The 288,358-nt window shown below is 41.5% G+C and overlaps 3 protein-coding genes and 1 long non-coding RNA gene across 12 annotated transcripts in view; 1 reads left to right on the forward strand and 3 right to left on the reverse strand.

Annotated features, from left to right (window-relative positions):
* Positions 1–793: 793 nt before the first annotated feature.
* Positions 794–49,610, reverse strand: TAB2 (TGF-beta activated kinase 1 (MAP3K7) binding protein 2). Of its 4 annotated transcripts, none has more exons than XM_079971234.1 (7): positions 49,264–49,610; positions 19,963–20,151; positions 15,042–16,548; positions 5,554–5,714; positions 4,644–4,737; positions 3,220–3,300; positions 794–2,781 (listed from the first exon to the last, which is right to left on the reverse strand). In XM_079971234.1, exons 2-7 carry the CDS (start codon positions 20,062–20,064, stop codon positions 2,636–2,638), a joined length of 2,091 nt encoding a protein of 696 aa, XP_079827360.1. In that variant the 5' UTR covers positions 20,065–20,151; positions 49,264–49,610; the 3' UTR covers positions 794–2,635. The 4 variants fall into 4 exon arrangements, with proteins under 4 accessions (XP_079827360.1, XP_079827357.1, XP_079827358.1 ...); XM_079971231.1 differs by having other exon boundaries at positions 794–2,784; positions 49,264–49,608; XM_079971232.1 differs by lacking the exon at positions 49,264–49,610 and adding an exon at positions 47,047–47,193 and having other exon boundaries at positions 794–2,784.
* A 173-nt stretch (positions 49,611–49,783) lies between these two features.
* LOC307213570 lies at positions 49,784–127,473 on the forward strand. Of its 2 annotated transcripts, none has more exons than XR_013837566.1 (4): positions 49,784–49,828; positions 59,546–59,634; positions 67,047–67,111; positions 126,426–127,473. It is a non-coding gene; the product is annotated as an uncharacterized lncRNA (long non-coding RNA). The 2 variants fall into 2 exon arrangements; XR_013837567.1 differs by lacking the exon at positions 49,784–49,828 and adding an exon at positions 55,530–55,863 and having other exon boundaries at positions 126,426–127,472.
* Positions 102,411–231,296, reverse strand: UST (uronyl 2-sulfotransferase). Its single transcript, XM_079971555.1, has 8 exons — positions 230,401–231,296; positions 187,265–187,308; positions 175,079–175,234; positions 167,651–167,730; positions 148,183–148,336; positions 132,266–132,363; positions 130,986–131,143; positions 102,411–106,194 (listed from the first exon to the last, which is right to left on the reverse strand). The coding sequence occupies exons 1-8, from the start codon at positions 230,690–230,692 to the stop codon at positions 105,908–105,910; spliced, it is 1,269 nt and encodes a 422-aa protein (XP_079827681.1). The 5' UTR covers positions 230,693–231,296; the 3' UTR covers positions 102,411–105,907.
* A 43,666-nt stretch (positions 231,297–274,962) lies between these two features.
* LOC307213538 (SAM and SH3 domain-containing protein 1-like) overlaps positions 274,963–288,358 on the reverse strand; it is a 529,506-nt gene continuing 516,110 nt past the window's right edge. For all 5 annotated transcript variants that reach the window (XM_079971495.1, XM_079971497.1, XM_079971498.1 and 2 more), the window contains exons 17-20: positions 286,690–286,803; positions 283,038–284,122; positions 281,716–281,847; positions 274,963–280,408 (exon numbers count right to left, since the gene is read on the reverse strand). In XM_079971495.1, coding sequence (XP_079827621.1) covers positions 280,148–280,408; positions 281,716–281,847; positions 283,038–284,122; positions 286,690–286,803 — 1,592 coding nt within the window. In that variant the 3' untranslated portion in view covers positions 274,963–280,147. The remainder of the gene's footprint in view (positions 280,409–281,715; positions 281,848–283,037; positions 284,123–286,689; positions 286,804–288,358) is intronic.

The following is a 288,358-nucleotide window of genomic DNA, read 5'->3' on the forward strand; positions in this document are numbered from 1 at the left end:
ACAGAAGGGAAAATACACTCACAGTAGGTAGAATTCACAGAAACATCATTTGACACAAGATGTAAGCTTTCAGTGCATTAGTAGTGCCATTACAGCATTTCATTCACAATACTTCCAAACGCTTTTAGTTTAGGGAGTTATATTGTCTATATAAGCTACATTTGCAATTCTCTTGAGCTTCTTCTCAGCACTTGAAAATCATGCTAATTAGAACTCTGCTAGCACTTACCACAAGGCTGGGCCTGACCCTGTCTGAGGAAAATCCTTGCCTACATGAAAAACCACTATTTTGGGGTTTGTTCAGGATGTCTATTTGCATCAGTTTGCTACCCTCAGTTACACAAAGCAGCAGTTCATTTTGCACCAGATTCAGTTTAGTGTACCACTTCTATTTTTTTTTAAAGAAACATGGATATTTGTGCTTCATTTTAAAAGTGCTAAAACTCCTGAAGTGGTTTGGTTTGGGTCCTATAGTAGAACTGATTTGAAACTGCAAGTTAAAAGTGTCATTCCAGATTCTAGCATTAAAGGGCAATATTACCTAATATCCAGAGGAAAGCTTAAGGGATTGCAGTAGCAAAACTGAAAATCTTGCATTGGTCATAAATAGTCTATAAATTCTTTGAAGAAAAGCAACAGCTGTCTCATCATCATCTATGCATTCCTCTTCTCAGAAGCAGAAATGTTAAGTGTATCTCAGAGGTTCCTATCTTCACAAGATGTTTACACTTCAATTATTATTTGGCTGAATTTATAGCTGGACTACTAGGTTAAAAAGACACAAAACCATAGGTTACAATATATTTTTTTTAATTTTTATAAATAACTTATCTGTTACAAAGACAGTTTACCCAGCTAAATCACAAAACCATCAACTCAAGATATCCAAATTAGGTTTTATTAATAAAACAGGTAAAAATTGATTTGTCAATCTTCACATAGAACTGCAGATGAAGCTGAAAAACAAGGCTTCTTTTTTTAATAAACAAAATGCATTCAATGCAAGTACTTTGGTTCTACTGACTAATTACTTGGGAAAGTCATTTTATTCCCATATTTTAAAAAATTCAAAGCCTTTAAAACAAAGGCCTTTGTATTCATAGATCACTTGTAAAATTCCTGTTAAAAATGTCCACTGGAAATTATTTACAGTGGGTGACAGTCTACTTTGTCTCTTGCTACATTTAAGCACTCTCTCCTGTCTTATCCTAAGAGATGCTACATCTTTTTTGTGGTATGCAAGAGAGCATTAAAAAAACCATTTGTGGTTTCAGTTATGTGCTCCTTGTCACCTGAATGCTTTCCTTTAGATCAAAGAGCAAGGACTATGAAAATAAGAGAGATGCTTAGTACTGCTTCAGTGTTCAAGTCTGCTTGATTTCTCTTTTCCTGTATTTCACACTATTGCTATTCTCTACCAAATCGGGTTTAGAAACTGGCTGCCAAGATGCTGATAGCATTGATGTTTTATGCTACTGCTACTGTTTTGTGTACTGTATGTACTTCCCCAGTAATAATCCCTTAAAGAATTTGCAAGATATCCAGCAGATGAAGCAAGCATATTAAGATGCTGATCCATTGGTGGGTTGAACATACTTTAAACTTCTGTTTCCTTGTGCCAGACAAAAATATTACATTGTGTCACCCACCGTAAAAATTAGTGTACAGAGTGAACTATATGCATATACTCCAACTTTTCCTGCATTTTCACCATGCTGCATCTGCAGATCTTCACAGATCATCAGCATTTACAAGAGCAACGTACAGAACAGGCAGTGGAGAGCTATTTGTGCATTGTTTATTATTGCTCTTATTTTAAGGCACCGCTTCTCTCAGATCAAAAGCTTTTTAAAAAAGGGTCATGATCGTGCATAATCACTTAAAGGGAAAAAGAAAGTTAACAAAAACTATTACACTATACATTAAGAAGTACAAGAAATAATAAAAGGTGAAGAAAAGAAAGGCACTTAAAGCAGCTCTAGAGCTATGTACAGTAGGAAATGCTTTGGGGGTATTCACTGTGAGTATTGTACAGACAAAGCATGCAGTTTCTTTTTCATCTTCAGACATGATTGTACTGATTTGCGTCTTCACAGAGCAGAGCTGTGTTTTTGCTGGGAAGACAAGGCGAAGAGTACCACTGATTTGTGAAGTTCTACAATTCACGATCCCTATGCGGCAGCAAACAGTTTAACACACTTTCAGCTTGTTCCTTTCCATTTCCTCGGTGAATGTAGTGTTTCACTGAAAGCTTTACAAACAACCCAAAAGCCATCAATCTAATCCCTTCCCCTGTCAAAATTCAGTAGTGACATCTGTGGAGGAAGGCGGTTGGGGAACACCCAAGCACTGAACATGATGAGAGTTACTCTTACTGGGGTTCTGGTAATACTGTACATGATTCAGGCAGCTGGCAACCAAGTCTTTCAGGAGATTACCTTCCAGCTGATGAATTTCAGCTGCCTGCAGCACAACACTGAGGTATTATCTCTGTAGCATGACATTTAACATTAGTAATAAACCTTGTCACACGTTCAATTTTACAAAATCCTATGCATAAATGATTATTTATCCCAAGGAAATGACACAATAGTCAAAAGGTTGGATTTACAGAAGATAAGTGAGCCTCCCTGGCTCAGAAATGCCTGGGCATTTCACACTGTTCACAACGGTTTAAGGCTGGGTGATTTAAAAAAGTACAAGCAGTACAACTCCAATGATTTCCCTCGTATTCCTCCGTATCAGGTACAGTCTTTGGTGTTTTGACAATGGACCTCTGATCTGCTGAAGAGAAAGAGAACAATTTTTAAATACAAACAACAGGAGAGATTAAATTCTGTGAAGCTTTTCCCACCCACCCCCTGCAGTATTCGGTATTACACAGTAGAATAAGTTGATTATTTCCACTGCTGTGTTATTAAAAGTTCAGTCTACTACTCAATTGCAAAAAAAGGCCTCATCTTCCATATACTTAAAGCTAGACAATCCTCTCAGTCTCTAAAAATGAACAAAAATTAAGCAATTTCAGCACATGGACAGAGCAGAACTGATCCACCTGTCTGCATGCAACAGAGAACAGTAAATGGATACGGTTATTACATGTACGCTGCAGACCTCAAGTAACTTTATGATGAAGAACTGACAGTATATATTACAATAAAATGGGCTCAGTGTTTCGATTTCAGGGATGCTAACAGATAGAAAATTCAGCAGCAGTACCTTTAGGCTTTGGTGCCACAGGACCTAGAAATCCAATATTATCATAAAAATTATGAATGGCACTGGGATTAAAATGTGGTCCTGGAAAACAGAAAAAAAAAACCACAATGAAAGAAAGAGTTAGTACAAAAAGGTAGCTAAAGCAGAAGCATTACAGAATGTGTAAGACAAGTTCTTCACTGATGTTGAAGGAAAAATTCTGAGGTCACCTAATGCAATCTACCAATTTTGTGCCTCCATATAGGGCTCACTAAAAAGCATTCAAAGGTGGCATTTTCTAATTGAAAATATGGAGTGGGGGCAGGGAAAGCTGAAGACAGTCAAAACAGTCCAATGGAAAGATGAGCAAGCCAGGCTGCAGCAACCTTCAGGTTTTACATTAAACCTCAGGTGAAGCGTCAATAATATTAGGTTTTGCTTTTCTAAATCAAGACAATAAACATGTTTTGGATATCACCAAAAGTACACCCACTGAAATCAATGGACTTAAGTTCATTGGTTTTAGTGGGCCTATTCAGACATAACTAACATTGAAGTTCACCAATAGAATAAGACAAACTAAACTAAAATATGTTTGTGTTCATGTAGAATATTGTGGATTATATCACAGAACCATCAAATTGTATAACTAGATTAAAACAAGCTTGGAGCTCTCTAAATAATCCAGAATATAGATATAGTAATAGGAAGTCTTACCCTAAGTGTCTTGTTTGTCTTCTTATTCAGGTTTAATTTAGTCTACTGATTTTAAGAATTTTTTTTTCCAAATAATGTTTACCTGGTGAGAGCTCAGCTGGATATTCAGAACTGTTTGTAATCCCTGAACCATGTATTTTTTTGGGGTATTATTTTGAACTGCAAATATGAAAAACACCAAGCTAATGTTCGTCTATTTGTGCTCCGGTTGCTAAAATGATAAGAACAAGTCTGTTAACATGTCCTTTTTTTCAAACCTAGCCCTGCCCTATTCTTCTGAAGAACTAAACATAGCTTTTAGGGCTTTGAAGAAGAGGAAATGGAATAACAGCCACCACCACCCCTGCCATTCTGAATCAGGAATGGGGGAAAGGGCTGATTTTGCATTGTCTTCCTGCTTTCTATTCTATGCTAAACTTACAAGGCTTTTATTTGTAGGGTGAGAGAGTAACTTTAGAAATTATATTTTGTATGTAAGCTTATCTAAACCCTTGTTTTATTTTCATCATTATCTGAAAATATGTAGACTTGATCTTTTACAAACAAAGAATCCCAGATAAACAGTGACAAGGTTGGGCATTTTGTTTGTTATGAAAATGCTCAATAAAATGTTAGCAACAACTGAATTACACAATGCATTAATCAATTATTTACATGTTCTATAAACCTCAAACCTTCAATGTTTAGCTAAATGGGCAAAATTATTATTTATACTGATAGTACAGTACCTCTTGCTTGAAAAAGATCAATCTCTTTGGTTAGGCAATCTATGTCTATCTGAAGTTGTCTGTTACAACTTCTTAACTGTTGCATTTCTTCAAGCTGAAAAACACAGAACAATGCTATCTATTAGATTACTAACTTTATACGTGGGACAACAAAACTTAGTGATGACTGTGATTTAAGCGTAATCATGCCATCTTCAACCCAAAACTGTTAAAGAACAATCCCATCAGATCTTGAGAGGTGGGTATTTATTCCCATGAGGTGTCTAGTCACTGAATTTTGAATTCAGATTATTACTGAAATTACAAAAGCACCAGCTGATACACAGAAATCAGTGATAACATTTCCTTGTTGACAGTCCTAAAAAAATCATTTTGGAAATACTTTTGGAAGTATTTTTTCTTTCACATCACAAAATAATTCTAAGTGTATCACATAAGCACAGTCAAGCAAATAACTGGCTTGCCAGAATCAGTACTTCTCCTTTAGACCATTCAGAACAGATGACTGAAAATGGGACTGTGTTTTTAAAGTTGTCTTCTCGGTCTCCTGGTTCATGCATCATGGTAAGCTAAATGGGTTCACATTGTTCCTCCCTGGCTTTTTGTTTTTACTTCTGTGCCACACTGAGCTAAGCCAAAGTTTTATACAAACCTGGGCTCATGGTTAAGTCCTGGTTACAGCTTGTGGTTTAGAACTTTATCTTAGCTCAGTACAGGGAGAAGCAAAGTGGCTGTAAGCTCACTTCCATGAGCCTGCACATTTCCAGTGAGCCATAGTTTGCCTTACCATGATGTATGAACCAGGTGACAGGTAAGCAAAGTATATTTTACATATCATTACCATTTTTAAACTGAAATTCTATTTCAGACTTATCATACATGCTTAAAACCTCCAGAAATTATGACTTACTGAAGGAATTTGGGAAGCAGAATTTGATCTTTTCAGGCGCCTTCGTGTTAGATTATTCTCCATTTCATTGACTTCTGTTTTTAGTTTATCTAGCTTTTTCTTCTGAATCTCAAGTTCTCGTTGAAGCCGTTCCATTCTAGCCTTCTGATGTACTAGCAAAGCTGAAGGACATAAAGGTATCGCTTTAATCAGTGTATTGTTCTCTTCACAGCATCATTTGATATAATGCAGGGCACCCCTAGGTCAAACTATTTCATGAGAATTCCCACTTTACCAAAACTGAATTATATACAGATTGTGTGTACCATACAGTTGCTTTGAAATATAAATGATAATTCAGATGATTGCCTATAATAGTCATACCTGTATGATAATTACAGATGTGCAGCTAAAGGTCTGAAAATTGACATGTGAAGTTTAGACGCCTCCCATGTGGCCTCCTTAGTTCACTTCCTGGCTCAAAATTACCATACCTCCCCACTCCCTAGGTCAAGGACTCCCCATCATCCCTGACCATTGGCTATACTGACTGAGGCTGATGGGAACTGTAGCCCACAACATCTTTAAGGAACCACACAGGCTACAATTGCCTTATCTTCTGATAATCAGCCAGTGTTAGAAACTGAAAGATGAAAGCTAGAAGCTAAATGGCACCTCAAACCTAGGTTATGGGCACACAATGGAATGTCTAACCTTGCTTTTTTATAACAAGAATACAAAGCTGAAAATGCATTCATTGCAGCTACTGCAGCTAAAATATTATGTTCATTTTACACATGGTCTAGTCCTTCCTCTGCTCACCTCCCTAATATTCTTAAGAGGGTCTCTTCTCAAGTTTTCAGAGAGTAACTGCAAGTGGGGAGGCAAAAGAAGCTGCTCCTTTCCTTCCACTCGGAGTTTTAATTGGAAATATTAGGCGCAGTACTGCGCCGAGCTCAGAAACTGCTTGCACTAATGAAATTCCCTGTCGCAAAATGCGCCTAGAATGGGAGTTTCAAACACTGTAATCAGCCTGTGTAAGTCCTCTTTCTCTACACCCTTCTTATTTTCTTAAACTCCTGACATTCCTTTCAGTTTTCTGCATCTTCCACCCTTGCTTCCTTATTCAGTTTCTGAGTCTATTCACTCTTCATGGACCCAATGTCCCTTAACTATACCATCTAATGGTGTTCCCACTATGTTTCTAAGCCTACAATCTCTCTCTCTCTCCCCGCACCTGCCCAATCCCAATCTTATCCACAATGCAGAACTGTTTTTGCTATGTCTTGTGCAAAGCTCTCTCAGTCAAAATGGCCTATGAATTCTGCATACAAAAATAAAACTGATTTTCAATAATCTTACACTCTTCCCGTAAGCCGTCACAGATTTAGTTACAGCCAAAGGTGGCATTGCAGGTGACAGGTTGTTCTTAAACTTATTACATGTAGACACTATTTTCTTGTGCTGTTATTACATTATATATGGTAAGATGTTCAGCAAATTCATTCATTTGGTGGAACAGAGAGATTTAAAGGAAAACAATTTATTCAAAACCATGTTAAATTAGTTTCAAAGATATACTCGCATTCAGTTTTAAACTGCTTCTGGTTTAAAGCATCAGTCCAAGCCTGGGGTGAACATACAGCTTTGAGAATCATATCCTAGTTAAGGCTTCAGAATTAGACCTATCAAAAGCTTTCAATCACAGATCTAGACAATTTAAAATTCAATTATATTAAAGTTTGAAATAATCCAAAACAAATTGGTATGTCAACTCATTAGCTCAACGGGATAGTTGGGGTTTCATTGTTTTAAATGAAACCTGATAATTTTTTATTCAACTGAATGGTTGTTGCTTTTGACTTCAAATGTCATTTCAGAATATATTGTAAAAATAACTGTATACACAAACCAAGTTTAGAATAGATAACATCATAATTATAGATATAAAACTTGGTTATTCAGCAATTATGGCTCAATGAAGAAAAACTGAAGCCCAAATTGCAACTAGCTGGAATCTGGCCAGAATCTTATAAAGACATTTATGGTAGACACAGCACATTCTGATTGCTTTGTATGCCATGGTTCAGAATCATGGCCATACAAATCAAGATGCAGTGTAGTAGGGGAAGAAGTTCCATGAGATATAGCGAAAGTCAAACCTGTACTAAACACACATACCGGATTACTAAATAAAGCTTTGAAAATGTTTTATACAGCTTTCTGCATAATTTAAGACCCCATTAGCAATCAAGTCTATTTGAGACATACATTTTCTTTAAGTGGCATAAATAACAACATGCTTAAGGAAGATATTTTATTGGTCCTATGTCCACAACTTATTTTAAAGCTAATCTAAATACCTCAGTTAAACAGGAAACACATTGCTCAAGCCTTTCTGTACCAGAAATACTTCAATGCAGTTAAAAAGCTCATTAAAATGTCTGTCCTTCTCAACTTTTATTTGAATAAATAAACATTCTTGCTCTTACAGATACATAGAAGCATACTGAGCTTGAACATAAGATGGGAAAGTTCTTAAGACTCAAATATGTCTGGTTTGATAGATTTCAAAGCTTTCTCATGATTTTTGATAGGATGCTATAGAATTTGGGGTTAGGTCAGAACCACTGGGAATTGGATTGACATCAATGCCAGAATCAATATCTGGAATTAAATTGGGATGGGAGAGAAAAGATAGGATTAAAAAAAAACTGGGAGCATTTTTTATGTAAGGGGAAGATGCATTTCTTTAAAAAAAAATTAATGGAAGGCTTATTGCTGGCTTCAAGGCAGGACAAGGCCCTCTTACTCTCTTTTTTTAATTAAAATTTGACAGACCTCCTTTCAGCAGGTGCCTGTTTCCTTCACTAGGACACCTCAGATGCAGTACTGTTCTGTGCTGGGAGCATTATGAAAAACCTGAACAATGCTTGGGGCATTCTAGAGAAATGGTGGCCACTGAGAGAAACACCATCCTAATAGAAGTATTTTAAAAGAATGAAAAGCCACTACTGTGCATGGGTGGCCACCACCCTGTTGTCAGCTAATGAATCCTTTGAAGAAGAAAAAATTGCCTCTGAAAAATCACCAAAATGGCTTTCCAAACTACCCACAAATGGAGTGTCAAGCAGACATTTTCTTTCAACACAGGCATCGCCCCCTCCTCACCCCAAGTCCAAACTTATGCACAACCACATATACATACAGCACCAGGAAATCAATCAATTGGCCGCTTCTACCTGCGGATCAGATCCCCACTGACAGCACTGTGGGCTGCATGTCTTTCCCACCACATGCCAGTCTGGTCCCAGCTGCAAGCAGGCAGTCAGTCAGCGTCACCATCCCCTGTGTTCACTCACCCATGCGCTGTGCAAGCCATGCATCCCTCCCCAGGCTACCACCACTGCTGGGTTGCTCAGCCTCAGACAAGAGATAGGCAGGCCGAAGGGACCGGAGCATATGGGATCAGTACCTGCCTGCTGTGCTGCTGGGTCCTAAAGCAACTCTCAAGGGCACACTAGAGGATGAGCGACCCAGTGCCTTACTAGCTGTGCCACCCAGGGCAAGTGGGAGGGGTGCAAATCCATCTCCAAGTAAGGTGGGGCCAGAGCGCAAAAGAGAGGGGGGGGGCAGAAGGAGAGTGCAAATAGTTGAGTCAATCAGGTAGGCTGAGGGCAACAAGAGCAGATGGGTGAAAATGTGAAGGGGAGGGAAGGAGGAAATGAAAGAAAGTGAACTACTGCCCGGAAGTTGTTTGGGGCCATTGCTCAAGAGGCAGTGGAGAGAAGGTGTGGCAGAAAGCAGCCCTGGTGCACATGAGTCTCCCTCCCTCCCTCACCAGATATTCTATTATGCTCCCAATGTTACACGATTTCACTTATGTTCGTAGATGCCTGGAATGTAATCCCTGCGCAAGTGGGGTGGGGGGCACCTGTACTATCTAGAACAACTGGCTCACTATAACAGATTGTTTCATATACTTTGGCATTGTGAACATTACTGAGCAAGTGCACATTTTCATAGCTCAACTGTCGCAATAGTGACCCCTCCAGAAACACCCTATCCATTTCTCATCTCCCACAAAAAAACTGCAGAAGTTAAACCCAAGAAGTGCATCATGTCCTTTGGAGCAGAGTAGCTCAACTGAGATTTCTTCAGAAATTATTAAGGATACCTAAAAAAGAAAAATTCAGCAATAACAGCCAAGTTGCCTTGAAAAGAAAACTTGCCCAGCACCACCAATCTTGCTCTGCAATGTGTGTGCACAGTTTTAGTATGTTACACTCCGTTCATACGAGGTAACAGTGAAATTCAGCACATCAGAACAATCAGTGCATTCCATGAGCATGCTGCGGAATCCTTTGTGTGATGCTTGATATTTCTGGCAGTCAAGTCAAGTGGAAACTTCTCATTGAAAACAGAAAGCCTGAAAATCACTGTTTAGAATTATTTATTATATCCAAGTGTGAATTATGTAATGAGACTAATTATATTAATAATTATATCCATATGATGTTTTCAACTTGTAGAACTGGCCCTTTACAAGGTGCCACATGACATTTATTTTGTACTTTCCAGGAATCTATCCTGCAGTGTGGCAGTATTTTCTCTATGGAACTCTCTGCCTATTTGTTATATTGTTTTCAGCAACTGCTAAGAACCGTTTTTATTTAGATAAACCTACCCAGACATGCCCACTGAAATTCTGAAATATGGGACCAAGTTCCAGATCTATTTTTAGAATTTCATCACAAAATGACCATGACTTCCCAAAGCTTCTTCCACAACTACAAGGGGTAGCAACTTGTGCTTCCCCTACCCTTCTAATAAAAGCAGTTATTCTCAAGGGGCTAGATTCCTTGCCAGAAGCAGCAGTCATGTGCACAATAATCTTTCCTAAAGGAAGAGGGAAATTTTCAAAAGCACATATAGTGTTCGGGGGGGAGGGTGTCAAAAAATTCCACACAGCCAGCAGTGTGAGTCTAAGTAGCATTTTGCACCCTGACATTTGCCTCCTACTTAAGGTAAGCAGGAAAGACAACTCTGAAAATGAACTATTAGCAACAGCATTCAGAAAGAACATAGATTCTCACTTCCTGCTTTTGAATGGTTAATTCAATTATTCTTTTTTGTCATGGCTATTATTTTGTATCTTACCCTTCCCTTGGTGTCAAAGAGAAATATAATCTTTTAAAAAATATGCTAATTGAGCAACATTTCAGTTTATTCAAACACAACGCTTTGGTCATTCTTCAGCCCTCAGTTTTGTGCGATCACTCATTTGTAAGTTGCCTTTTTTTTACTTTTAAATTTCTATTATTGTGATAATCATTCTTAGTGTTACTATATGTGTAGATATGTAAATATATGAAAACTTGTAATTAAAATATATTTAAAAAACAGCATTCAGAAAGAAAATGGCAACTCAATTACACTCTCTTCTGAAACATATTTTGATTAACATCCACATCAAAGTATGAGGTCCATAAATGCACTCATCAGGTTACCAGTAGCATGTGTATATGTATATGTATATGTATATGTATATGTATATGTATATGTATATGTATATGTATATGTATATGTATATGTATATGTGTGAGCCCAGTATATGTACTGTGGTGAGCCCAGTAAGTTGAATCCAGAATTACTGCCCTGGGTTTCAAAGGCACTAATGAGAAATTGCTTCTGAAGCACTGCACAATATCAGAGAAGACTCCACCCATTTGACACATAAATGATGATGAGTTTGGCAGCTACAAGTTGGCCTGCCAAAACTTGTGCAACTTTGATCAGATCAGAACTCATCTGCTGATTTAATTACATTTATTTTAATAAGCTAATAAATGAATAAAGCAGTTCAAGGAAAAAAAGGTATTATCGCATTGCTGACGCATCAACGTATTTATGGTTAACCTAATTTGCAAGACAACCTCCAATCAATATGGCGCTGAACAAAATGGAGGGTTCACATTCAACAGCCAAATTACTTAAGGCTTTGCTATCAATGGGAGAGAATAACCATGTGCTGTTCATCTATCCTAGCTTCCTTAATGTACTCAAAAGAAAACAATCTATTCACTGTTCTTTATCCAGCAACAGACTTGAAAAGAATTTTACAGAAAATCCAGTTTCAAATATAACCCTTTGTTGTTGTTTTTGATGGAAACTCATATCCCTCACATTGTACTTTTCTAGTACTTGGAGCATCTGTTTCTTATTAACAAGTAATCTGAAGCTGACAGAGTATATCAACTGTCATCGGTAAATCTGAAGATGTCTTCTAAGCCTCAAGAAATGTGAGGATATTTGCCAGCTGTCACACCTGCCTGTATTCAGCACATGCCACACAGTGCAGAAGTTGCAATCTGTGCTACAGATTAAATCCCTATTAAATCATTTTGAGTCCTGATGGTTGCACTGAAGAGACTATATGAAGGCATTCAGTACATCTGCGTAAGGTTCAAACAACACAGTTCTACACATCTTCCATACATGAGCTGCTGTCTGCTATCAGCTTTGTTAGGCAATTCTCATCTCTGACATTTTCATTATCAGGGCTCTCCAATAACAACATTATCAAGTGAAATCTTTACACGGTGCTGAGAACCCCCATTGTGAGTTTAAATTAAGGTAAAGGTAAAGGTACCCCTGCCCGTACGGGCCAGTCTTGACAGACTCTGGGGTTGTGCGCCCATCTCACTTAAGAGGCCAGGGGCCAGCGCTGTCCGGAGACACTTCCGGGTCACGTGGCCAGCGTGACATCGCTGCTCTGGCGAGCCAGAGCCGCACACGGAAACGCCGTTTACCTTCCCGCTAGTAAGCGGTCCCTATTTATCTACTTGCACCCGGGGGTGCTTTCGAACTGCTAGGTTGGCAGGCGCTGGGACCGAGCAGCGGGAGCGCACCCTGCCGCGGGGATTCGAACCGCTGACCTTTCGATCGGCAAGCCCTAGGCGCTGAGGCTTTTACCCACAGCGCCACCCGCGTCCCCTGAGTTTAAATTAGATGACTGTAAAAGAAACAAAACAAAAAACCCAGCAACAATTGGTTAATATTCTAAGTAAAAAGAGTGTCTTTTAAGAAACAGTATACTAAGCAGGCTTCTACACGGCTGCTTGAAAAGTACACCTAACATCTTGCTAGCACAAGGGATGGTATGGTACAAAGGTTTAGAATGAACCTCAGATTAAAGCTTAGTTTATTTGTGATACTGAGTGGTAGTCTTGGGCAAATAATTATTTCCAATGCCATATCCTAATGTAAGGGACTCGGGTGGCGCTGTGGGTTAAACCACAGAGCCTAGGACTTGCCGATCAGAAGGCCGGCAGTTCGAATCCCTGCAATGGGGTGAGCTCCCATTCTTCAGTCCCTGCTCCTGCCAACCTAGCAGTTTGAAAGCACGTCAAAGTGCAAGTAGATAAATAGGTACCGCTCCGGTGGGAAGGTAAACGGCGTTTCCGTGCGCTGCTCTGGTTTGCCAGAAGCAGCTTAGTCATGCTGGCCACATGACCCGGAAGCTGTACGCCAGCTCCCTTGGCCAATAAAGCGAGATGAGCACCGCAACCCCAGAGTCGGTCACAACTGGACCTAATGGCCAGGGGTCCCTTTACCTTTACTATCCTAATGTGAAATGACAATAGTTACCTCAATCACTCAATTACAAGGGTGTGCAATAAAGAAATGGCTTGTCATATCTTGATATCCAAGGGCAGAGGGTATACATAAATATAATCAAACACGCATGAGGATATACCAATGTCTTATTTGAGATAATAGGGCAAGGTAAACATGCACCCAAATTACCAGAGAAAATGCCAGAGAAAGCAATTTTAACTTTCTTAGCTGAGCTCCACAGCCAGCAATTTCCTCAACTCTGCTTCCCTATCCTAGCCTTTGGATGGCCATAAAATGGCTAGGATGCATATATTATCCCAAGAGCAGCAATTCATTGGCATAATGTAAAACCAAATGACATTTCAGGATTTATACTTAATACAATTCAGTTTTGAATTTCTTATGGCTATTCTGTATTTTAAATAGGCACATTAACTCTTACAATTTTCAGTTTATTGTTCAGTATAAATATACTACTAGAGATGGGAATTTCCTTAATATATATAGTTGTCAAACTATCTTCTGGCAGCTCTAATAGACTTTTGATAGTACTCGACCATCTTATGTTTTATTGTTATGCATCAATTCAGCTCTCATGGGATATCCAACTAAGTCATACTCAGAGGAGACCCGTTAAAATAAATGGACAAGCAGACCATTGTAATGGCTCTACTCTGAGTATGACTAACACTGGACAACCATGCTTAAAATTGAAGGTTGTGAATTTTCAAGGATGGGAATACTGAATGCATAATCTGACTGACTAAATTATGAATTGTTCTGAAAACCATGGTAGTGAATGCATTAGAAACTGCAAATGACTACTCTTTTTATATTAAACATAAATGCATACACTGACTGAAAAACAACTTCCAAAACCCAACCAGGAATTTAGATACCTATTAGAAAAGAGGTTAACTTAACAGAATTACTTTAATAACACAAATCTACCTTCACACTAATAAATTTTGCTGGAGGCATAGAAGGAAAGTGAAAGTTTAAACATTTAGGATGATAAACCGATAGCATGGAAGTTCCATAAGTATCTCACAGCTAATTCCTTGTGGTTATTTCAGTTTTTAAGTCTTAGGCTGAACTCCTTGGCACCCTTAGGATACGCTGGAGAAGGCTGCTGAAAAGAGATGTCTAGAGCAACAGGATGTAGGGGCAGCTGAGAAACTAAAAGGAAGCACTATTTTAAAACCCTTCAACATTTTGGTGCACAATGGGGCAGATATGTCAACTACACAATCCGGTTACAGAATGACTACCTTGATTGGTAAGAAATGTGATGGAAAAAATGTAGAGTGCTTGAAATCAAATTAGTATGTTTCCCCCTGTCCATAAGAGTTGAACAATGTGCTTTCCTACTGCATCAGTTCTGCAATCCTCTCAGTCCCTGGGTTCTTTAAGAGATCTTTACACTAGATTTACACTTGCTACCATTCTCCTCTCCTACAAAACCATTTCCAGAGTGCTAAAAAGGAAATAATCATTTGTTAGTTCCACATGTTTCAAGTCTTTTATATTTAACCTATTGTCCTAGCAAATTAAATCCTCATCAATCCACGTGAATCAAGTGACGTTTTAAAAATTGTGCTAACCTCTATTATGTGTTTACAAAAGGAACACACATTTTTTAAAAAATCATTTACTCTAAGACATGCATAAGGCACTGTGACTTAAAAGGATAAATTTCCAAAGCAAGTCAAGTCTTCTTCATTAAATGGCAACAGAGTATTACTAAGATGTACCTGTCCATTATTTGTTTACTGCCCATTCTGACATACTTAAAATAAATAAAGGTGTAGAAGCCACCACTATTTCAGTATTGTGTTCGTTAATTCATGGACCAAAACAAGGCAGAGATCTCTACATAAAAATATTACCTTGTGTATAGGCAGCATCATCAGATCCCATACTCAGTTTTCGCGCCTCACTAATCCTATCGACATGTGGGTACTGAACAGGGTCAGTAAGGTGTTGGATACCTTCCGTCTCTGCAAAGTGATCTGGAAGGTTTAGAAGATTTGTAGGTTCAAAGGTTGGGGACACCACACCAGGTGAAACCGCAGGGGGTTTATTTGGAGAAACAGTAATTTTAAAAGTGTATTTTGTGTTAGGCTGTGTGACAACCACTCGGGGAGAGGTGGCAGCGGCATTGTTGCCCACTGTTCTGCTCTTGGGAGGGTGGTGGTGAATAAACGCAGGTCCCATGCTTACTTGACCAGACATATTCCTAGACGTGGCAGTAACTCCTGGATTTGTTGATATGAAGAGTGTGGGTTGATTCCGAACAAGTTGTTCATCTCCTGTAGAAGGATTGGCTGAAATGTAGACCTTAGGCTGACTTCGTGTGGTCATTTCATCAGTATTTGGTGGACTGGCAGCTATGTAAACAGTGGGCTGACTTCTACTTAGAGTCTGGCTGTTGAGGGAAGAGGAGTTAGAGGATGAGCGGGGGCCAGTTGAACGCAGTTTCGATGAACTGTTTCTTTGTGGTGGTTCAAGTTTGATTTCAATTTGGTTTTTACGAGGTCCTGTAGAGATATTTTGAATATTGTATTGGCTCTGGGTGGAAGAAGATTGCGAGCTACCAGATGAATGAATTGTAGGTGCTTGTGGAGTAGTAGGAGAACTTATGGGCATATAGACATGGGAGGTCTGATGGCCTTGCTGGTTTGGCTGTGTTGATTGTTGCGATGAGGTATGCGACGAGGAACTGGTTGTGGGAAGGGTTGTCCAGGGATTTGTATGTGAAGGCTGGTAGTTTTGTTGAGAATGCATAGGATTATACTGAGACGTCCAGCCTGGATTTTGCTGAGTTTGGCGAGCTGTACCACTTGGATTTGTGATATAAGGCCTAATATAGATAGAATTGCCTTGTGGACTATTTATTGGAGGTACACCATGTATGTGCAAAGATGTAGGGGTATTCCGTCCGGGCTGAATATTTGGGGCTAAAGTTACCATAATGGGGTTGAATCTAGGTGTTTGCTGAGCCAAGCCAGGTGTTCCTTTGCTGCCCAAGTGAAATCCAAAATGCTGCCCTGGATTAGAAGTACTAACAGTATTAGATATGCCAAAGAATCCCTGTGGAACCTGGACTGGAGCTGTCTGTGGTTCCTGATGAAACAGTTCACTGTTGGACTGGCTGGTTTGAAGGTGCCCATCACTAATGCTATGAGCTAAAGTCCTACTTCCATTCATTCTACTTCCTTCTCTTCCATGGAGAATCACATTCTGAGACTGCAAATCCAAATTAAGGGATGTCATGTGATTTCGCAGACCGGGAATCCCAGAATCATCTGAAAAACCAATGTCTCCTTCACCGTAGAGATATTTTGTGCTCTCTTTAGAGAGAACTGCGCAACAGGCATCCAGGTTATTATTATTCTATAAGAAATTACAAAAATGGGTATCAATAAAAATAATATGGTTTCATCACATTTAATTTAACAACTTAATTAAACACTGGCTTTCACAAATATTGTGCTGTGTGAAAAAGGAATAAAAAAAAGATAGAATGCATTACAAAATTAAAAGTAGGTTCTACTTTGCTGGTTAGCATTAAAAGAGAATTCTGAACCTAAAAATACTTAAGACTATGAAATGTATCATGTAGGGTGTTTCTTAAAATTTTGTTTTAATGCCCAATATCAATATTACTGAAATGATTAATCAGCAATGAAATCCCAAACAATTGTTTGTATTTGAGAGGTATCATTTGATAAGGCTTTGCAGCCAACTGTCTTTGCTGAGGAAAGGAAGAGGGAAGATAGGGTGGACCTGGCATGAATCTGCAAGACAAATATGTTGTTGGTTATCAAATGAGAAAAGTGCTCCAGGGCATGTATCTTCAAAACCCAGTAACTCTTCCTCCAATTCCTTTCAGAATGAAAGGACATTTCCTTGGACTCTTGGAGGATAGAAAAATGGACTCAGAGGATACATGCAACAGGGTATACTTGGGTCACCTTTCAGTAGTGAAAGGAAAGAATACTTCGATGTTCAAAAAAACCTAGTAGGCTGAGATCTGTGTTTGTAATATGTGTTATCCTCAGAGGTCAATCTCCCTTCCCACATTTTTTCAGTGGCAAAGGAACTACAAAGAGCTTATCCACTGAGCCCAATTACGGTACCTCCTCTATTATGTAACTGTTTCTTCTTGGTTTTGTATACTTAGGCAGATTTTGAAGGTGATCAATGAAACCAAAATATCCATTTTCTGTGAGGATGTTAGGTTAACAGAGGAAGCAGGATAGCATCATTAAACCTTTGCACTATGTAATATAGTATTGAAAAAATTGTTTAGCAATTGCATGTTACTGGAGGGAAGTGTTTTGAACACACCTGACTCTGGCCAGCTAATGAATGCCAGTTAGGTTAGAAGCAGCCAAGAGGTTTCTGAAACTTAGCTTTTGAGTTTACTCATGGGACCCAGAGCAGACAAAATGCTGCCTGACTCAGAGTCAGGAAGCACTGAGCACCCTATAGATCTAATACTTCTCTCCTGATGAGTGCATAGGATTGCAGCTTTAGAATTGAAGTAAGCAATTCAGTTTATTATCCTTGTATGTATACAAAAAGAACAAGCGAAACTTTGTATCTTGTACCATATGGACAACTCTGAAGTGCTACAAGACCAAAAGATACATTGCAAACCAATACACTTTATTCCAAAAACAAGTTAGTTTAATAACCAACACTAATAACTAGTTTCCATCCAGTCTATCCTATCCTAACCACCCATTCAATCCTTCTATATCTATCCTTCCATCCCACCCATCCAATCTATATTTGTGTATGTACTGGAAGTACTGCAAGTTATGTAGTTAATGTGCATGATAACCAGCCACTGTGCATACTTCCCAACAGGCCTTGGGAAATGTGCATACCTCCTGCATTTAGTACACTCTCTGGGCAACATGCACATTCTCCATCTGTATACTTAATGTTCAGAATAATGCAATTTGTGGTCTCCTGCCTAATCTTACATGGCCCACAAAACATCTTCCCACTGATCAGCCAAGCAGAGGAGGAAAAGGTGGCTCCAGATAAAGATTATTTCCCCCTGCTGCAGTCCAGCCTCCTTTTCTCCACTCTCAGCAATTCCTCAGTCAGCTGAGCAGCACAGGGGTAGCAAAGGGAGAGGAGTACCGTATTTTTCGTCCCATAGGACGCTCCGTCCCATAGGACGCACCTAGTTTTTTTGGGGGGAAATAAAGGAAATTCCCCCCCCCCTTTTATTTCCCCCACAAAACCAGGTCGGGGAAACCAAACCAGGTTGAGGAACAGCGGGATGGTGGCGCTGCGCCTCCTTGCTGTCCCCCGAGCTTGTGGGGCTGGCCGATGTCTGTCCGGCGGGCGGGGCGCTCTGATTCAGGGTGCTCCTCGCGCCAGGCGGCAGGCTGCTATCCGCAGCGTAGGGAGCCCTGCGGGGAAGTCCCGCAGGGCTCCAACACGCTGCGGATGTTTGTCCGGCGGGCGGGGCGCTCTGCTTCAGGGCGCCCTTCATGCCGGGAAGCAGGCTGCTATCCGCAGCACAGACAGCCCTGCGGGACCTCCCGCAGGGCTGCCTAGGCTGCGGATGCGTTCCCGAAGCGCTGGGCGCTCTGCTTTCAGGGCGCCCGACGCTCTGGGAAGCAGGCTGCTATCCACAGCCTAGACAGCCCTGCGGAACCTCCCACAGGCCTGCCTAGGCTGAGGATGTGTTCCTGAAGCCTGGAGAGCGAGAGGGGTCGGTGCGCACCGACCCCTCTCACTCTCCAAGCTTCAGCGAAAGCCTGCATTCGCCCCATAGGATGCACCCAGATTTCCCCTTCATTTTTGGAGGGGAAAAAGTGTGTCCTATAGGGCGAAAAATACAGTATTCATTCATTCCCTCCTCCTTCCATAATCCTGACGAACATTATCCTCCATGTTGCTCAATGGCAGCATGAGATCAGTCATATTAGAGTTGTGGAAAGGGAAAGGGAAACAAACTGATGAATCAGAGAAAATCAGGCTGGGAGAGAAACAGTGTGATGGTCCCACCCACTGCCATTTTTTTACCACATCCATTGTAGACAGATTACCTCCAAGGCAATTTGGTTCTGGAAGTAATAAGGGTTGCCCACTGCCGTAGTCTTTTCAAGACTCTAGGATTAGATGATATAGAAATGAATCCATGTAATAAAATTTGAACTTTGTGCAAAAATGTTCAAGGCACCTACCCATTGTTCCTGTTGTGGTGTGGGCAGTGGGAATGTGACCACTGCTTTACCCAAAGGCAGCCTCACTAAGCCACTTAAAAAGCCTCATGTGTGGTATACAATGATGTTTTACTCAGAGCAGATCCATTGAAATTAATAGACCTAACTTAGTCTTGTTCTTTAATTTTGATGTGTCTAGCTCGAGTAAAATTTAGTTGAATACCACCATATATTATCCAACCGAATGAGAGTTAATTTGAAATGCCTCTTAAAATCCCCATTTCCCTGGCAGATTAGGACACTGCAAGTACAATACAATCAAGTGATGGAAGTGATAACAGCTTTATATGAAATCCTTATACAAGTAATATGCTTTAAACCTTAAACTGAGGATATGACAAGTTAAGATTCAAAAGGTTAGGCAACATGGAAAGGGGAAAACTGCAATATCTAAAAGAAAATTAAAAGGAAAGAAAAAATAGCAAAAAAACTGGGATGGGGAAGGGTCTACTAGAGGAAATCTACACTTAAGTAGGTTAGTGGGGAAAGACTTTGTAAGTACTTTTAATTATTGGCACTAAAGTGCCTACGTAAACAAAAACAACATAGCACTGACCTGTAACATGCATCTGGACACAACAACTTCAGGTACCTCAGGAAATTTTTGGCGCAGGTCATGTAAAACCTGAAAATTTATTTGTTGGCTTCCTTGGGCCATTCGTATGTTGCCTGGTCAGGACTTTTGTTCAATAGGCAGTTCCAAGCCTTAGTGCAAATGAACAATCATCTCTTCTGCCTCAGCATCCTGTGGAAGACAATATTTAAAAAGTCAGCTACAATAAATTCATTACATGCTTTTGAATACAGTTTTTTTAAATACAAGATTAGTGACATTTTCTTTTAAAACATATTGCTTAATGCTCCCTTCATCACAGCCTCTAAAGATATCTGTCTTCACTCTACAAAGTGTATAAGCCCATTTTCAGGGTGCCTGCTTTAGGACAAATTTTAATAGGAACTGTTTACGGGCTTAAAGCCTGCCAAGAATTGCATATTCACAACAACAGTATAAAGCAGGGGTAGTCATCTGTATCCATCCCCTAAAGAGGCTTTCTGTCCCCCTCCAAAAAAGAAGCTAAAAACTCTGTAATTTATTTTTTTAATGACTTTTTAAAGTTTTTTTGTTTTGTTTAAATGCCCACTGTTATGGGTCTCATGCTGTACTGCAATGATGCAAGGTTTTCTGTGCCTGCCAAATTTGCCATTAATTCTTTAAATAAATTAAAAAGCTGACTGATCCTATAGATACCCCACTATGGTACCAAAAGGTTTTGTGTCCCCCATAAATAAATAAATAAATAAATAGTCCTTTTGGGGAAAAAATGGCCATACCTTCACACTTCAGCTAAATCTACCTTGATAAAGGGCCCCTGGAGGGTTGACCATGGGTCAACATGGTTCTTCTATAAGCCAGTATAGCCTATACATTTAGTTATGATTTCCGAGATTGAGATAGTTTTAAAGATAGCTGTCATGATTATTGCAATTGCAGTAGCCATATAATAGACCCAACATGGATTCATATCCTTGGATGTCCTACTGAGCATTCCAGCAGCATTGCAGTATCCGAGAAGAAATTGTTTAAGTGCTTCCAAGAGTCCATTGAATAAGACCAATGTGCATCTAAGTTCAATTTGAAACAAGTCAACACTTCTGCCAATTAATACATTGTGGAACAACTCTGCTATGAACCAAAAACTCACCACAATGAAGTTTCAGGATAAAATTAAGAAAGCATATCTGCATATTGTTTTACACATTTCTCTGTGTGGGGCAGACATACAACTAAAGCACTAAAACTCTGTGTACCACACATTCCGTACCATATATTATCCTCTAATTGACAACAAAATTACTTCCAGCTGTCATATCACTGTTCCAAGCTAGCTCCCCCATCCTATACATATGGTTTCTACTGACAATGAATTTTATAGTATTCTTTCTTTACCTAGGAGCAATTTTATTATCCCAAGTAGTTTCTGCATATCTTTTCCTTTTTTATAATATTTTTTAAAATTAATTTTAACATATAAATTATAAAATGTACTACAAAACTTATCACTTATACAATCTTTTTAGACTTCCATCAGCACCTCTGATGATCCACCATTTTAACCACTTCTTATGCATTTCTTAACTTTATATTGCCTTTACATCTCTTAACAAATCATCCTCCCCCTTGTCCATTTTTACAATACTTCTAATAATACTCCTCACAAAACTTCTTGCAACCCTACAAACTGTTCTTCACAGTTACTTTTCAAATAGTCCGTAAATTTACTCCGCATATCTTTTCCAATGATCTTAGCAAAGGCCAATTGAATGGCTTACTGGGGAATGGATAGCCTTGAGCAGCACAAATTCAGGCCAGATCTCCACATTTAGGAAGACAGAACTTACACCTTCCACTTTAGCAACAACTGAAACACAATTACATTTTTATAGATATGACAATGCATGTTAGACCTGTGACCTACAATATACAACATAAAATAAATATCAACTAAGTGACTAGGCAAGGACTGAGAAAGCACTGTTTTCCTCATCAGCAGTTCTGACTTCTTACCTCTAAGAATATAAGCACGCATTCCCCCTTTAATATATAATAATGCCTTAGGCAAAACTATCCTATTCTACGCCCACCAACCGACCCACACCCTGCAAAAGAATTAGAAAAAACTATGTAGACCATTTTGCAATCTTAAAAGACAAAAGCATCAATAGTATAGCCATTTCATGATATAATCCAGAATTACCCTATTTCCTTGAAGAAGGTTAGGAACTATCTGATATTCAAATGCCATGCAACATGGAATTACACTTTGCAACTTTTATGCTTTAATTCTTAAATTGCAAAAGAAGTGTAGCTGGACAAAAATGAAACTCAACCAAACTGAAACAAAAATATTAAAATAAACTGAAATCTAAGCAAAAAAAGTCTTTTAGAAATAAGAAATGTTTGAGAACTATACAACTTACTTAAATGGGTCAAACCAAGAAAAGGCAGCTGTCACATTCTGTGACTGGACAAATCATAGAGATGAAGACAACCATATGTCAGGAGTGCTCTGATGGTGTTTCCTGCTTGGCAGGGGGTTAGACTCGATGGCCCTTGTGGTCTCTTCCAACTCTATGATTCTATGATTCTAAGACTGAGCAGGGATTAATAGCCAGCAAGTATTTGTAGTCACACTGACTCCTGCAGCCAAAGAAAAGAGAAAGAAACCACGCCTTCCTTAATTTTGCAGGTGCAGAGAATTCAGGAAGAGAAGGGTTTTCTCAGTCTTCATGATGGGCTTTTCTAGAAAGTACAGGTAGTGCCACACTGCTTATGCAAAAGCCAGTGAAAACGAAGAAGCTACCTTTTACATCCCCAAGTCCTTGAACTTGGGAAGCATCTGTGTTGTAGTGGCCCGACCCTTCTCCAATCAGAGACAGGATGCCAATGGAAACCCACTGAGTAAATTTCTAGAACTGTAAAACTGAGTGAAACTTGTCTTGCCAATGGGGAAATAAGTACTTCCACAAATTTCGATAGCACTTAATTGCATCAACTTTCAGTGCCACTGAGCAATTAATTTTCTCATTATGAGTATCTGGAGTGCATTTCAAGGTTCTAATCTATCCTGGAGGACAGGTCTCTGGAGATAGTATTACACATTTCTGTTTGTCCACATGAGAGTTGACTTCTGAGGTCCTGCAGGGGAGCTCATCACAGCCTATTCCCCCTGCCCCCAGCAGCTTTTAAATCTCACTTTAAGTACCGTATTTTTCGCTCTATAACACGCACCCGACCATAACACGCACATAGTTTTTAGAGGAGGAAAATCCGTAGGCATGCCACCCGTAGGCATCTCCTCCATAACACGCACAGACATTTCCCCTTACTTTCTAGGAGGAAAAAAGTGAGTGTTATGGTGCAAAAAATACAGTAACCCGTGAAGCTCTTGTATTTGAAATCAGTGAAAGGCTGGACATGGGCCAACAAACTGAAGCTTAATCCAAACAAGATGAAGGTAGTGGGGACAGCAGACCCTATGACAACCTGTTCTAGAGGGGGAGGAGCAGGTACATCATCTGGGAGTATTGAAGTGGTGGCTTTCGTCAAGACAGCTTTTGACCAACTTTATTGGTTCTCGTAACAGATTAACATATACCAAGTTTGGGTACAAAGACACATAAATCATTTTTCTGAAGGTATCTTACTAAATTTCTAATTCATGGTGTTTTATATTTTATACCACTTTGATATTCTTTATGATTAACCATATACAAATTTGCACAAATAAATGTTCACTTTGCTGTCATTTGGTTTTTGTGCTGCTGTTGCAATATTGTTAATTTATTAAATCTGCTTACTGTTTCAATATATTTACTGAAAGCTGCTGCAGGTATAAACACGATGCAGATATATCAATAAATGTGTAACAAATTGTGTACTGGACACCACAGAGCTAGTGTGGCATGTCTCCAAAGGAAGAAAAGACACAGGGGCAAACAACAACTATGTGTGCAGACATAACTTTGCTTTCTCCTTTTGCTGCAGTATGAAGCACTGCCAAAAAGAGATTAGCTGAAGAAGCAATTTGTCTTTTCAATACCGATAACTGCTGCAGTAAAACAAGGTCTGGCCAGGTATGCAGGGGTTTTTTTCCTGCATCACATGCATCTTTGCTGGATTTTTCCAGCCTCAAACTTCTAGGTGTCTATATGATAGAAATGTATGGACTTCACACAAATAAAATGCAACTATTTATATAACCTTGTAATAAAACATAAGATAGAATATTCTAAGTCCATGGCTCAGTTATACATTTCATTTTTTTAGACTTTAGCACCCACAGAAAAGACTGGCCAATAACAGCAGCAACAACAAAAACTATAAAAAGGGATGGGTGGGGAGAACTACTCTTGGCAACAATACCGTTCATGACAAATTGTTATACAAATTGTTCAGCAACTTTTAAAATGTAAACTTTTTGCAGAATTGCTTATGAATATAAAAATTACAGCACAACCGAGTTGTAGCAAATGTTTTAATTTCCAAGAAGCCCTGTTTGTGAGGTCACAGATAGGGACAATTGTAAATTTACCGTAAACAACAACAACAAGAACAGAACACATAGTTCTTCAGTTGTACCAATCTCTGAAATTCAGTAAAGAGAAATGTTTGTTCTTGGATAATTTAAACTTCCCCAAACCACCAAAAAGTAATATGAATAAGTGTGCTGATCTTTTTACCATATTCTTATTCATATTTTATTCCAGATTCTAATGTGCCCATAATTGCACCAACGTGTTCAGATTCTGTTAAATAAATTCACCGTCTAAAATCTCATAAATATCTGCATGCTTTTCACAAAGCACTCAATATACTCACTTTTTCTAAATGCTAGGCAATTGAGCAGATACGAATTGACTGGCTTCATCCTGAATGAACCATTAGCGAAGTCATGCATAGTGTAAGCATGGTGTTAAGTATGTTCTATGTTTGCAGGAGACTATATTCATCGTTCCCTTATTTAATGGCCCTGTTCAGGAGAACTTGCAACACATCTTAGCTCAGGCAGTCTACAACTGTCATTTGCTGCACAATTCTATTCCTTGATTGAAGACGCATTTGGGTAGCTGAAAAGCGCACTTCAAGATTTCGCATGTCATACTGGTCTGTTTCAATTAAGCATGCCACCTCTTAAAGACATGCAGCAACATGTTCCATGTGTGTAGATTAAGCCCTGAGCCAGAAGTGACCATTCAGTCTGGCAGTACCAGCTACCAAAAAAAAAAAAAAAGTTTATTCACTCCAAAACTAGCCTGTCCCTATCAACATGTGTGTGCACTAATGACTTTTATGTAAAGTGGGGGGAAATGTTAATTCCACTCACCATCCAATCAAGGGATATAATTTCTTATTGGCAAAGGAACAGTAACAGGAAGGATACACCTGAGGGCAATGTAAGCTTGGCATCAGTACTTTCAGAACCAGAAGGCTTAAATGGTTTCTCTCTGTGTTTTTAACAGTCCTTATTTTTATCTGTAAGCTACCTTTAGGTAGGGTACAACAACATGGTTTTAAAGGGCTAATGGGTATGTGCCATTAGGTACCTTAAATGTAGGTTACGGTCACTACACAGAATGTTTATTCGTCAGGGGTTGGACTACATGATCTTCAGGGTACCTTCCAAGGCTACAATTCTACGATATGAACTACATTGCTTGACTGTATCTTGCTCTTGCAACAATTCACTTGTCCCAGTATGCAAGGAGGAGAAACACACACAGTGGGAATGGAACTGGTTTAACTACGGACTAAGGCAGAGGTTTTTAAATTGTGGTCGCCAACTTGGCGCCCAGAAATCTTCACATAGTCACAATCGGGCCTGTGCCAGTAGCAAAACGTGCTAGATTAATTTCTAACAATGGCTTGCTGATGAGTAAGCTAATGTGTGTGCCCCTTATTCCCTGCTTTGTTTTTTAGTTTTCTGAATAATCTTTCAGTTAGGAAACAGTATTGAAGGGGATGGGGAAGAAGGAAAAAACTGCATGTTAAGAAGAGAGGAACTAATGTCTTTTTTCTGCATTTGCTGGTATGAATCCTTATATAAACTTTCTTAACCTGCCACTTTTGGAGAAAGAAGTTTGAAAATGCAGCCAACTAATTAAATGACAAATTAGAAATAAAACTGTATGAACAATTTGTATTTGTTCACTTGGTATCTATTATAAAACTTTTTACAGTGCTCAACCATTTCCAGGCCTCAAACTGCAAACACTGCTGCTTGAAGCAGCCTCCAGAAGTTGGTGGAAAATATGAGAATGAATTGTGTGTTTGTTTTTTGTTCTTATTCTACATGTCCTTTCAGAATGTAGTCAAACAATACTGTGACCTACCCAAGCTTCCTGCAAACTAGATTTTCACAATTTCAGAATATTCAGTATGCAAGTTTAGGCCAGTAAGATATTCCCACAATGCCTACTTCTGTTTCTTTTCACATGTCCTACTTGGGGATATACAACTCACATCATAATCTTCAGTGTTTTACTATTCATTCAGGATTATTAAGATTGTGATAGTTTGCCCAACTCCCCTCCTATACAAAGGTACAAGTGTCTTAAAAGATGCAGTGTTCAATTTTATTTTCAACATCACCTATGCAATTTTTCATAAATGAGAACCAGAATTAAAAAGTACAGTATGATCACATCTTGCATTGGGCTTATATTCCAGGGATGGTGCATATAAACAAAAATGTATGTACCCAATGCATATACCTTGGAACTGCCCCCACATGACCATCCTCACCTTCGGCTCTGGAATGCTCTAACACAGGGGTCTCCAAGCTTTCCTTGCCTCGGGCCGGAGGGCGAGGGAGCGTGTGCCTGTATGCGCGCGCACGCACACACACACACTATTTTCGGTGCACATCCAGATTGGAGGAGGCCCGTGTGCATGTGCAAGCTATTTCCGGTGCTCCTCTGACCTGAAAATGGGTCCCCGCACTACACCACACCACATCGGTAAGAGCGGGTGGCAGTTGCTGCAGGCTGGATAAACGAGTCCCTCCGGCCTTATCTGACCCCTGGGCCATAGGCTGGTGACCCCTGCTCTACCAAGATTTCATGGGGCTGTCCGAGTTCTTGCAAGATCTTACAAGAGCATCCCTGAGCTGGTAAGCAAGGAAAACCTGGTCCTCTGCCTTGCATGCAATGACAGCTTTCAACTGTGCATGGTTGAAATTGCACAAGTTAACTGCATGCAATATGTGATTGTACTGTATAGTACTATATTATACTAAATAAAAGAAGAAAGATAAATCCTACACTGATTGTAGCCAAGCATCTGATTTTTATTTTGCTAGCCTTGGTAACTAGCCAAACTTCGGTTATCAGGAACCATTGAATGCCATCACACTGAGCTTCAGAGGTGGTGAGTGCTTCTAAGGCATGACACAAGGTTAGGAACAATTCCTTTCCCCATCTCTAATTTCAGGAAGAGGACTGGAGCACATGTTTGTTGTACTGTACTTCCAAGGTCTATTGGTGTGACTCCAAAATACAGCCCAACTCAGACTAAGTCCTAAATCTGGAATGAATGGGGAACTTGTAGCTGGGCTGTTCTTAGAGGGTGCTCCAAGCAACCTCAAATACAGTGATACCTCGGTTTAAGAACAGTCCGGTTTAAGAACAATTCGGTTTACAAGCTCTGCGAAACCGGAAATAGTGTCCCAGTTTGAGAATTTTACCTCGGTCTAAGAACGGAATCCGAACAGTGGAAGGGCACCAGCAGCGGGAGACCTCATTAGGGAAAGCGTTCCTTGCTTTAAGAACAGTTTTGGTTTAAGAACGGACTTCCAGAACGTTCGTAAACCGAGGTACCACTGTACAGCGTAACGCAGACAAACTGCACCACTCCTTCTGAACCAGGAGGTGGCAGTGAGAATAGTCATACACACTTAAGAGGCAGGAAGGACCAGACCATGGTCACTGTCAACAGCATGGACACCTAATCAATCATATCCCTATTGTCCACAAATACAACACTTTTTAACACATCTCTTTTTCAGGAGCAGTATATGTTTTCTATACTATAGAAAAAGCAGTGTTCCAAATTTCATTATTGTTTCATATTATATGTTGCTTTCAGCTGCAGTGTGCTTTTTCTTGAGGTACTCTATTTGCACATGTATTCACAAATACATTTTAAAAAGCCTGGACACTTCAGTATTTGTGAAGTTACTTAAATATTGCTTAATCCGAAATGCTGCAGGTGAAAAACAAGAAACTTACAGCAGAAATTGCTTATGCCTCTCTCACACAGCAAGTCACAGAAACAGCCTACAGCCCTGCCAAGTGGGCTGCAGTTTCTTCCAACCTGGATGCATGCTGGAGGACTACCCATTGACTGCATAGGCTGCAGAAAGAAACAATATCACAGTGTTTACTCACAGATCTAAAACATTTGTCCATGTAGCCCTCAGATAGGAAGGCATACCCCCTCTTCCTACATTGGAGATGCTAAAACCATGGGAATATCACTCAGACTTATGAAACCCCAAGCAAACATACTTGAGGGAACAACAAGAGAACAGTCCTATCTTCAAATACAGATCATCTGCACTGTTTCTTCCAACATGCAGAGCCAAAACAGTTGTGATGTTGAAATGTGTGAGGTGAAATGTTGCTCCTTTGTAATCCTTATAGTCCCTCCAAAAGTATCCCCTTGAAAGGATATTAGTCTTGGTTGGGAGAGATGCTTCCATTGGTACCAAATAAACTTCCTTCCAGGGCTAATAGCAGTGTCAGGGTGTTTAGTGGAATCACAAGGTGGAGATGGTAAAAAGATTTAACACCTCTCCTCATTGTTCCTTTGCTACTCACTCACTTCCCACAGTGTCTACTGTTAAAAGGTTGAAAAAAAATGTTCTGTGAATGCATTAGCCTTCTAGTACACTAGTCTCTTGTAACTTCCGATTCTTTTTAGAAGAGGCTGTTGTTGTTTAGTCGTTTAGTCGTGTCCGACTCTTCGTGACCCCATGGACCAGAGCACGCCAGGCACTCCTGTCTTCCACTGCCTCCCGCAGTTTGGTCAGACTCATGTTTGTAGCTTCAATGACACTGTCCAACCATCTTGTCCTCTGTCGTCCCCTTCTCCTTGTGCCCTCTATCTTTCCCAACATCAGGGTCTTTTCCAGGGAGTCTTCTCTTCTCATGAGGTGGCCAAAGTATTGGCGCCTCAGCTTCACGATCTGTCCTTCCATTTAGAAGAGGTAGTATATATCAAAAAACCTTTGATGGAGGAAATGTGATAAGGCAGGGGTGTCACTTTTTCCCAAATCCACCAAGCTAGTACAGTGAGAAGAAATTCACAAGACAAATTTTCAAGATCATTTGGGAATTTGAGTGGGCTTTATATTCAAATGAAATGCTCCCGTATATTAGGCTAGGGGTCAGCAAACTATTTCAGCAGGGGGCCAGTTCACTGTCCCTCAGACTGTGGGGGGGGGCGGACTATATTTTGGGGGGGGAAATGAACAAATTCCTATGCCCCACAAATAACCCAGAGATGTATTTTAAATAAAAGCACACATTCTACTCATGTAAAAACGCCAGGCAGTCGCCACAAATAACCCAGAGATGCATTTTAAATAAAAGGGCATATTCTACTCATGTAAAAACACGCTGATTCCCAGACCGTCTGTGGGCCAGATTTAGAAGGCGATTGGGCCAGATCCGGCCCCCGGGCCTTAGTTTGCCTAACCATGGATTAGGCAGTAACAGTCATGCTAAGTAGCAGCGAGTAGTAGGAAATATTTTGAATACTTACATTCTACAGAAGATTTTGTAAGAAACCATTTTATTGAAACATTTCAACAAGAAGAGCAAGTTAAGACCAACAAACATTATCAGATCACAGTGAGAACGAGTTTACGGGTCATTAATCCTGCCTAACAATTTGAAATGAAGAGGGGAAAATAAACTACATATCTGGTATAGTGTTTTTCTGTTAACAGTAGAACTTAATGTATTCACAAAACTAGTATTTACCAAACGTGGCTCAAAGATCAAGTTACACCTTCTCTGGCTTCTCAACAAGCAGAAATACAGAATGCACATGTTCCAATATAAGAAGCCACAAGGGTTCTTATAATAGTTTGAAAGAAAAATCACATCCTCTCTTCAGTCACAATTTTAAAAAATACCCTTTAAAACTCACTAGGTTGTTTGTTTGCTTTTTACCCAAAGGTCCTGAATTGCTTTGGGAATATGCCTGGCTTTGGTTTTAGGCATGTCACCAGTGGGAACATATCCTACATTTTGGGGCAACCACCAAGAATGTCTTTGCACTTCTTTGTCATATGAACTTGGCAGAGATGGTATAGGTCAAAAGCATACATGCTGCTGATCTTGGAAATTAAAGCAGCAAACAAGGAAGAGAGAGTTATTGTAGGCACACAGTGCCCAAGCTACTTAATGCTTTGCACACCAAAATCAGCACCCTGAGTTGTAACTTTAAGTCTGAAAAGCCAATGGCTGGAGAACATTTTTGTCAACATGATTCTAAGAACCCACCTCTGACAGAGGAAGTAACACTGAATTCAGTATCAGCTGTGGCATCCACAAAGCACACTAGGGGAGAGAAAGGGTTGTCAGCTCTGAACCTGAAAGGAAGGATCAAAAGCAGCTTTCTTCTTGCATTGCTTTAAAAAAAAACCACTTCTTACCACTCTAAATTTTAAGTGTAGTTGCTCCATTATATAGCAGTTGTCATTTTAATGGTCAAAATTGCTCTTTCTATATTAGCACCCCTTAAGCATCTGGCCATTGCCTTTTTCCAAAAAGCAAAGAGGCCTTGACTGAAGAGGGTGTCTGGGACCACTGTTATAGTGCTAGAGTTTGAAGTGCTGGTGCTCTGCACTGCAACCCTTCAATAACCATGACCACTTCTAAAATTATACAACAAAAGGGAATTTTTGTCAGGTGCATTCTCTCCCTACCCCCTTTGTTTGACATTCATCCTGGAGGATTCAAAAGTTTTCATTTTGTGTCATTCTGGTTGGTCATAATAAAATGATTTTTGACTTTTCAAAACAAAAGTAGTAGTTAATATAATCTGCCTCGGCCTGGTTTGTTGTTGGTTTCTCATGCTGAGAAATGGCAAAAAGCACCCAGGAGATGATATCATTAACTGCTTTAAAAAGTGGCAGCACATCACCCTTGTTTATCCTTGCTCTTGCTATACCACTGTCTGGGAGAAAGTGAACTAATAGCCAGGATCAATTCACTGCTCCATAGGTTTATTCAGGTAATCAGGAGAGGTCTATTTGGCATTAGTGTTTTGGAATAATTTAATATAGTGAAACATCACAGCTCTTGTAATTAATTGATACAGTGGTACCTCAGGTTAAGTACTTAATTCGTTCCAGAAGTCTGTACTTAACCTGAAACTGTTCTTAACCTGAAGCACCACTTTAACTAATGGGGCCTCCCGCTGCCACCGGAGCACGATTTCTGTTCCCAACCTGAAGCAAAGTTCTTAACCTGAAGCACTATTTCTGGGTTAGCGGAGTCTGTAACCTGAAGCGTATGTAACCTGAAGCATATGTAACCCAAGGTACCACTGTAGTAGGTTGCAATTATTGACTATTGGAAACTGTAGTCTTGTGACAAGATCAGGAAATTTTTGTAATATCCAAATGAAAATATGTGTGCCTATTTTACCAGATTCATTAAAATGAAGTACTCTTTTAATCCACTCAGCAGGAAGTCTATCTAAAAATGTAAAAGGATATACCAAGAAGATTCTAGCCAAGGAGAAACTATCAGAATCTTTATTCTGTATAACATCCACTAATGTGTTCAGCCTGTAACTGTCCAACCATGTTCTTTGACATAGGTTGCTTCCAGACAACTTCTTTAGTAAGCATTCATCCTGATTTGTTTGAAAAGACGTTAGATATTTGCTATTTAATGAGTACACATCCTAATTTGTCTGAGGGACAAACTCCATTGCATCAAAGCAAGTCTTATCACACACTTTCCAATGAAGTTCCACATCTCTTTCCTTATTATAAAAAGTCCAGTCTTCTGTGGAAGTGGATGCAGGAGCTCCAAGTCAAGTTAACTGCACAACCTGAATCTGCCAGTATGTGACAAAATCCCATCCGAAAACAGCAACAGACTGGAATCACTATTATCTAATATGCAATTCTGCATTGTCTTTTTAATTGCAAACCATATTGAGGAATTTTTTACAAGCTTGTGTGATATGAATATGAAAATGAAATGAAAAATGACATTTTGAAACAGAATGACACCCCAGTGGTTATTAAACACCCATAGCAGTAAATGCAGAAACAGTTGTAATTGGATAGAAAAATAAATTTCAATCAGTAACAGTAAAACAGAAGTTTTATTAGAAACAACCAAAATTCACAAAGCAGTTTGTGAGTTTTTGAATTCCACAGAACACTGCTTCCACTAGGAAGGGAAAGGGAAAATAAATATTTCTGTAGAGAGCCATAAAAGTAATCTACATTGGGCAAGTAATCCACACTGTTTCTGGCAACAACATTCCAAGCTACACAATGTTGAGGTAGACTTAAAAATTTCATTTCCTATCCTCTTTCCCTTTTAAAGTAAATCTCTTTCCAATAAGGAATGAAAATTGCTATTCTTTCCATAAAATAAGTCACCACCATGTTGAAAATGAACAGTTGGTTACATTAAATGAGGTGGTATAGTTAATTCCTGGTGTGGAAAGAAATTATTTCAAACATTTGAAATACTGTGGTTTTCTTTATCCGACAAAGCTTTGAGACTCTACACTGGCTCATCTAGAAGAAAACTAGCAAATGAACAAGCTTAAGATCTGCACACAAAACACCTCTAACTTCAAATTGACAGGCACTAAAGATTTCAAGCAGGAAGCTCACTTGCATGTAAAATGTAAAATGCTAACTTTGCACTAACATGATTTCATCCAATCATTCCTTCTGTACAAATGTAACTTTCCACTTGAAAACACTATAACCATAGTTCCAGAGTACCATTTTACAAGCAGAAAGAACTATAATGGAGCTTCAATAATTTACTCTCTCTAAAACTTAGCTACCACAGATTTGTGCATTTTGATTTTCACTGGCAAAGTTTTGAATTAAGACTGCACTTGGCTGTTGCACCATATGTTCCTTGAGAGGAGACCAGGAAAGAGAATATATGCCCATTTCCCAGCAAGCAAAGCAAAATTACCTTGTAATGTGGGTGGTTTTCATGTTTCACCAATGTGAATATATATCGACCTTAAGGGCCCTCCCTCCCATGGCGGCATTAGAGAACATCTGATGAGGTCCCTGCACCAAATTCTGTTTTATGGTGATGTTAGGCAAATACTCAGTGACACAACTAGGAAATGGGTTAATCTACCCATCTGCCCTGATGATATCAGGGTTTGCTGCTTCTGAGCTCATGTTGAAACTTGTGTACTTTGTCCCACTGAACTTAATAGATGACCCTGAGACTTGAGCCGGCCTCTACCTGCAAAATTCTGCACTGGATTCTGATTTTGAGTCATGCCTGATTGTGATGTGATGAAATAAATCAAGTATTGTTATTTCTTCTGTATAACTATGTATCTACATATAAATCTAAAAGCCAGCTTCCAACATTCGCCTACTCCCAAAACAATCATATACTGTATAAACCGAATTCTAATAATCTGACAAAGTGTACAGTGAATACATCTGCAAACCGTCCACAAGATCTTTCTACATCTAAAGGTCTGTTAAACTGTTAACTACAGCTTTCTTGCATGATTTGGTAAACGCTTCTGGCAATGGCATAAATTGTATCTGGCAAGAAGAAAAGACATATTCCAAATGGTAATTGCGAATCCAGAAGAAGTGCCAAGATGTGCAACTTACATAGGTCATCAGGAAACTGTGCATGCTACTGAACACCAGTCTGCCAAACAATTTCCACAGTCACCATTGTAGCAAAACATTGTTCATTTTTATTTTCAAAAACTTTATTTATAAAAGTAGAAAATGAGGTAGAAAACAAAACAAATGGAACAAAACTAAGTGCATGAAAAACAAAACATAGTTCTTGATGCAGATGTACTATTTTTACAATCATGATAAACACAGCTTAACTTTTTTATCACTCTGTGGCACCAATGTTCATGGTTATTGAAGAAAACAAAACAATGGAGAAGCAGTAGGGGTTAAAAGGCACAGAAAACAGAGTCTGGACAAGAGGCTTGTGGGGACCCAGATAAGCTTTTATAAAGGTTTGTTTTAAGCATTCATGACTAAAAAAAAATTGGAAAACATGGTTGCAAAACCAGATAAAAACATTTAGTTTTCTGAAACTCTCCAGTTAAGTCCAAATGGACTTTATCTAGCCCAGTTCTAGTTCTCCTGTCCTCAGGGACCCCATAATAGAGCCCAGTTTTCCCAATCCCCATTTGGTGGGTGCACTTTTGACAGTTGCCACCAAGCTGCTACAACTTGTGTGTATGGTCCAAGTGCCTACTCATGGCACTCCAAGAGGAATGCAAGGCTAAAGAAGAAGCCCATTACGTTAAAAAAACCCCATGCTTTGGGGTAACAATTTCAAAGGAAGAGATTTAAAACAGTAACTGTCGTGCTCTCAACCCCCTTCCCAGTTCCAGTCCTTGGACACACACAGAAGAAGAGAAGGTGCTCAGACTTTCATGTTAGGCCTTGCTTTACAGACACTTGGAAGTAGAAGGTGCTTCCAAGGTGCTTTACAGCACATTGTGGCCCAAATCATTTGACACATTCTAAAAGATTCAAGGGGAGGTTATGGTTCTATCTGCACTTTGTCTCAGCTTTGGTGTGGTCAGAAGCAGTAAGAATATCTCTCACCACTTCTAACAACCCTCAAAATCCAACGTGATCTATAAGAATAATTCCACTCTTCAGAAAAAGTGGCAGGGCCATTCACTCACTTTGCACCAGGCTTCACAGTCACTTCAACACAGTAAGTATTATTCCATGTCTGGCCATAAATTACAGCACAAAACTGAGGTTATTTTGCTAGCTGCTGAGGGCAACAACTCCTAAATTAGGTACTTACTTGGTTTCTGATTTAAATGCAAAATTAAAACATTACTGCTGAATATAAAATAAGATATACCATATGTATTTCCAAGTGATGAACACTACTAATACCATGCACTACAACTCTTCTGCATTTCCCCTGGTTTATACATTAACATTAAACCATGGCTAATGATAAATGTAGTTAACATTAACCATGGTTAACAAGCCATAGTTAAATCTGAGGCATCTGGCAGATGATAATTAAACCTTTGTTTATTACATCATAGGATAGTTAGAACTACTTGCAAGAGCAACAGAACTTTGTGGGTGGTTTGAATTTTCTACTGATCTTCATTTGCACATCTCTATTTTTGGGTGGTGATGGCTTCTTAACCATAGATTCAAAGGTAACACTAAGATATGGTCAACATTAACAAAGATAAATAAACCAACTACAAACCTTGGTTACTGAGCAACCTTTAACCGTAGTTATACTCCTGACCCGGATTCACACATAACATTAAGCCATGGTTTAATTAATGTCATATGCAAACCAGGCAACTGAATGTGAGGAAAGTGTGCAAGGAAGCTCTCTGCTGACAATGATTATGCTTCACAATCTGAACAAAATACTACCTTGCTCACAACTCCTAGTCTATCACAATGAAATGCTGGCTCCTTAAACTTTGAGAAAGAACAGTATCACAATCGATATGAAAGTCTTCTTGCACAAAATGGAAAAGGACACAAGCCAGCAAAAGTGACCATCAGGCTTCTAGCTCTATTTTCCATCCACATTGAGACTTCATTGGACATTACATGAACAAACCTTGCAATTTGTATATTCCAGCCACCCTTCCTACCCTTCCGTTTTTCTCTCTCAGCAAGCCATTGTTTGCTATTACAACCAAACTCGTCAAACTATGAGTTGTGCAAACCAAAGTTTGCCTAAATCACCTTTAATGGCAAACCATGGAACTGAGCTCCTTAGGCTTCAAACTATGACTTGGAGACACAACAACATTATGTCTATATAAATGCTTACCCTTTGGTTTGGTTTAAAAGGCTTAATAATGTAGCCACGTAAACATGCACTACTCCCAAGCTTTTCAGCAGTACCTTCGGCTTGAATTCAGAAACAGAATATCTACCCAATATATACAAGGTATTCTGAGATAATGATGATACACCAACAGAAATGCAGGGAAATAATCTTCTTTGCAAAATGCATCAGGACAAGGGAAACTACTTACCAGTTTTCTGCACCCTATCTGTACCCACAACTGCTGCCAGTTGCTGAAGCTATCTGCCCCCATATGAAAAAGTAATTAGTGTGCAACTGAAAGTTGTGCAAGTGTGTATATAACATAACAGTAATGACAGGGAGTGGTATTCAACGATGTTTTACTCAGAGAAGACCTAATGGGCTACCAATTTCAAGTGGGTCTACTCTGAGTAAAATTTAGTTGAACACCACCCAAGTTAAGAAACTTTCAACAATTTAAAGGCTTGGTTTAATATAAGTTTTTCCAATCCTTTCATGAATCCCAAGCTTCAACTATCAAAGTAGAAGTAGTAGCAATTTTATTTGTTTAGCTATAAACCACAGCAAGGATAACAAACACTCAAAGATGAGCCACAAATATGACTCTTCAATTTCCTAGGAGCTAGCACAAATATAGACAGACACAAGGTAACGCAATTTAAACTTTCTCTAACAGCAAAAAGCACACAAACTCACTTGGTGTAACAAAATTATTTCTGTGAGTAAACTCACAGCAAGTATTCTTCATCAGGATCTTACATAGAGGGCACTGAGTAATATGGTGAACAACGTCCTCAATGCTGTTTTACACCTCACACAGAAACGCTGTTCCAAGGAGAATTTCTCACAGCTGCCATCCAAAAAGGCAGAGCGTAAAACATCAAGTCTTAATTCTGTAAAAGCAATTTTATGGGGAGCCAGAGTAATTAACTCCAAATAGATAGCTTTTGCATGGTCTACCTTGAAACATGGATACAGTCTAAAAAATCTCAAAGAATGGATAGTTAACACATCAGTCAAAGAAGCTCTCTCATATGCAAGGAAATTCAACAGATTGATATATGTCACTGGTTTGTAGGTGTAAAGCAGAATTTAAGGGGGTGATCCATAAACTATAGAAACCAAGTGTGAAGATGGCATAGTTAGCATTCTCTTCTGAAAATTTAAGAGCTGAACTGACTTTTTTGCCTGATCAGAAGGCCAACCCACTTCTGCATGGATATACGCAATAGGAATACCAGCAGGGAGGGCCAATACTTTCTTTAGAAAATAATTTTGAACATTCTGCAACTCCTGGACTAATGGTCAGTTGAGACCCCAAAGTTCTAAATCGTGTAACATGCAGAAAACAATCTCAGTCAAGAAAAATATAGGGAATAATAATAATAATAAGCCACCCATCTGACTGGGTTCCACCAGCCACTCTGGGTGGCTTCCAACAAATTAAAACACAATACAACATCAAATATAAAAAACTTCCCTAGCTCAGAGTTGGAGTGCTATCGAAATATATTTCTTCAATTTATAACTGCCTATTTTGCACATGGTTATACATGGTCATTTCTGATTAAACACCTGTGAAAAGTTACAGTCAACATTTTAAAATACATCATTTCCAGGGGAAAATCTGAAGTCACAGACAAAGGCCAAATGTCTGAAAAATGGATGATATACTGAGTGTACGCTGGAAGTTTGGGGTGTATGGGGTGTTAGGGGAGGGGTAGTACCCCTGGCGGGAGACAAGTCATATTCCTTCTGTGGTAGTTTGTCCACCTTTGGTTCCCACCCTGAACTCAGCTCTCAGCTCTGGCTCCTAAAAACTGTCAGCATGTGACAGCAGCCACAGCCTGGAAATGGCCTTGAATAGCTGCCTGAACCATGTGAGGGTAGCTGATGGGTCTCCTATGGGTTGGAGGGCTTAAAGAGGAAGCTTGGGATATGGCTCAGAAGCTACACTGCAAAGGAGGAACTGGAGAAAAATCAGCCACAAATAGGCTCAGAACTATAGGCTGAAACATACGTATTATATACACCACCATGTCAGAAAGAAAATTGACAGTCACCTTTGTGAAGAGCCCTAAGTAATTTCTAGAGGAGATAAGCTGTAGAGAATGTTCAACTATTATTCTATCTCAAACACAAGGTTAACATTCCAAATCTCACCAATTCCAATTTCCTAATGCTTTCCCAGCAAAAATACTAAATTGTGGGTTTTAAAAGGGCCAATTTAAAAATGCAGATGTGGGCTTTTCCACAGAAACTGGCAAAAATAAAACTACAGCTTCAAGACAAAATTTTCTATAGTAAAAAGGAGAACAACTATAGACCCTTAAGAGTATCTGTGCTGGATCAAAGAAAAGCTCCACTTAGCCCCAACATCCTGTTTGCCTACAGTGGCCAATCACATGCCTCTTGAAAGCCCACAAGAAGGATTTGAAAACAGTAACCATATCCCCCTGCTGCTCCCCCTGCAAGTGGTACGAAGGTACACATTGCCTCTACAGCTCAAGTTCAATAGATTTATCAGTATTGACAGACTTATCCTAATCACTTGATCCATATCATGCATAATTTTATAACCTCTGCCGTTTCTCATTCCCCTTTAACCACCTTTTGAACTAAAATGCCCAAATGTTGCTGCTTTTCCTTACAATTATCCAAGGCTAACTCAGCCAGTCATCCCAATGTTGCACTTTGATGAAAGATTAGGTAGCCGTGTTGGTCTGCCATAGTCAAAACAAAAAAAATTCCTTCCAGTAGCACCTTAAAGACCAACTAAGTTAGTTCTTGGTATGAGCTTTTGTGTGCATGCACACTTCTTCAGATACACTGAAACAGAAGTTTCCAGACCCTTCTATATAGTGAGAAGGTGGGGAGGGGTATTACTCAGAAGGGTGGTGGGAATGGGTGATTGGCAGATAGCTGTGATGAGCCTGTTGACGACTCTTAACGACTGCAATAGGTCTTACAGGAAAAAGCAAGGGGTGAGAAGGTGAAAGATGGCTTTGTCATGTATAATGAGATAAGAATCCAAGGTCTTTGTTCAGACCAGGACTCTCCATGGTTTTAAGTTATCACCAAACTTAAAACCATGGAGAGTCCTGGTCTGAACAAAGACCTTGGATTCTTATCTCATTATACATGACAAAGCCATCTTTCACCTTCTCACCCCTTGCTTTTTCCTGTAAGACCTATTGCAGTCGTTAAGAGTCGTCAACAGGCTCATCACAGCTATCTGCCAATCACCCATTCCCACCACCCTTCTGAGTAATACCCCTCCCCACCTTCTCACTATATAGAAGGGTCTGGAAACTTCTGTTTCAGTGTATCTGAAGAAGTGTGCATGCACACGAAAGCTCATACCAAGAACTAACTTAGTTGGTCTTTAAGGTGCTACTGGAAGGAATTTTTTTTGTTTTGATGAAAGATGCTAGTGTCCTTCCTCAGAGTGGAGTGGGGGCACTAAGACAGCTGAACCCCTCCACAATTTTTTCCCATACTCTAACAGATCTCAAAGATCGCCATTCTTTAGAATGCTGAAGGAGGAGCACTGCAGCGCACCATATATACAAACCAACTGTAACAACCCCTGCTTTAAAGAAAAAGAATCCTGTCTTAGGCCATGATCACCCACAACCAAGTGAGAATTTTTACTTAGATATCCCACATCAAAGCCCAACCCTTTAGTTTCCATTATGTTTTTGACTTATAAAAAAACCACCCGTGACCAGGCTAGAGCTGAAGAAGAAACTGGCAACGTCTGCCATAGAGCAAGAGAAGGCGTGGGCCTGAGATTTCTAGAATGCAAATGAAGAACAGGAAGTTAATAAAAAATACAGAGCACACTGCTAGACTAGATGAGAACCCACTCATCAAATATGGTTCTAGGCCAGGCATCCCCAACCTTCGGCCCTCCAGATGTTTTGGACTACAATTCCCATCATCCCTGACCACTGGTCCTGCTAGCTAGGGATCATGGGAGTTTTAGGCCAAAACATCTGGAGGGCCGCAGGTTGGGGATGGAAGTCCACTCACATGGAAGGAAGTCCAACTGAACTTACAAGTGCACATGCACATATTGTGGATATCCAGAGAAAGCAAAGCTTTGTCTGAATAACAGCAACAGAGATATGAGAAAGAACTACTTCTTCCTCTATGGTGATGAAACACAACAAAATGTTTAGAATTTACTAAAATGGTATAAATTTATGTAGCCTTAGTATCATTAAACTAAGGCAGTAGCCATAAACAGTACTGCATACATTCACCTCTCCCTTAACCCTACTAGATCTGCCTGTGTGCATTACAGACAAGATTGCAATTTTACAGATTAAACAAACTAAATTCAAAGGAAGCATCACTGATTCTATTTTAACTGATCTGCATAAGAAAAAGGCATGTTCCTTTATAGATATATGAATCTGGAAATGTTAAATACACATTTCAATCTGGAAATGTTAAATACATATTAGCAGTTAATGTAGAAGTTAGAACTTGAATGTTGTCTTTTATCGCTGACTTTTTAAAAAGGATGCCATGCCCTGCAGCTCCAAAACAGAAGTTTTACTCTAAACTACTAAGCACAACAACAGACGTACTGTTCTGAAGCATTTATTTCCTTGCAGTAAAAGCTGACTGAATTCCACACATGCTCTTAACAGGATTGAGTAAGTTTTAAATTGCTTATCACTAAAGAAAGTGAAATTTGATCTGCATGCATGCTCAGAATAGTATGGGTACAATTTTCCATATTCCCATAAAAAATGACCATGCACAGCCATTTTATAGAAGGGCCATGTTTATCACAAAGTGACTTTCCTTGTATCTGACTTAATTATTTCTAGAACTGTTAAAATACTGTGTCCTGCAAGAAAAACATCCCCCCCATACCCCATTCAGATTTTCTGGTGGGAAACTTTATACAGGTACAGCAACAAAACATTCTCTAGAAATCATTTCATCAGTTGTTGGGGACATAGTCACTGAAAACTGAATTTTAATGGAATTGTACCTTGCATTTCATATTTTTCAAAAATAATAATATATTTAGTTGCCTAGGTTTATTTTTCTGCCATAAAATATATTAAGTATGGATTAACTTGATTTTTCAAGATCTTCGCTGACTTTGCTTTTTTTACAACAAATTTACTGAAGTAATTATTATATATAACATAGCTAGTGCCAATGAAGTAATAAAAGTTTCAAAGAAAGTTTATGCTTTGCTGAAAGAAACAAATTTCAGTTTGGCTATTTAAATATTTGTACTTTGAGTACAACTGAAAATAACAAACTTTGAATCACACGAAAGCTCATACCAAGAACTAACTAGGTTGGTCTTTAAGGTGCTACTGGAAGGATTTTTTTTATTTTTTTTTGAATCAATATGTATTTCTTTCTTGTAAAAAAGAAAAAGGAACTACTACGACAACGACGACAGTGATTGAATGTTAAATGCTGCTGAATATTCTCAACACAAAAGAGTAACAGAGTAAACACTACATTCTACTTCTGAAATATTGGCATAACTGGATATCTTTCCTCTAACTAATATTAAAGTTAGGATGGGTTACACTACACTTTTCCAACAAAATGTGGTCTGGACAGGTACAACTTCTTTATGTGTGTCATTTTTGTATGTAGGGTTCATTCCCATATAGGGAAATGCTATGTATGAAACAGCGGCTAGATCATCTCTATGTAGAGAAAAGGCACATATGAAGAACTTGTACCACTCCAGCGTACGGTTTATGGCAGAAGTGTAGTTTATTTATGTGGAAAAAATCGATCCCTCCTCTAGTTCCAAGGAGACCCTAAATAACAACAAACAAAATACTTAAACCCCCAACATACATTCAAGTTATTAACAGCATAGCACATTAACAACAGCATGTGGGGGAAACACCACATGTAAAGCATGCACATATACAAAGAAACAATGAATGTCCAAGAACCAACATAGTGCCATGTCACTTGTGGGCTGTTTTTTCTTTTTAATTTTTTAAAGATAAAGAGATATAACAACTATCTATAATAACATCATAAAACACCCCAGTAAAAATGGTAATTTACCCCACCCCCAAGAACTACAGCTTCTTTATAAAAGTGCATGCTGATAGCTTTCATTATGACAAAGACACATTTGAAAGCATGGTAGCTAAGATGCTAAAAGAAAAGGGGAAAAGGAGGTATACAAAAGGACAAAATAAATCACTTTTTAAAACTATTATATCTGTAAGATTTTTGAAAAACAATTAACAGTATATTTCAAAAACTAAATGTATTTCAGCTACAGTGCAGTACTGACCAAGATCAGAAAGTGATACAATGACATTATATACAGAGATCAAATTCTCCAGAAAGCGACAGATTCTGACTTGAAAATTTATCCTAAAATGAAGAAACTGGCTGCAATAATTCAATACCAAGAAAAATATGCTATGTACATCCTCAAAGGTATTGTTTATACTGTTTCACATGTTCTAGGTATATAGGTAAAACTTGGGAGGGCTTCTGCAGGTCCACATACTCACTCAAACTAAGGTGTGAAATTAGCTTATGACAGATTTCTGGGGTGCCCCTCAGAGTATAGTAAGGGGCACACTTCTTTGCTAGCCCTAATCTAAACCTATGACGGCTAAGAGTTGAAACGTTTGCCCCTCCCAGTGTCAATACTCAACTACTTAACTCATTCAGTAAAATAGTAAAATTTACACTGAGCAAATGAGGCTGAACCATGTACATTAAGTGATGTCAATTTAAACTTTTCATCATATCATCATTGAAGAAAGATATGAAATGCAGCTGAGGCAATAATTAATTTTTTATAGACTCAAGATAGCAATACTACATTTCCATTCTAAATTCAGAACGTAAGATGCTTTGCCTTTTTGATAAATATTACTTAAATGAAAATTGACAGCAACTAATTAAAATGATTTCTGACTTTTCAGCAACTGAGTCTAATGGAAGGTACTAAGGTTTCTATGAAAATTCAAAATATTGTTATTGAACTCTTAACAACTGTATTAAAATTCTTACTTTAACAGCAATCCCAGCTGTCAAGTGCTGACAGGATTAGAACCAAAACAGCACCAATTAGAAAAAGTGGGAGCTATCAGAGTGCTCGGCGGAAACCCAAGGTTTGTAGACACACAAACAAAATTTAGGAAAAAATGCTAAGAGGTAAGACATGAACATGCTCTGTGGCCACAGAATGCTGAGTATCAGGTGAAGGGGTATGGCAAAGTCAGAGAAAGGAAGATGGCTGTGGAAAAAGGGCTTAACTCTCTGAACTGGAGCACTCTACACTGCAACATTTTCAAGCAGATCTCACCTGTTGCTATTACTCAATACAGTATATATATTAAAGTATTATCCAGTGCTTTTGTGTTTCATATTTCTACCACCAAATGCCTAGAGCAGTTATTGCATGTCTACTCAACAAACATTCCACTAGTGGCACTAACTTTTTGAAGATTATAAATGTAGATGACACACATTATATTCTTAGTTAACACCCAATATTTGCATGCCATAGCCAATATGCACTAGACCAGGATCTAAACATTGCTTTACAGTGTGTACAGCCTCAAAGGGCTGGATTCACCACATTAGCCCCATCAGGGGAATCCCGGTGCAAGAATTTCTGCTTACACAACAGGGCTCCCTTTCCCCTCCAAGAAATGGAGATTGGGAGAAATCCCAGAGCAGCACATGGGGCCGGGGGGAGGGTGGATCATTCCATCTAGCAAGCTGCAATGCTTGTGCAGACAGAACAATTTTAAGAGCACAACACTGAATTCTATTCGAAGAGTACAGCATTCACTACTGCTTCCTTCGTAAAATTCTGTCCCTTAGTAAAGTGACCTTCAAATACTTGCACAGTTTAGAAAAAGAAAACTAGTGTTCACTCTTTATCAATGGCAGTCCCAGTTTTATCCATCCTGTCTCAAACTCAAAAAGGGATATCTTAACTATGGTTCATCAAAAGTAACTGTTGAGAAGTTTACTTATATGGCTTTTAACAACTGCTGAACTCTTCCAAAAAATACACTTGATCTAGCAGCATGATAAAAGCAGCAAACCAGCTGTTCCAACAAACAGAAATTGCTTTTAGCTAACTAAAATTAACCCAAACAAAAGAAAATACTATCATCCAAAAATATAGGCACAAACCCAATATATATTTGCAGCAAAGCTTTTTACTCTTAAGTACCACTGCCAAATTTGGTAAATACACAATGAAGGATTTCATACAATGGAGCATCTCCTACCCTAGACCTACTCTCCCCCCCCCCATACCATAAACTCTTTTCTCGTTGTTCTGAGATTTAACAAGGTGAGGGAGAGTTGTCCAATGCTGCTGGCTGCAAACCTTTTTTAAAAAACTAGTTAGTACATAGATTTAATGGGCTACTTCACATGTGACACAAGGATGGTTTAGCACTATGTGCAAGAGCTAATGTGAGTCACAGCAAAGCCTCAGGCTTGCTTACACACACACATACACACTTGCTCTCACATGACAAGAAGAAACCTTGAAGTTTCATTTTCAAATAATCCTTGCTTGGTATTATATACAAACCAGAGGTTGTGGCTTAAAACAAACTGATTTAAAAAGCCAGCTTCATTAACCATGGCTTGAAGTTGGTTCATCTGGAAACTGGTAGCAGCCATGATGATGATGATGATGATGATGATGATGGTATTTTTTATATGCCTCCTATCTGAATGGGTTGTCCCAGTCACTCTGGGCGGCTTCCAACAAAATATTAAAACATTAAAAACTTCAAACATTTAAAACTTCCCCGTATAAGGCTGCCTTCAGATGTCTTCTAAAAGCCAGATAGATATTTATTTCCTTGGCATCTGATGGGAGGGCATTCCTCCCATCTTTGAAAGTGAACATTACTGAAGCCCTTCTCCTGGCAAAATGGGTAGAGGAAAGGGAAGGGAACGCCATGTTAGCCAGACACCTCAACACAGCTCATTCTAACTCATACACATAGAACTAAATCAAGTTTATCTTTATGAAAACCCATTGAAAAGAAGGAAAAAACCTGCTATATATTGGACAGAGGAAGCACAACATTCTGGGTTTCACAGGACCTCTCAGTTGCTTCCAGTACCATGACTGTGGTATCATTCTCTACTGTCAGGATGGAGCGGGACCTGGGACACAATTTTCTGGTAGTCCTAGTCCTCATTGACAGTAGGTTCCAGGTGATGGTACAGGGCGGGGGAACAAATGCTCAGCCCCATTACTTCCAGTCTGTAAGATTCAGAAGAGTTCCATTCTGCCCTCTATAGTATTTAACATCTACATTAAACTGTTAGGAAGAGTTATTCAAGAATTTGGGGGCACCGTTGCTGTGATGATACCCAATTCTATATCTCCTTTTGGTCCCAAGTCCAAGGAACCCGTGGAGGCTCTTAGCTGGTGTTTAGCAGTAAATGAATGTGTATGACCTAATAAGAGGGATTGCTACTGGCCAATAGGAGAGCTGATCCAAGAATGGGAATATAACCTGGATAGGGTTTTGCTTCTCTTAAAAAAAAATCAGTGCCAAAGTTATTTGCTCCTGGATGCCAATATAGCAATCATGGCCAACAATGCTTTTGCTCAGGTTAAGTTCCTGGGAAAAGATGGTCTGGCAAGGGTCACACGTGTCTTAGTGACATCCAGCTTGGATGACTGAAACACTCTACACGGGGCAGCCCTTGAACAGTGCTTGCAACCTTAAGTTTGTGCAGAATGCAACAGTAAGAATTTTTACTATGGAAAGTGCTAGAGACTATGTGACCACTATTAACTTCAGCTGTTTTGGCTGGTTCACTTAACATGACAATTTAAGATGCTGATCATTACCTCTAAAGTTCAGTGAATTAGAACCAGAAGTACATCTAGTGGGAACCTGGAAACGAGCCTTTCCACTGTTCAGTGGTGTTCAGACATTGGAATTCCCTGCTTGTATGCCCCCATCCTTGATGACTTTCCAGTGCTTAATAAATACTATTCTGTTTTGCAGAATTTTAGGCTATGACTAAATACTGTCCAAATTAGTTGTCTGAATCTTTTAATTTTTGTACTGTATTTGCTTTTTAAATAATCTATCATTGTTTTAATTGAAATATTATTACACAACTTGAATGCTCTTTCAAAGGAACGGGAAATGTGGAATATAAATATTTTAATAAATAACTAACCCAAACTTTCTAGATCAAATCCAGATAGTGGAAGTCAATGGAAGGAACTGTTTGTTGCAAAAGAAAGGGGAAAACACATCAAGCATTAACTAAAAAAGACCTTCAAGTTCATGAAGGGCAAGTTTTCTATCACCTCTCCAAGGCCTCCTCAGTGGCTGGTCCGAGTACATGCCTTCATACATGGCAAGTAACTCCAATATTACATCCTCTGAAAGGGTTCTGGATTCTAGACTGAAGTGCAAATCCCAGCCCATCCACAAACAGATTAGGTGGCCAAGCTCAAGCCTCCCCTCTTCATTTACATCTCACCACATATCACACACTGAGGCAGTGACATATATTTTTCAGTACAGGTCAACCAATATTTCATGTACTGTTGGTCACACTTTTGAACCCTTTTAGTAATTGTACCATCTCTTTGATTTCTGGGGGTTTTTTCCTCAGAGAAGCCTGTGGTTAATACTGAGCAAGAGAGCAAATCACAAATCACTGTTATGTTTGCATTTTCTTGCAAAAAAAGGTCTTTCTATCACTTTCTTGATTTCTGTAACTTTCACTACCACCTTTCCTCCTCTGTCACTGGCTGGTGCTTTTTTATCTGCCTACCTGCTTGCACATTTTGTCCACCACCACCTGTCATTCCTTTATTTTTCTCTCCACTGACCTTATGCCTTATTATTGTCTCCTCCATCCACTTTTTTAGTCCTTTCTCAGTTACTTGTTCTCATCTCATCCTCTTTTACAATCCTTTCTATCACCAGCTAATCCACCTTCTTCCACATTCTCTTCACCTTCTCAAACATCTCTATCCTTCCCTGCTCACTTTCTTCTATTTCCTTTCACCTGCTGGTGTTGCCTCTGTCTCCCACTCACTTCCCTTTTTATGCTATTCACTTTCTTCCACCTTGCGTCACCTTCTCTGTCACTTCAATCCACTTCTCTAACACTTTCCCCTTCCTAATGTCAACTTGTCTGAAATCAAAATGAAGAGGATTTGGGGGAAAGGTTCAGCACCCTCAGAACCTAATATAGGCAGCAGTTCTTCTTTGTTGCCCCGTTGTTGGTGAAGTTTGAAGAAACTCCCTAGATTTGCCCACACTGAAGCAACATAGAGTAGTAGTTCTAAAGTGAATAGCTTTCTTTTTTTTTAATTTGCGAAGTCTTGTCATTTTACATTTTTTTTAAAAAAAACCCTAAATAAAACTAATGTTCATTCCTAATCGACATTGAAACATAAAAGTTCCAGTCTTGTGCATACTTACTTGAGAGTTAATCCCATTAAAATAAGTGGGCCTTGCTTCTAAATAGAAATCCATAGGATTTGCTTATTAATTTAATTAAGGTTAACTAAGGTTCTCCCTCCCTGAGCAGCCAAATCTCCTCTTCCTTTTGTGCAGTTTCCCCCCTTTTCTGTTATCTTCTATGGATGTTTTTCCTTCCATCTCACACCAGTTTATCTGCCCTCTCCTTATGTCCACTTGCCTGAAATCTAATCTATAGAAAATAAATCTGAAGTTTCAGTACCATCAGAACCTTATATGGGCAGCAATAGTTTGCTGGTGTCCAAACCCACTTAATTTTGAGTAAGCTTCATTTAAATGAATGGACCCTACTTCTGACTACGTCTTCTAAGCAATGGAGTTACAGACCTGAGCAAACAGGATTGCTGGGTGTTCAGTGTGTAAACATGCATCATAGCATAACTCTAACCATGTCTAACCAGAAGGAAGTCCTACTTAGTTCAATGTGGCTTACTCCCATGTAAATGGGATTAGGACTGGAATCCTGCTCCTGAATGAAAAAAATTATTTCACTGAAAAGCTGCAATAATCCTCTGAGACTCATAGCAATCCTAAGCACACATCTACCTACAAGTAAAACCACATTTATGGTTGAACTGAATGAAACTTACTCCCAATGAAGAATACAAAGGTTCAGGCATTAAAGTTGCCACAATTCCACCAGGATCATTTACCTGGTCTCATAACTGAATAATGGCACAACACCTATGCGCATACCGTACTCTAAGTAAGAAGTAAAGGAAAAAAGCTAAGTCCTATATGGCTAACCGAAAGAATCCTTACTCCTCCAGTAAACCTGGAATATGGCTGTACAGCTGCAGTAACAGTAGTCCTATTCACACCAGTAATCAGAGGAATAGGGGCAGAGGTATAAAAACCCCAAGGGGGCTGGACCAAGAGAGACACCACAACTCCACCTCTATTTAAGGCACGTTTGCACATTAAGTTCAACAGGGATTACCCCACCACGACCACTGCCCTTCTATTCCAAGTGAAGTGTGTACTGGAATTGTAGTCCTTACTGGTGAATAAACCCTCACCTTGTGAGGCTTACTCTGCAGATCTGAGAGGGCGCCTGGATCCGCTGCCCGCGTTCCTGCGCCCCACCATCAGCAAAAGTGACCCCATCCCTCGTTTCCATGGAGAGGAGAGATGCCCCCTGACTTGTAGGCCTCCCGCCTCAACCCGCTCCCCGTGACACACGTGATCCAGGGAGACCACCGAGATCGGATGGATAGCCTCTTCCCAAGACCAGCAGCAGCGTGTTCCCGTCAGGGGGTTGGTGGGGAGGAGGCAGCAGCAGCCAGGCTGGGCTGGGCCAAAGGGGGAAGGAAACCCTCTCGCGTAAGAAAAGGGAATAAAAAAGTCGCAGCCTCCGGGCTCAGCTGGGGAGTTCGCGTGGTGGTGACAGCTTTGCCTGGGGGGGATCCTGACCCTGGGGCTGAACACACACCTCTGCCTGGCTCAGCACCGCATTGCCAGCAAAGGCACTCTCTGCAGAAGCCACCCCGCAGGGCTGTCACCCCTCGGAAAAGGAGGCTGACTGGGGTTGTTCCCGCCTGTAACCTCAGGATTCTCGGGCCGCCTCTTCCCTCCGCCGGGGGGGGGCTGAAAGAAGAAGGCCGGAGTGGGCCCGAGCAGGGGAGGGGGATGCCCAGTCCCTTTCAGGCCTCTGAGGGCCGAGCGTTTTGCAGGAAAAAGGAGCCAGTCGACGCCAGGCCCGCTCCGGCCAGTCTTACCCTTCTTCGACACCGGCTCCGCCTCCGCCTCCCACAGCCGCCGCCACTACCGCCCGCGCTGCCGCCGCCGCCTCCAACCGGCGAGGCGGACACCTCCGAGCCCCTCCTGAGCCGCCGCCGCCGCCGCCTCCTCCTCCTCCCGCCGCCACCGGGGGAGGGAGGAAGGGGGGTTCCGTGACTGGTGCTGCTGTGGCGGCGGGCAGAGGAAGGGAGGGCTCGGCTGGGCGGGTGGGTGGGTGTCTTGCAGGCGCCGCTCCCGACCTCGCTTGGAACGGTTCCGGCTTCCCAGTCGCTCCCGTCCCTCCCCCCTCGTCCACCTCCTTCTTCTCTCGCTGCGCGTCTCAGCCAGCCGAGTCCAAATCAAAATAGTGTCACACAATATGGCGGCCACTCCAGTTGGCAAGCCTCGCGAGATCTTGCCCCGAGTGCTAACGGGATAGCAGTGGGAGAGGAGGAGGAGCGAGATGCGAGATGCGAGGCGAAAAAAAGAAGGGAAGGGCAGGCGGGGGCGGGGAATCACCTCTCGTTGCCTAGGCGACGGCTAGTAATGCTGAGCAGAGCAGAGGTCAGTTTGACAGAAGTGTGGCCTCTTGCAGCCATCGGCTTCAACTGCCCACTCTGTTCCTCACTAGGAGCAGCGCAAAAGTGCCAGAGCTGAGCGCCTCTTGCAAGAGAAATGAGGAGAAACGTGTTTTCCTCCCCCTTCACTGTTCTGTGAACTCTCATGGCTTTACCAGAAATCTTTCTCTGTCTTTTAATTTATTTGCTTTCCCCCAGTTCCTCCTCCTGGCCAAATTCGCATTTGCTCTTCAAGTAATTGAAATCTAGAGTGTAAGATGAAGGGTGTGGAGCTTGAATAACTTCAGCAGAGTGTGCTTCATAAAAACGAAATCAGCAAAAATAGAATCATACATCTGTAAAGTTGAAAGGGACCCCAGGGGTCATCTAGTCCAATCCCCTGCCATGCAGGAATTTGAACTAAAGCATCCATGACAGATGGCCATCCACGCTCCGCTTAAAAATTACAAGGAAGGAGAGTCCTCCACCTTCCTTTGGAGACCATTGTACTGCCAAACAGCTCTTACCAACAAAAAGTTCTTTGTGATGTTTAGTCGACATCTCCTTTCTTGTAACTTTAACTCCTAGCCTCCAGAGCAGGAGAAAACAAGCTTGCTCCCCCACATTTGAGAGTCCTTTAGATATTTGAAGATGGCGCTGTGGGTTAAACCTCAGAGCCTAGGACTTGCCGATCAGAAGGTCAGCGGTTCGAATCCCCGTGATGGGGTGAGCTCCCATTGCTCGGTCCCTGCTCCTGCCAACCTAGGAGTTCAAAAGCACATCAAAGTGCAAGTAGATAAATAGGTTCTGCTACAGTGGGAAGGTAAACGGCGTTTCCATGCACTGCTCTGGTTCGCCAGAAGCGGCTTATGCTGGCCACATGACCCGTAAGCTGTACGCCGGCTCCCTCAGCCAATAAAGCGAGGTGAGCGCCGCAACCCCAGAGTTGGTCACGACTGGACCTAATGGGCAGGGGTCCCTTTACCTTTACTTTATGTCTCCTGTCAGTTTCTTCTTTTCCAGGCTAAACATACCCAGTTTCCTCAACTGTTCCTCATAAAGCTTAGCTTCCAGACTCTTTATCCTCTTGGTCATCCGCCTCTGCACATATTCCGGCTTGTCAATATCCTTTTTAAACTGTGGCACCTAGAACTGGACACAGTACTCCAGGTGTGGTCTGACTAAGGCAGAATAGAGCAGGATTATTACTTCCCTTGACCAGGACACAAGATTTCTTTTGATGCCGCCTCAGATAGCATTAGGTTTCTTGCTGCTGTTAAGCTTGTGGTCTATTAAGACCCCTCAATCCTTTTCACATTTACTACTCACAATCCACGTGTCTTCCATGTTATATTTGTACATCTGGTTCTTCCTGCCTAAGCGTAGAACCTTACATTTGTCCCTATTGAAATTTATTTTGTTAGTTTTGACTCAGTTCTCCAAGCCTGATCCTGTCTTCTGCAGTATTGGCTACCCCCCCAATTTGGTGTCATCTGCAGATTTGATGAGGATCCCCTCAATACATTCATCCAAGTGTCCAACAACTTTCATACTCGCAGGCACACTTGCTTTGTTTGAAGTAAATAAGGAACTCACAAGTCTGATAGAGCAAACCCATTGAGATAAGGAGGAAGCCATTTCCAGGTTCTTTCAAGTAACTTTTGACAGCTTTAAATAAACATTTATTTTCAAGTATTTCTGAAATATTTAGTATTGCAGAACTCACCATTGGCACAAACTAAAATGAAGAGGAGAGAAGGACCATTGGTTTAAAAAAATCATTATTATCATACATCATTTATATGTCGCCCAGTAATTAACCTGCCTTTTGAGTATAAGTCTCTGTGACACCTATCAAGGCATACTCAAATCATATAAACAAATTTTTAAAAGCACAATAAATACTAATTATGAACAATAACAATCATTCTCTGCAATCTCAATGCACCATGTAAAATTTTACATTATTCTTATGGAGGTGAGGATAAAAATATGAAATCCACAGCTCTGCTAAGAGAGAGATAGCACTCAGCCACCCTGAGTTATCTCCGGGTATCACAGATTGACTGCCAACTTGGTTGTGCACACACCATATCTGCAAAGCACATTCAAAGCTGATTATTTTCCTCCAAGAATTCTGGGCACTGTAGTTTACCCCTCAGAGTTATAATTCTCATAAGCCCTTAACAAACTTCAATGCCCAGAATTATTTGAGGAAAAGAATGTGCTTTGGATGTGCTTTAAACGTGTAGTGTGTAACAGCTGAAATCAGTTGGAAGAAAACCCAGAGCCTTCTGGTAACCTTGAGGATACACCTGCTGTTAGCCTAAACCTCAACAGAGAACTGGCAAGGCAATCGATGTAAAATCCCTCATTTGCAGACTACCATCTTCCCACCCAATCAATAAAACCAAGTCTAATGTGCACTCTGCCACATGTATTGGGCCAATGACATCTTGGGATAGCCTCATGGTGGTGATGCTGATCACGACGTCCTGAGCTGCCCCCAACCTGGTGTCCTTTGCATGGATATTTACATCTTCCACTGCTAAGAATGTGGGGCTCCTAAACACCGTATCTAAGACCATATTGATCAGCTCAGATAGGGAGACTGCTGGGCAGCAGGGGATTGCCAGTACACCAGCAAAATCCTTTATCTGTCCCACTTAGCCAACACAATTTGCAAACACCCTAGACATGTACAGTACTTGTCTAGACAGGGAGACTGGAAAGAGAGACTGAATTCCTAACACACACCCTTCTGATTTCACTCTGATGCTGGCTTGGATTATGACATTAAAGGAACAGAGAAATCGTGGTCACTTTATTGCTATGAAATATTTGCTCCTAGCTCTTTGAGTTGCACGCTGTTAGTGAAAGGAAAGAGTTTAAGCAGGAAATACAACTATTCCTGATAGCAGATGAATTGACTTGATAAGCCACATCTGCTAAGTACACAACTTTTGCTGAACATAGTTGCTTAAATTAGTTTACATGTTTGTGATTCCTTTGAGCCATCTTCCAAAGAAAGAATCAGCTATCTCCCAAATAAAGAATTGGTTACTGATACAACAATTTCAGACTTTGAGGAGAGCACTTTGAATGGAAATGTACCTATTTGGATCCCAATGTCAGGGGAAGGAGATTAATTTTTGGAATGTTACTGTCAAAGTTGGAAGTCATGGCATTTGCACAGCAGCACCGCTATAAAAGTGGAAGGGATGATGGGATAACCTGCACATATTGTGCAGAACAGGTGCACATGGCAATGCAATCAGCCCCGAAGACTAAAATGTTATTGCAGGGCTAGCAAGGGGTCATGTGTGGGAACGGCTGAGAAACAAACTATCACAACCTGAGTCCAAAGTACTACCCAAATACTGTGGTCCCACGGCAACTTTTGCTTTGTGCCCCTCAAGTTTATTTTCAATATGAGAGGGACTGTAGCACCCTGCTTGTGGTTAACGCTTAGCTGGAATGAAATATTCAACGCAGCAATAGAGAAATTAAAATAATAATTTATTTGTCAGACAAATAAATGAGAGGCACAGTGGTATATGGTTACCAAGCTCTGGCCTGCCCTCCTGCCATTCTGGCCAGCACTTATATTTCCTTAATCCAGCCCCCTTGCTCCTCCTGTGGCTGCCTCTGTCCAATCAGCCTGGTTGAAATTCCTATTGGCTGTTTGCTAGAACCAATCACAAAAGATACACCCATTTCCTTTTGCCCTTTTATGGGAAACAAAAAGCTATATATTCTTCTATCTATAAATGACAAATAAGTAGTAATATATCTTACATGTGTCTCAACAAGGAACCTTAATTACCAGCTCACCTCTTGCCCTCCTTGCCCTATTGCCCTCCAAAACAAATGGTTAATCTTAAATTTTTATCTTAAACAGATGTCAAGGATCTTGAGTTCACATCATCATTGAAAGATCTCCTTCTCTTGGAGGTCTTTAAACAAAGGCCTGACAACCATATGTGTGCTCTAATGATGTTTCCTGCTTGGCAGGGGGGCTGGGCTGATGGCTGATGGCCCCTGTGATCTCTTCCAACTATATGAAATAAGAATCTAGCATAAGGATTTAACATTTCTTTCTTTCTAAATCCTTTGCATAATTACATTTAAGCCAATATATTTAATACATAACATAGATAGCTTTTTAGAAGAATAAACCTTCTCAAAGTAAAAAAGGAAGGAACAGTTTCCAGCCTCAAAATAAGATAGGAAGAAACCTATCTTCTCCAGCCAAGCCAGTTGCCTTTTTCACTGCTCTTGACCTTTCAACCTTAGGAAAATATGGCTCAAGTTTAATGGGAGGCACATGGTTTTATTTTACTATTTACCCACTCTTAATTATGTTTATCTCTTTTTTTATCTTCTGTAATATGTAGGGTCAGTGTAACCTTGGCTGTCAGCCTGTAATTCCCTTTTTACGACTTTGAGAATTGTTTTCTGCTATAAATCAGGGGGCCCCCTTGTCCAGGAGAATAAAAATCTTGCCAAGGTTCTTAGGCAGCTGGTCTTCTGCCTGGCATGAACATTTGAAAATCTTTAAGCTCATTTTAAAATACAGGCCTTAATCAAAAATAAAAGCTTTGATAAAAATGCAGGCTTATGATTAGATGCCTCAGGACCATGCAAAGTGCAGTTTGTGATGTGGCACAGCAGGCTGCTTCTGTTAAAAAAAGAGAATAAATCTAAAATTGTACCCAGCTCTTTGGATCCTGGCCCATATTACCAGGGCAAAAGTGCAGAATTACAATGTGAGATATACGGTATATTTGAAGTACACTTCTTATACTTTTTCTAATATGATTATTTCATCTACCATATCCACTGCGTTTGAAGTAAAGTCTTTTGTTAAAAGTTTTGTGGCTATTGTTTAGCTGAGCCCAAATAGGAGGCAGGGCAAAGTAAGACTTGCTAATACAGTATTTCATTCAAAATGGTTTCAGATTTAAAACTAGCCAGGCCATTTCCCCTCTAAAGTTTTGTTATTATTCTACAGTGGCCTTCAAGTGGAAACATATGCTTATTTAACTGTCATATCATATAGCATCAATTACAATTTTTTATGAAAGCGATTTTACTGGGCAAAACCTGCATTATGAGACTTTGAAAGTTATACTTGTTGCACCAAATTTAACTTGCAGGATTAGACTTCTGTACCTTTGATTATAGTTGATTGATGTAGAAATGTCAGCAATGCCGCAATTTCAGGGTCCTAAATCACATATTAATAGTGTAATACTAGAAACGTTTACTCAGAATTAAATCCCATTTAGTGGAATGGGAAGTTCTTTCCAGTGTTATGGGTTTGCAGGGGGCAAGGATCCCTAAAATTCCTGGGTGCCAAGTTCTCCTCATAGTTTCTGAAATTAGTAAATGTGGGGTTTGACCAACGGATTTAGCAAGGCCTTAAAAAGGCAGTTTCCTCAGGAGAGTGCCTTAGAGAGGTGCTATGAAAGAACAAAGGTGATGGCAGGGTCACCATCAGACAAGAAGTGGGGTGTGTGTGAGAGAGAAGTTCCTCCTCAGGCTGTGTGTTAGTTAGCAAAAGGCAATAGAAGATGTGAGGGGAAAGTTGCAAGGGTAACTGGGGGTGTGGTGTCACCACAGGAAAAAAAGTGTCTTTTGCAAGAGGCTTTTGAAACAGAGGTTGTCAAGGGAACACTGGGGATGATGTAATGGATGGAGGAGTTGTGTTTGGCAAGGGGTTCTGGGGGAAAGGAGCAGGAAGTGGAGGAGGAAGTCTCCATGAAGGAACTGAAGGGCGGCAGCCATATTGGCTGGCTGGAGTGGGCTGTTACAGAGGCATGGGGATGCTGCTTAGGATGCATCTGAGTCCAGTGCTGTGCTGCTGGGAAGGACAAGCCCCACTTGCTGTGAATGCCCTCTCCATCTGAACTCAGGTGTAAATATGCATAAATAAACAGTATTTAGAAGACACTGCGGACACCCTGTGTGAGCACCTGGAATCCCTGGAATGATGCTACCACTCAGCAGAGATTGTGGGTGGTGTGGAACTCTAGTTATGTAAGTACTTGGTATAAGGCTGCATATACACAAAGCCATTTGCAGCACAAAAATTAACTAAGTTTTCCTCAATCCCAAATTGTTGATGATCGTCCTGAACATGGTGCTTCAATCTAGATCCATCTGCCATCCACACAGGTGACTATGCTTGAAAGCTTTTTCCTTGAGTAGGTTTTCCATGCCTTCCCCCCCCCCCGCACATGCCCCAGGTGAATGAAGAAAATAATAATAATAATAAAAATAAAATAATAATAATAATAATAATAATAATAATAATAATAATAATAATAATTTATTTATACCCCGCCCATCTGGCTGAGTTTCCCCAACCACTCTGGGCGGCTTCCAATCAAGTGTTAAAAACAATACAGCAATAAATATTAAAAACCTCCCTAAACAGGGAAAGAAAGTAGTAGTGATGGCGATGTTAGTGTATATACCCACCTAGAACGTAATAGGGCAGCTGTGGACACTCCCCAACCCCATTGCCAGGGCTGTCTGCATCTGTTTTAACCTGTTTTCAAATGGACATACAGTGGTACCTCAGGTTACAGACACTTCAGGTTACATACGCTACAGGTTACAGACTCCGCTAACCCAGAAATAGTGCTTCAGGTTAAGAACTTTGCTTCAGGATGAGAACAGAAATTGGGCTCCGGCGGCGCAGCAGCAGCAGGAGGCCCCATTAGCTAAAGTGGTGTTTCAGGTTAAGAACAGTTTCAGGTTAAGTACAGACCTCCGGAATGAATTAAGTACTTAACCTGAGTTACCACTGTACTGCAGGGTAATGCAGAATCAATCTGCAGTAAATTTCTATTCTTTAAATGAAACCGGTTTCTCAAGTACTTTTCAGTGGCAAAAAATATGCAGTAGAACTAGATTGTGCATAGAATAAAATGCTGTGTATATGCAACCTAAGTCACTTTCCTTCTTATTAGAGATTTCAGTTTACAAAACATCATATAAACACAAGCTAAGTTCATATGTATTTATTGTACCCCAACCAGCGTCAGCATGTATTGTTAAAAAAAAAAAATTAATTGATTTTTTTATGCACAGGTTCAAAATCTTTTGATAGTTAAAATCTGTGAGACATTGCAAAAACTGCCAGATCTTTTGAAACAATTTATGAAGGCCCATCCATTAGATAGCACTGTTTGTGTGCCTGGCTGTTGTTAACCTCTAGTTGTGGTAGTGTATCTTCCGGTAACATGCACATCTGCAAATAGGAAAGGATGAAAGTTCTGTGGAACTGGGGTAAGGCAGACCTGTGGGGAGAAAAGAGAACAGATCAGACGCAAAGTACTTTTCCAACTATGCAGTATTCTACTAGTATTTGGGTGTCCCCCGTCCCCCCGCAGTGTGTTGTTTCGGCACCGGTTAGGAAACATTGAACAAATATTCGGAACAGCACAAATAAAATACAAACTTACTGGCACAGAACTAAGTTTACAGCTTTATGTCTAGAAAGAGCAATGGAATAATTTAGAGCAATTTTGGACACTATCAAGTGACACATTATTTTTAGATTTTAATACTGTGGGTTTTGACCCAAATGCAGTAAAATATATTCTCTAAACTTGGATGTACCATGCAAAGTGCCATCAGGACCAGACACTATAAACTAGGATTGGCATATAATTTCAGGGAGAAGAGATTGTAATGGAAACGGTATTGTTGCCTACTTTTATGAGGAGAATAAAGTGTTATAAATGCTGAAGATCCTTTCAACTAGAACCAAACATACTTCAAAAATATTCCCAACTTCTTGATATGCCCTAATCAATATAAGAATTCTTCATTGGCAAAAAGAATGTTTTCCCTGCACATTACCTATTTATCCCAATATTAGATCCATACCTGCTTTTAAATCAGATGATTAACGTAATATGCAGCTAGCAATTGCAGATTTAATGAGCGCATTTCCCACATGTTATGAATGATGCCACCTCTTTTCAGCAAGGAGTTGTTTTGTTACTTTATCGGTGCGACATCTGCATGACATCTGTTTCATTTTGGTACCGGAGGCTCCTGCTATCTACTCAAATACTCAACCAAAGAAAGTTCTATGAATAAATCCCAAACTCCCTTCTGCCTACCCTAGAACTAGCCCGATTTAAAATGCAAATTAAGAAAACTAAGAGAAGCAACCCCTGTTAATCTAGCATATGCTATTGCCCAGTGTGGGATCTTTGAGGATGAGAAAGTGCAATTTTTCAAAACCACTCAATGAGTCAATTGCCAGGGGTTCCTAACTGAGCATGAAAACTTGTAACTCCATTAAGATGGGGAAAACAGTGGGTCTGGCTGGGTCCCTAGGATGTCTGTGAGGGAAGAAGACGGAACGGGGAAAGTCAATTGCTCCCAGCAACAAATCTTCTGCTGCATAGGCTAGATACACATTAGTGGCTTAAAATGCAGCAAGGCCATTTCCCCCCACTGTGTTTCATGTGGCATTTGCACACTATTCTACACACACACCAGAGAGGGGTTGGGGATGCCTTCACCCAATGCACATTAACTGTTTGGTTTTCATGCACCTATACCTCCCTCCTAATCATTAAGCTGTTATCTGTGCCTGGCACTGTCATCCATATACAGTATGTGCAAAGGCTGTCTCAAACGTACACACCTCAGCTAAAATGCATCGTGAATGTGGCTGAAGTTTTACTTCCTGATTGAAGTTGATTTGAGAGAAAACATTTCAAGCAGCGATATTTCTCAAGAAACTACAGGATAGTTCTGCATTGTGGGCAACGTTGGGCATACATGGATTCAAAAAGCCAGAGGTGGGAGTGCATTGGGGCCAGAGTAAATGGTATTGTGTACAGAGCCATTTCTCTATGTGGAGTGGAAAGGCTTGAAAGCCAATTTAGCTGGGGAGAGAGATGCCCAGTTCTGTGTTGGTTCAATGAAGAAATATTGAAAGGAGAATTCCCAGATGCCAAGAGGCAAGTTTGGGGCAAGAATTCTTTGGGGAGAGAACCCTAGCAGAAATTTAAAATCACGAAATAGGCAGCAAATACAGTCTGTTAGACCTTTAAAATATGCCCTTTACAGTGAATTCCAAAGTTTCTCTCTTACCCAGCATAGAAAAAGACCACACATTTGGTAAATAAAAAAATGATTTACTTACAAACTCTTCAAAGGTCAGGTTCACGTGCTTCAGAAAGTTGCACAGGCAGTAAAACTTAGCTTAATTACAAAATGTTGAAAGTTCCTAAATTATTGGTATAGGAATTCAAGAGCGACCTATGCTAAGCCTCGCAGGACAGCTTATTCTGTGGTATTATCCCCTTCATGTATTCATTAGACTTAAGCATGCTGGTTATATGAGACTTGTTATCCCACATTCTGAAGGTCAAGCCACATCCTAGTCTTCCTACTACAACTCAGGTCAAGTCCACATGCTACCTGGGCTGTTTCAAACAGTGTCACAAACTCAGACACCACTACTTATTTGGACCTTGCCCTTCACAGCTCTGTTAGTGCTCACCTAAAATATTCTCTCTCTCTCTCACACACACACACACACACTCACACACACACACACACACACAGAGAGAGAGAGAGAGAGAGAGAGAGAGAGAGAGAGAGAAACAACCAGCTACTGAACTGTTGAGGGTGGGGAAAAACAACTTTTATTTCAGAAATCTAACCTGACCCCATCCAATGTTCATAGGAGAAGAAAGAACACTCAGCTTCAGCTGCTGGTTGCCTTGGGACTTAAGAACGGAAGAGAAGCACCCTGTGGCTTCTGCCATCAGCCAGGTGACTGGGTTGTTTGTGTTTAGGGTTTGTGCATATGGATCTGTGTGTATTTATTATAATCTATTGTAAACTAATCTGAGGATCATTCAGTCAAAAGGGTGGAGGAGATACAGAATCTTCTGAATTAGTAAAATAAATAAAAAATCTGAACATATAGAAAGCTTAGTGACCACTGCTGTATGAGAAGAGATAAGGCCCCCAAGAGCTAGAATAATCCAGTGTTTTAATGTGAGGAAAGGCTTCAGCACCATCATCGTTATCTTTATGGTAGTGATGTTTGTTTTTTAAAGGAGTGGGTGTGGGTGCAGAGCAAAATCAATCCCTACTCCAAAAGCAAGGGAAATAATCGGAAGGTAGGTTGCATTTGTGTATTGTAGGAGCTGATTCTGAGCCTCCAACAGGTTCAGGCCATAGGAACATTGCTAAATATAGCAACCACTTTACTGAATGATGAGCCAACAGTTTTGCAAGATAATAGAAATACAGCTAGCTTCCTTTTTGCCATCCAAAATTCTTGCCTGCAATGCACAAAACGTATCTCATTCATTATCTTGTCTCCCAGAGTCCTTGGCTCGGTCTGCTTGTTGTACTTGCTACAGTTACAAGAACTAAGTAAATTTAAATCCCAGGGATCATGTGCTGTACATACACGGTGAAAAGAGCACATCGTTGTCCTTTTGGGGTGTGGGGGAGGGTTGTGATGGTGGTGAAAGCTGGGCTTCCTCCAAAGGGCACTTCTACATATCTTGCTACAATTAGACTATTTGGAGCCAAGCAATGTGGAGCCTTAACTAATTTCAGCATTCACTTCTGCTAAATTATTTACGACGCTTTCCATGCAGGCTCTGGCTTTTTAAAAAAGCCACACACACGCCTAATGCTCTATGTTAGGTTCCATATGAAAATAAAGGACTAATTCTGCACCCAGTGTCCAACTAGTACAGTAGTTTAAAGCATAGTAACTGATGCTTAAGCCAAGCATTTGATATATTCAAAGAGACCAGAATGGAATTTCTGCCATGTACAGAGCTACTAAATCATGTTCATTAATGATGAGAATGCTTAATGTTTTCACATAAGCAGCTGAAACAACATTAGAAACATTTAATAAAAATACAGCCAGCCACTCCTATCAAAAACTCAGACACCTCAAATATAAAACAATGAAGATTTTAAAAACAGAGAAAGTCCCTCTGTTTTGCAACTGCAGAGTCAGCATTATACATCTATTGAAACTGTTTGCTGGGGGAATATTCAGCCTGAACTTTGTAAAAGTGAAAATACAGAAAGGTAAAATAGATGGTTTGATAGTTTCTTCTCTTTCTTTTTTGGAAAAATTACAATGGACCAATGCATCTCAGACTTTTAAAAGTGGGGCCAACCTATTCAGTCCTTTTTGGGCCAATTTTAATCTAACGCTCTGCACATTGCTGGCTTAAAATGCAGCTAAGTTCTTCTTTGTCTCAGTTTGGATCAAAGCTGGTTTGGGGAGAACACTGTTAAATAAGAAATCACAGAATAGATACAGGATAGATATGGATTGTGGTTAATGCCATGCAAAACCAGCTGAGGGGAGCACACTGTATGCAGACTAAATGGGAGTGTGTACACAGCCTGAGACCACCTTTCAAGCCATACCTCTCTCTATAATAGGAAGCACAAAAATATCACACCAGTAGTTAGCTATGAATCTTTTGTTTTTCTGTGTAAATATAGATGACATGTATTTGAGTTGAATTAAAGCATAATTAGGGAGGGAGGGAGACTTTAAGTCATCACACTAACACATCACATCACACTGACAAGAATGGTGTGCTGTGAGCCTCGTAAAAGTCCCTCAAAATGTGTGTGTGTGTTGTGCAACCCACCCAGAAACACATTGTTACCCACGGTTTGAGAAGCTCTGCAGTAGGCAAAGTAAAGAGCAAAACACGCAGGTTTTGGGAAATTAGAGAACAAATAACTTCACTGATCAGTAGGTTGCCAAAATCAACAGCCGCAGAAACAGGGAATACAGAGGGAGACTTGTCACTGAATTCTATCCAAACCAAGAAAGGGAATTTTGTAGGTTCTTGTTTGGGTACTACATTTAAAAAATAATAATAGTTCAAGGATTGGGGGAGTTTTAATAAGAGTTGATCTAGACATGATGTGCGAGATCCATGCATCAAGAATCTCCCACAATTAAAAAGCTAAAAGGAGCCAGAAAGGAAAACTATGGTGCCAAGGGAGGAGTTTTCAGAGGTTTTAGCACAATCCTATGCATAGTTATCTTCTGGGGTTTATATAGGTTATGTAGAATTATAGGCCAAAATCATTGACCACCTGAAAGATATAGGTACCATTATGATTTCCCCGGCTAAACAAATAGCTGATTTATATTGGGAAAATAGTGCAGCCCCAAACTTACCCTTACCCCCATACACACATACATACCAGTGGCTGCTTTTAACTTTTAAAAACAATAATAAGATCCTGATCTCAGATGTCCCAGAGTTCACCTCGTTGCACTCTTAAGAGAGCTTCCAGACCTTCACTATTTTTGCATGAGATTCAGTCACATCCTGGCAAATTCAGGCTGCAGAATCAAAGTTGAACTGGAGCTCTTGCAAAGCAAACCTATTTTCCCCAAAGATCAGGCATCTTGCGATGAGGAAAGTGACCAGAAAATGCACTGGAAAGTGTGGGATAGCACTTGCTTTGATGCAATGTGGTCCTTTTTGTTAAAGGGTTCGGCTGGAAGCAACCTAAGAAATGGGGTCCACACATCCCTATGTTGCTGCTGAATTTTGCTTGAGGAAAAAGGTCCAAGAAATCTAGACAGAATAAGAACCTCTCAGGCTAGTAGCCAGAGGGAGGATATGCATATCTTTATTCACATATTAGCTGCTTCTCTTCTTATGAAAAACTGATGTAAAATGAAAACTATTCACACACATTATATGCACATATAAAATTGTGTGCAATTTTTTATATTTGAGTCCTATATGCTTCATGTTTTATTTTAAAATGTGATCTTTTTAATATGGGCCTTGTGATTTATCGCACTTTTCCAAGCAAGCATAAGCAATTACGGTACTATTTTAAAAAATCCTGCAGGAATGGTAACACAACTCTCCTGTTCATTATCTACAAATCCCATTAAAAACTACTCCAAACAAGCCTAAGGAGACTCACAAATCATGAAGGGTTGCCATGGGGAGGATAAGAATCTCTTCTTCTCCTTACATAGCATAGTCAAGAGAAAAGATAAAAGTTCAAATGGCAACTCAAATGAGTTTGTCTTGATGTTAGGAAGAAACTTTTTACTATATACGTAATGCTGAACATTGAAACAGGTCGCCTAAAAATGCAGCGGCTTCTACAACTCTGGAGGCCTTCCAGAATAGTTTAAACTATATATTTCACTGAATGAATATCTGAATCTAATGTTGCAGGTTTTAAAAAATGCAAATAGCATCAGCTGGGGTGGGTTGATAATTAATAGGATCAGAGTAGGTGTGGAAAGGAAAAAGTCCTCCCTGTCCTCTACTGCAGTCCTGAGGAAAACATCTCTTCTGAAGCTAGTATTGTTTTGAAGGGAAATTCCCTCATTAGTGTCAGCCTTTCTCAACCTTGGGTCCCCAGATGTTTTTGGCCTACAACTCCCATCATCCCTGACCACTGGTCCTGTGAGCTAGGGATCATGGGAGTTGTAGGCCATAAACATCTGGGGACCCAAGGTAGATATACAATAAATACAAATACTTTATAATGTCACTTTTAATTTGATCCACATTTTTATGGCAACACTTTTCATAGGAGGGATGTGTGTTTATATTTTGTTGTATGTACAGATTGCTTTCTCTTTTTGTTCCTCTTTGCTTTGAAAGCAGAGAATAAACACTGCAAATTACATTAAAAGAAGACCCAAGCAGCTAACACCATAAGGAAAAATACTGTAGTCAATATCAAAAAAAAGCATTCTGTAAAACAATTTAGTTAAAAAGTGATTAAAAAATAACTAAGCAGCACTATTATCTTACATTAATATAAGCAATTCATACACTACAATGCAGCCAAGCAAACACAAGATGCAGACAGAAGACAAACCTTTCCACAGCCCTAAATGTGCACAGTGTGATACTGCAAAGCTGATTCTCTAAAGCTTCACGTTAAATTTGAAAAGTGAATTAGAAAGCAATTGCTCAGAAACATAAGTCTTGCAAAATGTTATAGAATGTTTCCAATCTGCAGACCTGGCGTTTAATGATCTGTTTGTATAATCCCTTTATGCCATAAAGCAACAGAACCCTCCGTAATTCTAATAGCTTGTCAATTACCTGTTTTTTAAAAAATGCTGTGGGTGGGAGAATAATCTAGAAACTTGAATCAATGCTGCTTCCACAGTGGTTGAATGGAGCTATAAATCATACAAAAATTAAGCAACAGTTTCCAAATTTACCTTGCATTTATTTCCATGATTGTAACAGGATTTCCCATGTCAATAATCTCTCTTCTTGGTAAGAAACAGCAGCTCAGTTTGATTGCCTCTGCTTCCATATCCAAGATGTGGATGCAAACTGAGCTTGATGTTGTTCAATAGCATTCTGGGAGACATAAATTATGGCATTATAATCGAATCATAGAGTTGTAGAGTTGGAAAGGGCGGCAAGGGTCATTTAGTGCAACCCCCTGCAATGCAGGATTTTTTTGCCCAACATGGGGTTTGAACACATGACCCTGAGATTAAGAGTCTCATGCTCTACTGCAGGGGTCAGCAAACTTTTCCCACAGTGGGTCGGTCCACTGTCCCTCAGACATACGTACACACACACACACACACACACACATGTATATATATATCTCACAAATTCCTATGCACACGGCTGGGGGGGCAAGTAGTCCTACCCACCCAGCCCCAGCTGCTTTCTCGGTTTGCCGCCTGCCTCATTTGCCGAAGGGCTGGCGGTGGTGGTGCAAAACAGGCTTCCTCCCTGCCTAGAGAAAGAAGGTGCTGCACTTACCTTCCCAGGGGCTGCCACCACCACCACTGCTTCTTCTTGTGAAGCAGGTAAGCAGAGCGAGCTGGTCCGCTCCACTTTCTAGCCCACAGGAGCACCAGGGCGGCAGTGGCGGGAGGAAGAGGCCGAGCAGCGGTGGCTCTGTCAATCAAGTGCCGCTGAGGTAAACCAGGCATGGCATTTGATTGGCAGAGACGTCCCCGTGCCACGCTGAGGTAAACCAGGTAAGGCATTTGATTGGCAGAGCCGCCACAACCCAGCCTCTTCCTCCCGTCACCATTGCTGGGAGTCTCGGCTTCGCGGTGGGTTCTGGCTTCGCAGCGCAGACCAGATTTAGGAGCCAGGTACGCCTGATCTGGCCCAGCGGCCTTATTTTGCCAACCCCTGCTCTACAACAACCTATGTCCATTAACTGCTTTGAAGAATTTAGCAGAAAACCTAAATATTTCACCCACCACACGTTATTCTTCCATTCAACTTGCAGATTTATGTACAACATTAACTTCTTCTCCTACACAAGTATGGCATTATCTTGTCCAGTAGTGGATTTATAAGTATGTATATATAGTATACTGTTGAGGAGGCCCCAGGTTATTAGTATATGCTGTTAACCGAGAGCATACCTCTGAAACTTGACTACAGAAAATGAATTGCCATTGTTGAATTCCAGCATTTTAGTTTGTTTCCACTCTTCATTTCTTCTGCTCCTCGCTTCAAGTCAGTGGGTGGAGCTCCATAAAAGTGGGGGTCACCAAACCAGTGTCCGTGAAGGTCTTTACTGGTACTCTCAAACAGACATTTTATGCAACATAAGTTATTGAGTATTATTTTTAGCGCAAAAGGGAAAAAAATATTTGTGCCACCCCAGACTGTCAGTGTTTTCCGTTTTAGTCTGAAGGGATGGGTATGGATGTACATAGGTAGGACTCCCTCCATACAATGGTTCAATGTGTTTTTTAAAAATGCATTTTCAGTCATGGCTAGCTAGCTTGCTGGGTCATCTAGATACCCCAAGCTATTTAAGTAACAGTTTTTGCTTTCCGCATAGTATAGAAAAATGTGAAACACAATAGCAGAACCCAAAATATCACAAATTATTTTTGCTGTTGAAATCTGGTAATTGTAATGTTGAAAATCTTCAGGTAATGAAATGCACATGTACGCTTTAGAGGAAATCCAAAATAATCTCTGTCACATTAGAATTATCTCACTGATAAGATCACCTTTTCAAACCTTAACTCACACAGCATGCAATGTCTGGATTTAACCACACAATGTTATGCAGGTCACTCATAAACATTTCACTAGAGGGTCCATTTGTACAGGGACCTCCCTGTTCTGTACTCAGCTGTGCTATCGGTACTGAAATGTAAACAGGCCAAACTAGGTCTTTTGAAATTCTGCAAAGCTCCTTGGCCACATATATCTTAACTACAAATCATTACATGTAAAAGTGTAAGTTTTTCTCTTTATATTATTAAAATCCTAATAATGTCGGCCTTGCGGACAGACAATATACCGTATTTTCCTATCTATAAGACTAGGGGGTTTTTTTAACCAAAAAATTAGGTTTAAAACTGGGGCTTGTTGTATACATGAGTAGTGCTGAGGGATGCTTTCTTAATTTGGAGTCCCTCAAAATAGGAGGCATCTTATACAAATGGGGGGCTTATAAACGGAAAAATACGGTATTTTGCATTAATTACTCTCTCACTTAGCTCTACTTGGCATACATTATCAAGGTTGCTTTGTGCACAGGGTGAGTTTGTTCACATTTTAACATGTTTAATTCTTATTCTTTTTACTCCACTGCAGCCAAAAAGGCTCCCAGAGCAGGTTACATAAGATCTTTTTAAAAGCAAGAGTCCCTGCCTGGAGGCTGCTTTCTAAAAGTCGCACCACAAAAGGGATTGAGGGGAGGGGGAGGGGGAGGGGGAGGGAAACAAGCAGATTCTCATAGTAACCAGCTGCAGTTTACCCCTCACAGAGCTATAGTTCCCAGGACACTTACCATATTACAGTCCAGTGTCCAGTGTCTTTGGGGCATAGTAGCGGGGTGTTCTTTAAATGCATGGTGTGTATGCACCTTAGGCAGACAGAGACAGCAGCTTCAGGTAGCAAATGGGGAAGTGTTGGATGGTAGAGCTGTGAGTGCCATCATATGGTGTACTCTGTGCCTCCTAAAGTTGTCTGTTCCCCATTATGTGGTAGATACTGTATTGTCACCAGTACTGAAGTTACACTTTCAGTCCAGTTGTCTTCTGTATGTGGAATGGGGTTGGGCATCATGTCACCTCTTGCTTCAGGCAGCAAAATGTCTTAGGCCAGCAAAATGTCTGATTGGCAGTGGATCTCTGAGTGTCAGGCAAAAGACTCAGCACTTAATAACTGATCCTTCTCACTTTCTAGCAACTCTTCTGCCAACTGCCTCTGGGAGAATGACTCAGTCAAAAGTACTTGGAAGGATGGACGAGGTAAAACCTTTTTAATTGGAGATGCTGGAAACTAAATCTGGTCATTCAGAAATGTAACTATGATATTTAGAGGCAAAGTTGCTTACAGAGAATTAAGAAGTTGGCAAAAATAATAAGCATTATTGAATGGGCAGGATAATGCCTGAAGAGTAAAGCATCAACAATAAAAGTAGATGCACTGCCAAATTACAAAAGAGGGTTAGTAAATCTAGGTCTTTATGCTACTCTGAGGCAGCCCAGATTTATTGGGTAGGCGATGGATGTTCCATGATAAGTCAAACATTTGGTACAAACTGAAACAAGAGCTAATGGAATTTCCCAAGGATATCTTTCATTGGGGAGGTGAAAACCAAAACCAAAGCTTTTAGACAGAGGGTAATTCCATGGCAGTCACAGAAATCACGAGAAAATACAGAAATAGATTGAGTCTGGGAATTTCAGAATTAGATTCAGTCAGGAGAGATTAAAAAAATAAGTCTGGAAGGTAAGTTAGATATGATATCACAGACACACATACAGAAATGTTCGTGTTTTAAACCACAAGATTATTTAGGCTTGTGGAAAGATTGACCAACACATGGAGAAAAGCAGGAGAAAATATGCCTTAAAGACTTTTGCTAGGGATGACTATACAGATGCTGAATAATTAACTTGTTCTCAGGCTCCTACACATGCCATAAAGTACGCTGGGGCCGTGGAATTGCTTGCCAAGTCCTTAAGGCAATCACACTTCATGACACTCCCAAGGAAGATGCCAGATGCTGACGGAATGTTCTGAAGTTCCTATTTCAGCCTATACAAATTTTTCAAATAGTTCTAACTACAGATTTAGGCTGCCAATGTTCATTTATGTACACCATGCAATATAAGCCATGAACCGAATTAGAAATTTCAGATCTTTCTGCTCTTGGAAGTAAAATATAGAATAAAATGTAACACCCCCCCCCCAAAAAAAAAAATCCTCTGCTGATTCTTAAATGAAACCACAAGTGTAGCAAATGCAAAACAATCCTTCAATTATTATAGAGCATCAACAAGTGTTGATGAGTAGTTTAGAGGGATTTTGATGTTCAGTAAGGTATCTACTGAGGGACGTGGGTGGCGCTGTGGGTAAAACCTCAGTGCCTAGGACTTGCCGATCGTATGGTTGGCGGTTCGAATCCCCGTGGCGGGGTGCGCTCCCGTCATTTGGTCCCAGCGCCTGCCAACCTAGCAGTTCGAAAGCACCTTCGGGTGCAAGTAGATAAATAGGGACCGCTTACCAGCGGGAAGGTAAATGGCGTTCTGTGTGCTGCGCTGGCTCGCCAGATGCAGCTTGTCACGCTGGCCACGTGACCCGGAAGTGTCTGCGGACAGCGCTGGCTCCCGGCCTCTTAAGTGAGATGAACGCACAACCCTAGAGTCTGGCAAGACTGGCCCGTACGGGCAGGGGTACCTTTACCTTTTTAAGGTATTTACTGGGACGCAGGTGGCGCTATGGGTTAAACCACAGAGCCTAGGACTTGTTGATCAGAAGGTTGGCAGTTCGAATCCCCGCGACGGGGTGAGCTCCTGTTGCTCGGTCCCTGCTCCTGCCAACCTAGCAGTTCAAAAGCACATCAAAGTGCAAGTAGATAGGACTTCCGGGTTAGCACCTCTGGCAATGGCGGAATTCCTCTGATCGGGAGGAATTTACTCCGTGGAAACAGGGTCTGACTGCCACGGCGAAGGCGGAGACCCACTAAAAATCACAGGCGGGAGAAGCCTGTGAACCTGGGATTCGGCTGGCACCTTTTGCGCCTCCCCTACTCGCGGGGAGACCCGGTTTCGGGGATCCGGAGCGACGTGGGGTGAGTGGCGCGGTGCTTCGAATTGATTGCTTCTTTCACGGAGTGAAGCTGCATTGCTGTTGCCGGAGAGCGCTGACTTTTTCCTGTGGACAATTCGATTTTAAACAACTAACTGTGAGTAGAACAGAAAATTGGATCTATAAATGTCTTAATTTGGCACTGAAACGGGAAGGTTTTAAACAGGAAGTCCGCCTTCCCCTTTTGTAAATAGATTGAAGCAAAGACGCTGCAAGCTAAGGTCTTGGAAAGTCTTCTGCAAAGGATTAAACTTCCATCGATTAAAACTATTAAACCCCCCTTGGAAGCAGGAGAAGAGGGGGGAAATTATGGATCACGCAAGCCTGCAGGAGAGAGTGTTGAAAATTAAATCACCACTGCTCTGAACCTGGAAAGGGTTCTGCCAGTAAGATTGACGTTTTGAAGTTCATTGGCTGTGAATAGAACGTATCTTGACAGTTAGCTAAATAAGAGAAATATATTGTTTCCATTGTCCTCTTCTGCGTTTAAAAAGGAGGAAAAGTAACTGAAAATTGAAACTATATTTACTGTTTGAACTGTGCTTAAAAGGATTGACACAGATAGAAACTGTTTCCCTCTAGAGGGAGCTTTTGAAACTGTTATAAGAGCTGAGCTGGGGGAACCAGCTGCAAGATAAGAGACTGTGAGAATCAGGGATTGACCTTGGACTATTTGAGAATGTCGACAGAAGAAGCTTTAGTGATTGCATTATGCAAGATAAGTCACTCGTTGGAACAACTCCACAAGAAGACAGATGTCAAGACTACTAAAATTGATAACTTGGGACAAAAAGTGGCTATCAATACAGAAATTATTCAGGATCTGATACAGGAATCTACTTTGACAGGGCAAATTGTTGAGAAGGCGAAGGAGAAAGTTGCTGTTGTTGAACCTAAAGTAATACAAGTGGGAGTCCCAGCCTTACAGAGGCAAATTGAGGACTATAAGTTGAGGCCTTTTATGATTGATTTTAGAAAAAGTCAGCTTTTGAGGATCGGAGCCCTGCCTGGACTGGAGAAGGAAAGTTGGACAGATCCCTTCATGCAGGGATTCGCTGACTTTTGGGATTTGGATTTGGGTCATGAGGAGATTGGAGCTGTGGGGGCCTTTGGATTTGGAGGAATTTTGAAACATGTCCTGAAATACCTTATGGATTTTAGATTTAACCATGGAGATTTGGTTGACCTGTCGAGAAGGAATAAAAGCATTGCTAGGTTGGAGCTTCCCCGAGATCTGCTCTTCAGTATCAAAGGAAGGAAAATAAGAACAAGATCAGTAGAAGACAAAGTAAAGTGCATGTATAAATATGAAGAAGACCTACAGAAGGGACTTGGAAAAGGGTTAAGAGCCTCGGACAGAAGATCACCAGGTTGATGGACTATTTGGAATTGACAAATGACTGGCAGTATCCGAGACCAGGGAGAAGAGATGGTGGAAGAAGATTGGAAAAAGTTTTAAAGTTTATTTTCAGAAATAGAAATATTGTAAAATTACTGAGTGTTAGAAAAATGTTGGAATGAAATCTTATGGCTTTAGTTGAAATGTTATAAGGAGTTAAGCATAAATAAGCATTATAGTATTAATGGAAAATAAGGGTAAAATTAAGTTAAGATATTTATATGACAGAAAATAGAGAAAGATGGAAAGGAATTGCTAAAACAATTAATAGAAGTGGAATACAAAAAGGGAGGTGAGAGGAGGTCGATGAAACAAGGGTATGAAAGATAGACTACTGAAATAGTACAATGTATGTTTTTAAATTGTTTTTGTTTTGTTTTGTTTAGGTTAATGTTGTGTTTTGTATTGTTTATATTATATATTGTATAGTATTGGATTTTTCCTTTGTTGTTCCCCCCCCTTTTTTCTTTTTTTCTTCTTTTTCTTTTTTGTAAGTTCTAAAAGTAATAAATATTATTTAAAAAAACAAACACAAAGTGCAAGTAGATAAATAGGTACCGCTCCGGCGGAAAGGTAAACAGTGTTTCCGTGTGTTGCTCTGGTTCGCCAGAAGCGGCTTAGTCATGCTGGCCACATGACCTGGAAGCTGTACGCCGGCTCCCTCGGCCAATAAAGTGAGATGAGCACCGCAACCCCAGGGTCGGTCACAACTGGACCTAATGGTCAGGGGTCCCTTTACCTTTACCTTTAAGGTATTTGAGCTTAGCAAAGAAAATAAACAGAACTTCTATTAACTGCCTTGTGAGTGGGCTAGAAGCACACATTCAATTTGTAGGCAAGGTTAATTATCTCCCTCCATACCAAGTGATTAGTGCCTGCTGCGTCATTTAAAAAAAAGCCCAGCTGATGCTCCTTGGGTATTATATCCCAAATGTCTGAGACATATTTGGGTACTTAGGGTGAGTGGTCATAAGGTAAGCCTATACAAGGTCCATTATACAGCTTATAGAGCCAGAAAAGGACTTTGTTCCAGTATCTGACATTTGGTTTAATGAGAGTTACTCTCAACTAATTGTGTATAAGAATGTACTTTGTAGTTGAATTGGCCAACTGTTCCATCTCTTGGCTATAATATTTTGATGGTTACCACTTTCTGTCAAGCAGAATGATGTTCAGAATCTCACAAAGCCTTTCTATATGCACTTGTGACTGAGAGCAAGTGAAAAGGTCTGCTAGTGTAAGAAGAAAGGTGTGTTTGATCAAAAGGCGGATACAGAAAGGGTTTTTATATTGGGTATATTTTCTTTCATTTTTCTGAGAGAGGCAAATGGACCTTAGTGCCAGCATTACCTATGTATAAAACGAACTAAAAATAAATACTATTGAGAAAAGTCTGTGTTAGAAAAAGAACCTTGATATACATTCATGATATACAAACATGAGTCTGACCAAACTGTGGGAGGCAGTGGAAGACAGGAGGGCCTGGCGTGCTCTGGTCCATGGGGTCACGAATAGTCGGACACGACTAAACGACTAAATAACAACAATACATTCAGATGCAAAGCCTAAGATGTGAAAACTTAAATATCATTATTCAGATTCCATCTGTGTTCTAGTTTACATCTGTTGTATTTATAGGAAATCATCGGAAATTCAAAATATTTGTTTGCTTATATACGCAAACTAAAAAAAAGAATAAAATGAAAATATATCCTCAGCTGTGACGTAATCAAAATGACTGACCCTTCTTTGCTAGGTTCTCTTATAGCACATAAATAAGGAACCGACTGTATAGGAACATACACAAACAGAAAAAACAGGTTCAGGCCAGCATACAAAGACACAAAATATGGCAAGCAAAGTACAACGAATGTATTTGTCACAATGTACCCGCTATTACAAGGCATACAGTACATGCAAGCGGTACTCCAGAACCATCAAAATGAGTAAATGAGTACAGTATTAGAATTTATGATATATTTTCATTATCTTTGACGCAAGGGAGATGGCAGAGCAGCTGTAGCAAACAGGGCTGGAGCCCAGTGATCCCAGTTTCCAAGAGAAACTTCTTACTCAGCTGACAATATAAAAGAAAATGGTAGCAGCCCAAGCCAAGCAATATAGTGTAAACTTTTCCAGACCGTGAGCAGGCTGACTCACCCTGTGAAGTTAACAAGGTCCCACATTGGGTACAAGCAGAGGCAACTGCTGTGTGCTGGCTAGCGGAAAACAGAGGAAGCCCACTAGGGGACATTTATGAGTAGAGGCTGTGAAACACCAAGGGTTTCTTAAAGAGGTACTACAAGAAACAGCCCAAATCAAAAGAAGTATTCAACCTATGGGGTGTGACTGTATTATGAAGATGTATAAACTTAATTTCTTGTCTCAAGAGTACCTTCTCAGTATTAATTCTGTTGTATGGGTCCCTGTCCTGTAGTATGAGGACTTTCTTTTATTTTCTTTTTTTAAAACCAGGGGAGGGAAACGCACTGTGTGAATATTCAGTTTTGCTCAAAAAAGGTAAATCATTAAGCTGACTCAAATAATAGCCTGGAAAGAAGAAGCACACCTTCCATGAGTAGCACCAGGACATCAAGGGGTAAATAAAACAGGAAAATAGTTGCTGGCAGAGGGCATATTTTTAAGCTGGGGAAAACCCTTTTTCAGCCTGAGGGACACATTGCTTTCCAGGTAACTCTCCAAGGGCACTTTGCTAGTAGTGGGTGGGGCTAGAGGCAAAAGTGGGTGGAGCAACACATGTAATGTTTACCTTTTATACATGCACTCCACTCTCTCTATCCTCCATCCAGGCAAGCAAGAGGCATTATCAGAGTTCAAGGACAAGTTCCAGCCAGGCAAAAACATATGAGGCAAAAACAGCTCTAGTGAGTTGTCTGGCCTGGGGAGAGTTCCAGGGGCCAGATAGACAGGTGTTGGGTGCAAGCTTTGCCCTGCGACTGTGGGTGCCCAAGGCCATGGGAGCCATGCAACGTGCATGCCCCTGGCACCGAAATTTGTGGGTGCCTGGCCCCTTCATGGGGAATTTGGTGGGTCCTCTAGCACCCAGGGCCCCAGGGAGTTGGCACCTATGAGAGGTATAGAGGGCCGCATTTGGCTTCCAGGCCAGAGGTTCCCTCCTGCCTTAAGTGAAGAGCTTTATAGACTAAGGAAGTAGTAAGGCAGCAGCAGTAAAAATGCATGTACCTTTTCATCAAGTCTTCTTTCTCTAGTTAGCAGTTAACCGTTCAATTTTTCTCCCCATGTCATATTTGAACGTGAAATATTCCCTGGAATCTTTCGCTGCAATATAAATAGATATTCAGCTTTAGCAAAATAGCCAGTAGCTGTAGTGCAGAAAGTCTATTATTTGGAATTTAGATAAACCCCCGAAGCAAAAATAACTGTGAGGATTTAACCAAGGAGGAATTGGAATCTGACAGTTTAGCCAATCAAAACTCCTGAGTGTTGACATTAGGAAAAGACTTGCATATCCTGTTCTGCAACATGCTTGTATCTCCAGTCAGCAGGAGTCTAATGCAAATGGATCCATTCATAAAAACCGTTTTCATGCTGCTTGCTCTTGCACTGTGTGCAAAATAACATGTTGCAAGACAATGTGCTGAGCCTGTAAATAGTACCTCCTCACCCCTTAATGTTTACAGACCTTTTTTTTTTTTGTCTAGAAACTTTGCATTCTTTGCCAGACCCTTGTGAAACTGATACAGTGTGTGTAGTTCTCACTCTCTATCTCCTTTATTTTAAAGAGAGGATGCCACTCAAAGTGAAGGGGGAATGGCTGGGCTATAGAGGAGAGTAGCTTTACATCTGTTTCCCTTCAAACATTTTCTGCCCCCACTTCCCTGTACTTTGAGTGGCATTAATTCTACTTGGCACCCGCTTCTTACCCACAAAGAGAGAGAGACAGAGAGAGAAAGTGAGGAGGTGAATCTGAGTGAGGACGACATAAAGTGTTCCACTCTGTGATTCGGAGTTCCAGAATATTCAATTTTACACCAAGGTCACCAGTACGCTACAAAGCAAAAGTTCAAGTATATACTTGGCTCCGCTTCTCTCCCCCCCTTAAAAAAGAATTTTGCATTATTGAATTATTATAGAAAAGAATTACGGTCTCACTGTTTGTGTTAGCCAATCTGATTAAACCTGCATAAGAGAAAATCCACGCAAGTGACTTTTCTTACCGAGGGAGAGCCATTTTCTCGTAATGTCCCCATATCAGATTTTGTAGGAGATGGATGAAAAGGAAATGTTGGCAGAATAGAAAGCCTATTAAAAAATATCATTGCACGTGCAAGCCAGTACTGCCAGGCATGGAAAACTGGAGAGCCATTTCTGTTGACTCTGAATTGTGATCCGCTTCTGGATGCAGTTGCTGTATGATAGCTGTGTGTCGTGTGCTTCAGCATGTGAGCATTTGACTGCAAGCTACATCCTTTTGCTTGTAACCAAAATCCGACAGCTCTTTTTTGGGGGAAAGCTGCTTTGGCAAGGGGAAGATTTAGGGCAGAGAGCAACACGGAGTAGCAGGGCTCAGGGCTGGCTCTGTCATGAAGCAAAATGAGGCAGCTGACAAATTTGCACCTCCAGGCCCCTTATCTCTCTGGTCGACACAACCATGCACCCATTCAAGACATTTAAACACAGGCAGTCTCATTGGCCACCGTGCCCAGAACGCCTCTCTCTGAAGGACACCTGGCTCTTGCACAGTGCCAGACAGCAGGGAGGGAAAGCCAGAAATTGAGGCCCAGGCATGGCTGGTGCAATTGACAAGTAAACTGGGGAAGGGGGTGTGGAGAGGTAGCTATGCTGAAGGTTATTAATCCTTTTCCCTTCAACCACATCTCTGCTCCCAGTTGCACCTATGTGCATTCAGCCTAACAGTGGCCCAGAGCCTACATGAGCACAAATCATGCACATGATAAAGGAATCCACTTTTGCAAGCTTTCTTCTTGTGCAGGTTCATCTTCACCACACATTCAAAGCACTATTAGGAGACTTTAAGCAGCCATGGCTTTCCCCCAAGAAATCCTGGGAACTGTATTTTGTTAATGGTGCAGAGACCCCTATTCCCCTTGCAAAACTGCAATTCCCAGAGTTCCCTGGAAAGTGGGCTGTTTGTTAAACCACTCTGGGAAGTCATCATGCTGATGCTACGCTTAATGTGCTTGGGTAGAAAATAGGAGGAGGATGGCTTGATCCTGCTCTTCCTCATACATGTTGCACTGCTTACATGCAGATAACATTTTACAGCACTTCTCTTTTGGGCGATGGCCTTTGTGTTTCTAAACATTCAAGCTCATGGTCAGGTGTAAGTTCCACAGTAAAATGTTAAAGTAGTTATACCAAGTGATAGGTGGGTTTACACACACAGTTGTGGGCTTCTGCGTGCTGTTGCCCACTATGTGTTAATTTTAAGCAATGCAATTTTAAGCAACGCTGTATCCAGGCACAGGCCTGCCTGTATTTTGAGGAGTACCACACAAATTCAATCTCAGATTGCATGTGTGAATTCATCCGCATATGCTACATAGCTTGGGTGGCTTTCAGATACTCAGAGTAAACCCAATGGAATTAATAGATCTAACCCATTCTCATTCATTTTGATGGGTCTCCTCTGAGTAAAATTTAGTTGAATACCACCCCTTGTTTGGAGTTCTCTAATGAACGGAGGGGAATCTTGTCTTGATAACCCTAAAGTGTTTCTAATCTGTTGCTTATGGGTACTTCACAACCCTGACAAGAGTGACAGAGTTTACTTGCTAAGAATAACTTCTTTTCTTTTTAGGTCAAAGGGAAATCTAAATAGATTTGAACTTCCTTTGGGCATCCTAAAACCAAGGGGGGTGGGGAACAGAGCCCTGGCTCAATGTGAATAAAATAAATAAATAAATAATAGTAAACTCTTTCTAAGATGCCAATCAGATTAATGCAGACCCTTTCATGTAAAATAATGGCAGGGTTCTGAACCTTGTTTTGAGGAAAGCAGATAACTGTAGATAAGATCAGAAAGCTCTGGCATTCAGTCAAAACAGGCAAGAGGGAGCTGAGCTAAGGAATGTGCTGTGCCTGGGGAAAGCACCCTACAAGCTAAACAGTCTAGGACACGCCTCTTCTCAGGGCATAAGCTTAATGGGTGGTACAGCTCACAAGCATCAGGAACTTGGGAAAGAGGCCTTGAGCCTTGCTTTTGAAATATTTTCTTTCCCCTTTCCCTTCTGCACCCCTCTTCCACTTTGCTCCATTTCCTTAGGACAGCACTACTTACACCGAGTAGACAACAGAGCATATGTTTGAACTAATGTAATATTCATAAGTGCAACTTAATTATTTTCCTCCATTATGTATTTTTTTAAAAATAGAAAGCCTTTATATCCCTCCTCTTCCAAAAGGTTCAAGGCAGGATACCAGCATTTTAGAAACACATACGCATACACAGTTTTAAATTAGTAACTCTTAAGGCTAAAGCAGTTATTATTGTCATCATTATTGTAGCAACTCATAATACTTAAATGTGTTTAATTCTTACCAAGCCCCCTGGAACTCAGTTTGAATACTTAAAAGTTCCGATTCTGGAGATTGCATTGTAGAGTCTAAACTAGAGATAGTTGATCCATGGCCTGTGGGTTTTTAGTGACACCTCTAAGATCCCCCAAAATTCATAATTAAAAATTGTATATACATATGCACATACATATACATGTGTACTACTCCTATGAGTCCTCAGCTGTAATGCCATAACACCAGAAGTTTCAGTCACTTTTATTTCGGTTTCCAGTGGACTTTGGTTAACTGACACTTGGAATTCCAGATGTACATAGAATTTTCAGCAACCACATACCAGAGACTTCATCACTACTTAATCCTCATAATGGAAAAGCAGCTTGGAAATTAAGAGCTTACTAAGCTTTTGAAAGGTATTTAGGCCGTTTCTCATGCAAGCAGCTATTGCCAATCATGCAGAGGGTATGCTAGGCTAAACTACATCCTGTGCTCCTGTTAAGCGTGTGTGTTTGTGTGCCTATGTGTACAAACTCCCCCTGCATTGGCCTAGATGAGTGAGATGTTGCTGAACCTTGTCCTGGACATCGTGCCATGCTTTTTTCTTCCTTATTAGAATATTTACAACATAATCAGAAATGGTGGTGACTAGCCATGAAAATACCTTGCAATCACATGGACGCCTCAGTTAAATAGTGAACTCAGTGTGAAAAAGGTGCAGAAGGTAAATCCCATGCTAGCAATTATAAGGAACGTAATAAAATTGCCAGAATATAATTATGGCCATTATACAGGTCTATGATGTGGCCATACTTACATTCTAAGCAAACTGCTTTGGTGGCCCCATCTCCAAAAGAATATTGTCTATCTAGAAAAGATGCCAGAAAGAGCAAGCAAAATGACCAGAGAGCAGGATTCCTTTCTTGTATAATAATATGCTAAAGTGCTAGGAATTTTTAGTTTAGAAAAAAAGGTGATGGGGTTACAGGCAGGGCTTACATATTATATATGGAGTGTAGAAAGTGATTGGATGTTTTTAAACCTCTCGTACGATACAAGCATGCTGTATCTGGGAAGTCAGCTATGTCCTGCTGGTCTTGATTATGGCTGTCTCTCTCTCTCTCTCTCTCTCTCTCTCTCTCTCACACACACACACACACACACACACACACACACACTGATGCTGTTGCTTTCTCATAACAAACAGGGGGCATTATTCAGTACCAGGAAAAATATGCACAATTCTCATTCCACAGAAATAGCTTTCTTAGACAGTACCTGCACATTTTGCCCCATCACTTTCTTTCTAGGAGGACTAGAGACTGACTTTTTAAAAAAGCTCAGAGTTTGCGCACCATGGGAAACCTTCATGAACATCATGGCATGACATCATAGTGACCCGATTATAACATTACAAAATGAGATGGTATTGTAGAGAGGAACTGTAGTTTACCCCTCACAGAGCTACAGTTCCCAGCACCCTTAAGCTACTGTTCTCAGGATTCTTTGAGGAAAGACATGTGCCTTAAATGTGTGGTGTGTTGTGACAACATCTACATTAAAGCATCAATTAATAGATGCTCTAAGGCAGAGCAGAATGGGGAATCTGCAACCATCCAGGTGTTGTTGGACTTCAACTCCCATCAGCCTCAGCCAGCATGACCAATATAGTCACATCTGATCACAATTTCCCCATCCTTGCTCTGAGACAACACATACAGTGGTACCTCAGGTTACAGACGCTTCAGGTTACAGACTCCACTAACCCAGAAATATTACCTCGGGTTAAGAACTTTGCTTCAAGATGAGAACAGAAACCGTGCTCCGGCCGCAAAGCAGCAGCAGGAGGCCCCATTAGCTAAAGTGGTGCTTCAGGTTAAGAACAGTTTCAGGTTAAGAACAGACCTCCAGAATTAAGTTCTTAACCCGAGGTACCACTGTACAGTATTGATTGACTGTGTACTCAGACCAGCCTCCTCAGAGAGGGGAATCCTTTTTAAATTTAAAGATTTTTTTCCACCTAGAACCTCTTGCCCTCTTCACCTTTTTTTTGTGTCTCAGGGCAGGGTCCTGGTTTATGTCTTCTGTTTCTGCCTCCCCCTCCCCCTGCTGCTCTCTCTCTCTCTCTCTCTCTCTCTCTCTCTCTCTCTGTGTGTGTGTGTGTCTCTAGACTTCAATTTTCCCTCACTATCAAACTTCTTCCCAATGTGACTTCTCAGAAAATATGGAAAAAGCTTGATGGTGAATTGCTTATTCTTTCTCTTTCTTTCGTTCTTTTTCTTTCTTTCTTTTAAAAAGGAAAAACCAAAGGAAGTGGAATTTGTGTGCAAGATAGTTATGCATAAAGCAATTTTCCTTAACTAGTCGATAGATTTTAGCTACTGCAATCTAGTTTCACTAGAATGGACTACTGGATAGCATTAATTAAAATACAATACAGAACTGGATAACATGGATTAAATTGCTATTCCAGCTGGTATCTCTCAGACATCTTACAAATAAAACAGTGACTTAATTCAGGAGGAACTACTCCAGAGAACTATGTTTGGTCTAATTTTTCTCTTTGTGGCAAAGGATAGATATTTTCCATCACACTACTTCCCAAATATGTTCTTTGACAGCAGTTTGTGGTCTTTTGCTACTATATGGCCTTTAGTACTGCCAGAGTTTAGCTGTATATATTTAGCTCGGAATAATAGCACACAGTAGCAGCACTATCACCACCAAGTTTTTGTCCTAAGTGGGAGACCTCTGGTCTCTCACATATATGCACAGGTAGCTGTTCTCTCCTTGCCTATATGTGGGACGGCAGCAGCATCCTTTATGGTGGGCACAGACAGAGGGCAAAGGAGTTGAGGCCAGTTCCAGTGCTTGCAGGGCTGGGAATCCATGCCCAATACCTGCACAGAAAAGAGGCCTCTCACAACTGCTCCGACAACCACCAGCAATTTCTCAGCAGTTGCTGGGCTACATGCAACATAGCCTTGATCAACCAGGCACTCAGTCATCATCTAGGTGGTGGAGATGGAGATAACTCTTCATGTTAATGTAGGGTCATAATGTCTGGTGAGACTGATGGCTAGGACGAGGGAAAGCTCTCCCAGTGCAGCAGGCATCCATGGCACTGGGCAAGGAGCTTGGGGCAGAGATGAAAGGAAGATGTGCTACAAATAATTCCTGCCTGTTAAGCTCAGGCCACTAACATGGGATCCACAAGCACATCTTGCTTCAGCCCCACTCGGCTAGCCTCAAAGACATTTGATCCAGCCAGGATGTTCTGTGCCAGATTGCTCTTACTGTGTCACATAGAGGTGATAGGGATGGTGCAGTCAGGCTGGGTCATTCTGGGAGACTGTCTCTGTGGTAGCCAACCTCAAGAGCCAAGTTCTCTCACAGCACGTCTCAAACTTATTGCAGGATCAAGCAAGCTCAGTGTTGGTTCCAATCAGTTAGCAGCTATCTGCCAGAGCCAGTCTAGTCATGGCGATCTCTGAGGCTGGAGGGCAGGCCAGCCATTTGCAGGGCCAAGCACAGTGCAACTGTCATAAGCCAATAAAAGCAAGAGACATTGCTCTACAAGTTGCCACACCAGTCTCAATGTTGGGTAGCAAGAGGGGTGTGGGGGGTGTGCACACATGGCAGCGCCTTCCCATTTTGCTTCAGGCAGCAAAACAGGACAGGCTGCTTCTGGCTGGAATGAGGCACTGGAGGGTAATTTATGAAACCAGCAGGTACAGAAAGACAGAAAATGAATTCCTAGAAGTACCCCATCTCAATGACAAGATCATAGCCATGCCGTCAAGGTCCTGAGCCAAATAGAGCAGGAAGCTGATCAACATACACCAGAATTCAGTAAGCATACCTCTGCCAGGTAGCAACATTTATTCACATTGAACTTGCGATTCCCAAGAGGGAAAGACAGGCCAGACAGAATACATAAATTTTCTTCCTGTGTATGACAGACAGGAAATTAAGCAACTGCCCATACCATTTAGGAATGAGTGTTTTGCTAGGTTTTCTTTTGCCCATATCCAAGTGGAATCTGTCAAATGACAGGAGCAGTGTCAAGCCCAACAGGTTCATTTTATGCTCTGCGTCATTAAGCATGAGGCCTATAAAATTATTGTTTTTTTCCCCTGCCCCTGATGGCTAGAAATTTTATTGTAACAAATGGCAGAGTGAATACTTTTGCTACCCCATTAGAGTAAAAACCAGCCAATCCCCAAATTGCCCCTTTTATGGTTGTTGTAGCCATCTATTCTTAAAACATAATTGTTCAAATCTGCTATATTTTGGCATAAAGTTAGTGAATTTATGACACAGTGGGAATATTGATAATCTGAGAAAAAAGACCATTTTAATTCCTCAAGAAAAGTTAAGCTGTAAAGCTTAAATATGTTGAGGTTTTTAAAAAAACGAATGAACATCCTCCTTTAAGATTCTTGCTTATGTTACTCTAATTAAGTAAGGGTGGCACTGATTACTTCTTTTTTAATATGCAAATACTGTTTCATTTCATCCATGTATCTCCTAAAATATCACCTATCTCTGTTCCATAACAGACATTCCTTGAGGTTGCTAAAAACTGAAAATAAGGTAGAACTTTGAGTCACTATCTGTCCCAAACTCCACAGATAGCTCAGACTATGTCTGGATTGTCTCTTCCCATGCATTCTTTTTATAGGTCCTGTGCACTGACAGAAGAGGAAAAAATAAATTACCGTACAAATGGTAGAATTTGATGATCAGGACAATCCAGAGCAACACATGCACTACAACACACTGATGCTCAACCACTCACAGATTTCTCGATTCACTACAATGGAAGAAAAAATAGCTCTGTACCACCATTTCTTTGCATGCCTGGGACTTATCCTTCAATAAGCTTCTGTATGCAGGGGAACACTATGTATGAACCTGTCAGGGAACTGCCATCGGAAGGACAGGTGGTGAGAAGGCTTCAGGAGAATAGGAGAGCCTCTTCTTCAGCAGAAGAGGGAACCAGTAGGGGGAGTGCGAGAGCTCCAAAGGAAAGGGAGTCGGAGGGGAGGCTCTGGGATACTTCCAGTGGGAACAGCGAGGAGGTATCAGAACAGCCCTTAAGAACTCCCACCCCCCGCCGGAAACTGTCACGCAGGGAATCCAGGAGGCGCATGTCTGTGAAACAGCTTTTATGTTGGAAACGCTTCCGCAAACGCCCACTGTCAGATTCTACCAGCGACTGAGGGAGCCATGCTCAAGGGCTCCTCTCAAGGCAGGGTTTCACTACACTGAGTGAGCTCTGAGGGATCGAGTTTCAACGCACAAGCAGCTCATTATCCCACCACAGCAATCTGACAGTCCCTGAAAGCAGCTTGTGCAAAGAGAGGCATCATGAGCAACCCAGCCGGAGCCGGAGATGGGGGAGCAGCTGCAGCCGGTCCTAGCCTGGAAGAAAGGTACAGGATGTTGGAGGTACAGTTAGCTCTGCAAACGGCGAGGTTGGAGGAGAGGAGGGCTCATGATGCAGAAAAGGGGAAAGCCGCCCAGCTCTCGAGGAAAGTGCCAGGACTGGTGCAGAAGTTTGGGGGTGATCCCAGGAATTATCAAGCCTTCAGGACTGAGATGCAATATGCCCTCAATCTGCAGTTTGATGATTTTCCTGATGAGGATTCGAGGGTTGCTTTTGTGATTGGGCATCTCGAAGGCCCGGCCAGAGATTGGGTGAGACCACTAATGGCAGCCAATAATGAAGCCCTAAGGGACACAAGGAAGTTTTTTCGCGCCATGGATCTGATGTTTTCCAGCGAGATCGAGCAGGGAGTGGCGCGCAGGCAGTTAATGGCGTGTAAACAAGGGAACCGATCTGTCCGTGAGTACTGGACTGAGTTCACCATGTTGATCCATAAATTAGGATGGGATTTGTCAGCGGAACCGATACAAATGCTGTTCGAAGAAGGACTATCTTCGGCAGTGAAAGACGAACTTTCCCGGGGGCCCAGGGCGGAGTCTATGGACCTTCTGACTAAATCAGCGCTGGCCATAGGCTCACGCCAGGAGGCCAGAGCCTTGGAGAAGCGGGAAGGGAAAGGGGAGCGTTGGAGGGATTTCCGCATTCCAGAGATGCCAGAGCAGCCTTCTCTGCCAGCAGAGCCGATGGAAATCGGAACAGCGCGCGCGCGCGCAATTTCAAACCCCAGTGAAGGGCGGAAGAAGGAGGGAAAAGGCGCCAAGAAATGTTTTCTCTGCCAACAGCCAGGTCATTTTGCCAGAGTTTGTCCGCAAAGAAAGGAATGGCAAGGAATGGCGGGAGCTGTTGGGGAGGAGGGAGAAGGAGCTAAGGAGCAAGTAAAAGCCAACGCCTGGCTGCCACCGACGGGGCACAGCAGCCAGGCCAAGGAACAGTAAATGTGCCCACGCCAGAACCCCCAAGACCAGCTCTTGTAATAGAGGTATTGCTGGAGCTGGCAAACGGACACCCACTAAAAGTGAAGGCGTTACTAGACTCAGGCAGCTCCTGCAACTTTATGAGTAAGGAGTTTGCAGCCGCCCATCAGATACAAACCATTCCTTTAAAAAATCCCCTGCAGGTGACCACGATTGATGGGAGGGCGCTGTTGGGGGGAGAAGTAGACCAGCAAACTGTCCCCATGACAATGAGGGTGGCAAGACACACAGAACGGATAGCGTTTAATATAGCCACGTTGGGAGGAGCGCCCATCATTTTGGGGATGAGCTGGCTAGCGCTGCATGATCCGCTTGTGGGATGGCACCAGAGAGTGGTTTCCTTTGGGTCAGCACATTGTATGGGACACTGCACAGAAAGAGGGGGCCAAGTAGGGACTCAGGCCACGTTAGCAAAGATAGAAGCAATGGAACAAGGTAGGGTACCACAACAATATGCAGATTTTGCCGACGTCTTCAGCGAAAGGGAAGCAGATAAACTACCCCCGCACAGACCCTTTGACTGCCAAATCAACTTACTTCCAGGGGCGCAATTGCCAGTGGGCAAGGTGTATGCAATGTCTGACAGAGAAATGCAGGAGCTAAGGGAGTTTATTGACAAAAACCTCAAGCGTGGGTTCATCAGGGAGTCACGAGCGGTGGGGGGTAGTCCAGTGTTCTTTGTAGACAAAAAAAACTCGGACAAACCGAGATTAATTGTGGATTTCAGGGCCCTAAACGCAGTGTCCGAACCCGTGAGCTTCCCTATGCCCAGAATCGATGACATTCTGACCCGGGTGAGAAAAGGGAAGATTTTTACCAAGCTGGACCTGAGGGGGGCGTATAACCTGATACGTATGAGAAAGGGAGATGAGTGGAAAACCACTATGTTCACCCCCTTGGGGGCATTTGAGTACTGCGTTATGCCCTTCGGCCTCCAGGCGGGTTCCGCAGTATTTCAATCATTCATGAATCACGTACTAGGACCATTGCTGTACAAGAACTGCGCTGCGTTCTTGGACGATGTACTGGTGTACTCGGAGGATGAAGAGCAGCATGTGCGAGATGTGCGAGAAGTACTGAGCAAACTGCAAGAAAACCAGCTGTGGGTGAAACTGGAGAAGTGTCAGTTCCACACCAGGGAGGTGGAATTCCTTGGGTACCGGTTGTCGGACAAGGGGCTGGCCATGGATCCTAGCAAGGTGCAAGCGGTGCTGGAATGGAGGCCACCGAAAACTAAGAAAGATGTGCAGAGGTTTTTGGGGTTCGGAAACTTCTATCGGAAGTTCATTAAGAACTTCGCCCATTTAACAGCCCCCATCACGGATTGTCTCAGCAGTAAGAAGAAATTTGTCTGGACGGAAGAAGCGCAGCGAGCTTTCGAAAGTTTAAAGAGGGCGTTTGCTTCGGAAGAACAACTCTTACACGTGGATCTGCAGCAGCCGATGAGGGTGGAAACCGACGCGTCTGACAGAGCGGTGGGGGCCGTGCTTCTGCAGCCAGGAGCGAATACGTCGGAATGGAGGCCGTGTGCCTTCTTCTCGAGGAAATTGAACAAGTCTGAGAGGAATTATACAGTGTACGACAGAGAATTACTCGCTGTCCACGAAGCGTTCAAGAGATGGAGACACCTGTTGATTGGAGCGCAACACAAGGTTCAAGTGCGGACAGACCACAAAAATCTAGAATACTGGAGGACAGCCCGAGTGTTGAACCAGAGACAAGTAAGATGGGCGCAAGAGTTCTCCAAGTTCAATTTTGAGATTCGCTACGTGCCAGGGGCTGAGAATGTCAGGGCGGACGCTCTCTCCAGAAAGCCTGAGTACTTGGAGGGGGAAGGAGGGGCGGAAGAAAGACATATCATCTCAGAGGACCACTGGGTTTGTGGGGCGGCATTGGTGGGGCAAAGAGAACTGGTAGAGGGTATTGAAAACGATGAATATGCCCAAGAGAAACTTAGGGAACTCAGGGAGACAGGTGAGAACGCAGGGGGGTTTGAGGAAAAGAACGGAAAACTATATTACAAAGGGGCGCTCTACATACCAGGTGGGGAACTAAGAGGGCGGGTGCTTAAGCAGTTGCATGACAGCCCCACGGCGGGGCACTTCGGGCAGCACAAAACCATGTGGTTGGTTACCAGGGAGTTTTGGTGGCCCAAGGTGCGGGAGGACGTGCGGGAGTATGTCAGGGGATGCGACAGGTGCCAAAGAGCAAAGGGAGAGAGGTTGGCGCCAGCGGGGTTATTAGAACCCTTACCCACCCCAGAAAGGCCATGGGAGATGGTATCCATAGACTTCATGACCGATCTACCGAGATCCAAAGGGAAAACCGCGGTCATGGTGGTGGTAGATCTACTAACTAAGATGTGCCACTTTATAGCTTGTTCACATGCAGTGACAGCGGAAGAAACCGCAAGGTTGTTTGTGGAGCACATTTTTAGGTTGCATGGCGCCCCCTTGAGGGTTTTGAGCGACAGAGGAAAACAATTTACTTCTAGGTTCTGGAGGAAACTAATGAGCATGTTGCATGTGGAGGTAAGTTTTTCCACCGCCAGACACCCAGAAACAAATGGGCAAGCAGAAAGGGCAAACGGGGTTTTGCAACAATATCTGAGGTGTTATGTAAAGGACAGAGAAACGGATTGGGTGGACTGGTTACCTCTGGCAGAATTTGCCTACAACAACGCGGAGAACGTGTCCACAGGGATGAGTCCCTTTCTAGCCAATTATGGGTGTCATCCTCGGGCGTTTCCAGGAGAGGGCGGGGGAAGGTGGAGTGTACCTGCAGCGGAAAATTTTGTTGAAGAGATGGAAGCGATCCACCGTCAGCTCCAACTCAACTTAGAGAAAGCCAAAGAAGAATATAAGAAGCAAGCTGACAGAAATAGGAGGGAAGGCGAAACCATAAGGGTGGGTAACCGGGTGTGGCTATCCACCCAAGGACTGCCGTTCAAGGGAGGGTGTAAGAAATTGAGACCCAAACGGTTGGGACCCTTTGAGGTCATACAGCAGGTGAACCCAGTAGCATTCAAACTCCGATTGCCCAGTCACATGAAATTGCATCCAGTATTTCACAGGTCATTACTGTCGCCATACAGAGAGGGGTGTGAGTGGGGGGAACATGAGAGGGAGGTCACCCGGACACCCGTCATAGAAGAGAGAGAACGCAACATGGATGTGGCAGGGATCATTGATTCCAGGTGGAAGGGGAATCAGGTGGAATACTTGGTAGAATGGGAGGGGGAGGAAGAGTCAGAAAACGCATGGGTACCGGCAGAGGAAGTCAAAGACGAGATTTTAATAGAAACGTTTCATCGGCGTTTCCCAAGTAAACCACAACCAGTGGCAAGGTTTAGGAGGGAACACTTCGGGACTACAGATGAGGAAGGGGAATTTGAAGGGTTCCCAGAGTCGGAAGTGGGGGTGGAAACAGATTCCGACGAAGAAGAGGAAGAGGGGGAAAGAGGCGGTAGGCCGTGGTTAGAAGTGTTTGAATCCTCGGAGGATGAGGGGAGTTCCTTCCAGGGATTTCCGTGCTCGCCGCCAGTAAGAAAAGAGGCGGGAGGGGGTGAAGGGGGCCCTGGGGGGGAGGTGGATGTCAGGGAACTGCCATCGGAAGGACAGGTGGTGAGAAGGCTTCAGGAGAATAGGAGAGCCTCTTCTTCAGCAGAAGAGGGAACCAGTAGGGGGAGTGCGAGAGCTCCAAAGGAAAGGGAGTCGGAGGGGAGGCTCTGGGATACTTCCAGTGGGAACAGCGAGGAGGTATCAGAACAGCCCTTAAGAACTCCCACCCCCCGCCGGAAACTGTCACGCAGGGAATCCAGGAGGCGCATGTCTGTGAAACAGCTTTTATGTTGGAAACGCTTCCGCAAACGCCCACTGTCAGATTCTACCAGCGACTGAGGGAGCCATGCTCAAGGGCTCCTCTCAAGGCAGGGTTTCACTACACTGAGTGAGCTCTGAGGGATCGAGTTTCAACGCACAAGCAGCTCATTATCCCACCACAGAACCCACATACTTTAAACAGATCAGTGGAATTATAGGAAAGGAAATTAATGTATTTGCATATTTAAGAAACTCTAGCATGTCTTATTTTTAGAAAACAAAATGCTTCAGTCTTAGTTTTACCAGCTTTCCTAATAAAATAGAAACTAGTTATGCCTATAAATTTGGATCTTGCTGTTTGCCCTGATTCAAATTCCTTTTGGTTTTACTGTTCAAGTTACTTTTGCAGTCCTTGTAGTATAGGAATCTTAAAACTGTTTACCCCGTATCCTCTTCTGTACGCTCCAGAAACTCTTTTAGACTGGAAAAATGACAAAGTGGAATCATCATTCCAGATGCATTTATTTCATAAAGTCTTCCTGCTCGAACAGAGAAGATGGTTCCCAGGGCCCTTGAACAATACAGTGGGATCCTTCCTGTTTTGCCTTTGAAGAGGAACAGCATGTGTCTTTTGGCTTTTGTGGGCCCACAGAACACAGCATACTTAACATTCAGAGAAACACATTGTGGGTCTAGCCTCATCCTGGAGCTGGCTGGCAGTTCTGTCACCCTGAGTGTCCCAAGAATAAGTGGAATGCTCAAAACTAATTTTGTGTTATTTTAAGATGTTTTCTTAAAACACAAACAGAAATATAAACTGGCTGTTGAGCAGCAGACTTCAGTTAACTTGCTGAGAGACACTCTGTGTGGGTTTGGCTTCACTTTGCAAATATGGATGAACTTTTGAGAACATCTGCATCATAAAGCAAACTATTTTGAACTTGAGTAACAAGCCTCTCTAGTACAGACTTCTATTTCAGTAGTTTGTTAAGATCATGAGTATACTTGTAGATATCTACCTACTTTTTTACATATACAGTACTTTATGTACACATACAGACACACACTTTATAAAAACAAAGAAGTGTCATGGAATAAAAATGTCAAGTGTTTTTTGTTCCATGCTTACCTTTGGTCAAAGGGGTTTTTGAAATACACCGGACTGTAAAGCCCATTTTCCAAAGGAGAAAGTTGTTTGACACTAAAAGCAGCACTCTTTCATTCAAACGTCCCTCAATTATCTCAACAAATAATATTGTTTATGTCCATAACGAAATTTCTCCAGAGAGCTGCAGGGCTCTCTGCTATTACCTGTATAGCCATTGTGAAGGTTGCCAGGATGCGTGTTTTCATAACTGCTTTAGATGGAGAGGTTTCTGTGAATTCTCAAATTGCTGACAATCATAGGGACACAATGGGAAAACGCTTTGCCTCAAATTGCAATCCACAAACCATGTGTAAAAGGCAATCTCACCAGCTGATACTCTATTTCCTAATAGACTGAGGTTTCTTTTCAGGCAAACTGAATTGCTTTGTCAAATCAAACCAAAGAGGCATTTTATTCAGTCCTCTTTTCTTCAGGAGTGGCCTGTCAAATGGTCCTTGTGAAGTTCAAAGGCAAAGCATTGTGAAGACTGCTGTGGACATAGTGTATCTAGATTTCAGTAATAATAAATAATATTTCTAAATTTTATATCCCGCCCATCTTGCTGGGTTTCCCCAGCCACTCTGGGCGGCTTACAACATATATAAAAACACAACAAAGCATCAAACATTAATAATCAAAATATCCCATACAAGCAACAAACAAATCAATAGAAACCAATAATAGCAACAACAACAATAAATAGTTTGCAGTTATAACCACCAACCCAACTAAACATTTAACCAACATCAGCCTGACAAAAACAAAACAAAGGAACCAAAATTAGAACTGTTTAAAACATTTTAAAACATTTTAGCCAGTTCCCCCAACCCAAGAGTTGTTCCAGCAATGTCCCTCCAGCCTCCCAGGAGCCTCTTTTGGGAAGGACAAAAAGCGGCTTCCAATCAGTGTGAAAGTAAGTACAAATATGCATCCATGAATACAAGGGAATAATAGAAAAATACAATTAAACAACAGTGTCAATGTAAAAAAAAAAGTACTGTGTATTTTGGGTTTATGGACCACAGTAAAGTTCTGTATGTGTGTGTAAATAAAAATACAGTGCCATTCATTTTAGCATAATAGGACGCTGGATTTTTACTGTGATCCTTATTGCTAACATAAAAAATAAGTGAGCGCAAAGACAAAACAATTTTTTTAAAAAATAGCATGAAGAAATACCATTTTGAGTCACTATTTCCATGAGGGCTAAATATCACACCTGTAGTCCAATGGCACACATTATAAGTCTCTCCAGTGTTTGGGCAATGTCAACCTGGCTGCAATGAACAAGCGGCCAATTAATCCTTTAGCTTTAATTTTTGATTTCAGTATCCAAGTGCTGTTAGCTTGCTTGGACAAAGGGAAGTGAATGCTTCAGTAAATTGAAAGCCAGATGATTATCCCAGACAAAGCCACTAAAAGAACAAACTTAGTTGATAAACTTTAAAAGATACTAAATTTAAAAGATAGAAAACAAATCTTGTATGTATTGGTAACCTTGGAAGGCGTCGGGAGAAGCAAAGACATCGCTTTGCTGCCAACTTTGGTAATCTTCAGGCGACATTTGTACAGTGGTACCTCAGGTTAAGTACTTAATTCGTTCTGGAGGTCCGTACTTAACCTGAAACTGTTCTTAACCTGAAGCACCACTTTAGCTAATGGGGCCTCCTGCTGCTGCTGCCATGCCACCAGAGCCTGATTTCTCATCCTGAAGCAAAGTTCTTAACCTGAAGCACTATTTCTGGGTTAGCGGAGTCTGTAACCTGAAGCATATGTAACCTGAAGCGTATGTAACCTGAGGTACCACTGTACTGTGTTTGCAACTTGATAATCCCCATTGGCAGTCTGGCTCCTTTGTTCTGGAAAAAGGCTTTTGAAAGTAAGACTTTTGACAAAGTCAACCTTGATATTCTTGCAGAGAATCTTTGCTTCTGGCCAGCCCAGGACCTCCATATACACTGCCTAGGCCTGTGTTCCCGGGAGGTCACTTCAGTGCTGCCAACACAGAGTTTGGCTTCACCCCCAGAGGCACACTCCATTGTCTCTCGAGACAGATGCCAGCAATAATACTATACAATATTAGTAATAGCCATAGTTCTTTGAGCACTCTCTCTAGTTGAACATGCAGCTATCATAGATCCTCACTGATGTTCCAGAGAATGACGAAAGTTTATATGGGAAGAGACTCCTTCCTGCTCCAGTTGGCTACTGTTAGTTCAACAAAATCAAACAAAGCATCTGAAATATATTCCTCAGATTCTCCATCACATTCCAGTCCTTAACTGCCAGTGTGTTTCAGGGGGAAGAACTCCAAAAATTATGTTGTTCTAATAGTCAAATTTTTGATCTGGCTTCTCAGTTTAAACCAGTAGCCAATCTCAATTATCAGCTAATAGATATCCTGTAGCTTGTTTTATTTATTGTCTTTTTTTACCCAAAATAGCTTGCTTCTCTTAGCTCTTCCTCATTTGATTTCTCCCCGCCCCCTGCATTCCACTTCTGGCCTTATGGATCAGTGTGTTTATAAATTGTAAAGGTGTTCATATTCTGCTTTCTGCTGCATTCTTTATATTTTTTTATAAAGAATTTAACTTATTTATATGGTTAAGCCTGAGCATATTTTTCTGCTTTAGCATGTTCCAATGGTTCATATAGTAGAGTATTAAATTGCCACGAGCGGCATTAAACGTAACAGCTATGTTAAACTTGAATGAAGCAATGCAAATCGAGAACAGATTTCTGAAATGGGCAAGCAAACTTTCTTTGCCGAATCAGACATTCCATTGCAAGAACCAGTCATGTGGCGTTTAAAGCTACTGATAATTTAAAAAATTCTCTTGAAACTACTCACCCAGAAACATAAAAAGAGCTATGATTTCCCTCTTCCCCTCGGGCTGCAGAATTAAAAATCACATCAATATATTTCTGGTGAAGGAGCATTCCAGTAGGGAATTGTAGGACCGCAAGAAGTTGTCCCAGTTGCATTTGTACATAAAGACATTTAAGCACATTCCATGCATTTCAGATTTGAGGGTCCAAAAGGGCATCTGGCTACACTGGCTTTAGAATGAGCCTATTCATTTTGTGGGCCTCCTTTCATTCTGAGTGGCTATTCAGCCCTACCATCAACCAGTGAGCAAGCAAGCTGCTCAAGGATCTCAAAGTCAGGAAGTACTTGTCAATATCTTCATCCAGCCACAGATCAGGAGTCACAATTTTGATTCAGACACTTCCCGATTTGTCACTTCTCCTGTAAATACCACCATTGCAAAAGAAACACAATAAACATTCCTTTTTGTATGCAGGAACCTTGTGGCACTCATCAACAATGTCCCTCCCTCAGTTCATATTTCATCCCACTTTCTACATCTGTTCCCGTGATCGTGGATTAAAAGTGCACATTCATGAAAACTCTGAAGTAAAGCTGCAATATTACTTATATTCCTCCCATCCCATGTTTGTTCATGTATCTGAGCATATATTTCTTTACCTTGTAAATAAACAGAATTAAAAGCAAAACACAAAATCAAAGATGTGCTGTGCATTTGCTCCTACTTTCCCTCATATCACAAAACTGTAAGGAAGAAAAAATTTATTAGCCTTTTCCAGTTCTGGTTTTCTTCAGCAAACATAGTAATGGAGATTTACACTGTCTTTCTAAAAATCCAATTATTTACACAACTACATGTTTAGAAGGAACAGCTAATTAGATTGTAAGGCTGCTGTGTTACCCCTTTGTTTATACCTAACTATTTTATCTTTTTATACCTTTTAGGACACTCCATATTATATCGTGTTACTTCCCAAAAGCAAATCAGCAATGCAAAGAGTGTTCAAAACTGTTCTTGCCAAATCAGTTTAAAATGTACAGGTTTCTTTTCCATAGGCTCACGTGCTGCAGACCCCACGTTTTGAGTTCCAGGAAATACTGTACATTCCATACAGTTAGTTAGCAAAACGAATTTGGAGGGTTCCTTATCTAAGACAAATGCCCACTTATTTGACTTGGGGTTGATATTATTCATCCATGTGTGTCACCTAGACTAATGAGGGACTTTCATTGCTTTTTGATGCCAGGGGTTAGCCTGCCTGTGATACCAAATAGTAATAAACTACCTTGCATGTGATTCCTATCTGTGCAGGTGCCAAGGATTTCACTGCTGGCTGAGAAAGGTAGATATGCCTGTGAGCACAAGGGAGTGTTTTCCCTTTCCGTTATCAGCACTGCAATAGCCCTTGTCAGTTGTATTGCTGGATTACCAAAATAGTTACATTTTCACTTGAGTAGAATTATATTCTCCATCCCAAATGGCTGTTCATAACATCTCATTAGGAAAATAAGAGTTGCAAGAGGAAAATGTGGATATCCTTATTAGGTTGCTTAATGATCAGGCAGAATAGTGTTCGTGTCAGCTGGAAATAGGGATGGATGAATCTGTCAGTTTCAGTTTCTCACAGTCCCTATTGTTCAAGTCTTAAGCTCAGTTCTCCAGATTTCTGTTTCATAGAAAAATAGAATTGTAGTTTGTGATTATTAGTTTTAAGTCCTCATGAAAATATGTCAGTGTTTTAGTGTACATTTATACGGACGTATGCAACTTTGCCTAATACATACATATGTTCTTTTCTGAAATAGGCATTTTATGTGCACTTTCTCCTAATACAGATTTGGGCTGGGGTATTGTTTGTTGTGGGGAAGGTCATTGCTGTTGCAGTACTGATAACACTTTTTATCTTTATTTTAGATCTTATTCTAATTAATGTGGAAATTGTTTAATTTGGTTGTGTACTTTTTGATTTCTTTCTTATTTATTATTTATGACTACTTTTGTTATTTTTTGTAATGACACAGTGTTTTTTTTAATGTTGTAAGCCTCCTTGAACATGGTTTGAACTATGGAAAGGCGGTATACAGATAAAATGCATGTGTACACACCATTTAGATAATTTCATATCTCAAAGGAGACGTGAATTTCCATTCATGCAGTGAACTGGATTTCTCCCCATTGCTAGTTAGAAGTAACCGCTAAAACTTAAGTACAGCCACCCTATCATGCCTTTCTTGTGATCACTTTCTCCCCTCAGCCACAACAAACTTAAATCGCCACAGGTGTAGAAAGCAGCTAGAAAGGATTACCTAGTAATCTGTGAAGAATGTAGTACTGTGGCATGCATTCATTCAACTTACTCTCATTTGTGCCACAAAACAAGAGCTCAGAAAGTCGTAGTGTTGTTGGATTCTATCGTAAATGATTTAATAAAAATACATAGTAGGTGATCATTCTCCCACCTGATGTCACATGGCAGTAAATTCACTTTCAGCATTTCAACGTCACTTCCAAATTTCCAACAGTCATTTCACATCCATTTTGGTTCAGCCCCCCCCCCCTCCAGGTTCTGTGAGCCTGTGGTCACTGTCAAATGTACCAGACATTTTGGGTCACTGTGTGCATTAATGGATGCTCAGTGGCTGGGCAAACTAAACTGGCTCAAAGTAGATAAAGGTAAAGGTACCCCTGCCCGTACGGGCCAGTCTTGACAGACTCTGGGGTTGTGCGCCCATCTCACTTAAGAGGCCAGGGGCCAGCGCTGTCCGGAGACACTTCCGGGTCACGTGGCCAGCGTGACATCGCTGCTCTGGCGAGCCAGAGCCGCACACGGAAACGCCGTTTACCTTCCCGCTGGTAAGCGGTCCCTATTTATCTACTTGCACCCGGAGGTGCTTTCGAACTGCTAGGTTGGCAGGCGCTGGGACCGAGCAGTGGGAGCGCACCCCGCCGCAGGGATTCGAACCGTCGACCTTTCGATCGGCAAGCCCTAGGCGCTGAGGCTTTAACCCTTGGGTCCCTTGGGTCACTGTGTGCATTCATGGATGCTCAGTGGCTGGGCAAACTAAACTGGCTCAAAGTAGATAGTTTATGCTAAATGTGTTGCATTCAAAAGTGATCTGGGTACATGAGCCATTCAACATAAATTAGTTGCAATCCAGATGGAGAGGGGTGGGGAAGCGCAGGCCAACTTTGACAGGTGGGTGGAGCTGTTTGTCCATCACCTGATATGAGTTGTCCTGCAGTTGGGCGCTGCAGCACAAAGGCTTTGTTGCACCAACAACACCAAGCAGATTTCATTGAAACTCCTAATAATAATAATAATAATAATAATAATAATAATAATAATAATTTATTATTTATACCCCGCCCATCTGGCTGAGTTTCCCCAGCCACTCTGGGCAGCTTCCAACAAAGTATTAAAATACAGCGGTCTGTTAAGCATTAAAAGCCATGTACCTACTTCCCATATGACATCAGGTGTGGGGCAGGTGGCTGTGGTTTGGGGGAAATGAACTTGGGCACCAAACAGGGTAGCTTGATGAGCTAAATTTGTGCAGCCCACCCCTGCACTAAACAACGTATTCTAAGCACTCTGATGGCAGGTGATTGCAGCTAGCAATGTCAGACCCTGGATTTACCACCCAGCAAGGTGGAACCACAGAAATAACCTCCTGGTTCCAGTGTTGCTGCCGCTTATCGGGATGGGTGAAATGGGGACGAGATTCCAGATGTGCAGGCACACCGCACAAGACAACCTAGGGGTCCTGTGGGTGTTCCTGTGCAGCGCTGGCCGCCTTGTCACCTCTCTCCTCACCCCAATCATTAGCCACACCATTGGTGGGAGGCTGTTGCTACGGCTCCCAAAGATGCTACCTTCATTTTCTCTCCCCCCCCCCCGCAACCATTCCATGCTTAACAATTGCCCTTGCAGTCCTGGTATGTGAAGAAACTTTCTTTTTTTGCCAACGCTAATAAAGACCTTCTTTGGAGGTCTTTAAGCAGAGGCTTGACAACCATATGTCAGGAGTGCTCTGATGGTGTTTCCTGCTTGGCAGGGGGTTGGACTCGATGGCCCTTGTGGTCTCTGCCAACTCTATGATTCTATGATTCTATGATTCACTCTAATCACATGCAGGTCTGAACTCAAGTCATAGCACCACCACCACTAAAGGAATAAAACAGGGCTGCCGCCGCTGATGCTAACTCCATAAGCTTATCAATAAACACCATTTTAATGTAGAAGAAAAATAAAATTAGCCTCTGTAACCATGAACAAATTTGGTTGCCCCTCCCCTTACTATAACATGTGTTTAAAAGTAAGCAAAATGCAAGGATGCTGTGGCAACCAGTGCCAGCCCCGGTGTGCCTTGGCATGCCCATGCCAGCCCAGGGACTTGTGGTGAGCCTGTTTGGTGCTGCCCCCATCATCTGCAGCTGGGCTTGGGGGTAATCTGGGGAACCCCTGGGCTGCAGGACCTGGATTTTGGCCTGAGATCCAGCCCTCGCTTCATCACTGACTGTAAATAGGCAGTGAATCACCCTCTTGAGGCCTGTGTCGGCAGTGTGAGCAGAGTAGTAGCTACTATTTCCGAAGTCATTGTAAAGAAGCTGGGCCATTTTATTTTTATTTTATTTTTAATTGAGTCAGCCAACAGTCTGAACTCCATTATGGAAAGGATTTTACACATTCTTTTCTAGTTTCCCTGACTTTATGTATCTTTAAAAATAAACTGTGGTGTAACATTACATGCATACTCATCAAGACACTTTTTCCATTCTTGTTCCTTCCAGCAAGATATATTGTTTCTGTGATTTTTTCAGCAACAGATCCATTGCTGCTGCTTTGTTTTGTCTACTCTTCTTTCTCAGAATTATCCCTCAGCTACATCCTCTTACTTTAACACACACACATACCTGTTTCTACCTCTTTCACTGGATGTGGGCGAGACCACAGACCATAATTGTACCATTAACTTCTTCCCTATTCGTCCATATGACTTCAAATCAGATAACCTTATTTTTTTCCACAAACCAAAACGAGCTGCATGGTTGTTCGTTCTTATTTTTTACTGAGGAGGTGAATCTCTGTTTGCCTTGCTCTTTGTGACTCAATCTCAGGTGACCCTGAAAAGGTCACCTGTAGTCACACTGTAACTTAGAATTGCAATCAGCCCCCACTGGGTATCTCAGTTAAATTCACATTCCTAAGATTTCCTACTCTCTTTCTGCCTAGAGCTGCCTGTCATATTAAATACACAATTCCTTTCAAAAAACAAACAAATCTGTCATTCCTTCCCTGTAATGCCCTAGTTTATTTATTTCATTTCATTTAGTAATTGCTTTCCATTAAACGTGCTGAAGTTTTTCAACAATAAAACCCATGAACAGTAAAACCAGATATAAAAATAATGCCAAGTCCAATACAGATACAGACTGAATAGAAGGGCAGTAGTCAAAGTAGGACTAAGTCGTCGATTGTGTAAACACAAGGATTTCCCATCAGCAGAAATCCTGCCCCTCTTAATTCCCTACATCTGTTCTAGGGGTTTCCCCAAACTCCAGAGCAGATTTGGAGCCAGCACATGCAGGGGAAAGAGAGGGAGGGGAAGTCTTGTTCTGTTAACCACAGCTATTCACTTCAACACCACCCTATATCTCCACTTAAAAGGAAAGGAATATCTAGTTGTGTCCCAACATCATGGTGGGGTGCTTTTGTTCACTCTCTGCCAGTGTCCTGGCCCTTATTGCTGGATGAACTGAACTCCCAGTTTGGTTTAATCCATAAATCAGAGTCATTCTTAGGCAAGGCAGATTGTAAAATGCAGCACATGGCTAATATGTTGCTCCAATAAGTGCCATGCCCCCTGCACCTTCCTTTCGAAGGATGGCATGTAGCCAGAGTCCTGGGACTGGGCAAGGAAACAGGCACTCTCCTCCTCAGGATCCAATCACCTCCTCCAAGACACCTCCATAGGACTAATGACAGCCAGTTATTTATAATGTCCTGCCAGGATATAGGTAAGTTGTCCTAGACATTAGGGGACAAGCGGGTGGCGCTGTGGTCTAAACCAGAGCCTAGGACTTGCCAATCAGAAGGTCAGCAGTTCAAATCCCCACGACGGGGTGAGCTCCCGTTGCTCGGTTCCAGCTCCTGCCAACCTAGCAGTTCGAAAGCACGTCAAAATGTAAGTAGATAAATAGGCGGGAAGGTAAACGGTGTTTCTGTGTGCTGCTCTGGTTCACCAGAAGCAGCTTAGTCATGCTGGCCACATGACCCGGAAGCTGTACACCAGCTCCCTCGGCCAATAAAGCAAGATGAGCGCCGCAACCCCAGAGTCGGTCATGACTGGACCTAATGGTCAGGGGTCCCTTTACCTTTACTAACTCGTGGTTGCTGGTTTCAGTGGTGGCCATATAACATGCAATTCCACCTTCACACTCAAGACTATGTACACACATACCTTTAAAACTCATTCCTTCCCTCAAATAATTCTGGACAATGTCATTTGTCAAAGGTTGCTGGGAATTGTCACTCTGTGAGGGGTAAACTACAATGCCCAGAATTCTTTGAGGGAAATGATGTGTTTTCAATGTGCTTTAAAGGTATAGTGTGTACACAGCGCAAGCTACTCCACTGTTACATAAGGTACAACTTTGACCAAGAGGCTTTCATTATCATAAGGGAAAATTTGTATTTATCTAACTCATGAGTAGGCAAACTAAGGTCTGGGGGCCGGATCCAGCCCAATCACCTTCTAAATCCAGCCCACGGGCGGTCTGGGAATCAGCGTGTTTTTACATGAGTAGAATGTGTGCTTTTATTTAAAATGCATCTCTGGGTTATTTGTGGGGCATAGGAATTCGTTCATCCCCACCCCCAAGATATAGTCCAGCCCCACACAAGGTCTGAGGGACAGTGGACCGGCCCCCTGCTGAAAAAGTTTGCTGACCCCTGACTTAACTACTCTCTTCAGTGCCCTTCAATTCATCAGATTTAACCTCAACACCAGTCATCACTTGCAACCATGATTCCTGCTATCTTCTGTCCTTACAAAAAGGGAAAGAACAAGTTATGGTTTGGAAAGGGGAGAAAGTTGTTGAGCCACTTCAAGCATCCTTGAACATTATCAGCTTTCTGAACTCCTGACCAAATTTGGTACGGAAACCCTGATTGTCCTACTGGAAGATCAACATAAGAATTTTTGTTTTGCTTTATAACTTACAAATACACACAGGAGGAGAAATGGAGATAGAGACTGCCTTGTTTCCTATGTCCCATCACAAACTAAGTTGAGCCAATAAAGCTTCCTTCAGGCCAAATTAGATGTGCAGGCAGCTATGTCCCTTGTTTTTCTTTAGCTAACTAGGAGAGCCCAATTCTCACCACAAAGGCAGCATGCAGGTAGAGGAGCCTTATCTCTTCACTTGCCTGCCACAGTTGGAACTTAGTTTAGGTATTAGCTGCTTGGGGCCCCAATCTTTGTTCTGATGGTGGTGGGTGAGTGAAAAGCCTTCCCTCCCAGTGTTGCCTTTGCAGTCAGAATCGGGCTCTCCCATGCCTGTAATTAGCTGAGGAAAAACAAGGTACATGCTACATCCATATTAAACAAAAGTCTAGTTTGGCCCTTGGTTCCTCACCCAACCACTGTGTTCATAAAAGTACAGAACACAAGAGGCAATGACTTGTAGGAGCCCATTCATGGCCAAGGTTTAATCCTTTGCACGAGGACTGTAAGACAATATGATAGGAGCTCTCTCTTGGTGGCTGGGGTGTTTTTTCCTAAGCAACTGTGGAGTTTTAATTTGTTATACCAGCCTAGAGCCTTCAGGGAAGGTGGGGTAGAAATGAAAAGAAATCAAATGTCACAATTAAGCAGCAGGCTATGGGGGCAAGCCAATTTTCTCATTAAATAAATGTAGTAATTTCCTAATTAAAATTTATCAATGCTTATGAAGACATAAAGAGTGCTGTTTGCAGAGTTTCTGAAATATGTTTTCAATTATTGTTGTGATCAGGGCTCCCTCTAGTGTGCACAAAACCAGTTTAATATTTTTTAAAAAGGAAATTCTCATAATAAAATCAACATCTGTTTGATTTTTGACAGTCAAATGTACCTTATGTGCACTGTTCCCATCCACATCCTTCCCCCCACTCTCTGTATCCACTACATTAACAAACATTGTTGTGTGTAGTAGGCATTGTACAGATCAGAGTCATGTTTTCTTGACCAGAAAGACAATCTACATAGATCACAACTAAAGGTTGGGGAGATCAAGAGCAGGAAATGCAGGTGGGTTACAGGAGACCGCTCTGTGGTTACCAGTGAAAGGCTTTGTGGAAATCTTTTAGAGGGCAAATGTTTCAGGCTGGAAAAAAGTTTACATTGATCAGAATCTCTAGAGATAAGAGCTCTGCAACATGGATCTGAAATGATGTACTTAGACTGGAATTCATAGTATCTGCTGCTGACATTAAACAAAAAGCGCTAAGATATGTTTGGTATATGACTGTGAAATAACTTGGTACTATATTGACACTGACAGTACATTATTTTCCAACAGTTCCATTTTTGGAAATAAATACAGTATGTGAATACATAAAGGCAAAATAAAAAGGGAGAAGGGATGAATTGTTCCCTTAGCCATCTTGCTGAAAATAATTGCTTCCCCTTTTAACAATCAAAGCCTCTGTGACCCATATTTGGGATGATCCTGCCTCCCCTCTATACAGGATGTTGGAACACCAAGGGGTAATATAAACATACACTTCTCTTGAACTTTTGTACAACATTTTCATGGAATGAAAATTCAGACTCTGAATTCTGAGATTGTATACCAAAGGTGGGAATGTGCATGACAGGAGAAAGAAGAGCCCATCTTTAGGAGGAAAAAAGAAATAGCATAATGACTACAGATCCCCCCCTCCCCAATGATTTAAAGTCATGGCAGTGGATGAATTTTATTGCTCACAGAATTGCAAACTGCCATGTGGCTACGAAGACTCAAGAGCCCCTTTGTCTTTAATATTTGGCTACTGATTTGAGATAATGGGCACAATCCAGGCTTCACACCACAGGGCTGGGCTGTGCAGATGTGCACTTGCCCACATGCCGAACAACCCATAATCCCTAGTTACGCAAGTCTATCCAACTTTGCACATTCACTGTAAACCATTAACTATGGTGAATGCCATGCACTATGGCATGGTATAGAGAGCACTATTAGTTTGCATACAGTTTGCCGAAACTTAACAGAAATCTACTTCCATGTAATTATAATGCAATCCAAAGTTACTATAAAGTATTTGCTGCAAAATGTATATTTATTGTTAATACGAAACATTTCAGAAAGAAAATTGGACATTATTTAGGGAAATTAAAGACCTTAGCTATTTTCCTTTGACTCGAAGAGTATTGTTTTGGAAAAAGAGAGTTGGCTGGACAATTATTCCTTCTGCCTCCATGATGAGGAGACATATGCAATGCTGTTTGACACTGTGATATTTGTAAGACAAAGTTAAGGTCAAAGTTGCTGAAAAGTTTCCAAATTCCACTGTGGTTTATCATAAAGAGCCTACTGCTGCTGAGGCTTTAGTCAGTTCAAGCTTGTCTCAGATTCATGAATCCAGTCATACACCCACACATATACACTCATTTGCCAATAAAATAAAAATCCGGAATATTTTTCAGGTTTTTAAAAAATGAAATAAAAGGTTTCTAACAAGTTATTCCTTTATATATAATCAATTTTCATCCCTACAAGGGACATGACTTTGGAACCATAAGCTCTACCATAGTTTTCAGGACAAATACATAAAGATAATTTTAAGACCATGCCCGAAAGGGAGATTGGCACCCATACTTTAGTATTCCCTCATTGCTCTTCAAGACGGCAGTGCCGTCTTCTTGGCTGAGCATAGAATTTGTTGCCAAGTTTGTTCTATTCTGTGTCCCACAGGGCTATATGGGGATTTCCTTTTTGTTTTTATACTGTTTGTACTGACATTCAGGTATTTGGAAAACCATTCAATGGAAAGATTAGCAGAAATATCCAAGGGTCACCAAGAAGCTTCCCTTTACTCCATATCCTCTTTCACCCACTAATATCATCTCCCAATTCTTGCACTATAGGGACCTTGTCTACTTGATTTCAGAAATTTATACTGTACTAAGACTGGGAATACTACAACTAGTGACAATCTAGCAATGTAAGAATTCTCAAACCAGATAAAAAGCAAACACAGACGTACCCCATTATTTATTTGCATTCTGGATGCAGGAATTAGTTTGTCTGCACAAACTCTGTGTCATATTTGAACAATCAATTACATTCAACAAAGATGCAGTTGTCTGTATTAGATTTTTAAGTAAGCTGGTTTAAGCTATGTGTTATAATCAATAATTCATACACAAATTCTAATATCATGCAGCAGAGGAGCTGTTTTTTGAATGAATTTGAGTGTGCTGTGATAATTTCTATGAATAGAGGTGCACATGTTTATATTATAGATTGTGTTCAGGAGGAACATTTTTAGTTGAGAGTGCCCAAATGTTGACATTAATTGATCTGATATCTTCAGATGTTGAAGGGAACTAAAGCTCATTACAAATAAATTGAAAGAAGATAACATGATTTTTAATTAAAACAAAGTTATAAAAAAAATCATACCCAGCAATTCTTGCATTATTTTTATTTCAGACAGATTACTGTAATTATTCTCCAGTGAATGGATCCATTTTTACTATTTAAGGCGTTTTGGGATTGGGATTACCTCCTTTGATGGTGTTGCCAATATAGTTTTACATGATACATGTTTTTTTTTTAAAGTGATAAAAAGTGATAATAATATTGAGTTGCTTATAAACATTTAGCCCCTAATCTACATTAGCTCTGAAACTGGGCATTTTGCATCACTAAAAGCTGAAATAGCACATGTACCAGCAGAAGTCACTAGAGAAAAATTCCATAGGTACCAGAAACATCTGCCTGTACCTGTGAACCTTCAAAACCATTTCCTCACTGAGTGCAGGCTGGTACAATATTGAAAAGTTATTTTGAATGTAGGTGAGGAACAAGGCCAACTTAAGAGATGTTAGCAGGACTTGAACTTAAAAAGAATTATTTAACTATATAAAATTTCTAAAACTATTCATCAGCCACTCAGATTAAGACACAAACTAAGAAAACTTGTCATGTGTACTCCCACTGTTTTCATATTAAATCACCATGCAGGGTATTTAAAGACTGAAGAACTGATCATACAACCCTCATATTATAGAAAGACAAACTCAAACAGAAGGAGAGAATGCACCATTCACCCTTGCATATTACAGGCCTTTATTAGTTTTCATGGCATTTAATTATTTTCAAATGTAATTTTGTAGGCAATAGGCAACAGTACAAGCCTAAATTCAATGTAAATTCTCGTTGCAAAAAAGGAATATGTATTACTCCTTTAAAAAATGCTGGAAGCCTGTCTTAACTGCTTTTATCAGTTGGAACCTGTTTATCTTTAAAAAGTACAGTTTTGATTTCTGGCCTGAGTTATTAAATTCTACCACAAATTAATGTAATTCATCACAAAAGCCATGTGGCACTCAAGACACTCATATAAACTAAAGTATTTCAGATGTACCTTTAAAAGAAACAAGGACATTCATGGGTTCACAAAGTGAGTGCATTTTGGAAAACTGCAATGCTATTGTATCTCTTCAAAATAAACATAAATAAATTACACAAAATGTACAATTTATTAATGTGATTTTGGAATTCAAAGCCATTTTACCACCATTACAGCATGTTATTTCTTGTGTGTTTGTGGTTTGACGCACACACTTCTTTAAAGTTTAGCAAGGTGCCTGAGAACTGTGGACAAGGGGAGCATTGAGCCTAGATATCAAATATCACCACACCCATGTCTATGTTAACTAGTAAAAAGCAATGCTTGGGTCAAAGCTCTTACCACTATGCATTAAAAATTATTCCACAACGGCAATAAAGCACATTGCCAGTGCAGTTCCAAATATTCACTGTATTTCTCATATAATTAGAAAAGGTTAACTTTTGGGCCTTGTGCCTCAAAGTAATTCAAGGTGTAGCAAAGTAATCTCAAAATAGCTTGCTTAAAGTAAGTGTGGCCTTCACCAATAAACAGTGCTTTATAAAATAATCTTTTCTAGGGCGATTCAAATGGAAAATGCTTTAACCTTTACATCCAGAAAAAAACCCACAGAAGGATTACTGGTTTTGTGAAGAACAGCACAGGTTCCAAATGGAAATATTAGTGGACTAAAAATAAAAAAAAGTTTAGATGGATGTCTTATGGTTTAATATCAAAACGTCAGTGAATAAGTTAATGAATATTTAATTCAAACACTGGTTGCTTTCATTTACAACTAACCTAATGTACATATATGCTCTGTTTTTTTTCACATGTGCCCTGAACTGACCTTTTCTCTCTCACAGAGATTAACAAACAAGTATGGTGCTTCCTAAAAGGGTGTCATGGGCTGAAGGCTTTATAACAGTGATTTCATTCTAAAAAGAAAAAGAAAGAACCATCAAAATAAAATCATTTAAATGAACTCCTTTCCTGAGCAACTTAGAATTTGGAATGTGCTGAAAAGTCACAATAAATAAGTCAAACGATTAACAAACTTAAAGTGTGCTTTTAAGTCATTTAAAGTAAATTATAAAATCTATTTCATGACAGATAAATGACCTGTTGTGTTAGGAATCTTAAAAGCTTATGTGCCAAATAAATTTATGAAGTACCTTTCTGGGAGTAGAGGCCAAGTTGCTTTGTACAAAAAATATACAACACTGAAACCTAGCAAGTAAATTACCCGACAGCCTGTTCTTTTTAACATTACAAAGTATTCATGAAGAAAAATATTAAATAGAATGATAAAAATAGATTTAAGCAGCAGTGAAATTGCAGAGAAAGTGAACATGTTAAGTGACCCAGGACTCTAGAGACACGGATAAAATCTGATCTTTTCTTTTAAAAAAAGATAAAAAAGAAACCCAATATGTGAATATTAATTTGCTTTTTTAAAAAAGAAAAGAAATCCACAGTGTGTAAACTAATCGTTACTCTTTAAATGTAATTTCATAGAAACCACTTAAAATATACAATGCAGCATCTTGGTTAATTATTATTTACTGTATTTCTTGCTCCCACTGTGTTCCTTCAGAGTAGTGCATTGGAACCACAAAATTAGGACATAACTAGCAACAAGATAATTCATCCATGTTGTCATTGAGCCTTAACACAATTATGTTTGTTCAAATCCTGATAGAAGTAGTATAGTAAACAACAGAATGTAATAGATAATGGTGATTTACAATATTAGTTGATGCTCACAAGCTCTGAGAAGGGAATTTGAAAGATAAAACACTAGAAAAGAAGTAGAGCTCCTGGTAAACCAACAAACTAGTTCCATCCCATTTCATCCCAGCTCCCTATCAGAGATGCTGACTGTACTACTCTGCCCAGCACACATTTGAGTATGACCAAAACAACAGCAATTCCTTGCTCCTTTGCTTTAAGTCAGGCATGGCCAAACTTGGCCCTCCAGCTGGTTTGGGACTACAACTCCCATCATCCCTAGCTAACAGGACCAGTGGTCAAGGATGATGGGAACTGTAGTCTCAAAACATCTGGAGGGCCAAGTTTGGCCATGCCTGGTTTAAGTTAAAGGAGAACCTGCCCATGCCTAGACAGTTGTTACTGTGAAACGGGGTCAGGGGTTAGAGTGGAATACACTTTGTAGGTAATGCAGTAAACATTCTTCTGTATCTCTTCAATAAATGCATCATGGAATACACCCCAAATGTATTAGGTACTATCTTATTTTCAACCGTCCAGAAGATATGAGGCACATTGAACAGAGACTTCTAACTTCAGCAAGAATCTCTCTCAGCTGGAACCAAATCATGCATTTATGACATAGCACAAATGTTCTTTCAACTAGAACAGCCCACATTTTTGAAAAGATGCCTGACTATTTGTGTTCCCCTCCTTTAGGGTCTCTGTGTAATAAAAGGACTGGGAATAATACACTAAGAAGGATTTCTCCTTCTAAAATCTGGAGTAAAGTTAAGTGCCTTCCCTGTAGCCTAGCTTCCTCTGTGAAACAAACACCAAATTCTGCAAACATTTGCTCTCCTAACTTTCATCAGTTTCGAAAGGTGTTGAACTCTGATGTACCCATACATTTAACAAGATAAGCTTAATTTCCCCTGCAATTTTACTTGGTTTGTCAACAATGCCCTTATTAATTTCCATGGGGAAAACATAGCCTAAATAGTATCCAGAATTAGTGTAGCAGTAATGCATTTCTTTCTTCTTTTAGCACAACAGAATTCCCTGTTCAGAAGATAATACAAACCTCCAATACCCTGCTCTTAATTCCAAGTGATCAAATGTGACTGTAAAATATTCGGTATAAATACTAACAAAGAAAAACAGGTTTTGAGAAAACTGCAGATGACCTATGCTGTGATCTACATCACTCTGCCAAATAGGTACCATATACAGCAATATTTTACAGTGACAATGTACCGTAATTTGTAATGAAATGGCACATTTAAAAGTATGTCCTAGCTACTATGATCCTATGGAGCCAAGGGAAACAAATATAAATTTAAAGAAATAGACCCTCTCAAAAAGAGGTCTCATAATCAGTTCATCCTGGGGAAAATGTCTTTTAAATGCTGTTGTGCAGTAACTCACTTCCTTAAGGATTTTTCTTAATAGTTTATGAAAAATCTGGGTGCTTCAGCCAGCAGAGAAGGTGATGCTTGCATCACCTTCTATAGATATCTTCCAACCACTTTTCATCATCTTGCTCCTCATCTTCTGTTACTGGCTCTTCAGTTTCCAAAGGAGAAGGAATGACAAATTCTGGTCTAGGAGAAGAGTTACTATTTGAAGATCGTAGTCCAAACTTGCGCTTTAATAGATGAAACTGCTCTTTGATGTAGTAGTAAAACTCATATTCATATCTCATGCGCTGGTACAGGATCTGAAGGGATTCTGGAGAAGGGACTGTCTTTTTCACTGTCACAGTTAGATTGCCGAGTTTCCTATGTTCTGTAAGAGAGTTACATAAAGAAGAATTTGGTCAAATATAGTCTGTTGAAATGTAAATACCCGTATATACTTGAGTATAAGCCGACCCGAATATAAGTCGAGGCACCTAACTTTACCACAAAAAACTGGGGAAACTTATTGACTCGAGTATAAGCCGGTTCACCACACCACAAACCTCCTGGTGGGCTGGAGTGTGCGTGCGCGCATGCGCACATGGAAGAGGGGGCTTCTCTCTCCCCCCCAGCCCCTCCAGTCCCCCTGCCTACCTAGGGTGCTGCCGAGAGGCAGAGGCTGATGGCGGCAGCAGAGGAGGAGGAAGGAGCAGTCCGAAAGGGCTGCTTTCGGGCTGCTCGTTCCTCCTCCTCTGCTGCCGCTGGAAATGTGCTCAGCTGGGACCCTCACTAGGGTATAAGCCAAGGGGGGCCTTTTCAGCATTAAAAATGTGCTGAAAAAGTCGGCTTATACACGAGTATATACAGTAAGTTGTAAAAGCGTTTTATTTTTTTCATTATTTTTTTTTGAATTGCCAAAACTTCCTACCAGTTGCCTTCTCCTGGTCATAAATGTAGGTTCTCAAAACAAATAGCTAAGTATTCAATAGACTATGGATGCTTTGAAACTGAAATTTTGGCTTTGGCTACTGAATATAAGAAAGCAAGTACAGTGGTACCTCGGGTTAAGTACTTAATTTGTTCCGGAGGTCCGTTCTTAACCTGAAGCACCACTTTAGTTAATGAGGACTCCTGCTGCCACCACGCCGCCAGAGCACAATTTCTGTTCTCATCCGAGGTACCACTGTACTGAACCCAATGAGAGGATAAAGTTCTTAACCCGAGGTACCACTGTACTGAACCCAATGAGAGGATGAATTGAAGATGGTGGCTTGAAGAATCATTGGAGTGGGAAAGGCCCAAGAGCAGCAGAGCAGAAATACTGTAGCAGGTGTGCAGGGTTTGTCACTAGGCTTTGTTTGTTGAACTAATAAATGGCTCATTTTAACAGAACTACGGGTGTGACTCCCCTTTCTTGAGGAAAAGCAGTATGCAGTTTTGTGACATGGATTATCACTGGCTAGAAGAGTCTCACTGAAATCAATCTGAAAAGTTAATAATGATAACTTAACTGATATTAATAGGAACTAAGTGCAACTCACTTAATCTGGATCCAGCCAATAGTGGGAGTTGAGGGGAGATGGGGGAGATGATGGCCGGGTTTGTTGGCATTGTCTTGGGAGTCTCTATAGTTTGAGCATGCACTCTTTTTCTTTGAAGGCTGGCAAATTTTAGCAAAAAAGCCTGTATGCAGTGATTGGGAAATCCTTTCAATGCAGCAAACTGGACAAAGCTGGCATACACATTGGGGCTTTTCACCATGCGTGTTTAGCACATAGATTTCTATGTCCAACACCTGAATGTTTTGTGGTCCAAAGTTGAGAGATGTTATCCGATTTGCCAATGACATTTCCTTTCCTTAAAGCTAACACTGCAGAAAAGGGAGGGCATGAGGATCAAGGTTGTGCTTTTCTCCACACTGTTTCCTCAGTTTAAGTCAAACTGTGCCCCCACCCCTGGATTTACAATAGAGTGGGGGCGTTTGTGATCTGGGGGAAAAGTACAAGGGAAAAGGCAAAACTTTACTTCCTCCAGAGCTGCAGCTCAATCCAAATTGCACAGCAAAGTGACTGTTTTTTTACAAAAAGATAGGCAATGAGAGATCTGATCATGGATCCACTGTGCCATATCTAGTTTGGCCCTAGCTTTTTGCCACTGTGTGCAAGATTTTAAAGAAATAGCCTGTGTGGCATGGAAAGAGAGAGGAGACACGATGCCCCCACTTCAATTCTGTTCGGAATTCCAAACTCCTTTGCTCCCCTGCTACTTGCAATGGGAGGAAAGTTTCCATTGGCAGGCATGAGGTCCGATTCGGATTGGTAAGGGCAAAGGGTTAAAGTCCTTCCTCCTTCCACATTCTGGATCTGGTTTGACCCCCCTCCCTATTTATTATTCACTACACATGAATGTCATCAGCTAGTTGGGCCCTAAAATATTTCCATGGGAGCCATTTGAGAAATGAACTCTATATGACCATTTCCATGAAGTCTTTCCAATGAAAAGTTTCATTCCATTTTAATTATTAAGGGACATTTTAGCTCCCTCCCATTTTCCTCCAATTCATTCTCAATATTGATACCAATTTTTTAAAATTCCAATCCTCTCTTGAAGAATCAGGAGAACAAATAATATATGTCTCTCAGCAAACCTATATAGTTTATTTATTTTAAGAAAAAGTCAAAACTACACCCCCCCTTAAGAAAAAACTCCCTGAACTGTGGGCAACATTCACTTGCCATTAGAGATCTAGTCATACCTTGTGGCCTTTTTATTTTGTTTACATTACTTTATATTCTCTTAAAAGACTCTTTTAATAAAAATCCAAAGTAACTCACAAATTTGCTCCTCCAAGTTACCACCCCCTGCTCCTCATCTATCAAATGCACATAATGGAAAAATTATGCATGGCTGGCTCTGGGCCAGACCAAACACTCGGAAAATGCTGTGTAAACCCAGCTGTTCCCCTAGAAAAAGGCTGGGCTGGGGGTGGGAGAAGAGAGAAGAACCACACTTTATGACCTTCTAGCCAGTGAGCCATATGGAGGGCAACAAACTGCACTATTTACTTTTGGAGATTTTGTTTTACAGTGTTTGCTTTGGCTTTGAGATTACTTAGGGGAAAGTATACTGTAGTACAGTGATCAGGAGGTCCTTAAAACCAACTGAAGCAGTTTGTTTGTTTGTTTGTTTGTTTGTTTGTTTGTTTGTTTGTTGGAAACCAAGCCAAAAACAGGAGAGTGGGAAAAAATAAATAAAGCAGGATGGTGACAAACATTTGTCATGTAAAGCCAAACACAAACCTTCCTTTTCTATGTTACTAAAGTGCAAAACCAAAAGTTATGCTGTTTTATATGCTATATATTTTGTCAAAAATGCAGCTAACTAAATGAACTTTGTAGAACTTTCCACAGCATGAGGGACTTTGCTTTAAGATTGGAGTGTCAGTGGGATTCAATTTTATTTACTTTAATACCAAAGACATGCAATGGTGTGTGCTGCCATCAGGATAGTTCATCTTATAAATTTATTGGTGCAGTCAGCACTTATGAGATAAAGGGAAGTTGCAGTAGCCTCACATTTATACAGGATTCCCAATGTTTATAGATGCTCTACTCTCAAGATGGGCAAATTTGCAAGAAACCTGTTTTGAGAGGGCAGAGAAAATCTAGTCACTGAGCCTCACAGAAAAGCAGAATTATACAAAAAACTTTTGTATAGCTGCCTTGCAAGATATCTTCAGCAGAAGAAAATACTAAGGAGTAAACCCTATACAAATCCAGAATGGAGTCCCTAAGACAGTTGGATGGTGCCTCGCATGCCTTCTTCTGGCAACTCCTGCAGCCATGCTGGAGCCAAACGTATTGCTTTGATTTGCTTTGGATCACATCAGTGAGCCCGAGGGGAGGTCTTGTTGTCTGGACAGCCCAGGATCTCCATACACACTGCCCTGGCTTATGCCCCAGGGAGGTCACTTTGGTGCTGCTAACACAACAGTTTGGCTTCACCTCTGGAGACACACTCCATCGTCTCTATGCCACCAAAAGAACTTTATGGAAGAAGAGTTTAATTGACAATGCATAAATATCTAACTTGTTCAGAATGAATACTGGATATATCTATTCAGTATAAAGAAATTGCCTTGACCTTTCTAGTACATCAAAATTGGTATTCTGCTACAAAATACTGAATGACAGTTTCGATCTAGACAGGTGACTTGTGTTCCTTCAGGCTGCTTCAAAGCTCCAAGACTTCTGCATTGTTGTGGCTAACCTAATCTGATGTTTTACTTTGGATTTGAAGAACTGACTTTCTGGCCTGTTTTATCAGAAATCAAATGGAAGTGGGAATTCTAAAGTTAATTATGCATTCAACCATTAAGTAGCTAATTACACCACTAGTTAGAGCTTATCTTCTTCTCTGCCAACCTTGACCATAAATTGAATGTGAAACTGAACTCACCATAACCCATTCCAATCTGTGGTGTAATAATGAATAAAATAGATGTTTAAAATACAGTCTTTGCTTCAAACAATGCTTGATAGTTTGGCTAACATTTTAAGGCATTGCATTGCCTTGGATTTCCCAAGAAGATAATATACCGATTCATTTAGATTTAAAGAAATGTTCCTTTTTCACATGCCTATGTGAGCTAGAATTGTCTATGTGAAATACCTGAAGATGAAACAAATCCCAAAATCAAGGGAGTGTTTTGGAAAACTCTGGGACCTAACCATGCTGAGTAAACTGACATGATTATTCGAGTCAAGTATTTATTAAATTTATTAAATTTTTGGAAGTGAAAGCTGGACCATAAAGAAGGCTGATCACCGAAGAATTGATGCTTTTGAATTATGGTGCTGGAGACTCTTGAGAGTCCCATGGACTGCAAGAAGATCAAACCTATCCATTCTTAAGGAAATCAGCCCTAAGTGCTCACTGGAAGGACAGATCCTGAAGCTGAGGTTCCAATACTTCCAAGACTTTTAGAAGACATCTGAAGGCAGCCATGTTTAGGGAGACATTTAATGTTTGATGCACTATTGTATTTTAATATTTTGTTGGAAGCAGCCCAGTGCCTGGGGAGGCCCAGCCAGATGGGCAGGGTATAATTAATTAATTATTAGATTAGCTATCATTTAAAGTAACATGGATTTGTTTTGCTCTTGGCAAATATATTGGCCCTGAAGATAAACCCAAGTGAACTCAAAAGAAACCTTATATTAGCATTGTAATAGAAAGATTACAGCTTGAAGTAAGTTTTAGATAGCAAAATTACCACTGGCATATTTTAGATGGCATATTTCTATAAAATACTGGTTTATAATATGAATAAATTAGTAGAAAAACCCCCTGACAAGTCAGCATTTGTTCAGTTCTTTCACACATAAAAAACCTCTTGAGACGATCATGGCAGCAGGAGTTAATTTTCAACACAGAAACTACAGAATCCCCAAATCTCTTTATAAAGGGCTTGCAATTTCCAGGTCACCAGGGCAAGGCTCCTTCTGCCAGTTTTTTTGTTCAGCATCACAATACCATGGCGATGTAAGGCAGGACACCAAATTAATCACATGCTTTTATTTTGTTTTTCTCTTGTAAGTTCAGTGATTAACAGTAACATTACTGACAGTTACACATTAGGAAAAAAGCTCCCATTTCCCCTTCACTCAAGTTTGAACATTTCACAGCACTTATTATATATACTAAGTCTGAGGGTGGTCAAAGGCTGGGGACATCTGGCATTTAAAAAAGGAAAGGAGACAGACAGACAAAAGAATATCAGAATGGGAAATGAAACACTGTCTCTTTAAAGTACACTGCTTTTGACACGGAGCCTGACTGTTCTGGCCAACAGCCAGTAAGTTAGAATAAAGGCTTTCCTCAACCCAACCCTACAGGGATAGAGTATCTACTGCTAAAAACTAAGGCGTGCTTCAGAAAAGCAAAGTAAGCAAACAAAATGAAAAGAGGTGGGGGCGGGGAGATCCCAAAGTTTCAAAATTCCCAAGTGAAATCATTGCAGCTTTTTCCCAGGCTTCCTATGTCTTTTGGAAAGGGAATCCTTGGCTCCATTCCTCACCTAGACTAAGATGAAATAGGGAAAAGAGGATGGTGATGGGGTGTGTGTGTGTGTGTGTGTGTGTGAGAGAGAGAGAGAGAGAGAGAGAGAGAGAGAGAGAGGTCACCAGAGTTCTCATAGTCTTTGTACATCTCCAGTGTTCTCTCTAGACTGGTGACTTTCCTAATAGGAAGGAAAATTGGGTTTTATGAATTACCTTTACACAGATCTTTCCAGCCAGTAGTGTTAACACACAGGCTACACCTACCGGTATATCTGGCCAGTAGGAGGCAAGTTTCTTTTTAAAAAACAGCCCTAGGAAATGTTGCTTCTGGACACAATGGTGAAATTACAAATTTCCTTTCATAGCACACACATTGCCTTTGTTCATTTTAATTGTTTCATTTTAAATCATGTTTACAGTAATCATTGGAGGGCTGCTGAAAACACATCACTATTGGTGAGCAAATCTACACCCTATGCTTGGGCTACGTACTGTGTGGGCTACCACCATTGCGAATCTTCACATCCAGGCAAACAGCCTCCATCAATGTGAAGTGTGTGGCTTGAGAGCGATACAAAAATGTTCAGAAGTGACAATCTGAGTATGGACAAGAAAGCTGGGGGGAGAATCATACAGCCAATGCTTTGTTTCTGATCAACAGCTTCGACGGTGATGTCAATGGGCATTAAGACAGGAGTTTAACAAAATATTACTGTGGGGAGAAACCTTCATTTGACTGAGGAAGTTGTTAAGGGTTGGGGGTGATATACCCTTTGATCTGTACGGTTTCAACCATCTCCTGTCCCTGCTATTTGCTCTATGGTGGAGGGGAGACTAGAGGGGCCTGTATTTTTTATACCCATGTTACAAATGGGAGTGGCTGTGTAGGGTGTGTGTGATTTAGATTAGTACATAAAGTGTGTATGACGAGACTTTGAGAGAGACAATTGATCCCTAATGCCCCAACAGCTAAATCAAATTAGCAGCTCAATACTGCAGCTGTATTTAATTTTTAAAATGCAAAATGTTGTTGGCCCTTAGTCGGCATTTCTATGGCTCACAGTTGTTTCTGGCAAAAATTGCTATGTGTAAGCTGGATGAAGCAATCATGTTGTGAATGCCTAGATCCTCTTTGGTAACCCTTTCACAGTGTTAGAAACTGAGATATGAAAGCTAGGAGCTAAATGGCACCTTAAATCTAGGCTATGGGCACATTCTTTATAATGAGAACACAAAGCTAAAAATGAATGAACTGCAGCTAAAATATAATGTTCATTTTTCTCATAGTCTAGTCCTTCCCCTGCCCACCCCCCTAATATTCTTAAGAGGGTCTCTTCTCCAGTCTTCAGAGAGTAGCTGGAAGTGCAGAGACATAAAAAGGTTCTCCTTTTCTTCCACTCTAAGTTTTAATTTGAAATCTTAGGCGCAGTACTGTGCCCAGAGCTCAGAAACTGCTTGTGCTAATCAAATTCCCTGTCACAAAATGTGTCTAGAACAATGGGAGTTTCGAACACTGCTCATACAGAGTTGAATCCAAAATTCCAAAGAATCCAGCTCCATAAACTGGGTGTAACATCTATGCCAGCCACCTTTTACATTTCTACGCATCAAGTTAATCGCACTCAGGAAGATGAATTAGTGCTGCCTTGACCCCACAGCAGGACTACCTGGAATTGAACCTGTCCATTGGATTTGCACAGCTAGCCCTCCCAACTACACACAGGTATATTGGAACTCAGTTGTTTATGTCCTCTACCCTTGCCTCCACAATAGCATTGCTATGTACTACTGAAAACCAGATGAAGAGAATCTACCCTTAGTTGGCTGCCATACAATAAGAAACAACTTTTATTATTTCCAAATAAAAGGACTCTGGCCATTGGCCATAAAGTTTCTCAGACTAAACTTCTTGAGGTGGCTATCGTTTGTCTGCAATGTTGCTGACCCAGTCAAAACTAGGTGAGACAGAAGATTAGTAGCATGAACAAAGGCATCAAGCCAAACTTGGGGTGGCGGGGGGGGGGGGGGGAGGGGAGAATAGCCAACAAGTTGCTGGTTGAACACACAGCTCTGCTTTAGTCATGCACTATTAACATGAGAAGGAAAAGTCAGACTAGAAAGCATCAGAGCTTCTTCCTGATACAAGGCATCAGCTTATTTAAGTTATTCCAAGGCACTGGGTACCAACAGCTTAAATGTATCCCATTTATGCACAAGAGGAACAATAGTAGAGATCAACTATTCCAACAAGAGTGGATTTCCAAGCAGCTGATTATCTCAGAATAAAATTAATTTAAAGTGACATCCAATGGTGTCCATCGGCTCACGCAACAGAAATCTGGTTGTGCAGTGGGACTTCTATTTTTTATTTTATTAAAACAAAAAACATTTTCTCCTCAGCCCGCTGTACCCCAATCCTCCAAAGCATGTTTTGGGACAGGGGTAGTGAAGGAAAGACAAGGCCTGTTGTGTGAGTGGCTGGGTACCTGCTTGTACTATATTACATCTCAGACTTTTTGCCACCTGCTGAAAATTCAGATAAAAAGTTAACCTAAGCTCATAATGAAGTGTTTTGAAAAGCCTGGATAGCTCTGTTGGTTAGAGTGTGATGCTGATGATGCCAAGGTTGCAGGTTTGGTCCCTGTATGGGACGGCTGCATATTCCTGCACTGCAGGAGGTTGGACTATGAATAATGCAGGAAGCTATTCTGAATCTCAAGCATGATATTCTGCAATCTCATATCATTGAAACATCACCTTGATTATATCATAAACAATAGCCAACAGTCAACTATAGTAGTCCATAAGCTTATTTATTCTTAAAGTTCATCCTACCTCCAGTCCCAATTACAACATATTAGCTAGAAATCAAGTAACTCAGGTTAAGTACTTAATTCGTTCCGGAGGTCCGTACTTAACCTGAAACTGTTCTTAACCTGAAGCACCACTTTAGCCAAAGGGGCCTCCTGCTGCCGCTGCGCCACCGGATCACGATTTCTATTCTCATCCTGAAACAAAGTTCTTAACCTGAAGCACTATTTCTTGGTTAGCGGAGTCTGTAACCTGGAGCGTATGTAACCTGAAGCGTATGTAACCCGAGGTACCACTGTACTGTAAAACTTGCCTACCAGTTGACTCGTTCCAACTGCTTCCTTTTTGGCTGAGTAACACATTAAATGATATAAACTGCAAGCCCCTCCACAAGTCTTGTAGAGAACGGGCACATTTAGAAGCCATAAAGACAACCCAAATACAGCAACCAATGCAAAGATAAAGTACAAGATCCAGAAAACCCAATGCCAACAGCCACAGTCTCTCCAGAGTGACTATGAAGGAGGAAACAGAAAGAACAGGAACATAGGCTAGGAAGCATGGAAAAGTGACTGGACTACATAACCAGGTAGGCTAGTACATATCAGGATTAGAAATGGATTTGCAAAATGGATTGATCTTATCCCTTTCTTGTCAAGCCAAAATTTGTAGTTGCCTGCCTCCCCAACCTGGGGCATTTCCCGTGTGGTTGGGATCATGCTGCCTGAAGACACGCTGCTTGTCACATAGGCACATGGGGCAGCCCATGTTCCCTCCCTGGCTTTCCCCAAGGAACATGTGCTGTGTTGTGTGCTGCTGCCTTGAGAACACGACAACCAGCATTCCCCACTTGTTTGACTCTCCTTGGGCAAAGTGCTTTGGGCACCTTGGCTATGCAGCTGCCAAACAATCCCCAACCTTTCTCCCTACTTTGGAGCCAAATAGGTGGCAGGGATCACTGGGCAATACAATTCCACCTCAGCAGCTTCAAGATTGGGGAAAAGGCTGGGTGCTCATCATGCTTACTAGAGAATAGGACCACACCTGCTGCAGCAAACAGATTTATTTGCTAAAGCCTGATTGCTTATTATTAGCACCAATGTCAATGTAATACTAAACCATGATTAAAGCCAACAAAGGAATGAGAAAATCTGCACAAGATGGGTTGGAGAAGGAGTGCTCTGGCTCCCAATTTACAAAGTACAATTTGAGAGACCCAGGATTACATCTGCAAAGTCCCCAGGAAGCTAAATATTAACCCATCACCAGCATTAAGAGAAGTTTCACCTATTTCATTTCTGCATGCCAAACTGCTGTTAAAAAGCGTAGAGAAGGGTCAGGTTTTTAATAAAAATGTTAGCCGTACTAATTTGTCCCATGAGCAAATTTCCAAGCCCAGTTGCCTCGAAAAAACGCATTCACATCAAATTTAAATGAAGGCCCCCATTAAGCTTACAGCAGGGGGGAAACAGAGTGCTTTTGCCTGTGCAATATTCATTAGTCGTGTGGAGATTGCACTTCTCCCTTTTTTTAACAAAAGGGAGATTGAAACAAATACTCTCTACACACTACACCTTTAAAGCACATTTGAAGTGTATTTCCCATCCTTCGGAGAATTCTTGGTATGGTTAGTTTGTGAAGAATTGTAACTCTGCGAAGAGTAAACTACAGGGCTCAGAATTCTTTGAGGGAAAGAATGTGCTTTAAAGGTGTGTATATGCAGCCATGTATGTATGGGCAGCAGTGACTAACCTGTGGCCTGCATCAGGCACACCATTGGTTTTTTATCCGTGTCCCTACTACCCACCCCAATTTGTTATTTAATTTTAAAAAATACTTTAAAAATTTTACTGACTTCTCCTGTAGGTTCTGTCTTGTAGGTCCTGCACTGTGATACTTCAGTGCCAAGAAGGCTCCCCCCAAATAAATTTGTCACTTAAAAAAATAATAATGCAGTGGAACCTTGGTTCTCGAGCAGTTTAGTTGATGAACAAATCGGCTCCCGAACACTGAAAGCCTGGAAGTAAGTGTTAGTGTTCTAGTTTTTGAACGTTTTTTGGAAGCCGAACGTCCGACAGTTTCTGCCTGAGTGCAGGAAGCTCCTGCAGCCAACTGGAAGCCGTGCCTTGGATTTTGAACATTCTGGGAGTCGAATGAAGTTCCGGAACGGATTAAGTTCGAGAACCAAGGTACCACTGTACATATATTTACTGACTGCTTCTACAGGTTCCCTTTTGGAAAGCACCTTTGAAGACTGCAGTTCTCACCATACTTCTACGCTTCAGTCATACCCACTTTTGATGTGTGTCCTCTATAGAGAGTTGGCCACAGGTCCAAAAGAGAGGTTAGCCATCCCTGATGTATAGTATGGATACTAAAACATTAGATCTACTGGTATTTAGAAGATGACAAGGACATGTACCACATTTATTATGTCAATGAAGTTGGAATATAACCTTCTGCAGGCAAGTTATCAAAATTATTTATATGTTTATATTTTATTATTAAATTTGTTTCTAGAAGCTGTCTTGAATATTGTGAATGAGGTGACACATTAAAAAAATACAAAATTAGATGCTTGTTTCAGCAATTCTAAGAGCCAGAAGTGACATCTGATTTCTACAATGTTTCTTTGTGCTTTGATTTATTACTTAATACCATAATTTGATGCTTTATAAAATAATGAGACATCTGCAACATGGAGAAATGAGGCATAATCATAAGAAGAAAATGCACCCATTCAAGTTAACTACAAAAAAGCTGAAGAATTCAAAGGACCAAAAATCAAAGGGGAGTGAGTTACATTAGAAAAGCAGTCACAAATACTTTTAGGACACTCCAGCTGTTCTTGCAGGGGGAAAAAAGATTTGAACTTCTGGAATTTATTAAGCTTGGTAAGCTTATTGGAACAGGAAAAATGCCTAGGTATTTGCTTTTGCCAAATGAAATTTAAAGCAACTCTGAAACTATAAATCTGTTTTCAAGTCTTATTTTTTTCAAACTGTAATCCTAGACGTTCACATTTTAATATTTTAAAATAGAACTTCTCAGAACAATTTTAACCAAACAAACTAATGACAAGACTGAGAAAGTGGTCTGCCTCAGTATTTATCCAGTAAAGATTAGCATAATGTACTAGTGTGAACTTCAGTTTTGCTGTTTGTGCAATATCTAAAAAAGGTAAACATGTCAATCTCAGTTTGTAGGATACTAGTACTCAAGTATTCCAAACAGTTACCTAAGGTTCAAACATTTACCTATGACTCCTCCATTATGGGTGATCCAATTGCTTTACATTTTATCTGGTGCAGAGTGGGCAGAAGGAATACCGTATTTCCCCATCTATAAGATGCCTCCATGTATAAGGGGGACTCCGATTTAAGAAAATGGGGGAAGATCTATCCATATATAATATGCCCCCCAAATTTTGGACATTATTTTTTAGGAAAAAAACCTAGTTTTATACATGGAAAAATATGGTAATTAAAATGGCTGCCTGGCAACCACAAGATCAAGGCGGTCCAACACATAGCCCTCAACAACATTGAAGCCTACCCTCCCAGCAAGCCCTTGTGCTGCCTTCCCAAAGCTGGGTAAGGAGGCACTGGGCTTTGGGAAGGAGACAATGAAGGCTCTGACATGGTCCTAGAGTCCTCCCGCATAGCTAGTGCTTTCTCAGGTTTAGGAAGGAGGTGAGAGGGTTCTAGGACCCTGTCATAGGGCTGGGGGGTACGTCAGATTTTGGCCACCCCACCCCCAAAGTGTGCAGCCCATGGGTTCCATGTCAAAGTACTCTTGTGGCACACTTGGTATGAAAAGTTGGAGTAATTACTCCTCAGTTGTTTCATCACTGTAGAATAAGACAGTAAGAGCTGTTCGACAGTGGAATTTGCTGCCAAGGAGTGTGGTGGAGTCTCCTTCTTTGGAGGTCTTTAAGCAGAGGCTTGACAACCATATATCAGGAGTGCTCTGATGGTGTTTCCTGTTTGGCAGGGGGTTGGACTCGATGGCCCTTGTGGTCTCTTCCAACTCTATGATTCTATGATTCTATGAATGATAAAGGGCTAGTAACAGAGGGGCAGGAAGAGCCATAGAGCCATTCCACCCTGCTTCCTAATAGGTCTTTAAGAGGTCCTAAGTTTGTTATAAAATCCTGCCCCAACTGCCCAAGTTATTAAAATATAGCAAGCTTGCAGCTAACTCACTACTTGGCTGCAAAAGAGAGACTGTATCATCAGTGCAACTTTAAGTCACCTGAATTGAAGTTTGAACAAAACACACAATGGAAAAAAATAGCTGAAGCCACCAAAGTTTGAACTGTCTCAAGTTACAACCATGAAAAATCTGCTGAGTATGATTTCTAACAAAACACTAACATGTGGAGAGGGAGTTTGCTTGCAATTCAGCTCAGATTTGCAAACACCAGCAAGCTTTTGGTGAATCACAACGGAGACTCAGACTTATGAAAATATTTTAAACCATTACAGCTTTGTACAGATTTAATGGTTATTTAATAGGTTGTTTAATGTTTATAAACCTGAGTTCTTCTCTGATCGCATAAAGTGATAACACAGGCATGAATAACTGAGTTTTCAATACCACATGACTTTTAATGTACGAGGAAGAGAGGGGTCATACAGACACATCCTGTCTGTACTGATGCACTCTGCGCCAGCCCCTTTCCAAGGGTCTCCTGCAGTAGGACAGCCTACCAAAAACGCCTAGGCTGTCCCTGTAAGCTGGGACCCTGATCTCATTTGGCAGGCTTCCTTACTGCAGACATTCCTCCAACACCAGGGAGCCTTGAAGAGGAGCTGGAATGGGATGCAGGGGCACACATGGATAAACATATGCAGTCCTGCTTTCCTGCCTGGCACATGGTCCTGGGGGCCCAAATAGTGCTACAGGCTACAATCCAAAACATAAATACCTTAAAACAATAAACTGCAAATAACAACCAGAACTAACACTGCAGTTCACAGTTGATCTCATCTAGATTAACCCCCTTCAAAGTGTTGGGTGAAGAGGACTTCAAAAACCAGTTAGCAAAAGTGCCAGTTGTATCTTGGAGGGAAGTTCTATAAATGAGGTGTCACCACAGAGAAGGCCCTACCTTGTGTCACTGTAGGCTTTACCCAGCGGTTAGACAACAGAAGGACCTCTCCTGCAGATCTCAATACAGACGTGCTCCTTTAAGTATTTGGGTCCCACGTTATTTAGAGCCTTAAACTGTAATCCTAATCTCAATTACCTGGGAGTAAATCTAAGATAGCAGCAGTCTCCTGAAATACAACACCTAAAAAAACCCCCAACCATATTTTTAAGCATGTCTTGGGGCAGCTTTGAAAGAAAAATCACAAAGAACCCCCTTTGGTCTTCAACAGGAATACGATGCAACCTCAAGCGCCTACAGCTGGGGATGTAATTTATGTTTTCATTGTCTATTCTGTACTTGGTATCTATTCCTCCTTTTGTTATACAAATAGTTTATTTATTTGATAAGGAACTCTGGCAACTACTGTTGACTCTCAAAACTGCTAAAACCAATTCCTCCTGAAAACGATGCTTGAAGCTTAAAATCCTACATCTCCTATGCACTAATTTCCATCTCACATTTTGGAATAAGTTATGTTCATACATCATTTTCTTCACAATAATTTCCTCACTTTGTCCTTTATCTGCTGCACAAACCACCTTAGAATTCCTAATATAGAAATCCAATAGTTTAAGGGAAGAACTGTGTTACGTGTAGATGTTGCTCCACCCTTTAATTGTATTTTTTCAGAAAAGAAACATTGCCTTCCCCCTGGTGTCTATGATATATTAGCACAAGCTACTTAATGAACAGAGGAAATAGGCAAGAGAATGGGGGGTGGGATGGGACTTTCGGGTGTCAAACTTTTACAGGTTAACTTCTTTTCCCAAAATGATAGTAAAAAGACTCTACTGTATGTTTACTTTACATATTAGAATACATGGAGACACATTGCAGTGATTAATATGTTCCCAAATGTCTTTTCATGCTTGCCCTGGTTTGCTCCTAAATGAGGTTTAACCCCCAATGGAATTCAAGTATTCCAGAACTTTTTTGAGTCTGCTTGCATAAAGAAGCATTCTAAAGAGCATATTTGAACTCTGCTTCAAAGCCAACCCCTTGTGCTGAAATTCATATACAGAAGTTATTCTTAGGAATTCATTTCTAGGTATTCATTGGTTCTTCCTTCACCAATTACAAACCAAAACATTAATCTGCCATTATCAAATGCTAGCAAAATATACCAAAGTACTGTGTGGCATTTGTCTGTGAATTACTGAAAGGCACGTAATATACGGCATATGCAAGTTCTTCTCTGCACAGGAGAAAAAATTGCTTTGTGCTCATTTCAGATTAATGTATTAAAATTATTTTTCTTTAACAAGTGGAATATACAATAGCATACAGCAAGACCAACACATCTCTTCTCTGAAATATACTTGTTTTATACTAAATTAGAACTTGTATACTTATAAATATACTTATTTTATACAAAATTAGAACTTGCAGGGACACGGGTGGTGCTGTGGGTAAAACCTCAGCGCCTAGGGCTTGCCAATCGCATGGTCGGCGGATCGAATCCCCGCGGCGGAGTGAGCTCCCGTCTTTCGGTCCCAGCTCCTGCTCACCTAGCAGTTCGAAAGCACTCGTAAGTGCAAGTAGATAAATAGGTACCGCTTTATAGCGGGAAGGTAAACGGCATTTCCATGTGCTGCGCTGGTGCTGGCCACGTGACCCGGAAGTGTCTGCGGACAGCGCTGGCCCCCGGCCTCTTAAGTGAGATGGGTGCACAACCCTAGAGTCGGACACAACTGGCCCATACGGGCAGGGGTATTTTTACCTTTACTTAGAACTTGTTAGAAATTTCATTCTGTAAGCTCCTTTGAAAAGAACAAACAAATGCTTCACCTCTGCTGATGGAAAGCAATACTATCCCCCTCGACTTTCTGCACCTCCTAAAAAGCTGCTATATAGAGAGTTGGGGGCTCCTCCAGAGTAGATTTGGAAGTGAGGGTGTAGGGGGAGATGGGGTTACCAAAAATGGTCTGCCTCTTCCATTTCACTGACAGATTCAGTGAAAGGGAAGTGTTAGTTATCACACAGGGTTTTTTGTTCCTTCAGAATAAAACCATTATTAAAATGAGTAGAAGACTTACAAGTTGTGCTACAAGTTAAAGAGAAAAAAAAATAAAACTCACAACACTGAGATTTCACGAAGAGAACATGCTATATGCCATCAGTCAATTCCTAAAACAGGCAAAATTTGTGCTGGAATTTCTTTTATTAAAAGCACAAAGAATGCTTGCTAAAGAGTGTATTAAAATTTCAGTCAATAGAGCATAACTGGCCAAACTGATGCAAACTCATGGATAATCCTTCTATAAATCTTAATTTGTACAACAGAATGTTCAACATTTATTGAAGTTTATCATCTTGATCCTGAGTGTATTTAGCCCAAACCAGAATTTTATTGTGTTACTGAAATAAGATTTCACTCCTTTTCCAACATCTCTAGCAACTGATTCATACAGCTTTTTTCTGATTTCAACTTCTTTGTCAACCTGGTTTAACAGTTGCATGACTGCCATGAAAACAAGTTTGACAAACACTTATGCTCACTAATGCACTCAGTGTCATCAGGTTGCAGTATGTGAAACACTGCATAGCCATTGATAGGTTTGCTGGCATAATCAGTGCTTAATTTCTAGAAAGAAAGATACCAGGGTCGAGTTGGGCTGCAGAAGTCACCCTCTGATCTGGAAGTCTGTTCCCTTCTTGTTGTTGTGTGTGAACTCTCTGTAATTATGCACAGCTAAAGGAAATGAATTCTGCATCCCCTCATGAGCACATGAGGCTTTAGTACTGAAAGCAGATGCCCAGTGCTGACCCTGGAACAAATTAAGACATGAGCATAGCAAATTTATCAAAAACAACCAACAATTTTGAACAGATAAATCCTAGTTTAAAACGAGTCCCCCAAGGCCATGTTTGGACATCTTAATAAACTGTAAACAAGCCTAAGTGAGCCTTGGGCACATATGGCTGAGGGAAGAATTCAGAAGCTTTAGTGACTTCAGAGAAGTGTGACTAGCCCAAGCTGCATGTGGAGGAGCCGCTGCATGTGGAGGAGTGCAGATGCGAACCCGGTTCACCAGATTTCGAGACTACCGCTCTTAACCACTATACCACACTGGCTCTCAGCAACGAATGATACTTAATGCCTGAAAAAAGCATGAAACCATAAGCCAGGGATGGAGAACCTCTGGCCCATAGGCCAGTCCTGGCCTGCCAAGCATCCAGTTTGGCTCACAGGGCTTTCCCCCAAAAAACTATGCCCAGACCCATCAACTGATGTCAACAGCATAGGAGGACAGGGTTTAATTCTGCATTGGCTACATGATCTTGTTCCCAGGAACAAGACTGCACAGCCAAGGCAACACAATTTGCATCACATTCATCAGCTGTGACAATTAAATCCCTAAAATTCATTTAAAAATAGGTGTCTCATGCAATCTTCTTCAGAGAGGATTTAAAACTGCTCAAACAGAAGCGTGAGGCCTGTTCAAAGCCTTTTGCAAGTTTCCCCCCTCATCCTTGGAGGCTTAAATTGGAAGAGAGACTTGGTACAGGCTTTGTGACTCTCCTCCCGCTCTTCTTTTAAGCCTCCAAGATCAGGGACTTAAAGGGCAAAGACTTGGAGAACCCTTTGCAAGTTTCTCTATATTCCCTTTTGAAGCCTCTGAGATTGGGGGACTTTAAAAAGGAGCACAAGGAGACTTGAAGCACAAAAGATTTTGATAGGTGGGTGGCCTCATGAGGCAGATCCTAATCCTGCCATAGGCTAAACCTTTTGGCACTGACCAAGCAGGCTGGCAACTACTACTTTTTTCAATCTAAATAGCAGCTCACCCTATAATTGGGCCATGCTGGAATGAAACACTGATACTTTATGTATCTTGTGTACAGGCTTGCAATTTATCATATTTCTTGCAAGAGTCACAGACCAAGATTACCTACAAAGGTCTTTACAACAGGCATCTACATGGCTTTAAAAGAATGCATGCACATACATGTACTTTTCCTCACCTTGCACCTACATTTTATATGCAGTTATAATTTCATACTTTGTACCAGTTTCAGCTGGTGAATCAAAAACATCTTGGGGGCAAGTCAAGGAGAAATCAACAGACAAGGCCCTGGTACTCATACGGAATGTATTTAGAGAACTGGGGTGGCGGGGGGAGAACGACTCACATTGAACAGCTATGTTATTTTAAATTGGTTTTATGCGTACAAGGCAGTGCTGGAATTTCAAAGTTGGCTTTTGCTTGCATTCATCATAAAACATGTTATATGAGGAGCTGCTGCTGCTGCTACCACTAGCAAAACAGCTGCTGCTAGAAAATAAGAGGCCAGTGGTCTTAACAATTTATTTTTCCTCTGGTAAGTATGCCTGATAAATGGGGTTCAGTATTTTATGGAAAAATTAACATTGTTTTCAGTCACTCTGCAGACGCAGGCTTTTGAAACAGACTTCTGAAATCTATTTTTATATTTTAAAATCCTGCTGATGTGTTCATTGTATCTAGAGATGGTGTCAAGAGCTGGATAATGCCTTTTTGTTTGCTAAGAGATTTTGATGAATGACAGCTAAGTACTTGAAATACAAAACAACAATCTATTCCTGCTTCTCAGACTTTTGCAAAGTGAAAAGCCACATTTGGCACCGATCAATACCAAATTCTTTGCCACAGGCCATGCACTATTAGGCTTTGGTAATTGAGTGGGACATTACTTCTTGAAACAGAAGCAATTAACAGACCTACCATTTCCTGGCAAAGCCCTTGTAGGGTTGCATTCAGGTTTTTTTGTGTGTACTTGGCTATGATACCTGAGTACAAAATACATGAGCTGCACGTCAGCTATGAAGCATATTTACATGAATTGTGTGCCCTTGTTTCTTTACAATACAGTATATGCAAATAGACACTTGATCTTATTCACTTTGCTTTTGAGTTATGTTTTGATACACATCAGAAATCAATCAGAAGCTTTGGCCTAGCTGTTGAATGAAGTCCTGATTCAAGTCTTAGCTTCACACCAAAAAAAGAATGAATAATCATTCGTTTGTTTTTTCTCAAACTTTAGAAAACAGAAACAGGAATGGAAAATTTGTCACTGTTACAGAATACAGTGGTACCTTGGGTTAAGTACTTACTTTGTTCCGGAGGTCTGTACTTAACCTGAAACTGTTCTTAACCTGAAGCACCACTTTAGCTAATGGGGCCTCCCGCTGCCACGCCGCCGGAGCCCGATTTCTGTTCTTATCCTGAAGCAAAGTTCTTAACCTGAAGCACTATTTCTGGCTTAGTGGAGTGTGTAACCTGAAGCGTATGTAACCCGAGGTACCACTGTACAGGTGAAAAACAGTGTTGATCACCATTAAATCTGGATACAGTTTGGCCACGAGTCCATCCTCAGAGAGGAATGAGTCCATTATATCACTTACAAGCATCCTTTCAGGAGGGCAGAGGGAGGTCAAAGGAACAAGCAGGCAGGTCTCTATCCTGTCACCTGGGAAGAGACCCTGACAAAAACCTAGGACACAAGTGCTCCGCAAGCTGTGGATACCTTGGGAACATTACTCAGTGCAACATAAGACCTCTCCCCTGTTGCTCTCCTAAGCAGCACATCCAGAGAGTGTTGGGGGGGGGTGTGGTTTTTCCTGCTTCCTCCAAAAGCTAAAATGAAACTCCATCTCCTTCCAGAACTTCTTTAACATATATGTAGAATGGAAAAGAGCAAGGTTGGTGATGGCCACCAAAAACTGGGAGGGAAATGGCTTAGGCTTGGGATCCCTTTTGATGGTCATCTGTGGTTTAGGTGCTAATCCCAGGAAGCTTCTTTCTCCTGTGACCTCATTCTGGCTGGCTGGTCTGTAGGGAGATTGGAGCTCTCTAATTCTGGCGGAAAGCAAGCCAGAGGTTCTCAAGGTTCTCTACTGTTTCTGATGATTCCATCTTAGGCAGGCTCCCTACAGCTGTTTACAAGCTCAAGAGAGATGTGCAGAGATCACAATCAATTTGGGAGTATGTTCAGATTAAAACAAACAAACAAAAACCCCTGTGCTCAGAGGCCATTGTGCTTATTAGGGAAAAGTTGTTGTCATCATCTGCACAGTTGAGCTTCTTAAGAATAATCTTCTGGCACATGAATGAATATATATATATATAGAGAGAGAGAGAGAGGGGGGGGAGAGATAGATAGATACTGGATGTAAGATGTTAGCTTGCTAATCCCTTGTGAATCTAGGGACTCACATATATTTCTTTTACTACATTTGAGCATAAAATTTCATCTATGTAACTTTATTATTTAGATTTATTAGCGATTTTTGTGGAAAGCAAGCTGTGCATAACATAAAACTTAAAAAGTGAATTCAAACACAAGACACTGTGTTATGCAAAATATTGTCATAACACAGGGAAAATAAAAGCTTGAACTTCTTATATTTTTATGCATGGTTTCAAACACCTAATAGGTGGATTGAGGAAGATTTACCAATTCACTATGTAGTAGTTGAGGCTTGAGTACAGCAAGGAAGTGTGTGAACTTGTTTCTGGCAATAATGGAGATGCAGTAGCACATATATGGCTGCAGTTACTAATCAAATTCATGCATCAGATCATTCCTTGCTTTTTCAGCTCTAAGGGGAGATCAACCTTTTTCTCTGCAAGCAGCTGAAAAATGAGTTTGAAAGCAAGTCCAGGGAATGAATATGGTGGAAGAGAAACAAAGCAGCCCATCAGCAAGCTGACCCCAAGAGAGGCTCCCTAAACTAACGCTGTAACAAAGTAACTGCTGTGCCAAGAAACCAGATGTGATCACTGAAAGAACAGCTCCACAGCTTGGTGCCCTCAAAAGACTATAAAATGTCAACAACATAATGCAAAGTCAAGGAGAAATAAAGTAAGCCTATCTAACTTCTGAAATTAAGGCTAAAATCCTATTCCATGTGGAATGCACATCTCTAATAATGCATAACACATTGGATGCAACATTGTGTGAGTGCAAGTTCATTCCCCTATCTCACAGGCAATTTGCATCTCTACAATATTTGTATTTGGGAAATGAGCATTTTACTGCAGAGTCTTTTACCTCTTTAGTTTTTGGGTTTATTCAAAGCTGGTTTATCCTCAGATTCAGGATAGTCATACAGCTACTGAACTCAGCTGCAAGTAACAGAGATCAGCTGCGGGTATTGTAAATTTATATTTCCACCTATCCACCTACAAAGTTACCGGAGAAAGAGCCTGTGCAACTAGGAAAGATAATGGATTAATTCTGCCTCCCAAATGTTCAGATTGTGTGGCCCAATCATTTTATGATATCTATGGCAGAGAAAAGTATGTTTGATTTACATAATTAAATGCTTTTATGAGGAAAAAACAATCCACACTCTCAGCTTGGAACCTATACTATTTGTTTTGTGCTCCATCTGCTAGTACTTTATAGAATTTCAACCAAACACAACTCATCATTTATTTGCCAAAGAAAAGCCAGTTCAAGAGCAGAAACTGGTAACACCAAGAAATTGGCTCTCTGGTCTAGCTCACTCTGCACTCCAGACTCAGCTTCTGACTCTACTAGTAGCTGTGGTCTAAACCATTGAGGCTCTTGGGCTTGCTGATTAGAAGGTCAGTGGTTCGAATCCCTGCAATGGGGTGAGCTCCTGTTGCTCTGTCCCAGCTCCTGTCAACCTAGCAGTTCAAAAGCACACCAGTGCAAGTAGATAAACAGGTACTGCTTCGGTGGGAAGGGAAACAGCATTTCTGGTTTCCGTCAAGGTGTTCCATTGCACCAGAAGTGGTTTAGCCCTGCTGGCCACATGACCTGGAAAGTTGTGGACAAACGCCAGCTCCCTCGGTCGGAAAGCGAGATGAGCGCTGTAACCCCATAGTCGCCTTTGAGTGGCCTTAACCCTCCAGGGCTGTCCTTTTCCTTTTTTACCTTTACACTGCACTGATTTTCTGATTTCAACTAAGCTCCCTCTATCTACACAACGGTTTATATTTCCAGACAAGGAATGGGCTCTGTTTATATCTACAGTTTTGAGCAACCAATGTGGAGAAGGCTGTGTGTGCTCAGGAGAGCCTCTCGTACCCGTTTTCTTGTCCAACAGCCCTACAGTGCTGTCAGTCAGGTCTTACTGCCTGGTAGTTGCTGGCACCACCCTTCCACTCACTCTCACAGCCCAGATGGGAGGGGACCGATGATGCATTAAAACACCTTGAGCTTGTGCATCCTGTACTCCTTGGTACAACCTGCTCACAACTTGCTGTGGGGAAGCAGGGCTAGCTTTCAGGGGGCTTATTCTGCCCAAGATCAAAGCAGCTTGCTTGGTTCCCTGGTAGATCCCCCTCAGCTTCCTAAAGCCCGGGCCAGGAACTCTGAAACCCATGCACACTGCATTCCCCAGGGGGTAGAGGCAGCCCATGCTCCCCTAGTCTTTCCCAGTGCTCCGAAGAACACACTGGTCTCTTAGGACTCCTAAACTTTCAGTAAAATGGATTCCAAAACGTCTAGTTGTCGGGATCCCAGATTCTCCTTCGTCTCTCAGTTGCCTTCCAGACCATCAGCCATGGTATCCCTTCTGGAGTGGCTGTCCAAGTTGGCACTACATTGCAGTGAATAGTTGGTTCACTCATGATCCAACTCTTGGTAATTCTGCTGCCCTTGAACGTGTGTGTGTGTGTGTGTGACCTTGGAGAGGGCATTCTTTGTGGCAGTTGCTAAGCTGTGGAATTCCCTTTTAGAAAGGCGTTTAGCTTGTAATCGGTTTTAACTGTCAGGGTGGGGAGGCTTTTTGAGTAATTTTTATTTTTACTTGCTGTGGTGTCTTACTGTTTTCTGCTGCTATTTTAATGTTTTCATGCTTTTGTATTAAATCAAAAGTGACATTTTGAATTGTTAACTTGTGGTTTTATTTTTGCTGCTAGGTGCCTTGAGCTTTTTTGAGGAAAGGCAGGCTATAATAAACAAAATAAATAATAAATAATTGTGAGAGTGGAGACAGACGATTGCTGCTTTCCATGGATTACCAGCTGACGTGTAGCAGATTTTCAATCAATCATTGCACTGTTAGTGGTTGTCTGCTTCAGTCCACAGATTGCAAAAATATAGCCTATGGGCTTGCTTTTGGGCCCATGTGAGCTGTACGCCAGCATGCTCCTGGACTGTGCAGCCATCACAGGGAAGAGGTGATCATCCTACAAATGCCTGTCAACTAATCTGTGAATTGGATCTTAGCTCAAGACACCTTCTTCATGCTTCAGGTTGAGATGTGATGGGACAAACCTTTCTGCTTTTGACCTTGATTCACAGAACCCTCATTTTAGGGAACATAAAATTATTTTCAATCTGAACGTCTTCAAAATAATCCTTGAAATGCAAAAGTCCACCAGAAAGTCAATTCCCATGATAAAAATACATATGGTGGGATTCACCTAACAAGTACCAATAGGAGACATTCAGTGGGGCTTGCCTCCCTCTACCCCTAAAACTGACTCGGAATAACCCTCTGAACAATGCATAGCAGGAGGAGAAGGGGGATAGGCCTGTCTGGGAAGTCGAACTGTTTGCACTGACAGAACACTCACCTTAGCACAGTGCTGAATTCCTCCTATATAAATCTAAATATTTTTTGTATAAGTTAAAAGTGAATGGTTATATATTGCAAACCTTCTCCAAAGATTACTATGACCGTCACAAATTATACATTTATTTTAGAAGGCAAACTTCATATATAACACACAACAAAAACTATCGGTTTTAGGCCACACTTATTTAAGCAGTGGTTTATAAAACATGGTTCTGTTCCAATCAAAGCATTTTTCAGAGTACATCTGAATCTTACAGGCTCAAGATGGTTTTGCCTACTAATTCTCTCTTCACTGATCAGAATATAAAATGTGAGCAGTTGAGAGACAGAATGTATGTAACTGTTCTTTCAAGTTTCATGTTTTATAATTGTATGAGAAAATAAGAGGGACAATGCCATCTTCTGGCCAAATCAAGTTAGCATGGAATAAAGATATTACCGGTAATTAACTTCCATACTTCATACATGTTTGGCTCTTCAAAGTTTAAATTTCCCTTTCTCGTGAGTTTTGGCATTATATGAAAAGAAATGTGCTTATTTACCAGAAGCAGAAGCTTACTCTTAAAATGAAAATAATTAACATAGCATTTGTCTCACTTACTGCTACTGACTGTTACACAAAAAGATTTAGCATTATTTATGCTAGATTTAGTTGAAACCAGTACAAAGCAGAAAAAAAGAAAGAAAAAACATTTCGTGTTATTGCACATGCAGACTTTTCTTCAGGAGAAGAGGCATAAGACAAATAAAAAAATCTATGATCTAAATTCAGAGGTGTATCCAGCCAGGTCACAGAATGGGGAAGGGGATTTAGAGAGGAGACAGATTAGCTTCCCTCCCCATTCTTCTGATAGAAGCCTTACCATCAGCTGAGTGACACTGTTGATGCAACCCATTGCAAGTTTGCAGCAGAAGCTAGCTGTGGATGGCACTAACTGACAAGATCCTCTGATGTCTTCAAGAAGTGCCCCCCCCCAAAGATACCAAGCAAAATCTTTCATGTATAAAAAGAGCATTTCCTTGAAAATTGATGACAGTAAAGAAACAACAGGAAAATGTACATTGGTGTTGTGCTTCTAAAAAGAAAAAAGACCGCCAACCTATGTATATAGTGGGAGGGGCAAGCTGGCATTCACTGGGAACCTGGCATTTCATCTGCAGAGCTGCGAGGAAGCCTTGCTTATTCCGTGGCTAAGGGATGTGCTATGAGTTATCTTTTTATGTTACATCTGTTTTCCCCTGTTTTAGAAGTGGGTTCTGTTGGTAACTGGATCAATGAGGAAGCCTCTTCTGAGACATATGCTCTCCCTGCCACTTCTCTGTTAGCTACAGCAGGACACTCCAAACATCTCTAAATCATAGTTTCCATACTGTGTTTCTGGGGGGCCTTAGTTACTTGAAAGCAATAGCTGAACAGAAGGTGCAAAGAATATGGAAACATTTTTTTGCATTTTAATCCAATGAACGCACTTTTAAAAAGAAGAGTGAACATCAGAGTTACAGCTGTCTTATTGCTTCTTCACCATTTAATATGTGACATTTAAGAATATTACATTTATTTATTTATTAAAAAAGAAAAACCAATCAGGGATATATCAGAAGACATTTACCTGGGTTTTTGTAGATACTGAGTACATCCTTGAAATAATGAGGTAAAAATCTTTCTAGTAAAAGCAGCACATCCTCCAATTCTTCCAGAATCCCCACAAGTAGGAAATTTTCATTCACATTCACTTTTGCTCTTTCAAGGGCCCATTCCCCAGGCTCCCTTCAAGAACATAAAAGAAAAGAATCTTTAAACTGAATTTGCAAACAAAAGTTTTACTCTGTAATAAAAACTGAGTTTAGAACAATTCACAGTATTAAGGCTACTAGGCAGCTTGAATATTTCACCAACTGCGGAATATCAATCATTTTTTAATGTTTGCTATCTAGGTTTCTGTGACATATTTTAAGTCTTTCAAATAATCTTGTTTATAAGCCATCAATATACCAAGAAGCTGACATATGGCTTGCCCTGCACAGCACAGCACAGCTTTCACTAACCTCATGCCCTCCAGAGGTTTGGACTATAACTCCCATCAGCCTCAGACAGCACCTGAGTTGTAATCTAAAATTTCTGGACCGCACCAGGTGAGTAAAAGGTAGCATAACCTCATTAGGTTTAGCAACTTAAAGCAACAAAGGATCTGCCTCATCAAGGGATCGAAGCCGTCAATAGTGGCCTATTTCTGGTTGGGAATGTTATATGGGCAGCAGGCCAAATCCTTATCTTCCCTACCCAAATTAGACAGCACTCACCCATCAATCACTTGGTGTCACTATGACACCAGGAGATGGTCACTGGAATTCAAGGCAACATGCAAGGTTTATAAAGAGCCTTGCGTGGTAGTTTAAAGTGAAATCACCACATATGAGCTGATAGACAGTGACTTCAAGACTACTTCTGGCAGGGAATTGGCTGTGTCATCAGGTTCAGTTGCATCTCCACCTGCCCCACATCTGATGTCACAGATGGGGCAGGTGGCTATATTCTGGCAAAACCTGGATATTGAATTCTGGATATATTGGTGCTTTTTGAGGTGTGAAAAGAAGAGACTTATTAGAGCCATCTTATTTTTGCATTCCTACTATTCAGTATTTTAGAAAGGAAAGGTTGATTGATCTGTCCTCTCCTTTTTTTGTCCAGTTCTTTAGCATTTGGCACAGCTTGCTTTCTAATGCAATCTGTGAACTGGTATTCTGCACAACTCTTTGACTTTCAGATTCATTACCAGCATGATGCATTTTGGGCTCTCTGCTGTTTTCTGTGGAACATTCCAAAACTGAAATCACCCCAGCTCCAGTAGGTGGTAAGAAATAACTTTGAAAAGGGAGATAACATAGTTACCTGCATCTTGGATGCTGTCCACAAAAATATGGAATAATATAAAATAACCTGGGATTGGAACATTCAGGGTAGTTCTCAAGAATGCATACGTTAATATCCTAAAAGAAGGGGAGGGGGGAAGAAAAGAAAATGTTGTAAATGAACTATGAAGTTCTCTGTTGTCTTCCAGTGATGGAGCACAGATCTAAGGCCCGAATTGTCGAACAAACCGTTGCATCAACATGATTTACTACATTCAGAAGGGAATCCTCATGTTTTACTTATATTTCTTTTGAAACTTACAAGTGTATGGGTGTGCATATGCCCTTTAAAAACAAAACAAGATCCACTTATATCTGCTTCCTTGCGTAACAGAAATCTGTTTGTGCAATGGAACTTCTTATTTCTTTTCTCCCCTTTCCAGCCACACGTGCAATCCCAAAATCTGATATGGAGGATCTCTCCAAACTTTTGAAGCAGATTTGGGATGTACGGGCAGCTGCAGGGAGATGGAGAAGGAAAAGCACCGCTGTGCGAGCAGACAGCTGCTCATGCTACACTGAATCTCACTCATAATTTTAAGCTCAGCACGAGTATTGGAAATATCAGTTCCTTTACAAAATATTCAGCTACAAGTTATCTAACTACAGAAAGATTTGTCAAGTTATGCATCCCTTCAAAATGCAATGTTTTATAGTATACAATTATGCAGCTAGAGAGGCTGAAATCTGGAACTTGTCCAGTGAACACCTTTCCACCATACCCTCAAATTGGCTGGGAAGGTTCTGGGAGTAAACCTGTGGGGGGTGGGGAAGCCATTATTGTTTTTGAAATTTTCCCGCATGCAAGTTAACAGTTCCTTCAGCTCATGAATATAGTCTTTAAAATGGACAAAATGAATATAGATAGTGGGTTAGTGATAATTTATCAAGAACCTGATTAAATTTCCAAAAGTGAGTAACAATGCATTTAGTCTCAGACCAGAAATTATACAGAGGCACAGTTTGCTGCAACAAATCTTCTCAAGTTTGTTTTTTTCCTTTTAAATCTTTAACTGTTTCAAAATCAAATGTATAAATCTGGCACGGTCTTCACATTCATGTAACAATTCCAATAGCACACACTGTGCTGAACAAATTTGTGGAGGTATTCCAAAAATGAAGCATAAATATTCACAACCATATTTGAGGAATTATGTATAAGCAAATTAGAATACAGTGGTACCTCGGGTTACAGACGCTTCAGGTTACAGACTCCACTAACCCAGAAATAGTACCTTGGGTTAAGAACTTTGCTTCAGGATGAGAACAGAAATCGCACGGCGGCAACAGGAGGCCCCATTAGCTAAACTGGTACCTCAGGTTAAGAACAATTTCAGGTTAAGAACGGACCTCTAGAACGAATTACCATAAGTTCTTAACCCGAGGTACCACTGTACTGTGTTTGTAAAATGTGTTAAGGATAAACCTTAAATGGAAAAAGTTTTAAATGGCTCCAACAATGCACACTTAAAAGCATATTACTCAACAGTGCATATTTGTGTAATCCTTACTACAGAACTAAAATAATTATATTGTTTTTAAAAGCATGAATCTTAATTTAATTGATTTCAGCTCTGATATGTTGTTGTTGAAGGAATGTTAGCAGGCTATTGACTACAAAACCTTATCCCCTCAAATGTTTGTCCCAGTATTTTGTCTGCTCAACCCTTTAAAGCCTAGGGGCTTCTCTCAGCTAATGAAAATCTACTTTATCTTCTGGCTTTGGTTAAGAAAACTAAGCTTTAAGAAGACCTGTTAAAATCTGTGTTTGCATTACATATTTTGAAACTACTAAGAGGATTTTAAAAAAGCTAAAAATTATAAGCCTTAAAGCAGAAAGGTTTATATAAGAGCATATTCAATTATAAGCTATCACAATGTAGACTAAAATCATCTGCAATTGCATATTACTTCCCATGCTAACTGATGATATTCAGGTTGCCATCTAATAAACTGGAAGTATCACATGAATAATATAAATGCATGTGTACACCATCAGCATGGCAACTGAAGACAGAACTACAAATGGACATTTTTCTGGACCTTTCCTGCTTTTTCAAATGAAATAAGCTATTAAAGTTTCTAAGGGACGCGGGTGGCGCTGTGGGTAAAAGCCTCAGCGCCTAGGGCTTGCCGATCGAAAGGTCGGCGGTTCGAATCCCCGCAGCAGGGTGCGCTCCCGCTGCTCGGTCCCAGCGCCTGCCAACCTAGCAGTTCGAAAGCACCCTCGGGTGCAAGTAGATAAATAGGGACCGCTTACCAGCGGGAAGGTAAACGGCGTTTCCGTGTGCGGTTCTGGCTCGCCAGAGCAGCAATGTCACGCTGGCCACGTGACCCGGAAGTGTCTCCGGACAGCGCTGGCCCCCGGCCTCTTGAGTGAGATGGGCGCACAACCCCAGAGTCTGTCAAGACTGGCCCGTACGGGCAGGGGTACCTTTACCTTTACCTTTTATTAAAGTTTCTATAAAATTTCTAAGTCAGAGGACGCATCTAGAAGTTCTTATAAATCATAATACAGGAAATAATAATATCTTGATATGCATGATTTCCTGGTCCAGTGCCTACAGATATTACAATGGATGTAAGCATACAAACCTGCACCACCCTTTCAGAGAAATGGATTTTGTTAAAACAGAAGAGCCAGGCTTTAGGTATATCATAAGATTTCAAATTAGATACCATTCCATTCCCTAAATAGCTTGATGTTAGAACTGAAGATAAACAAGGGCAATCCTCTCTCTACATGTCTATTTAGAAGTATGCCCACCTCAGCTCAATATGAATTATTCAGAGGGAAGCAAGTATAGGATTGTAGCCTGATTCTTTTAGAGAGCCAGGGTTCTGATTTGTGGACCATAGCTTTCCCATTATAAATAGTGTGTGTTTAACACCACCAATTTTAGTGCAGTTATAAGGAAATATCATGGAGAGAGCACATACGAAAATAACTTCTGAATCCTGACCCCATTTATATTAAGGGAGACAGTACTTGCATCTACAAATTTAAGTACTGTCCCTCCCAACAGAAATGCATCTGAATGTGATATATAAAACAGTGTTCGAAACTCCCATTGTTCTAGGCACATTTTGTGACAGGGAATTTCATTAGCATGAGCAGTTTCTGAGCTCTGGGCGCAGTACTGCACCTAAGATTTCAGATTAAAACCGCAGAGTGGAAGGAAAGGAGGACCTCTTTCTGCCTCCCCACTTCCAGCTGCTCCCTGAAGACTGCAGAAGAGACCCTTTTAAGAATATTTGGGGGGTGGACAGGGGAAGGACTAGACTATGAGAAAAATGAACATAGTATTTTAGCTGCAGTTCATTCATTTTCACTTTGTATTCTTGTTATAGAAAAGTGCACCTAGACAGTCCATTGTTGCACCCATAACCTCAATTTAAGCTGCCATTTAGTTCCTAGCTTTCATATCTCAGTTTCTAACACTGATATAAAATGCTCACATACAGCATTTTTGTACTGTCCTTAATGCACCTGTATGGTTTGAAATAAAATAACACAAAGTTAAAAACAGTCGCAATACAGAAATGGCTAATAAAAAGCAAGAGATTAAAAGCAGGGTTAAAAAGAGAGAGCTGTAGTAGCTCTTACTTGTTCTTAGCCTTTTAAGCACTTAATCATGCATTTCCAGATACTAGCCAAATCTAGTTCATCATTATTAAACAATATAACCAAAGGCATCTCATTTTTTTCACCAAATATTTTGCCCTAGCTTTCCATTTGATTTAATTGGTTTTTCTACTTTCATATATATTCCCTAATGAAGATGAAGAGAGATGTCAACTGAAGTCATATCACAAGAGCTGCAGAGGAAGTGGTGAACTAAATGAATGGTTTTCAACTAGAAAACAAAACTAAAAAGAAGAAAATGAATTAAAAATATGAAAAAAATCAATGTGTGAGCCTAGTGAGGGGTGAACTCTCCTTCTAGAAGGGTTTCCCTTTCTAACATAACAGCTTGTGTCAACAGTGCTCATCATTGAAAGCCAAAGAAAATTTCCTTGCTCTAGTGAGAATCCTCAAAACCACTTGCCAAACTTCTAATACTCCCCCCACCCCCAAAATGCTTATTTACATTACATTATTATTTACAAACAGAGCAAGCTGGTCGTCATACAGGAAACTAGACTTCTTCCATCCTGTCTGGCACGACCCCAGACCACCTTCTCTTCTCTGCATTTATGGCTAAATTTATCATTCATTTCTACACTTCTGAACCATCTTCCTCTAGATTTTTAAAGAAACCAAAGAGCTGATAGGAAAACAAACAAAGCTAAAAGGCAAAGCACATGACCCAAACAGACTTTGGAAAATTAAGACCCCATTAAAGTCTACATAGATATCTGAAAAAACTATTATATTTTACACCATATTTCTGCTCATTAGGGCTCTCAATAATACAGTCACTTAGGTGTTTCTCTCTTCTGCTCATTTTAAAGTGGAGAGATGAGTGTTGAATCCCATTATCTTTGTTGTTGTTGTTTAGTCGTTTAGTCGTGTCCGACTCTTCGTGACCCCATGGACCAGAGAACGCCAGGCACTCCTGTCCTCCACTGCCCCCCGCAGCTTGGTCAGACTCATGCTGGTAACCTCAAAAACACTATCCCCATTATCTATAGGGAACCATTATCAAAATTAAGTTAAACAGATCTGAAGCCTGCTTGTCCAGCTACCTTATTTAGGAGTCATGATGGCTTGAGCAGAGTGGCACATCTGGAAGTTTCTTGACCAAGAAGGCACTATAAGACTGTAACAAAATTATCTGTGGAAATTACTCAAATAGCCCAGAGCAGGAGTCAAAAACAGTTCTGCTTATAAGGGGAAGGGGTTGCTGGTACTATCCTAATATTTAGGAATACACTTGGAGGGAAAGGAAGGGAAGCTGGGGTGAAGATTCCTGTTGAATGCCTCCATTTAATATTTACAAACATACCTGTTAAAAATGAAATCAACAAACATACTCTTAGGTTACCTTCATCATCAACCATATATAAGATGAGGGACATCTGGCTTGCCAGCAGTACATGTAAAAACGATCTAGGGGTTTTAGTAGACGACAAGCTTAACATGAGTGAATAGTGTGATGCAGCAGCAAAAAAACCTAATGCTAGTCTTGGCTGCATCAACCGAAGTTTAAGGTCCAGATCAAAGGAAGTAATAGTACTGCTCTATTCTGCCTTGGTCAGACCAACCTAAGTTCTGGGCACCAAAATTTAAGGAGGGCATTGGCAAGCTGGAACATGTGCAGAGGAGGGCAACCAAGATGATCAAGGGTCTGGAAACCAAGTCTTATGAAGGACAGTTAGGGGAGTTGGGCATGTTTAGCCTGGATAAGAGGAGATGGGAGGGGAGATATGATAGCCATCTTCAAATATTTCAAGGGCTGTCATATGGAAGATGGAGCAAGCTGGTTTTCTCCTGCTCCAGAAGGCAGGACCCAAACCAATAAATCAAGTTATGAGAAAGGGGATTCTGACTAAAAATCAGGAAGAACTTTCTGAATGTAAGAGTTGTTTGACAGTGGAACAGACTCCCTCGGAAGCTGGTGGACTCTCCTTCCTTGGAGGTTTTTAAGCAGAGGTTGGATGCCCAACCTCTTGCATTGCAGGGGGTTGGACTAGATGACCCTTGGGGTCCCTTCCAACGCCACAATCCTCTATTCTATGATATATAAAAATGCATTATTAAAACATTTTCCAGAGAAGTACATTATCAGCTTGTTTAAATTTCCATTTTTTAATGTTAGTAGAACTTGATCTTGCTTATGAATGCAGGGGGATGGCTAAAAGAAACCATATGCTTAGCAGATGTGGTGCAAAACTGCATGCACAGGCTGCCAATGCTATTTGAGCCAAAGGTTTGCAGCCAATACTATTCCACCATGGGGCCCGTTGCAAGGAGATGTGCCAGTGATAATGCACCATCCCAGATTGTGTGGGTGTTTCAAGAAAGGGTAAGAGTCCACCAGAGACTACAATGAGGCCAACAGCATTATTTCAATGTCCACACAAGACTGCTGGGGTAACAAGCTACAGTTTCCAGTCCATAACCCTATGCATGGCCACAGTTACCGCCAAAGGAAAAATGATTTAATCAAAATAAAACAAAAAAACCCCAGAATCCTCTTACTCCTCTTTATCTTCCAGAAATTGGTAACATGATGAAGGATTCCAAGAAACAAGATTACTGTCACAGGAAGCAATGTGACTCATGAGTCAGGACTGGACAAAAAAATTGTTGCAAGCGTGTTGTGCTAGCTATGAAGTACATCATAAAATTGGATAGTAGCAAAGCCATGATAAATCTGTGATTGTCAGGAAAGAGGGAGGCCACTTTTACACATTAGGAGGGAAAAGTATAGTAAGGAGATGCACCTTTGCCTTTGTCCCCACTCGTCATGAGTTAAGCATGGACAGGGGTGAAACTAGGCTTTTTTTCACCCAGGTCAAAGACCCAGTTTGGCAACACCCCCATGTCCATTTGCGCGCGCGCACACACACACACAGACTGGGAGCCTCAATGGCACCCCTCTGGAGGCTTCACCTGGGGCAAAAAAACTGTCTAGCCCCCACCCCCTGTAGCTATGGCTCTGAGCATGGATACTGAAGTGGGAAAGCCATTGTGCACAGAACTTTGTGGAATCAGGGTTCCAGGATCTAGTGAAAGTCTACAGACAGAGAGGTATACCCATGTAGGCTTCCCTAGCTCAGTGGTCTATGCTAATGTATGTGCGCTGGGGAATCAGGTGTAGTCCTATGACAGAGGTGTGGTCATGCAGCCCATTTCTACACCATGCCATAAGTAATGTGAGAGGAGGGCTGGAGTGTTGACTGAAAGGTGCTATTAGTCACGCTGATGGGCTCATTTCTCTGGGACAATTGCAGAGCATACCGCTGAAAGGGACTCAAGTGGAGGTTAACATTGGGTAGCTCTTCACTACAGGAAAGAGACTGCAGACATGCCTTGGGATCATGTGCTCACAGTGTGCAAACCCTTCCTTCCTCAGAGCAAATACCAGCTTTAATCATAGTTAAGTGATACATCATAACTGAAAAGGCAGTAAACGTCCCAGGGTAGAAGTATAGAAATATAAGCCCCCTCTCCCTGCCTGCTTTAACAGCATAGAATGCCATAGAAGCAGCCAGAAAAACGGATGGACGTTCTCTAATTGGAGAAGAACACATTTTTAAAAGGGAAGCATACCAAGTTGCTAAGTTCATTTGCTGAACCAAGGAATTATGAGGCATATTTCTAACTCACAGCCAGACCTCAGTAATAAGCCTGCAAACTGTAGCTGTTCCCAAAGAACAAATATTGCCCCTTTGACAAATATTTTCACATAATCTGTCTTCTTCATGCAGTTGTAGTGCTGCATCCAAAGATCTTTGGCTACTGTACAGTTTTTGCTGCTGGGATGACTTTACTGAAATCACATTATTTAGTTGCTAATGCACATTTCCCCCAAACCAGCTAGCACCAGTATATGTAAGCATTTCAAGCAAACACCAGATACCGTGTCTGTGATGTGACCGGTTACAAGTCCCACAACTCACCCAGATTTATTGAGTGCATGTCCCTTCAGTTTCCAGAAGGCACAATTGATTGCAAAATCTTCATGCAACCTAGCACATTCTGACTTGATTATGTCTTCCTTGGCTTAGCCTTATAATCCATAGGCTTGAGAGACAATTTACTGCTATGAACCACACTCTGTTTTCAATGGATTTTTAATGCTATATAAACATTTATCTAGAAGGAATGGAGCCCTCCCTTGAAGGACTTCACGGTCTGCATTCAGATTGGTTTTCATTGTGCTGTACTTATTTGCTGTAAAAAATGCAAGCTGCATTTTAAAATGCATAAAATTGCATCAATGCATTTTCAGTTCTAAATGTGTTTTTTTTTGTGTGTGCTGTAAGCTATTGATGCAAAACATTTTATTCCAGCTGGGTATCCATATCCATATCCATATCCATATTTTCCTTATTAGATCAGTTTATACTAGTTTGCCTTAACTTTAGGCCTTTAAGAAATTTAAATTCCTAATTTTAAAATGTCTCTGGCATTTATCATAGACTTAAGGACTATATTTTTGCATTTTTAATGCATTTGCTGTAGCAAGCAGTTTCTTGTGTACCTTCAGGCAGTTGTTCAAAGACTATGATCAATAATTTGCAAATTAGTCTCTTCTTCAAACACATCAGAAGAAGCAATGTTCTTCTGCCTTTGATTTTCTCTGATCAATGTTTTCAACAGAGATCTCTAAAGTGGTGCTCTATCATGAGTTCTTATTGACAACCTGCCAATACCTAGTTGAAAGTCATGCTGAAGCTGCCAATTTTCATGCTTCCAATGGGAAATTGAGAGATCAGCATGCTCTCCCTATAATGGCCAAATAATATGGCATGATGACTAATTTACAGTAAATCTCTTACTCTGTTGCCTTGAAGCTAGGTTTGAAATAAAAGATTCTATCCAGGGCTCACGCAAAGGTGCTCATGCCTGGGGAATTCTCCACCCTTCCTCCAAAGCTAGGCACATTTTCTGGAGCTAACCTACAATAAAAGGGCAGTGGAAACTGGCCCTAGAACAGCGTGTTTCAGTAACTTGTCAATTAACCAACAACTTCACCAGCTTCCATGACAGCATCTCAAACTGGAACATTTTAATGGGTGGAGCTAAAAGGTCCTTGCCCTTATTTTACAATAAGCAACAGCAAATTGTGTTACATGCAATCTGTATTTAGCTGACTTAGCCCATATTACCTTGAATCTGTTCAAATGAAGGGCAATAATTCATTGGGGAAGAGCATGGCATTTACACACAACCACAGCAGCCCATGCGATGGTACAATACAGACTGCCAAATCACACTGGGAGAGAACCTGGTTTACTTTCCTATTTCTATTTGTACTTGTAATTTATATTTTCCAAACACTTGACTGTAGGTAACTTTTTTTGTTAAATAAAAGCGAGGAAAGTCTTTTTCCTTCTCTCTATGATTTTGGAATAGCAACAAGTTGTTTTATTAGTTTATCCTGCCAAAAGCTTGGTATTTACATTCTACTATGAATAGTTACAATAAGTTTCCTTTATTTTAATATTTCTAGCAATATCAGAGTTCTCTGGGAGTGTTCATAAGCAAGTAGAGAGGGATGATCTGGTAGACACCAAATTCCATGGACTTGCAAAAGTTTGTCACAAAGTCCCTCACTGCAGGTTCCCTAGTAAAGTTTGTAGTTGTTGGGAAAGAGACAGGTCCTCTTGTAGATCAGCAACTGGATAAAGAAGTAGTAGAGAGCAGGAATGGCCAGTTATCACAAGAGTTGTAAGAAGTGGGGTCCTGCAAGGACCTGTAGTGGTCATAAATGATCTGGAGTTAGGGATGGATCAGTGAGGCAGCCAAGTCTGCTGAAATCCAAATCACATATACTTCACATATACACTGTGGGGGTCTGAGTTGGCAGTGACTGACCAGGAGAGAGATCTTGGTATCATGATATATAAAGATATGAGCTATGATGGTGGTGTACTACTTCCACTGTCAGAGCCAGTATGTTTGTGAAGACCTGGGGAATTCCAGATGGATGGCTTCACATAGGCATCTGGTTGGCTACTGTGAGAACAGGTTGCTGAATTAAAAGGTCTGAGATGTTAAGAGCTCTTCTTGTGTTTTTATGGATAGCAGATTGATGGTGTTGACCCAGTGTATAATAACTGTGAGAAGGATGAATCCCATAGAGAACATGAGGAAAGGGGTAGAAATTTATGGTGCAAGCACATAAATTTCAGTTCCTGCATCTTGAAAAGGTTACTAGAAAGCTGGAAAACATGCAGAAAATGGCAACAAAAATGACCAAGGGGCAAAGGGCTGGTACTGACTTATAAAGCAGCCTGTTTTAATATCAGTAGCTGGGAGATAGAAAGGCAGACAGCACTTTAACTTTTCCCAATGTCAATTCAAGTAGCAAAGTTGTGCACACACCATGCAGCAGCTGCTTATACTGTATCTGGCTTTGGATAAAAGACTTAAGTAAAGTCTTGATAAACACAGACATTCACCAAAACACTTAAAACAGCTTATCCAACATTTTGTACAAATTGCTGTTTTCTTTGGAGCAGACTCAAGGCATGAAGCTATATTTACACTAAGATTCCAAATGGTCAGTGGAATTTTCCACAAACATTTTTGATATTTCAAAGGCCAAAACCTTGGTACTTTGAGGCAGTAACACATCACATTTGGTAACATAGTCACTGGTGAGAAGTTTAATCCTTTGTTTCTTACAGAGCACAGGGGGCAAGCATAAGGAGACAATGAACATTTTGATAGGTCAAAAAGCTAAAACACAGCTCTGAAGTTTAAGTTATACCTCAAGGGTGAAGTTAACAGCCCCCAAGAATTTCACTTATTAAATTTACATCTTCACATAGGTGCCAAGAGGTCCATTTGGCTCTAACAAACCAAACAATATCTACAACAACCCAATAAATAATTGTAGTTCTGTATTTTTTAAAAAATCAAGAATAAACCTTTCCTCCTAGCAGCCATGCTTACAGCTGTCATTTTCAGAAACTAAAAAGACCTGATCGAAACTACTTCCTGTGAATGTTTGAAATAGTTTTATTATCTACTACCAGTTTCCCATGAAATTTTCATGCTATTATATTGGTGGGCACATACTCCAACCTGAGCAAGGAGAAGTTCTGAAACTTTGTGTTTTGCCTTCGGTTTTAAACTAGTAGCTACAAAGTTTCTTTTCCTTGCTGTTTTAAAGTAAGGTATGATTTTATAATTTAGTTGCATTTTGTTTGGTTGTAAATTTTCTATTATTTAAACCCTGTAAGCTATCCAGAGAGCTGTCATTATAGGGTGGCTATAAACATTTGTGTGGAAGACATTACACAGCAAAGGGTGTTGTTACCATTAGAAAGTCCAGTTCTATGTTACTATGCTTCTCACTACTGAAGAATCGAGTGTTTGGAGCAAGGCTCCCCTGATGTTCTTAAGAATAGCAGGGTATGTTCGTTTCAGTAACATTGTTCACATATAAAAGACAGAGAACACAATCAAAAGACCACATGGGTGTACCATCAAATATATGGGATGTTCTTCAACAAACATAAAGCTGTATGAAGTGGGTCCCAGATATATGGAGCAGAATACGAACAGAAACTAGCACAGAGTCTAGCATTAATACAGCATGACCTATTCACTTCCCCTGTCAAAAAGGGCAGGTTGCCATGTTTTGCACCAGCTGCAACCTTGAACAATCTTCAAGGGGAGTGTCACAAAACATGTAGCATAGTGGCAGCCTTCGTTTTCCTCATAGCTGCTTGAAACAACCAATTCACAACTGGATCCGCTTTAATATATCTTTTGCACTGCAAAGAACATTTGGTTGGAACCATTGGGGCGGGGGGAAACCCACACCAAAAAAAAGCAGACACATCTTTACCATTGAGAACAACTGACTTGTTGTAACACATTTTATTGGCAGCCAGCCAGTACTTTCCTCAAATACAAATAACAGTGTTCTTTGAGGAGGACAACTGTCAAGCAAAGACTGCCAAAAAGGACGATAATCCAAGAAAACGATTAGGCCTTTCTATACAAAACAGAAGAAACAGTAAGTGTTTATAATGAGAAAGCTTTCAGTTCACCCAACAATATTTTAGGCCACAGGGCTATCTTAAAGATATTTAAATCCACTATGTTGTAACTGAACATAGTTCTGAAGTTATGCACAATAGGTAACCTCAAAGACTTTAAAACTAGCCTGGAAGGCCTAAATGCTACCCAGTTTTTCATTTTCAAGAGAACACTTGAGAGACAGCCAGCACTTCACTCCTACGTCACATGAAAGCAGAGCGCATGTAACACTTAGCAAAAGTCTTGAGGTACAAAGTGTACTAGAAACGTTTCACATTTTCTACAGTGATGTTCCCAAAGACTTTGGCATAAATACGCTTTTCCATACTCTTCTGTCTCCTGCAGATATCAAAGAACATAAACACATGCAAACCGCACACATAATGGAAAGCTATTAATATGCTCTCAGAAAAAGCTCGCATTAAAATTCCCTGTCCCAACAGACTCTTTAAAATATATACTGTGACATTCAGAAATATTTACAATGAGTTTGTAATTATTAAGTAGATGGAACACAAGTTTAAAGGAATTGGTGTAACAGGCCTAACAGAATATCCAGTCAACTAATCTACATTTATTTACTGGCAAACAAGTGTTATACCAAATATAAACTATGATTGTTCATAAGATTCCTAGTTTATAATAGACAGAGGCGGAGGAGAGATGGAGAAACAACTGCTTTCGGACAAAGCAGAAATGGCAGCAACGCTCTAAGAAAATAGATGTTCTATCAGGCCAAAGACCCATCTAGACCAGCATCCTGTTCTCACATGGGCCATCCAGATGCCTGTGGGAAACTCACAAGAAGCATTAGAACACAACAACACTCTGCCCTCCACTGGTTTCCAGCAAATGGCATTCAGAAGCATGACTAACTGTGGAGGCAGAGCACAGTTATCATGGCCACAGCTATCCTAGCTCTCTCCTCCATACATTTGTCAATGCTATTTTGAAATTATGCAAGTTGGTGGCCACTACTGCTTCCTGTGGGAGTGAGTTCCATAGTTTAACTAAGTGTCATGTGAATAAGTACTTTCTTTTATCTGTCCTGAATCTTCCAATGTTCACCTTTATGCTGAATGTCCAAGAATTCTAGTAGACAATGAGACATTCAGTTCACAGAAGCCTGCTAATTTCATTAAGCTATAGGTTGTAAACATAAGCAATAAACATAAGCAGTAAACATAATGGAGCTCACTTCTGAGTAAATCTGTTTAGAATTGCATTGTAAATTTGTGGTATGTGGCCACAAAGGAGGATTCTTCTGTCAAAAGATTCTGTCAACTATCTATCTATCTATCTATCTATCTATCTAATGCGCATACTGTAATGAATAACAAAAGGAATAAACTACAGAACTGCAGGCAAATGACTATTAATTTTCACTTTTACAAACTCAAGATGTATTTTTATTTAAATTAGATACTGATTTACTTCCCTTTTTATGTTCAAGACAGCTTATATCAAAAATACCACAAGCTAAAAACAAAACAAAAGCAACTAGAAAAGGCGAAACCACTAAAAACATTCAGCCACCAAAAAAATTCCATAGCCTCATCAAATCAGCATCCAAAAGCCATTTAAACCAGCAAGTCTTACAGTCTCAATGGAAATCTGGCGTAATTGCAACAAATGGTCTGCTTCCAGGTTACTTGAGAGAGCACCTTATCCTTTATATAACTAGTAGTTCACTTTGGTCTGCAAGAGATTTTCTTCTAAGGTTCAAAACTGATCACAAACTAACTCCACAGTAATACAGAGCAGAGCTTGTAGTGTGGCTGCCCCTGCTCTACGAAACAGTGTTTCTGCCATATGACATAGACATCCACTACCTGCATTTTCCAGAAAGAATTGAAGACATTTTGTTCTGGCAAGCTTTCCTGGCTGGATGCACAGGTCTCTGTCACAGTTCCCTCCTTTTATTGTTTTTCAGTTCATTTGCAGTTATTTTCTATGCTGTTTCAATTTTTTTTTATATTGCGTGCATCACCTTGAAACATATATGTGGAAGGCTACTGATTAATCATTATTATCTCCACTGCAACTGAACTGGAATGTTTTACACATAAGCATTTCATTTTTTAAAAAAAACTCATTATAACATTTTATGCCTGTTGTCAGGGAACTGCCATCAGAGCCAGAGGGAGAGAGCGGGCTCCAGAGGGATTCCGGAGAGTGTCCCGGGATGGGGAGAAGCAGCCCATCTTCTGGGGAAGAGAATCAGCGTAGCACCAGTGGGGAAGAGGGGCAGATGGGGGAATCGGCGAGGCGGTCCCATGACTCCTTGCCTGGGACCAGCGGGGAGAGCACGGGTCCTCCGCTGCCTACACCCTCCTTGCGCAGAAGGCTTCCACGCAGGGAGAGTAGGCGGAGACTAGGCGTCAAAGAGCTTCTTTGCTGGAAGAAGTTCAAGAAACGCCCACTGACGGATTCTGCCAGCGATTGAGACAGCCACGGGCGAGTGGCTGTCCGGACAGAAAAGGTTCACTCAGGCAACCCAGCCAGGTGTGGCGCCGGTTTACGCACAAGCAACCCCCAGAACTATTACACCTGTTATTAGATTTCTATCTAAATATTTATAAATTTTGCAACATGCCAGCATTGAGGTAATTTACTTTTCCAATAAATTATGTGCACTTCCTGGGCCAAAGTAAGCATATAGTGCAAGGGGCAGAGTAGCCTAAACATCAACATATCATTAAGGGGTTCCTAGAAATGGTCCTTCATTGTAACCACATAATCCTGCAAAGTAGGTTGGGAAGAGAGATAGTAGCCAGCCCAAGGTGACTCTGGCTGAGTAGGGATTGGAGTGTGCGTCTCCTTGCTTCAACTCCCATATTCGAACAATGGTTTGACTATACAGTGGTACCTTGGGTTACAGATGCTTCAGGTTACAGACTCCACTAACCCAGAAATAGTACCTCAGGTTAAGAACTTTGCTTCAGGGTGAGAACAGAAATCGCGCAGCGGCGGGAGGCCCCATTATCTAAAGTGTTACCTCAGGTTAAGAACAGTTTCAGGTTAAGAACGGATCTCCAGAATGAATTAAGTTCTTAACCCAAGGTAGCACTGTATGTCCAGTTACTATATGTCCTTAGCTGATTTATGGTATAGTAATGCAGCCCAAGTACCACTATTTGTTATTTTAGAAACCACTTGATACTCCATATTCAAAATCTACTAAAACAGAGATTGGGATGGGTCAGAGAAATCAAGAATGTTAAACCACAACTACCCAAATGCTTCTGAACAACTTTGTCTCACTTTAAATGCCAGGGTTAACTAATTCATTTCTGACTTAACACATCTACAGTGGTACCTCTGGTTACCTACAGTGGAACGCTCTGGTTACGAGCTCTGCTAACCCAGAAGTAGCTGCTCCTGGTTGCGAACTTTGCCCCAGGATGTGAATGAAAATCTCGTGCTAGGGGCACACATGCGTGCAGCGGGAGACTCCATTAGTGAAAGCGTGCCTCAGTTTAAGAACGGTTTTGTGTTAAGAACGGACCTCCAGAACAAATTAAGTTCGTAACCAGAAGTATCACTGCATTTGTATTTACAGTGGTACCTCAGGTTACAGACGCTTCAGGTTACAGACTCCGCTAACCCAGAAATAGTACCTCGGGTTAAGAACTTTGCTTCAGGATAAGAAAAGAAATTGTGCGGTGGTGGTGCAGCGGCAGCGGGAGGCCTCATTAGCTAAAGTGGTGCTTCAGGTTAAGAACAGTTTCAGGTTAAGAACGGACCTTCGGAAGGAATTACGTTCTTAACCCGACGTACCACTGTATTTTGAATGCTTATATCCAGCTTTATAGCCTGAGTGGCTCCCAAAGATTATAAAAATAAAAATCACACCTAAATCTAGTACAGGAACATAAATTATATGGTGTTCACAGAGAAACAGGATTATTCAGGCAGCATTTTGCATCCTGCTCTTCCAGGCAACTCCTATCAAAGTCTGCTGGCACAAAGGATCTCGTTCAGCAGTCTGGCCTTTATGGTAGATATGCCAGGCAAGAACTTTCACCAAGGGCCTCTGAGAAGGTAGTGGGGCAGAGCCACTTAGCAACAAAATGTGATCAAAACATAAACATAAAATGTAACATCCAGCTCCAGGTAAGAGAATGTGGAAGTACAATATATCTGCAGAAAGTCTGAAATCTGGCAGAAGCAAAGCTATGACGTTCAATAGATTGACTTTATGAAAGACTTAATAATTCAGAACTTACTAAGTATCTCTCTTCTTGTCTCATGCTTGGGGTGCGGATCATGTGGTTCTGCTCCCCTCTCCAATCTCCAAAGCGGCGGAAAAAGTAGTTGGATAAAAAACGGTTGATGGGATCTCTAATAATATTGATGTATACTGGTTGGTCTCCTCCAAACCTGGACAACAGAAACAAAGAAAAATCAAATCACAGACAGCCATGTCAAAAAATGTAAAACTTCAGTATCTGAGGAGGTTGTTTCTTGCATTTTTTTAAAAAATGAAAATTACAACTACAATATTATTTCTGAAGCCACAAGTATAAGGCTTTTCTGTCCCCTAAAGCATGGGTTAAATACTACACATTAGAAAAAGCACACTGTAATCTGGCATCTTAGTATTAGAAAAGCACACTGTAATCAACAAAATTTATTTTACTGAAGCTTACTAGGGAATCTCATCTTACTGATGATAAATCACATGGTTGTCAGTTTGACTTTAATCAAGTTTCTGTGTACCTCATATTATATAGCAGTATTCAAAGGCACTATTTATTTTATTTTTAAAACTGTACATCAAAGAAAGTGTTTACTGTATTTATAGTCTGCTTTTATGTAGGACTCCCAGTGGTTTTGATAGCCAGGCCCATCCACATCTACTTAGTTTCAATAATAATACTGTGTCTGGCATTCCTAGACCAACCACCAGGCTTGTAGTGACAATAGTTAAAATCACAAGTGTGTTTCAAACAGTAAATCTTTGAAAAATGGAAGGGGGGGATGTTAATGCTTGTGCTTTCAAATAAAGTATTTTCCTTATCCTTTTGTGTGTTGGAAGAATAATTGTACTTTTCAATGAACCAGTTCAAGTTGAAGGGAATCACTGAATTGTTAGCACGAAGAACTGTCAGCATTCCTCCTCTTAAGAAACAGCAGCCCATATGAATCAAGATAAAATATAAGGAAACTCGGCTAAGAATGAGAGCAATATTGAAATCCCAAACCTGATACATCCTGCAAAATATGACAATAAATAAAATCTCAAACTACTGAGAATCTCAAGTTCAATATCACACTTAAGCCAGGACAGCGACAGTCTGAAAATATAACACCAATTCTGGCACAACTGCACTGGCTACCAAATGGTTCCCAAGCTCAATGCAAAGTGCTGGTTTTGACCTTATTATCATCTGTACTAAAAGGATAATGCTGCAATCTAGGGCTATCATATTACAAGATCAACCTTGGTTTCTCCATTCCCAGTTATGGAGTAGAAACACTTCCCTGTGAGCATACAAGACTTTCCCACCCCACACCCAGCACTGGGAACCCCACAGATGCATAGGACACCATTCAATTTAATTTTCACATCTGTTTTCTGTCCACCAGGAGCACTCCATACTGTTATTCCATCACAACAATGTCACAAGGAAAGTTAGCTGCAGAGCCATGACTTCCCCAGTACAGGAAACATCATATATGTTATGCCTATGGCTATCATGCGTTTAAACCAGCCAACCAGGTTTGGACGACAGCTTAGTCGTTCCATAGCTAGAGATGGGAAGAAGGAACATGGATTTGCTCTACAATTCCTTGTTTTGTTTTCCTAGGCCTGCTGCTGCTATGCCCAGTTCTTCTCTTCTCGCACTTTTTCAGCCAAGCTCACCGCTTCCAAGCTGAGTCACATACTTGCTTCTCCACTAAAGCAGTCTGTGTAGCAAAGAGGTATAGACCTTGTGTCCACATAATTCAGCACCTTGGCAGGGCTTTACAAGTAATGATGCCTGCTCTCGGTGTGCAAACCACTATTTTAAGTTTTCCACCATGTTCCAGAGCAACTCCCTGCTGGTGATATTGTGGGAAGCTTATGATGGCAGCTTTGTAGCTACTTGCAGCTGCTACTACTAGGCATGCTTACTAACTGATGTAGGAAAGGGCTCACCAGAGGGCACTTTCCCATGGGAATCCTCAAACCTAGATCCAAGAAGAGCGATCCCTATCTGTAGAAGATTTCCATACAAACCTGCAGCATCCTGTGGCCTTCAATGAAGCTTATTCCAAATTTATGTGCTGTATTTGCAGCTAACTTAGAACCATGTAGTAGCACACTCTTAAATGCAATGGTAGCAATATGTGTGGTTTTTTTAAAAAAAGAGTACTGATCATTAGTTAATCTGCTTTTCTTCAAACAGCAAAACTCTATTTTAAGAAGGCTGGAGCATTAGTTAAACATTGCACAGGTGTGACAAGTTATCCTTGGAAAGAAAGTCTTCAGTGCAACCCAAGAGTTCTTATTTATTTGAATGGAAGCACTGTTGAAATTTAGCCACAATATCCAAATTACAGTACCAATTAAATGAGTGAAAAGTAACACAGTGCTGGTTTGCTTGTATTTTCCACAAAGAGCGACTCCTTTACCCACTAAGTAAAGTGTTTTTTCTTGTAGTGAAATTAAAAAAAACTTGTGGGAACTAAGTCAATGTATGTACATTTTGTATGCAAGACCAAGAATTGAAGTTAAGCAAAAACAACTTAACTTAGTTTTTGTGTCCTTAAGATAAAACAATTTGCACTCTAATTTGTCTATTGGGTTATGCTTTAAATGATTTTAATGTAAACTGTATGTTTACCTGTACAAAACCACAAAAAATGAAAAAACACACACCCATATGTGGCCAAATGCACTAGTTTGGCTCCCCTCTCCTCCTTTTGTATACTACAAGAGGAGGTTCAAAGCATCCATGTTCATATGCAGGCTACAGTTTCCTATGACATATGGTCTGTACCAAGCTCATACCAAGAACTAACTTAGTTGGTCTTTAAGGTGCTACTGGAAGGAATTTTTTTATTTTGTTTTGACTATGGCAGACCAACACGGCTACCTATCTGTATATGGTCTGTAGGTGCTATGGTATTTTAAAATTATCCTTAGTGATAACAAGTCAGGATCAAACTGCTTCTTCAGATCATGGTTGTTCTTACTAACTGTAGTTTAAACAAACTATAATTCTTGAGTTTGATCATCTCAGGATACTACAGTTAGTTTAAAATGGAAAGAAAGTGCTTTCAATCTCTGTTCACATAGCAGAATACAATGGTTTTCCCCTGTGCCTGAACCCAGACCACTAAGTGATACTTAGTGATTTTTTAAAAGGATGAGCAGAACGGTTTTGGGGGTTTGTTTTACAAATAATTAAAAATGTTAACATGATTACTAGAAAATGCACTGTAGACTGAATTAAATTGAACCATGAGAGGTAACTGAACTAATTGATGTGAAAGTGCTCTTCTTCCTGCCTTGTTGAAGTCAATTGCTGCAATAAACTGAGTTGATTAACTTAGCAGAAAAATCTAATGAAGGTAATCCTCTAGAAAGATGTCTACAATTTTACAACACTAGCAATATACAAGATGTGCTTTATAGTGCCAAACCTCTATTTTTGGCAAAGTACCACATCTCCCAACCCAATAGAACCAAAGGGGTAGAAGAATTCGCCTGTAGTGTTATGCCAAGGACACACCCCAGAGGATTCTACATTCCAGAAGATTAAGTAATTTTTCTGAGCAGAACAACACAGCATATTTATCTTAAGACTGACATTTGACATGAACTAAAGTAGGGTAGCTTGGTTAATACAATTTTATTTTATTTGTTAATGGTATTGATAACACCCCAATGATTGCACTTACTGGTTGGACTAAGCTACCTTGAAGTAACACAGTAAACTGAAGAAGGAGCAAAAAGGGTTTTCTTGTGTGTGTGTTTCTTTGTGGCTGATTAGCTGCTCTCCCTGTGCAAGGGTCAGAGGGGGCAGGGTTTCTGTTGAGGCAGGTGATTAGCTGTGGGAGGAGCTTATCAGAGCTTGCAGGGCAGCAGCTGAAGAAGGAACAAAAAGGGTTTTCTTGTGTGTGTGTTTCTTGTGGCTGATTAGCTGCTCTCCCTGTGCAAAGGTCAGAGGGGGCAGGGTTTCTGTTGAGGCAGGTGATTAGCTGTGCCTAGCGGCGTGCGCAGTTTGCTCCATCTTTTAGATTTAGGGGAGCTAGTCTCAAACGTTTGTTGGGGGAGACCTAGGTTTTTTTGGGGGGAGTTATTTGTCCTGTCTTCACGCTTTTTATGATGGAGGACCGCTGTAGCCACCCCCAACGACACGTTCTCAAGATGGAGGGTGAGGGAACAGCTGCAGTCGCCTGCAGCTTTACCTGCAGCAATTGCATGTTGATTGCCCTCTTAGAAGACAAAGTCCAGCAACTGGAGGAACGTGTAGCTACGCTCCAAAGAATTAGAGAGCTGGAGCTCTTCTTGGAAGCAACAGAGCACACCGTCTCCACCAAGGAGGAAACAGGGGACTCCCCTGAGAAGGAGGCTAGTTCACCAACACAGGAGCCAGATATATGGAGAAACGTGACTCAAAGAAGTAGGAGGCCCAGGGTTCGCTCTGACTGTTTAGAAATACACAATCGCTTTGAGGTCCTCTCCCCTAGCATGGAAGACGAAGAGCAGACTCCATTTGAGGATCTCTCCCTCATTACAGTCGATCAGGTATATGAAGACGAGCAGCAAAGTCAGTCCTCAGGGAATGTGCAGGCGACCTTGGAACGGACAGCTCACGGAAGAACCCCGACCAAACCTAAGAGGAGGCGTGTAGTGGTGATAGGGGATTCCCTACTGAGGGGAACAGAAGCAGTGATCTGTGGGCCTGACAAGATGTCTCGGGAAGTGTGCTGTCTCCCCGGGGCTAAGATCCAAGATGTAACTGAACGACTGCAAGGAATCATAAAACCCACTGACAAATACCCCTTCCTCTTGGTTCATGTGGGAACCAATGACACTGCAAGCAATAGACTACGAGGCTCTGGGCAGGAAATTGAAGCAATTAAATGCACAAATTGTCATCTCATCTGTCCTCCCAGTTGAACGACGTGGCCCAGGGAGAGAGGGAAAAATAGTGGAAGTGAACAGCTGGCTTCGCAAATGGTGTAAACAGGAACGGTTTGGATTCTTAGATCATGGACTGCAGTTTCTTGAAGATGGACTTCTGGCAAGCGATGGGCTGCACCTCACAACGGTTGGGAGGAAGGTTTTTGCCAAAAATCTCAGAAACCTCATCAGGAGGGCTTTAAACTGACTAATGTGGGGGAGGGAGACAGTGCTCCTGAAGGTAGGAGTCTATCAATTGATGAAGATGATCATCCAAATGTCATAGACCAAATGGAGCAAACAGCACGCAGACCTAGTGGTGGGAGGAAAAAATCCTTAAATAAGAGACACGGGGGAATGATTAATGGACTTCAATGTCTGTACACTAATGCACAAAGCATGGGAAATAAACAAGATGAGCTTGAGCTCTTGGTACAGCAAACTAAATATGACATAATAGGCATCACTGAAACCTGGTGGGATAAGTCCCACGATTGGAATGTAATAATGGAGGGATACAATCTATTTCAGAGAAACAGACCAGACAAGAAAGGAGGAGGAGAGGCGTTATATGTCAGGGATGTGTATACCTGTGAAGAGATCCAAGATTTAGAACCTCAAAGCCAAAGTGAGAGCATTTGGGTCAAAATTAAGGGAGAGAAGAATAACAGTGACCTCATTGTGGGAGTTTACTATAGATCCCCAAGCCAAACGGAGGACATAGATGATGCCTTCCTGGAACAGATGGCCAAGCATGCAAAAGGAAGGGAGATAGTACCCGGATATTTGTTGGATGTCAAACTCAGCCAAGAGCATAAGGTCAAAGAGATTCCTCACTGGCCTTGCAGACAACTTCGTTGTCCAGAAAGTGGGAGAAGCAACAAGAGGAACAGCCATTTTAGATCTGGTCCTAACCAATGTTGATGACCTGGTTAGTGGGGTAGAAGTGGAAGGATCATTAGGCACGAGTGATCATGCTCTTCTGAAGTTTACTATACAGCGGAAAGGAGCAGCCAAGCATACGAGGACTCAATTTCTTGACTTGAAGAAAGCCGACTTCATAAAACTTAGGGAAGTGCTGGGTGAGATCCCATGGACAGTAATACTAAAAGGAAAGGGAGTTCATGATGGCTGGGAGTTTGTTAAGAGGGAGATAGTAAAAGCACAACTTCAGGCAATAGCAATGAGACGGAAACATGGAAGGTGCCTAAAGAAGCCAGGGTGGCTATCTAAAGAACTTTTAACTGAGTTAAGATTAAAAAAGGATGTGTACAAAAAATGGAAAAGGGGGAAAACCACCAAAGAGGAATTCAAACAAATAGCCAGCACGTGTAGACACAAAGTCAGAAAAGCTAAAGCACAGAATGAACTCAGGCTTGCTAGAGAGGTTAAAAGCAACAAAAAAGGCTTTTATGGGTATGTTCGTAGCAAAAGGATGAACAAAGAAATAGTGGGGTCACTCAGAGGAGAAGATGGTGAAATGCAAACAGGGGACACAGAAAGGGCTGAACTCCTCAATGCCTTCTTTGCCTCAGTCTTCTCCGATAAAGAAAACAATGCCCGACCTGAAGAATTTGGAGCAAATGATTCAGCAGAGGAAACACAGCCCAGAATAACTAAGGAGATAGTACAAGAATACTTGGCTAGTTTAGATGTATTCAAGTCTCCAGGGCCAGATGAACTGCATCCAAGAGTATTAAAAGAACTGGCAGATGTGATCTCAGAACCACTGGCAGTCATCTTTGAGAATTCCTGGAGAACAGGCGAAGTCCCGGCAGACTGGAGGAGGGCAAATGTTGTCCCTATTTTCAAAAAGGGGAAAAGAGAGGACCCAAATAATTACCGCCCAGTCAGTCTGACATCAATACCAGGGAAGATTGTGGAGCAGATCATTAAGCAAACAGTCTGTGAGCACCTAGAAAGGAATGCTGTGATCACCAATAGTCAGCATGGATTTCTGAAAAATAAGTCATGTCAGACTAACCTGATCTCGTTTTTTGACAGAATTACAAGCCTGGTAGATGAAGGGAATGCAGTGGATGTAGCCTACCTTGATTTCAGCAAGGCATTTGACAAGGTGCCCCATGATATTCTTGTAAAGAAACTGGTAAAATGCGGTCTTGACTATGCTACCACTCAGTGGATTTGTAACTGGCTGACTGACCGAACCCAAAGGGTGCTCATCAATGGTTCCTCTTCATCCTGGAGAAGAGTGACTAGTGGGGTGCCACAGGGTTCTGTCTTGGGCCCGGTCTTATTCAACATCTTTATCAACGACTTGGATGATGGATTCAAGGGCATCCTGATCAAATTTGCAGATGACACCAAACTGGGAGGGGTGGCTAACACCCCAGAGGACAGGATCACACTTCAAAACGACCTTGACAGATTAGAGAACTGGGCCAAAACAAATGATGAATTTTAACAGGGAGAAATGTAAAGTATTGCACTTGGGCAAAAAAAATGAGAGGCACAAATACAAGATGGGTGACACCTGGCTTGAGAGCAGTATATGTGAAAAGGATCTAGGAGTCTTGGTTGACCACAAACTTGACATGAGCCAACAGTGTGACGCAGCAGCTAAAAAAGCCAATGCAATTCTGGGCTGCATCAATAGGAGTATAGCATCTAGATCAAGGGAAGTAATAGTGCCACTGTATTCTGCTCTGGTCAGACCTCACCTGGAGTACTGTGTCCAGTTCTGGGCACCACAGTTCAAGAAGGACACTGACAAACTGGAACGTGTCCAGAGGAGGGCAACCAAAATGGTCAAAGGCCTGGAAACGATGCCTTATGAGGAACGGCTAAGGGAGCTGGGCATGTTTAGCCTGGAGAAGAGGAGGTTAAGGGGTGATATGATAGCCATGTTCAAATATATAAAAGGATGTCACATAGAGGAGGGAGAAAGGTTGTTTTCTGCTGCTCCAGAGAAGCGGACACGGAGCAATGGATCCAAACTACAAGAAAGAAGATTCCACCTAAACATTAGGAAGAACTTCCTGACAGTAAGAGCTGTTTGACAGTGGAATTTGCTGCCAAGGAGTGTGGTGGAGTCTGCTTCTTTGGAGGTCTTTAAGCAGAGGCTTGACAACCATATGTCAGGAGTGCTCTGATGGTGTTTCCTGCTTGGCAGGGGGTTGGACTCGATGGCCCTTGTGGTCTCTTCCAACTCTATGATTCTATGATTCTAAACGTCCACTTTGCTTACATCAAACTAAGAGCCTTGATACTGACTCCTGCAGTATCCATATTTCCAGAGTAGAGCCTTCCCCTCAGTGGGGGGCAGAGTTCCATGGTAGAGCTTATCCTCTGAATGCAGAAGGGGCATGAGTTAAAAACCCCAACATCTCCAATGAAACTGATATCAGGAATAGGACGCAGATACACCTGTGCTGAAAACCTTGGAAAGCTGCTGCCAGTGAGGATGGACAGTGCTAGACTGGGTGGACAAATGGACCAATTCAGCATGAAATTCCTCATTCTTCATGTTTGAAGCCCTTCCTGAAGGTTCACTTGAGGACCGCTTCACTCCAGATGTGGCTACCCATGCAGGTCTTCAGTAGAGGGCATTGTTTTGGTGCCCCTACTATCAAAAGTGAGGGCAGTGGCTACAAAGGTGAGAGGGCTTCTCAGTGGTGAAGTTCTATTTGTGGAATGCTCTCAACTGAGAGGCTGACCTAGCACCAAGTTTTAAAATATGAATTCATTTCTCTTGAAGTTTTTACGTTGCTTCGAGATCCTCTGCTGTTAGTTCTCATGTTAATTTAACAACGCTGCTACGTTTCTCTATTTTTAGTTACCTGATCATCTTTGAGCGGCCTGACCCAACGTTGTGTTCCTGAAAAGCTCAAAGTCCGGCTTCTTTTCAATTCATACATATGCTCAGATTCCCCATTTCCACCTAAACATGTCTCCCTTCACTCGATATCCTTATGCATTATTGTTAATTTTTATTGTTAACACTTCTATCCTGTTTTGGGCCTGTCAGGGCTTAGCCACACTTCCTCTTGTCCCACTGCAGTACCCCAGGGAAAGCCACTCTTTAGCATTCAATTAGAGCAAATGACAATTCTGGTTTTCCCCCCAATGGATTGCCATTTGTTCCTTTTTTTTCTCTAAAGAGCAAGTTTTCCCTTGGAAAGGAATGGGTCAAGGGGAAAATCGCTCAGATCTATGCCTAGAAAGTGTGGGTCAAGTGGCAAACCGTTTGGACCCTTGCTTTCTAGGGATGGCACAAGTGGAAGAGTATATGATCCCTAAGTCACCCTCTTCAGTTGTTCCTTCTACCTATCACAGGCACTATAAATATTGTTGTCCCCCTGCAGCAAAATAGGCTTCAGCGTGATCATTATGCATTCCAATGTACACATGCTGGGTGTTTTTTCACCCAAGCATTAATGCTCTATAAAATTAAAGCATTTATTATGTTTGAAAGTTCTCACTTCTTGCAATCCAAGAACCTCTAGGCTCTCTGAAGTAATTTGAAGAACATAATTGATTTAGGATACACTTATGTAGTTACATCAATCATCTCTACACACCACAAAAATTGGGCTAATTTAGTTTAAAGTCTCCATACCCCAAATACTGCTTAAAGTATGGCTCCAAAATTTGGAAGAGAGGAGATATAGGTTCCCATATCAGTATATGCTGCTTATTCCCCTTAAATTCAAAACGCCAAGTGTTAAAAAAAAGAAAAGCCAAAACGGTAGGCCTTCTACCCCATCTATATGCTGTGTTGTAACCTAATGTGGCTCAAATGATGTCAAGTTCAAAACTGAGGCAAGTTCTTAAAAGTCCTTTACATAGCTTAGTGTCTGCTGAACTAAGTAAGGGGATGAGGAAGCTTGCCCAAATCTTTGGTAAATGCAAAACTCAGCTCATGGTGGAAAGAACTAGTACAGCACAATGCAATACTGGCTGCAGTAGAGTCAGTGGCAAGCCTCCCATTGGCATAAAGGAGATTAGAATTTCATCAACAGTGAGCAATGAGCCCAGGAGTTCTAAACATCTTTCCAGAGCATACATCATTTCATCATGACACATTCAGATTGTATTGTAGGCACCTCCACCCTTCTCCTATTTACATTTACATAACATGGTAACTAAAGCAATTGCCTAAGCTAAAAAGTATTTATTGTATTCCCCTCCCCCCAAAGGCCAAACGACGTTTAAGACCATTTATACAGCTGGGGGAAGTTGAGAGCTAGAATCTTTCTTTCTAAAGTTTAGGGCACATAAGCTGTACCTCAACTGCACATACCCTGACATTTCAGTTGATGGTTTAGTCAGGTACAGGCCCATTGCCAAGGAAATGAATCATGGGAAGGTTAAATGCCTTACTTATGAATTTCTTTTCCCCTCCCATAATTTCTCTACTCCATAGTTTGAATTTTGCTCCTTTGAGGACAAGCGTCTCTTAGTGCCTATTTGTTGAAGGGTTAACTTTCCTTTCAGTTTAAAAATGGCAAACATTTTTAAAATTATTGTTCTTGTTATAGTTGTTTAACAATGCAAAACAATCTTTATTAGGCTAACTAGTAAATGTGTGGCCTCTCAATTGCTGCACAGAATTCTTCCTCAGGCAAAATGGAAAGTGTCAGTTTATAGAATGCAGGGCTGATTAAAAGGTCAGAAATTTTTATTCATCTGAGCTATATAGCTGCTTAATTGGGGTGGGGGTGATAATCAGGGTGGGGGAGTGTGCTTCAAATAAGTAATTGAATTGTCAATCACCAACATGGCGCCGAGGTAAGACGCGCTTACCGGTGCTCTTCGGACTTCTTTTAATCTTCTTTTAATCTTGTATATTTTATCTTAACTGACCCAGTCAGTTTTTGAAGTATTTTATAATTGCTGCAGCCGCATGCTATGGAAACTCTCTGAGAGATTTGGCCCTGCTCCAGACTGCTGCAGCCTGCTCTTTGTTTCTCTCTTATCAGCGAGCCGGCCTCAGCTGCTAAAAGAGTTGAGACATTATTTTAATTTATTTTAATCCTTCCCTATCCAGCCCCAGCAAAGCCCTTCTTGTTATCTTAATGTCCGGAGGGTTTACTCCCCACGCCGTCACTCTCCTCAAGTCTGTCCGATAATAAGGAAAACGGGTGACAGCTAATTTATTGCCAACTCCGTGTTATGCTCTGAACTATAAGCTATCAAATTACAAACAGCCACCCCAAATCTTGCCTCAATTTGGACTTCAGTCTACAGCTGGGTGGAGTTTTTGACTTCCTAAGAGACATAGTTTCTGAAACAGGAAGAATAACCCCTGACTGGTAACAAAGATTTACAAATGGTACTTACTAGGAAGAAACGTAAGGACCTGGGGATAGCGACAAGTCCATTGTTCCAGGAGTGTTATGAGAAACAGAGTAAAATCACGCAATACTTTTCACATACAAGGGACAACGAGAATGGAAATGGAAACGAGCAAAAGATGGCTGAGATGATTGAGTCGAAGCAGGATGAGGCCCTTCTTTTTTCCTCTGCTGCTCAAGATCACTCAACCTTCTCTAGAGGAATACAGGACTCGGAGAATAACAACCAAAATAGAAATACAATGAGCCTGGCCCATGAAATAGTCTTGGCTGAGATATTATCCTCAGAGTTACAGGAAGAAACCCGAAACTCCCAGAAAACCCAGACTTCATCTATGGGCTCCCAGACGGAAAACAATGACTGCTATCCTCAGGACTGGCTGCTCTCTATAAATCTGGATCTGGCAGCTATGAAAAAATATTTAACAATAACAAATGGGCTGCTCCTGACACTAGTGGAAAATTATTCCCTCCAAGCTAAAGGCTCAGAATCTCATGGTGTTGACCCACCAACCATCCCTCAAGAGTCAGAATATACAAAGCAACCAGCAACCAGCAAGTGCACACAAGGATCATCAGTGGAAAATCATTTATACCAAGGAAAGGACATAGGGTTGTATGTCTCTGTCCCCAAAACTGAATCTCCTACCCAAGTAAATCAAAAGAAGCGAGGTATCAGTAAGAGATCCCATAAGAAGAAAGCTGAAACTAAAAAGAAAAGTAAGAACATAAAAACTACAAGGAAATCTGTCATAAACCGACGTGCATGTAAAGTATGTTGGAAAAGACTATATAAGCTGATTCCAACAAAATCAAAAACAAACTCTAACAAACCTGCTACACACGGCAGCAGAGAGAACAACAGTGTGGATCCAGGAAAAAAGATCCAGCTGAAGTCCTTGAAAGAAACACCATTGCTGCCCAACAAAATAAGTGAGGTAACGGAATCACTACCCGGGTGCTCTATGCTGAAACCTCAAGGACCCATAAATATTAAAGAAGACTCACCCCATACCATTAATTATGGCAGATCTCAAGATGAGCCAGTAGCAGGGCAAGATCTGTCCCAGGATAAAGGATGGAAACTGATACTGGCAGATAGGAAGTTGGCTTTTCTAAACTACCCGAAGCCAAAGGGCTTCCTCACACAGAAAGAACGCTCGGTGCATTTTGTGAATACTTTAGATGATATGCTGCCAGGGAAAATAAAATTAAATGACATTATCTCAGTAGATTTCATATTCTACAATGGATACTCCCTGCGAGTGATTGCCTCCTTCAAAGATCAAAACTTGGCTAAATATATATATAGATTAAGACATTTGCTGTTAAAGAAAAGGATAACGGTAACAAGATATTTTGAAAACAGCACATGTTTGAATTTGTTTTCTGATGATCTTACGACAGCTGAGATAAGATTTACTCGTAAAGCAAAGGAGGAGAGAGGACACTCAAAAGACAAACTGGAACATACTGAGCAAGGGTCCCTGAAACTAAGACAGGAGATGAGACTGCCTAATGAGGGGACTGATAACTTCTATCCAGAAGAAAAGGCATTAATAAATCAGTTTGGATTGTTGCCTTTCCTTGCCCAATCTGAGATCTTGGGAAGATTGGAGACCCTTAGAAATAAGCTAACAGAGATGAATGTTCAGGAAAAAGTAAGAGAGAAAGATCCGGCAACGGACCAATTAAAGAAAGAGAACCTCCTTGAAAAAGCCAAGACAGACCCCATGAAAGATTACTCCTATAATACCTCTGCAACTGCAGAGATAAACCTGTTAACAATAGATCTAACACAGAGCGCAAGGGACAACAACAAACTACCATCTAAGAAGGAAACCATCCCTATGGCAACCATGAAAGACTACCCTTACAATATCTCTGCAGCTGCAGAGATAAATCTGACAGCAACAGATCTAACACAGTGCGTAAGGGACAGCAACAAACTACCATCTAAGAAGGAAACCATCCCTATGACAACTACAACGCGCTCTTGGACTAGCATGAGATACCTGGATGAGGATGAACTTGGTATCAGACAAATAGAACACCCTAAGGTAGATTCGCCAAAAAAAGGAGTACTGATCACTAATGTTAGCACGCTGCACCCTTCAATCGATTCCATTGAGTATCTGGGTGATAATACATCTATGGACATTGCCAAAATGAACAAAATTCAACCAATAAATAAAAAGATAGGCCCTAAAAACCTTTTAAAGGCAAATTGACTAAGATCAACTTTTGGCAAGACAACGTGCAACCTTGCCCTGCTAACTTGGAATATTGCAGGTTGGCAAAAGAGGACTTCTGACCAATCCTTTGCTAAATATATTCAGAGACATGACATTGTGTTTCTCCAGGAGACCTGGAGCACAAGTGAAGTGGAGTTAAATGGCTTTTCTGCGTTCTCCCTCCCAGGTCTCTTAAGTACTAGAGGGGGGCGAGTTAAAGGTGGGTTAGTTACTTTAATCTCAACAAGGCTAAGGGCCATATTTAAAAAACTAGACCCACTAGCCCATCTGGCCACAGCTGTGCAAGTACAGTGGAGAACCCACAGCTTGCTGCTGATTAACGTATATCTACCCCCACAAAGAGAGAAAAGATTGATAAGAAATACCTGGGCTCAGTTAGAACAGTATCTTGACAAACTATCAAATCAATTTCCTGATGCCTCTGTAGTGGTGGCAGGCGACCTAAATGCCAGAACTGGACAATCTGATGAGGCCTTGTATGCCCATTTCCATGAAACAGCCCCCATTATAGAGGAAGCCTACTCAATACCAGCTAGAACCTCAAAGGATAAAGGCTGCAATTATGCCGGCTTATGCCTATTACACTTGGTCAACAAGTTGGACTTGGTTATACTGAATGGCCGTACTGAGGGGGAGAAGGTCGGAGAATTTACATTTATATCTAATAATGGCGCCTCCACAATTGATTATATAATCGTGTCGTATGATCTTCAAAACAAAGTTTTGGAATGCAAAGTGGAGGAGCGCTTAGACAGTGACCATCTGCCATTAAGTGCACTCGTAGTTGCGGGAAAGGATTTATCCTGCGCTGAGAAAATCGAACATTCGAGCCCTACAGCTTTGGAGCTCAGATATTCTCGTATCAGATGGACAGATGAACTGCATAAGGAAATTTCAAGTAGGCTGTGTTCAAAGGAATTCCTCATTAAGAGAGATAACCTTATAACTTCCTCAAGCCATGAATTAAAAATAAATTTATTTCAGGAGTTAATTTCACTCCTTCAAGATTCCCTGAAGGAAAAAAGGAACAGGTCAAGTAGGCAATCCTCAGTATATAAAAACTCCAAACCCTGGTTTGATCAAGAATGTCAGGACATGAAGCTAAACTTACTGAAAAAATACAAGAATTATAGATCTGCCAACCTACCCCAACTCCCCACGGTCTGGTTTGAAGATAAACGAAATTATAAAATCCTGATCAAAAACAAAAAACTCCTGGCACAGAAAAGAGAATGGAAATGCCTAATAGATGCATCCAGAGAGAGAGACTCGGCCACCTTCTGGAGAATGGTAGCAAATGGAGTGCGATCTACCTCCTCAGAAGTGGAGTATACTATACCTGCAGGGACATGGGAGGCATTTTTCCAATCTTCATATTCAGCTCTGCCTTTGACACAGCCACTAACACAGTGTGAGGCAGGTGACGAGTGGCCTCCGGTGTCGGTTGCGGAGGTCAGGAGGCTTATTCAGGCACTCAAACACAGAAAAGCCCCGGGAGCAGATAATATCTCTCCTGAGCTTCTTAAAGCCAATGTTGACTGGTGGGCCCCAGTCCTTGCCAGCCTATTCACCAGCATAGATCAAACAGCAATAATACCAGAGGACTGGGGATTGGCAATCATCGTTCCCATATTCAAGAAAGGCTGTAAACTTGATCCAGCCAATTACAGACCAATCAGTCTCTTAAGCATCATCAGCAAACTCTATGCAACTCACTTACGTGGAAAGTTTGCGGACTGGCTGGAACGGGAGCACATCCTTAAGGAAGCCCAGGCTGGTTTCAGGGCACATAGATCAACTCTAGACCAAGGACTGGTATTGCAACATCTAGTGGAGAAATACACCTCAAAGAAAGGAGGCTCCCTCTATGTAGCCTTTATAGACTTCAAATCAGCTTTCGATTTGATACCCCGGCACAGACTTTGGGAAAAATTAAATGCCACAAACATCGACAGACGTCTTTTGCTTCTCATCCGTAGATTACATGAAAATACTCGGATCCGTGTTAGATGCGACCGTTATGGGAACCTATCAAAGGAAATCCAAAGTTTCCATGGTGTCAAGCAAGGCTGTGTTCTTGCCCCTATTCTATTTAATTTCTATATAAACTCCTTAGTCGGAAAGATGGAGGAAGCAAGTACTCACCCCCCAAACCTAAATAATATACCAATTCCAGTCCTTTTGTACGCAGATGATGCGGCACTTATTTCCTTCTCTTGTGTGGGCCTAAGAAAACTTTTACGAGCTCTTACAGAGTATTGCGAAGCCGAAGACCTAATAATAAATTACACTAAATCAAAAATTATGGTGTTCTCCAAGAGAAAACTCCGACATAAATGGAAAATTAATAACCAACCTATTGAGCAAGTAACATCTTTTAGATACCTTGGAATAATCTTTGATGAGAAGGGATCTTGGTGCCATCAGATTAAGAATTCCATTGCAAATGCGCAAAGATCTTCTAGAGCTATCATAAGATTCTTCTACAGAAAAGGAGGTCAATATGTTCCTGCTGCCTCCCAGGTCTTTGTCGCAAAAATACTTCCACAACTGATGTATGGCACCCAGATATTCAATTGTCAAAAACTTAAGTCCCTGGAATCTGTACAAACTAAATTTTACCGCTCCCTACTAGGGCTACCTACCTGCGTTTCCAACGCAGCCATTAGGCTGGAGGTAGGTCAACTCTCTATAAATGCCAGGATATGGATCTTGAAGATTCACCTCTGGCTAAAACTTATATTTTTCCCAGTGGGAGTGGCTCCATTGACTCTATTAGACCCGTTCCAGTCTAAATGGAGAGTGTCGCTTTATGAAAAATTGAAGGGCCTGGGGCTTTCCTCACAAGAACTTATAGCCTCAGGTTTTGAAAAGGCTAAAAGGATGGTGAGCCAGCGAATAGGAGATGCAGAGCTTCAGGATCATATGAGCAAGATAGATAAATATCCAGCCATCCAAGATTATGGAAAAGGGTTTAATCTAACACCATATTTGCTGGATCTACAAATCGCAAAATACAGGCGGGCGTTTACCCTTACCAGATTTGATGTACTGCCATCTGCCTTACTAAAGGGCAGATACGAGGGCAAACCCTATGCTGAACGAGTTTGCCCATGTGGTCTGAAAGAGGTGGAAACGGCTTTACATGTGTTGCTACACTGCGACCTTTACGGGGATATTAGGTCACTGTTTATCTCCCCCATCGTTCAGAAATTTCCAGGTCGATCTGAACTTCAGCGGCTGAAAATCCTACTAGGAGATAAAAACCCAGAAGTAACACTGAAAGTGGCCAAATTTTCTGCGGCTGCGATCAAGCGGAGGGCATTAGCTGTAAAAAAGTAAAAGACTTGACCCCTGGACAAGCCCCCTTATCTTTTAAGCCTATACATATATTGCAGTGCATAAATGTGCATATATGTGTGTGTGTGTGTGTGTGTGCATATGTGTTGCTTTTTATGTATAATTTTACAATTTTTTTTTTTTTTTTTTTTTTTTTTTTTTTTTTTTTTAAATTGACACCATTACTCCCTTTGTAAACTATTGTTGCTCCATGTTTCTCTGGTCTATGACCGTAATAAACTCATTTCATTTCATTTCATTTCTTTCTAAAGTTTAGGGCACATAAGCTGTACCTCAACTGCACATACCCTGACATTTCAGTTGATGGTTTAGTCAGGTACAGGCCCATTGCCAAGGAAATGAATCATGGGAAGGTTAAATGCCTTACTTATGAATTTCTTTTCCCCTCCCATAATTTCTCTACTCCATAGTTTGAATTTTGCTCCTTTGAGGACAAGCGTCTCTTAGTGCCTATTTGTTGAAGGGTTAACTTTCCTTTCAGTTTAAAAATGGCAAACATTTTTAAAATTATTGTTCTTGTTATAGTTGTTTAACAATGCAAAACAATCTTTATTAGGCTAACTAGTAAATGTGTGGCCTCTCAATTGCTGCACAGAATTCTTCCTCAGGCAAAATGGAAAGTGTCAGTTTATAGAATGCAGGGCTGATTAAAAGGTCAGAAATTTTTATTCATCTGAGCTATATAGCTGCTTAATTGGGGTGGGGGTGATAATCAGGGTGGGGGAGTGTGCTTCAAATAAGTAATTGAATATGAGCTATAAATTATTATAATGACCCAATGATCCACTGCAGCAAACTGAAATGTGGAATTTTAAAGATTATACTTTCCATCTATGTAGCTCTCTCACATAAGAACTCAGACCGCATTACTGCCATTCCTCTGTGCGTCCACTGCATAAGTGTAGTATCATTGTGGTGTCAGGTTCTACCTACAATCTTACATATCAACTAAACACCCATAGTAGTTCCCTGCACATAAAGCTAGAAGCTCAGGGGTGCTGCTCAGATGATCAACAAGTACACCGAGACTGTAAAAATATTTAGGCTGCCTAATTTATTCTGTTCTCTAACTTCCAGTATTTAAGAAAATATATTCTGTTAAAGCTAGAAATATAACTTTTACACACTCATGCTTGGGTGGCAGGACTATACTTCCACCCAGCTCACCCCAGCCCTCTAAAACAGCTACACAAAAAGCCACACAACAGTGACATAGACACTGGAACCAGATCCTGTGTTTGACCCAAATACCACCTCTGGCAGTACCATTACAGAACCTCGTCTTATCATCCACAACATCAGGGGTTCTCTCACTTGCTCATGTTTCACTGCAATATGTGCCATCATCTTCTAATAGTGTCTTTCTCCATAAGGCAAACAATAGCAGTATCTAAGCAATAAGAATAAATGGACAAAAATATGACATCTGAAATGGCAATGAAGCCAGTGAGGGGACACACCAACCTTCCAAGATACAAGACAGACCTTATGGTGACTACCCTTAAACAAAGGAACTTCAGGAGGAGACTAAAGCGTGAAACAGTTGAATTGCAATACGCCAAGAAGTTTAGGGCTATATTTCAGAGTAAATTGACACAATGGATTTTTACCACACTATATGCGATCACTGGTGTCCCCATGTCAGGGTGTTTGTGTTATCAACTACTGATTTTTTATGCATATGAAACTAATGAGTTTCATTTCCTTCTGATCTGATTGTTTATACACTTCCTCCCCCTTCCCTGTGAAAAAACCCTACAAATGTACCTGCAGTTCAAGACAACACACATCTGATTAAGCATTCTGTAGTCAATGAAAGTTTATTTGCTTAGTCCTGGGTACCACAGGACCTGTTTTTGCCAGAAGACACTAACATGACTACCACTCTGGATATTGAAATTTAGTAATTCACTATTCTTCAGCTCAGTAGTGTTTTCTAAAGTTGCATCTGATGTAACATCACAAGCATATATGGTTATAATTTGAAACCTCCTCTCCCAAGAGTTTGTATTTTAAAGTGGGGTGGGGGAAAGACTGAACAGCTAATGCATATAAAATGACATTGGCAGAGGGAAATAAAAATAAAATGGAATTCTGGCAGGAGATTCTTTTTTGACATAATGCAACATAGAGTTTTTCAGCTGAAAAGGTTATAAACTCAAGTGACCTATGAAAAAGCATGAAGTGTACACAGACAATTGGAAACACAGACAAGGATGTGTACTATACTGTACTATATCATTTACTGCTTTAGCCAGTGGTGCAGGAATCTTCCATAAAGTGAGGAGGAGGAGGAAAAGATGGCGGATCCCTGCATCACACATATCTTTCATGCTCGTATGGAAGCCGGTTCCTCGTGGTGCAATCTTATACTGCTGCATATGTGTATACATACCAGAATATACAGATACCAGAGCATACAGGTGGGTGTTTCCTAGATTATTGTGCCCAGTCAGGATAGAAAAAGGAGTAGGCGTATTGGCTAGGTAAATATTGCACATTTTGCTCTGCCCACAAGGTTCTGGGAGATACACACATATTGCAGTGACTGTACACTAAACTGAAAATGAAAGCTTTAAATAAATCAATTGTCTGTTAAATTAAACATACCATATAAAACACTGTAAGTGAGGAACTATCTTACCTTGAGAAATTGAGGAAGTGAACATGTCTAGTGAATAAATAGGGCTGTTCGGCAGTGCTTATATTTTTAATCAATTCCATCTAAAAACAAGAACACACTGAATTTAAAATCAAGCTTGTCAAAATGTGGCACCCAAACTTCAGAAGAGATTTGTTTCTTTGAGGTACTGATACATTAGATCCCAGCCACTGGCACCAACTATATGGGGGCCTGGGCACTCACAAAAAATTGTTGTGTGTGCTCAGCAACTGCACTGCAGGGCCTCTGACATGACTTCTGGGGCCTTGCAAAGCACTGTAAGTCACATCCAAGGCCTCATGGGGGCATTGGGGATGGTGACCAAGGCGTTATGCAGCCTCTGACGCAAATTCCGGGGCTCTCAGGTGCTACGTGCAATGTAATGTGACGTCATGATGCAACGTGATGTCATTATGGTATGGTGTGATATCATGATGTCATGCTACATTGCATGTGCCGCTGGGCACCCATAAGCTGGGGTCAAGTCAGTGCCCCTGACCCCAGCACTGTCTATCAAGAGTAATGGGAAGGAATAGAGATGGTCTATGCTACACTAATATGGGAGAAAATAAGGCCACTTCTGTGACCTCCTAGCCTGCAAAAGTTCTAAATGTCAATATACTTTGCTTCACCAATTCACATGCTTGTTGCATCAATTTTGTGGGATAAGCAGGAAGGTAGTTTTCTTCTATTCCTACTGGCAGTTGCTGTGCCTGACTTTTGCTCTATTTACTGTGGTGCTTCGGAAAGTAACAACTTCATAAAGCAGTACGTGCAAGGAGCAGTGTATTTCTAAGGTCAGCCTTTTAAATGTTGAATGAAAGGTTCCTTGGGACCAGTAACAGCATGGCCACATACATTTCTTGGAGCCTGCTGGGGATGTCCTAGACTTTGCACTTAATTGGAATATCTGCTCTAATGTTAAAAACCCATCACATTCAATCACCTGCCCATCAGAATATGTGCATGAAATTCACACATACTGTTCAAAAATATTACACCTCCTATATTTATTTAATGTAGAAATGTATTGCTTCTCTTAACAAAATTATGCACAACTTTGCAGTGTATACCAGGAGACAGATGTGCCTAAAAGAACACAAATGAATAAGTCAAAGTCTAAATAAACATAACGTAATTCTACCACATAGAACTTGCATTGCAATGGTGTGATACAGTGCTTTTCCTCCCGAGAAAAAGAGGTGCAGGAACTCCCACCTTTTTTTGACGGACAAACCAAAGTTGTTGAGGTTCTTTCAGGAAGGGCTTTTTAAGGGGGCGCCCAGAGTGTTCCGGCTTAAAAAAAAGCCCTGGTGTGATGTCATGTAAAATTGTTTGGTCACTATTGTACATTCTATTTGCCACCAACCATAGACCTAATTTTTGGTAACTTAAAAAAATTCTTTCATGCCCATGTGAGAGAAATAAAAGGTGTTTATTTACTGTCGGCCCTGAGTTTATTCTTTCATTTGTATCTACTGACTGGTCAGGCATTAAGTCGTAATCTACCTTTTCCATTATTTAAGAAAGCCTATGCTATTGTTTCCATGGAGATCGCTTTTCAAAAGCTGGTCTCAACTATCAGGATAGTTTTTCCTCTCCCCTCACTATTTTGGCCTGGTTGTGTTTAAGTCATTTTAGAATGCAGTTCCAAGATTTAATAATGCAAAGCTAGATTTTACTTTTAATTTCAGAATATATTTGGTTAAAAAGGGGGGTGAAATACAGTTCTCAGCACTCACTTTCAGCTTTTACAGTGTTCTGTAATATGTCAGGCTCCTGAAAGCGTTAAGAGAGATGTGTGCAAAAGAATTCCAGACATTCTTGCAGCTCTGATTTCCTGACTTCTGCTCTGCGCAGATTATTCTAATTGGCTTTAGAAAAACTTCTAGTTGTATTTGGGGGTGGGGGGTGGACTTGACTGTTACCATTCCTTTAACTTGAGGGCTACAGTAACTGAGCAAGATTACATACAGATTTGTCCAATTAGACAATATAAAGCAATGCACAAATTGGAAATAAATATGTTTGTAGAAGGTGGTAATATGTGTGTTTCTTCACTCTAGTTTAGTAGGGCTTACTCCCAAGTAAATATGCACAGGATTGCAGCCTACGTTAAATTGCTGGAAATGCTGTTCTAGTTTGGATGTATTTACTTGTTATAGCATAAATACCACTATATACCGTTTTCCATCATACTACTGGAAACTTCTCGGCTAGCCAAAAGCAAGGCAGACTACCCAAGCTGTTCTCCAGTGCACCTGTTTCATATGCCTACCAAATCTACTCTGAGGCTCCTCTCTCCCCAGCTCAACAGAAGATTCATGTGAGGAGGAGGGGGAGGAGGAGGAGGAGGAAGAAGAAGAAGAGGAGAACTGCAGTAAAGACAAGAGAAGGGTTAGCTCAACCATATAGGCAGACTGTGCAGGTCCCTTGGCTGGAACAAATCAAAGGGCATTCTCATGCTGATCACTCTACATACAGTCTGTGCACCCTGGAATCCTCTAGAATGCAGGCATAGTCTCAGGTTCTACAGTGAGCAGGACCTGACTTCAACAGCAATCTTCCCTTCTGCAGAAGCCCAAAGCTAGATCTAGTCAAACTAGCTGAAGAATTAATACTGCCATGTGTCTCCGCAAAAGAAAATCCCACTACACTGACTAAATAACTCATATTAGTATACGAAATGTGGAATGACACCTCCCTGACCCAGCCAATGCTTGCATTTCTTTTGATGCTTTCGTCCAGAAAGGTATAAAAACTGTTCCAATGGAGCCATTTTTTGTTTTGGCTTTGGCTAGTTCCACTATGAAAATCAATTGCTCAGTCACCTATGTGGTTTTGTGCTCCCCAGATCCACTCTGCTGAATATCACTGGGCCTGAAATCACTTAGCTAGCGAGAACCAGGGATCAGATTCTCCTGCTTTTTCCTTTACTGTCTCTGGGCCCGTGTTTGCTGAAGCAGATGTCCCAGCTTGGTGTGGCTGCTTCAACAACCCATTCCTTGGCTTCACAACTTTTCATCCCTTTCCTTGGATCTTTGCTAGCTGAATCTGAGATCCAGAAAGCTTTTTTCAGGGTCTGTTTGCTGCCTTTGCTGTTTTTCCTGCCTCACCTAGGCAGGGGAAGCAGGTTATGTAGTCAACATCTAGGACTGCTCAGCAGGGCACATGTTTCTCCCCATACTGTCTCTTAGAGCCTTCACAACTGTTCCATCTTCCTATCTTTGAGTGTGTGTGACTGCATTTTAGAAACCACCCTCTAGTCAGAAGAACAGACAAGCCAGCGGAATCAGGCCAATGGACCTTCTAGCCCTTTTTCTCACATGGCAGGACCTGGATGCAACAGCACTCTGCTCACATGAAGCTCCCAGAAGCTGGTATTCAGGGGCCTCCTTTGCCCAGAAGAATCCTCCTGCTCAGCTGTGCATGAATGAGGCCTGGTCTGCAAGATGAGCCCAGATAGACAGTGCAGGCTGAACTCATCCCCCATCTCCTCCAATGCCTTGTGCGCTTGTTCCTTCTTGTGTGTGTGCATTAGTTGTTCTGTAGTTAGCTAATCCCCTGAAACCGTAGAAATGTATGCATACTGTTACTGCCCACTGATGTTAATAGATATGAATTGTTGTGGAGCTATACCCCACTGAAATGTTAAATGTGTATATTTTGATTCTCAATAGATATCTGCATCTTTAAGACCTGTGTGAGTATAAATTACTGGGTAAATCTGCCAAGATGCACGAATGCCAATGTCTAACATGTGTCTACTGAGGAGGCTTGATAACAGCAGCCTGTTTATTCTATCACAATTTTGACTTACTTCCATTTCTGTACATTATAGAAAGGGCAACTCCATAAGACTATAGGAGAGTGACGGAATTATTAAACCTAGCACACCCAACTGTAGGGCTTATTTCTGCCTTTCAATTTTTGAAATCACAGAGCAAAGGTTAATACTGTATTGACAGCACAATCTATACATGTTTACTCAGGAGGAAGTTAAACTGTGTCCAATGGGTCTTACATTCTAATAAGTATTTTTAGTACTGCAGCCTGAGACAAATTTTGCTCCTTAATATTGTCTTGGATCTCCCAATAAGGATGTACAAGATTGTTTAGTATAACACTGGGCTGCGTTTTCAGCAGCATTCCACTTGGTGGCGTAGAGAAATGGTTGATTCATGACAGGTTAAGAGAAAGGCCACTCATATGAAGGATGCAAACAAAATCCAGTTTCATCCAAAGGAAATGTAATTGGTTACCTGGAACTAAAATAACCTTTTACTGTATCAACACTAAACATATAAGTTCTTCAAATCATTCCTTTTCATTTTTTAAAAGGAAAACAAAAATGTTGATCCACTTTAGATAAAATCCAGAGAACTTTAACTTAGATTATAAACCAACAGGTACAACGTTTTCACTGCACAAGAATATTTTAGTAAGCCACACATTTTCATATTCTACAATGATTTTTTAAATCTGCAAAGATTTGGGAAATAATAAAAATAAACAGTGGCTTTAAATTATACATATATTGCTGTGAGAAAATTATTTTTAAATTAAAGTCAGGTCATTTACATCACAATAATGTGCATCTCTAATCTGAAGTAAGCCCCACCAAGTTCAATGGAGCTTAGGTATTCACATGTTTATAATCTTAATCATGGCCAATCCTACTTTCTTATAAAATGATAGTGTGTATGGGGTGACGCTAACAACATCATAAAATGGCTCAGTTTACACAAGCCTTTAAGAACGGCTTCAAAGGATGGAGCTGGGAGGACCCAGAATAAACTGAGGGTTGCGAGAAATTCTAGAGACAACAGCAAGGGCTTCCCAGGCTGTGTTTGGGGCCGGATGCAGCCCAATCGCTTTCTAAATCCGGTGCGCGGACAGTCTGGGAATCAGACTGGGAATTACATGAGTAGAATGTGTGCTTTTATTTAAAATGCATCTCTGGGTTATTTGTGGGGCCTGCCTGGTGTTTTTACATGAGCAGAATATGTGCTTTTATTTAAAATGCATCTCTGGGTTATTTGTGGGGCATAGGAATTTGTTCATTATTTTTTTCAAAATACAGTCCGGCCCACCACATGTTCTGAGGGACAGTGGACCGGCCCATGGCTGAAAAAGGTTGCTGACCCCTGGTTTGGAGCAACACAGGGAAAACAGGGAAGCAGCAAGTCTGCTGCTTGGGGAAGGTGGCAAAGTGTGGAATTAAAATAGACTTACTATGTGGCAAAGTGGGTTTCATGACAATAGTACAGTGGTGCCTTGCAAGACGAAATTAATCCGTTCTGTGAAGCTCTTCGTATAGTGGTTTTTTCGTCTTGCGAAGCAAGCCCATTGACAGCTTAGCGGATTAGCGCTATTAGCGGTTTAGCGGCTTTTAGCGGATCAGCTGATAAGCGGCTTAGCGGCTTAGGAAAAGGGGAAAAAAGGGGGGGGGGAACCCGCAGGAACTCGCAAGACATTTCGTCTTGCGAAGCAAGCCCATAGGGAAATTCGTTTTGCGAAGCGCCTCCAAAACGGAAAACCCTTTCGTCTAGCGGGTTTTCCGTCTTGCGAGGCGTTCGTCTTGCGGGGCACCACTGTATCTAGTTAATCTAGCCCAAGAGTATGGAGTCTTAAAGCAACAGGCACTAAGCAAACCACAAAGTAAGCTATACATAGCCGGAGTCTATGGGCCAAAAGGAAACTGATTAGCCAGTAACAGTTTGAAAGTCCATTCCCCTTTAAATTACAGAATCTCATGAAAACTCCACTGCATGTGGATCTAGTAAGCTTGCTAATAATTGAAATAGAATTCCTGCTTATTTTCCCATTCTCAATTGCCGCTGCTGTCCCTCCAGGGCCAGCCCACCCATGAGGCAAGGAGAAGTGACCACTTCAGGCAGCAGGATCCACAGAGGCAACTGATCCGGCCTCCAAGGAATGCATTGGTGGTGGCTGCCGCATGGCAGCAACAGCTATGGCATGCTCTTTGGAGTCCAAATCTGTCACCTCCTCGGCAGCACACACACACACACACACACACACACACACACACACACACCCCAATGTCACAGCGGCCTCTCAGTGAATAGGAGGCTCTGCTGGTCTCCTCCCACCCCTAGGGAGGAATTGGTGGGTGCTGCCCTCTGTGGTTTCCTGGGCTCTGCATCTGAACGGCATAATTCAGAGTGGGTCCCTTCGCATCTGTGACAGGTTTTGATTCCCTCTTCAACCACCACTGTTTGATTTTTATGCCCCCCCCCTCTGTTCTTGATTTAGATCTTCATTTACCCCTTCTTCCCTGGTTGTGGGGGGCGGGGAGGACCATTTTGTGGTTTGCTCCAGGAGCCAAAATGTATTGGGCCAGTCCCACTGGCCTCCAATATTCTCTCCCCTATCTGCAGCTTTCACTGCAAAACCCATTTACCCCATTCCTTGCCTCAAATCTTTTTGATGTTCTGCTTCCACTTGGAAAATTCTGAACTCCCAGTCCTTACTGCAAGATCTGTCTCTGATTATTATTTTTGGACAACTACTATATACAGGGTTAATTGATCCTCATAGCATGCAGCAGCAGCTTTGATCCTAAAAGTAAGCATCAGTATCTTACACTGGATAATTTCATGGCTTGTTTTCAGGCTGCAATGACTGATTAGCTTTTTCGGCTTTCAGTGCAAAAGAAGAGCTTTTAGAGCAGGGCCCAGAAAGAAAAACAACCAACCTCTGAAAATGTTTGCCTTTCTCCGTACTATTTGCTGCCATTGTTTCCCCAATCTGCTGCTGCTTCAGTGCCCATTTCCTTCCTTGGTTAGGAATTCTCTCTCTTTCAAACAGTATTCTCAGACAATCCCAGAAAATTCAGTGACCTCACAATGCTATATAGCCAATGAAATTTGTCTATGCACCAACACCACTGAAGGTTAAGGAAGCTGATTTAGACTGCAATCCTGACCTCATTTACCTGGGAGTAAGTCTCGCTGAATTTAATAGGACTTTGACTAAGAGCAATAATTCCTGGTTTCAAATGAATGATCCTGACCATTAGAAAACTAGGAGCAAATGAAGTCTATTCAATGCAACATTTCCGGAATAAGTGAACACTTTCACGTCGCTTACAGTTTAATTCCCCACAAATTGCCAAAAGCAGGGCCCCCTTAAATACTGATAAAACAGTAGCAAAAATGAACTTAATTATCAGCTCAGCTATAATTTACTTATGATACCATTTGCCAGAGTGGCAAAAAATATATGCAGTTAACAGCTTGTTAGAAAAGAAAAGTGATAATTTTTAATATGAAATTATTTCTAATTCTACTGAAAAATAATTCACTGCAATGCCCTATCAAAAATACTCAGAATTAAATTACTCTAAAAATGAAAACCGTAACATACAAAAAGACACAAACAACTTACCTGTTCATTCTTGGTTAGCCTGGTTTTATTATGAATATCTGATGTAACCAAGTTGAACCCGTGTCTCTCAGACAGAATTCGCAACAGCAAAACCACAGTTCGACTCCCACACTTTCCAACCCTGTTATACACCACTTGGCTAGGGAATGGAAGTACCTAGACAAAGAGATACACATTAGCCTTCCTATTTAGAAATCTTTAAATACACAGAATAATTTTGTTGTTACTCAAGAGATGAGTGTTTCAAAATTAAATGCACATATTTCAGAGATTGAAAGAAAATCCTCGCTCAGAATCCAGGAAGTATTTCTTCTCTCTGTGTTAAGTTATTACAGTGGTACCTCAGGTTACATACGCTTCAGGTTAAGAACTTTGCTTCAGGATGAGAACAGAAATCGTGCTCCAGCGGTGCAGCAGCAGCAGGAGGCCCCATTAGCTAAAGGGGTGCTTCAGGTTAAGAACAGTTTCAGGTTAAGTATGGACCTCCGGAACGAATTAAGTACTTAATCTGAGGTACCACTGTATAGCAATATAATAAATCACATCTAAGATTTAACAGAATTATTGTGGACTAAAGTATTAGCCTACAAAAAGTTTATATCACAATAAATGTTAGCCTTCAAGGTAAAAAGGTAAAGGTACCCCTGCCCGTACAGGCCAGTCGTGTCCGACTCTAGGGTTGTGTGCCCATCTCACTTAAGAGGCCGGAGACACTTCCGGGTCACGTGGCCAGCGTGACGAAGCTGCTCTGGCGAGCCGGCACCAGCGCAGCACACGGAAACGCCGTTTACCTTCCTGCTATAAAGCGGTACCTATTTATCTACTTGCACTTAGGGGTGCTTTCGAACTGCTAGGTGGACAGGAGCTGGGACCGAAAGACGGGAGCTCACCCCGCCGCGGGGATTCGAACCGCCGACCATGCGATCGGCAAGCCCTAGGCGCTGAGGTTTTACCCACAGCGCCACCCACGTCCCTAATGTTTGCTTTAAAATGCCACAAATCCTTTCCCCCTAATTTCTCTGTCAAATGTACTAGCAATAAGATTCAATTAGTTATTGTTTCTATTACCTGAGAAGAACAATGAGCTGACTGCACTTTTCAATTAAGAGAGATCTATTTGCATCCTTGCCACTTCCTTCCCCTGTCTGGTTGTTACTCAGGTAGAGTTTCAAAATATGCATAGTGTGTTTCAATTCTAACAAGTTTAATGTCCAACTTCAGAGTTGCGCCCCATTAGAAAGAACTGAGCAATGAGAATGAATAATCTTTGATGAAGAAATTTTAATTCCAATTAATTCCCATCTGAATAAATGCCAGTGTAGATATCAGGACAGCATTCTTTTTGGGGAGTAGCACTGGTTCATTCATTCATTCATTCAAGCCACTTATTAGTCAATGCAAAAATGTTTACTTCTGCATGCAGTCTTCAGCTGTACTGCTTACTTCACTAAACCAGCCTTACTTCAAGTGCATATCACTTTAAAATCTTATTAATGCAGCCTCTATAGGACAGACTGAGAAGTTAATAAGATTTTTCATTCACAAAGCTTGCCTTTGGAAATCACAGCTTTCATTTAGTTTTCAATTTAATTTTTAATATTTTGAATTATTACTACTTCATTTCTGTTGACTGTCTGACACAAAATGATATGGCTGTTATCTGAATTACATCTTCATGACTAGCCGCAGGAAATGTTATTTATTCATGAGTAACATTTTGCATATTTTAAAAGTGCTTTAATAGTGCTATGCAACCACTGTGCTTTATATCAAATATTTATCACAAACTTTAAATAACTACCAATAAACTGTGTACCTAAAAAATGTTGACTGCTTAATATTCTAATTTGTCTGAAACTGTCAAAAGTACAACAGGTGAAAGTTTTATAAAAATACAACATACGGAAATAAGACCTCAGAGGCTGAAAATCTCTCACCAGTTTTGACTGGATAATTCCTATTCTCTCGATGCTAAATTGCATTGTTTTGTGCAATTTATTCAGTTGGATCCTTCACTTACGTGGCTAGACTTGCATATCAATTTGTGCAAGAAGCATAGCTTTCATTAAGCACCTAAATCTGCTGTAGTCGTATGAAAATCAACTGGACTTGTCTGAAAAATGAATATTGCAGACCTATTTCATCCCCAAGGTGTGGGAGAGTTCTCATCTTCCTACTCATGAGCCATCTCTGCTGCTTTAAATGTTTTTACTCTTTTCATCATTTCCGAAACATTCACACAAGATATGTATAGGATTCAACTATAAATCTAAATATTATATGTTTACTTAAATCCAAACAGATATAGGAACATAGTTACTCCCACTCCTTCCTCCACTGTGCCTGCAAGGAGATTTAAAGCTTTCATTCCTGCTTTTGTTTTGCCTCGGCCTGCCTTTGTGTTCAAACAGGGACAAACTGTAGTTGGTCTTAACTATGGTTACTGAAACAAGGCAATTTCTAACTATAGGGTATGAACTGGGTTTAACTGAACAGGCTGTGGTTAAGATTAGTCACAGTGCAGAGCTCAAACATAACACTAAACACTAAACTGACTAAGGTCTGGACACTGAGGAGTAGGATTGGAAGCCTTCTCCACTGCCTCACCCCCAAGTTAATTTTCAGAAACGAGGATATTAAGACAGAAGGTGGAAGGTAGGTAATGCAGATCAATTTGGGACACTGTGCAAGCTTAAATTATTTAATTTAGGCTCAATTAGTAGTCAATTTCTACAATGTGACATACAGTATAGAAAACCAAAATCCTCCTTACTGAACCCAAAACCAAAAATGTCACCATCAGCAATGCCACATGAAAACCAGAGTAAAGAGAAAGGTTTTGGCTTGAGAAGGAAGGCAAACATCAACAAATCTCCCTAAGTAGGGATTTCCATAGATTGGGGCCACTACAAAAAAAGGTTGCCTTGTGCACCCCAGACTACCACTTTAAGGATAGCGGGTGGCATTCAACTAGATTTTACTTAGAACAGCCCTACTAAAATGAATGACCATGACTTTAAGTCCATTAATTTCATTAGGTCTATTCTAAATAAAATTCAGTTAAATGACACACATAATGAGAAGTAGAATCTCACTGGCTGATCTTTAACCTTTTTCACCTCACCCTCGCCACGGCTTTAAGAGGCCTGGGACATCGCTGCTGCTGCATCATGAGTGTTGGAGAAGGCCTCTCCCTCCTCAGGCTAATTCCATCTGGCCTAGGGGGCGGGGCCCAGGCTCACCTCCGTGATAGTCTTAAGGACACTGGTGCTGCTGCAGCAAATGTTAAAGATGTTTTTATATATTTTAAGGTATTTTAAATGTGTTTTTATTGCTTATTTTGTTGTACCACCGTGAATGGTGATTTTTATCTATGTATTTTTGTTTTGTTCCATCTTGTTTTGTTTTGGGGTGGGATATTGAGTGGGGTGGGGATTGGTTTTTGTTTGGGCACAATTGTTTTTGGTTGTTTTGTTTTCCATTTTGTAAATGGAGGTTAGTATGAGGCTTGGGATTGCTACCGTGGTGGGGCAAGGGAGGTATGGCAGTGGGGGCAGATGTTATAGGCGAAGGGGATCGAGATACGGATGTGCTCGTACCCCTTCCAATCTGCGCCCCATCCCGAGAGACGAGGGTAGGGTGAGCAAGGATTACTCACCTCCTTCACTGGTGTTGTGCAATGCCAGGTCTATAGGCAACAAAACCGCCACCCTGCGAGATTTTTTTACCTCGCAGGGGGTCGACCTGGCTTGTGTGATGGAGACCTGGGTGCGCGAAGGGGTAACTGTTACCTTACAAGAGATGGCGCCCCCAGGTTTCTCCGTCCTCCACCAGTCACGGACTGTGGGCCGGGGGGGGAGGGGTGGCATTATTAATCCGGGAAGATTGTTCCTTCAGGGCTCTACCATCGCCATCGATCCCCGGCATTGAATGTGTTGGCCTAGTGTGGGGCTCCGAGGAGAGCTTGGCTGTCTGGCTGGTGTACCGGCCACCTAGCGCACCAGCAGCCACCCTGTCAGGCCTGCTGGAGGCGGTGGCCGGCTGGGCCTTGGAGTTCCCTAACCTATTGGTATTGGGAGACTTCAACTTCCATGCTGATGCCACTCCCTCCTCACAGGCTCTGGACCTGGTGTCTTCCATGGCGACACTAGGGCTCTCCCAGTTTGTTTCGGGCCCCACACATCAAGCAGGCCACACGCTGGATTTGATCTTTGGCGCCGGTATAGATGTGATCATGTCTCCTTCGATGAAGGTGCCATGGTCTGATCACTACGCTCTGAAAGCCAGGATTGACTTTCCACCCCCACCCTGCTTAGGTGGCGAGCCGATTTGGGCTCGCCCACAGAGGCTGATGGACCCTGATAGATTCCGTCAAGCCTTGCGGGACCTTGCTCCCCCTGGCGACTCATTGACTGAGCTTGTTGAGGGCTGGAATACCCAGCTCCTGGCAGCCATCGATGAGATCGCACCTAAGCGCCCTCTGCGACCCCGCAGAAACTGGGCTCCCTGGTTTACCGAGGAGCTGCGGAAAATGAAGCGGGACCTCAGACGGCTAGAGCGAGTATGGCGGGGTGCCCGTGACGGAGCCTCAAGAACATCTTATAGGGTTTTTATGAAAACCTATGAGATGGCAGTGAAGGCCGCTAAGAAGTCTTACTTCTCGGCCTCCATTGCATCCGCTAGCTCTCGCCCGGCGCAATTATTTAGTATAATTCGGTCTTTAACGTCCCTTGAAGGACAGCCAAATTTAAATAACAATCTGACACACAGCTGTGAGGCATTTGTGAGCTTCTTTGCGGAGAAGGTCCTGTTACTCCGCCATGACCTCCCTGCCAATTTGGATACAATAAAGGAACTGGAGGCCCCTCGACTGTCCTCGGGTCCAGTATTGGACCGCTTTGACCGGATATCTCCAGCCGATGTGGACAGACTCCTCCGAGCTGGAAAGCCCACCACCTGTCCTCTTGACCCGTGCCCGTCATGGCTGATTAGAGCGTGTCCAGACGAGGTGCGGGCCCCCCTGGGAGATATCATCAATTTGTCCCTTGGCACCAGGATATTCCCAGGGGAACTGAAGGAGGCAGTGGTGCGTCCGCTCTTAAAGAAAACATCATTAGATCCCTTAGATCTATCCAATTACCGCCCGGTCTCGAATCTTCCATTCCTGGGTAAGGTGATTGAGAGAGCGGTTGCTGAACAGCTTGGTAGGTTTCTGGATGAAACATCTGCTCTGGATCCATTCCAGTCCGGCTTCCGCGCTGGTCATGGGACCGAGACGGCTCTGGTCACCCTAACAGATGATCTCCGCAGGCAGCTGGATCGAGGCGGGTCGGGGCTGCTGATTCTTCTAGATCTGTCAGCAGCCTTCGACATGGTCGATCACGAACTCCTGGACCACCGCCTTGCCGACGTGGGGATCCAGGGCACAGTCCTTCAATGGCTGTGCTCGTTTCTCTCTGGTCGGGGACAGAGGGTGGCGCTTGGGGGGGAATTGTCATCGCGCCACTCCTTGGTGTGTGGAGTGCCTCAGGGTGCGATTCTCTCCCCGATGCTTTTTAACATCTTTATGCGCCCCCTCGCCCAGCTTGTCTGGAGTTTTGGGCTGGGTTGCCATCAGTATGCTGATGACACCCAACTCTATCTGTTGACGGATGGCCATCCTGACTCGGCCCCAGACACACTGGCGAGATGTCTGGAAGCTGTGGCTGGATGGTTACGTGGGAGCCGGTTGAAGTTAAATCCTTCGAAGACAGAGGTCCTCTGGCTGGGGCGGGACGATATGGGACTGAGGGGGCAACTCCCATCTCTTGCGGGGGTGCAATTAGTGCCAGCACCGTCCGTTAAGAGTTTGGGTGTAATCTTCGATACCTCCCTCTCTATGGAGGCGCAGATTACAGCTATAACAAAGGCGGCATTTTTTCATCTCCGCCAAGCTAAGCAGTTGGCCCCTTATCTCTCTCGCCCTGACCTAGCCACTGTGATCCATGCGACGGTCACCTCCAGACTGGATTATTGTAACTCGCTCTACGTGGGGCTGCCCTTGAGACTGACCCAGAAACTCCAGCGGGTGCAGAATGCCGTGGCGAGACTCCTTATGGGGTCTTCGCTGCGAGATCACATTCATCCGGTACTATACCAGCTGCACTGGCTCCCGGTGGAGTACAGGATCAGGTTTAAGGTGCTGGTTTTAACCTTTAAAGCCCTATACGGCCTAGGACCCTCGTACCTACGGGACTGCCTCTCCTGGTATGCCCCACAGAGAAACCTACGGTCTGCAAAGAATAACATCCTCAAGGTCCCAGGCCTCAGAGGTTAGGCTGGCCTCAACTAGAGCCAGGGCCTTCTCGGCTGCGGCTCCAATCTGGTGGAACGTTCTGTCACAAGAGACTAGGGCCCTGCGGGACCTGACATCTTTCCGCAGGGCCTGCAAGACAGAGTTGTTCCATCAGGCCTTTGGTCAGGGCGCAGCCTGACTCCCTCCTCTGGCAACCTGCACAGAATTTTGCTTAATCGGTTGCCATTAATTTGATTTTAATTAATTTTTATAATGAAATATTTTTAGAATGTGTGTTTATTTGTTTGTTTGATTATTTGATTATTGTTAGCCCCCCTGAGCCCGGCTTTGGCTGGGGAGGGCAGGATATAAATAAAAATTTTTATTATTATTATTATTATTATTATTATTTTCTTTATTAAAATATTTATGCCTTAAAGGGCCAAGTTTTTATCATCTGGCATCTCAAGTACTGTATGTACATTTCCTTGGCTTTAACCAACCTCCCCAAAAATGCAATTGCTCTCTGGAGAGAAAGGAGGTTATCAAGTGAGTGAATATCATTTCTCATCAGCTTACAAATATCCCCTTGTTAAGTTTTCTGTGAAAATCCATGTTTATGAATCATAGGAACAGATGGGATGGTCCTATACCAAGTCAGATCCCTGCTCCATCTCAGTAGTTCAGTATCACCTGCAGTGGTTCTTTACGGTCTCAAACAGGGATCTTTGGTAGCTGTGCTATCTGACATCCTTTAACTGGAAATTGGAAGGTTCGAACCTAGCACACACATCCAAAGCTTGTGTCCTGCTTCTCCACCACTTTACACACTGAAAAACTTATATTGTCTTAGGCAGCAATGTCTTCTTGTTTTCAGCAAATGGACATTTCAAAGGATACATCTGTTGCCATTATTGGACACTTACCAAATGTATGCCTAATTTGCATAGAAACATTTACAGTTGATTGCACTTGTAGCCTAGCTCCATTCATTAGTATAAACTCATTGGCTTAATTTATTCCAGTCACTGATCGCTGTGTGCTACAAGAATCCTACTAGCACCACCCATTTCCAAAAGAGTTCTCCAATAAAGTTATAATCAGTTTTAACAGAAATTTACTTCTAACCCCTCAATCCTTTTTGAAGTGATTCCTTTTCTTTTAGAATATGCTGTAATTTCCACTGATATATCATATGCCTTTATAAAACTGACTTTCCACAACAGAGCCCATTAGACTAACTACAGATAAGCTACGTAACAAAACAAAACAAAAAAGCGAGGGGTAAAACCCTGCACAAAATACCACCAGGGATTCTGAGATGATAGGAGAAAAGTGTTTACTCAACTCAACTAATATGTATCTTTACAAAAAATAATAAAAATTAGTTCAGTTTTAATGTTATCATTTATTTATTTCCTTTATGAATCCCACGAGACATCCCAAAGCAATCTGCGTTTTAACAATCATAAATACTAACAGTTAAAAAGGTCCACATTATTTGAGGTTGATACCAACACAACTCTTATTTCAAGTCAGCCAACGCACTTGAAAGTTTCAGAGGAGGAGTTAGGTCAGCCTTAAGCTCCATGATAGGCATAGAAGACCATCAGAAGTGAGAGAGATTCCTGCTGCTTCACAGTATTCAGAGTGATAGTGTGGTGTAGCAGTTAAAGTGTTAGACCATGGTTCAAAACCCCACTCAGCTATGAAGCTCATGTCACGGCATGGGCCAGTCACAGTCTCTCAGTCCAACCTACCTCACAGGGGTGTTGTGAGAATAAAATGGAGAGGAGAACCATCCATGGCACACTGAGTTCCTTGGCAGAAACATGGCGATATAAATAAAATAGTAAAGAAAAAAAAATAGCAAATATTCTGTCTTCCACACATCTCCTAAAATCCACACAATGAATCAAAGGATTTTTCTTTTTTGTTATTAATGCTATGTATTTTGTGTTTTTATGTTGTAAACTGCCCTTTAATTTTTGAAAGAAGGGCGGCATATAAATTTGATGATGATGAATCTCATGCTATGTTGAGATTGTGGTCCTAAACAAATAAATATTTCCAAATGTTGATGAGATGAAACAGTAATCCACAATAAAATAAGTTCTTTGAGTGTACTGCTAAAATCAGGAGACAGGTAGGAATCTTGCTCCCATTCTGCATGAAGCAAGATTCTCTACAACGTATGTAGCAATCACAGGTAAGGTATCTCTCATTTTGTGCTAAGCATCTGGGGACAGGTGGTAATCAAATAAAGATGAATCAGGTAGTAGCTGGTTTTGGTGACTACATTTATGGATCCCTAAGTATGGAAGTGTGGGGACGCAGGTGGTGCTGTGGGTTAAAGCCTCAGCGCCTAGGACTTGCCGATCGAAAGGTCGGCGGTTCGAATCCCTGCGGCGGGGTGCGCTCCCGCTGCTCGGCCCCAGCGCCTGCCAACTTAGCAGTTCGAAAGCACCTCCGGGTGCAAGTAGATAAATAGGGACCGCTTACCAGCGGGAAGGTAAACGGCGTTTCCGTGTGCGGCTCTGGCTCGCCAGAGCAGCGATGTCACGCTGGCCACGTGACCCGGAAGTGTCTCCGGACAGCGCTGGCCCCTGGCCTCTTAAGTGAGATGGGCGCACAACCCCAGAGTCTGTCAAGACTGGCCCGTACGGGCAGGGGTACCTTTACCTTTTAAGTATGGAAATATTTGAAAAAGAAATAAACACCCCACTCTTTAATTGATGTAGATCCCAATCAAAACATTTACTGAACACTGAATACTACACTTTCATAGCAATCTTATGTGCTGATCATCTGTAATCCTTTGTAAACCTATTGAAAACAAGGGATACTGAACTTAGTGAGAGGTTAAATCTTAGTAAAAGTATGTAGGATCAAGCTGAGTGTCTTAAAATAATGTGGCTTATATCAATCTTGCAATCAAACCCTCAAAACTATTATCACTAGTCACTGGGATCGCATCTGAGTACAGTGGTACCTTGGGTTACATACGCTTCAGGTTACACACTCCGCTAACCCAGAAATAGTGCTTCAGGTTAAGAACTTTGCTTCAGGATAAGAACAGAAATCGTGCTCTGGCGCCATTAGCTAAAGTGGTGCTTCAGGTTAAGAACAGTTTCAGGTTAAGAACGGACCTCTAGAATGAATTAAGTACTTAACCCAAGGTACCACTGTACTGCATAGAATTGTGCCGTGTGGAGCAGGAAGAGCTAGTTCTCTCCCAATTTACAGAAAAGTTGGTGCCTAGTTGACTTGCTATAGGCAAGCAGTTATTTATAAGCCAAGATTACAAAAGACAATCTGCTGGTAGATTTTTAAGTGTTATTTATTTTTATACCTTTTAGGGCAATCCTATCTGGATTTTGGTCTTGATATTTTTTTTTCTATAACTGAAACAGAGGCAACAGATGGTAAGACAATTGACTTAGTGAGTAAATAAGGAAATAAAAATAAAAGGGACTATGTGCCTCTGCTTGTGCAGTTAATGTGGATAATCTCCCATTTTTCAGCTCTCACAATTCTTTTTACACAAAAGTTTGAGAAATGTCTCAAAGCTTAAGAGTGACACTTGGCACTTCTCACTGCCCTCTTGCATGGTTCAGTAGGCTATTAGCAGCCAGATTAAGTGGGAGGCAAGGAGCAGAATTCTTTGTGCATTTCATGGGCCATCAGCTCAACATGATTCTTCAACTCTGGCATCTCAGAACATCTGGTTCACACTGTGAAGATCAAAGTTATAGCACACCAATTTGCAGGCTAGATGGATTTGGTCTTAAAAGACCAAAATGGATAGCAGAAGCATTTGGTACAACAATCCCTACTGTTCTGACCTGGATTTTTGTTGTTGTTTACAAATCAAGACTCTCTTAAAGTTGTAGGAGAATGTTGACAAAAATTAGGTTGTAAAAGAAAAGGGAATTGAAAATTTGAAACTGAAACACAACATTCCTTATAATGATAGCTTCTAGTTTGGGGGCTGGGGGCAGGGATGGCAATACAAAACACAAAATAAATCAAACCAAACATTTATGTGAGCTACCTTTCAGAACACTCAAGATTCCAAAGATTTGACCACTGATTTATGGTGCTTTCCCCCAGTGACACACAAAAAACCCTCTTGAGTGCTATAGCAGACATGAAAACATTGTGGCAGCCAAGACAAAACCACGGATTTAGCCAGAAGATCAAATTTATGGGCAGAAATGTGCAATTCTTTATTCACTGATGCCACAGCAGTTGCAGATAGAGGTTGTGACCTCTATTCAACTAGGGAATTACTTTCAGAATAAGCAGGCATATATAATTTTTTTTTTTGTAAAGCAGTACAGTGGTACCTCAGTTGAAGAACAGCCCTGTTTATGAACAATTCGGTTTACAAACTCTGCAAAACTGGAAGTGTCCCGGTTTGCGAACTTTACCTCAGTCTAATAACGGAATCCGAAGGGTGGAAGGGTACCGGCAGCGAGAGGCCTCATTAGGGAAAGCGTGCCTCGGTTTAAGAACGGTTTCGGTTTAAGAATGGACTTCCAGAACGGATTAAGTTCGTAAACCGAGATACCACTGTACTTAACTTACACATCAACCCTTTAATGTTTATAAATTAATCAGAAGTAACAATGTTCAGAGACATATAAAACTGGGATAAAGTCCTGAATATATACATTCTATTTAGTTGTGATTTTTTTTTAAAAGGTACATTTTGAGCAGCAAGTATTTTCAAACACACCCACTGACCATTTTATGCAAGTAGGCTCTTGCTAATGGATGTTTAAAGATAATGTATATTGCAGTTTTAAAACAAAACTAACCCCCCCCCCCCAAGTCTGACTACCCTATTTGGAAGATATGTCTAAATAGGAGAAAATTACTCACACAATACAAAGCTTTGCAATTCTTTTCTTTCCTTTTTGCTGCTTTCCCCCTTTTTAAACTTCTTTATTTTTCAGTTTCAAACAATCCCCACATACCCCCAGCCCTCAAGAAAGAGTCTTTGCATATACAATGTAAATAATACAATAATGTAATTCTTTTGAAGATACAGAATTCAACTTACTGTTTTAGGCTAAACTATTGATATGTACCGTAAGCCAAATATTCTCAATCTGGAACAGATGAACCTCGAATTCCTGCTCACAATCATTTGAGCTTCCCAGGGGCAAAGGTAGAACACCCTAGCATTAGGTACAATCTGTCCACATCTTAGAGGTCTTTTCCTACAGTGTCTCTTATCATGAATAAGGTAAGTTTGGAAAGTGATGGCAGAAGTGAAGGGAATAATAGGGTCCAGATCAGACTGGAAGGAGTCAGTGGGAGGGGGAGTCTGAACTAAGGGAACTTGTTCAAAAGCTCACAACCATCCCAGGTTGAAGCTGAAAATCAACCAAGTTTTACTGCTGCCTTTTGTGTCTTCACTTTCAGAAGGGAAACAGCTTGCATCACCATACTTTCCACAGAGATATTTATTTCATATGTAAATAATCCTGTAATCTAAACCCATGACAGGCTGTGGTGGGCTTCCTGGAGCAGCAGGACCACCACAAAAGATGCAAGCCCTGCTGCTCATGCTGGCTGAAACAAAAGACAGGGAAATGTGGGAGAGGCAAATCACTGTGCTAGGTTGGAATCCGGAAGATCTCGGGTAAGCTAAGCCTTTTCCCTGGAATGCCTTGTTTTTGGGCTTTCCACATGTTGCTGCCGCTTGGATTCCCATTTGTGGAACACCCATCGGCTTGCGTGAATGGCAGCTGTAATGGGGATCTCCTTGCCACTCCATGAATAGAGGCTGGCAGGGCTGGGATAGAGTTGTCCTTCTGCCCAATGCACACCCAACCAACCTGGTGCAAATATAGCAGCTTACAACAGAATTTTGGCTGAACTGAAAATAAGAAGTAGCTCACCTTACGAGGGGTTGGCCCATGGTCATCCAAGTAAGTGGAATTTCCTACAAAGAAAGAAAAGTGAAATGTAAAATAAATTTTAATGGGTCAGAAATTAAGCAGGTAAAGTACATCGGATAATCACTGCTTTATATAAAATTAAAAGAAACACAATCCTTCTTTGCAAAGGGATTTCTGTAACTGATAAGTAAGAGGTCTGAAGAAACTCTGCACTTCTCAAATAATGATAATAAAAGTAAGACACCTGACAATGCAATTTCTATTAACATTTCATTTGTCATCTGCTTTACACAAAAGAAAAAAAGTCTTGAACTTGACTCAACAAGGTGAAATACAGCAAATTAAAACTATTTAAAAACAGGAATTTACAACAATGAATGAAATACATGAGAAACTAATCCACTAACATATGCTACAGACAAGCCCTACCCACACCACTAAATGATGAGTGCCACGATTGGAAGTGGTACCTGAGTACACAAAAAGATCTTAGCCTTAAACAGAGTTAATAGTTCCGTACATAGATTGTCTAGGTCTAGACAGCATCTTAAAAAGTAGAGACATCACCTTGCCAACAAAGGTCCGTATAGTAAAAGCTATGGTTTTCCCGGTAGTGATGTATGGAAGTGAGAGCTGGACCATAAAGAAAGCTGATCGCCGAAGAATTGATGCTTTTGAATTATGGTGCTGGAGGAGACTCTTGAGAGTCCCATGGACTGCAAGAAGATCAAACCAATCCATTCTTAAGGAAATCAGCCCTGAGTGCTCACTGGAAGGACAGATTGTGAAGCTGAGGCTCCAATACTTTGGCCACCTGATGAGAAGAGAAGACTCCCTGGAAAAGACCCTGATGTTGGGAAAGATGGAGGGCACAAGGAGAAGGGGATGACAGAGGACGAGATGGTTGGATAGTGTTCTCGAAGCTACCAACATGAGTTTGACCAAACTGTGGGAGGCAGTGGAAGACAGAAGTGCCTGGTGGGCTCTGGTCCATGGGGTCACAAAGAGTCGGACACGACTAAACGACTAAACAACAACACATAGATTGTCTCAGTAAGAGACTGATATAGAGTAAATGCTCATGTGCATGGAACCTCATGGGAGCCTTTAATGATCTGCCATGTGCTGTTGGTATTCTACTTTCTGAAGCACATACTTTGTTTTCAAACTTTTTATAACACTTGAAAAATAAATTAGTAGTGGCAAGTATTTTGCGGTCAAGAAGCATGCCATGCACTGGAATCACATATAAAAGATGCCATATATCTTATACAAGATGAGATTTTAATGGCTTTTACGTTACCTTGATAATTTCTAAATGAACTTTAAACTGAATTGGTTTGAACAATTTTCCCTAGACCATGGCTTCTTTTCAAAGCTTAAAATGCATCAGCTATTATTATTGACATGAAAGGAATAGCTCTTTCATTCTATTCCAATTTTATAGTAAGCACTTGTCCTTGTGTGACTAATTCGTTCTGTATTTGTTATTTAAGCTGGTGAATTCTTTTTCTCTATTCCAAAAAAATAACCTTGTAATCCAAGGTTTCAAGGCTGAATCCAGAGTAATGCTATTTGAAGTAAACAAAGAACTCCTGTAAAACACATACAATACATACATGAACTTTGCAAAAATAGGTAAACTACATGACATTTACAACAGCTATTGTATATTCTGGATGTGTACAGGCATTTTAAAATATTAATGTTAGAAGTCTGACAAAATCACAATATTTTACAAGAAAAAAATGGAACAGAGCCATTTTACACTGTGATAAGCCAATTTATGTATTTAAATAACTCATATATAAAATAACAATAGGAAGGCCATACCTTCGTGAGCTGTATTTGTACAATAAAAATCTTTATGGATGGTATTCAACTAATGAGTCCCATCAGTGGAAGCCAGCAGAAATACTTCTGCGTGTGCAATAGGACTCCCTGCAAAAAACAAACAAACAAACCTTTGGGAAGTTGGGGGGGGGGAGAGGTAGGATCATTCCATCTGGCAAGCTGAAATGCTTACTCTGGCAGAACAATCTCTACATAGTGCAACATTCAATTCCTCCTTAGGCTATTTTTAGACTTTGTTTTTCACCCCCTTTCTCTTTTGCCACAGGGGATCACAGTTTTTGTAGTTCAAAACCACAATCAATCTTCAGGTAGCAAAAGATGCTCCAACATAATTCTTAGGAGCTCTCAGCTGCCTGCTACTGCCCCCCCCTTCCATTGTGAGTCTTCCCATCTTGAGGAAGAGTCAAGTAAGTGGCAGAGGGCCTGTGTCAATCAGGCTACTCAAGCACTTTTTCTGAACGTTTGATGGGCCCAATTCATCTTGGGACAAGTATCAGACTGCTTACTTCATCCACTTTCAGACAGAGGTGAAATAAATTCTGATAAGTTCTGTTATATTATTAGTTACATTTACTTGTAACATATAGAAATTGTTCATAGTAAGGAATATAGGTTTATTGTGTGCCTCTGAATATTATGTGTCTTCTCTTTTCCCCGTGTTCTGACAGTGGAGCTAAATTTATGTTAACAGCACCTCTTTCCAACACTAGCAAAAGCCTAAGTTTCCCCATGATCCAGCTGTTAGCACATACCAGTTTTCCTTAACAATGAGAAGTCTGTATGAAGAAGCAACCCTCTCTGTAATTAAGACAGCCAGCAGAATGCAGCTATTGATATAAAAAGAATGATCCTAGCATTCTCTTAGTTTCATGACAAGTATTCCTTACTCTGTGTTAAAACAAGTGATCTTTTGGTCTACACGTATAAAGAAAATAGTTTTTTTAGATCTGGCACAAACATAGCTACATTTTAGGATACTGAGATTTTTTTAATAGTATGAAATAAGTATACGTGCCTTTCAGTGGTGTTTCATGTAGCCATAGGAAGAACAGCATAGTGTCATAATATAGGTTTAGTATTAGCTTTCATTATATGAAGGACTGTTTCCTGCTTATAGTTTAAATATATGAGGTAAACAGCAGACATACTATGTGCAGAAAAATAGTGTAATATATTGAGTGAGTTAAAATATTTGCCCCTGAACTGAATCCAGCCTCCAGGGATCCTACCTAGCCCATCAATCAGCAAACCTATAATTCAAGTGTATGAGTACATATAATCTCCCTTCATACATTTCATGGAAAGCAGGTCCGCATCACTTCCCCCTCACATAAGAGGCCAGGGAGGCACACAGACATTGGGGGTGTACAAGCGGTGAGGCTGCAGGAGAAAGGGGGGAATCAGCAGACCACCCCCACCCCCATTTCTAGTGAGAACTTCAGCTGGCTTGGAATCACTTTTGCAAATGGAATGAGCCCTTCTGTCCACAGAAGAGCAGGTCCAGATCAAACCCACTGATACTGGATCTGTATTTTTAGTATGATTATAGAATATTTATTTTTATTTTTTTTAAAAAAGAGTTCTACTACTTATTTTAGTTACTGCTCTTTGGTACCTTGATGTATTTGTTTTTTAAAAAATTGAAAGCCTGCTCTTATAGAAATGCAGTGGAGATAATAAAAGCATCCCACCCTAAACAATAGGGAGGAGAGCTTCTAAGTAGATGTTAAGCTTCAGCATCTCCCTTAATATAGAAAAGTACCATATTTCTTGCCTTCCTCAGTTTTTCTTCACTATACTTATATACAGCCTTCTCACAGCAGTTTTGCATTTCGGTTTGTGCACACGTTTTCCGGTGGGCAGAAATGGGTAAGGAGAAATGAAAGCTGCTTGCCTTTATTCCCTTGGATTTTTCAGAATATCCATTTTAAAGAATGTAAACAAGGTAAAATATTTGCTCACAGAAACACTATGTGTACAACACAGCTCTTATGTACAAGTTGCTGCTAGGTCAGGGTTATACAACCTAATTCTGTTAATCTGCAAGCATAGTTTCTATTCTAAATTATCTGCTGGGCCACAGCACATTGACACTCACAGGATATGTTGCTGGCAACCACCACTATGTAGAAAATATGTGGTAAACACCACCACCACCACTTAATTCCCACACATACACACACACACACGTGTACGTACGTACATAAATACGTGTGTGTGTGTGTGTGTATAATCTCAAGGCTACAACTGCTTAAACATTTTTGTTTAAGCAAGGCTATCCAGACACATAGGCAGTGATATGCTTTAATTTCTTTTTCTTTCAATTGTTTTTAAATGCTTATTTCTAACTTTTTGTTGATAATTTTAATATTTATTATAAACTGCTACAATCAAGCAGTGATATATAAATTTTGCTAAGGTAAGTAAGCATCATTACATGGTAAGGAGAGAGAGAAACCCAAACCCCATATAATTGTGGACAACACAGTATTGTTTTTTCTCAGTATCATTCCCCAATTTACTACATAAATCCTACACACACACACACACACACACACACACACACGGCAGTGAGTCAAAAAATTCTCTTCTTTTTTTTTTTGGACCTCTGGTCTTGACTCTTGGAAATCACACAGGAAGGGCAGAGGGATTAAATAAACTTTTTTTCAAAAGACATCCGAAAGCTACTTTTTGTTTAATAAGTGCTTTGAAATACACTTGAATTCAGCTCTAGATTTCCTACTGCTGACAATCTTTTTAGGACAAAACTTTTTTTAAAAGTCTTACACACAGATGGATTATGCTAGATCCATCTGCCTATGCCAATGCTCGATTAACTCAATAAAAATGTGACTGCTCAGCATCTTTACAAACCTGGCTAGGAAGCAGCTTTACCAAAATCAACACACCCGATATTTTAGACAAGACAAGGCCTTTCTAGGCAACCTATTTCTAATGTTAACAAAAGCACAGTTGTGAGCCGTAATTTGTTACTTGGGATTCAGACATCTTCCCCTGAGAAATCACTTTTCTGTTCTGGAGATTGTTTCCCCCCAATATTCATAACTTAACTGTTAACAGGAAACTCCACTTATTTGGTATATAACTGCTCAACTATCATGAGCATATAACCAGGCAGTGTGCATGACTTCTGATAAGCAGCCACTATTCTTACCTATGCTATGCTGTGATCCTTCCAATGCCATCACTCAGCCACTTAAGCCCCTGTGCGGCAAAGCTCCTGGACAGAATGCATCCCAGAAGCCAGTCTTCATATCTGTTCTGAGACTCTAGCTGGACTTAGTGCTGGAAGTGAAACAGTGAAGAGCACTCACATCTTAACACAATGTACAATTATTTTCCATAATTCACTGCCACAAGGTCCTAAAGAAAAAAACAGGCAGGATGGTTATTGATAAACCTATTAGCCATTATGGCTAAATCGATGCTCCATATTCAATGACAGCATGGCTCTGGATACTTGCTTCTGCATTGTGGGTGCGTTCACAGCACTATAGGGGACGGCTTCATGACTTTCCCATCACGCCTTTCTCAAAGGCTTTTCAGAACCATCATGTTAACCATCTTGCTGCAAGTCTAGATGAACCCTTGGTGCAATATAGCAAAGCTCTCGGCCTTGTATTCCGTATGGCACAACCCTTGTGTGCAGGCTTTGCACTCATCTCACATACTGCAGATTGCATAATCCAGTCCTTTTTAAAAGAGGTGAAAAGTGCAGAGGACAGCTGCATGGCAATTGCAGAGCTCCAAACTCAACCTATACCTCTCTACATTCATTTTGCCAACAGAAAATATATATGCACAGTCTCTACTTCTACACTCATCCTAACTGAGAAACATCAAGCAGGTTAGTGTATGATTTTAAAAGGTAAAGGGACCCCGACAGTTAAGTCCAGTCATAAACGACTCTGAGGTTGCGGAGCTCATCTCGCTTTACTGGCCGCAGGAGCCGATGTTTGTCCGCAGACAGTCATGTGACCGGGTCATGTGACCAGCATGACTAAGCCACTTCTGGCGAAACCAGAGCAGCAAACAGAAATGCCGTTTACCTTCCTGCTGGAGCGGGACCTATTTATCTACTTGTACTTTGACGTGCTTTCAAACTGCTAGGTTGACAGGAGCTGGGACCAAGCAACGGGAGCTCACCCTGTTACAGGGATTCAAACCGCCAACCTTCTGATCGGCAAGCCCTAGGCTCTGTGGTTTAGACCACAGCGCCACCCTCGTCCCATATGATTTTAAACTAGGAGTTAATTAATCCTTACTAGAAGGAAAGTCTCTATTGCTTTTAATTGTTATGGGCTGCTTATATATCTATTACTTTTCATTCTTTATTGCTGGGTTTGGTAGTTTCCATGTTCCTGAGGCAAGCTTTTAATTTCAGTATGTTCTGCTACAAAGTCAATTAGCTTTGTAATGTACTTATGGGAAATTTGCTAACAGGCATCAAAACTTTATCTTCATCAATTAGGATTATACTCATCATCCACTGAACAGACTTTTTTGCATCAAAAGTTCTCTGTTCAGTTTGAGTTCTGTGTGAGAGGCACATACGTTATTCATGCTTGTATGAGTTTGCTTTTTCTGTCTATTTTGAAATGGTCAAGACTAGAAAACCACTGGAAAAATGAAGAGTAGAAGAGAGAGTTAAATAATTTAGATTGCTCTTAAAAAGGACAAATTACTCTAACAGTTTGTCATCTGGATGTATCCTCCCATAAAGTAATGTATTTTGATGAGAAGAACAGGCACTCTGCTCAAGTACTTTAAATATAAAGCTGTTTTTAAACTAACCATGCCAAGTTTTAAGTAGGCATAACAAACCAAAACAGAGTATAAAATGGCTTGCTAGCCTTCCTCTCCCTTTGAAATGTGTCCACTGATAAGCTGCGGTTTCATCCATTACCCTCTCCAAATGAAATGAGGTATCGACTTTTTCCCCGCAAAGGAAGGCCCTACCCAACCATTACCTCCTTAAAAGTATACAGTTCCTTCAGCTTCCATAGCATATGAGTGGCCAAGTCATGTATCTCCCACCTCCTCTGATTACATATTGTAAGCCTCCTTGACAGGATCTTGCCTGGCAAGGACAGCCCAGCCAATCTTCTTGTAATCAATACCTGCACTGCTTTATCCTATACTGCCCCCCCCCCCAAGGTGTCAAGTGCACTTCCCAGAGTACTTGCTAACATACTACTTCATCTACCTCACTGGTCCTTGTTCCTTATCCTTCAACCAAATACAAAGGCTAGCACAGTACAGGTGACCATAAAAGCAAGTTTTGCTAGTATAGAACTAGACAGACCATCTGACTGATTCTGTTGCTGATTCTTCTCCTGCTTTCTGCAATTGCATTTGCTTGCTACTTTTTAATACTTGCTCTTTTGTTTTTTAAAATGGTCACACACTACTATGAGGTCCCCTTTTGGTCAGGAAGTTTTGTGACTTCTAGTCCAATAAAATTTGGAGGACCTGCTCTAGGGACTGTACCCTGGCATTTTAATTTGACAGTGCTATGCACAATTTTAAAATTGTGTGCAAATACAAAATTTAACAAATAATCTTGGAAGGCTTGTGTTTAAAAATTAGTTGCTACTTCTGTATCTTCATTATATTGGATCCAGATGAAGGCTGCAATCCGAACAAATACTTATGAGGGAGTAAATCTCACTGAACACAGCAAAGACCTACTTCTGAAATAAATATGCATAGGACCGTACTGTTAAAACGTTCCTCTATTTTCCTGCATGTTATCCAGACCACCAAAGTAACAGCTTTAATAAAACAGCTAGAGAGTGGGAGAAGATAAGAAAAACTGCATGTCTCTCTAATTTGGCAATAAAGCAGCATCATGAAGATGACAAATGAAGACCAGATAGTATCATCTGGATATAGTCAGTCAAGTTAGTGAGTCAAGACAAATATATCCAGTTGGAGAAAAAACGCATTCCATTTCATGGTAATTACAAAAAATATCCGGGCTAGTCTTATCTATAATAATTACCAGCATTGTTATGACTATTTAAAACCAGAAAGCTTTTTAGCTATGCATGGGAAGAAGATAAATATGTGAATGCAAGTTGAAAGCAAGTAATCCTCAAACACATGCTTTGCTTTCACTGTAATGTACTGCTACTTTGAAGTCAGTATTAGGGTTGCCATATTTCAAAATGTGAAAATCCGGACACAAATGTTTTGCCAAAGTCGTTGAGCTTCCCCCCCCAAAACAACAACAAACAAACAACAACAACAAAACTCACCCCCAAAATGAAGTTTTTAAGCAATTTGCTACTTTGGGTTGCCATGCGTACTTGACTTTCCCATACATTTCCGCCAGAGACTGTTTCCAACTGCCATATGCTGGCTATGTCCGGGACGTATGGCAGCCCTAGTCAGTACTGAACCAATGATGAGCTTTGCTAAAGAAGCTGCTTTTATTCGCCTGTGCTACTGTGCTCTGGCCCCATTCCCTTGCCACGTATGCTAAGCACACAGTGGCTCTCTTGTCCTCCACCTTAAACAGCTCCTAGATAACTGCCTTTTAAGTTAAGACAAGGCACCCTAATGAGTAGTCTACATAGCACTACCATCTGATAAAGGTCTCCTACCTTTTTAACCCTCTGTCAATAGTTGGGATCAAATGCACACCAACACCACTGTAGGAAGAAATCAAACTATTTGTGTCAGTCTTCGACAAATCTTTGTTCCAGGTGGACCTCTGCTATAAAATGGTATGACCATACAGTGTTACCTCGGGTTACATACGCTTCAGGTTACATACGCTTCAGGTTACAGACTCCACTAACCCAAAAATAGTACCTTGGGTTAAGAACTTTGCTTCAGGATGAGAACAGAAATCGTGCTCCGGCAGCGCAGCGGCAGCAGGAGGCCCCATTAGCTAAAGTGGTCTTCAGGTTAAGAACAGTTTCAGGTTAAGAACGGACCTCCAGAACGAATTAAGTACTTAGCCCGAGGTACCACTGTATATTGTTTCACCTACCCATTAATATGATGAATCTATTTTACTTTTTGGGACTTGCCTCTACTCCTTCTGAAACTATTGAATAAACTGAAGAAACATGCACCTATGATGCCAGGGGCCAAAATGACTCAATGATATAGTGTTTAATATAAGTCCACAGGTGCTTAGTCCATAACCTGTTCTGTCCATTTCATGTGAGAAAGGAGTACAGAGGGTGAAATCCCAACATTTATCCATTTTCATAAAAGACAAACCATTCACTCCCTTTACACCACCACAAATGGGACTAGGTCCCAAATCATTTGGAGATTTGTACGTTGGCAACATCACCTTGAATTGGGTCCGGTAATGTATAGACAGCCAGTGCAGATCCTGCAGGACAAATGTTTTGTGATATCATAGGAAAATGCCAACCAGTACTATAACAGCAGTATTCTACACTAGATGCCGTTTCCAGACCATCTTTATAGATAACACAAAATAGAATTTATTACAGTAATCTGGATGAGAGGGTACTAACATATGAATAATGTAGCCCAGTTATCTTTGTCCAGGAATGGTCTTGGCTAGCAAACCAGATGTATCTGGAAATAGATGTTCCTTGCCACTGAAGCCACCTAGGCCTCTAGTAACAAATAGGTCCAGAAGAACCTTCAGACTTCAGGGAGAATGGTGTTCCATCCAGAACAGGCCAAAATGCCCAATTCCCCAAACTAACAGAATATTTATTGAAGCACAAAGTTGATATGGAAAAATCTGCTGGTGGGGTAACCTACATATGTGGGTTTATGTATGCTCTCTCTCTCTCTCTTTTTCTCTCTCTCTCTCTCTCTCTCTGTGTGTTGCATGGGGCCCTAAGAGCATTAGTCAACCTTTTATTGTGGTTCTGAAGCCAAAAAAGGTTAGCCATCCCTGTCTTAAAATCTTTATATAGGCTGCTTCACAGAATCATCTGGAGGGCTTTTTACCTGCTGTGACTACAATTCACCCCGGGGCGAGAGGGTGTTGCAGGCAGTCCAGAAAAACAATCCACACTATCAAGGATGAATCTTCTGCAAAGACCAGAATATTTCGAGTAAAATGACGTAATTGCCATGCATCAGTCAACTCTGAATGCACCATACATGCACAATTGCCACACAGTTGGTGTGTGGTATGCAGACTGCATAGTGGCATCTGGATTGGGATAAACATTAATAGAACTAGCTGCAGATCCTGGAACATGCACACCTGCGTTCCAAAATCCACAGTGAGCACTTCTCAGTAGGTACCCAGCTACTGACTAGAACTTCACTGAAGTATTTCTTGATAAATCTAGTGAACACTTTTGTTTTGTTTTATAATGTGTATTATTATGAAGATATATTTCTAAATATTTAAAACTGGAATGTTTTTGTTATGCTTAGGATGAAGAGATTTATCTGCATTACCAACAGGAAATTTGGAAGTAGATAATTTCGGGAGCCCTTGCTTTATTCAGGGCTTGTTTGCACATCCTTGCCAGTTGCATTAGTTTTGATAATGGTACTTCAGGGTAATTAAGGTTAATGTAGGATGACAGGTATTTGCTTTGATCTGCAGACACCGAAGATCTTACTGAAAAAATATATTTATTTCACTGCATTTAAATCCTGCCTTTCTTTTGCCATTGTTGTAAACAAATTATAAATGATTTTCATTCAAGTTCTCCTTTAAATGGCAGTATGGTGTAAGCCTTGGAATAATTTGATAGTTTCTTATATGGGAACCTGTTTCTTTTATGTTGCTGACAGATCGGTGAGTAAAATTTCATCAAGAGATTAGACAGACAGATGCACTTGGATCCAGTCAAGTTTAGCTGCTTGCTTTATTTTGGGGATTTGGAAATGCTCAAGCCAGCCTTAACATTTCACAATGCAAACAATAATTACTTAGACAGGCTCTCTATTTCTTTCTGCCTCTCTTTCCTGTTTTTGTTTAGTTTGAAGAACCACAGAAATATGTCATTGCTATGCCAGAATCCTTCAGTAAACCTTTAACACAGAGACAGTACTCAAACTCTGCCACTGATCATACCCTTTGTAAGAAACCTCTTCAAGTGTGCAAACATCAGTATTAAGTAGGCCATCTCCACATAGCAAGCGAAGCTTCTTGTGACCATCGTGCACACTTACAGTGAAGACATTAGCTAACTTGCTTAGAAGGCTCAGTGGCCTACAATAACAACTCTAACTTCTGAGCTGTCTATACACAGAAATTAACTACAACCTAAGTGCTCATCCAAGACACGGGTGGTGCTGTGGGTTAAACCACAGAGCCTAGGACTTGCCGATCAGAAGGTCAACGGTTCGAATCCCCGCGACGGGGTGAGCTCCTGTTGCTCGGTCCCTGCTCCTGCTTACCTAGCAGTTTGAAAGCATGTCAAAGTGCAAGTAGATAAATAGGTACAACTCCAGCGGGAAGGTAAACGGCGTTTCCGTGCGCTGCTCTGGTTCGCCAGAAGCGGCTTAGTCATGTTGGCCACATGACCCGGAAGTTGTACGCCAGCTCCCTCGGCCAATAAAGCGAGATGAGCGCCGCAACCCCAGAGTCAGTCACGACTGGACCTAATGGTCAGGGGTCCCTTTACCTTTAAGTGCTCATCCACACTTTTACTTGTCCCGCCACTTTCCCCCAAGAAAACCCACCATTTACCACTGAATCAGAATAAATGTAATTCAGTTTTTCTGCAGACTGATATTTGTTCTAATTCAGCAGTAAACAGTGGGTTTTCCTGTGGAAAGAGGTGGAATAAATGAAAAACTGCTCAGACAGCAGGGGACAAGCAGAAAACCTCTCGTAAGTGTGGACTAACCCTAAAGCAAATGAAGAGATTGAAACAGGAAATGTTGGTCTCCCAGAATGAGAGGCAAAGAGGAGAAAAGATCCTAGGTGAGAGCTGGGGTTGCCATATGTCATCTTTTTCCAGGACACGGCTTCTTTTTCATAGTTAAAAGTAGAAGTTGGCAAATGTGTCCTCTTTTTTGCTATTCAAAATATGGCAACCCTACTTTCCGTGGGTGGTAAGAGTTAAGATCTACCTTTAAGAAAGGACTCTTTCTGTAGCTTTTGGTTTTTTATTTACATTAGTTTTCTATATGTTATTGCATCATGAAAAACTTGAATAAAAATCTTAATGTTAAAATAAAGATTGAAACATGAAGTGATACAAGGAGCTTCATCTCACTTCTCTTTCAACATCTTACTAAATAAGGAACAGATTCTGTGAGTCTGCTATACCAATAGCATCACCTGCTCCATATACACCTGTTCATTCCTACCTGCCTTGTTTCCTTGGTTGCTCCTCTTTGCACATATCCACTAGAGTGGGAACAACAGGGGAAGAAATAGTGATGGGAGATTAAGAGCTCTGTATGGCCTACACACTACTTATTTAGGCACAACCATGTAAATACTTTTGGGATTTTGATATGGACAAAGTTCCTCTTTCCCAGCAAAGCACCTTAAGTCTGTCTGAGTAATACCAGAGTAAAACAAAGAAGGCAGACCATGAGCAAACACGGAAAAAAACCAAACAAATATTTTTAAGAAATCCCCGTACTTGAAACACAAAAGACATTCCTTGCTAAAGTCAGGATTTTATATTTTTAATTTCCTGTTTGGCACAGGCATACTTTTTTTGGATGACCATTATTTATACAAGGATTATCTAAAGAAAGAAGAGAACCACTCTCATAATCTCCTTGCCACTCCACATAATTGTTGGACTCATATTGACAAAAACATCAGTGGTCTTCAGCTAAAATTAGACTATTCTGAATTTATTTGGATGTTCAATAGAAAAGTAGTAGCTGTTGTTCTCATCTATGGAATTTAGTTGCTGAAACTGCTGATATAGAATATTCTGGTAGTAGTAGAAGAAGAAATGCAGACTACCAAAATAATCTACCATAATGAGAACTTTCAACAACTGCCTAAGTTCCAAAAAATTTTTTTTAATGAAATCGATGTTGGTGCAGGGAGAGATAAGCACCTGTCGTTCAACAGTTGCATGTATGCCTTATAATTAGATTATATTCCAGTTACTGAAATAACGTAGGTCAACTAAAGCAACAAAAGCAGCCCAAAATAGAGGTAGTCCATAAGGTCCACAGGCTACCTTTGGCCAGCAGAAGTGCTTCCCCAAACCCTTGGGTCTTCTGTAATCCAGGAAATCCTTTCTTCCTAGAATTCAGTGGAAACTATGGTATGTTTTAAATTAAACAACCAGCAGTCTGACCTTGTGCAATCTTATTCAGCTTGTACCTTCCAGATCCGTTTTGCCCACTTATAAAGCACTCTGTTGTCTGCATATTATGGCCCAATCGAATGTATTCTGCATGAATTTACTAAGCACATACTGGGTATCTTAGAATGTGCAGTACTACACTGGCATCATGTCACACATTATTCAATACTTCTAAGTTTGTCCATGTTTCCCAAATATTGAGTATTAATATATGCAACTGAAAAAAATTAAATATTAAACAGCTCTTAAAGTGGATTCACTAAACAGCTCTTTCCCAACTGAACTGCCAATGAGCAAGCCAGTGTATGGGCCACTTCAGTCACTACAAACATGGTTGTTTCATATACTAGGATCAGTCAGGGAGTCCGTAGCAAATAGAAGATGTGGCAGGTGGCTGAAGAAGGTGAACTAGGAACAAGCATGCTGGGGCAAGGTCTGGGCCAGTTATAGCTGTCCATTACAGCTGCCCGTTCTTTAACTTCTGCAAGGCAGCATCACTCAGGACAATAAGTCTGGGGCCAGATTATCTGCTTTGGTTGCTACTAGCTCTCCACAGGCACAAGAAGAGGGCTACCTCTTAGCCTAAACCAGGCCGGTCCAACATGTGACCCAAGGTCCACATGCAGCCTTCAAAGCCTTTTGGGTGGCCCTCAGCAACATCTGAAACACACACCTAGCGCCCTCCCAAAGCCAGGTAAGGAGGTGCGCTGGGCTTTGGGAAGGAGGAGTGAGGGATCCAAGAGGGTCCTAGAGTCCTTCTGCCTCCTTCCCAAAACCTAGTTGGTGCTTTCCCTGCCAGAGCTTCGTGCCTCCTTCCCAAAGTCTGGCAGCTTGGCCAGCCAGCTTTGAGAAGATGGCACGAGGGCTGGAATGGGTGTCACATTTTGGGCTCTGCCACAAAAGCAGTGTGCAGCCCGCAGATTCCATATCAAAGTACTCTTGTGGCCCACTTGGCATGAAAAGTTGGACCGACCTGGCCTAAACCCATGAGAACTTAAATGGGCTGCTGAGACAGTGGCTGATGTTTTAACCAAAACTCTGAGGTTACAGAGTGTTAGTTCCCTTCCCCGCCAACTTCACTTCCACCACTTGCAAAACAATAACTGCAGTGGCATTCAAACTGATTTGGAATACAGTGGTACCTCGGGTTAAGTACTTAATTGGTTCCAGAGGTCCGTACTTAACCTGAAACTGTTCTTAACCTGAAGCACCACTTTAGCTAATGGAGGCTCCTGCTGCCGCTGTGCCGCCGGAGCATGATTTCTGTTCTCATCCTGAAGCAAAGTTCTTAACCTGAAGCACTATTTCTGGGTTAGTGGAGTCTGTAACCTGAAGCGTATGTAACCCAAGGTACCACTGTACTACTTATGCAGGTGCAAAGGCATAAATAAAAGGGAAATGTGAAACTGTAGAGAAAGGAACCAACAGTCTTCCTTCCCTAGGAAAGTGAGAGTGAGTGAGTGAGTATGTATAAGAGAGAGAGTGCACATGTTTTCAGTACATGCAGTGGAGGGTAGGAGAAAACCTTTTATTTATTTATATCCTCCCCCATTCAGAATGGTTTATAGCATATTAAAAACCACAAAATACACATGAGGGGAAGAAGCAGTTAAACTGTCTGCCTCCTCATGAGTAGTCCAATCAGCAATCAGACAGGATCGACTGCACCTGAATAAGGGTAAGGCTGGTAGGGGCTATAAGCTGTCATGGTGGGTTGATGTTGGTTATAAGTCTCAGAAGAATCCCAGGAAGCGGGTGAGAAAAGGAAACCCCTGAGGAAGGCAGAGTACTATAAATAAAGTGGAGTGTTGCGTGGCTTTGCTTACTTTCTCCCCACGCCCACCCCCATAAGCAGGGCTTCCCTATTCTGAGGAGAAGATGGGAGGAAAGGTAGTATGTGCTTGTCAGAAACAAGGACAGCTGCCTAAACACTGTGGGGTCTGTAGGGTCTGAGACCCTGGGTCTGTAAGACACATATAAAATAGAACTGAACAAGAGACTGTTGAAAGCAGATAACACAATCTAGAAAACAAGGCATCTATTCAATAAATGTCAGCCTGGAAGGCCGAATGCTTGCCAAAAATGAAACCTCTTAACAAGCTGGCAGAAGGCCAAGAGGACCTCTCCAGGTGGGGACTTCCAGTGCCTGGGCACAGCCACAGAGAATGTCCTCAGTCACATCCAAACCAGTAGTTCTCTGCCATGACTCGTACAGAACTGGTATACTTCTGTAAAGTAATATATTTCTGTTTTCAAGCGTCTTCCTTGCACAACAAAAATTGGTACTTTTCTTTCTACTGGGAAAATACTGTTAACACATTTCTGACCTCTTAGCCTATTTCTACAACTTTGCTTCTCTTTTACCCCTACTACTCCCAAATTTCTCCCAGATGATGCCTTCTTTTCTCATCAGCTTCACAAACACTTTTCAGTGCTATTCAGTGGCATAAATTTCCATTTTTTATATATTATTAATTTTGTTGTGATTCAAACAGTACAGTAGCACCTTGGCTTAAACTTCAGGTTGTGAAAGCGGCAAACCCGGAAGTGTTCCGCCATGCGTGCATGCTCAGAAGCGGTCTGCTGCCGTGCACGCATGAGCAGAAGCAGTCCCTCCAGTTGCGGAAACCTCAGGATCTGACCGGAGCTCCAGAACCGATCCCGTCTGCAACTGGGAGGTACCACTGTACACCATTCAATCTTCCTGGAACTTAAACTATAAAACTACAGTCTCTTAGTAGATCACATTAAGAATTGCATACAGATTTACTACCAAGAATTAGGTATCTTCTAAACAACTCAGGCAGGAATTTGTTTGTAATAAGGCCTCCGGCATAATAGTATCCTAGCACAGAGTCATAGAACTGTAGAGTTAGAGGGGACCCCGAGGGTCATCTAGTCCAACCCCCTGCAATGCAGGAATATCACTAAAGTATCCATGACAGATGGCCATCCAACCTATGCTTTAAAACCTCAAAGAAGTAGAGTCCACCATCTCTCATGGGAGTCTGTTCCACAGTCAGTTCTTCCTGATGTTTAGTCAGAATCTCATTTCTCGTAACTTGAATCCATTTGTTTGGGTCCTACCCTCCAGAGCAGGAGAAAACAAGCTGTTCCTCCATGGGACAGCCATTTGGATATCTGAATATATCTCCTCTGTCTCCTGTTTTCCAGACTAAATGTACACAACTCCCTCAACTGTTCCTCAAAAGGCTTGGTTTCCAGACCCTTGTTCATCTTGATCCTCTGCACATGTTCCAGATTGTCATTGTCCTTAAATTGTGCTGCCCAGAACTGGACATAGTGTGATCTGACTAAGGCAAGAATAAAGGTAAAAGGTAAAGGTACCCCTGCCCGTACGGGCCAGTCTTGACAGACTCTGGAGTTGTGCGCCCATCTCACTCAAGAGGCCGGGGGCCAGCGCTGTCCGGAGACACTTCCGGGTCACGTGGCCAGTGTGACAAAGCTGCATCTGGTGAGCCAGCGCAGCACACGGAAACGCCGTTTACCTTCCCACCAGTAAGTGGTCCCTATTTATCTACTTGCACCCAGGGGTGCTTTCGAACTGCTAGGTTGGCAGGCGCTGGGACCGAGCAGCGGGAGCGCACCCCGCCGCAGGGATTCGAACCGCCGACCTTTCGATCGACAAGCCCTAGGCGCTGAGGCTTTTACCCACAGCGCCACCCGCGTCCCTAAGGCAAGAATAGAATGGTACTATTACTTCCCTTTAACTGGGATACTATATTTCTGTTGATGTGGCCTAGAATCAACAGAAATACAGCTTTTTTTCCTGTTGCTGTATCACAATGTTGATTCATGTTAAGTTTGTGATCTACTGAGATCCCGAAATCCTTTGAATAATTTGTTTCCCTCTGATGCATTAGAAGCTGAATGCACTTTCTGGGACTGATCATAAAGGCATGCCTCATCTGTTTGCTCTAATGCTGGGATTGTAACACAACGGATGAACCATAAATTCACAGGTTGTGGTTTTGTTTTTTTTAAAACACATTCTAGTCTTACAGTCACAAGATTAAAAATAAGTAACTTATTTGCAAAAGTATATTAGTTGCTCTTCCACTATTTGCTCAATATTAAAAAAAGAATAAAACCTAAAAATGCAATAACCATCATAATCACATAGATGTTTTATAGCAAAAGAAGCAGTGAAGATGTAATTAGAAAGTCTTTGAAGGAAAAGTAGTATTTAGTAGCCAGCAATGGCGCAAGGTAAGAATCCACTGGAGGCTACCGAACTGCCTTGTGTACTACTTGCCAACCTATAGAACATCATATCATTTAATATCACAACATAAAGATTTATTACTGTATCAAAGATACTAAGCAAATTTTTGCCATTAAAAAACAAATTATAATATAAGTTAGTTTTAACAGAAGAAGCATAAGTAAAATGATTCACAGGATAAGGCTCCTTTGTTTCTGCATTTAGCATAGTTTAAGAACGATTTAAATAACTGAAAATATTAAACTTTTAATGGTTTCATAATGAGATAAGTAGAATGAAATAGAATCCAGTCCTAAACACCCTACTTGGAATCACATCTTGCTAGTTTTATTGCTAGTTTTAATGAGTTCCACTAAAATTTATTATGTATTTAGGATCAAAGAGGAAAATCTCCAAAAACGGTTGGCAGGTATGTAAATAGACAAACAGAATTTGCATGAAACTGCAGGGCACAATTTGCTTTGGAATATGTTCCACTGAGGATGTTTTCTATGAGAAGCTTTGATCTTTGGTACTTCAGCCACACACAAAAATCATCCATGTGTCTACAAAAAGGATAATCTGAAACCTTAGAAGTGCTTCCCATCTTTAATGAGCATAAAGCATATAGATCATAATCCGTCATAACGAAGCCTTTACCAAAATTCCTATATGTACGTACAATGTACGCATGTTGATGAACTGTGACAAGTCAACTTGGGGTACAGAATTCTTTCCATCTAGTTTTTTTAAGAAAACAAAAACAAAAAAAATGTATGAAACAAGACTACAATATTACTTTATTTATCTGTTTGGCTACCTGCCCAAAGTCCCACCTCTTCTCCTGAAAAGCATGGCCTGAGCCACCCACCACTGAAACTTCTATGTCTGAATACCCAATTTGCTTGCCACCCACCAAGACTTTCTGAACAGAGCTACTAGCAAACATTCCTTGGTCATTTAATCAAGGGAGAGTAATCTCACTGCCAACACTTAAAGTAGCAACTAGTCATCAAATGGAGTTGAACGTCTGCTTAATCCTCATGCCTACTTCTTAATAAGGAAAATACAGTCCTTACATAAATCAACAGTAACTGCAGATAAAAGCAGTTTTGTGTCACTGGTTAATACACACACCCCACTGAATATTCATCCTTCTGTATTAATGCATTTTCTATTACATCTTTTTACAACATAAATACATTTCAATTTGCTTCAGGTACAGACTATGCAAACTGGAGTGCTATTTTATCTTGCACACATTTAAAGTGTGTGTGTGTTATAGTGGAGAGTGAGCTGGGCAACTGCTTTTGCTGGACTTCCCTTTCCTTACCCAAAAGGCCATCCAACACCACTTTCTCTGTGGGAAACAACAAGAGAGGCAGGCAGGCAGGCAGGCAGGCAGCTGACTTCTGAGTAGCCCTTCCTAACCTGGTGCCCTCTAGAATCTGATGGTTTGGACTACAACTCCCATCCCCCCTGACCATTGAGCTATGCTAGCTGGGAGTGAAGGGAGTTGGAATCCAACAACATTTGAATGGCCATAGGATTTCCCATCCCTATACTGGGGAAACAGTCATTTCTGGTTTGGCTCTACCATCATAGATACACTTCCCAATGAAGTCCACTACAAAATTGTTAAGTGATCTGCTGAAACATTTTTCCTAGTCTCCACTATTTTTCTATTAATTTTTGAATCAACTTTTACATGTGTCTTGAGAATGGTTCAGCCAACTATATAGTAGAGCCTTTGGGTTTCTAATGCAATTTCTAGAAATACAGGTTCTTTCCAACCTTCAACTATAAGCTAGCTGTTATTTCAGTGAGATTTTATGGCAATTTTAAGTAAAATGAACTGTAGGAGGATGAGCTATTAAAACCTAAAATAAATGTTAAAAAACAAAACATGACAAGCCGGACTGTCTCACAATAAGGAAGTCACCCAGAACATTAATTAATTACTCAATTATCTCTTTTTGTTTTTTTCTATTACCTGCCTCCTCTTACTTTTCAAGGGGGTGGGCACAGAATGAAATTGCTTCCCATTATTCAGAATGACTAAAGGGAAAACACACAAAAACTCCTCTAAGTAATCACATTCAGATGAAAATGCAGAACACAGATGATATGGAAAGTGAATTGGTTATTACCGAAGCCAATATAGCAGGAACATATTTTGCATTTATGTAGTACGGTACATACAAAAAAACAACAACAAAAAACAATTAATCACAAGCCCCGCTCTCTCCCTCCATTCCTGAATAGCAGGGTGTTTTCTCAAATGTATTCCAGCATTCTCTGCTGCCAGATATTGATGGAAGACTTGATTATCATTGTTTCTCTTTACTATTCTGCAAACTTCTCATAAATTGCCATATGAACATATTTTCTCTACAGCATAAAAGTTGTTACCCCAGCTTTGCCTTGCTTTTACTTTAACAAGACAGTTTTAGTACCTGTTAAAACAAGATCACGTCATACCTATCCTTCACATAAGAATGCAGAAATTGGCTTCTGTTTGAATAGTGTAGGAGATGATAGTCACCAATTACTCCTTCCCTGCAGTGCCCTGTACCTATTGCTAAGCTGCTCTGCTGGGTTGGGAAAGACTGGAGAAGCAGGAATCCTTCCATCTATTAGAGCCCTCAGAGCCAGGGGACTGAGGTCGACAGAACAGCAGTTTGTCTAAGGCCAGGTCATGACAGCAAAGGTGCAATTTGAGCAGACAGAACACCTCACTATACCAGCTCATAGTTCAGCTTATCATTATTAGCCAATAGTAAATTTGGGAAATGGCTGAACCATTCAGATAATAATTTCATGAAGTGAACTTTCGCAAACATGTTGATTAATAGCTAGGGATAAATGAATCTGTCAATTTCAGTTTCTCTCATATTCTCTCTTCAGTTTGCCACATTTCAGTCTGTGAAAAGTCCTCAAAAATTTGTCAGCATTTCAGTGCACATATCTTCTAATATACCAATTTTTGCAAGCAATTTGCATTTAGATAAATGTGTTTTTGTATTCACTAATATGTGGATTTTTATGTGCACTTCCTAAATATACACATTCTGTGGATGGATCACAACTGCATCACAAAGTTAAGATTTGCATATAGTTTGGGGAAATGAAAATTAGGTAGATTCACACAGAAATCTCAACCAAACCAAATTTCTCCCTCATCATTACTCACAGCTATATGTTATGAACAAGTGTGCTAGTGCTATCTTTGTTTGAAAAGTTGATGTAGTTCTGGTTGTGTTTTATGGGGGGAAATAAACAAATCATTAAAAGAAAACCCAGTACTCTGCCAAGGTCCTGTACGTCAAATACCATCATGCTATTAAAAAAAATTAAAAAGGTGTACAAATAAGCCCCCATTGGTTGGATAAGAGTTATCAAGTGAGGTCAACCACTTTCTTAATCTACTGGAGCTCTTTTGACAGCAAGAGTGATCTTTTAGTATGGAAAGCACATCAGAACTACTTCCTAAACAGTGCATGGCTCCTGTTCACCCATTAGAGAAAGGACAAGATTAGTACATATTTCTACATGCATTGCATGGATGAATGAATGAATGCATGCTTGTGTGTGCGACGCGCACATGTACACAAACTGAGAGTAGAGAGTGTAGATTTTTAAAAGTGAGATATCAAGAAATGGCCCCTCCCTGAAACCTTGATCATTTGATGATCAAAGACTACTAATAAAATAATTTGCTGTGACAAAGCACTACATCAAACTAGGAACAGCTTGGGACCAGTTTACTTGTGGGATCACCTTTCCCACTCAACCTTTTCAATCTACAGAACTGGCACTATTAAAGATGCCACACAATACAGTGTGGCATGCAGTTGTCAGAAACTGAACTTGTAGCATGGCAGGACCTCTACTTCGGAACTTTCTGCCCATTTACATCAGGCTGTAACTTCACTGTACTCTTCTCAACCTCTTGCTTTTGTTTAGACAAGCCTATCCAGACATGCAGATGCTGATGTGTTTTAGTATTTTCAATTAATTTTAATGGGTTTTAAGAATAATTTTAATATTTCTTGTTAAGCTGCTTAGTGGTTTCTCTACAATCAAGTAGCATATAAATTACTACAAAACTAAACTACAAAACTAAAATATGAAGTAGCTATCTCAATGCATATTTAACTGATCAGCCAGTCGTATGAACACAAACACTTAAATGTTGTTACAAAGCAACAGCTTATGAACAAATCATAATAAGCAAACATTTAAAACACTATTTATAGAAGTGGTTTCCATTCCTTTTTCCCACCCAAGTCAACACACAGTGAAAATATTGCAGCTTTGCCTTATTATGTAGGTCTACACCTTGCCTTCATGCCACTTTAGGAAGGTGTAGTCAAAAAACATTTTCCTTTTTCAATCAAACACTATGTGTGTGTATTTTGGCACCACAAGGAATTTTTGCAGAAAGAAGCAGACCACCTGTGAGTTATTTTCATTAAACACGCTCCTAATCCTCTCATGCATGTTAGAAACATTGGTCTACTTTAATAGCTGCTATAGTACACAGAAAACAGAGTTTAAGCCTATGCTATTTTGACAGGTGACAAAACTAAGATCAGATACATAATGGATTACATCAAAATATGATAAAAAGACAATTAGGTCACTGCAGGGGAAAATAACTCATCATTTTAAAAAAAAAATAATCCTTTTAGCAGACAGCCAATACAGCCCCCAGATTGGTTGTGTTTTATATCTATCACACATTAAAAGGAAAGTTATACCACTTACGCCCATGCAAAAAAAACATATATTTGTGGTTTTCACTCATAAAAAAATTCAATAGTTTCATAGAATATAACAGCTGCTGAAACAGCCACAAACATCAATGGTGCCTTTTAAATGTATTTTACCACAGAATATTTCAATCCCTATCTTTGAATCATGACTACTGTATGCCAAGAATGTATCATAAAATAAGGAGGAAGCCCCACATACCAAAGCCTAGGCGTCTTGACATTTTAATACTGTGATTTCATGGGATGGTTTACCACGAAAACTACGTTGTGTTTTCTCCATATGCAGCTTGTCAAGATGATAGAGAACTTTCCACCCTATTCCATCAGCATGATAATCAGAGCCATTTCACATGCTACAATTTCAACATGTATATGTTACAGACCAGTGACTTGTACCTACTAAAACTATAACATTTTGCTTCCCACTGCTTCAGGTGCACAGTACAAACATGAACTGTGGATCTGAACTAATCATGGATTCCTGCATCCTCTTTTATCAGATAAGCTTGCTGCATTATTTGATTTCAGTCCATAACCTGAGTCATTTTATGGAGACGAGAACCAGCTAGAGTATGAAAGTATGTTGACTGAAAACACAGTGTCCTGTTTTCATTTTCAAATAACTTTACTTGTTATGTTATGGTTTTGTCTTTTTAAAATAGCTTCCATAGTATAATTGCTTTATGCCCCTGCACATAATTACCAGAAAAGCCACCATAATCAAACTGTACTTTTTGGTACTGTATGAGTCAGCTCAAGGCTGCAGAACATTTAAACAACACTGAGCAGCTAAGGGCCCTGATGTAACACAAGGTTTTTCTTTAAAAGTTTGATATTGCAGATAGAAACAAACAAAAATTTGGGAGAAGGTATACAATATCGGGGGGGGGGGAGGGGGAGTTGTGTGCATGATTGTATATGAAACTGCACTGTGCGCAAACTAGTTCAATAAGACCCTAAAATTGCTACAAATGTTGTGGAATATTGACTCAGTGGAGAAACAGACTACCTTGATTATCAGATACAGTATAGACTTGCAACTGTTATGTTTCTGCAATAAAATGGACAGTTTCTGATTTAAAAGAATCAAGGTCTATTTGCCGTTTTACAAGTTTTTTTTAATGTTAACACTTACAAAACTGCAAAGCAGCCAAATGTTCTTTAAATATCTTTCCGAATTCAATGGGGACATAGCAGATAAAAGCAATTTTAAAAACAAAAATATTTGGAATATATGCTGTAGTATCAAGAAAGAAAAGATTGAGGATAAACGGTAATCCTGTGCACACCTTCCTGGAAATAAGTCCCACTGAACACAATGGGACTTACTAATAAAACATGAGAAACTGTGGTAGCTTTGGGAGGGCTTTGTTGACCTCATGCAGGAAGAAGTGGAAGAGCTAATTGAGGGCCAACAGGTATTGACTGTTGAAGAGCTGGAGGAACTGGTCAGATTAAATTCAAAATGTGAGGATGAGGATGGCAAACACGAGCCAGCCAGCTGGAATCTGAATTATTATTTTCTTCAACTTTTCCAAGTTGCAAAAAAAGCAAAAGGAAAAAACATGCAAATGATCTGACTGCAGAGTTTTACACAGTCTCAAAATAATCCATGGGATTACAGGCACTCTGAGACCACACTCTGAGATTAAATGTTTAATGAATTTAAGAAATAACAGCAGCTGCCAATTATCATGTTCCTCACACAGAAACCAGCAGCAGCGCCAGCAGCAGATGTGCCCAGGCAACTCATGTCTGGATCTGAACCACAGCCACACACTTCTGGATACTGGTCAAATCCCCTGGTCCTCATATCATCTGCAGCAGTGAAGAACAGAAGGAAGAAGACTAAGAAGAAGGCTGAGATCTACATTTGTCCCTCACCAGTAAGTGCAGCAATTTTTAACATGTATTTTTAAAATTGTTTTCAGTAGGAGGGGTGGTTACACAATTTTGCTTATCCGTGCAATGGCCAGCAACGTAACCCCCATGTAAGATGCAAGTTACCTGTACTGCCATTGTTATATTAAAGTAACCTATCATTAAAAGGGGGGGCAAGACTTATTTTGGTCTTGTTTCCAGTTGTTTTAATCTCAAACTTCCACGTTTATTGCCGACTGCAGGTAGCATGGCCTGAATTATAGCCAACTTGCAAAAGTAATCTGTTTCATCACATAAATCTACATCACCATTTCCATGAAAACAAATTAGAGAATGCCTGGCCTGTTAGAACTACACTGAAGGGAGAGAAAAAGGATAACCAAGCCTGTAGCATTCTATCCCTGGAAAAGTAAAGAGGGCAAGGATAGTATCACACAAGGTCATGCCATCTAGACATAATCATATTCCTTTCTAATTGGATCCTGCAGGGTCTTGAAAAAGTCAGCTTTTGTTTAAAATCCTCCAACTATTGCAGCTGCAGAAATAAGCCTGGAAACTTAATGGGATATACCCTAAAGGTACAGCACACAGGCAGCAAATAAAAATTAAGAGCACCAGATTTATTGTGTTTTCAAGCATTTTTGTAAGAATTGGAGTTAAGCAATATCAAAATATTTGCTTGCAGCTCTTTGGGTTCTACTGGGCTTATTTAGAAATAATAATACCTGCAAACAATTCTGAAACAGAAAAGTAAGCTCGCTTTACAGAAGTGGTGTAAATTAAATGCTCATTAAAACAATGAGCAATTTTAAAAGAATTCCCTTTGGTAAATTTCAAAAATGTCACCACAAAGCTCCCATCAGCCATGCCGATATTATACTTACACTATTTTTTAAAGGGCTCAGATGAAATAATGCTTTCTGATTTTGTACTCTCTCAGGTTTACAACTCAAAAGTTACAAGCATGTCAGTTCCTTGGCCGCCCTTCCTTTCAATCCCATAGCCTCCTCTCTCTCAACTCTTTATGGTTAAGAGCACGCAGCCCTCTATCTTGAAGGCATGTGACCCTTTCTGACAGTCCCTGGCCTCACACTTTCCTGTATTAGCAAACCTGGATTCAAGTAGCTGTTTAACTAGGATGCCCACTGAACGGTTTTCAGCCAGCCACCACATCTACCCTTGACTAAAAACACTGAATTTGCCATTTCTGTTACTGCCAGAGCACACTGAGTTGACATTTCTACTAAACTTTCCTCTGTTGGCCCCCAATCCCCAATGATTAATAGCCAACTTACAACCTCTGAAAAGTTAGGGTTTTTCTACTACAATATGTACTGTTTTGCTAATTTAATCACATGCTGTTCTGTCTGCAATTTGTTAAGGCTTTGCCTAAACGTAAGAACACTCAAAGTGAGAATAGAGGCAGAGGTTGCACACACAAGCTCTTCCCCTAACATCCTTGTGTTCATCATGATCCTTCTTAGTCCTCAACCTTCCCCATGTTGCTTTGAGTGACTTCTATTTGTGTTCACTTCAAAGCATGCAATCAAGAACCTTGTTAAAGCAGGGTCCCTGGTCATGGGGAAGAGTCTACTTCTGTTCAAGCAAATGTGAGTAGAAACACCCCTGCAGTCTATGCAGCAAAGGTCGGGGGGGGGGACAATGACTGTAAGACATACAAGGAGGCTTGGGCCATGCAGGCACAACACTGCCCCCACCCACACTTTGAGTGTTTCCGTGTTCAGGTGAAAGTCTAAACATGCCTATCATCTACAAGCCATTCACTCCTGCCTCCAGATCATCTGATCAACACTGAGCCCAGTATATATCCTCCGGGAGGATCAAATTAAAAATTGTTTTTGACCATTCTTGAATGTGAAACATGGAAATACTGATTTTCATAATTTCCCCATTTCATTTATCAATAAATAAAAATATGAGAACACCTAAACTTTAGCTATTAAGTGTAGGGTTAAACCCTGCTGCATTGGCTAAGCACACTTTTCCCTGTGAGGAACGAGTGTGCACAGCCAACATAAAACCTCTGCTATATAGCTAATCTCAGTCTTATAACATGACATATGAAAGGGAAAACATCAAAATAAAACTGGTAAAATATACTATATCTCAAATCCAATCACAGTTTTACTAACGCAGATGCTATCTGCACTAAGACATCATTTCTGCTTCTGACTCTTTTATATATTTCGTCATAATCTGTGCTATTCAATTGTCAGTACCTTCACTACAGGACTCCTGTAACTACCATAGAACTGTCAAGGGTGAATCCAGTTAAAAATTACTGCTATTCCAATTTAAAACTCTTCCACTTTCTCCCAGCCTGCTCATCCTTAATTAAAGTTAATGCAGTAAAATGAACAGTTAGAGGAAGACTTTCTTCTGACAAATTTAATTCCATTTTTCAGATTTCCATTTTGTAGACTCAAACAGAACACTGGTGTCTTAAACACAAGTTCACAGGAGTAGGCAAACTATAAAGGTCAAACTATCCTCAGGGACTGCAATTTAGAAGGTCTTGTACAATACAACAAGCCTAAATTCCAGGGAAAATAAACCCAAGACAAAGCTGGATAAGTATTAAAATAATGAAATGTATAGCCAATGGTTTTAGGGGGAAACTGCCAAATACATATTTTGGGTTAATTCGGGTGAAAAATAAAGAAAAGACTTACTTGCTGTCTCAGTAGGAAGCTAACATATCAGAATTAGAAAAGTGAAGGCTGCATTAACATCTTATTAAGAAAAATAAATTATTAGTTATAACAAGCACCTTGCCAAAATCAAATTTAACTGGGACTAAATTAAGACTAGAGATGAGAATTATTTTTGTTTCAGACACCATGGAACAAAATCAGGAGCCTTAAAACTACGTTATGAGGTTGCTCATTGTTATACAGTATGCTTTGTGGTTAATCCCTGAATGAATATAGTTGTTGGCATCCATCTGTCTCAAGAGACAATGAAGTGAAGCTCGAGGAGGTGAAGTCCGACTGATGGAGAACCACAGTGCCTGCTGTGGTAGCAGAGACCTCATACCTGCTGCCTCTTGCAATTTTTTTTGCTGAATTTAGCACCAAAGTGACCTTCCTGGGATGCTGCAAGCCTGGACAGTGTGTATGGAGGTCCTGGGTTGCCCAGATGACAATACCACCACCACCCCGGCCTCGCTGATGTGGTCCCAAAGGAAAGTGGAGCAATACGTTTGGCACCAGCTTGGCTGCAGTACAAGATGCCATCCAACCATCTTCAGGACTCCACTCCAGATTTGTGTGGGGTTTACTCCCTAGCCTTTTCGTCTCCAGAAGAGGTCTCGCAAGGCAGCGGGTACAGATTTTTCCTCAGGGTTTACTCCCAAAACCTCTCTCACAAATGAGTATAGCTGTAAGGCAGTGGAGGGTTAGGATAAGAGTTTCATTCTCATAGATGGTCTCATCCCTGGTTGACAAGCCCCATCTGCCCCTCATTTCCCTCTACAAGATGTAGAGGGACAATTGGACCCATTATGTGTCTTGTCCGCTCAATCCGCGGGCAACGTAGCTGCGTTGTTTCATACTTTCCACATGCCCCATTATCATATTATAAAGTAGTTGTGTTCTATGTTATAAATCAAGCACTGCTAGGATTTGTTCCTGTTTATTTTCCAATGTATTTCTTATGAATAAAAATATTCAGCATTTTTTTAATTATGAAAGTGTGGCCCAGAGAAAAAAATTGAGACTCACTTTCCTAAGCCATTGTTTTTGACTCCAGTCTCCAGGGTTCTCAGGCAGAAGTCTTCTCTATCACCTGACACTTGAACCTTTCAATAGGAGTTGAACCTGAGACCATCCACATGCTAAATGTGTGGTATAGCATTGAGTTATGGACCTTCCCCATTAGTTTATGCCTATGAAATTCCCAAGCTTATTATCGCAACTGGAAAGGACAAACATTTTAAGCAGAAGCAGAGATTTTCTGGATGTCCACTTCTAATCAAGAGATAGTAATCCCAGGAGTATTTAACTTTCTATAACATTACTGTTTGCTGGGAATTAAGGGCAGCTGGGAAACCCCTTTAGTGACTAACAGACTAAGTGCATCCTCCTGCCAAGTTAAAAATGGTGGCAGCTCTCCGCCTTCACCCGGGTAAAGAACAGAAATATTTGTATGGAATAAAAAGAACTAAGCTATAACCACAGGTCTGTCTGGAACAGCGTTAAAGGTCACATGCCTATGAGATCAAGCACACAAGGGTTAGATTTTGTTTCATTTCTGAAGTTAAAGCAGAGATGTTAAGAGAAAAGGGGAAGGAATACATGTTATTTTTTATTTGCAGAACTAATTTGGAGCGCTTCCCTGAGCAAGAGCCAAACGGAACTACTAAGACTGTCATACTGGCACTTTCTTTGAAAATACAGACCATAAATTTTGGTTTGTGATGCCAACCATAATTTTCAGAGGAATTAGTAACTACTTTCAAAAACAAAACTGTTAGGCTTCAGTTAGGGTTCTTTTAACACTTCCATGGAAACAAACTCCCAGTTATGAAGTTGAATAATATATTTTGCCAAAATGCCCATTGTATTATGCTTGTAATCCAAGGTTAGCAACAAGCATGGATGAAATATTTTGCCAGTAGTTCACATTTGTCCATCCCTAGTGGCAAATGTAAAACCAGGCTGGGGCCAGATGTATTAGACTGAGAAAACTTCTTTCTCTAGCTCCTGCACTTTGGTTCCTTTCTTCAATCCAGTCTTCTCTGGGGAAGAAAGAAAGAGAGGCACTGGAAGAATGGAAAGAAGACTTTCATGGCACATGAGGAGAGCCTTTAACAGTGATGCATCAGCTCACTGCCTGTTAGTTACTGAAGTTCTTGTGCACATTAATAAGACATGTAAGCCTCTGATGATGCACAGCTATGTTCAAAGAACACTGCCCTATCTGTGAGTGCTTGCTTCTCCTACTGGCTGGCATAACGCAGAGAGGGTGAGTCACTTTCACCAATTGTTCTCTGCACTTCTGTGTAACTTTTGAAAAGCATTTTCATACCACCCTACACCAGTTAGCTTCTGGACTATTGCCAAATTTGGGTGCAAATGAATCACATAACCGCAGTTCCCATGCTGCAACCCTCCAGATCTCTCATGGAGGGGACACCCAAAGAAGGGCCTCAAGTAATGATCAAAGAGTCCACGTTGGTTCATATGGGGAGAAGTGGTCCTTGAGGTATTATAGTCCTGAGCTGCTAAGGTTTATAACATCATCTGCTTAATGCAACATTGCCCTAGCTCCCCGCAGACAAGCCAGAATGAGTGATAATGAACCTACCCTCAAATTCATGCAAACAAATTGGCCAAAAATGCTTGGTAAACAAGTCATCTGGAAGCAAACTAAGATGCAGAAATCATTCCTGCCCTCACAAGCCTTGAACACTTCAGAAAGGTGATATGGCAAAGTTCCACTTTGAATATTACAAAAAAGAGAGGAGATAGAGCAAGAAACAAACATTTCTGGACTGCCTGGTAAGACTGAAAGGTGTGTACAAAGCGGAAACTCTGGACTTCCAGTAACTGGACATCGTGGTTTTCACTTTGCAATGTGGTGTCAAGTAAAGACATGAAGACTGCATAGCAGTGTTTCATCTCATTTTATAATCATTTTCACTTCAATTATCCTCATGCCTATTCCAAATATTACATGTTCTTGCTACCCAGATGTTATGACACTAAACAGCTCATACTCTCTCATCTGATGGAGAAGTTGTGTCGTTTGCTATAAGCAAGTTAATTTTTAACAGAACAATTAACTAATTAAATACTATGGCAGGTGTGACAAGTTAATTTATTATATTTACATATCACTTCACACATTCAGAGGAGTCCTGGATTGATTTACAATAACAGAAAAAGGGAAAGAGCAATTCAAATGTTGACACTGTTTTTATGATATCATGCTACATAAAGAAACCTAATTATTATACTCAACATGTATTTCATTTATATATAGACTGCTATGGCTGGAGTTTATAAGAACATAACAAGAGCATGCTGTATCAGGCCAATAGCTCATCGTGTTCTCACTGTGTCCAACCAGATGCCTGTAGGAAACCCAGATGCAGGACCCAAGCACAAGAGCTCTCTTCTCTCCTGGAGTTTCCTGCAACTGGTATTCAGAAGCCTTGCTGCCTCCAACTGTAAAAGCAGAGCACAACCACAACAGATAATAGCCTCCATGAATTTATCTAACTGACCGACTGACCGGTGAGAAGTCTTAAAAGTCACATATCACATTTATTCTTTTTCTGACTTTGTGGGAAAGGAGGGAGGGATTCAACTTGGTAACAGGTGAGCAAGAGGAAGAGAGAAAACGATGGATGCTGATGTGTGGCTGCCTGCTTTGTGCCTGGCTGATTGACAGCCGCAGGCCCACCCCCTAGCTGTCTCCATTTCTTGTCCAACATTGCATCTTGCCATACTACGAGTGCCATTTTGGTGGTGAATTCTCATTGTTGTGCTCTTTGATTGGTCTACCTTCATATCACCTGACCATTTCTCCTACTGCTCAGCTCCCAGTTCTTGTCTAAACTCACAACTGGAGACAGATTTCTGGGGTGATGCACATGTGCCCCCAAGCCTGTACCTCTGTTTCAACAAACCCTAGGTACGCCTCTGACAATACCATTTTTGGCACTCTGCAGAATTACAGTATACAGCATAAGGAAGAGAATAGGGTCAGACTTCCGGGTTAGCGCCATCGGCGAATGGCGGAGTTCCTCCTATTGGAGGAACGGGCTCCGTGGAAATTGGGTCTTCCCACCGCGCCGAAGGTCTGGACCCGCTAGAAATCCCAGGCAGAGGAGCCTGGGAACGTGGGGTTCGGCAGAGCACCAAGAGCGCCTCCCCTACTCGCGGGGAAACCCCTTTTTGGGGCTCCAGAGCGAAGTGGGGTGAGCAGCGCGGTGCAGCGAACCGATTGCTACTTTCACGGAGGGAAGCCGCACAGCCATCGCCAGAGAGCGCTGACTTTTTCCTGTTGACATTCGGACTCTAAACAAGTACCCGTGAGTAAAAACGGAAAATTGGATCAAGAAATTCTTGAATTAGGCACTAAGTGGAAAGGTTTAAACAGGAAGTCCGCCTTCCGCTTTTTGTAAATAGACTGAAGCAAAAACTTTACAATCCAAGAGCCTGGAAAGTTGTTTCAAAGATTGAATTTTCCTGCATTTACAACCAATAAACCCCCTTGGAAAGCAGGAGAAAAGGGGGGGGGGATTTGACTGTTTAAGCCTGCAGGAGAGAGAGTAAAAGAATATAAGTTTCCATCGTCCCAAGCCTGGGAACGGGGTGTCAGGACAGAAACTGTTGGAGACGTTCATTGATTGAAAGTGGAGTACTTTGACAGACGGTAAAAAAAAAAAAAAGAGAGAGAGAAACAAACTAACTTCAATGCTGCTTTCTGCTTCTTTAAAGAAACAAAGTATTTGAAAATTGAAAGTAATTTTCTTTTTTCTTTTGTTGGATACGTTTTTAAAGATGGATACAAATAGCAATTGTGTCCCCTAGAGGGAGCTTGTCAGTTTGTTGCTGCAGTTTATTTGGAGACGTTACAGCTGTGAGATTGAGATCGTGGGACCAGTCTTTTGACCTTGAATAGAAATGCGTTGGGAGGAAGTTTTGGTCTCTGCCCTTGACAAAACAAATGCTTTGCTGGAGCAGTTGCATGAGAGGATGAATTTGATGAATGAGAAGTTGGACTTGATGACTGCCGTAGCCAGTGAATATGAATTAACAGGAAACAAGGATAAAGAAACTATACAGCGACCAATTCAGGAAACTGGTTTGATGGGGCAAGTGCAAGGGCAGAGAAAGATGGAAGAGGCTGTGAAAGCATCCCAAGCAACACAAATGGAGAGATCCAAAGTCCTGCAGGAGCAAAAGTTGTTGCATTGGAAGATTGAACTTGGAGTGTACCTGGAAGGGTTTGGAGTTAAGGAAGCTCTTAAATCTGGTGGGACTATGAAACATGTTGACAATTACTGTTTGGACAACCACTTTTTGGATTACAAAGATGACGACAGGGAGTGGGACTGTGGGGAATGGGCTGGCTTGATGAAGGAAAATGGAGCTTATTACTGGTTGGAATCCCCCGGAGACCTACTCCCCAAGGAGAAAGGGAAAGAATTAAGAAAGAAACCAACAAAAGACAAGGAAGGGTGCAACTACAAACAAGAACAAGAAAATCGGCAGAAGGGGCATAGAAGAGACTTAAGGGCCTCGGATATAAGATCACCAGATTGATGGACTGGATGGAATGTATAGAAAGGACTGACATAACCTGAAATCAGGAAGAAGGGACGTTGGATATCAACTAGGGGAAAATTTCTTCTTTTTTATTTTTAGAATTAGTGTAATATTAATGAAATATTAGGGGAAATGTTGGAAAGGAATTAATTGGCTTTAGTAGAAAGGAGTTAAGGAGTTATGTATAAATATGGTTTAAACTTTGAATTTTTAAGGTTTTTAAGGTAAGGTTAAATAAATTAAGGAAATTGAATTATAGAATATGGTAAAAGACGGAAAGGATATGTTGAATTAATTAACAAGATAGATGGTTAAGACAAATTATTTAAATAAAAATTGAGAAATATGGGAAGAATTTGCTGAAACAACGAATTAAGTTAGAACACAAAAAGGGAGGCGTGAGGAGGTCTAAGAAACCTGGACCGTCTAGAGGGGCTGGGAGCTGGGGGCACTGTTATACAGTGGTTCCGCTCCTTCCTCCTGGGCCGTGTTCAGAAAGTGGCGGTGGGGGATGAGTGTTCAGACCCTTGGGCCCTCACTTGTGGGGTACCTCAGGGTTCCGTCCTCTCCCCCATGCTTTTTAACATCTATATGAAGCCGCTGGGAGAGATCATCAGGGGGTTTGGACTGGGTGTTCATCAGTATGCAGATGACACCCAGCTCTACCTCTCCTTTAAATCAGAACCAGTGAAGGCGGTGAAGGTCCTGTGTGAGTGCCTGGAGGCGGTTGGAGGTTGGATGGCGGCTAACAGATTGAGGTTGAATCCTGACAAGACAGAAGTACTGTTTTTGGGGGACAGGAGGCGGGCAGGTGTGGAGGATTCCCTGGTCCTGAATGGGGTAACTGTGCCCCTAAAGGACCAGGTGCGCAGCCTGGGAGTCATTTTGGACTCACAGCTGTCCATGGAGGCGCAGGTTAACTCTGTGTCCAGGGCAGCTGTCTACCAGCTCCACCTGGTACGCAGGCTAAGACCCTACCTTCCCGCGGACTGTCTCGCCAGAGTGGTGCATGCTCTGGTTATCTCACGCTTGGACTACTGCAACGCGCTCTACGTGGGGCTACCTTTGAAGGTGACCCGGAAACTGCAATTAATCCAGAATGCGGCAGCTAGACTGGTGACTGGGAGTGGCCGCCGGGACCACATAACACCGGTTCTGAGAGATCTGCACTGGCTCCCAGTACGTTTCCGAGCACGATTCAAAGTGTTGGTGCTCACCTTTAAAGCCCTAAACGGCCTCGGTCCTGTATACCTGAAGGAGCATCTCCACCCCCATCGTTCAGCCCGGACACTGAGATCCAGCGCCGAGGGCCTTCTGGCGGTTCCCTCATTGCGAGAAGTGAGGCTACAGGGAACCAGGCAGAGGGCCTTCTCGGTAGTGGCGCCCGACCTGTGGAACGCCCTCCCATCAGATGTCAAAGAGATAAAGAATTACCTGACATTCAGAAGACATCTTAAGGCAGCCCTGTTCAGGGAAGTTTTTAATATGTAATGCTGTATTGTTTTTAACACTGATTGGGAGCCGCCCAGAGTGGCTGGGGAAACTCAGCCAGATGGGCGGGGTATAAATAATAAATTTAAAAAAAAAAAAACAAGCAAATGAAAAGATGTAATATGGGATGAGTATTTTTTTTTCATTTTTTTCACTTTTTCAGTTTTTTCTCCTCCTTTTTCTGTTGTTTTTCTCTGTGTTTTATTGTATGTATGTATTTTTGAAACTTTGAATAAATATTTTTTTTTTTTAAAAAAAGAGAATAGGGTCCAATATGTGGGTCAACTTCACAAGCTGAATCAGAGTCAGAAACTGTCTTTCTGGAGAATATCTGACGTTGTAGGTGTGGTAAAGATTAGAAAGAAGGCATATGGAGTAAGGAGCATCAGTTCTGCAGAAGTAAAACCGCTGGTGACCTTTAAAAAACATTTAATATCTGAAGTCAATGAAGGAAAGCAAAACTGGAAAAACAGAGCAGACCCTAATTAAAATTAAAAACCAGAAACAAGATTTATGTTAGGGGGCAGGCTTTATGTTGGGAGGGCAGAAAGACTGTACCTTTCATTTTCAGTTAAAACAATAACCCCTGTACAACACTCAAGAGGGAAGAGAAATGTATTCCAATCATTCTGATCAATCAGCCAGGAATAACACAGGGAAACCCACCCATATATTTGGCATAGCATGCTATTCTACCATTAAGTAAATTCAACAGGACATTAATACTGCAAGCCTTGCATTCTAAGGCACATGTTCTGCCAACTTGAGATCTGTGCCAGGACAGGAACACCTAATAACTTATCTAAACATACTTCATTTCCATTCAGGCTAAACTCAAATCAATCAGTCCTAACACTTTTCATTTTACATGGAATTTTAAGATAGATGATACATTTCTGGATTATCTTGTGCAAATAGAAACATGCCAAGATTCATCCCAAATTCATAGTATAAACCACAGGCAGCCAAAACTTTAATCAAGATTACAATTCTCTCAGGGATTTCAATATGAAAATAATTTTTAAAATAAACTACTATCTTTTCTGGTGCTTATGTTTGGTTTTTTTGCTGTTTAAATCACTAAACTACTATATTTTTTAAAGTACTACAAGGGGAACCCACAAATTTATTACTGAGCAGGCACCAAAATATCCAAATGGTTTTGTGTCTTATACTTTTGAGATGGTTTGATCTTAGTCATCTTTAATAATTAGTTTTATGGAGGCTATGATTTTGTATTTTACACTCTTCATTTTGTTTTTCTTGGCTGGTTGACCACAAAAAACATCTGAATGACTGACAACTAAGGCAATATCTATTAAAATGTGAAAACTTAGAGAATGAACTGGTCTCTATCTGTCATGTACATTGTCCCTAAAGCATCTGAGCAAAATACTGAATAGTAAATTTACATTTGCACAGAACTGAACCTTTTCCAAAATTCATTGGATGAATTGAAAAACTGGAAAGTGATGAGCATTATTAGGGTAAACTAAACCCATTATCTGCTGCCCCCAGTCCATTATATATGTAAACACCATCACAGCAAAACATGGCAGTGAGCAGTGTGCATGTGGTAGTATTCTAAGTTGCCCTGGACATTTTCCTGTAGAACAGCTTTAAAGTATTTTGAATAAATAAAATTTTAAAATGTGAATCACTTTGAAAATTCAGGATTCATTCAATAACTATGGTTTCCCACTAATTCATAAACCAGTAAGTCCTCTGACACCCAAACTCTGTAAACTGATTTGTTTGAACTATGATTTGAGGAAAAAGAAGGAAACAACAGTGACAGACCTTGGCTTGTTATCTCCTCCTCTCCTGTGATGAGATGAGTGGAGTGAAAAAGCATGCAAGCAAAAGGCTTATATATGTAGGCTCATTTATATACTTGGAAACCATCATTTCCCAGTATGTCTGAACCAGGCCCATAGCACCATACAGAATAAAAATAATTAGGCATGAGCAGTGAGGAAGCGAAGTTTGGTGTCTACACCAAATTGTTCAGGGAGGTAAAAACAAAAATGGATTATGAAAAGTTCCAAAATGATATTTCTAAATTGGGTGAATGGTTAGTAAAGTAGCCAGTGTAATTCAGTGTAAGTAAGTGTAAAGTGATGCACATTGGGACAAAAATCATAATGCTACTTATATACTAATGAGGTCTGAAGTGGCAGTGACTGTACAGAAATCTTGGGGTCATAGTGGATACGGATATATCAATGAAGATGTCCCAGTGTGCGACAACTATGAAAAAGGGAAATTCCATGTTAGCACTCATTAAGAAAGGGATTTAAATGAAAGCTGCCAATATAATGCCATTCTGTATAATGTCATATGGTGCGACCACACTTAGATACTGTGTACAGTTCTAGTCGCCTCACCTCATTAAAGGATACTGTATGTTCCAAAAAGAGCACCCAAAACAACCAAGAGGCTGAAGAAAACCCCCATGGGTAAAAGCTGGAGCTTTCTAGTTTAGCAAAATGACAAATAATGCAGTACAGTGGTACCTCGGGTTGCACACGCTTCAGGTTACAGACGCTTAAGGTTACAAACTCCGCTAACCCAGAAATAGTACCTCGGGTTAAGAACTTTGCTTCAGGATGAGAACAGAAATTGTGCTCTGGCGGCGCGGTGGCAGCGGGAGGCCCCATTAGCTAAAGTGGTGCTTCAGGTTAAAAACAGACCTCCGGAACGAATTAAGTACTTAACCCGAGGTACCACTGTATACAATACAGACAATACAGACCCAAAAATGAACGACAGACGAGAGAAAGCACGTATTCATGTAACACATGGCTAAAACTATGGCATCTGCTCCCACAGGATGGAAGGGTGGCCACCAACTTGGATAACTTTAAAAGAAGATTTGACAAATCCATGGAGCATAAAGCAATCAATATCTACTCCTCTTTGAATGCAGCATGCCTCTGTATACCATTTGCTGGGAATCACTAGTGGGAAATGACTGTTGCATTTATATTCTGCTTGTGGGATTCCCATAAGCATCTGGAACAGGATGCGACACAAGATGAGCTTTTTGGTCTGATCCAGCAGGACTCTTATGTTCAAAGTATTATTTATATAATGATGTTGCCTGGTAACATTTGGCACTACTTCCCAAGCTGCTTTAAATTTAAATCTTCTATAGCTATTCCATTTCCCCCCTTATGTTCCATAGGTTTTTAAAAGAAATATAAACAATTGTGTGAGCCTGATAACCCACCAGGGCACCTCTTCTACACTCCAGCCCATGCAATAGATAACGGTGGGGGTGGGGGTGGGGGCAGTAGGTGACAAGAGCAAGCAGCCAGACAAAGGAAGTGATAGGAAAGCAAAAACCTGAGTAAAATGGGAAAAATAGTGAAACGGTTACAGGAGAAATAAAAGGTACAGCAGGAGAGGAATGTAGCTAACACAAACTCACTGCCCAAGGTGGCAGAGAAAATCATGCCATATAAATGTAAAGGTGTCTGGAGTGCCACGCTGTTTATAAGGTAATTACATCTCTTCTTGCTTAAACAGGCACAGTCGAGCAAAATACAACCAAAATAACTTTACATATAAAAATTCTAATGTCACCGGGAGGAGCATAAAAAGGCATACACCGGAGAAAGCAGTTTTGGTGTACTGCAGGTTGGATGCACATCTTTACTACTCCGTACTTAGAGAAATAGAAGTGCCAAGAAAACTAAAGAGCTTCCTACACATTATATGACAACAGTACCACAACACATTAAAAAAGAAAAGCCATTTGGGGAAGGGAGAATTTAGATCAGAGAAATGACTCTTTTCAGACCCAATGCTTTTTCTGGCCAATTCCATCAGCAGTCATAAGTGATTTCAAATGTGTGGTTTGTACACTTGGGAGGGGGGATGTCAAGCAGTGAAACAGAAGGCAGGCACATAAAGAGCTAGGCATTCCCTCCCTCCCCAAACACTTCTTTAGTCTAAAATCTACAGTCACTATCTGCTTCCGAACAGATGTTTCTATTGCGTAATTACTTCCTGCAGATTATGTGTGCACAACTACTCACTTACAGTATCTTTTGGCATGCAAATATATGTGGACTAAGTGGGGTGCATTCTTAAGGCTGATTGAACTGGAAGCCTATAGGCAGAGTTTGTTTCAATTTAATTGTACAGCGCAAGTGGTTTTAGTCACTTTTATATATATCTGACAACTCCAATAAATAATGCTTTGAAATGTAACCCTAGAATTCCCCCAGATATACAGAGAAATTAATCAACCCGAAAAGAGGTTCAGCACAGAAAAAGCAGAAAACGACAACATGCTTTGGGCAGTGAAAAATTGCTGCAGCTCTTCTCACCCTAGATATCTTTCTGAAGGGGTTGTAAACTTATTTCTCAATGACTCCTTGATTGGAGCAACTGATTGTAATGTATTACTCACATTTAAAGCTGGAGTTTTAAAGCCTCTAGCTTCCTAGTGTCTTAATTTTTCTTCTCTAGCAACCGTACAGGATAAAAATGCATCTACAAAAAGTGAAGGGAAGAGATTTCCTTACAGGTATAACTAACTTCAACCATCAGTTTCCACACAATGAATTTCCATGAAGAAGAAGAAGTCCAATAAGGATCAAGATGCAGTGGTACCTCTGGTTAAGAACTTAATTATTTCTGGAGGTCCATTCTTAACCTGAAACTGTTCTTAACCTGAGGTAGCTAATGGGGCCTCCTGCTGCTGCTGTGCCGCTGCCGTGCGATTTCTGTTCTCATCCTGAAGCAAAGTTCTTAACCTGAGGTACTATTTCTGGGTTAGCGGAGTCTGTAACCTGAAGCGTCTGTAACCCGAGGTACCACTGTGGTTAAAAACAAACAAACATAAGACACTGTTCTTACACTGTGCAACTAACAGAAAATCAGTCCTTGTAGTTTTCAGATCATCTATGTGCTAAAGCCTGCTTTCGAGAGTACTGTGGACGTTTAATATGTCTCTCTTTTAAGTAACACATAAGTGAGGGACAAACCCTTACCTTCAGGCAAGAATATGAAATCCTGTAGGAGACTGGGGGCAAGAATGCACTTTTTCTCCTGTATCTGTGATTTGAATATGCATATTTTTTATTCAGCAAACTCTTACTGCTCTATTTAAGGCAGGTGAAAGGACCTATAGTAACAGACTGAATCAAAGTTTTTTTTTCTTTACCAAAATAATAGTACAGAGAAATCTATAGAGGACTGATGCATACTACACGTATGACCTCAGATGAACAATACACATCTCTGCAAACTCAGGAAGGCAGTGAGAGAACAAAAATGTACATACCATCCCAAAAAACAGACACTTCACATAGGGTTTCATAGATATAGGAATCATGTGATTTATACAAGGAGCAAAGAGTAAAGCACCAAATGCTGGTATGTATGAACCAGTGTGCATGTACGTGATGCACATCTTGTTGGGCCTTAAATAATTATGGCCTCATGGCCCTCCATAGAGGTCACTTGTAGGAAGCTGGAAACAAGCAGCCCCTTTCAGATTGAGATTTAATAATTTTCATAGCAAGGACAATTTGGGCCTGGCAGCCAATGAGGCGCTCTCTCTGCAGAAGCAAAGTGAAGATTTTGCAGGGAATAAGATGTATATGTTGCAGCCTCTCTCTTCCAACCTTCAGCATTCATGGACATGTACACACCTCACAAAAGACACAGCCTGCTCTGCTGTTTGCCTTTCATTACTCCTGTGAGGTTTCCCCACTGGTTACCAGAATTAAATTTCTGACCACATCCAGCAACCAATTTATGGCCTAAATTAGCTAGGCTCAATTCAAATTTAAGTTTGTTTGTTAGTGTTTATAACTTGCATCCTAAGCTCCAACTGTCTGCATGTCAGCTAAAAATGGAGGGGGGGAGAGACATACTTAACTAGATGACACTCAGGTTCCCTTCCAACTCTACAATTCTATAAATTTGAATTTCTACAGCTTGCATCACTGATATATTGTTTTCACCTGTGCAACAAAATGTTATGCTTCTACTATGCAGCTTTTAAAATAGTTTTGGAACCAACATGTTTCAGACTGACATTACACAATACATCTTATTTCAATGCCAATTCCCATTTCCTGATTTTAACTGATCACCATTCTATTTTCTTGCTTCTTATTACCAATTAGCACAGTATGTTGCCATTTCATTGCACAAAACCAGAAGAAAACCCAAAGCACATTTTTACTTCCAAGTATTTCATAATCCCTTCTTCCCCCCCTGCCCTGCTCCCAACTCTTTTGCTTGCAGTCTTCAAGCCAGAAGTCTGGATTGCACTGTTTTGATTGGGTATCACTTATTTCTGTTTCAGGAAACTAGAAGTTCAGTCCCTGCAACCCCCTGTGGTTTTCCCAGCCACATACTTTAGAGAGATTCACATTCCTTCAATAAAGTCTTCAGTGTTAAATGCATTCAGGAGGCACAGTGATTTGGAAACTACCAAAAGTCACAATTCGGGGCAACAAATAAAGAGAAGCTTTAATCATTTTAATTGGTGTTCACCTAGATTGTCATTTTTAATTACTGTTAGATCACCTTGGGAGCAGAAAGGCAATTCATAAATACTTTCAATAAAATAAAATACATGTTATTTCCATTGCTGAAGGAGGGGAGGGACAGAGCTTATTGAAAAAATGTCTTAGCAGAAAAACTATTACAGGCACAAAGATGTGATAACTGGTCCTGACAATGCATCCACCAAATCCGAAACAACCCTATTGAGAATAAAGTAATTCAGAAATAGGTACTACAACATGGGCACATACAAAACAACTATCAGTAAATGGAGCTGAAAGTGAAACAGAGGCTACTGGAATTCGAAATGAAGATAGAAGATAGTGGGGTGTGTTATATATACTGTGAAGACACAATGGTGTCTATATTAACTCAGAGCAATCCTACCTCCCAGCCATAGTTAATTAACAGAATAGCAGAGCCACAATAGCAACTGTAGCCCTGCCACTTGTGCGGGTCAAGGCAGAAAGTAGGGGGAGGGCAGTAAAATTGCCTCCAAAATTTGCTGCACCAACATTGGGCTGGAACAGCAGAGAAGCCTGGATCACTCTCCACACCCTTGCAAATAACAGGATTGGATTATTTTCCAGCAGACCCTTGGCCAGCCCAGCTCACCCCCCTTCTGCTCCCTGAAACAACCCATTTTGAGGATTTACACTGGCTACCACCAATGACAATACCACCACTGGTAGGTTCCACCTATGCTTTCAGTGGACACACCACCTTCCCCCCACCCTCAGAAACTGCAACCACATTCCAACTTCCTCCAGCAGAGCAGTTTGAGGGTTAGGATTGTGCTACCCATTAAATGCAGGGTGGTAGACACAAGATTTGCAAGGAAGCCCAACAACAAAATGCAAGAGAAAGCATGGCAAAGAGAAAGGAAGTGAGCAGTTGAAAGCTGGGCATGTAAGGTTTTGAAGGACTATTTAAAATGCAGAGATTTTCTAAAATAAATTTCAGAAAGAAAGAACCATATAAACTGTGATGTGTCTGCATCTTCTCAATGCACGTGCCAGTGATACAGTTAAAAAGCACCAGTGTGGTGTTAGCAGTTAGAATGCTGAACTAGAACTCGGAAGACCAGAGATCAAATCCCCACTTGGCCATGAAGCTAGGTGGGTGAGCTTGGGCCCATCTCTCACAAGTAGCCTGCCTCACAGGGTTTTGGTGACGGTAAAATGGAGAATAGGGGAAACCATGTATGACCCATTAAAGAAAATGTGGGAAACAAATGTAATAAGTTAAGTAGCATACAGAAGGCTTGTTTACACATAAGTAAAATCCCAGGAAGCTGCTATGTGCAAAATATTCCTTAATAAATATATGAGAGCTCATGTTGGAGAAGAAATGAAGCAGCAATGTAGCTGCTGTCCTGCTATAGCCAGTTCAGCCCAATTTTAATATGTTGTGCTCACCACCTTTCACTGTGCTCTTGTAAAATTCTTTTTTAATATTCATTGTAGCCAACTTAATCCAGCAATACTGTCATTTGAATTGCCAGCAGTCTCTTAATTTTAACTGTCAGTCCACAGCTCACATTTATTTTACCACTGGGACTGGCTGTGAACCACAATGATTTATTTTGTGGTCAGGCCAAGGGTGACCTTAAGGACACCCTCCTCCTCCTCCTTTCTCCAACACACATGCAGGCAGCTCCTCCAACACTCAAATAGAAAGTCCCCACATGGAAGATAAGAAGAATGCAAATGAACAAGCATGCCAGCTGCTCCTGCTAAAGAAATGGGTTCATTTAGGCTAGGGGGCGGGGAGGAAATCACCAATGACAATTTTCAAGCATTTAAAAGACTATAGGGGGGCAGATGGGGAGAACTTTTATACCGAATGCTGGAGGAAGTATTTTGTTCTAGAAGAGCAGTTTGTCAGTAGAACATGCCTAAGGAGACAATGGAACTTGCTGCCTTGAATTAAAAGGCTAGGCAGGCATCTGCAGTGAATGTCTGGAGTATATCTTACTCTTACCTCAGGACTTGCATGCTGGACTGAACCAGAGCTGTGGAACCGGTGCAGGCGCTGTTGGACTAAAACTCCCACCCACCCACCCCCTTGTCTGACTGCTGGCCATGTTATGAGGGCTGCAGTCCGACAGCTGGAGGGCCACAGGTTCCTCATCCCAGGACTTGACACTGCCAGACTACCGGTATATAACTGCAAAGCAAGTGACCTTTCAATGCCTTTATCAAAAGCATCGTTTTCTGTACTATTAGCAGCAGCAGCTATAATAAAAGGGACCTCCACTTTCTCCTTCATATGGTCTAATGGAATACGAGAGGGACGAAGGGGCATGCAACCGAAATACTCCAAGCCACTCTTCCCAGCTGCAAAAGTTTCCAAACATTTCGATTCAAATGCGACCATTTACCAACGCAACCGACCGCTGTAGGCGCATAGCTACTCGGTAAGGCGGCAACGCTTCCCTAGTGAGGAAAAACATGCCACTTGCTCGTCTGTGTGTTGGGAACAAACGCCCCTCCAACCCTTACTAGTAGAACTTAGACCCTTTCACTAGGCAGAATGGTAAAGACGCCAATTAAGAAGTTGGTTGGATGTCTCCTGACAGCGGGCAGCACTACCAACTTTAGAGAACTATAGCACACACACCGTCCAGGAAGGGTGGGGAGAAGCCAGACCCCTTAACGAAGACGGCTCGCTTCACAACTCGCCACACAAGCCCACGAGGCGCTACCGGTTTGCTCTTCACCCCCAACCCCAACCCCCTTTACCCGGAGTCCTCCTCCTTCCTGGGGCAGCAGCAGCCCCCCTCCCTCCCCTGCGCCCTCCTTACCCAGATAGTGCCTCAGGTCCAGCAGAAAGCGAGGGGCGCCCCCGTTGAGCTGGTAGAAGAGGGAGCCCAGGCAGAAGAGCAGCAAGGCGGCCATGCAGAAGCCGTAGTCGCGCAGGGAGAGGAAGGGCAGCAGCGAGAGGGGCCTCCGCCGCCGCCAGCCCGCTCCCTGCCCGGGAGCCCCCGCGGCGGGCGGCGGGGCCACATGAGGACGGGGCTCCGGGAAACCCGCGCTGTAGCGCGGCGGCGGCGGCAGAGGCAGAGGCAGCGGCGGCGCGAGCAGCAGCTTCTTCATCGTCGTCGTCGGCGCCCCCGTCGCTTCCTTCGCCGCCGCCTCCTGCTCAGACAGCCCGCCGGGCAGAGCGCATCCTCCATCCGCCTGCTCCGCTCCGACTGCCCGGCGTGAAGGTGGGGGAAAGTTCGCCGGAGGCTCAGGCGGCTTCCCTCCTGCCCATTGCCGGCTTCGCCTGGGTGCCGGACGCCCCTAGGAGCGGCTGGAGGAGGCGGAGGCGGCAACCACCATCCCCCTCAGAGGCTCCTTGGCGGGGCTTCCTCTTCTCCGCTTCTTCTTCTTCTTCTTCTCCTTCTCCTCCTCCGCTGCTTCGCTCCCTTTCTCTTCGCTCCAGTGTCAGGTTACAGTTCATGCACGACGGGCCGGTGCCTGCAACTCCCTGCGAAAAAGTTGTTTGCGTCTCTCAGCCTCAGCCCCGCCGCCACCTTCCTCGCCTTCTCCTCAGCCCGCCCACCTCCCTCTCTCCCTCTCTTGTTCCCGAGAGGCGGCCTTTATTCGCCGCACCAGCGACCCCTAGAGGCGGCCTTCTGGCGCCGACAGCCCGGCGGGGCCGGAAACAAGCGCATGTACAGAGTGCAGAGCTCGAACTCCTTCTCCCCGAGTGAACCTCCCTACTTGTCGCTATATCACGTTTGTAGCTCTCCTTCCTAGTGCCCTTAACTTAGCACTGCCTGCAAAGCCCCTAAAGGCAAAACAAGGATTTGAAACTGGACTGTACCCAAACGCTATTAATCCATGCGAAAACTTTGCTGCACTTCACATTGGGAACTTTCACACATGACACTAATAGTGTGAGTGTCATGGGGGGTGCCTTATAGTGTAGGTTTATAGCAATGTAGGCCAGGCAGGCAGCATATGTTGGAGGAACTTCAATCATCACAGTATCTGCATAACTATAAAAAAAGCAAATGTTCAGGTTTTTATACAGCTGCTTTGTGCCACGTGCCATGGTACAGATTTCAGGGTTCGGAACTGGAAAAGAATCCATTTTACAGCCTTTAAGTGAGATAGGCAAGTTATATCTCTATAGAGCCAATGTGTAAGTAGAGTGTTGAACTGGGGCCTCAGAGACCCAGGGTTCAAATCCCCATTGACTTAGGAAGGTCACTCTCACCCTAACCCTCACGGTCCCTACCTGCTGCTACCCCTTAAAAAGTGGTTCATGGGTGTTGGGAGACCAACAACAGCACAGGATATCGTTCACGGAGGGTTGCAGAATATCGGGAAGATTTCCATAACTGAGTGCCATCCAAACAACAGTGCTTTCTGCTAGCTCAAATCCACCACTGTATTCAATCCAAGGTGAAAACCTTTACTTAATTTTTCTGCAAATACCGCCACTGCTAATGCCATAGGAGCAGGTCATGGCAGCTTTTTCTGGACAGTTGCTATTTGGTTACTATGGTGATATCCAACCAAGTCATACACATAGTAAACCCACTGAAATTAATGAACTTACTCATGTCTGATTATTTAAATGGGTCTATTCTAATTAGCACTGGATAGCAGGCTATATTTGCATTCATTCTTGTACATATAACCTTGACTGCAGGTAATTGCCTTGACAAATGCCGGTGTGAATCTGAATGTTCTTAAGTTGCAAATACAATTCTGTTCAAAACAATTTTGTATAAAACTGTGGAACTTATATAGGAGTGGGGTGGTTTAAAAAAAAACAACAACTTGTTTTTATTTTTGATTAATGTTTTGAATGCTCCCTTTCATTTTAAATCTGCCACTCTCATGCTTCAAGCTATTTTTTCAGACATTTAATACTAAAACAATAAGGGAAACTGTAGTTATCATTTTTGTTAACTCCTATTCCTGAGATATCAAAGCAAACACTTGAATCCTCTTTTCCAGTAGAAGATGATAAACATCTGGAAGAAAATTTATAGGAAATTGCCCATTAGACTCTGGCAGCAACACTGAAATTATGCAGGAACTCTAAAACAAAACAAGAACTTAAACAGAATGAAACGAAAAGATGAAATGCAATTGGCATAAAGAATAAAGCTTATTTATAGTAAAATATCTGACAAACACTTTGAAGTGGTAGAATACGATCATTTCGTTTACCTACCTATAATGCTCTGTTAATTTTGTTCTTAATCGACATCCAAGCTCTCATTCTGGCCTGTTTTATTTTTGTACAACCTTTGTCTAGAGTCAAATATTTGGAGCAAAAATTACTACTTGCCTTAATCATTAGCAGATGCTTGACTTGAACACTTTAACCGTAGAACTTAAATTCCAAATCATCCTGTAATAAAGGAGGGGCAGCATAATGCGGCTTTTCTTTTCCTTTTCTGAAAACCTCTATCATACTGATACAAGTTTCTAATTAAGGTACAGTGGTACCTCGGGTTACAAATGCTTCAGGTTACAAACTCTTCGGGTTACAAACTCCGCTAACCCGCAAGTAGTTACCTTGGGTTGCGAACTTTGCCCCAGGATGAGAATGGAAATCAAGCGCTGGCAGCATGATATTGGATTTGAGCCTTTAGCACCTAGCCTTTGGAACTCCCTCCCATTACATACCAGGCAGGCACTGTCTCTATTGTGTATTTAGCATCTGTTGAAAACTTTCCCCTTTCAACAAGCCTTGTAAGTGGAGGTTTTTTTTATCTCAGACAGTATCATTTGGGTTAGAAATTACTTCTCATAGAATCATAAAGTTGTAGAGTTACTTCTCATAGAATCATAAAGTTGCAGAGTTATAAGGGATCCCGGGGGTCATCTAGTCCAACCCCACTGCAATGCATAAATCTGAGCATACGGTCCTTCATCCAGTCTGAAACCATACCAGACCCTGCTTAGCTTTGCAAATGTGCTAGCAGTTTTATTGCTGCACCACTATAAATGTTTTGGTATATGTAATTGTTTTAGATACATTTTATTGTACTGTGCAATTGCTTCATAAGAAGCGTTTCATAAATTAATTAAGTAAATGAATAAAAACACAGCAGGCTACGGGCAGTCTTCACATCAGAAGTGCAATGAACCACTCTGAGTCACAAGCCCAATTTAACCACGTGAACAATAAGATATTATTAAGGAAAATACATCTGAAAATAGGCAATAAACTATGACCACTACACTGTTCCACCTCTGAATGCCTGCAGATGAAAATAGCTAAAGCAGGATATAAAAATGTATTGGAGTGATTTTATTTTTGAGAATGTTGCTCATCATTTTTATCTGTGTACAGCCCAGCCACCTCTTGGTGAGGCCTTAATCAACACACTGTCTACATGATCCCTTCTAGACTACAGCTTTCGTTATCCCTAACCATTGACCGTGCTATCTAGGGCTCAAAATCAAGGTTATACAGCCTCTATCCACCATCATTTGAAAATAAAGCCATATGACCAATTTATAGCTTTCCAGTTAATGAGCTTTAACAGCTGTTTATCTAGTAGTCGTTCATAACGTAATACCAACTTGTAAATTAACATACCCTTGGGATCAGTCAGATCCACGCTGTGGTGTCAGTTCTTTTGGGAAACCTGTTTATCTTTCATATTAAAAACAACAACAACTTCCAAATCCCTGGGATATGTTCATTATTGGAGATGACTGCAGATCTCTACGATAATTCTCAATTCTTTTTCAAATACGGGCCTTTTACCTGACAGTGAGACATAACTTTGTCCTCTCAATTTCTGTATGATATGTAGGCTTTTAACAGCATAACCCTATACATGACTCCTCAAAAGTAAGTCCAGGTAAGTGAGTATAGAATTTCAGCCTATGCACACTTACTCAGTAGTCCCTTCTTCAGCAGGACTTGTGTCTGAGTAGACGTGCATGGGAATATGCTTTGTAGGACAGTTTCTATCTATTTGAGCAGCTGAGGGGGCACTTTGCAGCACATTTTGCAACCACAATGGCTGAGCTTTACTAGGACATTTAATTTTCACCTGAAACCTCTGAAAAAAATAATTTTTTATTTCTGTTGACTATCATGTGAGGTTTGCTACTCATTTAATTATTATATTGCACCATTACAGAGGCTGATTTTAGCTGTGGAAATTGAAGTGAGAAACTGTACTTTATGCTGACATTTTAATCGGGAAGACATACTACTCTTTTGGACAGTTCTGATTTGTAAAATCCATGATTACATCATTTGCAGAGCCTGACATCTGGGGATAATTGGCTAATTTATTACACATTTCTGGGTCATTGGTTTTTCTGTGGAAGGAGGAAATTAGAATGAAACTAGCATCTATTACTTTCTTCCAATCAATCATTTTGGCTGTCATAAACGTACCATTTTATATTCATTTTCTGCTCCACATTTTCTATTAAAGGAGGGGGGCAATGAAATCTTTATTATACAGATAAAACTGCCTCAGGCCTTAGAATTTGGCTCAGGTGGTTTATTCACAAATGCAAATTTCATTCTGGTGCATTTGCAGGAATACTTCTGGCCAACAAAATTTGATTGACAAATGGCTGGTAATTTCATCTTCTATTCCTCTCAATTCCTGTGACACCATAATAGCATCTAAAACTCTCGTTTTGTTTTTAAATTGTTCCAAATTAATAGCTAGTTGATCTGGGCCTACAAGTTTCCATCCAGAGCCTCCTTTTCCAGTATTGTAAATGATAATGCCTTGATAATGGCAGCATGCACATGATAGGGGGTGAAGAGACAATGAGTGTGATCCAGCAAGAGGAAAGCATTGCAAACAAACCAAATCCCATTTATTGCAAGACAGATGGTTTCCAGCATTTAAGTAAATTGAAGCCTATGTGTGTTTACTCAAAAACAAGTCCTGGTGTGTTCAATGGGTTTTACTCTCAGGTAAGTGTGCCTTAGAATAAAGGTTAGAGTGCAATCCTAGCCCCCCCCCCCCTCTTATGAAGGGAGAGTTAGGATGGTGTGTAGATGTCTCTTCTTTGCTGGGGTTCTTTCATGATCAGGGCCTAGCTGTGCCTTGGAATGAGGAGTAGGAAGTTGGTGGTTTTACTGTTGGCAGCAGCAAGCAGAAAGCCCTGAAACAGGTGGGGCTCGTGATTTTGGATTAACTGGGCCCAAAGGTATGCTGTTCTCCAAGGGTCCAATTCTCGGGTCCCTCAGCTATGCCAGGCTAGAGCTGGCATAGCAAAGTGGCCGAACTGCTCCCTCACCTTCTGTTCCAGCCAGTGAAAGACAGGAGGGCTTGGAGCAGAGCCCTGAATCCACCACTTTGCTCCTCCCCAGCTCCTGTTAGGATTGCTCTGCCTATGTCCTATAGAATCAAAATGCTCAAAACTTTAAATAAGTTTTAATTTCACTCTTTAGGAGTGGTAAGTAGTTCACTCCATGACCCCTCCTGCAGAAAACTGTTATTTCTTGACAGATGTATTAGGCGCACATTACAAAGTTGGTAGGACTAAGCTACCAGTAAAACGCAAGGTACGCTTGTTTTTATCATTCATTTATAACAAAGAGTCAGGATTTGCCCACAGTTCTTCTTAATCGTCCACCTAATATTAGAGAATATGCTCCTGGATTTATGTGTTCCAGTTCAGCAGAGCTTGGAGAAGTTCCAGTCCAGGTTTTAATGGAAGCTCAAGAGAGCCGGCCCAACCCCAGAGAACTGCCCTTCTCCGTTCTTCTCGCACCCGGGTTTAGGAGATGCTGGGATGTTGCTCTCAGGTGCCTCCCATTACGCCTAAAATGCTGCGGGGCCGCTGAGAGCCCTTCTGCCTTTGACCTGGAAAGTGGAAGTAGTCCTTCATGAGAGAGGAAGGGAAGGGAAAGGAGGCAGAGAGACCCTAGAGCTGCAGCTTGGAAGCCGCCTGTGAGGACTGGTGGTGAAGCACTGGAGTTGGGATGGAAGCTGCTGCTCGGCACCTGGGGAGCCAAGGTGAGTCTGGCGTTGCTCGTACACAAACTGGTTCTGTCTGGGCCTGCTTTCGGACTGGCAGAAGGTTAAAAGTTTAGCTTCTTACGGTTTAGAACCCGTCCTACTCGGCCCCTCTTTCGGTGCCAGTGAGCCTCTCTGTTCCTGCCTTGCATCCCTGAGAGCCGCTGGAACCCCCGAGTGAGTAGGGAGGTTGCTCATCCCGCAGTGTCTGCAGCGCTTGCCTCCAATCCTCGTTGGCACAACACAGGGCCCTTCCTCCGCTCCCCCCAACCTTCCTCTTTGGCTGGTGTAACTGTGAATATGGCATGGGCTGTGCTTCTCTGTCAGGTCCTGTTGCTGCTGACCAGGGGGCTTGGCTTCTAAAACTATGTGTTGATTTTAATAGTGCGGATAACAAGTTCTTATTGCTTCAGTATGATTTCTTACTCTAAGCTCTTTAGGAGGATCTAGGATCCTGAAAAGTAGCACAAAAGCTATTTGAATAAATGAGCTAGAACTTTCCGGAAAGTCTGTGCTAGCCTGCTATGGCCACTGTTACTTGTATTCCTGGAGAGGGTTTGGGCTACTGGCTCCCATTTTCCTGAGGAAGTATATACCAAAGGTTGTCTTATCAATTCTCCTCATCATGGCTATGTTTCCATTACTTTCATTGTAACCTTACTCCTTTTTTTCTGGATACCTTTGTGTAGATTTGGGTAACCTTTGACCACATAGTGGCCCCTAGGGCTTTTTCCCCCAGCCAGTTCTGACACCTCTCAGGTGGGTGCCATTGCCACTCTTAAAGAGAACAAGGGAGGCATTTGTGGTGAGTTCCGGCACTTTTTTTAAAATAAAAAATAACACTTATCGTGTGGTGACTTTAACCATGTAGAGAAGCAACCCACTACAGCTAATGCCATAGGGTCAAGTGGTTTCTGCAACACTGCCACACCTGATGAAAATCTGGGGAAATGAGAGGGTTGGACAAAGGAGCTTGGTAAAAATAGGTTACTACTCGACTAGGGCTGAACAAAGCAATATCCTAACCCATTCCAAGCTGTCATACAGTAAGTTTTTAAGAAGCTGCCACATAGTGATCTGACAATCAAACCTGCTTTCTGAATGTTAGCTTCTTCACACAATGAGCACAAGTGCAAAAAAGTGTGAAAGAGTGTGCACATTTTTATTCATATAGCTTAAGTATTCTGTACACAAACACTGATTGTATGTTTGTTGAATATTGCCTGTGAATAACTGTGTGCTGGTACACAGCTCAACTATTTGTGTACACAGATTGTACACTTGTTGAATGAATGTAAAGTCTGAATAGGGAAAACCTGCCTATTTTCCACGTGAGATGAAATCCAGAGCAGAACCTTATTGGAAGACCTTGGACTCTTATCTGTTATCATCTGACTTACATTTATGGCAGGAACTTCGGGAGGGCGTGAAGGCCTGTGACAGTGGCCAATTTGTTACAGCCAGATTATTCAATTGCTCATAATCTTAATTCCATATTTTCAAGACCGCATTTTAAAAAAATATTATCTCACTGTTCCATACACTCAGGACAGACAGGTGGATACACCCACACACTATAGCCTGGTTCACATGCTACATTGAGCCATAGTAAAAAGTAAGCTCTGGTTTAATGTGAAGAAGCAATGTGGTAGTACATGCTGTTCAGTTGTACTTGCTTCAATCCTCTCCTACTCCAGCCTTTCCCCCAGCCGGGAGAAAACAAACAGTGCTGAGTTAGCATTGCATGCAAGCCAGTGCTCATGGCTTGCATCTCTCCAAGAAATCAGGGGTGCTGGTTTGTATGTAACACTAAATCAGCACTGTGATTTGTTTCTTCCTGACTGGAAAAAGTCAGGAGCAGGTGAGGAGCAAAGCAAGCATGAGTGAGCAGCACCCACCAGCTTGTTCATGCTAAACCATAGTTTAAAATATAGTTTAATGTGACACGTGAACTGTTCTGTCAGGTTTTAATTACCGGTAAACTACAGCCTAAAACAACAATATGTAATCATAGTTCACACAAGGCACCAAACCTAATATCTTGTTTTACAACCAATTAAACTGAAATACTGAGATTAGCCCTATTAACTCAGTCCAATGTTAATAAAGTGTCTGCCAGACTGTAAGAACCAAATTTTGGGAACTACTGGACATATCTCTTTTTAACGTTTTGTGTAACAGGATATCCAGAGACCCAGTATCAGTTCACGCATCTCAAGATCCTTTGTGTGATGGTCACATGGGGCTTCAGGTGGTTAAAAACTGTTGACCTGATAGTAGGGAAGGAATCAAGCAGTGATAAAAATAGCTCCGAACAGTGGAATAACAATTATCAGCAGACTAGAAAGGAGACGGTGAAGAAATCTGTTTGACTAGAACCCCCAAATGGTGCATGTAACAAGTTCTTTTCAGGAAGCTTCCAATTTGAATATATCCACAATCCAATGCATGAAATGAATTATGAAGAATGAGAAAACAAGAAACACATGTTTGCACTCTGTTAGCCTTGGCCAGTACAAGAAAAATAGCCACTGCCAGTACTGTGCTAAGTTCTTACAAAGAGAAATTGGACATGATAGAAACTGGAATGATCCAGAATGGAGCAATGAGAAAACTAGGCTAGGCTTTCAACAGGTCTTAACAATGAAGTTCAAATATGGACAAATAATTGACATGATTAGTATGAACAGAGTTGAGCTGCATGTTATTGGAATGTGACAAAATTGTGGTATTTCAAAAGCACTATATATATACCAGAAGTAGGAAAAGTCACTTCAGGGTATAATTAAAGAATCGTGTCTAACAAACAGTTTGTTGTTGGCATGGGGACCTTGGTGCAGAGAACAGATTTCATTGCAAGCAAAGGCTTTCCCATTCACTTCCCATTCTCTCTCTCTCTCTCTCTCTCTCTCTCTCTCTGTGTGTGTGTGTGTGTGTGTGTGTGTGGAATTGTCATTCTTTCCAGTCTCACAAAAATCTTTATACGTGGCATTGTCTTCTAAAGTTATGAAGGGATGAGAACTTGGATTGCAGTATTTTCTGTGGGATTAAGAGCTTGGCTTCATTTGCCAGCTGTATGAAACATGTGATTGGCTGAGCAACATTTTTCATATTATATCTTGTACTTCTGATTCAGTACCTGCATATGGAATAATACACATAGCATCATTTAAGAATAGTGGGCATGGATAGAAATTACAGATTCTTCTTTCAAAATACACGCAAGCAGGAACCAAGGAAGGATCAAGTTTCTATATGTATCAAACCCACCCACCCACAAGTACAAAGCCATTTATTATTATTATAAATTATTGAATTTATATACTGCCCTGTATCAGGAGGTCTCGGGGCAGTTTACAGAACATTTGATCTGATTTATTGTATTTCTGTGCAGCTTTTTATTCAAATGAATCTCAGAGCGGCTTACAAACAATAAATAATAATATAATAAAACATAATAGAGCATTACAAATACAACATAGAATCATAGAATTGTAGAGTTGGAAGTGATCGCAAGGGTCATGAATAATAATAATAATAATAATAATAATAATAATTTTATTATTTATATCCTGCCCATCTGGCTGGGTTTCCCCAGCCACTCTGGGCGGCTTCCAACAAAGATTAAAAATACATTAAAACATCAGTCATTAAAAACTTCCCTAAACAAGGCTGTTTATGAATATGAAATAATTAGGAAATCAGCTCCAGGTGAACTGCCCACATTGCTCTCAATAATCAGGAGGTCCATTCCCATTTGAGGATGTCCGAGAACCGATTGTAAGTTGTTCCCTTTGCTCGCCAAAGGGGAGGGGGCTTTCGCTTGGGATTCGAGCCAATAATTAAGTCATGGACAGTCACTTTCAGCCATTAAGTGAAGCCAATTAAATACTGCCCCGGACCAAAGGTGAGTGCTGTGGAGAACAAAGTCGTTAAAATGCTGCAGCGAGATCCTCTCATCAGGATGTAAATATTCCTGACAAGAAATATGTGCAGTCCAATATCAAAGCTTCCCCTTAAACAATACCTGTAAAGCAGCCTTAGATTTTGCAGCTGGAGTCAGTCAGGGCCCTCCCAAGCCAGGTGGGAAAAGGCCTACAAGGTAGGGAGCAGGTCTTCCAGAAATGACAGCCAACTGAGGACATGTACAAAAGGTTAAAATTGCTAAAGGTAACACAGTGTTATGAGTTTGGGAAGGGGGTAGTCTGTATGCCTGAGCTGAACCCCCTTCTAATTTCTGGATCCAGCACAGATTCAATTCCTGGAATAGCCACCTTAGCTTCCTGGTGAGGTAATGGTCCTCTAAGTATGGGCCTTTAAGGTAACAAAGGAAATGGCTCTGTGCCACACAACAAACTCTCTAATTGTTAGAAAGACAAAGGCCAGAGTTGAGAGTTCAGTTATGTGAGCTGGAAGCTGATAAGGCTGAAGGCTGGGAGACAGAGTTATGCTTGATTTCTCTTGGAATCCAAGGCTGTGGCTATGAGAGAAGCAAGACCCTCATGGGATGTTAATGCTGTGAACCCTTCCATCGTAGGCTCAGGTTGTATATATGTGTAAATAAACCATATGCTGTAAACACACCACAGTCTCTGCTGACCCTCATTCTGAGGAAACCAAACCCTGGATAAGCCTCTGGACTCTTGCACCGCTCGGAGATTGGGATGACATGCAACAATATAAAGTGGCCTGTAGTCAGTTGACCTGCTCAAGTATGTGAAACAAAATGATACAGTGGTGCCTCGCAAGACAAAAAGAATCCGTTCCGCGAGTCTCTTCGTCTTGTGGTTTTTTTGTCTTGCGAAGCAAGCCCATTAGCGGATTAGCGGATTAGCGCTATTAGCAGCTTAGCGGATCAGCTGATTAGCGGCTTAGCGGATCAGCTGATTAGCGGCTTAGCGGCTCAGCTGATAAACGGCTTAGCGGCTCAGCTGATTAGCGGCTTAGCGGCTCAGCTGATAAGCGGCTTAGCGGCTCAGCTGATAAGCGGCTTAGCGGCTCAGCTGATTAGCGACTTAGCGGCTCAGCTGATAAGCGGCTTAGCGGCTCAGCTGATAAGCGGCTTAGCGGCTCAGCTGATTAGCGGCTTAGCGGCTCAGCTGATAAGCGGCTTAGCGGCTCAGCTGATAAGCGGCTTAGTGGCTCAGCTGATAAGCGGCTTAGCGGCTCAGCTGATTAGCGACTTAGCGGCTCAGCTGATAAGCGGCTTAGCGGCTCAGCTGATAAGCGGCTTAGCGGCTCAGCTGATTAGCGGCTTAGCGGCTCAGCTGATAAGCGGCTTAGCGGCTCAGCTGATTAGCGGCTTAGCGGCTCAGCTGATAAGCGGCTTAGCGGCTCAGCTGATAAGCGGCTTAGCGGATCAGCTGTTAAGCGGCTTAGCGGCTCAGCTGATAAGCGGCTTAGTGGATCAGCTGATAAGCGGCTTAGCGGCTTAGAAAAAGGGGGGGAGGGAAAAAAACCCGCAGGAACTCGCAAGACATTTTCGACTTGCGAAGCAAGCCCATAGGAAATTCGTTTTGCGAAGCACCTCCAAAACGGAAAACCCTTTCGTCTAGCGGGTTTTCCGTCTTGCGAGGCATTCGTCTTGCGGGGCACCACTGTAGCTTGCAAAATTGCAATGAGAATGTCCAGTGCCTTGCCTGGCAACACCTATAACTTTAATTCATAAAGAAATTGGGGACAGACTTCAATAAGAATCCAGTCCAAGGGAACTAAACTTGCAGATAACTCTGTCTGGCACCGTAGTCTTCAAATTTGGGGTCCAGAAAGTTAAGTTCTGTTGCCTTGAGAGGCGTTCTTCAAGACATGATAATCTTGTTTAAATATTTTCTGTCTTTATGAACTTGAAAAGTTGGCAGTTTTTAAACCAAGGAATAGGAGGAAAGCTTGTTCCTTTGCGTAAGCTAAAAGGTGGTGTGGCTGGACTCCAGGAAAACAATTCCAGCCATTAAAGAAGCTGAAAAATGTAACAGACGCAGACTGTGCTGTGGATGCTGTTTCGTCTAAGAGGTACAGGCTACGTATTAATTGCTATTAGCTGGAGAGAACAGCCAAGGCCATCATAATAAATTCTTACTTGGAGGACACCGTATGCAGAACAAAATGGAATGTTAAATATGTTTAGAAGTTACTTCACAAGAGATCATGCTGCCTTTGGTGCTAATGGAATTTATTCTTGGCACATGCATACATAGGGCAGAAATGCATAAAAATTATAGGTTTAATTAAAGCCAGGCTTAATTGCCTCCTCTGCCTCATTAGGAGAATCGAATAACTTGTGGTGGTGTTTTGGTATCCCCAGCACAGGGGTCGATAGACTTCAGGGTTGCAGGATCTACATTGTTTTTGACTAGAACCTGGAGATCCACCAGATGGAACCTGGTGCAGAAGACAGACACATAAATAATTCTGAGCCAAGGAATCTGTTTTTAGTACTAAAACTGAATGGAGCTAACAGTCCTATACAAAAATCTGTTCCTGCCTCCTGCCCTCTTGAAGCTTTCTTTATTTCCTCACTACAATTTGTGGGTGGGGGAAGAGTCTTTTGGCTACCTTTGTTAAATGATTGAGAGTCAGAAATTCTTACCAATCTATTGTAAACAAAGCCACTTCCGGCCTGCCCAGGAGGTGGGGTTGTGGCCCCCACGAGAGCAGGGGAATCCTGGCCGCGTCGTCCACCCAGCCAGCCAATTGGGTGGCTGGGGGGCGTGGCCTGCCCTATTTAGGGCCGGCGCGGCCGGGGCTCGCCCTCTTTTGCCGGCTAGCCCCCACGTTTTCCCACCCTCCCTCCCTTTAAGTAGGTTTCTGACTTTGCTATGGACTTTGGTCTGTCGCCACAAGGGGCATTGTAGGAATTTTTCCCAATTGGCAATTTACAGCCATTTGTTTTTTCGCCTACCTCGTAGCAACTCGTCACAACTCCTTGGCATTGGCGGTTAGGCATTGGTAAGAAGGGGTTAAGAGGATGTGGGGCGGGGAGGAACGCCATCACCTCCCCCCAGTGAACGAAGGGTGGTCCGATAAAGGACTCCGGGGGGCGTGGCCCTGTCCGAAGCCTATGGAGGTGTGGACCTAAGGCACGCCCCCGAGCGGTGACCCGGGGGAGCTCCTAGTTGATGTGCCTCAGCAGGAGACTCCCCCTCTATGGTGTTAACCCTTCCCGTGTCTCCAGCAAATGGGCTGGAGCCGGATAGTCGATAGCCAATGCCTCTCATTCCTGAATTCAATAAAGTTGTGGCCTAATTCGCCCATTTAACCTTAAATTCTGGTGACTGGTGTCTTTATTTATCCTTGGTGGGGGGGCGGGAACTCGCCACGCAATCCAGATATCCTGATCTACCTTGTGCCTGCCCTTGCCCCAGTAAGCCTGGTAGATGAAGATGACTCAGAAGCTTAGGTGATGCTAATACACTAGAAGAGCTGCCAACATGAAATGTGGCAATACAAGGCTTCAATCCTATATCCACATTTAAACCTATATTCACATTTAAACCGAGAGTTAGCCCTCATTGGATTTAAAGGGACTTACTTCTGAGTAGACATGCAAATAATTGTGCTGCAAGTCCCTAAACCTCTTTTAGGTATGGAGGTCAAATTCTTAGAGAAATTAAAGCCATTCTTTACCTGCTAGAACACCCTTTTCATTTAAATGGATAAGTCAGCTCTGCAAATGGATTCCTTTGTAAGAGCCAAGAGTTATCCTTTCTGTTGAACTTGATGGAGGAGGCTTCCATTCATGGAATTGCACAGACACACAGATCAGAGCATGAATTTAAGTTACATGATGGCACCAACGCAAACAGGTGTCAAATCAAGATCAGCTGGAACTTAATGACTATAAGAAATGCTTCAACAGATGCGTGGCATGTCATGAAATTCCTCCTCTCTCCTGGCTGTCTCTACCTCTGCCCCAGTGTTCAGTCAGCCTAGTGTGCCCTTTGAGCATGCTTAGTCCTCAGTGGGCTGTTTTTGAACAGAACATGGACACATTGATGCCTGCTAAAAACTTTTATTTCTCCCTTGACTTCTGTGGGCACCATCCCTGGGAATATTGAAAATAAATAGCTTCTCGGAGTGAACCAGGTAGATCACCATCAAGACAACCAGGTGATTCTACCCTTTTTTGTTTTGTTTTCTTCGCCGTTCTCTTCCTTTTCTCTTCCTTTTCAGCTGTGTCCCTTACAATAGTCAGACAGCATTCTATGAGCACTGAGGGTGCTCAGTCTTCATCCAGCTGTTTTTAGACTCTTCTCCCCTTAAGGTTATTTCTTTTTTTAAAGATTACTTTCACATACCACAGGGGTATTCTGAGTCTTTGCTCCCTCTTGCACATGGGTGGTGCGGTTTTGGCTATGTAAGCACAAACATGTGAAGACTTCACATCCTCGGAAGCTGCCTTACACCAAGTCACACCATTGGCCCATTTATCCCACTATTGTCTACAATGTCTTGCAGTGGCTCACCAGGTTTTTAGGCCTGTTGATGCCTTCTGCGTGCAAAGCTGAGGCACCGTCCTTCCCTGTAATAGATTTGGAAACAAAACTGCTTCAGCTATTTCAGTGAAACTAACCACAGGAGCATACAAATGTGTTTAGTGAAGGCCCAGTGTTTTTTGAGAAAATGGAAAAGCTTTGGGAGGGTGCAGAGTTGAGAAGTAGCAGGGGTAGTAGGAGTACAGTGGTACCTCGGGTTACATATGCTTCAGGTTACATACGCTTCAGGTTATAGACTCCGCTAGCCCAGAAATAGTACCTCGGGTTAAGAACTTTGCTTCAGGATGAGAACAGAAATCGTGCTCCAGCGGCGCAGCAGCAGCAGGAGACCCCATTAGCTAAAGTGGTGCTTCAGGTTGAGAACAGTTTCAGGTTAAGAACGGACCTCCAGAACGAATTAAATACTTAACCTGAGGTATCACTGTATCTGCAAATATAAATACAGTACAAAAACTTGCAATGTTGGGGAAACTGCTTTGGAAGATTTTGAGCAGATAAATGGGAGTCAAAGAGTTAAATATCTCCCTCTCCCCCAGCTATATCCACTCAGAATTGAAGCCTCCTTTCATTTTTAGAACTATTGGGGCTTTATTTTATGCATTTGCATGTAACGTTTAGTTTTGCTCTACAGACTTATGCTAGAAAGCCATAAAGTGGGAAAACAAAATTCCAACATTATTTTGAGGTCAAACTAGTATATAAATCCAAAATATTTGGTGGGTTGGCAACAGAGCAATTTGGCATCTGAGATGGTAAGTGTCGAGCCAATCTGGAAGGTACACATAAATAATTTATTTTAAAACTTTCAAATGTAAATTTGATCAATTTTATGGAAGGTTTTTACTTATTGTGAATAGGCAATCAAAGGATCGTATCAAGAAAAACAATTAACGAATGAATGCTATCAGCACATTCAGACAAGCATCCTTGGAGGCTGGGAGTGGGTTTTGGTAACTCAAAAGTAGGCCATGCATGAAAACTGGTATCCCTGCGCCAAATGGGATTGTGCTGAGATTTCCTGGCAGGTTTCTACTTGCAAATATACAACACTGAAAGAATCAAATGAAAAAATGAAGCAATTTGATAAACACAGCCAGATGAATTATCCTGCCAAAAATTTGTAGAAAAGATGTCCCTACAGATAGAATGTGTATTTATCTGTGCCTTATCAGCATTAAGTGCTAGGAAGCTGAATTTCAAGCATGTTGCTAAGCACTTGAACACACTTTAATGACTTGTCCAAACAGATTGTACTACTTGCACTGACCTTATGATATTTAAGCCTTAAGGTTACTATAAAGTATTTAAGTGGAGAGTGTGATTAATGGAGATTGTAAGAGAAAGTTGGGAAAGTGCTCAAGGGAGGAAAACAGGAATACACGAAATGAAAACATATACCCAGTGAAAGTGGAAGACTGAAAGGAGAAAAAGTACATACATACATAATTTTATTTGTTTGCCACCTTTCCACATTTCAAGACAGCTTGCAACATGAAAAATACATAACTGCAACATAACAAAAGCTGTCATGAACAATAAATAAAACATTAAAATACAGAATCAAACAGAACAGTTTCCATATAAATCACAACAAAATCTAAAATAAAAATACAAAAAACCCAATGTGGTGGGATAATGAGCTGCTTGTGCGTTAAAGCTTGATCCCTCAGAGCTCACTCAGTGTAGTGAAGCCCTGCCTTGAGCGGAGCCCTTTGGCATGGCTCCGTCAGTCGCTGGTAGAATCTGACAGTGGGCGTTTGCGGAAACGTTTCCAACATAAAAGCTGTTTCACGGACATGCGCCTCCTGGATTCTCTGCGTGACAGTTTCCGGCGAGGGGTGGGGGTCCTTAAGGGGGGTCCTGATACCTCCTCACTGTTCTCACTGGAAGTATCCCAGAGCCTCCCCTCCGACTCCCTTTCCTTTGGAGCTCCCGCACTCCCCCTACTGGTTCCCTCTTCTGCTGAAGTGTCTCTCCTATTCTCCTGGAGCCTTCCCACCACCTGTCCTTCCGATGGCAGTTCCCTGACATCCACCTCCCCCCCAGGGCCCCCTTCACCCCCTCCCGCCTCTTCTCTTACTGGCGGCGAGGACAGAAATCCCTGGAAGGAACTCCCCTCATCCTCCGAGGATTCAAACACTTCTAACCACGGCCTTCCATCTCTTTCCCCATCTTCCTCTCCTTCGTCGGAATCTGTTTCCACCTCCACCCCTGACTCTGGGAACCCTTCAAACTCCCCTTCCTCATCTGTGGTCCCGAAGTGTTCCCTCCTAAATCGTGCCACTGGTTGTGGTTTTCTTGGGAAACGCCGATGAAACGTTTCTATTAAAATCTCGTCTTTGACTTCCTCTGCCGGTACCCATGTGTTTTCTGACTCTTCCTCCCCCTCCCATTCTACCAAGTATTCCACCTGATTTCCCTTCCACCTGGAATCAATGATCCCTGCCACATCCATGTTGCGTTCTCTCTCTTCTATGACGGGTGTCCGGGTGACCTCCCTCTCATGTTCCCCCCACTCACGTCCCTCTCTGTACGGCGACAGTAATGACCTGTGAAATACTGGGTGCAATTTCATGTGACTGGGCAATCGGAGTTTGAATGCTACTGGGTTGACCTGCTGTATGACCTCAAAGGGTCCCAACCGTTTGGGTCTCAATTTCTTACACCCTCCCTTGAACGGCAGTCCTTGGGTGGATAGCCACACCCGGTTACCCACCCTTATGGTTTCGCCTTCCCTCCTATTTCTGTCTGCTTGCTTCTTATATTCTTCTTTGGCTTTCTCTAAGTTGAGTTGGAGCTGACGGTGGATCGCTTCCATCTCTTCAACAAAATTTTCCGCTGCAGGTACACTCCACCTCCCCCCTCCTTCTCCTGGAAATGCCCGAGGATGACACCCATAATTGGCTAGAAAGGGACTCATCCCTGTGGACACGTTCTCCGCGTTGTTGTAGGCAAATTCTGCCAGAGGTAACCTGTCTACCCAATCAGTTTCTCTGTCCTTTACATAACACCTCAGATATTGTTGCAAAACCCCGTTTGCCCTTTCTGCTTGCCCATTTGTTTCTGGGTGCCTGGCGGTGGAAAAACTTACCTCCACATGCAACATGCTCATTAGTTTCCTCCAGAACCTAGAAGTAAATTGTTTTCCTCTGTCGCTCAAAACCCTCAAGGGGGCGCCATGCAACCTAAAAATGTGCTTCACAAACAACCTTGCGGTTTCTTCCGCTGTCACTGCATGTGAACAAGCTATAAAGTGGCACATCTTAGTTAGTAGATCTACTACCACCATGACCGCGGTTTTCCCTTTGGATCTCGGTAGATCGGTCATAAAGTCTATGGATACCATCTCCCATGGCCTTTCTGGGGTGGGTAAGGGTTCTAATAACCCTGCTGGCGCCAACCTCTCTCCCTTTGCTCTTTGGCACCTGTCGCATCCCCTGACATACTCCCGCACGTCTTCCCTCACCTTGGGCCACCAAAACTCCCTGGTAACCAACCACATGGTCTTGTGCTGCCCGAAGTGCCCCGCCGTGGGGCTGTCATGCAACTGTTTGAGCACCCGCCCTCTTAGTTCCCCATCTGGTATGTAGAGTGCCCCTTTGTAATATAGTTTTCCGTTCTTTTCCTCAAAACCCCCTGCGTTCTCACCTGTCTCCCTGAGTTCCCTAAGTTTTTCTTGGGCATATTCATCGTTCTCAATACCCTCTACCAGTTCTCTTTGCCCCACCAATGCCGCCCCACAAACCCAGTGGTCCTCCGAGATGATATGTCTTTCTTCCGCCCCTCCTTCCCCCTCCAAGTACTCAGGTTTTCTGGAGAGAGCGTCCGCCCTGACATTCTCAGCCCCTGGCACGTAGCGAATTTCAAAATTGAACTTGGAGAACTCTTGCGCCCATCTTACTTGTCTCTGGTTCAATACTCGGGCTGTCCTCCAGTATTCTAGATTTTTGTGGTCTGTCCGCACTTGAACCTTGTGTTGCGCCCCAATCAACAGGTGTCTCCATCTCTTGAACGCTTCGTGGACGGCGAGTAATTCTCTGTCGTACACTGTATAATTCCTCTCGGATTTGTTCAATTTCCTCGAGAAGAAGGCACACGGTCTCCATTCTGACGTATTCGGTCCTGGCTGCAGGAGCACGGCGCCCACCGCTCTGTCAGACGCGTCGATTTCCACCCTCATCGGCTGCTGCAGATCCACGTGTAAGAGTTGTTCTTCCGAAGCAAACGCCCTCTTTAAACTTTCGAAAGCTCGCTGCGCTTCTTCCGTCCAGACAAATTTTTTCTTACTGCTGAGACAATCCGTGATGGGGGCTGTTAAGTGGGCGAAGTTCTTGATGAACTTCCGATAGAAGTTTCCGAACCCCAAAAACCTCTGCACATCTTTCTTAGTTTTCGGTGGCCTCCATTCCAGCACCGCTTGCACCTTGCTAGGATCCATGGCCAGCCCCTTGTCCGACAACCGGTACCCTAGGAATTCCACCTCCCTGGTGTGAAACTGACACTTCTCCAGTTTCACCCACAGCTGGTTTTCTTGAGTTTCCTCAGTACCTCTCGTACATCTCGCACATGCTGCTCTTCATCCTCTGAGTACACCAGTACATCATCCAAGAACGCAGCGCAGTTCTTGTAAAGCAATGGTCCTAGTACGTGATTCATGAATGATTGAAATACTGCCGATCCCGCCTGGAGGCCGAAAGGCATAACGCAGTACTCAAATGCCCCCAAGGGGGTGAACATAGTGGTTTTCCACTCATCTCCCTTTCTCATACGTATCAGGTTATACGCCCCCCTCAGGTCCAGCTTGGTAAAAATCTTCCCTTTTCTCACCCGGGTCAGAATGTCATCAATTCTGGGCATAGGGAAAGTCACGGGTTCGGACACTGCGTTTAGGGCCCGGAAGTCCACAATTAATCTTGGTTTGTCTGAATTTTTTTTGTCCACAAAGAACACTGGGCTACCCCCCACCGCTCGTGACTCTCTGATGAACCCACGCTTGAGGTTTTTGTCAATAAACTCCCTTAGCTCCTGCATCTCCCTGTCAGACATTGCATACACCTTGCCCACTGGCAATTGTGCTCCTGGGAGTAAGTTGATTTGGCAGTCAAAGGGTCTGTGCGGGGGTAGTTTATCTGCTTCCCTTTCGCTGAAGACGTCGGCAAAATCTGCATATTGTCGTGGTACCCTACCTTGATCCGTTGCTTCTATCTTTGCTAACGTGGCCTGAGTGCCTACTTGGCCCCCTTTTTCCGTGCAGTGTCCCATACAATGTGCTGACCCAAAGGAAACCACTCTCTGATGCCATCCCACAAGCGGATCATGCAGCGCTAGCCAGCTCATCCCCAAAATGATGGGCGCTCCTCCCAAAGTGGCTATATTAAACGCTATCAGTTCCGTGTGTCTTGCCACCCTCATTGTCATGGGGACAGTCTGCTGGTTTACTTCTCCCCCCAACAGCGCCCTCCCATCAATCGTGGTCACCTGCAGGGGATTTTTTAAAGGGATGGTTTGTATCTGATGTGCGGCTGCAAACTCCTTACTCATAAAGTTGCAGGAGCTGCCTGAGTCTAATAGCGCCTTCACCTTTAGTGGGTGTCCGTTTGCCAGCTCCAGCAATACCTCTATTACAAGAGCTGGTCTTGGGGGTTCTGGCGTGGGCACATTTACTGTTCCTTGGCCTGGCTGCTGTGCCCCGACGGTGGCAGCCAGGCGTTGGCTTTTACTTGCTCCTTAGCTCCTTCTCCCTCCTCCCCAACAGCTCCCGCCATTCCTTGCCATTCCTTTCTTTGCGGACAAACTCTGGCAAAGTGACCTGGCTGTTGGCAGAGAAAACATTTCTTGGCGCCTTTTCCCTCCTTCTTCCGCCCTTCACTGGGGTTTGAAATTGCGCGCGCGCGCGCTGTTCCGATTTCCATCGGCTCTGCTGGCAGGGAAGGCTGCTCTGGAATCTCTGGAATGCGGAAATCCCTCCAACGCTCCCCTTTCCCTTCCTGCTTCTCCAAGGCTCTGGCCTCCTGGCGTGATCCTATGGCCAGCGCTGATTTAGTCAGATGGTCCATAGACTCCGCCCTGGGCGCCCGGGAAAGTTCGTCTTTCACTGCCGAAGATAGTCCTTCTTCGAACAGCATTTGTATCGGTTCCGCTGACAAATCCCAACCTAATTTATGGATCAACATGGTGAACTCAGTCCAGTACTCACGGACAGATCGGTTCCCTTGTTTACACGCCATTAACTGCCTGCGCGCCACTCCCTGCTCAATCTCGCTGGAAAACATCAGATCCATGGCGCGAAAAAACTTCCTTGTGTCCCTTAGGGCTTCATTATTGGCTGCCATTAGTGGCCTCACCCAATCTTTTGCCCCGCCTTCGAGATGCCCAATCACATAAGCAACCCTCGAATCCTCATCAGGAAAATCATCAAACTGCAGATTGAGGGCATATTGCATCTCTGTCCTGAAGGCTTGATAATTCCTGGGATCACCCCCAAACTTCTGCACCAGTCCAGGCACTTTCCTCGAGAGCTGGGCGGCTTTCCCCTTTTCTGCATCATGAGCCCTCCTCTCCTCAAGCCTCGCCGTTTGCAGAGCTAACTGTACCTCCAACATTCTGTACCTTTCTTCCAGGCTAGGACCGGCTGCAGCTGCTCCCCCATCTCCGGCTCCGGCTGGGTTGCTCATGATGCCTCTCTTTGCACAAGCTGCTTTCAGGGACTGTCAGATTGCTGTGGTGGGATAATGAGCTGCTTGTGCGTTAAAGCTTGATCCCTCAGAGCTCACTCAGTGTAGTGAAGCCCTGCCTTGAGCAGAGCCCTTTGGCATGGCTCCGTCAGTCGCTGGTAGAATCTGACAGTGGGCGTTTGCGGAAACGTTTCCAACATAAAAGCTGTTTCACGGACATGCGCCTCCTGGATTCTCTGCGTGACAGTTTCCGGCGAGGGGTGGGGGTCCTTAAGGGGGGTCCTGATACCTCCTCACTGTTCTCACTGGAAGTATCCCAGAGCCTCCCCTCCGACTCCCTTTCCTTTGGAGCTCCCGCACTCCCCCTACTGGTTCCCTCTTCTGCTGAAGTGTCTCTCCTATTCTCCTGGAGCCTTCCCACCACCTGTCCTTCCGATGGCAGTTCCCTGACACCCAACAGCAGCAACACCCTCAACAAAAAAACTCAAATAAAACCCCAGCCAAAGAGTTAAGGAATCTAGGATGTCAGAGCTATTGGGTTGGTAACTTTTCTTTTTGGTTTTTTTTTTTTTTTGCTTTAATATATTTTATTAAGGGTTTTCTTGTTTTACAGTGTAAGTGTAATGCCTCGTATTTTTTTTTCCCCGTGTAACATTTTTACAAATCCATTTCATTTGTTGAGGCATTAGGGGGAGAAGAAAAAAGAAAAGAAAAAAAAAAAAGAAGAAAGGAGGGGAGATGGATGGGGGTGGGGTGGGGTAGCGGTGTTTCTATTATGCTTAATGTATGTAGTTTGGTGTCAGCATGCTTGTGTTGTTCACTTGTGTTCCTTTGGTGGTGAGAGAGGTTGGGGTTGGCCTAGGATGTGATTGTTTGTTTGTGATTGGCTGTGGTGATCTTTGTTTTCGTGTGTGAGTGAGGTGGGTGGGTGTTTTGGATCAAGTTAGCCATATTGATTTGTATGCTGTTGGTGGATTATTGTCATTGTCCTGTTGGGCTGTGTATGTGATAAAGGGGAGCCATACCGGGGTGAAGGTGTCTTCTTCTGTTTGTCCCCGTGTCAGTTTCAGTTTGTTAGTTAATTTTTCTAGTAGGGCTGTTTCCCATACTATTTGGTACCATTGGTCCATGCTTACTCCTGACAGGTCTCTCCAGTGTCTGGTTATGGTGTTTCTGGCTGCTGAAAGTAGGTGGGTTATGAGTTCTTTGTGGAGTAAATGGGCATTGTTGTCTTGGAAGATGTTTAGTAGGGCCAATTCTGGGGTGAAGTCTAATACTTGCTTTGTTATTTTACATATTTCTTGCATGGCTGTTGTCCAGAATAGTTGGATTTTGGGACACTCCCACCACATGTGGAGGTATGTGCCTGTGGAGGTGCACCCTCTCCAGCATTTTGGTGAGGTTCCTGGGTGTATTAGCGCTAGTTTCCTTGGTGTTAGGTACCACCTATAGGTGAGTTTCAGTGTGAGTTCTTTTCTTTTCGTTGATATGGATTTAAAGGGGGGTTTAGACCACATTCTGGTCCATTGAGTGGGGTTAATCTCATAGCCTATGTCATTCTCCCATTGTTTTTTGATTGCGTCTAGGGGATTTGCGGGATTTTGGAGTAGTATTTTGTATATTGCGGATACCGTCCCTTTACCATTTCCCTTTGTTGTTAGGAGGAGGTTTTCAAAGGTTGTCAGGGGCCTAGTTGCTGCTGATTTTACTGTTGGGTTGTTTAAGAGGGCATGTAGTTGGTGTTGTGTTAACCAGGGCATTTGGGTGTCTTCTAGTTTGTCTTGTATTTCTTGTGTTGACAAGGGTTTGTTATTTTTATAAAAGTCTATTAGGCGATATAAGCCTTTGGTTCACCAGGCTTTTATCTGGAGGTTTTGTGCTGCATGGTGGAATAATGGGTGGTACGCCAGGGGGATTAGTGGGGATGGGGTTGGGGATAGTTTGCCTATTTGTGTTTTCCATGCTTTGAGCATGGTCTGTGTGTTCCTGTTAAGTGTTGTGGGAATTTTCTTTAGTTTGTTTGGGAGGAGTGGGTATGTTGTGGTGCAGGTATTTTCAATTGTGTCCCTCTCTACGTGTACCCATTGTTTTGTCTCATCTTCTAGTATGTATGGAATTATATGACGTATTTGGTTGGCAATGTAATATGCTTCTATGTTGGGGATTCCCCATCCTCCTTCTGAGGTGGGGAGGTGCAGGTATTTGGGGCTTATTCTTGGTTTTTTATGTGAGAAGATGATTATGTGTAGTTTTGTGTATGATTATGTGTAGTTTTCTCTGCCAACTGCGGAGTTGGGTTGAGGGGATCCAGATTGGGAGGGTTTGGAATAGGTAGGTTAGTTTTGGGAGTGTGATCATTTTGATCATGGCTATTTTGTCTGAGAGAGTGAAATTCGTGTTATTCCATCTCTTTAGGTCTTTGTTAATTTGCCGCCACAGGGGCTTGTAGTTGTGGAGGTACAATTTGTTGAGGTTTCTGGTTATTTGTACCCCTAGGTATCTGAACTTGGTGTGGCAGAGTTTTATTTTGGTGACCTTCGTGAGCTCTTTTTGGGTGTGAGGAGGGGTGTTGAAGCACATAGCTTCTGACTTTGTAAAATTTACCTGTAGGCCCGACACCATTGCAAATTTGTTGAGTTCTCTGATTAGGGAGGTTGCTGTGCTTATGGGGTCTGGTGTTGTCACCATACTTTTCTTTTTGGTTAATGTTTATGTCTCTGATTAATTTTCACATTGCTATGCAGATAGACGTTTTAGAGCAAGGCTTAAGTGCTGACAAAGACAACAAGTGGTTGTGATACTAGTTTAGTACTGACTAATGATACATGGCTAGAGGCCTGCAGCAGAGCTTTTGGCTGGTGGTTTCAAATCAACAGAGGAGCACTAGCCATAGCCACACCTGCATAGCCTCTCATTTCTGCTTGTTCTCTCTCTTAGTTTTCTTACATTCTCAGACTCTTCCCTTTGGCCTTCTCCACCCTCCCAGGCCTTTGCTTCCCAGGCCCTGCTTTTGCTTTGTTTTCCTCCAGGCTTGCCTGTCCAGCCAGCGGCAGCAAAAGATCACAAGCAACTTCTGTGACATTTGAGCAACTCTGCCACTCATTGTCTGAGACTTTATTGGGCACCGTCACTAAAAACACGCTATCACTTAATGTATGGCCACATACAGATCACAGCTTCTATGCTACTGAGAGAGAAGCACAGCCATTCTAGACAAGTCAAATGTATTCCATATAACCTGTGTGCAAATACATGACCATGGACTAATCGACCACGGACCTTTGGGCTGCTGATTTTGGGTTGTTTCTTTCTGCAGCTGGTTTGCTTTGGACAGCACAACTGAATGAAATTTCATGTGTGTATACTTATGTATACTTGGCAATCTTCACACAATGCTTTTGTGGCGCTTAACTTATTTCTTTGACTTTCCTATGACATTCCCCCCCCCCCAAATCTTCTGGGTGCCATTCTCCTTCCTCATGGTTAGGAGTGAATGAAAGGTCGATCTTCATTTCAGCATAGGATGACTGAGAAGCATTAGGGAAAAGGGTGATTGCTCTCACTGATGATAATGAAGTGATATTTTCCAGCAGGGATCTTCTCTCTCCTGCAGGAGAAAAGAAATGTGTGATGATGGTGTTCTCACCCCTCCACAAATCAGATATTTCTCTGTTGTTCTGATAGAAAACCATTTCAACCAAAACAGGCAATTAAAGTGCTTGTAATCCACACATTGTCTGGTTTAAGGAAAGAAATCATTGAGCCGGGTAAAAACCTGCTTTCCATAGGGGGTGAACCCCAGGTTTTTGTTTATCATAATACACATGGGGTTGCATGTCTCAAATATGTTTAGAATAGGCATTTATCAGTGGATAGAATATGGCAAGTGGACCAGAAAGTCGAACCCATATTTTGGAGAATGCAACTGTTGCGATTCTACAGGATGTCCTGCACTGCCAACATTCATTGGAACAGTTTTGCTTCTGATCTGTTGAGCCAGCATGCAGTAAACTGGAGCATGGAAGAGGCAGAGCCAAGGCTTGACTTATAGCCAGGCTCATGCACTGTCCTGCTCAGGAATGCCACAGACTCTGGTTTTTTGTGTGTCACGTGGTTCCTCTTGTGGCATAGGTTGGCCACCCACCTGTTTCAGTCACTGACTCACCAACATTGTCCAGAGGGAGAGAGTAGTTGAATCTGGTGGCTACAGATCTTAGCTGCTGCTACCTTCCTGCCTTCCTGCCCACTTCGTTCACTGCTGCTCCTAGCAGCTCTTGTCATTTGCCTGCCTCTTGGGCAGCCAGGTGCTTGGTAGCTGAAGACAGCAACTGGCACACAAGGAAGATGGGGAAGAGGAAACAAGAACAATGGTGGTAGCCTCAAACCTTGGGAGGAAAGTGTTAGATGGCATCTTGCTGAGCCCACTCCCCAGACAAAGCCACTGCCTTACACCAAGTCAGGCCGCTGATCTTTCTAACTCAGAAGTGATAGGATGAGCTTGGTGCTCCATCATCCCCATGACTAATGTTGGTCATTCTGAACCTAGTCCCTGGGCCTCAGGTACCCTGGGCACCAAACCTCGGTATGGAGAGATGGGGGCTGCTCCTGATCCTGCACTGGAAGGGAGGTTACTTGCAGCATCTCTGTCACAGTGCCTCATTGGCTAGATGGTATTCATACTTTATACCTCTACTATATGAATTAATGCTATTTTTTATTGTTTATTGCTACCGGGAGCTTGACTGAGATTTTTTTTTTATAAAAGCAAATCACCCCCAATTAAATTGTGATGTATCATTTCTCAGAAAGCTTGTGCTAATGTTTGGGGGTGTGAGTTGCTGTCAGAATTGCTTTAAATATTATTTATATATTGTATACTGCTATTCCCAGAATAATTCTAGCCTTGAGAACCAACAACAGGAAAATAGTGTAGATTTTCTGCATTTAAATAAAATACTAATGTATGTATTGGCCATGCACAGTTTCTTTGCATGCATCGCTTAAAAGCTATTTATAACTGCTGACTAATGTCCAGTGTTAGTCATAAAATATATTTCCATTACCTACGATCATCCATTTCAATATAGCCATGTTAGCTAGCAATGATTTCCCAAAATTAAAACACCACCCCCCCCGCAGCCCTGACAAATGTCAAAAAGAATAATTGCTTTTGAACTTGATCCCATGGATTCACATGATTTTCATTTTTTCAAGCTTGACTCTTTGAAAACAGAAATGCAGTTACTCAGCATACCAGGGTTTTTTGCTCTTGGAAATAAATAACACATTTACTCAAGCTGGAAAAATGAGTAATCACACCAGCTTATGCACTCTTTGATTGCAAAGAAATTCTTTTGTTAACAACTGAAGATTCAGCCTGTTGACAACATCTGGAGGTTGATAGAGCGGACGGGAGAAGGAACAGTGAAGTCAAAGCATGCAGAAGAGCATTTGTACACGGTGCATTTTTCAAGAGACAAACTTAACCAGGAAGCAAAATTGCACAACAGTAAAATGTACTATAATGGGCTAAAGGATTTGGTGGTAACAGAAGCAGTTCCGTCAGGACTTGGGGGGGGGGAGCCACAGGTGTTGAATATATGTTTAGATATTATTTATTTTGGAGCATTTATTTCTATTAAGATAATTCTCCAGGCAGCTTGCAAAATATTTAAAATAAATCAGTAGTGCAGCAGTCACTAGAGTGGGGTAAAGGTGTATGCATATAAAGTTCTCCCCTAGTTCTCCAGTGTTCCACCTGCTACTCTCCAGCTGAGAGAGGTGCTAGCCTCTCCTGGTAGCCACGTGTTTGTCCCTCCATACTTTCTTTACTGGTCTGCTCTCTCTCTCTGCCTCTGGTAGCAGATACGTTCTAGTCAAGATAGGATACATCAGGCTCAGGGACCAAATATGGCCCCAGCTCCTGCCAACCTAGCAGTTCGAAAGCATGCCCCCAAGTGCAAGTAGATAAATAGGTACCGCTGTGGCGGGAAGGTAAACGGCGTTTCCGTGCGCTGCTCTGGTTTCGGTGTTCTGTTGTACCAGAAGTGGCTTAGTCATGCTGGCCACATGACCTGGAAAAACTGTGGACAAACGCCGGCTCCCTCACCCTGTAAAGCGAGATGAGCGCTGCAACCCCAGAGTTGTCTGCAACTGGACTTAACTGTCAGGGGTTCTTTACCTTTACCTTTTACATAAATTGGCATGTGCAAATTTTATGCAGTTTGTGCCCCAAGGCTTTTAAGTATGTCCTATGTAGACAATGAGGCATGGGGGAAAAGCTGATCTGACCTAAGCAGCTACATTTACCATATTTTTCGCTCTATAAGACGCACACACATTTTCCCCTCCAAAAATTAAGGGGAAATGTCTGTGCATCTTATGGAGTGAACACAGGCTCCTTGGCTTCAGCGATAGCAACGCAAAGCCTCCAAAGCGCAGTGGGAGCGCTCCCGCCGCGTTGCCTTCCGCTGAAGCCTGGAGAGCGAGAGGGGTTGGTGCGCACCGACTCCTCTCGCTGTCCAGGCTTCAAAGATAGCCGCCTGAAGCCTCCGGAGCACAGCGGGAGCTCCCGCTGCACTCCGGAAGCTTCGGGTTCCTTTCGCTGAAGGGTAGGTGCGCCTTTAGCTAAGGTGCAGTGCCCTTTCAGCTAAGCGGGAGGAGAAATGGAAGGGGCTCCGTTTCTCCTGCCGCTTCTCTGAAGGGGCGCTGTGCAGAGAGGGGGAGATTTTTTTTTCTTGTTCTCCCTCTCTAAAACAAGGTGCGTCCTATGGTCGGGTGCGTCCTATAGAGCGAAAAATATGTTAAAATTTTGGCAACCACCCTCACTGAGCATGAGAAACTGGAATGATGAGGGATGGTTGCAGTTTGGGATCTTGCCTAGCCTCTCTGGCCTCCAATGATGGTAGTGGTAGCTCTTGTCCTTGGAAAGACACAGTTCCTATTACAATCAGCTGAAGCTGGTTAGCAAGGTGGAGGCCACCCCACCTTCAAGGTGAGCTGCAGTGGTGTCTTGAGGTATCCAGTCTTGATCTTAATTGAAGAATTTTAAGTAGACTCCTAAAATTCAGTCTTAATGTTGAAGCCAATGTTCTATCAAGCTAGTGAGGTGTAGTGGTCAGAATGTTGAACTGGGACCTCAGAAACCCAGGGTTCAAATTCTTACTCAGACATGAAGCTCATTGGGCCAGTCCCCATCTCTCAGCCTAACCTACCTCACAGTGTTGCTATAAGGGTAAAATGGGGAGGGGAAGAGACATATATACCACCTTGAGTTCCTAGGAAGAAATGTGGGAATATAAATATAATAAATAATCAAAAACTGTCTTCCAACAGCAAAGCCACAGATTGGATAAGAACTTTTAATTATTATAAGCCACATGTTGAATCAGAACTTTATTATTATTATTATTATTATTATTAGGAACCCTACAATATGTTGGAATCTTGGTTCTGCCTAATACTGAGTGCCCCGGAGTTCTCCAATGAAGTACTGAAAAATGTGCTTCCATCCATAAATATGAATAGCCTTTTTATTCCTTTGAGGTTACTCATGTGGATAAATGTTTGCATTGACTGGAACTAAGTGATGGCAGGACATAAATTTTATTTGTCTTTAGACCTAAATTATAAGATAGCCATAGAGAAAACTATAACCAAGCTGAGGTAAGTTAGCTTAGAGTTGACTTTGGCAGTAGAGGGAGCCAAGAACTAAGACAGGGTCGGTGTTGTTGTTAATGGAGTTGTGGAGGAGAGATGGGGCTGGCTAAAAATGCAAGGGCCAAAGACCTAAAGTTCCTTTACCCATCATTCTGCTACCAGCAGAAATTCCTGTTTTTCTGTTGCCTTTTTCTGAAACTTTTCCAGCTCTACAGTGTCACTTTTGAATCAGTTAGCCAGAAATTCACAAATATTTCATATATGCGCCATAATTTATCCACTGTTAAACTGTTTCGGATTAATTCCCTTTCTTTATGATTCTTAACACTGAATTTTTCTTTACTGCTGCTCCAGGGCAGTAGCTATCTATTATGACCCCAAGATCAGTTTCTAGCTGATTGAAAACAGAAGTGTACATGTGGATTTATGATTTAAAAATGAAACAAAACCCAGTGTGCCTGCACTCTTAATAGGCCATTTTTTTTGCAGCCTGTTTTGCAGATCTCCACACTTTACCTAGGATTTTATATTCCTGTGTAATTTGATGTCATCTGCAAATTTAGGCTGCATTATACTAGCCACGCCTGACTCATGATCATTTATGAGTTAAGTAGCACTGGTGCTAATACACATCCTTCGGAGAGCTTGCTATTAACATCACCATTCCAATTGTCGGTGTATCCTTGGATTTTTTTTAACCAGCTGTTGATCTATAAGAGGGCCTTTCTTAGTATCACTTGACTTCAAAGTTCCCTTAAGACTCTTTGATTTGTAGCTTTGTCAAAGGTTTTCTGAAGGTGAAGTATACAGTAGGGATGCTCAAGAAATTTGATTTCTATGAATTCCACTGCTAACAGACCCATACCTCCTAGATTAATGTGCAGATCAGAACATAATTATCCCTCTGATTTTCCACCTATCTAAATTTTGTCGTGCAGTTCTTGGCTCCTAAAAGTACCAAAATATATTAAAATGTGAATTTTAGTGTAGATTAGATTTAGAAATTTGTATATTGGGACAATTTTTTTTAATTAAATATATAAATATTTAAATATCTTTTTTGGAGAGCAAAACATTTGCAGAAACAGCACTGGAGTGGGCTTATAAATGAGTGCCTGTGTAATTGACAATATTAGGAACTGGTGCAGAGGGGTGCTCTTAGCACTGGTGTCACCTCTGCTGACTATAAACAGGGAGGGATGAGATGGCTGGGAGGTCAGTGCTACACTCCCTGTTGCCTTGCCTTTCTCAATCTCAATTAGCCTCAATGCCTGGGATGCCAGGAGGTGAGGTGTACTCTGTTGCCCTTGCTTGCTGGCTGATCCTGATTGACAGGGACTGAGAACTGCCTGATCATTCCATCCCTCTTGTACAGCAGGATAGCAGTATCCCTAGGACCGTGGTACCTCGGGTTAAGAACTTAATTCGTTCTGCAGGTCCGTTTTTAACCTGAAACTGTTCTTAACCTGAGGTACCACTTTAGCTAATGTGGCCTCCTGCTGCCGCTGTGCGATTTCTGTTCTCATCCTGAAGCAAAGTTCTCAACCCGAGGTACTATTTCTGTGTTAGCGGAGTCTGTAACCTGAAGCGTCTGTAACCTGAGGTACCACTGTATATACAGTACAGAGCACTTCACACAACGGCTCTGCTAATATAATTTTATTCATAATCATTCCATCACAGCAAGAACATGGAATAATAGCCTGCTGTCTGGTAGGTCGTCCCATCAAATATTAAGTTCCAAGTTTTGGAAATGTTAGCATTTCATTTGTGCCTTGTGCCTGTTCTTTCTTGGAGCTTGAAAATATGGTCGCTGAGGGGCAGAACAGCATCAGTAGTAGCACTGCTTCAAAGTGCCTTCAAGCCTGTGTTTCCTACACAGTTCATTTTAGATAAGGAATTTAGAAAGGTGTCACTTCTCTGATTTCATTAGAGTGATATGTTACAGTTTCTGAAATGTGATCTTAATCATAGAGTGGGAAAGAGTGTCCAAAGTTCAAAAGCCAAAAAGAAAACTGAAGCACAAAATTGTCCATAGAAATTATGAAAAATCCACATCCTCCAGTTTACATTCATGTGGCTCCTCCTGCGTGAATGAAACTCAAGAAATACCTGTGGCACAGTTCTGAAATTCCCTTTTAGGAACCCTCATTTCAGCTTTTATAGGTTACTTTTTGCCACTCTGTGGTTTCTGGACTGTTCCAGCAACTTCCACAGCAAAAGCAAGTTTTCTGTTAACATGCTAGGACAGCATATGCAACCTGGAGCTGAAAGGCAAGCTATGTTCTCTCTGGCACATGAACACACTCCTGTACTCCTGACTAAGCAAGTTACTTTGCAGTTATATTTGAAGTGGACTATTTGATTTGTGAGCAGGAAATAACGGGTTTCCGTGGTAGGATCCCTGGCTGCAAACTCTCAAATCTCTTAAACCTTGAATAAGCCAGGCTATGACCCCTCAAAACATCACCTAAACCTTGTAACAGAGCCATACTGTATATCTTCATCATCATCAAACCTTTTATTGGCATCACATACAAACATCCATAGTAAATCAATGCAGAATTACCACCTCCCCAATGTCACAGAGCATTTGTCAAATGAAAAGAGGCAAAAAAGTCTAACGTTACAACCATACTGTGTATGAGACTGTATGGTCAGTCTTTTGCTTACCTGGTAAACTAGCACCAGAAGTAGCCCTAAGACCTGTGAGAAAGGGGAAAGAGGCTTCCGACAGAACAACTGGTTTCCTGATTATCCTATCCATGTAGCTCTCAGTTGGGATGGAGAAGACAGGCAAGACTCCCTGAGTGTCTGATACACTCCCTTCTCTGGGGATTGAGGGAAACAAGGCTTTGCAGGCCAAGTGGGTGGAGGAATTGAAGGCCAATGGATGGAGAATCTGAGCGCTAGAACCTGCTTAGTGCAGGCCCCATGGAAAAGAAGGGCAGCCCTCCTAGGTCTTCCCTGTAGTCTGCCATGGGCTGTCTGCTCCTACCATAGGTGCCACTACCAAATTCTCCTTCGCCCACTAGACAGCTGACTACTCTTCCTGTGCACCTGAGAGGAGCACTATTCCCAATGAGTCATCTAGTCCAACTTCTGCAGAATCTCAACTAAAGCATCCATGACAGATGGCCATCGAAACTCAGCTTAAAAACCTCCAGTGGAGGAGAGTCCACCACCTTCCAAGGGAATCTGATCTACTGTTAAACAGCTTTTATTACCAGAAAGTTCTTCCTAGTTTTTGGTTGCAATCTCCTTTCTTGTAACTTGAATCCATTGGTTCAGGTCCTACCTTCTGGAGCAGGAGAAAACAAGCTTTCTCCATCCCACATGTGACAGCCCTTTAGGAAGTTGAAGATGGCTATCGTATCTCTTCCCTGTCTCCTCTTTTCCAGACTAAACATACCCAACTCCCTCAACTGTTTCTCATAAGGCTTAGTGTCCAGACCCTTGACCATCATATCCGATGCAGATCTAAGACCAACTCCATATACTTTTTTGTACATTGTGGCTCATTCTAGCCAACCACAGGTAATGAGTTTGTTGGACCTGCTTCCTCGAAAGTTTTCAGGCAGCTGGTTGGTCAGGCATCCGTTATGGATGTATTTATATGTAGTAAAGGGTCTCCTGATACAGAGGAGGGAAATGGATCAGCTGTCCTGAAGGTTCTTTATGAGCTTCTCTATGAACCCTAAATATCATCTAAAAACATCAAACATTAATCCTGTTAAGGTTTTCTTCTGTGCTTCAGGGGGGAAAAAATGATAGTAGAGGATGTGAGGAACATGAATAAAATGGCTCCAGCAATCCAGCTAAAATGATCAGGAACATATGGGGCCAACTCTGCTCAAAGAGATCCAAGTTTAGTGGGACAACTGCTTGATTACTAATGCATTTTCTGTGAAAAAAAAAAGCTCTTGGTGCTTCTGCACCACAACAACAGATTTTGCAGTGCTAGAAACCTTCTGCCAGATGGATTGCTCAACCCTTGGAAGGAGCTTTTATCCCCACACATAGTCAATCATTGCAGGCACTGTTTGCAGGACAGCCACATGGAATGTAGCAGTAAGGGGTTTTTTTAGCATGCTTTTCTGAAGAAACATGGCAAGGAACATTGAATACTCTAAGGTATAAGGCATGAATTCACTGGCCTGTGATTGAGGTCAGTATTTTTGAATCATATAGCACACACAGGATTAGATCACTGATGGAGACAGAGCAAATGAGAAAAGCATAAACTCATTTTGGATCTGTATAAGACTACACTGTTGGCCTATGCAAATAGCAAGTGCTACTCTTCAAAATGCAAAGTGTCTTTCTTTCTTTCTTTCTTTCTTTCTTTCTTTCTTTCTTTCTTGCATGCTGATGCTAGTTTACTTTTCTCTCTTGGATCTGGTAGCTGATGGCCACCCAGGGCTTGGAACTGAAAAAGGGTCCCAGGTAGAAGCAGACGTTTTACACAAGCAAGAATCCTCTCAAATGCGCTACTAAGTTTCTACCCTTCAATCTGAAGGGAAATGGTGTGGAGATTCCTCTCTTTCTTACTTGTGGATCCCAAGTTCCTCAATGTGTGCTGGCTCCGCCCCCCTTTTTAGCTGCCAGAGCGGACCTGAGTGAAGCCTGCACATTCACGGTCCACTCCTGAGGCCCCACCCCCAATGTCACTGTGCATTGGTTCATTTAAATGATGGGTTTGGTGGGAACCCCCAACGCTCCATGGTGCTGGGAAGGCAGGCCAGCCAGGGCAACCCAGCATGTCTCCAAGAAGATCAGGGGTGCCTGTGCCGGTCCGCAAATGGCACCCATCTCAGATGGATGAGCCAAGTTCTTTACCAAGTTGGAGCCACATGTCTAAAACCTGTGGAATCTGGCAAAAGGTTGTTTTTCTTTGTAACTGATAATTCAGCTGCCCCCCTCTAAAAAATGTTGAAAAGAGTTATTATCTGTTTTCTGCTATCAAATAAAATATTAAAAAGCTGGTGGGTTCTCAAGACAGTCTCTCTCAGGCTAGCCTGCCTCACAGCATTGAGTTCACTTAGATGCTAAGTAACTATACTGCTTAAGTGTCCTCAGGACCTCTTGACTGCCGCACCAGCTTTAGTGGTCACTAATTGCCACTGATCCCTGGAGTAAAATCTAAATGTCTACTCTCGAAATGCTTATTAGACAAACAGAACAACATTTAAGTATGGTAATAATTGCGCTTCCTATTCAATTTTACTCAAGTTTTGGTATAGGAATTACAGGGGGGAAATCCTATAAACATTACCTTTTCTATTTCCTTTGCCCACTGGTGAGTTCCAATAGCTGGGAAAGATGTAGTTAATAGCAAAATAATTTATACAAATTGTATTCCAGACTTTTGTTGTCATATTAAATATGTGGTAATAGATTTTTAAATGAACTATCAATAAAGCATTGTAGTTCACAGTGACTTGCCCAAAGATAACCAAGCGCTTGTCTCCTTGTGTTTTCAGAAGTAGAGTTGCTTTAATGGGATTTACCAGAGAAGAGTATTCTGTTTTTTTGTTCTGTGTGCTTGACTGTCCTCCAAGTATAAAGATTCATGGTGGTTTCCTTGTAACAATTGGTTGTCCCATAGGGTGAGAATGTGAGGAGGGAGGACAAACTCCAGTTGTGCTTGTGCTGGACATGTTTCCACTGTATAAAACAATGGGTGTGTGTGGTTAGCATGGGGAGGTGCAAATTCCAGTCATAAAAGTGGCATCAAAAGTGGAATGCAGTCAAAATACCGTATTTTTCGCTTTATAGGACACACTTTTTCCCTTCTAAAAAGTAATGGAAAATGTGTGTGCATCTTATGGAGTGAATGCAGGCTGCACGGCTAAGCCCAAAGCCAGAACAGGGAGATGGAGCACTGCACAGCGCTCCGTCTCACTGTTCTAGATTGGGGATGGCTGCGCAAAGCCTCTGCAGGGCAGCAGGGTGCCTTCACCCCGCTGCCCTGTGGAGGCTTCACAGGGTGTCCCCGAAGCCAGAAGAGCAAGAGGCTATCCCATAAGCCCTGCTGTTCTGGCTTCTGGGGTTCAGAATTTTTTTCTTCTTGTTTCCCCCCCCCCAAAAAAAACTAGGTGCGTCTTATCGTCCGGTGCGTCCTATAGAGCGAAAAATACGGTAAGTGTACTGAGTCTGGGTGGTGAATATGATTGGTGAGAGCTCTCAGATTTCTGGAATCATTCTGTATTATGCAAAACACGTAAGAGGGTTTTTCCCCAGTGAAGATGGTTTATTGTATATCTTTGTGGCTTATAAGTCACTTCCTGTGTGTTGAAAAATAAAATTTACTTGCTGCAACTTTCAGTTCTGCAGGAAACATATTCTACTGTTGCCTGCCATACTGTCCTGTCATGTGCAAATCCTGAACAATGAAATCAATGGGCTTTAGAGCCTTTTAACTTTGCACTGGATGTTTTGCATTGCTAAAAACAGATTCTCACCATTTTTCCATAAACGGACGTAAGATGCAGTCTCCTTGTCGGGGTACAAGATCAGATACATATTTTAATGAGGAAGGTGAGGAAAACAACAGAGGAAAGCCAATCTGCAGAGAGCAACCATAGGTTATACTATTAAACTTCTAAATCTGGGTATATTCTAAATAGATTGGAGCATGATGACATAATATAATTTTAAACAATTAAAACTGGTTACTAATTGATATGTGGGAAGGATCAAACAACAGGGAAAGGAGCATTGAGTGGCATATATAACAAATGAGGGATGCAGGTGGCACTGTGGTCTAAACCACTGAACTTCTTGGGCTTGCTCATTGGAAGGTCAGCAGTTTGAATTAGCTTCTGCCAGCCTAGCAGTTCGAACGTATACCAGTAGATAAATAGGTACTGCTGTGGTGGGAAGCTAAACAGTATTTCTGTGTGCTCTGGATTCCGTCACGGTGTTCCATTGCGCCAGAAGCAGTTTAGTCCTGCTGGCCACATGACCCGGAAAGCTGTCTGTGGACAAACGCCAGCTCCCTCGATCTGAAAGCGAGGTGAGCGCTACATCCCATAGTCGCCTTTGACTGGACTTAACCGTCCAGGGGTCCTTTACCTTACATAACAAATGTTGTTACTGAAAAGCTGATGTAGATAATTCTTCTAGAGTTGCCAGCAACAGAATTGAGTTAACAGATGCAGATGTGGGAGGCTAACTTTAGAAGGAATAATCATTGAACCTCACAACGTGTGTGGGGAGTAGACTTGACAATTATAAGTTAGGATATTTGACAACCTCCATGCAGGATGTTTCTTAACCACTGGCAATATGATGGAAGTTGGCTTGACGTGTGGTGATCGCCTAAAATCCACCTCCAGCATTGCCAGTGTAAGGGCTACCATGTTTTCCTTTACTTTTGTTCTCTGCCTTGCAGGGGACCTGTGTCCTTTCTCAGTGCTGAACCGAGTAGCAGCTGCCTTCCTTGGGAAATGAGCCCACCCTTTTCTCCTCCTGCAGCATTTGGTGCAACCTGGTGCCAAGGATGGTACCAAGCATGACCTGCCCTAGTTAGGTTTTACACAGCACCTCTCCCATTCCTTTACCCTGTTGGCATTTTGGATTGTAATGCACCAGCAACGCTACCTAAAATTCAAGATAAATAGTTCTCTCTTGTGTGTTTATAGTGCTTGATTCCTCTGGTCACCAGTAGATGGCTGTATGCACTTGGGTAAGAAACTGCTGTGTTGCCTTTACAGGGCACAGCTGCTTTTCTTTACTTTCATGCAGTAAACTGAAAATAGGACTCAGGGGTATCATTGAATATCACTTTAGTTTAAGTGTATTATCATATTATACAGTGTGTCTGAGGAAACCCTTAAGCATTCATTGTTTGGCTAATGATGCATGGCAGCATATTCAGAACCCCCTAATGAGTTTAATGTCACATTCTGATAATAATGTTGGAGCATCTCTGGCACTTGGTCTGATTCCTGCTATACACATGTTAACTCTGCAGCTCTGTAGTGCCTCTCTTTTCAGGTTTCACATTATAACAGTGATTGAATTTCTGAAGTTAAAGGTGGTTTAATGAAGGATTCAGAAATAAGGGGCTGGGAAATTACAGTTTTACTATTGTGGGGCTTTGCAGAAGCCACTTGCGACTGCATAGAGAACCCTTAAAGCACAATAGGAAAGAGGAACAATCTATCCTCCTGCTTCCTTTGGGCCAGGAAGATTTATTTTTGACCACTTACCATATTGCAGCAGAGTGATAAGACGGTTTTCAGAGAATGGGAAACGGGACACTTTCCATCTGCTGCTGTCACCTAGGGCTCTATGGTTGTTCTGTGCTCACACCAGCATTCCTTTGATGAAATGGCCGCTGATGATAATAAGCTCTTCAGAGACTCTGATGCTGCAGTATTGACAGCCTTGTAGCAATCTGTTGACATCACTGTGGTCATAAAGGAAGAATGGGTCTTTTAGCAAGCTCTGTTCATGTCACACTATATTGACCTCTCTTTCAGAGCTGTTGGAAGAAGGAGTGAGATAATGTATGTGAATTGTAGAGTTGGGGTGGTGGTGGTCTTGTAGACAATCTAGTCCAACCCCTTACTGAATGCACAATACGGAATCGCCAGCAGGTAGCCATCCAGCCTTTGCTTCAATACCTTCCCCCCAGGTAATTGGTTTAATTGCGCTGCACACTCCTGATTAGCAGGTCTTCACCTACCTTCCCTCCCCTCCCCTCCCCTCCCCTCCCTCTGCAGCCCCATCTTGCACATGGACAGGGGTAGATTCAACCCTTAAGTTTTGCAAATCAGTTTACAGTTGATCACACCACACACCATACAACCTCATACACACAAAATATTACTAAAATGATTGCTAGATAAACAAAATACCCAATATAACATAGCCCGGATAAAACCAAACTACTATATATTGCAAGGATTGTGGAGAATGGAGCAGGCCCCCAGCCTTACTCAGAGATGCTGGGAAATAAATCTGGGCAAAAGCTCACTCAGTTAATCATGAGAGTCTTAATCTCATGGTTTGAGCCCCATGTTGGGCAAAAGATTCCTGCATTGCAGGGAGCTGGACTAGATGATCCTCATTGCCTTTTCCAGCTCCACGATCCTGTGATCCTTTTGCATGCACATCCTTTGCTACTGAGCTATCTCTCTCCCCCCCCCCCCAATGTTGAAACTTTCAGAACTGATTATAGATCAACAGTCAAGACTCAGGGCTATATATATTGGGATGAGAAATATGATCAACATTTATACCTTGTGCAGGATACCTTTAGGCCTGGTCTGAGTGACTGGTCCATTGCCTGTTCCAGGTGGGGTTGCATTCTCTGCAAAGGAGCAGGCTTGCAGTCTGGCAGTGCATCTAGATCTGTCACTAATGCTGGAAGCCAAGGTGTTTTCAATGGCTTAGAGTGCTTTCTGCCAGATTCAATTTGTATGCCAACAATGATGATTCCTGGACAGGGATGTGCACTGTCTGCAAGATTTGACTTTTATCTGTAGATTAGGGAGGCAGCCCAATCTGTTTTGAAGCAGCTCTATGTCTCTGTGTTGAAATAATTGCACTGCCTGCCTGTATGCTACTGGGTCAGGTTTAAGACCAAACCAATTGAGGACCAGCTTATCTTAGACACCTTTTTGCCCCCTGTATCACGGCCTAGTCCTGGCACTCAGTTGTTGAAGTCTTTCTGGCAGTGCCACATTTTCAGAGTGTGGTTAGTGGTAACAAGGCCTTTGCTGTGGTGGCACCAACATTACTGAACCCTGTTGCCTTGGTGAATAGATAGTTACTGCTCTGTTTTAGAAATAGGATGAAGACCTCCCCCCCCCACTAAAGCCTTCCTCAGCTGAATTCTTGGTTTTAGTTTTGAGGCCAATAGCTTTAGTTTATATTAAGTGGTTTATAAATTCTTAAAACAAATAAACAAATAAGCTTTATAGCAGCAACTGCTAATTAGTTGGGTTTCTCAAAATTCAGAAGCAAACAGTGAAGATAGCTGGAGTGTTCCATGTCAAACACTTGTATTTACTGTATTTTTTGCTCTATAAGACTCACTTTTTTCCTCCTAAAAAGTAAGGGGAAATGTGTGCGCGTCTTATGGAGCGAATGCAGGCTGCGCAGCTATCCCAGAAGCCAGAACAGCAAGAGGGATTGCTGCTTTCACTGCGTAGCGATCCCTCTTGCTTTTCTGGCTTCTGAGATTCAGAATATTTTTTTTTTCTTGTTTTCCTCCTCCAAAAACTAGGTGCGTCTTGTGGTCTGGTGCGTCTTATAGAGCAAAAAATACGGTAAATAATTATGAAAATTAATCTCAGCTTCCCATGAAATGTGCTCAAGGTGCCTTCACAATTTAATATTGAAACAATGAACAGAAAAAGAATGGGTCACCGATGAATAATAAAAAGTATCTCTGGAGAATAGCATAGCAAATAAGATGCTCATAGGCACTGTCCCTCAGTACAACTCCTCTGGCAGGGGAGGGGACTCATAATAGGGCTTCAGGTGGAGATCTTAATAAACAGGCAGCTCAGTCGATCCTTCAGTTTAAGTTTTAAACACCAGCCTTAAAACAATTTGGAGAAGTTGAAAAATATAAGAGATTGTTATGAAAAGCAAATAAAAAAGATTAAATTTAAAGGTTGTAATCAGATAGGAAATTATCCTGTACAAGTTGCAATAAATGTTTGCCAAAGAGACACAGACATTGCACCGAACCAGTTTCAGTGCCTTTCTGGAGAGCTGGGGGGGTGGTGGTTCTGGTTTTGAGACAGGGAGGGCTGCTCTGGAGCCTAGAGACAGTCCCAAGACTTCCAGCTACACACACACACACACACACACACACACACACACACACACATATGCTATCTCTGGTATGTGTGCTACAGGCTCATTTGAATCACAGCCAAAATAGTTTACTGGGACCAGATGGAACTTGGCAGTTGTTTCCATTTAGCATTCAAAGTGGGATATTTCAATATATATAAAGTAGGCAATAATTTGGGAATGTTTCCTTTCTCACTTCAGATAGCTTGCCATTTCCTCTTAAAGTCTCAAGAGCCAAAAGGTACTATCAACTTATCACTTGCCCCCAAACAGAGGACAGAGCCAATTGCTCTTGTAATTTGCTTTATGTAATGTTTTTCTCTTCCTTAAATATTAACATCAAATTGCTCCAGACTTTTTCCTGTGTTACAAAGACATCTATAAAATTAAACCCTGGAATTGAATAAGTAAATTAGCCAAGTCAGCATCCTGATTTCAAGTTAATATGCATTTAATGAATCTAGAAAACTCCATCCCTCATCATCTCAGGACAGAAGACTTTAGTAAGGAGCCAAGAAAATGGAAGTTTATTTAAATTCTCTGAAAGTTAGCTTTAAACTAGCTTTCATGAGTAGTCTTGCCCAAGTCCAAAAATAAACCCTACAGGAGGGTTTGAGAGGCCACAACTCTGAGGTGAAAAAACATAACCAAGTGTGGACCACACTGCAAACATACTTTGTATGCCAGTCTTCCCTCACATAGGCCAAAGTAAACTAGAGATCAGTCCACCAAATTCACTGTGGCACTTTCTAATGCCTACTAACTCTGGGTCTCTGTGCAGTGACTTAAAGGCCCACTGTGCCACAAAGGTGGCTCAGAGGTGAGCCACCTGAGGTCCTCTAGATGTTGTGGGACTCCAGCTCCCATCACTCCCAGCCAGCGTGGTCAGTGGTCAAGGATGATGGGGTTTGTAGGCTGACAACATCTGGAGACCAACAGGTTCCCCATCCTTGACAAATAGGTCAGTCAGTCAGTCAGTCAGTCAGTCTAGGCCTCCCCATCCTGATGTCATCTCTTTCTGGGACATAGCCAAATATTGTAATCAAACCAGTTGTTCAGTGTGTAAACAAAGAGACATATGCCTGCTTGGATGTTGCATACTTTGATTTGTAACCCCTTATTCCCTAATCTATGATACAAGGCAATAAGTCTATTTTATTCTCTGGTGAGGAAAAATGATATATGTACGTAATTATAGGCCAGGGATGGAGTCCTGCTTCCATCAGTCCCAGCCAGCAATGGATAATTGGAGCTGAATAAGGTCAGGAGAGCCATGGGATCACCATCCCTGTTACAGACCTTTTATAGTACAAGTTCTCATGTAGGAAGGCTAATCCCTTATGCATACTATAGGATCCTGGGCCAGCTCTAGGCCACACAACTTCACTGATGTCAGAGGATCAAGCTGTGAGTCAATTCAAAGAGATCTTTAATTCTGTTTGTTTACACTATTGTGCTTAATTGTGAAACCTGCTTTAGTTCTACTGCATTGGGACCTACTTTGTAGTAAACACTGCAATCTCAGATAATTAAATCTGAATGTACTTCAGCCTCTTAAGCTACAGTGGGGGAGGGAGATGTGTTTACGTTGACTTGAATAAGTGGAAATCACCCCCACTCACCCCTTTTTCTGGTGAGCAGATTGATTGAATTTATGGAGCTATTGCTAAATGTTTCTTGCAAGGCCTCTTGCTGCTTTCTTGCTGTCCCAGCAGACTTTGAGCAGGTATAGAGAAAGTACACGGTTGAGATTCATTTGGATTCTGTCAGAAGTAAACTGCTGTGAGCTTCCAAGAAAACATTTAACTTTTTACCAACTATAAATTCATAGGGTTGCATGAATATGAAGCCATCCACTGTTAGGGGGCAGACTTCTGCCAGTGCAATGGGACTTATTCTCCCTATACCCCGTCTGCTCCAAAGGGCTGGAGAAACCCCCAGAACAGATTGGGCAGGGCAGGGAGAGTTGAGGGAGGGGACACCTCATTGCACAGGCGGAAGTCTTTGCACCAACAGGACAGCTTCATTAGATATAACCCAAAGAATTTATCTCAAGAGATTATTGTTTTCTTTAAAGCTTTGTTGCATCTGAGACCACTATGTACAATTTGGAGATTGGGGTGGGGGGAGTGATAAGTACGAGCATCGTTTAGTTTGTGATATAGTATAGAATTTGAAATTGCATGAACTTTCTGAATACTGGTTTTGTGATGGTCCGCTTGATACATGGCGTAAAGCAACTGCTGGTTGGAGTAGACTGGAGGAAACTGGGCAGGCTGGAGCCCTAGTAAACCACAGAGCAAAGGCTTTTAAAGAAGCTTACAGTAATAGCTGCAGTAAATCTGAGCATCTGCAGATCCTGAACCAATGATGTCTTTCCATAGCAATTTGAGGTTTTCAAGCTATGCAGATTATGTTCCATTAGCAGATTAAAAACAAAAACCAGCCACATCATATAGAAGTTGCAGGGAAGAAACCCAGCCCAATTAATATTGTTGTTCATTTCATGTGAATGAGGAACATATTGGCTGTGTTCACATGTCATGGTTATATCATAGTTTACCATGAACATGAACATTGTTGGTGTTTTGCTGCTTGCCTAGTGAGAGCAACAAACCATGACTCTTGGCTTAATGTTATGTCTGAACCAGGGATCATGACTTGTTTCACTCAAAGCATGATGTGAATCCAAGGTTTGTTCTTGACTCACCAATCATGGCTTGTTTTGAGTGAAACCAAGCATGACTTTCATAGACATAAGGCAGGTATATATTAAAAAGATTTAAAGCAATAGGGTAATTTCTACCCTTTGGAAAATAGAACATTGTCAATTTTTGACTGAGGATTTGCTGTGTTATCTGTCTTTTGGAACTGAATGGTTTGCAGATGGCGTTCAGGAAGTGGTTTCTGTATTTTTGGAATGTGAATGTCATTCTTCACTAGTAACTTGGATTTGATCTTCGTATGTGCACATGTGCATACACATAGAGGAAATAAGAATACTTCTAGGATTTGTGCTTGACTCCAAAATATGACAGGCTGCAGCCATTTGGAAGGCATAATTCTTTCCAGTTAAAGGAATGTATAAGAGCAATTGCTGTCGCTGTCATGTTGCTTTTGTTTTTATTTCTATTTTGTTACTCAAAAGTAACTTGGAAACAGCCTGTTGCTGTATCATAACTCATCACAATTCTTGCAGGAAAAGCCCAGTGTCCTATTTCTAGTTAGCAGAACAGTGCCCTCTTGTGGAACAACCTACAGAGTCAGTGTTGACAGCAAAACGAAATCTAATTTTACTATGTAGCTATGAACACCTTATGTAGACTTCTGCATGTTCATTCTTTGAATAAGAGTTTATGATGCAACTGCCCAGGATAATTTCCAAGAGAGATTTTTTAAAACTGTAGTTGATGGACTTACACATTCAGCCTGGTCACCAAACAAATGAGAGCAGTAGTCTTGAACCAGCTGCTTACCAGCTACAATGGTACCTTGGTTCTCGAACTTAATCTGTTCCAGGAGTCCATTGGACTCCGTTCAAAAACCAAGGCACAGCTTCCGATTGACTGCAGGAGCTTTCTGCACTCAAGTTGAAGCCGCATTGGACGTTCAGGATACTTGGGGCAATTTTTATTCTGTGGAATATTTCTACCATTTGCTTTTTAAAAATCTTCCATTTCTATAAATAGTGTATTTTTTATTATGAACTGGTTACCCAGAGGTATGTCAGCAGACAAAAAGATTAAACCAGTGGGTCAGCTAGCAAAAACATCCATTTGTCCACTGTAGGAAAGAGGATGCTAGACCTAATATGCTTTTGGCCTGAGTTAATAAGAGATAATTTATCACACACCAGTGAGTTTTAATCCTCAGTTTGGGAGTCACAGCAATAATATAGTCAGATGGCTGGGCCCAGGCAGCCTAGTGGAGGTAGTTGACTGTTAATTTGGCAGGGATGGGGAAAAGCAGTTTGAAGTGAATGTGAACTCTTACAATGATTCCAAGCCTGAACTAGCAATGCAAGCCTGCATATTTGATTGTCATCACCACGGTCAAATAATAAATAATTTCTAAACAATTTGCTCCAGCCCTTCTCTTTCTTTGCAAGACTTTTTCACATTTCTAGCATTATGGGCAAACATGCTTCCTGGGTCAAAAGTAATTTTTGTAGCTTTTAAATATTGATAAATGGCCCAGAGGACTGTGGTCAATGGACAACCTAAACAGAAATAAATAAATTCAAGTAACATGTAAATCCATGAATGCCAGTTGAAGACATTTCTGTAATCTCCAAAGCCACAGAAGGAACATTGGAGATCAGGAAAGAATCAACAGCTGATATTCATGACTTCCCTGCTCATGTTCAGCCCCTGCAGATTCAGCAATGCTCTTTGCTAAACCCTATTGCGCGGATAGGAAAACTCTGTCCCCCAAAACTCAATGAAGCCCTCCATTCCTCTTTACCTGTCCATGGAAATCTCCCAAGGCCACTCCCCTCGCTTGGAGCTGCTTTGCAGCCTCCTATTCCTCTTTGTTGTCTGGATGGTGGACAGAGAGGAATGAGTGAGTAAATTAACATTTGTTGCTCCACCCACTTTTTCCTTCTGGAACTACCACTAGCATGCTCCCCCGATGGTTTGTTAGGAGGGCATGTGATCCTTAGGTTGAAACAGCTTCCCTACCCTTTCCCAAGCAACTTTGCACCTTACTGATCCTAATTCAGCTTTTATAATAAAAATTACTAACACTAACAAAGAAGATACATGAGCTTGAGAGAATTTATTTATTTTCCTATGAACAATAAGTCATAATTATAGAGAAGTTTTCATACACAGAAAATTCCTTTTGTTTACTCTTTTTGCTAAATGTAACAGAGCACAGTAATATTTACAAATTCGTAAGATTTTTTCCCCCTCCTCATTTTCTCTCATTTTTTATTATACACCGCTTTTTCAGGTTGAAGCAAACTGCAAAGACTTATTGGTACTGGTATATTACAGCTACTTACATTATTTAAGAACAGCAAATGGAGAAAAATAAGTTATTTAAATATTGATTCATATACAGAAAGTGCAACATTTGTTAGTTGTTACATAACTTGTTTAAAGTTTTCATTTTCCAAAAAGAGGTCTTGAGTATGAGTAAAAGTTAGCTTGGAGTCAATGCGTTTAGACTAAAAATAATACAATACAGATGTACAGCCATGACTTGGTGAATTGACCTTTATTCCTGCACTTAGATCTGTGTGAAAAGGGTTAATAAGGATTTGTGCTCCAGATCTTATTTCCAGAGTTTCCACTTGCACCAAAGCCAAGTTTACAATTACAAGTCTTTAGACCATCAGGCCTTACCTTGCTAACGTTATGATTTGATGCCAACTAAAACAGTATGACATGGAGACTTAAGTGGCCCTGTATGTCTAGAGACAAATTGAATTGGCACATATTTCTGGCTTTGTGTATTTTGACAGTCTCCAATCCAACATTTACCTGGAACCCTGCATGTAAGGAGATGGTGGTAAATAACATGCTATTGTTTACAGTGAGTTCATTGCTGTACATAATGTTTAAGAGGTACCTAACTTTTTAAGGCTTTCCCAGGATCAATATATATACTGTTGAAATGGTCAACTGCTAAATCAACAATAAACTAAAATAATCTGTAAGCAAAAGTCTAACTCAAGGATGAACAAATTGTAAAAACATTTAAAAGCAATGTATATATTTTAAAAATCAGGAAAATTTGCACTGGATTTGTAAACAGGCATAGAAGTTCTACCCCTTTGTCATTCAGTTTAAGCAATCATCATTGTTCCATTCCTAACATAGCTTAGGGATATTAATGTATACAATGCTTTCGATAAGAGTGAACACTGGTTTTTCCCTTTCCTTTCATTCAAGTTTGAACCAGTAAGGCAGCTTCTGTAGCCTAACAAATTTAGATTGTGTTTGTTGTTTAAAAGAACAGGTGTTGTTGGCTTCTTTCCTTTGCTCAATTTGCTCTTTTAAAAAGCAATTGCCTTTTGAGGGTGTATCTAGAAAAGGAGAAAAAACTTTGAGGTGAGGGCTGCATTCTGTCAGGGGACAGAGGTCAGGGGTTGCATACGGGCCTATGGAGGGGTGACACCCCATTCACACTAACCCACCCACATTTTCCCATGCAACTAATACCTCTGTTCACACACTTCTCAGGGCTATGCTTTCCTTTCACAGGCTCCAGCAGGGAAAGTCTCCACCAGCAGCTTGCTGTTGAGGGTGCAGAGGAACTGCGGAGGAGATGGAAACCTGATGCAGGCCACATCTCACATACGTGCCCCCGATTCAGAAGGATAAATATTGCAAGGTACTCATTTTTTAAATATTTGTTTTAAAACACAACCTAACACCTAAATGAAAATCCTGTTGGTCATACCACATGTATTTGCAATCATATGACCCAAATTCAGTGTACCACATGTGCTCTGATGTACTTTGTGTATTGCTTCATTAACTTCAATTCCAGTAACACATTTGTAAATGTAAATGAATGTCCACGATCTACTTTCTCCATTTAATAAATGGAACACTGTTTCCAAGTGTGGCAGCTGTGTGCACATCAAAATACATTGAACAGATTTGTTGGAAGCGGTACATTTTGGGGGTCCTAAGGTCCTTGACATGGGTGGAACTGTGGTCTAAACCACATAGCGTAGGGCTTGCCAATCAGAAGGTCAGCGGTTTGAATCCCTGCAACAGGGTGAGCTCCCATTGTTCGGTCCCAGCTCCTTCCTACCTAACAGTTCGAAGGCACATCAAGTGCAAGTAGATAAATAGGTACCGCTCCAGCAGGAAAGTAAACGGCGTTTCTGTGTGCTGCTCCGGTTCGCCAGAAGCGGCTTAGTCATGCTGTCCACATGACCCAGAAGCTGTCGGCGGACAAACGCCGGCTCCCTTGGCCTATAGAGCGAGATGAGCGCTGCAACCCCAGGGTCGTCCGCGACTGGACCTAATGGTCAGGGGTACATTTACATATACCTTTAAGGTCCTTGACAGTCAGAAGTCAAAGGGGCCACTTGCTATGTTACGTTTTTTACTGTGTGAAAATATTATTGTAAAGCACACCCCTACCAAAAATGGGCATCTGGGAATTAGCATTGCATATGACAGTCTTGGAGACAGACAATACATGTTGCCACCAAGGAATGTTTCTACTTGGTCCACATGAATCAACTGACATGTAATGTGAGAAATGACTTATTTTAGTGACTGCTTAATGTGCACAATTACTTGCCACTACAGACAGTTGCAGGTGCAAGGCACTTTTCTGGAGATAGCATAATTTGGGGGGCCAGTAATAGTGAGGGAGGAAGAATATGTTAAATCCTCTTTATATGAAGCCTCACTTCCCATGCACCATGTGATCTGTTTTGCCCATATTTATATCTATGCTGGTAGAAAGGGTCATATTAGTCTATTGCAAAAGCAGTCTTATTGCTTCAAATGTATTATGGTCAACATCCACAGGTTTAGTCTGTAAATCTACTTAAATGGAAAGTGGACCTGAAAGCAATGTGTCATTGTCTGTGTATGGATACTGGAAGTATTTACGGTACTTTTAAACTACACTGTCCATATTAACATGATTGCATGGAGGACAGCTGTATCCATATTACATAGCCCAGCATACTAAGCTTAAATACTGGACATGATTCAGTTAAATTGAAGCACCCTGAAGTCCCTTTTCATTGCTTGAATGCTCTAGTTTCAAAGAGCTAACTTCAACTGGCTTGTGCTCATCATGTGGAAGCTAACCTATGCTGGTATCTTTCAGACCCATGGTATTAGGCCCCAAGTGAAAACCTTTTCAGAAAATGAAACTTTTTGTGTACTTCAACACTTTTGGAAGCTTGTTCCATGTACTTTAATGGATGCACTTTTAAACAAGTTTATTTAGGATTAAAGCCTTAACAACTGCTTTTGTCAATTTGTTAACTTACTAACCTCCCTCGGCCCCGGCCACACATTCAACTGTCTCACATTCTCTACAGCCATCCTGTTAAAGCGTCTCTCTTCCTTATGTCTCATCAAAGGAAAGAAAATCCAGAGCAGCTTTGGATACCTCGGTTTAAACTACTTTATAATGATGTATTTTTTTAAAGCTAAAAGCAAAACAAGTCAAAAACACTTTTGGGGAAGGCTGTGTGCCTTTGTGACCCAACTTTCCTCTTAAGGTTGAATGTGCTTCAAGAAGTTGTATAAACTACTTTCTTTTCAGAGGCAGGACAAAGCAAGTGAGTTAGAGAAGAGACGAGACTTGCGTAAAATTACAAAGGAGCTTTGAACCAGATCTGCGTTTCCAATTCATCTTCCAGTTTACTTGCTGTTATTTATCCTGAGAAGCCTCTACAATTTTAGCTTGTTAATGGATGCTAAAGAATAATCTAGATACATTAGAACTCAAGCTGAGCTTATTTGGTATACAAAATGTCTGGCCATGTACAAAAATAAACTTCATCTATATTCACAGAAGGGAGTAAGAGATTCTACACTGCATTGTTTAATAGTTTTAGAAAACAAGAACATGGGGAAGAAAGAACAAGCTGTTTCAGCATCCCAGGTGAACCTAAGTAGAGCCCTGCTGGATCAGAATAAAGGCTCATCTAGTTTAGCAGCCTGTTCGCACAGTGCCAACCAGATGGCTTTTACTCTAATTGTCATTTTAACACCCAATAATAGAGGTATTATATTTACTTCTTGCAAGAATGACAGCTTAAAGTTTGTTTTCCCCATCAATACAATGGAATGTGTTTCTTGTTCTGGTACTGTGTCAGACACACAATTTTCTTATCAGTTAATTTACTTCCCTGGATAACCTTTCGTTTTTTCAGAGACCAATGTTTTCATTGATATGGTCAGGATACCAAGTCAAAGCTGCAGCATTTCAACTGACAATATAATACAGTACACCAAATTGCAAGTAACATGAAAAACCTTTTTTTTATAATTATATATGTACATACACAAGGCAAAATATATTTTAGCCTTTTAGTAATACCAGCATACGAACTGCCATAAACAAGTTGTTAGCCTGAGAACCAAAATCTGACTTCAAAAAGAAAACTTTACAAAACAGATGTTACAATCTACAATAACAGCTATAAGACACAAACCTGTCAGGTGCCAAATAATAGTGACAACAATGAAATGCCTCTGAAACACGAATGCTGTAAGTGAACTGCTCAAAAGCATTTTAAGGCAAATAAAAAGCTGAGTGCTAAAGAAGCAGTTATAAAAATGACTTTAATTCTATACAAATAAGGAATTTTCTGAGTTGGTCTTGGAAATTGCACTGGCATAAAAGGAGATCCACAATAAAACTAAATCCATTGAGGATCTTTGGCCTACCTAGAGGCTCAGAAACCTGAAAAAAACCCACCAAACACAGGAAGGAGTTTTATTTATTTATGTAAAACGAATTGGTGGATTGAAAAGGATAAACATAAGCTACTATGAAGAGATGTAATGTTTAAGATTTTTACTTGTAAAAACACCCCCTGGGGTGTTTGTTTGCTTAGGACTGTAGATCCATGATTTATCAATGAGCTGCACTTTAACAAATGAGCAGCCCCAACTCTACTCCTCCAAGTTCCTGGGGCTTAAAAGTTGATGTAAAGTTCCCTTTTTTGTAATGGACATGCATATTCTGAAATGGGTCGAAGCCAGCCTCAGTCTTTAAGAAATTAACATAACTGTGCCTTTTCTTTAAGGGGTAATCAGAAAGCACCATTTCCCTCTCAAAACAACTTCTTATATTCTCCTTTGTGAATCGTTGACAGAGAAACACAAGGGCCTCAACGTCTTCCCAAAGACCTCCATTGCCTGATGCCAAAGAGCTTTCTGGAGAAATTAAAGATGAAATTGACATGGTAGGAAACTCTGGCTTTTCCAACTGGCAGATGCTATGTTTCAGAGTGTGTTATATTGTCTCTGGGTTGAGGGTACTGAGTAGTCTTGCTGCTGCCAAAAGCTTGCTTATGTGCCTCTCCTCTGTGATGCCAGCCTCATGAAGTGATGTTTTTGACAGAGAAGGCACTTTGCTTAGGTCATCAATTCCTGCAGCCATGAAGGAGCTTGAGTACATCGGAAGGCCAATAGAAACCAGCCAGTCGGCTATGGAAGTGATATGGCCGGGGGACACAGGTTTTCGACAGATTTCAGTGAGGCCTCCACTTGGAATCTGTAGCAAGAGAAAATGCAATATAACCAACTGGTTGACTTTTTCTTTTTTAAAAAAACTGTAACATGGGGCTTACTTCCAAGAGGTATCTGTAATGCTATATTGTGAAGCAGATATCTGGGCATTTTGAAGCAGTCCTTTAGCTTAGCAGTACCATTTACTAGATACTATCTTGCTTAGTCACCTCAAAATTGGGGCTGTGCAATGTCAACTTTTCAACATTGCGATGTATCACCAGCCAAACACTGCGATCTGATGATATACCACAATGGTGAAACGGAGGGAGGAACAAGCTGCATTGGAGTTGGGCTGAAATTGCAACCAAGGGAGATGAGGTGGTTTCACTCAGTGCCTTGCAGGGCTAATGCAGTTTGTTCCTCCCTCTGGGTGTGGAGGGAACAAGCTACTGAGGTGAGCGGGGGGTGGGGGTTCTCTCAAAGGCGCATGGCTGCCTTCGTCCAAGCAGGCGTGCTGCATCCTTACTCCTAGGGTGACTGACCACCCAGGAGGAAAGACGCAGCCCGCATGCCCTCCCCCAGCAAAGGCAGCGATAGCCAAGTGCATGGAGCCTGTCAGACTCTGTTTGCAGGACTGCCTCTGCCTGGCAGAGGTGGGCTACCTCTTTCTCCCGAAGAGGTGGCCCGCCCTGTGGGGCTGAGGCAGAGGTGGGTGGCTTCATTAAACTGCTCCACTGAGGACGGACGGCTGCGTCCCCTCAGCAGAGTGGTCTAAATATACCACCTGCTAGAGCTATGAGGGCCAGAGCGGCTGCTGTTTCCTCTGCGATATACTGCCAGGTGAAGTAGCCATTGCACTCTGGCCCTCATACCTGTCCTGGGCGATGTATTGATACATCATCGCCCAGGCCTACTCAAAATACACATTTTCTTTCCTCCCCCCCCCCAATTTCTTTTCTGCTGCTACAGTTCCTCAATCAAAATCATGCAAGTTCACAAATCCAGCTTCATTGGCAGCAGCAGCAACTATAATGTACACTGTTTAACTTGAATGTTCCTCTGGGTTTCCATATTTCATGGCCATCACTTGTGGTGTTAACTCATATAATCCTTTCTTACTGGCAGAAAATCAGCAATGTCTCATCAGCAATAGAAACAGCATCAAAAATTCTTTGCATATGAAAAATTAAGAAGCCAAGGCTAGAATCTTATTTGTTTTTCTTTTAAAATGTAGATCATTCACAAATAGTTTCTCCAACCTGCAATCAGACGTGCTAAAGCCCCAGAACTCCATGCTGTTTAGCTTTCATTTCCCATTCCTTGGAACTAGATCACTGAATGTAGACTTACCGCCATGCGGTGTTGCTTCCTCAGCTGCTTCACCCGAATCTGGTCTAGGTTTGTAGCAACATCCTTTACAGCGTGCTCTAAGTCTTCAGAGTACCTTTGTACCAAAAGTTCAGGAATCCCACAGCGGCCATGCTGCAGCCAGAGATGAGTGATAAAGGCAGGGGGGTTCAAGTTAATCAATGTGTCTCTTCACATAATAATAACAAAATGGTTGGCCCCTTTGCATTAAGAAACTACAGTGGTGCCCCGCAAGACGAATGCCTCGCAAGATGAAAAACCCGCTAGACGAAAGGGTTTTCCGTTTTTCGAGGCACTTCGCAAGACGAATTTCTCTGTGGGCTTGCTTCGCAAGACGAAAACGTCTTGCGAGTCTTGCGATTTTTTTCGCTTTCCCCCCCTTTTTCTAAGCTGCTAAGCTGCTAATAGCCGCTTTGCCGCTAATAGCGCTAATCCGCTAATAGGGTTGCTTCGCAAGACAAAAAAACCACTAGACGAAGAGACTCGCGGAACGGATTCTTTTCGTCTTGCGAGGCACCACTGTATAATAGGTTTAAGTGTGTTCTTTCTTCAGTTGCACAGAAAATTACCTTTACGAGATTTGTTCATTTACTTCAATGATTTGTAGAGAGGAGGTTGTGAGTCTTAAATCTCAAATATATATTCCTTATAAAGGTTTATTAAAATTTTTGGGAAAGTATAACTCGATATGCTACTTTGTTTGAGAACTATGGCTGATAACTCAGAAAAAGTGCTCTCTGAAGTCAACCACTTTAAAAGACCTGTTGAGTTCTACATTATTAAGTCTAAATTTAATACAACTGAAATATCCTTAACTTTTGCTTGGCTGTGCCCAAGTCAAATAATGGACAAATGAACATTTCAGGCCTTGTTGCCACATGGCAGAGGCTGCTTTTTATATGCTACTAACATTAATACTGACATTATTCAGTAATTTATTATATAATGTTACAGAGCTGAGAGCTCTAAGAGCCAATGTGCATATGACCACCATAGGGGAGACTACTTCAAATACTGAATTGTTTTACATGCAGTGGCTAATCACATGGATGAAACAAGCACCTAAAATGAAAAGCGAATTGTTGAATGCCAAATCTGCATGGTATACACATGGAGCCATTTAAGATTGCTTCACACTGTGTCTGAAATGTATGAAAAGTTTTAAGAATGTTTAGTCTAATATATCTTTCATTTTAATTGCCAGTTTAAGGCCATTTTTAAGGAACAGCTCCAACACTCAAGTGGGGAAGGAAACAACGCAAATATGAACAGATTAAACATTTCTCAGCCTCCTCACACTGTACCTTGTCAGAATATGGGTCTTCTGTGAGATCAATATCTTCAGATTGCAGCTTGTTTTCTATCAACATTTCCAGATCCAGTCCTCTATTAGAAGAGATTTTTCTCACTGACAAAGGATCAAGTTTTAGCACATGTTGCTGGACAGTAGCAGTCTCTGGAAGATCTGAAAACCAAGGAGGTCGTACGCCTGAAGGACTACTGGGCTCCTGCCCAGGAGATGATCTACACACAGTCAGCACATTGGAATCGGAGGAGCCAGGCTGGAGGCTCTTTTTCGCTGGCAAGGATGGCACATCTGGACAAGAAAGGGCTGAGGGGAGGTGACAGTGTCCATTAGAAAGGCGTTCTCTGCTTTTTTTGACAGGGACTGGTGGTGGCTGTGAAGATGTTTTTGGCTGTGCTCTTGTCTCACCCGTGCCCTTCTGATCAGCTTCCTTGGGGAAGGGAGAATGATTGGCCCTTCCAAGATCATGCGTGGTCTTTTTGAAGTTTTCAAAAGTAGTCCAAGTTACACCACGGGAAAGTGAAGATGAATGAACTCCGCAATTCTGAGGCAGAAACAGTGGGAATGTTCCACTGGAAGGAATGGTTGCAGAGAAGTGCAGTTCCTTTGCTTTCCCCTTAAGAGAATCCACACCTGCTTTGCTCTGCTCAGCCATCAACTGTTCTGCCATGTGCATACCTCCAGAGCCAGTTGGCATGTTTGTTAAATCCAGTGCGCCTTGAGGGAAAACATCCAGCTTCTTTGCAGAGTCGGGGCCAGCTTCTCCATGAAGGTCACCAAGAGAATGAGATCTTGGCCACATGTGAACCTTCTGAGCGCCTTCTAGAGTCTCACAGCTCCGACAGATACCAACTGGTAAACTTCTGCGGTTCTTCTTGAGGACGGTGATTGCTGGGGGCTTGAGGCAGCTTTTCAGAACATGATTTGTACAAGTGAACTGTGTCTTCTCTCCTTGCTGAGGGACATCTATTGATTTAGTTAAGGGCAGGGTTGGATAATTTGCCCGTGGATTTCTGTGGAAATCTTTAAAACTGTATTCAGAAGCCAACTTTGAGGGTAAGACACAAGGCTTTCGAGTTTTAGCTGAAACAAAAAGAGGACAAATATTTATGACTTGTGGAAGTAATGTGCAAAAGAAAGGTTTAAATATATCATTTCTACTGGATTTTGCTGTACAAATAAAATAGAACTTCATGAGAAAAACACATAAAAACTAAACCAAACCAAGAGTAGCATGGGATGTTTACACTGTCCTGTGATCCTTTGTTAAGACAACTTGTTATGAGGACTCTGTTTAAAATATGTATGTCATTGATTTTCTATAAACCAAACAATAGTGGTATGCTGTCTTGTCATTTGCTTAAATTAAATGCAATGTCACACTGTATTATAACTTATTTATAACACCAACATGTGTCACTAGTCAAGGAAGCAGCACTGATAACATAAGTAATAAACATAAACCATGTTGTCTCAAACTTGACCTCTAACCACTCTACTGTGCTGAGTTAGCCTCATTATAAGGTCTATTAGCCCAAAAGTAAATATGGGCTACAAACCTGCTTTTTATTTGCACAGTATTTTCTTGTGTCATAATTTATTTCATTTCATCTTCATTTATTCATGTGACTTCAGTTCAGAAAATAGGTTTTTCTGGATCATCTGAAGTCTGTCTACATGAATCCTTTAATCAGGGAACCTTGTGGAGCCCAAGGACCCTAGAGGTAAGAATACACTACCCTACAAAGTTAAAGTTCTTCTTTTAAAGGAATGGATGTTTCATTCAATGCATGTACAATTTAGAGCTTTATCTTCAAAATGCTAAACTTTGGCATTGAATAATACACAGTTGACTGCTTTGAATCTGCATAGAATTCACATTCAGTGCAGAACACAATGTCTTCAGAAGTCTCAAAGCACAGGCAGAAAGAAAGAAAATTTTTAATCTAAAATAGAACACTGCATCTCCCTTGTTTTTTTCTTGCTATAAAGAATAATCAGAAAGCTTTAGAAGCTGGTGGTGGTCATGAAGAAAGTGGATGCTATTTCCTAACAGTAAATGGCTGTTTTCAAAGTTTCCAAAGGTTTCCAAAATAGTTTTCAATCTAGGCTCCCAACACCTTTTTCATTGAAAAAGCCTGCGCTCATTACAAAATTTTTGCATTAAAGAGCAGAGAATGGGAGAAGCATTGATACTTGTATGAGGGCAAAATTAACTGGGTTATTCCTTTCTGGTGTTACATGTCCATATTTGCAATATTGCGTGGCAGCCTCATGGAACCCCACATAAGTTGGCCTCTTGAGTAAGGCACCACTCAGAAATGGGGCTTACTTAAGTATGCTGTTGCATGTGAGACCTGCTTACAAGGAAGTGTCTAATATGGATTTTACAAGAAGGTTATGGCAAAGGACATGTCACAGTTGAGGGAAAATCAACTTTTAATATCAGAAAGATGTCCAGGATTTTGTTAGGGTTCCTCCAGATTTAAAACAAACCCTAGTATTCATGGCATGCGAGTTCACCAATGTCTGCTCATTGCTTGAGGAGTACAGCAGTCCTTAGAAAAGAGTCAGAGACTCCACAGCAGCCCCCCCCCCAATATTACTTCGCACTGCTTCAGAAGCAGTGCTTATCATGGCAAGCAATTCAGCTGCAAAGATCCAATATATCCATCACCATTGTTTCTGTGCACCATGCCTGCGCTCCTTACATAACATCCACAGGAGTCAGAAAACACTTCATCCTGAACTTATAGCAGAAGTGACATGAAAAGATTGTGAAAACTGGTCATCATCTGGTAACATGGATTGGGAAGAAATGAAAAAATAAACAACTTGGGAACCAGGATGCTAGGAGAGCAAGGAGGACTGCTATCCTTCTGCAAAGAAGTAACTCTATATAAATCTTTATTACAGAGGCTGGGAATATTTTTGTGTAACGTGTCTCTTCTAGCTGCTACTCTCCACTGGAGAGAAGCTTATATGGGTCCCAATGTCAGCTTTCTTCTGAGAGCTCATGGTAGCTTCAAGTAGAGAGGGGGATTTAATCTGAACTGCGGCATTGAGGGAGAATAGTAAAGGCCTGGTCCCAATCCCAGATTGAGGACCCCCCAACGCTCTTTAATGTTAATGCAATTAACATCTAGCCTTAAGACAGGTATATGAGCAAAGGCAGACAATCAATACAAAAATAGAATCTTTGATAATAAACATTCTTCAGTCCCTGTAAGTGTGTGAGCTAGTTCCTCATTCACAGCACTCCCTTGTTATTCTTTTGTATCACAGAAGTAAATGTCCTCCAGCAAATAAAATGAGTGTGGCATCAAACTGATCTGGAGGCAGTGCTCTTTATTCTCTCTCTTGACATGAAAAAGCAGTAATATGAAAGATAATGCTGAAAAACACTGCTGGGAGGGAAGCACGTTTTGCTCACTGCCTTGAAACTGTGCTTCGACTGACAATGTAAGATTCACTAAATAAGTATGTAGGGATGGGAAAACAAGGCCACACACAAGTCCGCCGTTAAATTATAGAGAGCAAAAGCAGAGCCAAAGAGTTTGCATGATTGCTTTTCTCAGCCACAAGAGTGCCCTGTGGCCCCTTTAACAAATCTGGCATGCTTTTTGATATGGATATAGATCAATTGTTACCATTCTCCAGGTTTTCACTGCTTTCATAGCAGCCTGAATCCCGGGGAGAACATCCACTTAAGCCCTGACCATCTATGAGGAGTTTCTCCTGAGAACCTGACTGGTCACTGTTACCTGGAGTAGAGAAAGGAAAGAGAGGAAGTAAGAAGGCATAACTTACACAAAGAACAGTGCTAATAACCTCACTTCTGTCTTACCAAAATACCCAGCAGCATACTAAAAAGACATCTTTATGTAAGAGCCATGAGTTGTTTTCAGCAGCAGATAATGCAGGAGTACTGAGAGGCCTGAGAGGACATAGTGGAAGAAGGGAGTAGGGGTGAGAGTCGATTACTGGGAAAAATTGCAGCAACTTGATGTGCTAGGCAGCGGATCACATGGCCGTAATGGACCTAACCTGCACCTGCAGATATGACTAAAACAGTTGTGCGTGTTTTATTATGTTTTCAGTATTCTTTTTTCAAATTTAAATTAAAATAAAATCCAGGATTCACAAGCAACCCTTGAACTGTATTCTATATAGTTTTTTGGGCTTTACACCCTGACACAGCATATCCAGAAAACAAAGGGCGGTGGAGAGAGAAATGTGCTGCTTCTGCTGAAGTTGTAGAGGTAAGGGTGGGTGGAGTATGTTTTGGAATCTGTTGGGAAGAGCCAAGATATCTTTTTGAGTTGGAGGATAATTTCAGAGCTTCATTATAGGTGATCTTTACAAGCCTCCCACAGCTTATACCCAAGCCTAAGTTTGAAGAACTTTGTAAGCATATCTAGTTATGAGTAGTTTCACCTGTGCTTATATGGAAATTCATCTGACCTCAATGGCACTTATTCCCTAGTAAACAATGGTCCTTCCATATTGTCAAGTATTTCCATACAACCTTGACTTTTTCTTACAAAAAGCTGTTATTTACATGATCTCCCAAACTCATTTCTTATTTTGTCTCGAACTGCTATCAGGCTTCCTCTTGTGTAGTGTTCTCCAACTTGGTGCCCTGCAGATGTTTTAGACTGCATCTCCATCACCCTCATCCACCCAGTCCAACACTTCTGGAAGATACCAGGTTGGAGAACCCTGCTGTGGTGCATTGGCTGCTGCTAGAAAAGGTTAAAAAGTAGCAGTAATTTGCAAAACCCTTCTAATGAAATTTGCAGTTTCTGATATTTCCATTGAAATCCAGATTTCTAGATGACTTAATGCACATTTTCATTACAAACTATGTAAATTATAGCTAGCAAAGTTAGAAGGGAAATAATGAGTCATTACTAATATGAAATTACTCTACAAATGAAATCACTATCACTAAGTTGTAATTCAGAGTTGGAAGACGGGATGGATCCTGAAATAAGCATGTAGTAACTGGGCTGGTGGCAGCTGGGTTGTGGCATGGAAGGCTGAGGCAGAAGGAAGAATTGCCTCTCCCTGTCTTGGGAAGGAGGGTCCTTCCTTTTCCCTCAGTTCCCCCTGCTACAGCCAAACTCATTCAAGCAAGGAGAGCCTTTTCAAAGGGTGGATGTTGATGGGGAAAGAGGAGGTGGGACGTGAACTTCTACAAGCCATGTTGTGTATACTTTTCTTTGGATCCAATCCATTGGAATTACTACAGCTACAGTTTCCCAACCCCCAAGTGGTTACAAATCCTTAGCTGTGCATTAGAGAAGAAATTCAAAG

The sequence above is a fragment of the Podarcis cretensis genome (genome assembly GCF_951804945.1).
Source record: "Podarcis cretensis genome assembly, chromosome: 3".
NCBI classification, from domain to species: domain Eukaryota; kingdom Metazoa; phylum Chordata; class Lepidosauria; order Squamata; family Lacertidae; genus Podarcis; species Podarcis cretensis.

Coding starts and splice junctions, on each gene's coding strand:
- TAB2 (XM_079971231.1), bottom strand. CDS start 20,064: ATGGCCCAAGGAAGCCAACAAATAAATTTTCAGGTTTTACATGACCTG. Junction 4,738..5,553: donor CTGCTTCCCAAATTCCTTCA/GTAAGTCATAAT, acceptor TGTGTTTTTCAG/CTTGAAGAAATGCAACAGTT. Junction 2,785..3,219: donor TGTGGCACCAAAGCCTAAAG/GTACTGCTGCTG, acceptor CTTTCTCTTCAG/CAGATCAGAGGTCCATTGTC.
- UST (XM_079971555.1), bottom strand. CDS start 230,692: ATGAAGAAGCTGCTGCTCGCGCCGCCGCTGCCTCTGCCTCTGCCGCCG. Junction 175,235..187,264: donor ATGGGCCAACCCCTCGTAAG/GTGAGCTACTTC, acceptor CTCTTTGTCTAG/GTACTTCCATTCCCTAGCCA. Junction 167,731..175,078: donor GGCTAACCAAGAATGAACAG/GTAAGTTGTTTG, acceptor TCTTGTTTTTAG/ATGGAATTGATTAAAAATAT.